The sequence below is a fragment of the Vidua chalybeata genome, chromosome 8, assembly GCF_026979565.1.
Source record: "Vidua chalybeata isolate OUT-0048 chromosome 8, bVidCha1 merged haplotype, whole genome shotgun sequence".
NCBI classification, from domain to species: Eukaryota; Metazoa; Chordata; class Aves; order Passeriformes; family Viduidae; genus Vidua; species Vidua chalybeata.
Window position 1 is genome coordinate 18,004,275 of NC_071537.1, and position 288,358 is coordinate 18,292,632.

The 288,358-nt window shown below is 39.9% G+C and overlaps 4 protein-coding genes across 6 annotated transcripts; 3 read left to right on the forward strand and 1 right to left on the reverse strand.

The window, feature by feature from the left end:
- Positions 1 to 13,352: 13,352 nt before the first annotated feature.
- ARHGAP22 (Rho GTPase activating protein 22) lies at positions 13,353 to 136,072 on the forward strand. The gene is made up of 10 exons (XM_053949007.1): positions 13,353 to 13,413; positions 26,845 to 27,044; positions 29,365 to 29,452; positions 99,501 to 99,629; positions 118,403 to 118,610; positions 122,227 to 122,359; positions 126,859 to 126,932; positions 127,878 to 127,999; positions 130,249 to 131,152; positions 135,188 to 136,072. The coding sequence occupies exons 1-10, from the start codon at positions 13,380 to 13,382 to the stop codon at positions 135,414 to 135,416; spliced, it is 2,121 nt and encodes a 706-aa protein (XP_053804982.1). The 5' UTR covers positions 13,353 to 13,379; the 3' UTR covers positions 135,417 to 136,072.
- A 3,467-nt stretch (positions 136,073 to 139,539) lies between these two features.
- MAPK8 (mitogen-activated protein kinase 8) lies at positions 139,540 to 178,585 on the reverse strand. 3 transcript variants are annotated; one of them, XM_053948824.1, is made up of 12 exons: positions 178,530 to 178,585; positions 161,985 to 162,151; positions 159,328 to 159,457; positions 159,014 to 159,072; positions 158,749 to 158,887; positions 154,196 to 154,361; positions 149,638 to 149,709; positions 147,611 to 147,793; positions 146,703 to 146,827; positions 145,672 to 145,735; positions 144,881 to 144,958; positions 139,540 to 144,447 (listed from the first exon to the last, which is right to left on the reverse strand). In XM_053948824.1, exons 2-12 carry the CDS (start codon positions 162,104 to 162,106, stop codon positions 144,302 to 144,304), a joined length of 1,284 nt encoding a protein of 427 aa, XP_053804799.1. In that variant the 5' UTR covers positions 162,107 to 162,151; positions 178,530 to 178,585; the 3' UTR covers positions 139,540 to 144,301. The 3 variants fall into 3 exon arrangements, with proteins under 3 accessions (XP_053804799.1, XP_053804798.1, XP_053804800.1); XM_053948823.1 differs by lacking the exon at positions 149,638 to 149,709 and adding an exon at positions 150,052 to 150,123; XM_053948825.1 differs by having other exon boundaries at positions 144,355 to 144,452.
- An 8,396-nt stretch (positions 178,586 to 186,981) lies between these two features.
- On the forward strand, positions 186,982 to 246,794 carry FRMPD2 (FERM and PDZ domain containing 2). Its single transcript, XM_053949284.1, has 42 exons — positions 186,982 to 187,018; positions 195,742 to 195,882; positions 197,695 to 197,852; positions 199,313 to 199,378; positions 200,610 to 200,795; positions 201,587 to 201,713; positions 203,473 to 203,604; positions 205,905 to 205,989; positions 206,480 to 206,498; positions 210,309 to 210,380; positions 211,051 to 211,225; positions 212,035 to 212,185; positions 212,282 to 212,420; positions 213,310 to 213,462; positions 214,831 to 215,016; positions 215,917 to 216,073; positions 218,586 to 218,796; positions 219,676 to 219,779; positions 220,780 to 220,878; positions 221,955 to 222,062; positions 222,182 to 222,298; positions 222,765 to 223,000; positions 223,559 to 223,663; positions 224,598 to 224,691; positions 225,172 to 225,257; positions 225,448 to 225,595; positions 226,626 to 226,840; positions 227,696 to 227,794; positions 228,968 to 229,332; positions 231,735 to 232,029; positions 232,911 to 233,069; positions 233,719 to 233,893; positions 235,004 to 235,214; positions 236,365 to 236,402; positions 238,874 to 238,960; positions 239,371 to 239,435; positions 240,852 to 241,013; positions 241,879 to 242,047; positions 243,311 to 243,387; positions 244,629 to 244,711; positions 245,259 to 245,374; positions 246,697 to 246,794. Exons 1-42 carry the CDS (start codon positions 186,982 to 186,984, stop codon positions 246,792 to 246,794), a joined length of 5,706 nt encoding a protein of 1,901 aa, XP_053805259.1.
- A 515-nt stretch (positions 246,795 to 247,309) lies between these two features.
- PTPN20 (protein tyrosine phosphatase non-receptor type 20) lies at positions 247,310 to 253,097 on the forward strand. The gene is made up of 6 exons (XM_053949021.1): positions 247,310 to 247,389; positions 249,094 to 249,184; positions 249,706 to 250,040; positions 251,553 to 251,768; positions 252,039 to 252,101; positions 252,902 to 253,097. Exons 1-6 carry the CDS (start codon positions 247,387 to 247,389, stop codon positions 252,971 to 252,973), a joined length of 780 nt encoding a protein of 259 aa, XP_053804996.1. The 5' UTR covers positions 247,310 to 247,386; the 3' UTR covers positions 252,974 to 253,097.
- Positions 253,098 to 288,358: the final 35,261 nt, after the last annotated feature.

Consider the following 288,358-nt stretch of genomic DNA (forward strand, 5'->3'; position numbering starts at 1 on the left):
TAAATTTTTGTGCTGCACATATGTAACCTTCAATCTAGAGAAAAAAGCAAGTTAAACATGTGTTCCTTTCAACATTTCAGTGTCCAAAAGTTGAATTAGCTGCAGGCTTTTCCCCACTCTTTGCCTTTCTTGCTAAAATCCATCATATTTTCTTGATAAAAAGAAAGTTGATTAAAAAATGTTCTTAGAATGATTATTCATTTCTTTAGGGAAGCGTCTGTGTTTCATTTTCCTCCCTTCTTTTCAGTGGCAGAACGGAAGCTGACAGAGAAACCGCAGAGAAAGGCAACGCAGAAATTTAAACCATCTGCTTAACCATCATTTTCACTCATCATTTTTCTCAGCAAATCTTGAAATATGCAATGAAGGAGGCATTCATCTCCTTCAGCACATCCTCCCAAAGCAGCAAAAGCAGCAGGCACAAAGAAGCTGCAGGACTGGGGGTCTGAGCAGCTCAGCTCCTCTCCCTTGGGCACACGCACAGGGGAGGCGTGGGGCAGCAGGTGTACAGAGGCCACCCCACCTCTTTGGCTGGGTCTTCTCTGGAGGTCAAAGCCCTGGGGAGGTGGAAGGAAAAGACACCTTCTGTTGGTGCTACCAGGCAGCCCTGGCTGAGCCAGGGCCCTTCCTGCCCAGGCCCTTGGGCAGCACCACACCCCTGAGGGGAAGAAGGCGCCATGTGCCGAAGCACGGCCACGCCGTGCAGACTGCCAGGAAACTCACGTGTCTGTGCACCTGCACAGGTGACTGACTTCAGCTTTAAATTAAATGGAGCTCGTGCTGAGGAAACCGTGAGAGGCAGCTGGTTAAGTCATACAGTGTATCCACAAGGAGAGTATTTCCTGCCTGCCAGCATCCCTTGCACCTGAGCACTCTCAGCGTGTATCGGGAGCCCCATACATCCCACACTACTCTGGCACCACGGCTGTGGGTTCAAAAGGACAGGGCAGTTTGCAGCCTTGGTTCTGCTGTCAAGCTCCAAATTGTCTCAGGAAAGTGATCCATTTCCTTAGCCCATGTTTCCACCTGAGCAAGGTCAGGAGTTCTGCAGCCGGTCCTCTGCGCCTCCTGGCACCCAGCCTTTGTCAGCAGTAGCAATGTTATGTAGTAAGGATAACTTGTCACTTGAATTTCCCTATTTCAAAATGTTTCATTGGAAACAAATTCCCTCCATCAACACAAATCTGTTAATAAAAATGAATTTTTCCAATGTTTTTGTTTAAACAGGAACCAACAGAAGTGTATCCAATGGCCTGCATCTTACATGTTGGGCTGCAACAGAGGTTTTCAGTCTTTTGAAATCTGTGCAACCCTGAGGTAGTTTCCTACAGACTATTATGCAGCACATGTAAATCAGCTGTTTGATAGCCTCACACTTTGATCATTTTTGCCTCTGTTAAAATGAGTCAGGGGGCCTCACTGGATGATATAACTACAGAAGTACACTGAATAATTTTAAGCTACACTTTTAAAAACTTCTGTGCATAAATAAATCTCAAAACTATTCCAGAGTCAGTAAAATAACATCAACTTTTAAAAACACAAGAAAAAAGAAGCCTCATTTAAAAATGGGTATGTAATAAAAGTGAAAACATTTTTGTTTGAAATCGTCAGACCCAAATAGAACTGAATAAATAGAATATTTTTTTCCCCAGAAGGAAAAAAAAATAAAAAGAAAGTTTCTCTGGGAAGCTGCTCTTTTGATTAAATGTCATCTACTGACTAGGAAAGCGTTGTGCAGGAAAATTTTAAGGCAACTTGCCTGAGCACATGATCTCCACACTAGAACCCATGTTAGTCTAATGAGATTGAGGAAGTTGAAAGGCTGGTGCAAAAAATATAATTGGCACACCAGTGGCATGCCCCCTCCTATACCTCAGATTAGTCTTCCACTACAGGACACACAGGAATTCATTGTTTTCTTATCAACCTAAAAGTTGTTGAATTAAACTATCATGATACAGAAGATCTGCAGGATTTTTTTTTAATATTTACAAAGCAAAGTTAGATTTTAATACAGAATGCTTATCAGAAAATAGCACTCACAGACACATGCAGATAAAAACACAAGATGTAATTACAAAACACACTTTGACCAAGAGCTGCTTTTATTGGAAGATTTATTCTTATGTTTTTCTTGGAAGATTTACTCTTATTCTCTCTGCAGAAAGATCATCAAAATCTCTGCAGACAACATCACTTTCTTAAGTTTCATAAATGGGTCCTAGTTCCTGTTTTACACCCCCTTTGCTTTCTGCAAGGATGTTTTGTAGCTTGCACAGCCTACAGCAACACTTGTCATCATCTTACTGGAAATAGGAAGCCTGAAGTTCAGGCTAAACAAATTAAACAAGATCCTTCAAACACAAGTGTGACACAAGTGTGTCTGCTGTCTGTGACAGCAGACTTTTTTCCAGCTATGCTATGTCCCCTGCTAACAACTACTTTTTTAGTTGGTTGATTGGTTTGGCTTTTTGGGTTTTTTCTTTTTTTTGCAGCTCCCAAGTCTACTGATAAACTCCAGCTCTTGTGACCTTGTTCTTCAATAAGCTGTGCTCCCAGAGAGACTCTGCACATATCCAGGAAGGCTGCTTTCCCACAGTCATTCCTGCTCAGGTACCTGCAAGTGCCTAATAAGCCAGGCTTAATAAGCTGTCACACCCTATTAATGGATAAGCCTGTTTTTGCTATAGGTATTCTTCTAGCACTGTGAACTAGACTCATGCATCTTCCCTTTTCTTCAATTCTTTATTTATAGAACCAATACTCCAATTGCATTTGGCTTGCCATGTCATAAAAATTCTGGACAAAAGGAATGGGGATGAAAACTGGTTTTGCTATCTGGCATGTTCTGATTATTTAAAAAAAAAAAAAAACAATTCTTGAAGCTGAGTAGCTTCGCTGGGGACTGTTGCTTTTAAGGTGTTCAAATGACCCTGTTCTAGGTTGGTAAATAATAAGAAAAAATTCTTCTTAATGTCCACTTAATTTATAGCCAGATTCTACATTCGTGTTTGCTTTTGTGCTTGGAATGGGATGAATAAAGATACACAAAATTGCTGCTGCTCATCAGAGAGGTAATTTTAGTCCTGAAATAGAACCTGAGCACTGCACAAGGAGAAAATAGTTAAGGGAGTAAATTAGAGAAATAAGGAACAATAAGGAACTATAAGGAACACTAGGCTGTGTGATCATTTGGAGCTCAGAGCATTCAGCAGAACTTGAAAGCAGAGCTGTCACAGCAGAGGTAGCTAACACATGCAGCAAAGGAGGAACTGGTAAAAGAATGCAGTCCTTACCTTGCAGTGGGGCTCACCACAAGAGGGAAGTGCAACAGGCTCCTCAGCAGCTCCATGTCACACAGGTCCCTTTTGCTGCTGTGCCATTGCAGGGCTGCAGAGCAGTGGCTCAGAACTGATAAACCACAGAATTCCTTCTGCAAGGCTGCACGTTAGGATGCCAGTTCAGACCCAGGGCCTTTAGGATCACTGCCTTCAAGAAATGCTTGGCTATAAGCAGGGAAATGTGAATGGCAGGCTTCACATGGAGGTCTACAAAGGCTTATTCAGTAACAAGAGTTGCTAAGCTGTCTAAAAAACATACAGCAGTCATAAGGTGAAAATTAAATATTGTTTTGTATCTAAGTACATCAGTCACAGTACAGGCGCCTCTAATGTGAAGGAAGCAGAAACCTACCTTGTCAAAGTCTGGGACCTATATGCATTCAGAACGTAACCTGCGAGGTTTGCCCCCTTCATCCAAATACGTAGCAACAAACTAGTACCAGAACCTGTGCTCAGAACATTTACAGAGCTACTTAAAAAAAAAGAAAAAGAAAAGAAAAACAAAGTCAAAATCAGGCATATGGCTTGTACTTTATTCGGCACAAGTGGAAGAATAGCTCAGAGGGGGATCCATCTTAAAAGACATCTGAAATGCACAGATGACAAGCATATGACTAAACCTTTAAGTGAGACAGGCCAGGCTCTCATGACATTTTTATTTCTATTTAATGTCATATCCTTTTTCATTTCAAATAAACTTTTATTTTCTATTTTTATTTATTTTTTTTTCCCTCAGATGAGATGAGAATAAAGATGAAAAATTCAGCCAGCCAGCCTTTGCCCAATACAGGCATTCCTGGCAGAGATATTCAGAGCTCTCCCCTTTCCACGGGCCAGTTCTATCCATATAGATCTTAAATAGGAAACTGTACCTTACAGCTTTTTAGCCTCTGTCTGAATTCCAGAGAGCATAACTTGCTTTGTAGTTCTCAGCAGTAACATGGGCAGTGTTAATTCTGAGCATCTTCTGTGCTGGCACCATCCTCCCTGAGCGTCACGAGGTGGCAGCACAGCAGAAGGGCTTGCAAGGGCTGCTCTTGCATCAGGCAGCCAAAATCTCACACACCTGCAAGTACACAGTTCATTTTCATCTCAGAGTTGCAGCTTCCATTTATTTTCCTGAGACCATCTTAAAAAATGAGACAGTAGAGTGCCACAGCACAGAATAGAACCACTCACCTGCCTGTTCACGTGCTTTCAGCAATTTAAACATTTATAGGATTACATTTTCACACTCTCATCAGCCTCTGGAATGGACAGGTTTTAGTTAGGCACCCAACAGAGAAGCCACTTAGAAAACAGTGGTGTACTTTGACCTTCTCCCTTTAGGGACACAGCTTATAAAGGTGTCAGTAGCAGAGCAGATAAAAGATTGTGGATGAAGAATGAAACTCTGGGGGAAGAAAATTACCTTTAAATTTTGTCAGCATTGGCAAAAGAAAAAAACATAAGGGATATATAGTTTAAAAATGGGTTTTGATACTTTCAAAACCAAACTAGTTGATGCTTTGTTTTGGAAAGGCATTTTTTCCTTGAACAAAAATACTAGTAAGGCTAGATGAAGGATAACAAACAAGAATGTACTGAGACAAATTATATTGGTCGGGAGTTCAGGTGGGTGATTTTTAGAGGGTTATTTGGTTGCTTTTAAACAAGACAAAAATCCCATTCATAAAACTTTAATTAATAGTTCGTGCCTCTCTGAAAAAACAGAAATATAGAACTTTTCAGTGCCTTATTTTTTCCAAGTTGAAATTCCCTGCAGGAACACAAGCTTAGGATTCCTGTTAAGTATTTAGAACCATAGGATTTTTTGGTCTGCAGATTTCTGACTTTTCAAATTAAGTCTATGCAGACTAATTATACTGCAGCTATGAGGAAACAACCTCCACAGCAGAGCATATCTGAGAAGACAGTTGTAAAAATAAACAGTTGATTAGTCCAAATGAGTCTGCTCCACATATGAATATTGGGGTAGGCAAAGGGAAGAAGCATTTGTCATCTTCCGGAAAATTGGTTTCCTTCTAAACAAGATGCTGATTACCAAGCTAAGACAATCTTTAATAGGATAATATCTGCTCTAAAATGAATGATTCTTTAAAATACTATGATTCCTAAGTTTTTTTCATCTATGGAGAAGTTGAAAATATTTTTAAAAATAATACCACATTTTTTCCAAAACATTTTGATCAAAAAAATATTAATGGGAACATATTTTCAGATAGCACTTATACATAATATTTCTTATTCTTTCACACATCTTGAAAAGCTTATCAGAGAGGTCAGTTTTACAGACTCCATTTCACAGGCTAGAAACTGTAACATTAAGAATTGAAATTACATACCCAGCCAGTGGCAGAGCCACAAATAGTACCTGGGCCTCCAAACCCCAAGTCTGGAAGTCATGAAAAACTCTTTTAATTTCATTATTTTCTTCTTCTCAGCTTAAAATAGTTTGAAACAGAAGAAAAATGGGTCAGTGTTAAAATAACAGCACATTTGAAATTTTTAGCTCTCTCCATTTTTCACCTAGCCTCCAGTTTTCACCCTAGTTTCATTTTGAATCAAATCTGCCTAAATGACTATATTTTTCCCTGAGGCAGCAGGAGGAGATACATTCCTGAGGATGCCAGTTTCAGTCCAAGGTGACTAAAATATGCATGCACTGCTCTTTGATTCTTGACGCTAAAAGAAAAAAAGTAACATTCATTCTGCAGAGATAGCATTCAAGTTTTAAATAATGCATTTCTTTATCTCCTCTCCCAACCAAGGACCTCATTTCTTCTAGGCCCATAGGTGACAGAAAGGATGAGCAATTGCCCAGGTTCCTGTGTGTTATGCAGCTGATTCATGAGGTCCTGCAGCTCCTTGTCAAAGGATATATTACTGTCCCTGTTCTCAAAGGTGCAGGTAAGGTCTGGGGGTGTACAGAAGCAGATGAACAAGAGAGAAATCCATGATGTTTCCAGTCTTTCACATTCTACCTGTCTCAGGAACATCAAAGAAGCTCAATCTGGCAAATTTTGTTAGGTGTTTGGAGCAGACTGCATAACTGTGTAGGTAACACAATTAGAATCAGAGATGTGAGCACAACAGCACAGTTAGCTGGGACTTAGTCATATTAAGAAACTTAATTTTAAAGTTTGAGATTCTTTGCTTACATAATGCAAAATCCAAACAATGTGAACTACTCCAATAAATTCTGGTCCAGCAGGTCAGTTAAGCACACATTTTGATATGAAGCTTGTGAGCACTCTCATTATTTAAACTTAACCTTCAAATGCTTTTCTACATTGGAATCAGAAAATTAAGTTCAGAAAGATCAGAGTACATTTCACAGAGAATCTCTGTGAGAAGAATCATCCATTTAAAAGAGGAAGGGAAGATCTTCAACTGTGATTTCCCTGATTTGACAGCAGTAGTAGCCCTCTTAGATCGGTGATGATCTGAAGGTGATAGTGAGGCAAGGGTTAGAGGGAAAAGTAGCATTTTGTTAGATCAAAAGATATAGCAGCAGAAAAGAGACTTTAAGACAGACTCGGAAAAATGTTGACAGAAGGGACCTCTGGAGGTTATTTAGTCCAGCCTTCTGCTTGGAACAGAAGTAGCACCAAAACCAAACCAATCTAATCATCTCAAAAATCTCTGAAGGCTGACATCTCCCCTGCTCTGCAGAGATCTGTCCCAGTGCTGCATCATCACTCTCCTGGTCAAAAAGATATTCTGGGCTCCAGTCTGAGTTTCTAAGGTCCAAACTTGGGGGCTTTGCTTTTTGTATTTCAGCATCTGTACTACCAGGTGTTGGATTTCATGCTCTGAAAATGTCCTTTAAATATTTGTGTGTTGATATTAGATTCCTCCACTAGCCTTTTTGCCCGATTAAGCAAGTCTGTCTCCCTCAACTCTTCCTTGTAGGAGAGGTGCCCTAGTCCTCAATAGTCTGAGTAGTCCTTATTCAGATGTGAAACACTTCAAACCAAATGTAATTTGGGAAACATTTATTTCTGTGTACCTTAATTGTGCTAACTCTATTTTATCTGGCTGTGAGACACAAGTTGCAGTGTCTTTGTTATCCTATTTCACATTGGAAAATATCCACTAGATCTTGTATGGAGCAGAATAATTCAAAGTCTCTAATCTGCCCTTACATGTCCCCAGTAGATATTGCAATGGTTAAAAGATTTCTCTCTGCCTCATTGATAAAGCTATCATCTAGACACAAAATTAAGATGGGCACTGGTTATCCATACAACTATTATCCATTCTATTTTTACCTACTTTTCCTGGGAAAAGCAAATGCAATACTTGGAGCCATCCTGTCTCAGTATCCTTATGTTCACCTTTGTTACCAAAGGAAACTTTGCTTGTAGACATGTTTAGGAATATGGCAACAGCAGGAGTTTCTAGTACTAAAGGGGACATATAATTTCTGATCCTGGTATAATAAGGATAATACCACAAAGACAAAACAGAAAATATAAAAAAATTAAAAACTATAAACATACTTTGTCTCCCTGATTATGGTATCTAGAATATCTGGATTTATAAGACACTTACTGTCCTTAAAAAAGTTCTTGCATTCATAATCTAAGTCTTGCTTTCCTATAATATATGAAGGTACATCACAAAACACATTTGGAAACGTTTATCAGATCATTCAGAATTGTCTGTCCTTTTTTTTTTTTACCACCTCAATTGCACTGCCTAATAGTTTCTCAAAAGCTGAACATTTCTGTCAAAGGTTTTGCTTGTTAGAATAGTGCACCTTGACACAGTCAGAGATCATTGTTTAATAAAATCAGAGAGGACACATCAATTTCTCTGATGTTTGTCAAGTATTAAAAAAAAAAAAAAAAAAGAAAAGAAAAAAAAGAAATCCGAGCCATGCGTTTTTAATCTACTATGAAAAATAACAGACAATGCTCAAGGTGTTTTTGCAGGCCACTTATGTAAAATATCTATTTTTCTTACTTACAGGGCACTCTTTTGAATAAATTTGAATTACATTAAGGTATTTCCAATAGGAGTAGGTGAGATCTTACAGGGGTATAGGTACACTTGGTATATGTTCACCACTGCAGAGGAGCAAAAAATGAAAGTGTGCCAGGAATGTCTCTGCAGGGTAGTTTCTTGTCCCACTGAAGTCCAAGGCAGCTGTGTTATAGGCTTCTCTCAAGCTACAGCTGCTCTCCAGAGAGTCACTCTTACATCCTGACATCAAAGATTAATTACTCCTGACCTATTTGTGGAACATAACTAGATGGGAAGGAACATTGAGTGTAAAAGAATAATAAAGACACACAGAAATTCCCTAGTTTCACTCTGAAAAACATTAAAAATTATTCTAATTTAGTGTCCCCCTTAGCCCCCATTCCTGAATGTAGCTCTGTAAGATCAGAGTTCTGTCCTTTCCTGGCAGCCATGGTGTGTTGGGCACATTCACTGCCTCCTGCAGTAACCATCACCTCTGGGAAGCCCAAGATGTCATTAGGCTTATGCATTTTCTTACTTTTCAGCCAAACCCAAAGAAATTGTTCCAGTCTTTGTCACTTGGCATTAGATAATCCCCAAACTAAAGTTTTTCCTGAATCACCTTTTTTTTCCTCAAAGATAGCTTTGAACTTCCAGTTGTTTCCAGAGCTGCTCTAGAATATCTACACAGCTTTCTCCATTCTTCATTATCTGTTTACGTGGTACTAGGGAGGTCATCTCCAAAGAAGAACAGAAAAATTCTCACTTCATGGCTTGAGTGTTTCTTGCTAAGACTGCCAGTAAAACCACTGGCTACTGGAAGCTGACAGACCAGTAGCCTTTTTCACCTGGAAAACCAGCTGGCATCATCAGCATCAAGAGATTTCAAGTGGTGCTCACTTAGCCTGTAAGCAAGGGCTACATCAAATAGAAATTCCTTCTGGTCATTAGTTACTTGAAAAGTTGTTAATTTTTGCACAGACTTCTTCAGCAGAATTTCACAGTTCCTGAATACATAACTATTCAAACTTGCCTTGCAGAAGAAATCTTGCTGCAGTTATTGATCTCAAAATGCACACCTGGTCTTTCCTTGTTTCTCTGGACCCTTTCCCATCGCTTCCATTTTATAACTTATTAGAACAGATTGCAATTTTGGTTACAGTCTAAATAAACTGGATCTGAGATTCAGTGGGGCCAAAGTCCAGCCCAGATCTTGGGCTTTGATCCAGGTGCATCATGCTGATGAGCAAAGAAAATGTTATCAGTCAGCTAGTTACAACAAGTCCTTGGCCTGCAGATAGGAGCAGAAGATGAGGAGGAGGAAAAAAGGATATACCGTGTGATAATTGGTAGGTGACAGCATGCTGTGTGTGCAGCCTGGGGAAACAGAGATCCATTCAATCTGCCTCACAACAGCTTCAGCAACTTCACTGGCCCACGCACTCTTCCGTCTCAAGCACCCGCCGCGTTTCATAGCCTCCAGTCATCAGCCTTGGCGCCAACACATGAATCATATCTTCTGTGAGGGTCCCCACTGCAGTAACTCATTATCATCCTCTGCAGCTAGACAGCACTTGCCAATCCCAGATCTCAAAACACTGCATTAATAGGGACATGACCTGGGATTGAATATCCTGCTTGTAGCCATGGGAAATCAGCTGTCATTAAGACAAGAAACCCCATCTCCTCACTCTCCTTAAGCTTTCTAATCCCTAGGTCACATCACCTGCCTTCATTTTGTGTGCTTATCCATCAATGGGGAATACTTGTGATAGACACAAGAGTTTTTCCACATTCCGAAAAGGCAGCAGATAATTAATGACCACATTTATTTTTAGATTCACATAAGAGCCACATAGTAACACTTCTCCAGTATGTGGGTAGTCAATTGATTTCTGTTTTCTAGCCTACTAGATGCTTACTGCTCTACGACAGACTTTCATTCTGGATTTGACCAAGCAGAGGGATATAACCATGAGAGCAGTGGTTTGCTGGTATACATTATCACTTTGGTATCCCAAGCCATCAGGGATGCCCCTCTCAACTCAGATTAGTCATAAAAAGTCCCATTGCCTTCAGCTTAGCAGCTTCCTAAGTCACTCTGAAAAGCCTGCTAAATAGGACAACCCTCAGAACCCAGCTCTGGAACAGAATAACCAGAAAACCCCCTTTTCTCCCTAAGGATAAGAGGGAGAGCCCAGGAGGGCAGACCATAGCATCCATAGTACTTGAATGAAGAAAGGAGGAAAGATTTAGAAATGGCCAGGTTCAATCAGAACACAAGCACATCTAACATGTTTACGATTATGAAGAAGCAGGTCTAGGGTCAAGCTAGGAAAACACACCGCAGCTCTATGAGTGAGAATTATGTAGAATAAAGATTACCAATACCAGACACAATCTTCCATTTATTAGGTAGGTCCACAGCATTGAGGGAGATGTAAGGTCTAGGTGAAAAAATAGTCTATGGCTCATAATCCAAATTCATACATCACTACAGACACACTGGAGGCTAATATTCCTACTAGACAGTTTAAGCTAGATATGAAGCACAAGTCTGGATTTAAAGAGAGGTCCTGGACCTGTGGGCAGAGGGTGTGGATGGTGACCACGTGAGATGAGTTAGAGCCATTAAGGTTAATAATACACTTCAGGACCACAACACAGGTTTCTCCCACCTTTGCAGAGTGTGTTAACATGGGAGAACATCTCTGCTGCTGGGATGGAAAGGAACTGTTAGACTCACGCAAGAGAATTAAAGTAATACAAACCATTGAGATGACTTGTCCCAGTTATCTTCCTCAGTTTAAGCAGATCGGTATAGAGGCTTTAGGAATTAAACATTTCCATAGTGTCTAGTTCCTTCTAGAAACTTGTGCTACCCTTCTACTGGATCTACTCTTAGTGTTTCTATAAGCAACTAGTTCTCTAAATTTTCAGACCAAAGCATTGCAGCTAGTCTGGAACCACTTGCTGGAGGTGATTGCTTCGTTGTGTTTTGTTTTGGTTTTTTTCTCTCAGCTGACTTGTTTGTTTTAATTTGGTTTGTTTTTCTTTTCTTGGCAAACAGTTTACTTACCCCAAACAGTGTCTGATAATTTTAGACCTGAACTTCAGACCAATATTTAAATGGAGGGAAAAAGCTCCAAATCACCCCCCCCACCTTCCTAGTCTTTAAAAAATAATTTAAATTACATTTATACTTTAAAATGTCTTTAAGAAGGGCTGAAAATGTTTAAGTCAAAGCAAAACAGGGTCAAATTGAATGCTTCTCTTTCCGCTGAGTATTTTTTATTTAACAAGAAAAACTTAGATGTTACCATTTAGTGTTGAACTTGGCTTGAATGTTTTCATTTTATTCATAAACATGATAATTGTTTATATAGCTCACGTTATATAATTTTTTCCTAGATGGGAAATCAAGTTTTTATGGGAAGTGACTTAGCAGGATGAAGTGCTCTATGCTTCCCATGAGGCTAAAAGTTCAGTCAGCTTTATCCCTTGTCATGTTTACTGTACACACCTTTTGACTTCCTGCTCAAACTGCAAAATGATATGTATTAACAGCACCAGAACAGACAGGAATTGCTAAAAATATGGAGAGAAAAAGAGTTCTATTAAATGGTTGGTCAGAAAGGTGGGAATGCAACACCCCTCTGGTGATGCTCCTCCTGCTTATCCACAGTATCAGGACACTTGCTAAGTTTGCTGACACTTGCTAAGGGATCATCAGTTAGCTATTCCTCACTCTGCTGAAACCCAGCTAAAACAGATAACTAGTGGGGAGATAACTGCAGGAGGCTGTGTGTTCAGAACTGAGACAGTAGTTCAGATCTATCCTTGCTTACAGGTGTGTAAGTTTGAGTTCATGCCACCAAGACCTCAAAGATTTACAATCACTTATAAGCTGCTGGTTTTACCAGTAGCTAAAGGTCCAAAACATCTTAGCCATTGCTGCAGCTGCACATTGAGAAGCACAACCTCTGTAAAGAGCCAGAGAACATCTTCCAGTACTGGAGATATAGCTTGATAGCCAACATTCAATGTCCAAGATAGGATAGATCTTGGAAGAGGAGGAAACTGCCAATCTCAGATTCCTTTTGTCAGTATAACTCAACAACACAAACCTACAGGGTGATACTGCAGGGCATGTATGCTGCTAGGGAAGTATTTACCCCTTTCTGGCACTTTCAGAAGAAACTGCTAGGCGGATGGAGCTACAAGCAGTCCAGGGTCAGGATATGTCTGTTACTCAGATGCAATTATCATCCAATTATCTATTTGTATTTTATAGTTACTATTTAATAGTTTCAATCTATGTCAATAAACGTTTGTCCTTTCCTCCTCTTCATTACCGACTGCAGAACTGCCTCCCTCCCGGGGAGGGGTGGGGGTGAGCTTAGCAAACAGTGCAATTAAAAATGATGGGTGCTAAAATGTACTGTAATGAAGACATTCCCTTGTGCCCATCCTGCGAGTCTGCCAGTGCAGGGGAGAGATATTTTTCTCTCTCGCAGAGAGCAGTGGGTCGTTCTCCCTCGGCTCCCCAGCTCCCACCGGGATGCCTCCTCGGGAGGGATGCAGAGCACAGCAGGTGGCCTAGCACGCCGCCGCCCTCAGGACCAGAGCAGTTGGTATTTGTTCCCGGCGCAGGAGAAATCCCGCTGAATCAGGTTCGGCTGCCGATCTGATCCTTGTCGAGTCCAAGCATCTGTTGAGCGCACGCCGCCGGAGGAAGCCGCGGCTCGGGCGCGGGGCTGAGCGCGGCTCCCTGGAAGCGGCACATTGATCACACGGCCGCGCGGCCAATTAGCGGCAGGAGCCAGGGCCAGCCCTCGTGTCTGCGCGCTGCTGATCCATCGGCAGTAATTACCGAGACACTTCATGCCTACTTTGGATGGGAATTAATTCGAGGCCGGATAAATAATGCATTAGGGTTTATTCAGCCCCGCGTGAAGCGTCACCCCCGAGCCGGGGCTGGAGCGCCGAGCGGCGGTGGCGGCGATGCTCGGGGCGGCGGCCGGGGCCGGGCGCTGAGGCTGCGGGCAGCGCCCAGCCGGGAGCATGCTGAGCCCCAAGATCAGGCAGGCCAGGAGAGGTGAGTGTGCGACCCGTGCGCCTCGCGGGGTGGGGACGGAGACCAGCTCCTGGCACGGGGAAACTTCGCGGCGGTGGCGGACAGCCGGTACCGCTGCTCGGAGCGTCCCCCGCCGCGGCTGCAGCGGCTGCTGCCCCTCTGGCCGAAGCCTGCCCTGGGGCACCTGCGCTGGTGATACCAGCGTGGTCTGCAATGTCTGGGCTGAGCAGCAGGGATAAATTAAAAAAAAAAAAAACAGTACTCTGTCCTGGGTCGCGACATGGCCCTGTACTGGCTGTTAATGCTGTGTTTCTAATGCTGAATTCATTATAACGGCTGGAGACAGGTGTGTCTAGTTTACCTGCAGCATCTTGGAGAAGCAGTTTGCTGTAGCACATTATCCTTGCAGGGCTGCATGCAGGAGATGGAGATACTCCTTCTGTGAGCTGTGGGCAAGACAAAAGGAAGGAAGGAAGGAAAACCTGCCCTGGGTTTGCAACAGATGCTTTGATCAGTCATTCGGACCTGCAAGGTGTGGCGTGCCATGTTTGTAAAGCAGAGAGCTGGGGCTGGGCACAGCCGTTGTCTCGATGTCAGGTCACCTGGAAGAGATACTCCCGCAGGGGATGCATTCTGTGATCTTCAGGGGCAGCACCAGTTAGTCATTTGACATGGCATTTGGAAACCATCGTTGCCACTCACAAACTAATGATAGTGTCAGAGGGATCTCTTCCTGCCCATTGGAAAGAGATTATATTAATGTCATTTAGGAGCTAAAGCAAACACAATCAGAAGCGTATGTAAAGATTAGGGCTTTCTTCAGCCATGCCAGTATTGTCAAATAGGAAAGGTATCACTGATTCTAGCTACTGTGATTCCAACACAGGCACTTTCAGCCAAATGTCACTGCATCATATACTGAAAGCTGTATTATGTGATGAACAGTCCTTAAAATACCAACAGCCCATTAAATAGCTGTTAGCATCTTGGAAAGAAGAAGCTTCCTGCCATCTGGAGGTGTCAGGATCAAATATGTACTGCTGCACCCACAGTAAAGTCATAAGTACTTATTTTTTAGTTACACAAGGTTGTAGAAGTTCAGCAAGTCTTTTGTAGATGTTGCCTCTTTGCCTTTCCCTTCTAAGGGCATCTTTTAATATTTGTGTTATCCATCATTCCTGGTAGCTATTATAGCTCTGATGAGACAAGCTAGGTGATGCTATTAAGGTTGTACAGGAAGGCTGTGTCATGCTGCCATTCTTCCACTCTCTTCAAATCCCTCAGAAGAGACTAATTTGTGTATTAATATACATTGAAGTCTAGTTATGGGACAGACATTCTAGATCCCTAGGGGCTACTGATACTTAGAGGACAAGCTGTAGTATACCTTTGTGATTCAATTTCAATTTATAGCAGTATGTGTTGTTCTCTCTGTGTTTGTTCTCTTTGGTTCGTTAACTGTGCATAGGTAAGTTTATTTCTGGATGAATTTAGAACTCATGAAAAGAGCTGGCATGCTGGGTTTGGAAAATTCAGGAAGTTTCTTACTTTTGCAATGCTGTGGCAAAGCACTGGTAACCTCTTGCAAAGCTTACCAAGTAGGACCAAATCCTGCAAGGTTCTTCTATAGCTCTTGTTCACAGGAACTGTAAACTGGCCATGCTGGAGATGCTGAATGCTTCTCGAAGGTAAGTGTCCCACCTTGCAAGACTGAGCTGAATAGGAAATGGCAGTTCATGCTCCCTGGAGTCTCAGTTGGGATTCCTAATGAAGATTCAGGTGATAAACAGTGGACAAGCAAAGTATTCAGAATGTTCTGCAAACAGTGAGTGTCAACAAGGGCAGTTGATCGGCTGCAAGCTGCTGCATGAGTTTGGCTGACCTTTCAGATTAGTGGCTGTTAGCTTTGCCATTGGGCACTTAGTTGTGGGAGGGAAGCAATGTGACTTATCTGAGCAGACAGATTGAAGAGAAGGGACAAGGAGGGATACTCAGGGTATCCTGAGTATCTGTGGTTTTATTTGAGTGTGGCAAAAGGCAGCAATGTGGCTGAACTTAGGGGTGTTCATGTATTTGCAGAGTTCTTGAGGGTAAAACCCCAATATGTGTGGTTTGGCTAGCTAGCTCTTTACATCAGGCTCCCTGCATTTGTGCAAACAGGAATGCTTCATCAAGTTCTCTTTTATTTCCAATTCTCTGCTGTGAATGTGCCTTTAAACATGGAGTTGTGACGTCTGTTGCGCTCATTTTTGTTTGACTTGTAGATTGTCCTTAAGAAAGCTCCTGGGTTTAAGGATATTCAAGCTTTTGAAAATGCATGATCTGGACTTGAGCCTGACATCCAGGGTGTAGTTCCTAATATTTATGAAAGAGACAGTAGAGAACAAAGATAATTTGCCTTACTAAAAGTAACTATCAAGTGTAAGGCAGTCCTTGCTGTTCCACCAGCAGCCTCTAATATGTAACTCTGAAATATGCATTCAGAGGTACATGTTCTTTTCATAAGATCTAGAAAAGTGTAAAATCTCACAGACAGAAAATCTTAATGTGAATAAATGGGCCTTCTGGCAAATCATTCATTCTGGCTGGGTCTGAATGGATTTTGCATTATTTTTTAATCTATAGGGGTTCATGCACAGCAATTGGTAGAGTCCAGGAACCCAAAATAAGTGGCTGCAATGGAAAACATTTTTTCACTTTCTTCTTATGTGATAGGGCAGAAAAACATACCCTTGCAGAGTGGAGGCAAGAGAATTTCTGTATAGATTAGAGGGAACGCAGTTTGCAGACTACATCCTTCAGTCTCAATGAATGCATTTTTGTTTAATTGTTTTTAAGAGATTAAAAAAAAAAAAAAAAAAAAAAATTTGATCCTTGGCTTGAAAAGTCCCCAAAAGGTTGCCAGCCCAATTGCATTTAAATGCACCAAATGGAAGTTGGACTGACCACAGGCTTATGCGTTTGTATTTTGAGTGATGTGATTGCCCTCTATAGAAAGAGTTAGCCTGCTGCCATCATATATAATTTACAGTATTCCTGTCTTCAGCACAATCTGTCTCAGTTGTAGAGGCACTAAGAATAACCCTTATCCCCTTATTAGGGCTTTGTACTTTTGGGTGACACTATGACCTATTATTTCTGTTTGTGACATGTTCATACATACATTACAAATTTTCCTTACAGTCATAATAATAAAACTTTTTTTGTCTGTTTTAATTAAAACTTAGTCTAGAAAAAGTGATGGGAGACATTTTGGTTAGTTAGGCTGCATCAAATGTACTGATATCCTTCACATGCCTGTAGTAGAACAGTTATTTCCCTCACGGTGTGTGAAGAGCCATCCTTTCACCATCCAGTGAAAGATGGAAAAGGGGAGTTCTCCTGTCTAGTACCCCTCACCAAATGGCAGCTCAGCACCTGCAGCCTCAGCTCTGCACAGGGCAGCACTGGTGCCTGCACAGCCCCACGGTCAGCTCTGCGTGGAGGGGCTGGAGCTGTACACAGCTATCCCAGAGCACGTGGGAGGCCAGCGCCTTGGCACCTCCAGCCTACCAGGCAGATGGGAACACCCAGTTTCCTACTCCTGGAACCAAGGTAAACAGCCCTGAAGCTGTGAACTCCTCCAAACACTTCCTCCAGCCCCGAGAGCCCACCAACATTGCTGGGAGCACACGAGGCCCCGGGCTGGAGCAATCGGAGTGACTCGTGCAGCTGGCAGAGTGGAGCCACCATTAACGAGCAGCCCACTGTGGGGGGGTGGTTCACTACCCCACATCCTTACATGGGTGATTCTGTAAGGCAGGAGAGGCAGTTTGGGAGCTCTTCCCTGGAAAGGTATGCGGGCAAAGGGCAGGGATGAGGTGTTGGTAAGTATAATTAGGTTTGTATCTCAGTTTGGTGGAGGAAGACATCTCTGAGAGGGTGGGGAGCGGGAGGAGGTGGTAGTAGAGCTGCCTGAAATATAATCCTGGATTTTGTCATGTTGCTTTGGAGAAGCTTGAGAAGAAACTGCTGAATTTAACTTAAAATCCTAAGGCAGGAGTACAGGGGCTGTGGAGGGAGGCATTGGGCTGGACTTGGTGCAGTATTGGATTAACTGCCCTGAAGGCAGTGTGAAGAAATAGGACCACACTAAGGGGTAAAGCAGGGGACTAGTAAAATACAAGGGTCCCTTCTCACTGTGTGCAGTCCTAGGGAGGTGAATGAAGCATGGAGATACTTTTGTTCTGTGGTACAGAGTCAGGCTCCTTGCACTGTGCTGCTGTGGTGCAGGGGTGTGTGGCAATGACCTGCATTATAAACTCTGGGCTCTAATTGTTTTTTTTGTCTCTGTTGTCCTGATTCAGTGCCATGTGTGTATAGAGACAGGCTCAAGAAAGTGATGTTTGTGGGATTCCTCCCGAGATAGGTTCACGTTCTTGCCCTTACTTGGTGGCATGTCCCATGAAGAAGAATGTGAGTTGTTCAAAGGTGTAATCCTCTCTTCCCTGTATAGATACCCCTCTCCAACTGGATTCATGGTGTGTGCTGGAGTAATTGCTGCTCTTAGCAATAGCAGCTTTCTGTCCCTGCCTGAAGGCTCAGGCAGGCAGTCATTTTCCTTAGAAAAAGCCCTGAAAAGTTTGCAGGCAGGCACCAGCTTATTAAGCACAGGCAATCTGAATTTGAAATAATGAACCATAGCCTCACCTCCTAGGGAGGGAAAGGGGCATTGAGAAAGAGGAATAATTCAACTCTAAGGGCAGCTGGACTGCTGGGGAGAGCACTTGTGGGGAGGAAATTAAATATTAAAAAATCACAAAGTCATAGGAACTCTAATTACTAATAGAACATCACTGAGGGAATACAGGATGAAACTGGCAGACTGTGTGTAAATAGCACAGTGGAAGGGCTACAGATGCTAGCACCTCTCTCCTGAGAGGACGGTCACCTGCAATTTCACTACCTGTATAAATGTATTACTCTTCATTATAAGCTTACTACCAGAATGACTTTCTTTCCTTGCTGGCTTTCCCCTTACATTTATGGTAAATGATAGGCAAGCACAGCTGCATAAACAACTTTGTGTTTAAAAACATAAACACACCATGAACATAAGTTTAAGTTTATGTCCTTCAGCTCCCTGCAGTATGGGCAGGGGTAGTTTGATGCAAGGATAAGGGTTCACTGCTGAGAAGGGGAAACTCCTTCCTGAGGCTGCAGTGTGGGCTATCTGCTGAGCTGGAAGAGGAAAGGATCTGTGCCCAGACTCTGCCCAGGCCTGCACATATTTAAGTACTTAAAACTAACATGGAGGAGGGAGGGTCCTGCTGACAGTCTTTCTGACAGGTACTCCTTCCACAGAGGTTTTCTGTTCATCCTTTGTGCCCAATGAGCTGTAAATTAGCCTTTATGAAGAGCTCTAAAGAGAGGAGATACTAGGTTTTTGCTGTGGTTGAAAGAAGTTGCTTGTAATATCCTTCCTCTTAAAAGCAGGTGTTAAGAATTATTATGCTTCACTAAGATTGTCATCCTGTGAACTGGTATTGAAGTTAAAGCAACCTGTGGTATAAGAAACAAAGGACAAAGAAGCTGCATATGTTGTTTCTAAAGTGAGAACTGATTTTGTTGCATGGGAAGGGATTGGGCTGCTCATGATCTTTTTGGAAGAACTGTAAGCACAGGGTTAATACTTACTCCTTTGCAGAGCTCCAGTTTAGGAGGAGCCCCCTTTACTTTATTAACCAGTGATGTCACAAATACTTATGGCTTAATAATCTGAGTACTTAGATTGAGAGTATGAATTAATGTAGGAGTAAGAATTCCTATATTTCTTCTGCCTTTGTCCCCCAGATCAACCCTGGCAGTGGAGCAAGTCAGTTAGCTGTTGCACACAGTAGGAAGCAGAACTTGTTTGAACATTAAAAAGAAGTACAACAGTGTTGAAATAGGCACACTGAGCTCTTGGTTCAATGTTATGCCTTGAAAAGCAGGGTAGGAATGAATACCCTCCTGATCTTTGGATGACTGAAAGAAGAGAAATACAATGTTGTGGCTGAATTCAGGGAAGTTTATTGCTGAAAGTGGCTGGGTTCTGGTATCACTTTATCTTCTAACCAGTTGCTGGCAAAAGGTCTTGAGAGAGTTTTGTTTACTCTAGATTCTATTTTTTGAGTCCAGAATAATTTTGGAAAATTATATCACATGGAGTGGGGTAGACAAATTTCTTTGGTGCTCATAACATCAATTTTAGGAAGCACTGATGCTGGCAGCCACTGTCTGAGGAATATGGCCCATGTGCTTGGCATGGCACAGACAGTATTTAGCAAAAGTATGTGGGTGACTGGAGTGCCTCTGAGGAGCCTGAGGTTTTACACTGCAGTGCACCTATGCCTATGCTGCATCTGTAGTGCTGTAGAGCTACAGTTTCGATCAGGACTCCACAGTATTTGGTGCTGTACAAGCTCAGGCCACAGTCCCAGCTCCAAACTGAATGTTATTGTGGTCAGCATTTTTTTTGTTTGTTCCTCAATTTACTATGAGTGGGAAGATTATTAAAAATTCATAGCCATAGCCATTGGGAGGATTACAAGGGGCTGTTGCTGATTGCAGAGGGAGTTCAAGGTATTCATTTGGCCTTCCTTCTCTGACCTGATTTGACTCACTAAAATACCAGGAAAAAAAAATATCTTAGAACTTTCTACCATTCCAGTGAGCAACTTTTCTCATAGAAAGGTCTCACCTTGTCAGTGTAGGAGTGTAAGGCTGGGTGTATTGGCAGATGGAAAGAGAAGGGTGGAAGTGGGAAGAAAGGAACAAGACTTTTTTCTTCTGGCAGTGGTGAGCTGTAGCTCAGCGTGATTGTCAATGGGATTACAAGAGCTTTGGCAGCAACAGAGATACCTTCAGCAGTGTGGGGTATGCAGTTCTCTTGTCAGGTATGCAGCTCTAACCAACCAGATAGAGAAGATGTATGGCTGTCTAGAGATTGTGCCAGGGTTCAGTGGGAGTGGAGAGCTGGTGCTTGGGTGTGCTAGATAACATTGTAGTCCACAGTGTCTAACAGGTGCGTGTGCTTTAACACAACGCATCTAATAGCTATGACCTAAGTGCTGATCTGTCCTCTGAATAGTCTGCAGTGGATCCAGATGGGAGATCTCAGAGGACAGTGCAGATAAAGGGACTTTACAATATGGTCTTTTGCTGAGAGCAGTTTCTGTACTTGTTCGTGTACTATCAAAATGGTCTGTACCTCTGGTTTTGCAACAACAAAGGATGTGGGCTATTTCACTTTACTAGATTGTAAATTGTTAGGTCAATCTGTTGTAGCAGAAAGAATTAAGTCATTATCCTTCCATCTTGGCACTTATCCATGATCTAATGCTAGTGGCATGGCTATGTGGATTTGCAGGGCAGTTTCGAGAACAGCTGGTGGCAGGTTACCTACAGTATTTAAGGTTTGTTCATTGACAGGTATCAAAATCACCACACATTCCTACAACCTGAAGCAGTAATTAAAATTCTTTTGCAAATGCAAGGTTAAACTCATTTAAATAATTATTCTGTGGAGTTGAGACCTGCTGGCCTTCTTGCTGATAGTGATAGCAAATGAAATTCAGGACTACTTTGTACAATAGCTGAAAGGTCTCCAGTGTGAAATGTTAACCAGCAAAGCAATGCCCCTTTACCTATATGATAGCAATGGACTGCCAAAATCCTTCACTTTTTTCCTGAAGTCCAACATGCTAACAATTTGTTACAATAGTTTGAAGATGAATGTCAATTGTTCTTCAGGAGAAAAGGATGAAATTATCCCATTGACTTACCTTCTGACTTTGAGTTTTGTTTTGGTTTTTTATCCTGGTTTGGTACTTTGTCTGGTTTCCCAACCACTGCAGAAAATACCAGTTAGTAGAGAAACGTATATAAAGCTGTCTCCCTGCTTTTTCTTCAGTTGGACAGTAAGATTACAGAACTTCTTCCAGTGTAATGTATTTGTGGGGTTTCTTGGGGGAAAAAAAAAAGGGCTTCCAGACCCATTTATTTTTCCTTTCTTATTTTTATTTTGGCTGAAAGAAATACAAATCAAGGGAAGGAATTAATCATAGCATGTCACTTTGCTCTATAAAGTGTTCTGAGGAGACAGGTGCAGCTTTATTGAGCAGAAATGATGGAGCACAAGCTGGCTCTTAGGGTAGTTTTTCTGAATGTGGCAATTGTCATCCAGATCACAAAATGTGAGCAGCTACATGGCTGTGTAGCACCTTTCTGTTTCTGTAGAGATTGCTACTCTGTCTTGAGGGAACTAGAAGCCCTTGCCAGTTCCTTAAACTGATATTCTTCCAGTTACCTAAAAATATCTTGTCACCAACCACTTCAAGTACCCTGCCTTTAATTCTTTGCTTTTTGTGTTTCAAGATGCTTAATTCTCAGATTGTACAGATGAAGTACCTTGGTTTTATTTGTGCTTACTGACTCTGGTATCTCAGCAATCAAATTTGAAGACAAATACGGTTCTGTGATGGACACAAAAAATCTAAACCAAATATTTTATTGTCTACAGTTCAGCGAAAGGAAACTCAGTATCTCTTTATAGGCATATTACCTGCATTTCCGGTGAATCCTTTTTATAAGGCCAAATTTGAATTAAATAAACCGACTGAGAATATCGTTTATAGTATGGGAAGCCACTTCCCTTTGTGGCTAGTACTTTAAATGAAGACTATATTAGAAATAATATGTAGTGTCACTGTGTCATCAGACTGAAGGAACACCAGAGCAAAGTGCCTTTATTGTAGGACAGTTTGCTGGCCAAAATCAATTATAATGACTATATTGATTTTAGCTAACTGCCTATGAAATTTCAAAAGATTACATCTTTAATTGATATTGAATTGCATTGACTTGATTGATTTCCATGTCTGGTTTAAGTAAGTACTTACTGAGTGCTCAAATCTCTAGTGGTGTCCAGAGCTGGGAGTGGGAGAGGAGGGCAGAAGAGATTGTATAATATTGCCAGGCAGATTGAACTCAGGAAGGGGGATGGTATGGATAGGGAAGGGAAGATGTTGTCTCTGTTATGTGCATGCTCATAGTAGGAGATAGATGTGATGAGGAAACAGGAATGTGGATATTGCTTGGAGACAGGTCTGAGTTGCAGAGGAACTCTTGTATGGCCCTTGTATTGCTGCCTCTGTAAGGAGTGGCAGTGTGGCTCCATCCAATTTCACCCATCCACTCCTTAGAATAATCTTTGATTTTACTTTTAGAGGCATGACAACCAAGTATGGGGTTTTGGAGGGGAGTTTATTTAGTGTAGTCTTAGGCATTTGCACAGTGAATGTTGAGCAGCACTTCACTGCCTTAGCTTGTATTCCTCCTCCCATCTTCATCTGGATAGGAGAACTTCCATGTGCCAGTGTCACTTCCAGTCATAGGAGTCATTTCGAGGTCTGTAATTGTTGCCTTACAGGATGATTTACCATCCCCAAATGGCTTGATGCCTTAGTGCCACCTCTGGGTCTGCCCTGCCTGTTGTTACAATGGCCTTGTTTCCCTGCTTCGGAGTGAGGGTGCTGTGGGTTGTGGTTGGCATTTCAGTACTGCCGTGCTGTGCAAATGAATCCTAACCCTTTTCCCAAGGAGAGTTTGAATCCTTTCTACACCGATTTCTGTTTAGAACTTAGGTGTATGACTAAATCAATAATCAACTAATGACAATGTGAAGAGTGAAACCAGCCTATGTGGTGTTATTGAAAACACATTGCTGGATTGGAACTCCAGAACATGTAAAGTATTTGCTGAGTTGTAAGTCTGATTTATTGATTTGTTTTCTTCCTTATGTTCTGCTGATTCCGTAATTCTGTTAAATAGATAAGCACAAGCAAAATATTTCTACCATTAAGAATGGTAATATATTTCTGCCATTAAGAATCAGGGGCTTGGTGTACTGCATTAGATTATCAAAGCAGATATTTTGGTCCCAGTAACCTAAGATAGCTGCTGCATTAAAGACGTGCTCATTCTGACCTCTATGCAATTATTGTATTCTGTGAAGCATGCAATATAAGCATCAATGCTGTTATTAGCCATAAATAATTCCCCTTTCTAAAAATTTCTATCTGATCCATGTTGTTGACTTGCAGATGAAGTTGCTAAGTATGTCCCTAATGAAATTAACTATTACAGTCACGACCAGAAACTAAGGAAGTGGAAAGCTAAGACAGCATGACGAATTAACAATCATAGCAATTGATTGAGACATGGTGCTGCATAAAATGAAATAAGAAAAAGTTCTGCATTCTCCAGAGATTGCTCATGAAAGCTTTAACTCTTAACTAAAATAAATAATTACTATGTGAGCTATACAAATAGTATCAAAGGGGGACTGAGGGAATATACAAGGTAACATTTCAAAGCAAGATGTCTGATGTCTTTTGTGAGGTCTGTGTCAATATAGATGGTAGGTTTCCAGTTAAATAAAACTAATTTCTTTTTAGAGTGAGAGATAAAAGAGCAGAGAGTGTATACAACTACATGAAAGTCAGGAAAACTGAAGGCTGATGGGATTTTCATGCTGGAGAGTGCTAAGGTACTTCAATGTGGAGATGACTTAGATGCTTGCTGAAAGATGGATTTTGGTATCATTAGACTAATTATTACTTTAATAGCCGAGATGTTGCCTAAGAACCATTATAGTGACTTTGATAAGAGCATATTTTTGAGATATTTATTTTTGTAATGACATAATTTGTAACATGGGTGTGGATTGGAATTTGTACAGTCTAAACCAGATCACAGTTTGGTCATAGTGGTAAAATGTGGCCTGGGATGAGGCAGAGAGGTTTTATCCAACTCAATTCTTATGGGCCTCTGCAATAGAGATTTAAACATGACCAGTGAGTTTTCTTACTGCCTCTGTGTGAAATGGGTTCCTCCATGTCCTGGTGGTGATGGGAAGGGGACTGGGTGTTCTGGTACCTCTGTCACCATCTGCCAGAGGACCTGTGCTGCCAGAAGGGCCGATACTAAAGCCTGAGGATGCTGGCTGTGTGAGGGAAAGTGGTTCTTGATATTTACAATTCAAATACCTGTCTGAGAGAGCTCAGACTACAGTGAGTGAGTTTAGAGAATATACCTGGATACACTGATTTTAAGTGAACTCTCTAGTAATATTTTTTTTTTACAATTGTTTTAGCATGTAAAAATAATCAGAATGAAGGAGTACTGGGTTAAGAGAATCCAAAAGTTGCTGGTAAATTTTACTGATGTAGGACTAATGCTGTATATTGGCTCACATTAAATTCAGCAATGTATTTTAGGCATAAACTAAAGAAAGACTAACTCTGAAAAAGCTGTGATGCTGCAGCAGTATCTTACTTGTTACATTTCAACTTTTAAATTAATTTTGAAGTGAAACTAAAAACAAAATAAAAAATTAATTTCTTCAAATTAAAAAAAAGTATCACAAAATAATTATAATTTGAAAACTAATTTCTCTTCATTGACCCACAAGACAAAACAAGTTATTCACAGTTTTGTTGAAAGCAGCAGGATTTACCTTAGCAGTTTAGAGAAATGGGAAAAAAATCCATACTGCCTGTCAGACAGGGCTTTCATCAAGTCTGAAATTTAACAAAGTGATGCATCTTCTGTCTATAAAACTGGGAGGTTGTTGTGGTCAGAATGAGTGCCTACTGAATGGTTGCAGGAGAGGTGAGTGGATCCTTAAGGCAGAGTGGAAGGAGAAAGTATATGAAACTATAAAAGTGGGGATTGTGTCACAGAGACTTTGATAATGGGAGATGTGATACCATTCAGGTCTGCCCTCTGCTGATGGAAGTGTTTAGTGTGTAGATGTGCTGGTTTAGAGCTCTTTATAAAGCACAACATGATGACCTGACTGTCAGGTCATGAGGGAGGTCAGAGCAGATTTTATCACAGACACCAGTGTGATTTCCCTCACTGGATTACACTGAGGAGGCTCTTTAAAGATCTGACCTAAGTCTGTTTTCTGCCTCTCCTTATTTTGCAGTTTGCTTCATGGAAGTGAAGAAATAGGATCAATCTTAATGTTGCAAATGTGATTATTTTATTTTTTTTTATCCCCCAAACACCACAACATCCTCATTATTTTTCTTTGTTTGCCAAATGCTGGCAGTTTCATTACTCTGTGGTGAGGTGCCAGGAGCAGAAACCAATCACGTTGGCAACATCAAGGCCATGTTTAGTTCTCTGAACCCAAAAGAGGCAAAATTAGAAAAAATTAGATTCTGAGAGGCAGAAGGTTGTTTTGCCCTTTCTTGTGATGGTTTGAATTAGCTGCAGTGTATCAGGGGTGCCTGGATAAGAAGCTTGCCTGGTTTTAGCTGCAACAGTTCACAGTGTTAATGTGAGATATCAGTGATACAGATTTACTGGTAGTGGCCTGTAATCTCACACCTTGTTCTGAGTGGGCAGTTATAAATTTTGATTTAAGTTAGCTGAGTGCAGAAAATGGGAAGGAACAGGATCATATTAGCACTAATGAAGGAAAAATGTCATGAAATATTAAATAACTATTAATACAAGATATTTCATAAATCCAAAGGAGGTAGAGGTGGAAAAGACCTACGAGGTCACCTAACCTATCTATTCTGAAGGACTGGCTTCCTGCCTGCAATATATAATCATTGTCTGCTACTCCAGACTAGTTCTAAATGCCCCAAGCTTTAGTACTCTTAATGCAAGAGAGGAGGAAAGAAAAGGTCATAGACTTTTTTTCTATTTGTTAAACTTTTCCTCACTTCTTTTTTGTTTCTGAAACCCTCCCTCAAATTTACATGTTGGTTTTCCCTCTATTTTGTCTTTTTATTTTTTAATTTTGTTTTTCTGCTTCAGTGTCAGAAAGCCCTGAAGAGAGAGATTATTTCAGTAATTCTGGATAGCTGTGTTATCTCTGTCTTCTGTGTGGATCACAGTCACTACTTTGACAATTCTCTTTTTTAATTTTCCTCAGTTTTTAATATTTTTCTCTCCTATAGCAGCTGGGTTCCCTGGCTAATCACCCCAAACTGGTAGTGTGTGGAATAAGAATATTTTTTTATACTCTCCTTCTCTTTGTGCCCCCTCACGATACATTTGCACATCCTCATTGGGCAAATATCCTGTTGGGAGAGAGCAACATCATTATTCCCAGGCAGAGCTGGAAGGCAGTGATGATTTGCCAAAAGAATGGTTGTATGAGCAGTGAAGACTCAGTGGAGGTGTGGTGTCTCTTTAGACACTCTGGAGTGAGCAATACCAAAACAGGTGATGTTTGTCCAGTGTTTAGCTGTCATGAGCTTGGATGTACACCCTGAAAAACAAGTACCTGTTCAAAAAGGAAGTATGTCTGTCCATACCTGGGAAGGAAGTGTGGAACAGTTATTTAGCCTCTCTGAGTGTTCTTACTATTATTTCTTTGTTTCACTTACTCTGTAATTACCTTTTCAGCCCGGTCAAGGAGTTTGGTGATGGGTGAACAGATTGGGCCTCCCTCCAGACCATCTTCTCCAAACCCTCAGGAACGTGTGCTGAAGAGTGGCTGGCTAAAGAAGCAAAGGAGCATTATGAAGAATTGGCAGCAGCGGTGGTTTGTGCTGCGAGGGGATCAGCTCTTCTATTATAAGGATGAAGAGGAAACTAAACCTCAGGTATGACTAGAGAACTGCAGGAGTTAATGGTTGTGACTTCTGTGTGATCACAGCTGTGCTTTGATTGACAGCTCATTTCAATAGTTTTCTACCCTCACCAAAACCTTACACACTTAAGGAGGTTCAAAGACACAAGATATTGCAGGGAGGCTTTTCTACTGCCTGACAGATGATAGAGCTTGGGAAAAGGTTAGAAGGTGTTTACTTACCCACTAGGGCATGCTGACCTCCAGATCTTAGTATGGTCAGCTATGAGACTGGAGTTTGACAAGAAGAGCTATGGAGTTGCAGATGAGAGGCAGGAGTGATTAACCTTCTTGCTCAGCTGGGACTTGTTATCTCCCAGCTAATCCATTGTTAGCCATGAGGTGAACCAGCTGCTTAGAGCTGGCTTGTGTGTGTGGAGTGTGTAGGTTTGGTTACATGCTGAGAATGGGCTTTAATATGTGTTTTAGTGGGAGGGAGGATGTTGTGCTGTGGGCTAAAGCTTACACAGGAGATGAAGAATTTCTTAATCATGTTTTTCTAATGCCTGCAAAATTTTCTCAGAGCATTTGAGCTAAGGTCTTTCCTGTTGCTGTAGTAGATTATGTATCATAATTCACATAGTCATTGTTTTGACTGTCAGGCCTCTAACCAGAGTCATTGAACAGAGGAAACATAATTGAATGAGCCAGACATTGTCCCTATGCTGCTGGCTCCTGATGAGTCAGTACTGGCATTACAGAGTGACAGTCGTACTGTGTAATATCATCACCATCCACACACTCATTATAGACAATTATTAAACTGCTTGATGCAGCTGCCTGCTTGACTGTCACACATAAATTTCATTGCAGAGTGAGAATGGAAATTAATGTTCCCCTGTGGGCCTGACATAAACATGGTAGATGAATGAGGATGTTGACTGCATCGTTTCTTATATTTTGCACTCTCCTGATCAGGGATTTGCTCCATAATTATGGAAAGTCTGCTTTGTAAAGGCTAGAGAGATTTGAACTTGCTGATGTAACTTGATTGCTCAGGATGCTGCCAGCAACAGCTGGATTTTGCACTTTCAAGCCAGGCATCTTATCTTCATATGCAATGCATGTGGGAGAGCTGGGCACTTTTGAACCATGCCAGTGAACATGATGAGGAAGAAATGGCCTCAGGTAGTCATGTTGTAAAGGGTTTCTTTAACCCTGGCCCTTTTTGGGCACGGGGTTGCCATTCATTTATCACTGTGGGAAGCCATTTTGTATAGGATGATACAGGACTATGCTCTGGCTTTTCTTGTATGAGTTGCAAATTAAGATTTGCATCTGACTTCAGCTAGGACTGTATGCATCCCACAGGAGAGATGTACTTTTGGGACTTACAGACAGCTGTTGCTTGGGATTCTCTGGAATGAAGGGTCAATGGCACAGGTGTGCCTATGCATCTTAGGAAGACAACTGAGACCCTTTGTTGTTGGGAGATATTTTTATAGGCCATGGAGATATTTTCACCAGTTGTTATTGATATTAATCCCTATTTTTCTTCAGCCTAAAGGTACTCATGCTTAATTTAAGTATTTTTGTTTTATTTATTAAGTATGGCCTTTAAGCTTGTGTGTAAAAATGAAATCAATAATTTCTCTGAAATTCCCATTGATCTTCCACCTACTTGATTATTTATACATACTCTGGAAGAGAGTTGTATTCTTGTTGTTTACCTGTTGTTTACCTATCAAATGAGATTTATGGCATAATGTTTCAAGAGAGAAACATGAAACAATATCTCTTTTTTCATGGATGTTGCATTGCCTATTTTTATGAAAACCTGTTCTTTCAGATTCTTAGAGGAAACTGTAGATACTCTTTTAATAATATTACAGGAAAGGTAGAGCTGTAATCTAATGGCAGAAGAATCACACAGGCTTTCTGGAGGGAAGAGGATTTTTTCTGTTGTCTTAATGGATTGAGTACTTTCTGGAAAATGGGCCATTTTGTTCAAATGCATGCTGCCACCAGAAGTTCAAGGGTGTAGGAAGAGTAGATGTAATGTGAGATGAAACTCTTGCAAGGGATAATTAGTTATGGAAACCAAGGAGAATAATTTCTGCATGCTCAGAGTAATGTTATTCCAGAGGAAACAGCCTTTAACCAGCAGTGTCCAGTGTTAGAGAAAGGACAGTGAAGCAGGTGGATGACCAGCTCAAATCTTTTCTTGCTCAGAATGGTGGAAAGGTGTTGGGATCAGCAGGTGAGCAGGACTTGAGTTTACTATACATTTTATCATCTTTTCCTTACCCTTTTAGTGACCTTTCCCTTTTCACTAATGTTTGTGTCCATTACAGGGTTTGATACTACTGCAAGGCAGTCAGGTGAACGAGCTGCCACCTAATCCTGATGAACCAGGGAAACATCTGTTTGAAATTACCCCAGGTATGCCAGCATTTTTTTTTGTGCTTTCACTATAACATCACATCATTCCCATCAGTTGTCACTAATGGTAATTGAGTTGGATTGATCACTCCTGAGTGTTCTGATACACTGGTGAGATTATCCAGTGAGACTGAGAAAAGGGACTTGACTACATGGTGTTCTTTGTACTGGATATAAGTGCTGCTGTGGTGCCTCATTTTCATTTCACAGTAGTTGAGATGCATCATGATTCTTTACTTTCCTGTTTGGAGAGGCTCTTTGCTTTGTGTAGTCTCTCTATGGATGCATTCTTCTGGTTGCTACAGGAGAAACAGGCACAGAACTTAGGGAAGAGGGACATGTGGTATCAGGATGCAATTTCTTTCATGTATATTAATTATTTTGGGAAGTGGGTAGGAGAGTAAGCAAAAAGCTTCAAAACACTTCCCTTTTGGATTAAATGTTTAAGAACATAGATGACCTAGCATGGAAGAGAGGTTGAATATTTTCAGGTGGAAAATCTAATGATCTGTCACTGTAGTATTACTGTAAAATTTTGCAGTCATTTTAGTTCCCATATAATCGCTCTCTGGGGACAGAATTGCTATCTCCAGGATAGACTCAGAATTAAGTTCCCTGTAGCAGTATAGGAGCAATTTAATTAAGTTGATTTAGTTCTGGTTATATTTGTATTCAAACCCTGCACATGGGTTTGAATGCAGTGTATTTTGGAGGTAGTTTCAGGTGGCAGGTTCTGCAGAGGAGAAAACCTGTTGCAGTGCTACAGTGTTACAGCAGAGGAATGAGATCCCTGAAAGGACTGAGCCAGTTCATCTATCTCCCAGTACCTGAACACCGAGTTCCTAGAGACGAAGAGGCAGACAAATGTGACTGTGCTAAAAATTGAGTGCACGGACTCAGTCATGCTTCACTTCACTGCCAGCTTGCCCTGCATGGACTACCTGTCCATGCTGCTTAGCATTGTTTCTCCCCACAGCATCGGTGCTGTCAGTAGGGAAGATAAAAGTAATTGCTTTAGGCTACCTCTTGTTTTTTTAATATATATATTTTTTTAAAATGAACACTTGCCCCTGTATTTGAATGTTATTGCTGTGAAGTCAGGTGTGTTTTTACTCTTTGGGTTAATTTTCTTACCACCCTGTTAGGCTGGCTTAAAATACCATTTTTGCACATCCCTCTCAAGACAGTATCAGTCAGAGCAAGAAAAAGCAGTGCTGTAAGGTTTTCAATGACCCCATCAGGCAGTGTTTTGCAATATCTCAGTCACAGACTTCTGTTTGACATGCAGGAAGCTACTTGGGGAGAAGAGATTAATTTTTTTCCTCTTACTTATCACTGTGCACTATCTATTAATGCCTTTTTCTCCCTTATACTGCATGGTGCCTTCATAGGCAGGGCTCCACAGCATTGCCTGTATGGAGGATCTCCAAGGAAGTGACATTAATTGTTGGTCTGAATGTGACACATCTGCACCATTTTGCAAAAATTGTGCTCCATACTGTTGCAGAAGGACTGTGGGTCTGTGATGTGAAAACACTTGCATTGTTGTGATTGTGAATGATCCCATGTGTTTTGGCAATGATCTGAAATAATTAACTAAGCCACAGACTGGCTTTATTGAGTTTCCTGCAGATTTGAAGTTCTTGTTCCCAGATGGCAAAATAGCAATTCTGTACTACTTGTCCAACTTATCAGGTTGTATTACTGTAGCCTGCAAAAGAATTGTCCTAAACTGCAGGTAGCTGTTCCTTCAGGTGAGTTGGTAAAGCAGGGCCATGTGGCTAGTTGAAAGGGGCTATTCAGAAAGGTGGAAAAAAGTGACACTGTTTAGCATGGTTGTGGATCCCAGGATATTTGTGTTCCATCTGGTGTTTTGACATCACACTTTTCTGTGTTCCCTGAAAAAACTATTCAGTCTTAGTCTACCACTGACTTGTCTGCAAAATGAAGATGTTTTCCCTAACTTATGCAGCTAAATCCTGTTTGTAACAAACTTAGTTGCTACATGGGTAGTAAGTATTGAAAAAACACTATAAATAGCCAGTCAATACAGAATGTGATTGACACAGACGTCACTGGAGAAATGTGGCCCGAAGGGTTCCCCATTTTGTTCACAGTACATTTATTCTGTGCTGGTTTTGGCACAAATGCCTTTTCTTTTTTTGCATGTGTTCTGAAATGACCATGTTCTGCGTGGTTGCCAGCCTGCAAAACACCCACATAGTGAGCAGCTCTGAAACAGATGCCAGACAGGAAGGGGAGCACAAATTATCTTGCAGGACCCAGATCTTTATTTCCCATCACTGCCCATCTTTCCCTGTGTTGGATGTATGGCCATGATTACATTGCTGCCTAATTGTGTTTCATTTATCCCAGTATAATCTACGACTTTACCGTTTCTATAGGAATAGTAAGATTTTTTTTTTAAACTCTCTTAGCTAAGTTGGGGATTTTGTGAATACAGGTACATTCAATAGCTCAAGTATAGATTAGGGTTTTACTGTGCTAGTAAGCATCGAGCTTTAACTAACAAAATTAAGAATGGAGTGTAACATTCCTAAAGTGTACCTATAGCTATACCAGTTTATCTGGCAAAGAGAAGAGACTGAGATCTGAAAAATGTCCAAAGAGTTCCAAAGTCCGTGGTACCAGTTATCTCCAAAACCCTATTTTGTGATTAATGGCTAAGGCATTCAGCGTACTTGTTGTGCAACTGTTGCTGAGATCTTGCCACCTTTCCTCTGCTACGGTCTGTGTTAAGTTTGGCTGTGAGAGCTGTTCCCTCAGAGGGCAGGGACTAGAGTAACAGCATGTCCTGTGCTGTAACAGAGCATGTATTGATTTTCTGCTGAGTAACAAGAACTAATGATGGGCATTGTGTATTATTCATGTTTCATCAAGTTCATTTCTAAGCTGTATAGGGCAGCTGGGAGAAGGGTTAACTAGGGACATGAGAGACAGCAGAACAGTTCTACAGTTAAACCAGTGTTAGATCTGGTGACAGGGCTTCCTGAAATATATTCTCTACATTCCTTTTTGGGGAAACTGTAAATTTCTGGATGCTTTTGAATCTCCACTCATGCTTCCCTTCATCATAGAAGTTCAAAGTGGAATGGTGGGGTAAGCTGTGGGTATAAGTTGCTCTCATACGCCAGTGCACATTAGCAGGTGGTGGGGGATGTTTTTGTAAAGTTATGAAGGTAATATGAGGTCAGGTGCAAATGTTATACCATTTGAGGCAATAATTCCACAGCAGCTGGTATTTATGGATGGAAGTGATCTATGTTGTTTGGGAGAGGAGTCTGAATCTGGCAACAAAAACAGCATCTTCTGTTGCTAGGGGCAACAGAACAATAAGGTGTTGACCTGGAGTTAGAGTGCATTTCAGAGTGGTGTAATGCAGCTTGTAAGAAGCCACAGGGATTAAGCTCTGAGAAAGTCTTAAGGAATGTTCATGACTTAAGTGCTCCTGAAGTCTGACCTCTTAGGAAACAATGTTTTAATGCCTTGTGGCAAGTGGTCTACCCAGTTTCATTCCCCAGTCTTTGCAACACTATGAGGTGCTCAAGTTCTTCTGCAGACAGAGAATTTCCTGATATAGTAAGGTTTTTAGAATCCAGAAGGGGAGTGGTAAAAATATTCAGAAGTTAGGAGGTACTCATGGTACACATTTTGACGTCCCTTATCACTGATGGTAGCTAGTTCCTGTTTCTCGACACAGTGCTTTTTGCCAAGGTGAACAGTGTCAGCTCTTAGCTGAGACTTTCTGTGAGAATTAGAGTGCAGTTTTGTAATGAGTTTAATTTTTTCATTGGAAACAGCTGCTGAAAGGGTTGATATTTTTTCCATATATATAATCATATTTTTCATTTCAGCTCTCATGACTGAAAAAAAGTTCTCAAACCAGCTGGACTTCAGGTCAATCCAACCAAGGTGGTGAAAACTGCACCTTCAGGTTGTTTTTTGTGCTCCAGTTGAGTTATCAACAGCTCTCTCCTTAGTGAAGCAGTTCAGTCCTCTTCATTTTCGTTACCTTGGTCTTTTTGCACTGCCTATACGTGATTTACATGTCAAAGGTTATTTTCAAAACTTTAGAAGTCAGCTCTCTATGGTGTGCTCTTTCAGTTAGTTATAAAGACTTAATTCACTATAGGCAACTTGCCCTTACAAAAGGAACTTGCATGGAATACTGAATCCTTCAAAGATGGAGTAGTGGTTGCATTGTGCCAGAAGTTAGGTTGGGGCAAAATAAAATGCCTCATGCAGAAACTGTGCAGGGCTTATGCAGAAGCTACTTCATGGCCTTGGTTGGGCTCTATAACAAGAAGGAAAATCAAGAAAGGCAAAATAGAAGGTAGGAGTCCTAATTCTTACAGTAACAATAATTATTGTCTACTTGTTCTGTAGGGGTCCATTTGTGTTGTTGACAGCATTTGACAGAGAATTTGGAGTGGCAGCTTGTTTGTCTTGTACCAGTAGGTGGAATGATGCCCACAGAGCAGTCTGATCTGGTACGCTTCTGCATCCCAGGTGATCAACACCAATTAAGCTATTTTTGTGGCCTTTTTAACTCAGTTCCTGTTGAGATGGTGTGTAATTAAAATACCAGGAGGAGAAATTAGAAATTCATACATTGAAAAGCATTCCGTGTTCTCTATTATTCAATGTAAATTGCAATTCTAATTAACAGCAGGATCCTGAGTTTTGCATTGGTAATTAAGTTTTCTCCTGAAGTCTGCAGCTGAAAACTGACTGTGCATATCTGAATATTGTGATGATGTTGATATTTGAGAGGTATATTTAGATTCCTGGGATTTGGCATCCACCATATTGGCTAGGGAAGTGGCAGCAAAATAAAGTCATTTTGGGTCCTACAAGAAGGTTTAAGACAGAGTAGTTGCAGCAGTGTATTCTGGAAACACTTAGCAAGAGAGAGCTGTGGATGTTACCATGTCCATGGCATTGCATTGACCTGGACAAGAAGATCGGTGGTCTTGGTTTTGCCGTGGAGGGCCCTGTCAGATCTGTGTTTATTACTTCTAGATATCTGGAGCATAGGTGAGAGCATGCAGTATGTCACTAAAAACCTGTCTCTTGGAACATAAGATAGACTTTTCCATTTATTGAGGGATGAGAAACAATAAATGTCTTTTCTAAATTGTCTTTCCAAAGGAGTGCCCAGAATGATAAAATTGTATGCTTTCTTTGCAGTCATAGTCTGGAAACTGTTTTGTATTATTACCTTTTTTCTTGGGTTGAGACCTTTAAGGTAATAACGTATTAACACTCAGATGATGACAGGTATATCTGCTTGCCTTTTCCCAGCTGCAGTGTCTTTTCATGCTCAAGTGCAGTTTGAGTCTCCTTGAGAGTGTGTATGCTGAAGCTCTGTGCCTGGGAAGTGTCGGTGCGCTGTTCTCTGCTAGCTTGCTCCGTCTCTCCTGAGCACTAGATGGTGCTGGTTCTTTCCAGCTTCTGCTTGGGCTCCTGCTGTCAGTGATGGCACACGTCTTGAATCCCTGGAGCGTGAGTTCATCCTCTCAGAGGAAGATAGCTACTCTGTCTTCTTCATTCGTGCCTCCTCAAAGCAAATCGGCAAGCAAGAGCTCTCTAGCGACGTCTTTGCCCAGGCTGTGAAGCCAATGAAGCCAAAGTGCTCTGCAGGCAGAATACAGTATTGAATGCATTTCTGCACGTTTACTCAGTTGGTTAGAGTGTGGTGCTAATGATGTCAAGGTTGTGGGCTTGATGCCTGTATGGGTCATTCACTTAAAAGCTGGGCTCGATGATCCTTGTGGGTCCCTTCCAACTCAGAATATTCTGTGATTGTGTAGTATTCTATACTGAACATACTCCATCTATTCACAATATACAGCTGCTGTCTCAGATGCCAAAATCAAATGTTTTCAATGTCTTTGAAAACGTTTAAGTTCAAATTGTTTACCTATTTGAATCTTGTTTTGGTCTTAAAACTGTAATATAAGAGGAGAACATGTTCTGTATAGGTACACAGAGTAATGACTCTGTGGGGAAGCCACTTGGATGGTTTCAGGTTAACATACTGACCCAGTGCTTATGGAATATTTAGCGGCATCTATCTGACTGTTTTCCTCTTTCCCTGTTCTGAGCCTGCTAAAATTATTTTTCAAAATATGTATCTTCAAAATTTTGCAATTTTAATGCATTGGTATTTTCCAAAAGGTGCTAACTAATTTCCTCGGGATTACTCCTTTCTTAATTCAACTGAGATTCTTTTATTGAACTGAAAAATAGCTTTAATGGCCTATCCAGACCTTGATAACTTCCTTTAGTTCAACACAAGTATCAATCAGCTGCCAGTATTTCTAGGCTTCTTTTACTAATGGATTCAAGTTGATGAACTGGTACTTGAGTAAGTTAATGGAGTCCCTCATTTCCCTTGTGCAGATAAATGCTAGCAGCTCAGATCTTCTGTGAGCAAGGCTTCCCTGCTTACTGATTTTCTGATCTGTACTTTCCCTGAATGCTTGACTGTATCATGTCACTGAATTCTTATGAAAATAGAATGTGGAAAAAAAAAAAGGACTGAACTTTGCTCTCAATTCATGTAACCTTATTGATTTCAGTAAGTGCTGTGTTCAGTCCAATGCTGTATCCCTACAGCTTGACCAGTCCTCTTCTGCCTGCTCAAGGTGATGACTCATTGCAGGTGAAGGTCTTCAGACTCATCCAGAGTTTTGTGCAGAAAGGTTATTAGGCTCCTCTTTTCCCCTGAGGGTGATGAGGCTCTCTGATAGTTAAGGATGTTTTGGCTCACCTTACCTTATCAATTTAAAACATCTTGAAGGGCATCAGGAGGCACCTGCAGCCTGTAAATTGCTTTTTGCTTTGTTTTCTTTTTTCCCCTAGCATATGCAATGCCCAAGGCTTATGTTTGCATTTGGCAAATAATGATCCTGCTTCATGAAATAAACAAGATCCTGCCTTTGTTTTATTAGAAGTGTTTGATCTCCTTCAGGTTGTACCATCTCCATCCCTCAGTGCTCTGGGGCCATGGGCAGCTGAAAGTAGGACTGGAAATGGGCTGCAATAGCATACCTGTGTTCTGCTGTCCCGGGATTTGTATTCCAGGAGAAGTTCTACATTTGATCCCTGATCAGTAGCACCTAGCTGGCTTTAATGCACGTGCTGGCTTTAAAGAAGAATGATAGTTTTTAAAACTTCAATTGCAATCACATAAGGCCTGCTGTGAAAGGAGCATGAGACTTAAGAAGTTTCATGAATAGGGCTTTCTGCTAGTGCAGATCATTAAAATGTAACCTCTGACTGGTTTTGAGCAGTCTTCCTTAACCCATTGTATTCCTGAGAGACAAATTTAGCATTTTATATAGGTTGCCCTTTGGATATAGAAATATGGCTTTGTAGTGTGATGGCACATTGTAGTGGAAATGTACAAGGCATCATTTGATCCCCTCAGGTTGATTTTTTCAGTGCAAATTAGGTAAGATTTTGAATACTTCCTGCTGAGACCAGAGTGAGTTCTGCTATTGAATATTCTACCTTGAGGATAATATATTAAGTCCTAAGGCATGTGTAGTTAGTAGAGGGAATTTTTTTAAGTATTCTGGTGCAAGTACAGATTTGTTACATAGAGATATGCTTATCAAACTGTCAGCATGATCAGTTATGTAGTACCATCTCTATATTTCTTGCTAGTTTTGTTCAGCCCCAGAAACAGCTGTGTTTCCATTTGCAATAACAATGGGTGAATTCTCCACAAGATTTATGCAATGTCTGGGATCTCTAAGGCTAATAAAATACTCTATTAGGTTAGCATGATGAAGTAAAATAAGATACATGATATATGGTGATGTCACAGCACACACTAAATTCTAGCAGAAGTGAAATAAAGACAAGAGGAAAAGGTCTCAAGCTGTGCCAGGGGAGGTTCAGGGCAGACATTAGGAAGAATTTATTCACTGAAAGTCTTGTCAAGCCTTGGAACAGGCTGCCCAGGGAGGTGGTGAAGTCACTGTCCCTGGAAGTGCTCAAGAAAAGACTGGATGTAGCACTTAATGCTATGGTTTAGTTGACATTGTGATGTTCAAAGGGTGGACTCAGTCTTGGAGGTCTTTTCCAACCCTAATGACTCTGTGATTCTGTTCTATGGTCCTGGCAATCCTGTAAGGCAGCACCACTCATGCTTTTGAGGTACCTGTTAGCACTGCACCTTAACTGCTCAGTAGAATACACTGACTTGGAAATACCATTTGGAAGTCATTCTGGGAAGCAAAGCTAAGAAAACTAAAACACGGGTTCTTTTTACAAGGCCCACAAAAAGTGTGGGGGGGGGGAGAGGTACAGCTGATAGTGTGTTGATCCAGGATCCAAAAGAGAATACAACTGAGAAACTGCGATCTGGGGTGTTTATCAATGCTCTGGTACCAGTTTGAAGTGGCAGCTGGCCCAGTGTCAAACACCTGTGAGAGAGGGTTCACAGGCAAAACCCCTCTGTATTTGTCTGAAATGGTTTAGGGATAATTAGTGTGCTATCAGTGAGAACCTGCTTGCTCTGGGCTTTTTGAACTTCGTAGGGAGGAGGAAATATGACAAGGATGTGTTGCCTGTGGGGTAGCACTTAAGCCTTACACCCAGCTTAAGAACATGCAGGGGGTTTTGTTTGCTTGTTTGGTTTGGTATTTTTTGTGGTTTGGGTTTTTTTTGGGGGGGTGTTTGTTTGTTTGTTTTTTTACTGGGAAGGGATTTAACTCCTTGTGCTAGTTATCCAGGTATTGTTTCACTGTAGGGGATGCATGAGTGCTGAGTACCCTTATTGCAGTGTAGCCACACTACAATAAGATGTACAATAAGCCACAATACAATAGATGTTGAATTTATTAGCATTACAACAACTTTATTCCCTAGAGTTCATGATAAGCTTCACAGTGTCTCACTGTACTCATCACAGGGGCTCTGCTCAAGGTACTGTTCTCTAAAGGCAGTGAGGCAGCTGGAGTCAGGACTGAGGTCTGTATAGTATACTACATTCTGATGGGCTTAATATTCCTAATATTTTTCAAGCATTCTAATTGAAATGAATGTGATTTCTTCCATTAGGAAGCCAAAGTTCAGGTCATTGGTCATTTTACAGCTTTTTCTTTTGACAGACTTCATATGTTTACTTTATCCAAGTTTGTGGCAGGTGCACAGGCCTGTAAAAACACATTCTTTCAAAGTCTGCCTTTGAATCTTAGCAAGAGTCCATTGCTCACCTAAGTGAAGTCCACTTAAGATGTTGTTACCCATGTTTCTGTGTGTTATCAAAGATGTTATGCATCATCCTGGACTCCTAAAGCACTGATATTAGTTCTGGAGTTTGTTTTTAACCACCAGCTGTCAGACAGACATGAAAACTTGGGGGAAGGGGCAGGGGGAATTTGAGATAACAATGAAAAGAGCTGTGAAATCAAAAGTATACAGTGTTAAAAGGGAGTGTGTGTAAGACAATAGAGACAGACTGTTAAAATGCCCATGCGTTATTTGCTTTGAAGGATAATAGTGCAAACTGTGTTGCTTCCCTGAATTTTGGATTGTGTATGTTACTATGAAGATTTATAAGCACTCTGGCAACTGATAACTTGAGAGATGAAGAGCCTTGTCTATATTAGTAATTCTGTTCCAGTATAATTGTGTCAAAAGAAAGGCTGTACTGGCATAATAGTGTAATGAGGAGAAAGATTGCTTTTATTAACACAAAGAGGAGTGTCTGCAAAGACCACTATTGTGTGAGAATCCTCCTGCTCCACAGAGACCACAAAGGCTCTGGTTTTAGAGTGTGCGTTTTGTATATGAAGCAGAGATTCAAAATGATGCCTTCTGGAAGGGTTCAGCAGAAGATCTTTTCCAGATTAAATTAATTCTGGTCCACTTTGAGTGGACAGACCAGGTTTAAGCTGCCTGTTTCTGTCCCTGTGTCCTTTATAGGTTTTGGGCACACATCATAAGTGTCATGTGTTGCCAATACTCTAGAATATGGAAGTAGATATCCTACCTTTAGCTAGCTCTGTGATCCAAACGCATTGCAGCAGAGAATAGAGGAGGTTAGTACAAATGGAAATATTGTGCTTATGATCATGCTTGATAAGAGAAATTTTATCACCTCAGCCCTGATTCTGAAGCTGTGGAGGTCTGTGGAAAGTGTCATAATTGTTGCTGTGGGCCTGCAGGTGACTGTCTTATTGAAGGGGATATGTAAGGATTGAGGAGGACCAGTGAGAAGAAATTCAGTGTTCTCCCTTAGTACTGTTTTGAGGTTACAGCTGTTTCCTCTTAGAACAGTTTTGCCTTCATTTTTAATGCCAACATCAGCACAGGGTTCTGCTTTGGTCTTGGTAACTTCAATAAAAATACTAAGCTACACATAAGGAGTTATTTCTTAATTGCCTTCAGCAAGACATCATCGGCAATAGGAGTCCAGATATTTTTGATCAAGCTCAGACCTCTATGCCATTAGCTTTAGCTTTCAGCAGTCAGTGAAGAGTTGTCTCTCTGTGAGCCAAAGCAGATCCTTCCCTCTTTCTAGAAGCAAGGATTCTTTGAAGTTAGTAAGTGCAAAAGCTTGTGTACATTAATAGGCTGTCTGCTCTGTGTGTACTCTGGGATCTGTTAGGAAAGGGTTCCTTTTACAGCAGTTTAGAGTGCTAAGGGCAGCAAGATGCCTTCAGGTATTTTTAGTAAAGCTGCTTCTTACAACCTGTGTGCTTAGCTGATCTTCCCCTCTGGTCTCTAAGCTGGTGTGAACTGTTCGAGAGCAGCTATGGATCCATGGCAGTGCCAGGCAGGAATTGCTGGTGTCAGCCAGTGTGCCTGCCTGCTGCTGAGAGCTGTGCCACCACTGCCCTTCTACTGACAGAAATGGAACGATAACAATGGCAGCTTTGCCACAACCAGCTGCAAAAGGGGACTTTGTCCGTGTGTAAGGCTTGACTATTTGGGATTTTTTCGTGTTCTCTCTGTACTTCACCACCAGAGGCCCAAGAGCTTGCTAATGCCCTCAAAGCAAAAACCTGGGGATGTACTCTCTAGCACAGTGTGGCTAAAGCTGTATTGGAATTTCCAACCAAGCTTTCTTCATTTGTTGATGCCTGCTCCTAAAATTATTTTTTTGAGTTCATCAGAATTAAAGGAATTCCTTTATCCACTACACAAGTGCTTTAGGCTGCGGAGTCATTATTGAAGGAAAAAGCAAAGAAGGTGGACACTTGTGAATTTCCTAAAATATGGCCATCAATATGAAAAAATGTCCAAATGCCAGTGAAAATTATTGTTATGGGAGTGTCACATGATATGACTGAATTTCTCTTGGAATTACAGTGACTGGATGGAGAAGAGAAAGCAATGGATATAGTCAAATCAGAAGAACTTTTTATAAATGCGGTATCTTTTGACTCTGGACTAGAAATTTTTAATAGGACAAGGCCAGAAGTTTTGAAATGTTATTCCTGACAGAACAGGTGACTTTTGATCCTTTTTTTTTTTTTTTGTTTTTTTAAGCCTGTGAGCCTTTTCTTAACAGATCTGTGCTCCATTGTAAACTTAGCCTAACCTAGTTAACAGGAATGCATTTTAGGTCACTTGGGGCAAGGCAACCTGTGAATACAAAATGTGTACTTTCATGCTGTCTCTCATACAGTCTGGTGATATATCTACATTGAGCTCGTGTTTTCTGTGCTAATGTCTTCTGTGAAGAACAGATAAACTATAAATTGTTCCTTTAAATGATGAAGGTCTAATTCTTCTCTCAGCAGGTTATTTTTCAGAGTCTTAGCAGTCCAGAGAACTGGAGTTTTCAAAAACATTTCCTTTGCAGTTTATATTAAACATACTAGAAGTGTGTATTTGGAGGGCAGGGGATAATGAAGACTGGGGTTTGAAAGGGTGAGGATGGTTTACATTGCTCTGCTCTCACAGGAAAAAAGCCTTAGAGGAGGTAGCATGTCACTTTATTAATAAATACTAGGCTAGAAAAATCACTTTGTAGTTTCAGGCTCTTATAAGAAATGTAGTTGGTCTACAAGGGAGTTAGAGTATTTAGACATATATGTACTAAGACTGATTGTAATGGACTCTTCTACCTCTGTTATTACATTGCCAGAAGAGTCTTTTCTTTCTTCTGAGTCCAGTGGATATTTGGAAATCTGTGGAGAGTTATAGAGTGTTTCCACTGTGGCCTGGCAAGTCACTTCTACTTGCTTCACCATGTGTTTTGGAAATCCTGGGAATAATCCATGCTGAATCTGACTTAGAAATTAAACTTTTCATTTTATGAAGGCTTTAACTTTTGAAGAGGAAGTCTATAATTTGCCCTGGTTTACAGATTCTTTGATTGATATAGAGAAGATCATAGTATAAATGATTTTACAGATCAGGCAAAACAAACTTTTATTGGCCAAGCTTGAAAATTCTAACACATTCTTCTGAATTTTGAGCATGGGTATTAGTATAAATTGTGAGCTTTTCACGAGTGCACGTTTCATACTGGCTGGCTTAGGTCCATTCTCTGTGAAGCCCAGCTCACCTGTTTAGTAGTAATGATGCAAGGTGGTGTTAACATTTGTGTTCTTCAGATGAGTTTTTGCCTTTTGGGGAGGAGGGAATGGTGAGGAAAATCCCCAAAGCCATGTAATCCTGGCCTTGTGTCTAAAAAAGCTTCCAAAATGAATACTTGCCCAGTTCTAGAGATGTAACTCTGATATAGCTGGGAATCACAAAAACCATTTGTTTCCTAGTAAAGGAATGATTAATAAATGCTTTCAACCACTAATACTCTGTCATGTCTGCAATTAATCATTGAACTAGAATATAAGAAAATTTTCCCCCAGAATATAAGTGGTTGGCTTAACTAAAACTGAAATCTTTTCCTCTGGCTTCCAGATGTTTAGCATTGTCCAGAAATGTAAAAATCCATTATTCACACAGCAGTGTTCAGCAGCTGGCTTTCCTTTTCAGTGGCAGGCAATACCCTACTGTATTTCTTAAGAAATGAGAGGGAATATAAACTTTAAGCAAGAATTTCAGATGGTGGAGCCAAGAGCTCTGGCTGGAGGAAAAATGTGCAAAGCAGATGCATTATTCAGAAAATCTTAGGACACTCAGTCTGCACCAGTTCATTTTACAGGGATGTGTTAAGTCCTTGGAGTTTTTGGAAGATCTGCCTAATGTTTAAGCATTTGAAATCCAAATTTAGACATTGGGCTCCTGATTTTGTAAACCCTAGTCTAAAGTTGGTGTGTGTGTGTGCTGTTTAAGGAGAAGACATGCATGGTTAACTCTAGGTCTAAAAGGTCAAATTGTTAAGAATTACAGAAATCCCACCTTGAGCAGCTCCTGCTATACAGACTGACTTACATGTATTAACAGAAATTAGTCTCAAGAGAATCGTACTGCAAAGTAAGTGGGGTTTGCTGCTGATGAAATGCAAGCATATCCACCTTTCTTACTGCACAAATATGCTAATACCTACTTGAAATTTTTGCTCTGTGTAAATATAAATGCAATTATATAATAAAAATTATATATAAAATCTCAATTTTATTTGACCCAGACAGGTTTGGCTATCTTTTGTACATTAATCTTGTCTTGAGCCTTCCAACCCTTCAGGTTGTGTCAGACCTTGTACCTGTAGCAATCAATCAACATGTTAGGGTCTAGAATGAGAGTTTCTAGGGTTGCCTTTATTTATGCAAAATATTTGAGTGCCAGTTCTGCACTCTTACCTTCATTAGCTGACTGCTGAGATGATCTGCCTGGGCCTGACTGCATTCAAAGGAGAAACTAAGTGTGGTTTAGACATTAAAGAATCTTGAATTTCCCATGGGATGACAGATCTAGACATCTGACTTCTGCATCTCCCAAACATTGCTCAGTTTTCTCAAAATTTTTTTTTTTTTGTTTTAATCTTGATGATACCCCTTCTCTCCCCCCCCCAAAAATGGTATCTGGTTTGTATGCATGGAGTCTGCTGGCCTGATCCCCTGCTAGCTCATTCTGTCTGCCAGGATTTGGACTGGCAGTATGTTTGACAACAGACACATATTGGCTTAAATTTTAGGAAACTTAAGGAGCTCCCTGTGAAGTTAAAATGACAAATGATCTGCTAAGTGCACTGGAGGTATGTAGAGCATGAATGTCCTGAATTATATTATTTATATGGATTTTTCAGCTTATAAAATAGGTGGTAGTGGTTATAGTATATTATTTTACTAGATATTAGGGGTCTTTATTTAATCACATTTTCACTCTCACTTTTTTGGTTGAATTTTCAATGAACAACTCTTTAGCTATAATTTTTTTTTCCCTGGGTGTTTTGTCTTTTCTGAGTGTATTTTTTTCAAATTTTTTCACATTCAAGACTGACACAAATATCTATCAAAGTAACCATTGAAGATTTTTCTTCAATGATTTTTTTTTTTTATGAGCTAGTATTGAAGAACTGCTTTGTTTTGGTTGAAATTTGTATTTTGCTGTGAAACTCAAAGCATGGATGGTTCACTTACATGTGAGCTTTGGATGGCTTTCTGAAAGGTGTCAATATTAGCTTATTTTATTGCTGACCTTCACTTTGATTTTTGCCATCTGGAGTAAAAGTGAGGGAAGGACTAATTGTTCTTTAGCTCCATTTTGTACAGCTATGCTTTTGGGTAATGTCACACCATGTCCACATGGTAAGGATAGCAGAGGCTCTGCCTTCCTCTTGCCATGAATGCACATGAAGATTGTTATTTTAAATACATGGTGGTGGTTATTGCAGTAAATGACCCTCAGCTATTTTCATCTGGGACCATTTAATTCCTTTAGGTAATGTCACATAATCAAAAGGTAAGACAAACTTTTTGTTAGTTTCTCAAATATTTAGTGAAAACAAGGAAAGTTTAAAGCTGTAATGTTTCAGTATTAGAAATGAAAAAACAAAAGAATTCTTGAAATGCTTTGTTGAAGCTGTCAGATTGATTGAACCAAGTATGTGCCAAAACCATCAGCCTCTACATGTCCATGTGAAGTTATATACGTAACAGTCCTAAAACTTCTTAAATGCTCAAATGTCAGTATCTTGCAAGTAATCTGGGGGTTCCTCTGACATACAGCATCTAGTACCTTTGCATGGAGCTGACTTGCTGCCAGGCTGGAACAGCTGGAGAGGAGGGTGCTTTCTCCATCCATTTTAGCTACTGCTGCTCTGACAGTGCCCTTAGTAATGCTTCGGCTTTTCCAGAGCTTGGGAAACCTCCCCCTGCTGGGGGCTGCCTGGAACTTGCTTTAAAATGAAATGGAGAAGTGTTGCCAGAAGATTGCCCAGCCCCTCAAGCAGGTGGTTTACGTGCCTCTTCCCTGAGATCAGATCACCCTGGAGCCAAGAAGAAAGGGAAGTATCTGCTGCTTTACAAAGGGCAAGGAAGCGCTTTGCACAAGAGATGGATTTCCAATCAGCTGTCAGCTATTGGCACTGTCTGACAAGTTTAGAGGCTCAGCAAAACAACTGAGATGAATTCTCACACATCTATCCAAGAGGAGCAAGTTGGTACCAGCAAAGTCAGAATACTGGAATTCCTTAATTTCTCTTGAAGGAATATCTTGAACTTCTTCTAGTATGTTTAGTGGCGGTGGGAAAGTTTTCCTGCCCTGTCCATCTTCTATCCTGTGTGGGACTTGGTTTTGTTTTGATTTTTTTGTGCTAACTAATGAATGCTCATACTCTGGGATTGCTCAAGTGTGCAGTTAACAGCTGAATACTCCGCAGAAGGACCTCTCTGTAGAACATTATTGTAGGTTTTTTTTGTTTTGTTTTTCTTTCTTTCTTTTTTTTTTTTTTTAATGATGGGAGACCTGGTAGACATCTACCCTTTAGGTTATTCATTTTCTTTTCTGGAAGTCCTTTCTGAAGAACTTTAGCTCAAGCTCAAGAAGCTGAGATACGTACTGGGAGCTGGACCTGCAGATCAGATCTTGGGCTCAGACTGTATCTGGTATTTTAACTGTATTGAAAGATGTAGCTCCTTGTTACATCCCCCACCTCCAAACCTCTATTTTGTCTAGCTTTCTCCCCTCCCACCTGAACTAATTTTTGTGCATTGCACACTGCTGACAAAGAGTGTATTATTCTGCAGTGTCCAGCCTGGAAAAGACTTTATCATTCAGTCACTTTCTTGAGACATCCAACTCTTTAGCTTGATCCAAGCTTTGCAAAGGCAGCCAGTTTGCCTGTGAGTTGGTGCATAAAACAAACGGTGTCTCTGCTGCAGTGCTTAGGGCATTGCTGCACCTGGGCAGTGGGGCTTCAATAAGCAGGGTCCCTGCTGCGTGAAGTGCTGCAGGGTCTAGGGAACAAGCACAGAGTGATCAGAGATCCAGCAAACATCTGTTCTAGGGATGTTGTTCTTTCCTTATCCCAAAACAAAAAGCTTATCTTGTCTTTGTGGCTGGTGACTCAGGTTAATGCAATTAAAAGTGAGTGTGTAAACGAGCCTTCTGAATATTGCTAGAGCAGTGCTGACCTTTGCAAGAATGCAAGGTCCCTGTAACACTCACTATCTCTGTGGAGACTCAGCTATATGGTGTTTACTCTTGTGGGGGATATACCATATGACCCTGTCGTGTCCTGAGAGTTTTGCAAGAGGTGAAATAGTCTATCTGGTATCTTTTTATGCACACTGAAGGTTTACGCTGGGTGTCTGTTGCCCTCTGGCCATCTGAGAGCCTCTCGCATAAAGCAGGCTCCGGTGGCTCTCACCCCTACAAAGGGGCGACTATAATTAATAAGCCAGTGCGGTTTAAGGGGCAGGGAGCCGTGAAGCGCTGAGTTCTGCCTCGAGGCCGGCTGGAAATACGGACGACAAAGGCGGGGGACTCCGGGGCACCATCCTGCCGCTGCCCCTGCGTAGCCTCTCGAGAGCCCTTGCCCGGCTGCCCGCCCCGCTGCCAGGGATGCTGGAGGCGGCCCCGCCTGGCAGGGAGCGGGCTGGCTGGGGCCGCGAGGGACGCTGCCACCTGCCATGGGGCTGTGTTCCTGCAAAGGCTGCCGTGAGGAGCCCAGAGGTAACTGACTTCCCTCTCAGATGTGACGGGGAACCTCTCTTTCCCCCGCGTCTGCGGCGGGTGCGCGCAGCCCCGGCCGGGGGAGCGCGGCTCGGGAGCCGCCGGCCGCGGGCTCCGCTGCCGCCTGCGGCACCGGCGGCGCGGGAGTGCGAAACCCGGCCCTTTTCCCTCTGTGTGCGCTATCCCGCGTCTAGTCCTTCGGGAGGTGCCACCACCTCTTCTGTGGTTCAGAAAAACTAAAGCTAAACCAAACCCTTAAAAACTTTCTCGATGTGATCTTATGCTCTAAACACAGTCCTCTTTCTTTTTCTCCACTAACAAGTAAAATTTGATGGGTTGTTTTTTTCAGAAAGGCTGTTAACATGGCAATAGCACTAGCTGACAATCTTTCCTCATCTGTTCTGTGTAGTAAAGGACTTGGATATTTTCTGAAGGGTCGAGCTCCCAGTAGTCTACAAGAAACTGCTTTCGGAGGCAGTGTCTCCAACCCGCTTAAAGCTACTGGAATTCTCCTAAGGATTTTCAGTTACTTCCAGGGTGGCTCCTACATGGGTTTATGTGTCGGGACCAGCCTCTAACATCCTGTCTGTTTTGGGAAAAGTTTGTAGTTGATATCCAGGGGCTCTAAGAGTAGATGGTGTGTGAGCCCAAAGAGGAGTGTAGCTTTCCTCAGTAGAAAGCAGTCTCATAAGAACAGTGTTCAAAAACGTTACTGTGCTTGGAGTTTGTAAATAAACACTTGACTGTTTTTTACTTTTTGACAGCTGAAAATAATCCTCTTTTAGTAATCAAAATCCTCTGAAGTTGGATTTTTGCGAAAATAATGGGGAAAATTGCTTTCTGTGCAAAATTTTGGAAGAAACACCCTTAATAGTCACTGTGCTGGAAGTATGATTCAGAAAATGGTAGAAATTTGGCACACAGGCTCTAGTTTTGAGACAAAAAGAAAAATAAACACATTGGTGGATATTTGTTGAGTATGGGGCTGCTGTCTTCATCACAGCTGCATTAGGGTAAAGTTTACAAATGAAGGTAAGCTTCAAAAAGCTAAAGCAGTATAAAAGCTAAAGGAAAAGTGTGCTGATCTGAAGTAATATCAGTAACTGTCAGTTATATTAGAAGCATAAATACTGAAGTAAATTTCCCCATCAGGAGTAGAGAAGACCAGGTAAAGCTGTATCTAGTCTTCAAATTATTATTGAGTTGACTATGCCCAGATTGTCAGTGTGGAACCCAGTGAATGGATGTGAATTTCCCTCTAAAGACATGATAAGGAAAAGACTTGAGCAAAATACCTCTGAATTTTGGATTGGGAAAACTGTAGGATTTTTCATATGCATCTGGTTTTAATCTGTTGAGGAAAGGGAGGCTTAGATTGGTTGTTATCAAAAAACATTTGTCCTCATTCTGGCATGAATCCAGTCACCTCATTCACTTGAGTGAAATTGTATTTATCTTCTTCGGGAAGAGCTTCTACAAACAATGGGTGTTTCAGCTAGCATATTGCATTCAGGCTTGAAAGAACAAAGTATGTTTGTGTCAAAATTGCACATTTGTGTAAACCTGCAGACATCAGTGAAGCCACATCATTCTCTGATAACTGGTACAGTTGAGATACGTATTTGTGTTAAATTATATTTTTTTCTGTGGAACCCTATTGAGTATGTAATACTAACAAATGTTTTGGGAACTTCTTTCAAGGCTAGCCTGTTGAAGGTCTTTCAGGATTCTTTTGTCTTATTTGGAAAATATATTTTAAGTCATTCCTATGTAACAGAATAAATCTATCTCTTAGTAGATTCTCCTAACCTATATAGGAGGCTGAAGACTGCACAAGGATTGTGTGCATGAAACTTAACAAGTTGCAAATTTACTATAACTTTGCTGTTGATACTAACATGATTGGTGAGGTAAAAAGACTCTGCCCTATCTTGCTGATCGGTCACTGTGAGGGAAGACTTGAAGTGCCAGGCTGTCATTTGTATTCTAAATTGGGGACCAAATTTGGCTTTGTATGATGCTGCTGAAATTCGCTTGTTCCTTGGTGTTTGGCATGGGTCCCTTTAAAGCAGTAAGCTTATTTTCCAGTGCTTTTCAGATGGCTCTAAATTTATAAGATATGTAGGGAAGCCACTGATTTAGATTGCCCCTGCTGCTTTGCTTTTTTGGCTTTAAGGAATGGTTTAGGCTACGGGTGCACTGGCCTTTTGATCATGAGCTTCAACGAGTCTGCTTTGCTGTGAAAATGCTTTCAGCAGATGTGGGAGGGGTGTGGCTGGGGACCTGGGTACTGATAACAATGTTTTGTGTTATTGCATCTGCCCTATCAGCTTTTTCTGGTAGCCTTTTAGCACATCAGGCACAGATAGGGCTAGCTGATGAGTAGAGTCCTACTTCTTGAAAGTTGCAGGCTGAAGTGTCTCCCTGAATGCAGTGGGTTATCTGCAGATAGCAGAGACAAGCTTAATAAGGGGGGGGGGGGGGGGGGGAGTGAGTGTTAAAGGATATTTGCATTTGTTTAAGGCCAGAATGGAAAGCTTGAGTTGTCACCCTTCCCTGCTCATCTCCCCTTCTGTCCCTGTAGTAGAATTACCCTACTGGCTGGAAAGTAACAGATTCCTGGGCAGGAATACTGGATTGTCCCTTTACCCTGTCAGTTAAATTCACTTGATTGCTGTGTACTGAAATCATAATGTGGGAGAAGGACGTGATAGAGTAGGAATTGGAAGGAAACTAGAAATAAAATTCTCCTTCCACCTCACCCTGTGGTACTGTAGGCTCCCACTAGTCTAGAACCCGAAGCCGTTGGGAGAGTGTTTGCCATGTGCTATGGTTGATGGTTTACACTTCACTACTTCCTGTGCTTGCTTGTTTCAGTGTGATTGTATTTCTTTTCTTGGCATTTTTTTATACTGTTCCCCATCAGACATTTCAAAAAAATCTTGCACTCTAGTGTAACAAAGATTTCTGGTGGTTTTCCAGTGATTCAATGTAACCAAGATTGTGACTTCTGCCTTTACTTGGTTTAATCTGGTCATCAACTGCTCCTGCTCAGTTTAGGTCTCCTGGGGAGACCCACCTTGTGTTCACTAGGGAAAAAAAAGTTTCAAATTGGTGCAAGCATAAAGGAGGAAAGAGAACTCTAGTTCTCAACCAAATTGTATTTGTCCTTTCAGTCTTGTCTGGTGCCAGCTGCTAAGGTGTTCTTTCTGTTACAATTTTGTTATTTAAGATAGTGCAGTGTTTATATAGGGCTTGTAAGACAGGGAAACTGGGAAAATGGGGCTTGCCTGAGATGCCAAAACTCACTAGGTTTTTTGATAATAGTTGTGCCTTGTGTAAAAAGAATAAAAGAGAGGAAGTATGGAAAAAGTCAGTTGCACCTATTGGATGAACTTAATTCTTTCCTGTAGAAGTAAAAGGGCTGAGGATTTAGGAGAAGACCATACTTTGGAAGTCTGCAATTCTTAATGCAAATAAAACCTGTTCAGTGTCTTCCAGTCTGAAATACTTTAGAAATGTGCCCTTGGGATTCATAATACTACCTCAGAGCTAAGGAATTAATTATCCCGTTAAAAAAAAAGAAGCTAAATTGTTTCCTCTATCTTCTTGTTTCAGATTCTTTTTGTGCCTCCACAGTAACTAAATATAGATTCTAAGTCCAGAATGAGTTCTCACTAGAAGTACTGAGAAGGTTTTGATCATAATCTTATACATTTGGCTCTCCCAGGGTGTGATTGGCTGTGCAGTCATGTGAAGCACACGGTAGCACAGTGGCAGTATTTTAGAGCTATGAAGTCCCCAGCGTGTGTATGAATAAACTTGTGTGCTTATTATGTTGCATACTTTTCTTCCTGTGAGAAACACTTTCCTGTGATGTGACCTAAGCACTGTAAAAACAGCCTGTGTTGGGTGGGAATGTATATTCAGTTAAGATGTGAACTCATTCCTCATTTCAACAGGGTGGTCAGTTTACATTATAACTGTAGTGGCAAAAAGGACTTCAGAGTTTTCTTCATTCTGCATTTTTTTTTAAACTGAAGACATAACAAAGGAGATAAAGGAGGAATTCACAGTCTCTTCCAAAACATAAGTCAATGGATTTTCTTAGTGAGTACAGGAAAGTATGCCACCTGCATGGCTCTCCAGCTGGCATTCCCTGTGTGCACCCAAATGTGCTTCCTCTCCTTTTTCCATGTGCCTGTAGCTACTAAGGATGGCATTTGGAAGCTACATTTGGGGCACTGGGAGACTTCAATTATTTCTGCTAAAATTAAAAAAAAAACAAACCACCTAGAAATTTGAAAACTCGGGGGATTTGTTTTAGGAAGAAATATTATCCTGAAGTTATCTGGTCAATTATTACTTACCTAGGAAATGTCTCTGTGACTGGTTTTATCAATGAAAACAAGGAGCAACCTTTGACCTAACATGGCAGAGCTGTTGCTGTGTTAGTTGGTGGAAAAATACTATTTAACTTTATGGTCTCTACTACTTAGCTCTGAAGAGGAAAGGAATTAACCGATAGCATTTCAAAGGCTTGATCATATGTTTGGTCTCTTGTCCAATTCACCATCTGTTTTTTGATGTTGGCTAGTTGCTAAGCAGAACTAATTGCAGTTCTTTTGTTGAGACACTTCATTAAAAAGACTTTTTATTTAACACTTGTGTTTCTACAGTTCTTGATTGTTGTAACTTGAAAATACCAGTTCAATTAAAAATATTTATTTCTTCCCACATTATTAATAATTTAGCAGAAGTGCAAAATATTTTGTTGCCATTTTTATCCAAGAAAGTGTTACTTTGTGCAGTGTTGGACTATGTCTCTCAAAAATGAGGACATATGGCATATTAAGTGGAGTGGGGTACAATTTTTCAGGACAGGAAATATAGGTCCAAAACCAGAAAAGCCAAGCTGTGGATCAGTGTATGTTCAACAATGTATGGGCAACTATGGAATACTGCTACGTTGAGGGAGGTGGCACAGAGGTTTTTAATGTCTAATAACCACATAAGCTGAGAAGCTGAAGCAATTCTCTCCTTAGTCTGTGCCCCTTCAATGAATTTCCATTTATAGGTTAAATTGCCTGCTGTGGTTTATCTGTAGACAACCAAACTAACACCTGAAGATTTGGTAACATCTGCTGCATACACAACCTCTAGCTTGTATTTACTGTCAACAGTCTTGTTATTTGTTGATCTGCATTCAGGCTTTCATAGTGAGAGAGCTCATAAATGCAGCATGAACCCCTGCAGTGACATTGCTTCTGCTCTCCATTACTGCATCACTTGCTTGACAGGAAAGCTTTCATCAAAATGGCATGAACTCTCTGTTCTCCAGCTTGTTTTATAGCTTCTCCTCTCCTTTCTCCTAAATGCAGTGTTCATCTCTACAAAAGGGCTTTCAGTCTGGCATCCTACCACAGGCAGAACTTGCATTCATTTGTTCTTGGGGACATCTTCCAGGGATGGTGACTTCACCACTCTCTCTTCGCAGCTTCCAAAGTTTAACTACTCTGAGTAATATCCACCTTGAACCTCCCCTGACATAGTTTTTCCTCCTGTTCTGTCACAGGCTACCTTGAGAGAAGAGGCTGACCCTTGCCCCAGCCTCCATGCAGGTAGAGAGCAGTAAGGTCTCCCCTGAGCTTCCTTTTCCTCAGGATGAACAACACCAGCTCCCTCTGTTACTTTTCATAGGACTCAAGTTTCAGACTCTTCTCCAGCTCTGTTGCCCTTCTCTGGACATGCTCCAGCACCTCAATGTCCTTTTTGAAGTGAGAGGCCCAGAAGTAGACACAGGACTTGAGCTGTAGCCTCACCAGTCCTGAGTACAGGGGGACAATTACTTCCTTGGTCCTGCTGGCCACACTATTCCTGGTAGAAGGCAGGATGCCATTGGCCTTCTCTGCCACCTGGGCACATGCTGGGTCACCATGTTCAGCTGTTGTCGATCAACAGCACCAGGTCCTTTTCCCCTGGGCCACTTTCCAGATACTCTGCCCCCAGCCTGTAGTGCTAAAAGAAAGATCTGCCAGACAGTACTTTTGAGGTTTAAAGTGTCATTGGAAGCAAGTGGTGAAGGTGTGATGAGCACAGCAAGTCTGCTGCCCAAGATGATTTTGCCTAGAGTTGCTCTGGATACTGAGGCAGGTGCCTAGGGTAAGAGAGGGAGCAGTCAGTCCCTTACAGGAAAACTCTTGGATGAACCTTCTACTTTACTGCTGTCTCCTCGTACTCTGTGAGGGCTGGTTTCTTTTCCATACGGAGGCCAGCATCTTCCTGAAGTTTAAACCACTTAAGCACCTCTAAAAAGGTGGAATCTGGGACTTTACTCCCATTGCCCAAAGCATGTAGGCCTTTTGTGTCTAGCTCTTGAAGTAACGCTTTGAAAAACCAGTGTTTTGGCTTTCTGTGTGGGAAAATCTGTGTGTGCCAATGTGTGTGCCTTGCTGATTAGCCCACTGGGTCAGACACCCCTCTGGAGCACAGAGTCGGGCTCAAGGGTGGTGGGAGGGGAGGGCTTTGACTCCATCAATCCCTTTCTGTCTGTAGCTCTCAGGAATGCTGAGAAACCATATGCAGTATTGTTCCCCCCGGCATATTCTCATGTGCTTTGAGTGGCTGGGCTGTAAGCAATTCAAGTGACAGGCATCCAGCTCTCCCTTGGGAGGCAAAGTATAGTTCAGTCATCACTATAGGAAGGAGAATGAGATTCCAAGGAAATGAGGGGAATCTGCTTGAAAACAGCAGCAATGTAAGGGGCTCTTAGATTTTGCTGTCAGGGATTTACCCAGTCTCAGCCAGACTTGGGCAGTTTTGTACCTGCTGACGGTGGCAATGACTTAGGATCTTACTGTATGTTTCTATATTATCTTGTAATTTTTCTTCTGATTCTGAAGATTTAATATTGCCATATATATGGTACAGAGACTTCAGTAAAGGAGAAACACACAAGGGAGTGTGTGACTTGAGTTAACTTTTTGAAGCAAAGGAGACTAGACTAGTTGAGAAGCTTCATAGGCTGTTTAGGGGGCTGGAAAAGGGTCCCTGAGCACACTGATGGTGAGATGATTTGTGAATTACTGCCTTTAAATATGCTGGTTCCTTGCTTATTAATACACAATGTGTATTGCTAGATCACCTGACAGTATAAATGTGATTTTACCTGTGTGATCAATTAATCAGTGTTTATATTGGATAAGGCAGAGCACATAGTAGGGTTTCATGGTGGTACTTTATGCCTGTGGAAGCAGACTATGCCTGATCTGACATGAAGAAATTTATCCTTTCATAGCATTTTAGTACATCTGAATAAGGCAGACAGAATTTGCACCCTTGTTTTGTATTGCACAACTGGGATGTTTTCTGGTACTATGGAAAATGCCCTAAAATTTGCTCTACTGCCTCAGAGAACAGGAGCCTTTCTAGTTTGTTGGCATTCCCCACTCCTGTTTCCCACAACTCTGTATCTTCTTAGCTCTACACTACTGAGCCTCCCACATGAATTCATGGTAGTCTTAATTAATCAGGTCATTCCTCTCACCGACAACATCCCAATGATTTATCCATACTGAGTAACTCAAACTGTTAGAGACACAAGCTGGTGTTGCTAACAGATTTGGCTAGTTCCGGGAGGGTTGAAGAATCATTCTTTTTTGTTTCCCTGATGTCGTAGGTGAGTGGTTGTTAGTGTATAACTGAGCCATGAACATTTCAAGTCAAGGAGTACAAATAAGCCTTTGGAGGTTTGTGGTTTCTCCTCAGCAAAAGTGTACTCTGATTTCATGAGCTTCGAAGCTGTTTTACCCACCTCTCATCTGCTCTCAACACTCCTTTCTGAATTACCTAAAGCAGGAGTGATATCATACTTGAGGAAATCTCTGCAACAGTAGCCTTTTTCTGATAGTAGCTAAACCAAAACATGCTCAAGGTCTGTTTTCACTTACAGTTCAGTTTCCCTGGATAGAACTCTTGCTGTGCTGTTAATATAAAATTATCAAGTCTGTTGTTTTCTTTTTCTGAGAAAGCAGCAGTTGCTAGACTGGGTCTAACCCAGGGGCTGGTATTCTGTCTGGCAGTGGCTAGCACCAGATGTCTCTGAAGTGACTGGGCTCTGGAGCAGCAGGTGGGAGTTAATCTACCCCTACACTAGGTTTTATCATGTCTTTAACAGCTAGCAATAACTTAAGCCCTGGAAAAGACATTTCAATATTTCAGCTAAGTGTCTGTTCTTGTAGTAAAGTGATCCTTCTGGACAGCCTTGCCTAACACAAGGAGTATACTCTATTTTGAGTAATACATTTTGTGTTTTCCTTACTTTTTTTCTCTTTTCCTTATTGGGTTGATGCCTCAGAATATCTGTTGCCTTTATGTGGTGGTACTGCTCCAGTTTTACTGAACTGTTAGTTTTTGTACTTTTTCCTCCTAGCTTCTCAGTGAAGTTGCTAACTTTTTTTCTTATGAAAGAGAAGTTTTCTTTTTGTTGAAGCCAGTTCAGCTGCAGTGATGATAAAAGTACTTTTTGCTATCTACTACTCTTGGAGGCTGCTCTGCTGAACTGTTTTAGCCTCTTGTTGTCTAGATGTCATCTGGCCACTCATGGAAGCATAATCAATATTACCTGCCCTGGGCTTTTGTTAGCTAGAGTTTAGTTAAGTAAAAATAGCTCCACTTCTGTAGATGTATTTTCTGTATGTTATAGAAAGGAAAACTGAGGCAGGGACCAAGAATGCTCTTTTATCAGCTGGAATTTGAGCCAGGGAATGTGGTATCTCAGGTCTACTAATGGGCACTATTTCTTAAAAGAAAAGTCTGGGTTTGAGACATTGATCTGTTAGTTCAGCCAAATAAGAAGTGTATGATCTGAGAATCATGAATTCTGGGAATGGAATAGCCTCAGTAGCACTGAGCACCACCCAAATATCACACCTAGTGTAGTTCAGATTCAGGTTCCAGCAGGACCTATTTTGTTGCAAACTTTAACAGTAGTTATTACCCTAGAGCTGCTTGTGAATATCCTGGCACAGTCAGCTAGAACAATAACTTGAATTTTCAGAGCTGTATTGCTTGAAGAGACCTGCAGCAGCTGTAAATCTGCAGTTGTTGAGTGCTCCATTGATTCAGAGCAAAATAAAGGCAGAAAATAAATGATGACACACATCACTACAGTTCTTGGGAGTAATTCAGCTGGAGTACAGATCTAACCTATTCCTATTTTACTGATGAGATTGCTGAGACACTGAGGAGTCGAGGGACTGACCTTTAGAAATGCAATGCAGAACAGTCACTGAAGGCAGTGGGAGATAGGAGGGCATGGCAGCTCTGCAAAGCAGGTCCTGGCAGACTGCAGGAGAAATTGTGGGATTCCTGTCTCCCAGCACAGATTAGCATTCAGTAGTCTGTTCAAAAAAATCATGCTTAAATGCCATGTTGATAGATGTCTTAACCTTATTCTTTGCTGTGTGACAATGCAGGTTTGTTTTTGTCTGTTCAGTTGTGGAAGAAATGCAGAGCCCCAGAGGAGAGAGGATGAAGACTTATGTAGGCTATTTTAAACAAGTCTCTTTGGTGTCTTCAAGAATCAAAAGGTGGACAGACTGTTCTTTCATGGGGTCAATATGTGGGCTATTTTTTGATTAAATGAAACATACTGAGACAATTCTCCTTAAATAGCAGCAGTGCTCCAGGGGCCTTGGTGTCCTTTTGTCCTGGAACACTGGGAAAGTTTTGCGCTGAAGACACCCTGAAATAGTTTGCTTTTGTCTAGTTTTAATTTTCTTCGTACTGTGCACAAAAATGCTTTCTGGGCTAAGGTATAACATGGTTCTGAGAAATGATGGTTTAATACCATTTCAGTCCCTGAAACTGCCACTGAATGAGCTCCATCAGACATTTAAATGTAGCCAAAGAACAGATCTAGAGGCTTGTAGCAGAATGGTTTTTACTCCCAACCCATTCCTTTCACTTCTTTCAATTTAAATTCAATTTAATTCCAGGTTTGAAACTGAGCAGAACTTGAGCATAGGACATGAAATGATCTGTGCATGTGACAACTTGGCAAAAGCTCTGCTGCTGTTAGCAGTCCAGACAAACCACAGAATGCTGGGATGTCATCCCAGGAGCTAGGTCCAAACCTGTGTCATTTAATAGCACAGTAGATGAGATCTATCCTTTGTCAGTCTTGAGTGAAAGCCATCTTTAAGGCAGCAGAGGCCAGCTGTTATTGCCCAGGTCCCAGTGAGACAGTGTGGCTTGATGAGGGGTTGGGAAGGCATGCCCAGTCTCAGCAACCAGTGTCTGATATGCAGGGGAGGGAGGCATTGATATTTTAGTGGCAATTTCCTAAAAGATACACCCTTTAGTGTCCAATACTGATTCTATAGTGAGTGCTCTTCATGTGAATAAGTGTCATCAAAGTCAGGGATAAAGGATCTGATAATCTGGGTCAAAAATAGTCATAGAAAGGAGAATATCCACTTGTGATTATGTGTGGGGATGAGGAGGGTGATTTTCTTGGATAAATTTCTCCTGGGTGGAAAGCAGTCAGTTCTGACATCCTCAGCCTATGTTAGGATGTTGTGTCCAGTCAAATCAGAGTAATAGTCCCAGTAGTTTTCAGTTCTGGCAGATCTGTTCTGTTCTAAAATGTAAATGCTATAGGGAATCAATATGAACGAGATAATAGCTTTCAACTGAAGCCTCCATCAAGGTCTTCTCCTCTGGGAGTTTTGTAATTACTATCACATGAGTGGACCTGATGTTTTGTGAGTTGTGTGCAGAGCTAGTCCGGGTTGCCATACAGAATTCAGCAGCCATGAAAACTTTCAGAAGTGGCTAAATTATGCACTGAAACATATTTTTGCATTGTATGCATCCCTGTGATTTCTGCATCACTGAAAGAGAATGAGCCTCAGAAAATGCAGGGGAGGATATCCTCAGAAAAAGCAGGGAAGGCAACTTCTGCTTGTGGGCCTAGAAAAGGTTGTGTAGGTTTGGACACCAATTTGAATCCGTGCAAATGAACTGGAAAGCCTGAGACACACCATATTGGAGGTCCAGCTTAGAATGAAATGGGGAAGAGTCATAATTTTATATAATATTTTTTGCCCTTTGCAACCCTTAAATATGTTCATACTTATTAAATACCCCTGAGATACTTGCAGCTATTTAGTCCACAGTGAGTGTTAGACATTAACATTGTATCACTATCAGTGTCAGGTTTATATTTAATACTCTGGTTCATTTTGTGCAGCATGTCAAAAATGGCATAGAACCAGTTTATATCCTAAATAAGACATGCACATATTTTTTTCCTCCCCTGCTACAGGCATTTCTCTGTTTACTGTAATACAGGGATGACAGCCTCAAAGCAGTCATTCTGTTTCTACAAGTGGATGTATCTGCTTAATATTAGAGAACATCCCTCTATCCATTGGTTTGTCTAAAACAAAGGAAAAATCTTCCTTCTGTGATTTCTGAGTGCTCACAGGATGTATAGAAGCATATGTGAAGTGTCTAAAGCTCTCCTTATTTGGAGGAGGGCCTTTTCTGCAGGACAGTGTAGTGCAGAAGAAAGTGTATTTGTTGAAAATGTGGAATTCAAATCTTACAATTCCTTGCTCTTGGACCTGTGGAGCCTTGTCTTCTGCTGCTTGGTTACTTCCATTCTCCCCTGGTGTTCTTTCTCCAGTGAATCTGATGCAACTTTCTACTTCTTTACTCCTTATGCATAGTTCAAGCTCTTCTGTCAAAGCTTGCAGTGCCTCTGTTTCCTCCTTTTGATGTAATGAGCTTTCTTAAAAATAAGAGGAAAGTGAGGTGATTAACTCCTCCTGAGTTCTGTTGTTATCATCATCAGAAAATCTATTATTCTCTTTTCAGATAAGCTTACTGTTCTGCTCTTAGTATTAGGATGGAGCTCTGTGATTACTGGCTAGCAATTTAATGCATCTTCAACTTTCATCCTTCTCAGGGGTATGATAACTTATGGGTATACCTCTCTTATGTTGGAAATGCAAAGTAAAATGCAATAGCTGAAGAATATGCAGTGTTTGTGCATATCCCTTGAAAATGGACTGTGCTAGATATAAGGGCTGGTAAACTCTAAAGATGTGCTAAGTAGATGGTCTGACCATAATTTTAGTATTTTTACTTACTCGTTGTGTGTGCACTGCAAGAACTTCCTCTGTTCTTGTCTGTTTCTTTGAGGCAAAGACCTTTGCTTTGGTTTAATAGTAATTTTATAGTAATTGCTTTGTGATATAAAGGAACAGTTATTTATCTATTTTTCTGGACTTATCTAAACATGCAGGAGGTATTCCAAAAAAGTAGACACTACTTTTGAATAGTTTTACTATCCTTAGAGCTAATATGTAGTAAGGATTTTTTTTAAAGTAATTTTCAAGTATGGAACCTGTTTGGATTGCTTTGACTAGGGTTAGTCTGTAGGGGTTTTTTTATGCTTTTAGTGCCTTGTTTCTAGGGAAGCCAAGGTCATTACCCAGATGCTTCTTTAGAACTGCTGTTTATTGAAATGAGGCCCTGTTTAAGGAGGGTACATAAATGCTGTCATCCAAAGTGTCCTCCCAGGATGGGGATTATTGGAAGGACAAGTTGCTTTGCACCAGAAGTATGTTTGGCCCTTGGCAATACTAGCAGTGCTGTAAAGGATTTTGAGAGCAGTCAGACTGGTGCTGTAAGGTGGTCCTTGGTGTTGTGTACCAGCCTGCTCACAGTGTGCTAAAGGAGGTAGCTTTTACACTGTCCTGTTAGGGGAGAGGTGTGTCCCTTTCTGCTGCACACCGCTAACCCACTTTGCCTTCACAGCTGGGTTTGGGAGGGGCAGAACCAAAACCAACAAATTCTCAGTTCCTGGCCATCTAAAATGTATGGAGAGCTCTCACTTTGTAGTTTCTCTAAGTTCTTATTCAGTCGTTGCATCTGGGTGATTTAAAATGCCATGTGAGTGCTCACTAATAGTCATGTTAGTGATGTTATCCTAATGAACTGGCTAAATTGTGCACATGCACGTAGCTAGTGTGACAATTAATTGCTCAGGACTGGTAGTGCTTCATAATCAGAGGGATGAGGCTACTGATTTTGACAGTGATTTTTCTATTTCCTTTATTTTAGCATCCATGGTGAGGAGGTGAAACTTAGGTGCTGAAACTCTAGTTTTTGTTATTGCCTAGAAAAAGTTCAAGCAGTTGAAGTCTATCACAGTGTTATCAAATTGGGTTGAAAGGAATTTATTGGAAGCATTAACTTTTGAAGTACAAGTTGAAGCTCCGTTTGGAACTGTTATAGAAGACAAATTTTTTTAGCAATACTTGTCAATGGCTGTGCATTCTCCTGCTGTGGGCTTGTGGGTAGATCAGACCAGCACACTGTGCACCATTTGTAAAGAATGACTTTCCAGGTTCGATTCAAATCCAGTCAACCTTCATCAGAAGGACTTTTGGAGAAGGTAGATGTAGCATTACTTAAGGACTCTAGATATTATTCATAGCCCTATTATTCGCAGCACAGATGCCAAGGAAACATGCAGTTTATAAAGTAAATACAAAATGACTGTGTGAATTAATAAAAATCTTTAAACAAACGCTGGACAAAAATAGAGAAACACTTCTTCAGACTCTAAAATACTCTGCTCAGGAGTTAAGGCTTCTAGCCCAAGTTAGACCAAAAAGAGGTGCTGAAGAAAAGACACATGGGAAAGGAGAAGTATGTTGTATATAGGAATGAACTTTTCACCTCTGCATCCAAACCGACTAGAAGCTCTAGATCGAGGTGGTTAAACTAATCAGAGAATAAAAAAAAAAAAAAAATGCTGAAGGCTAGATTTAGTAAATTCAGAGTAGCAAATTAGCAGGTCTTTATCTAACGGAAGAAGAGCTGATTATAGTTCCTGTGGTGTTAAATTCCTGTTTCCACTGAGGTTCCCTCCTGCACTTCTTTAAAATCTTCCTAGGCTTCAATTATTATTTCTAACAGACTGGTGGCCTCTTAGTTTATATGTATGTTAGACAAGACACATGCAAATATTTCTGTGTTGCTTGCTCCCTATGTTGGGAAGTCAGCAGCTGCAGCAGTACAGCTCTTCCTAGCATTATGGTGGGCACATCCTTAAGGACAGTTCTTACCCTTAAATAGTACCTAGATCTTTCTCCATGTGTGCCATTACTGCCTGGGCATTTCTGACCTTAGAGTACCCTCAAAGTATTAAATTTGCATAAGATTCTCATACTGTTCACTTGTACTGAAGCTTTCTTACATGCTGTGTCAGATTATAGAGTCTGCTACTGTAATGACATTCCAATCTCATGGGGAGACTTCTAGAGTTACAATTTTAATATTTAGTGCCTAAACATTTAATAAAGGAAGGAAAGCATGAAGTAGTTATGCCCATGATATTTTATTTTTTGTCTGCTTTCTTTAATTCTTACAGCAAACCTTTATGGCTAAATCAAAATTTTGTACTCAGCTAATGGTCCTCACTGGGTTACTTATGTCGGCTTGCTTGCTGTCATTTTGATACTCATTTGAAAAACATTTTAAGGAAATTGGCTGTTAAAATATAACTTGTTAGGAGAAAAAGTTCACACATAGCATGGAGCCTGTAAACTGTGGACAGTAGAATAAAATGGTTGTAATTTGAAGTAATATGTCATTGGCTGGTTCTTGAGTCTAAAATGTGATACACTAAGATTACTGTGTATCTGGGACTGGGGGTAAATTTTATTTTCAGTCCTTTGGCCTGACGCCACCATCCGTAGACTGTTTAAAGCTGCAGTTGTTTGAAGATGTGTCTGTCCCTGCAGTGATACCCTTGTTTCCTCATCCCATTTCTCAAGGGCATGTTGGATTAGCTTGAATAATGAATGTGTCTAATTGAGGGGAGTTGACATTGGATGTAGCTAATACAAAATAGAGTTGGAAACAGAGAGGGTATAATGTAACCTTTGAGAGGACATACTAATTTTTCTTTGGAAATGTATGTCATGAAAGACTGTTATTACAGGTGTTGACATGCCATGGTTATTAATATCCCATTCTCTGAGACTTCATGGATACTAAAGGTGGATTTGCCTTCAATCCTCATTTTGAATTGCTTGGTAACAGAGTGAGCAGGACTGATGTTTGTACTGTGCATCTGCATGCAGAAAATGGCCTTTGGTCCCTCTGTTTCCCTCCCTTCCTAACATCTTTTTTGGTTTGCTGCTGTTTTTCCATAAAAGCAAATCTCACTCCTGCTAAAGAGATGAAAGCTTATAAGAGAATGAGTTTTACATGATATAGAGTGCAGTTTACAGCACAGTCACAATGGGCCAAATATGAGAATCAAAGGAGGTGGTTTAAAAAACCTCAGCTGTAAAGAAAGGAGATGGTATGATAGGATCTCAGATTTCTGGTATCAGCACTTTGTCTGATGCAAGTGCCACTATTAGAAATGAAAAAACAAGGTAGGAGAGAGCCTCTGCTTTGTTTCATAACAGCCTTTGGGTTTTTTTTTTTTTTCTGTGTTGGTTCAGCAATGTGTGCTGGCTCACACATAAAGTTGTTTATTGAATGAATTGAAGGTTTTGCTTTTTTGAAAGAAAAAAAATTGCTCTCTTTGCCACAAGAGGGAGAGCATGAGAAATGTCAGAGGAAACTGCACCGTGACAGTTCTACTCATGTCTTCGTATTAGACCCCTCAAAGGGATAGGGAGGTTTTTGGAGCTGAGTTCCTCCATCATTATGCCCAGACTCACTAGAAAATGGAGGTGTTAGAGAAGGTCAAAATCTAGCAAAGCCTTGCCTAATCAGTGTTGCCTAGAGGTTCTTGCATTAATTGTGATTATATCGTAGCTTGAGATGTATATCACTAAGGTTTTATGAATTAAACTTGCAGACTAATTCATACAGCACGTCAGTCATAGTACTGGAGCTGGGACTTGGAATCTAGAAAAGAAATAACAGCAGTTGTTAGAATTCATCATTGCTCGTGTCTGGCTGGCACTCTTACTGAACCCACTTAACTAAATGGAAATTGATTTTTAGTTAATTCTCTATCCAACCAAGTCATGCTGATACACTTTTAATGTACTCTGACTTCAGTTATGCTGAGGGGCTACATCTATTTTAACTGTGTTCGGGTCTGTGTCAATTTAGTTAAGTCTGTATAAAAGTGAGTATTGACAAGCTCAAAGTGTTTCCTAATGGAATTTTGCCTTGTAAGCTCATTTTCCATTAGGATCAGGTTTAACTCCATCTTCTGTTCTTCATTTGGTCTTCGGTGATAACATTTTCTAGGTTTAACTTTTATTTTATTTTATAAAATCCAGCACAAAAGTGATTGAATACTAACACTGCAAGAATCAGTACTTCCAAGTCAAGAAATAATCTAAATCTGCCTTTGGTTTTGCTTTCTTCTCCTTCCTGCAGATGTGCTGTAATAGTAGACATCTCATTCAGTTATTTTGTCTCATACAATTTTTTTTCTTTCTCCTTTGATAATAGCTTTGAGATACTTTCCAATCCCTTAGTATTGTGATTAACTTGCAGAATCTGTGAAAGGTGTCTGTAAAAGTTACCTGCACACACACTGCTCAGCTCAGGTGGGTGGAATATAAAGCAGAAAGCAGATGTGCTGGGAATGTGTGTATTTGTGTGTGACAGGTTCCCGTTGTGGATTAGGCACGACACAGAACGGAGCAATAAGAGTTCCTTCCCCTGCTCTGGTGATGCCTGTTGTGGGGCTGTGAACACACACTGCTCCCTTTGTCTGCCTGCAATTCCCTGCCTGTCTGTTCTCTAGTCTGTTATGATGATAAACTCTGCAGGGCATGGACCAACTCTGGTTGTAGTCTGAAAAAGCCAGGCACATGCTCATTAGCTACTGCTCTCTCCTTAGACTATTTTTAGTCATTGTTTGTCTCAGCCAGTTGTTACTTCTTGCAGACAGCAGAGACTGCCAGCTGCATGCTTAGACAGCACCCAGCACTTGGCGGCCCAGACTTGGTGAGCATCTTTAGGCACTACTGTCACTCTCTTTTCCACCACAGCTCTATGTTTTAGTGGAGTGACACAAAGGATTTCTGTATCACCTGAATTTTAGCTGTGGCACTTGTCACAGCTAATTCAGTGCTGGTGTTATCAGCCATATTTCAGTACATCTCAGGCATCAAGTTCATAAACTAAGTTGCGAGAGGCAAAGTTTCAAGCATAAACTGAAGGGCCAAATTGCATAGTAGCAGTGGTATGTAAATGAGTACATTGACTTCTACTTCCTGAAAAGTGAGGGGAGGGGGGGGGGGAAGTCAACTCTCTTTAGCCAAAGTAAAATCTTCACAGTTTAGGCAGGCATATTAATTTAGGACATTTCATCCTGCATTTACAGCTTTTCAAAACTGTCAAGGCAGCCTGAGGTTTCAAAAACATTAATCCAAGGATGCCAAGAATACACCAACACATGCCAGAACATTCCCACTCCTGTCCTGTTTGTTGGTGGTTCCTCAGCTGTGGGTAGGAAGTGGTTTGAGTACCGGAGGGTTTATTCTTCTAGTCCTGTCCCCACTATGCTCCTACCCAGAGGCTCCCGAGATTTTTCCTAGCACATGAAAAAGGTACATTTTTCAGGTGAATGAAATTCTGACAGATCCTATGCATGCAATAAGAACACATCTGGTCATGTGTTAGAAAATGCATTTGCCATTTTCATTTTTGCATTTGCATTTGTGCTCCATATGTGCACATCCCATTACAAGATGTCCCATGTCTCTGTTGTGTAACACTTACCTGTCATTGATTTCTCTAATGACATGATGGGGTGCCTCTTAATATTTCAGAGCCTCTAGAAGAGTTGATTTGCCCCATCATCTGGAATTATTGAAACTTGTGGGACACCATGAATGGCAGAATTCCAACGAGACCCTGATTACAATCATCTGGGATCTGCTGTTCAGCTTGTTCCCCATCCACTGACCACTCATCCAGTCCACACTTCCTGATTTTGCCATGAGGATGTTGTGAGAGGCAGGGTTGAAAGCCGCACTGAAGTCTAGGTAAACAATATCCACTGCTCTTCCCTCATCCAGCCAGGTAGTTGTTTCATCATAGAAAGCAATCAGGCTGGTCAAGCATGATGTACCTTTAGTGAATCCATGCTGACTACTCCTGATCACCTTCTTGTCATCATGTGGAAGGAGATGGCCTCCCAAAGGAGCTACTCTATCACCTTCCCAGGGAATGAGCTGAGGCTGATTGAGTGGTACTTCCCCAAATCCTTCTTGCCTTTTTGGAAGACCAGGATAACATTTGCATTCTTCCTGTCCTCAGGCATCTTTCCTGATTGCCACATCCTTTGAAAGATGATCATGAACAATCTTGCCTTGACATTCACCAGCTCTCTGAGTACTCATGACTGCATCACATCAGGGCCCATGGACTTGCAGATGTCAAATCTGTTTAGCTGTTCTCTAACCTAGTTCTCCTCGACCAAGGCAAAGTCTTCCTTCCAACATTCCTTTTCCCTCTCTTGGGTCAGAGATGCCTGAGGGCTGGTCTTGTCCGTGAAGACTAATGCAAGAAGGTGTTCAGTAACTGCTTTCTCTGCACCCCCTGCTCCAGGGTACCCTTCCATTTAGTAACATTATCCCTTATTTTCCTTTTGTTGTTGATGCACTGGAAAAGCCTTTCTTTTTATCTATAACATCCTTGGACAGATTGAATTGGGTCTTGGCCTTTCCTGTTTCATTTCTACTTATTCTGAAAACCTCTCCACATCCATCCCAAGTGGCCTGACCCTGCTTCCATTTCCTGTGTTCTTCCTGTTTACTCTTAAATAACGACAGACAGTAATGGCAGCAAACTGGGAGGCTGAGGTAGCTCCTGTGCTGAAGAAGTGGGCAGACAGGAGGATGACTCCTGGCTCCTGTGACTCCTGCCTGCTGCCCACTCTCCAAGAGCTCACTCATGCTTAGCAGCTCTAGTGCTGCAAACTGAACTTCACAGTGGAGTTGGTTTTGCAAGGGAAGGGGCATGTGAATAAGGGAAACGGGGGCATGTCCTTGAGATGCTTAAGATGCAGCCTGTGCTTCGTATCTGTAGTCTGTAATATGAATCTGTTTGAATTATTAACATCTACTCCAGATAGGCTTGCTACTTTTCCTTTTTTTTTTTCCTCATATGGTAACAGCTGTCTATTTTTATGTGAGCTTATGGGAAAATCCAGTATTTCTCCAATTAAAAATAATTCTGAATCTGTTCAGATAGCTGCACCCATACAAAGGGCAGCCTAGCAGCCAAGGCAGTAGCAAGGGTTTGTGCCAAAGACCATGAAGAATTCCAGCTGTGAAAAAATGTGAGAGAGCAGCCTCTGGGTACCCAAGCACTGTTCCCTCCCAGCTATCATTTCTTTCACAGCTGTGGGAATGCTTTAAAATTATGGATGGCTAGGGAGGAGGGGAAAAAATATCACACTGACTTTCAAATATTTGGCTGAAAGCCAGAAACTTTGTGAGCAGAGATTCAGCATTAAAACTGCAGCCATGAGAGTCACTCAGAAATGATTAGGATTTATTTTTAAAGTGTATTTAATTCCAAGCTTCTTTCTCAGAGCATGTTGGCATGCTGAGGTCCAGCCTGTCCTTTCTCACTCTCCTGGGAGTATCACACTCCCAGTCTGTCTCATTGATTCCCCATAGCTGTTATTAATAGAGATCACTTAGTTAATTTTTCATTCTCCTTCTTTCAGCTATTTCCACTCCACTTTTAATTCTTTAGGAAGTTCAGAGAGCTGAGATGGAAGTGAGGAAGCTGGGTTGAATAGAGAAGTCAGGATGTAGTCTCTGAATGTTTACCCGCCAGGTTATAATACTAACCCTCCTGCCACATCTTCAGGGAGCTTTTAGGGACTTGCTTGCAACAATTGTGGTTTGTGATGGCTCAAGCTGCTCTTCCTTGGGTGCCAGTTTGAAATTCTCCTACCATGTAACTGGTGTTCTTTTCAGCGTATCTATTCCTTTGGGTGTGGGATTTGGGATAAGGAGGTATCCAAGATATGAGAAATCTCATTGCTAGGATTTCCCCCATGCATCCAAACACTTTCTAGGTTTAGCTTGTCATCAACAAGAACTTTATAATCAGAAGTAGATTAAGAGATAATATTGTAGATTGCTGCATATTTGTTTGTGTTAGAAAATCTGTGGGAGACAAAACTTTAAGATGTTATTTTTCACATGTCTTTGTATGGGCAATTCTTCACAGAATCACAGAGTGGGCAAGGTGGTTTGTCAGCTCATCTGAAAAGTATTTGAGCACTAAAGAGACATTAGGATAAAAGAATGTATTTACTTCTCAACAAATACTACCATTCATCCACCTATATTGTAAATAGTTTCTAAGATCCAGAGAGTTCCTGCTATTTGTACCTTGAAAACAAATTCAGTTTCAGTGCAATTCGGGCAGAAATGTTAACTGCCCCATTAGCTTCTGTGAAAGTATTGGCTTGTAGGCCATCATCCACCAGAGAGGAGGTAGCAGGTACTTACCACTTACCAATAAACATATTAGTTATCATCCTTAGAAGGACCACTCCTTCTTGGCTCCGTGTAGTACAGCATTCAGTGCAGCTCTTAAAACCAAAATATATTTCTATATAGAGTTAAAAATACACAGCTTTATTTTTATATAAACACGTGAGAAGGATGAAAAGAATTGACTTGTAAGGGTATTTGACTGAAATTAGACATAATAGCAGCCACATAAGGCTGGGGATAAACACCATTATTGAAATTTTTGATGGATGGAGAAGTTAAAAAAACCCCATTCAATGAAGCTATTGACATCAGTATTCAATTATTTTATTTACTTCATGTTTACCATACAAGACTATTGAGAGAGCAGAATCTATTCTCAAGCAGTGAGGTGTATAGATGGAGTAAGACTGCTAAAATATGAGATCAGTGTAGATTTAATCTTAAACCAGCAATAAGATAGTGAGTCAGTCTCTTTAACTGTGACTCAAATGCAATCTTGCTATTACTAGAACCAGTTTTGTTTGTTGCACCATGTTGATTTGTTAATGTTGTAGCAATTGAGCCTTTGAGATTAATTTTTGTCATAAACAGGCAAGTGGTATGTATACATTGTGATGAGCAGTTTTAAATATCTTGATTAGGAAGTGGGTGTGCCTCACTGCTAATGACACCAATCCAGCTGGAGTGGGAAGAGAGACAAGGAATTGTTGCTGTGGCTTCTTGCAAGCGTTCCCTGCAGGAAGAAAGCAAGGAGTTGGAGGGAAAGATGGATTCCATGGTGTATCATTATTGTTTTCCCCTTTAAGCCCAGAAAGGCACCCCAGCTGCCTTCTGTGGGGAAGATCTTGCAGGAACTGAAGGTCCTAGCAGGCTCATGAAGGGGCCAGCCAGCCCTCTCTTCCTACCACTTTGGCCTTTGGTGCTGCAGGTTGTTGGCTTTCAGAGCTTTAGAATTTTTTTTCTGACTTAGTAGCATGGCCCTGTGGTGTTTTCACATCCCTTTTAATAAGTTCTGCATCACCTTTTTTCCTGCTCTCTTGTCTTGAAGCCATGGAGTGCTGCAGGGGAGATGATTCCATCAGAAATGATTGCCTGTTCAGGATGAGAGTCAGCTTGAATTGTTCCTTGTGCATATTCTCTATGGTTTGAGGTTTGCATCATGTTGTCTGGCTTATTTCTGGATAGTATTGTAGACACTAATGCTGAATTTCAGTTTTCTGATCCCATTTCAGAAGATATGGTCTTAAAGTATAAATGGATATCTTTACAGAAAATCCTAGGGGAACATGAGACAGCATTTAGGAATGTGTGTCAGTGCAGGACAGTGAGGTTTATATCTACTGGTGACAACTACAGAACTGCCTGCCTGGTTGAATAGGAACTCAGCACACTCAATACTAGTTTATAAAAAAACCCTGCATGGTATATGTGCAGGGAGAAGGGGTGGAACTTGTTCTGAATCACATAAGTAGTTGTGATAGCCTTGAAAAACTGTTTACAGTAGCTTGTATGTAGGCTGTATAGTAACAGAACAGCCAGTAACATTTGAACTCATGCTTTTTCATGGCTAGATCACCCAATAATTTTGTTGAAAAATAAAACTTTCACAGAAGTCTGATTTTCACAGATATTAGGCTTGTTCCAGTTTTAGTAAAATCACTTAATTCAGACAGGAGTAGCAGGGAAAGAATCCTGTTTGTGAGGCTAAGAAGGTGTTCAGCTGGGCATAGAGCAGGTAACTGTATAACATCATCTGAAGTTCACAGAGCCATCTAATATGTTGGAAGAGGACTGATGATGTGAGAGCTCTTATTTTGCAGACAAAACAATGCATTCTTTCCTGCTTTTATCACATACAAATTCCTTCAAGTTAACCATTCCCTGTCAACTGTGGTGGTTTTCAGGATTCATTTTTCCATAACATACTTATAGTTTTCATATAATACATTATTTTTCATCTCACGTGGTTATTTTTGTCTTTGTAACCTTTCTAGGATTCTTTGTTCTACTTCTGTCACTGCAGTTTGCAGTGCTTGTACTATCTTCACATGCTCTCATATATGTCTATTTACAGATCTTTATGAAGATATTATCTGAACACTAAATAAAACATTAAATATGTGTTTCCTAGGGAGAGAGAAAGGTTGGAAGCATCTAAATGGGGATGCAGACAAAAATCTAAATACAAAACTTGAAGAGCTGAGACTAGAGCCTCATACTGTGTGCATTTGAAGAGAAATTTAACATGTACTGAAGAGTTGACAGTCTGAGGTTGTTCAAAATTTGAACATGGTTTTGGAGCTGTTAGTACCAAAGATGCAGGCATGTGATCCACAGTACTGTTCTGATAGAAATACTTCTTGATGTTTCAAAATTCTTTTTAAAGGAAATGCATACCTCCTCCTGGCTGTAAACTAGCAAGCTTTATTTTTACTCGGATATGGTCTGCTTCTACCATCCCAGTTTTGTTGGATTATGTATCTTTTCTCCTGCAGCTGGCATAAAGCTGATGTAAACTATTGTGTGCTTTCCCTAACTTGACAGAAATGTAATTGTATCTGTGCCTGATCTAGCTCAGTCATGCCTTATTAAGTGTTTTTGTAGCTTAGAACCAGCTTTAATTTTGTGGAGCCTCTGCCATGTTACATGAGACAGAAATAAGTTGTCCTCTTCCCCATTTTGCATATGGGGAACTGTGGCAAAGGAATCAAAGCCATGTTCCTCTTAAGAGCAGAAATGGGCTCCTCTCTGTCAACTTCCTGCTCTGCTGCCGCCTATTGCATATTTCTTTTCAAGTTGAATACACTGAGTGCTATGACAATGCTTTTTTGAGAAGCCTGTCTGAGTTTTGAGTACCTCTGACAGTGTTCATATTCCAGACAACTTGAGTTTCAGTACTAAGGACTTCTGGAGCCATGGTTACTGAAACAGAATCCAAGCACATTGCCCCTGCTGCACTTTGCTTGTTTTACAGCCTCCTTGCAGCAAGCTAGCCCATTTTGTCTGGAATACTTTGCCATTTATAAACCAGCACTCTTTCTGAAATCCATCACTTACCATGTTCATGTTGATTAGTGATTAGTTACCTTTGTAGTACTTACGTTCTTGCTTGGAAAAGTGGTCTGGCTCAGGACGGTAATTACATGGATTATTTCTCTTTCTTTTTAGGTCTGTATGTAAAATATAAATCATGACAACACAAAGTGATTCATAATATTGTAAGCTTGATCCTTATGTTCAAAGGGACTGTCAACCCTTGATTCCTTTAATGTAGAGTTAGTGGCAGGTATAGAACACAGTTTTCTGTCCACCCAGCAAACACTGTCGTGTGCAAGGTCATTAGAGCAAAATGAGGAAACTTAATTGTCAGTAGTATTGTGTGAGGCCCTGAAGGTCCAACCACCAGTCTTAGCTCTGTTCTGTCAGCTCCTGGATGGAGTGGGTTAAATGCCAGATCATTCTACAGGGTTTCCAGACTGGGAATTACCCACTGACCTTGGGAACTCTGTCTGGGAGAAGATCTGGAGAGGAAAGTGCTGAGGAAAAAGGTAGTGCTTTAGAGCACAGCAGGAAAAACATGAAAGCTGATTCAGGAGTGGCAGGTGAAAACCTTCTATCTCAGAAGAATCAGTTGCAGAGATGCTCTCCCTTCCCCAGGTCCCCTTTCTAGATGAGTCTGACCCAGTCAGACTCTTAGCAAAACTTACTTGACTCCTTTCCACCAGGACAGAAAGACTTGGACTGCTGTCAGTACCAGGCTGGAGGGGCAGATCCACCACAGACCATGCAATCTTCCTGCCCAGGGTGAGCTGCCCAGCCTGCAAGACACAGGTAATCCTGTGCAGAACAGCTGTGTTACAGGTGACTGAAGGAGTCTTACAATGCCTAGTGCTGGGTAATAATGCAAAATTCTTCATTTAATCAAGAGTTGAACAAGAGTTGGGCAATTTCAGTTTTTAAGCCCACTTACCTTGCTCAGTGGAATATTGTGATGAGATTGCTTCGGCTAGCTGGTCTGATCCAGCCTGTTCTTTTGGTGGCAGTGCTGTGGATGCAGTGTTGGGAAAGGTGGCTGCAGCTGAGCAGTGCCTTCAGAAAGGCTCCTTGTCCATGAATAGCAGATGGATGGTGCTCAGCTGCTGCACAATGAGGCATCCTCTCCAGTGTGCTTCAAACCAGGAAAAACCTGACACATCCTTAGCTAAGCTACTGCTCACTCTAATGAGTGTATCAGGAAAGATCTAAGGAGACAAGATGACTCCAGAATGGGTTCTCACACTGGTTGCAGCAGCCTGTTCAGAAGCCCTGAATATAGCTATCCATGGATCACAGGCATGAGTGCTAGGATGTAAAATGCAGACATCCTACTGCCATACTCTGGAACCACACTGTACACATACATTGCAGGAGTGGGGAAGAAACAGCAAAGCAAAAAAAATTAGATGAGGAAATGTGTTGTTTCCCTACTCCACCAAAACACCAACAAGATGCTGGTATCCTGGGGTAGATCATCAGTTTCTTTGTTTTGATTAAAGTCTCAAGTTTGTGTGACATTCTGAAACTTGTTTCAGCTAGCAGCATTGAGGTGTACATGGTATACCCTGAAGTAAACAATTTATTTACTGTTGATACTGGGGGCTAGAACCTGTGAATCAAGATGTTCCAGGCTTCTTCATTTTCCAGATTGTTAGATAAATCCATGGGATCCAACCCTTTTGAGCCTAAAATATATGAGGTTTTTGAATACCCCTGCTCTGATTCTTCTTCCATCCTGAGACTTCATCCCCTTCCCTCCCTATCCTGTGGCTGCATTATGTACTTGATGTAAGTTGTTGATCCCTTGTTACCAAATCTAAACAACAGTGATTTCTCTGTCTAAATATTTAATTCCCAGTCTTTTTAAGTAGTACCATGATGGAAAAACATAATTTTTTGTCAGCTGTAGGAAGCAGTTGTCACAGCTCTAAAATTGAGATTGTCATTGTGCAGGTGGTGATGGGCAGAGCTAAGTGTGTTACCTGGGTGTTTGTGTGCAAGTGATTAGCAGTAAATCATCTTAACCTGTTATATGAGGATATTTGCATCACCACTAGTGGGTTTTAGAGTTAGCATCTCAATTCCTGGCTCTTCAGATTTCAAGTGTTTATCACTGCACTGGCTTCAAGTGTGTTGGGATATTTTTCTGCTGTGCAGTGGGGGAAAGAAACTTGGAGGGGAGGAGCCAGAGTGCAATTTAAAGCAGAATGGTGATGAGTTTGCATAGTACATCAAGCCTCACATCTATATATTCAGTATGAAAGGTGGAGAGACTGTTGCTCTCCATAAGGACAAATGAGTAAAGCAGAGTAATGCCGATTCTGAGAAGTGACACGTGTGTGCAGTAGGAGAGTGATGAAGATGCTGACAGTCCTTATCAGTGAGGCTGGTGGTGTGAAGTGTTTGGCTGGTGGTGTTGATGGATCAAAGCAGTTTGAGCACAGAGTGTGCAAATGTCTCCTGCCCTTGGTGCTACTCCACTGGAAAAAGAGTTGTCTGAGCCCCTGTGTCATTGTCACCTGCAGGGCCTTTGGTGAACAAAGAGAAGCTCTTAGGGCATAATCTAGATACCACTGGAGAAAAGTAAAAGTGTTGTTTAGTCTGGGGGGAGGTGGTTTTGGTTGGTTGGTTGTTGGGTGTTTTTTTTGGGGGGGGGTTGGGTGTTGTTGTGTGGTTCTGTTTTTTTCAGAATTTTTTTATTACTTGTCTGCATTTTTTTCTGTGAAAGTGATGATCTCAGGGTAAGAAATCTTCAGTTAAGACTTCCTGGGGAAAATCAGATGACAGACATTGAAATTACTTTTCAGCAAAGCAAAAAATTCATTTTGTATTATCCCAAGATAGCAAACTGTCTTTCAAATGTTTTTAGTTAATTTTTGCATTGATTGCTTTTGCCTGAGCTTTTATTCTGTTGTAGATCAGCTTTCAGATAAGAAACGTATTTATCAGTAAAGACATCGAAATACTTTCTGCAAAATGTAATATCTTGAGAGGCTTTAATTTAGGCCAAACCTATTTGCACTGAATTAAAAAACTGTCTGATCTCCTTGAAATATGCTTTCATTCCTTCTGTCTCTGTTCTGTTGTGAAGATGCTTCTGTGAATAAAGGCACTTAAATTGCTCTAGGTGTACCAATCTGAAGCTGAATGTACTCTCTTTACTGGTCAAGGGTGAAAATAGATGTCCTCTCTGATGAACACATCTGCCTTAGCAGACATTGCCAGTGCAGTTAAATATCCATTACCTGTACATGTCTGTACATGATGGTGTTGTCAGCATGGACTACAGGATGCATTATGGTAGCAGATCTGCAGCTCCACTAGTCTAAGCTGATGGTGTACTGGAATCATGCTTCAGCCTTCTACCCCTCTGGCACCACTGGAAAAGCTCCTCGTATAAATCCAGCCCTGGAGCTCAGTGAGCAGGCCTAAAGCTCTCAGCTCTGGCTTGCTGGAAACAAGTGGGGTAAGATCTGTCAGCCAAGGATAAATTGGGCTATGCTGACATCATTATTGCTGACTGAGAATTTGGCCAAGTGTCATGGCTGTATTTATTTCTCCTGCTGTACCTTGAAATACAGGCAGCTTTTGCTGCATTGAATAAGCCTGTTTTTTTAGCTGGGATAATAGCTGTTGAAATTGTTAGTTCTGAAGAGAAGGTGTTTGCCTGCTGTTGTCTCTGGTTGAGGCAAAGGGAAAATAGAAAGCTCACTGTCAAGTTGCTGCCCTGAGGAGGCATCATCCAAAAAGAAGGAATCCTGGCCTGTGCAGGTCCCAGGAAAGCAGTGGTGTAACCTTTAAAGAAGATGCATTCTTGTTTAGGAGTTTTACAGGAATCTGTGCTGTCTCTGTTTCTTCGCTTTTGTGCATGAAAGACAAGTTCTGTCTCAGTCTCTGCTGATGGAGGGATGTGAAAATAGAAATACTGAAGTATAGTACCTTGATTCTTCTGCCTGACTGTAGCATAGAATTCAGATTCTGTTCAAAGCCAGTGACTTGCCAAGGCAGATGTTATATGCTTGAATGAGTTTAATAAGATGATCAGGACTCTGTTTATCAGTTTGGCTTGCTTAGAGCAGTGCTCCAAACATCCAGGGAAACAGGAAGAAATTGTAATTAAAGGCAGCTTTGAAATTCAGTATGTGACTGATTTGCATTTTACTACTTTATTCCTCTTTCCCTTTCCCTGTAAAAGCCTGGGGAGGTTTGCATGGTGACTGGCATTGCTGTGGTACATTATCTATGCTTGAGGGACTGTGGAGTGGCAATTGTGTAATGAGGATGAAAATTGGAGCTTACTCTGAAGAGAAGAAAAACCCTTTTCCTTTAACTGGTGCCCAGGGCCTTTCCTCATCTCAGTTGCACATGTGGGGCAGAGTTGTGGTGTTCTGAGTGGCTGTGCTGAGAATTCAGCAAGAGACTGTGGTGCTTGGGGGGCTTATCTGGGGCATGTGACCAGCAGCTCTGCATTGTCTCAGTTGCCATTATTCTGAGCAGGGTGGAGAGTACATGGGTCTGTGCTAAACTTCTTGCTAGTAGGACTTGGAACAGAATTGCATCTATTTCCTGTGCTGAGGCTGTAAACAAAGGCTCTTTCCCCACTATCACAGAACTTACAGGTTTTGTGATTTATTCTGTTCTGGTTTATTTATTTGTCACTAAAAGCCATGCTTTGTGCCCAGTTGAAGCAGTAAAACTGTGTTACCAAGCAGTTTATTGTGTCAGTGTCTCTTAACTAAGCTGTACAGATTTACCATTTTGTCTTGTTCTGCTTTGTAAGTGCTGTAGATACTTTTGTCCTCATCCTGTTCTGAGTACCTGAATAATTTAATTTACTTCATTTCCAAAATGAATTAAGAAAAATGTGACAAGGCTCTGGGATTTCCTGTTGAGAGTACATTGGCCTGAAGTCATGTGCTGTCTCATTGTGTATGTGTTTTCCCTTGAAAACCCTAATTCTAAAAACTATGATTATGTAAAACTTGCAGCTTTCATCAGTAAAGAACAAGTCTATTAATGCTTATGGATTTAAAATAAAGATACAAAATAGGATCTGCAAAGGCTCAGAAACCAGAAGATGGATAATAATGAAAAATTCCCATTGGTTGGAAGCCCATCTCCTGAGTTTGCTGAGCTGACCTGATATTTATGAATGCCTGGAGTGACAATGATTCAGAAGCCAGAATGTGTTCAGGCTGGATGACCAACAAAAGTCACTGCTGCTTTAAAAACATGTAATTCAAAAATCTGTTAAGATAAAAATGCCTTCTGGAAGCTATCTGTGGACTTCCCACTACACTGTAATCTTCTGAACCAGGTGGGTTTTCATCACATCACATCTATCTACCCTCCATGTAGCAGGGAAACAGCATGTCTTTCCCTACCATTGCCTGTCCTGTTAAACTAGGGGAAAAAAGAAAAGGAGAAAAGTAGGGCAAACTCTGTAGCCTTTATGCAGGGAAAGTCCCATCAACTTCAGTGGGAGACTTGGCTCAGGGAGAAGTACAGGAGCCAGGCCAAAGTTTTCATTCTGGTTTTCCAGAAGCTAGTATTCCATGTTTGTAGATTAATGCCACGTATCTTTGCAGAAGTGGCCTATGAAATGCCTTCAACTCAGTGGACTTCTCCCATTTAATTCCTGCAACTTCCAGTTGTTTTGTTTTAAAAAAAAATATTTTTCATTGGAACATGTTTGACTGAATGTGACATTAGGAATACAGCCAGCAGTGCTCGAATATACTTATACATTGGCATAAATTAAACCCCATCCTTGCTAAGGGACAGATAAGCATGAAGGGTCTCAGTGTTCTCAGATGAATCATACTTAGCTCATCAGTGGGTGCCTTGATTTAATGAAGCCACAGTATGTTAATGTTAACACTGCAGAAAAAGCTGAAAAGTTACAGGCAGCCATGCTAACTAGCTACAAGCATTTAAAAGCCTGGGCATGAGCTCCTACTTGGCTATTCTGGCCATAATTAATGATGACAAGTATGTTGGAAAAATAATTATTTTGCTTGCTTTTAAAGACAATTACTTCGCTTGAGGCGAATGAGGGGGTGGGATTTATGTGGCTGTAATAAGCATATGTAGATGGCATCGTCCCAGAAGAATATTATAGCCACAGGATCTTTTTAATTGACCTGAGATTCCTTTGTTCTGCAGATACCATTTATGTATGTGGTCACAGGCTAAAATGACCCTACTTGTTCTAGGGCAGGTTTAGTTCTAAACTGCTGAAAGGAAAAAAAAAAAAAATCCTGCTTTTATCAGCCCAATCAACAACAGATAGAAATCTCTCCTGGTCACTTTGTAGGTGGAGAATTTTTTTTTTTTTTTAAATTGGTACCCCAAGTGCATGCTCTTTTCATCTGATAAAATAGGAGTTAGGGGTATGGAAGCAGGCTGAGGTATTATTGCAGTCATCTGGTATCACTCCTGTGTCTGGGCTTGCAAAGCAGAGCAGCTTTTGCCTGGCACACCATGATGCCATCCTCTGACAGCCACCTGCCTGCTCAGTTACCCTGCTGGGCTGCAGAGCCTTGGTCCCTTTCCAGCCTGGACACGGTGCTGGAGTCAGGGAGGGAGCACCTGCTTCTCTAGCAGCTGCCATTCTGCAGCAGGCAGGTGTTACTGTGGGATGGAGGACAGCTCCACCCTCCTGCCCACCCCTCACTGGCACTCCAGCACTGTGGGAGCCACAGCCTCATCACACAGTCTGTGATGAGATCCTGTAACAACAAGGTTGTGTCTTACTGCCTTCCTCTCTGAGTTTCATACTAACTGAGCCCAGGTGGGAAATAACAGCAGAAAATCCCCCAAGGCTGCAATTCAGTGGAAGATTTCAACATGTGCAAACAACTAATGACCTTTAATAGAAATGAGGAGTTTTCATGTTTGCTGTCAGTCTTTTCATTGTTCATCTAAGATGGTAAAATCTTCTTGGGTGTCCTCTTCTTGGGAGAGAGAAGAGGAACCAAAATGCTATATGCTGCTCACTTACATATCAGAAAAACCTCCCTGTTGTTCCCTTTTTTAATCATTGTGGTGGTTATACAGAAGTCAGAGTCCCTTTCTCCAGTTCCCATCTGTAAGATGGAGAAGATGATGCTGTCTTTCAGTAAAGTATTTTGAAAGCTGATCCTGAAATTTGTTACAGAAACTGCAGTTATGAAGAGCCATGGCTGCTTTTCTCCACACTACTTAGCCTTCTTCTAATAGTAAAGGTTGTGCTCTGTGCACTCCCAAGTCAGTCTCTCTGAACTGGGATCTGAAGTTGGAGGAAGGAGGATCAATAAAATAGGAGAAACCCACTAATCATATGTTAATGTGGTTTTAGTATGATGATACATAACAGAAAAATTTAGATTTCTTGAAGTCCCAGTTGCATCTAGCCCATTCTAAAAGCATTACTAAAGGAAGCAGTCTTAACAGTGGGTGAATGATAACATTTGATGGTTTGGGTCCAATTCATTCTATTCTATTCTTGGTGTCTGCAGATTTCTGTCAGGATGGAAATTTTTACCTGATTTCAGTCTGTGTGTAGAGATGATGAAGGAAAGCTTTGCCTAAGGAACAGAAGAGTGCCAGAGGATAAAGAATAAACAGTTCTCTCATCATGAAGATACAAGGTCTTAGGGTTTCTCAAAGTAGGCTGTGGTGGTAGAAGGTGGGGAGGGATAGAGAGAGATCCTGTGTTTCATTGCCCTGGATGAGAGATACAAATGATTGTTTACATAAGTTCAAAGTTCTCCCTGGAAATTGCAAGTCTAACAGGAGGGCAACCTCTGTTTTTAGCTCCAAGGGCAGAGTGAGTTGGAAATGAGGCAGAATATAAGGTACTGGAGTTAAAAGCACTAGGAGTTTGTGCAAGGTCATTAAAGGGCCAGAGTCTAAGGCAGCTGGGAGGGATTACTGCATTAGTCTGTATTTGACCCTGTGTTAAACTGGCAGAGAAGGGAGTTCCCTTATGGTTGTGCTGTGGTTTTTACTGGTTGGGTTTTGGGTTTTTTTTTTAAATTCACTGAGTGCAAAAAGGCAGACTTAGTTCATCAGGAACTCCAGTCCGGTGTGTCACTGCATGTGGGACGTGTTTGCTGGCAAAGAGGAAGTTGGTGTTTTGAGGGCTGTTTGGGCATGACATCTTTTCCCATGTACCACAAAATGATAGCACGAGGAAGTGTCATGAGGTTCAGGAATGAACTCAAGAGTTTATCCTACTGTTTAACTTCTCCTTCAAAATAACCAGATTCTAGAGCAAATTTTTTTTAGGGTCTGCTGGAAGGAATTAGGAGTGATGGAAAGGGCTCACACCCCCAAATATTTCCAGATATCCATGGAAAGATTTGTGAGGCCATAAGTTATGTAAAATCTGGGGGAACATGTGAGGGATTTTTTTGATGACACAAGATCAGGCAGTGTTTCCAGATTAAATATGGTGTAGATTGGGCTATCTCCAAGGCAGAGCAGTAGCTAGCTTGGGCCCCCATTCCAAAGTGATATGTTGCTGTGGCAGCTGAGTAATATACAACTTCTACCTGAGAAAAATGCTTCCTTCTTTTATGACACTGTACATTCCCCAAGTCCAATCCAGAGCCTGCAGGGGTTCACAGATGGCAGTTGCCTGTGTCACTGACTCATAAGGACTCTTTTCTCATCTCTTTCCTTTCTACTGTTCCTCTCTGCTCCATACATGCTTAAGAACCAAATGGGATTTTACAATATCAGGTTAACCTGACCTTAGCTTCAGGTGTGCTATGGAAGAATTATTTATGCCTGAAAGCTTGTCAGCTGATTTCAAAACTATCTAATGAAAGAGCAGACCGTTGTTGGGTTGTTTGGTTCAGGGGTTTTTTGTTTGTTTGTTTGTTTGTTTTATGATACTACAGATACAGGAACAATTGCATCCTATTGAATATCATGGGATTTATGAATTCTAAACTGTGGTGAAGTTTTTCAGATGGCTTGTTGAATGGATTTTTCTTGAGCATAAAACTTGTCTTTCCCAAAAAAATGGAATATTTATTTCCATGCTGACAACAAATGGTTCAAGAAAAGGCACAGCTAGGAGCTCCATATCTTGTGAAGTGCAGCCCTGTTTTTTTACAGTCTTCCTTATAGTGTTGTATATTCTTTTACCTTATGAGAGGAGTACTGGTTTCCTTTGGATCATTTCCTTTGCCAGTCTAGAAAGCTGACTTCAAATCCAGTCAGTGGGTTAATGGTTATAGATTACAAAATGTTTTCCCTTGCTGGCAAGTAGCTGCTTTCTTGTATCTTAGTCACTGATGACTTGGCAGTACCCTAAAAGCTGGAATCAGTAAAAGCCAAGAGCTAAAGCACCACTGGAAATACAGATTATTTGTATTTATGCATTTTCCATAAATCCATGAACCTTTAAAAGGGTGAATTCCATCTTTGGGTCATTACACATAGGAGGGGTTGAAGCATAGAAACACTAGTATGCCCAAGACTAGGGTAGTCAAATTTCTGGCATTGTCCTTTATGTTCCAAGGAATGAGGTGTACCCTGCCCAACCAATAGGCTGTGGCTGAGTGAATTAGAGGTAGGTGACTAGAAGGAGGCAAACACTAATAAATGTCATTGCCATTAAATGTACTGTCCCAACTATATGGAATTTGAAAAGATATGAAGTCAGTACCAAACTGCCTTAAACACTCCAGAGAGGCAGCAGAAGCAACAGGAATAAGATGGAATTTCAAAATCAAGTCATCCTGGTTAAATAAAAGCAAAAGATTTTTAGGAGACCTAAAAGCAGCACGGTGGACTAAGAGGAAACAAACTACTGTAATCATATAGGACAAAGCAATGGGGTTAAGCCCTGGTTCTTCTCTTATTACCCACTGCCCAAGAGACTCAAAGATTTTTTTTTTTTTTTAATAAAAGCACTCTCACACTGTTACCCCATTTGAAAAACAGAGAAACTGAGGCATGGGGTAGTGGGATGACTGGAATCAAAACATCCTGAAGCAAGTTTTCTTGTGCCTAACTGGAATTGAGGAGATAGCCAGAAGTGCCTAAGGAGGAAATGAAGAGATTACCCAGAGACATGAGAGGAGATTTATAGTGCTACATTTTCTGTTCAATACAAGGACTGGTTAATAGAATCAGGTTTTTTTATGTTAGCCAAACCTGTTGTGCTTTTTTTTTTTCTTTTCAACATATGTTGCTGTAGCAGCTGAGTAATGCAGAAGTTCTGCCTGAAAAAATGCTTCCTCCTTATATGATACTGTACATATTGTCATGGAAATTGTCCTCATTTCCCCCGAGCACACTTTAAATAACTCGAACAGCAGTGCTAATGAGCAGAAAGATATCTGCAATCCCCACCGTGCAACTTGACATACTTTATTCCAGTCTGAATTCCCTTTGCTCATCTCTGAGCATTTTAAAGATCTGGTATAATAATTTGATTTCTCTCTTTGGTCTGTTCATTTTGCTCTTAGCACTTGATAATAAAAGGTCAGCTTTGGCTGAAACCTCAGTGTTGCAGCCATGCCGTTTTTTACTGCCAAATATCTTAAGAAAAGCAAGTGTCTCCGAAAGGGTAAGTCATTATATTTTATGTGTGTTTAGTGTTGTCTGTTTTGCTTTAAATGACAGTAAAGGATTTATTTTGTATTAAAAAGCAGTGGAAATGGATCTATTCATGCTGCCTGTCATTTAGCACTGGGGTTTTGTTAGGCTGTGTGCAGTTTTGGTTCAAGATACAGAGTATGTTATTATCTTGCAGTTTACATTCAGAAAAGCCGACTAAGCGAGAGGATGTTTAACTCTTTAAACATGGAGCATGTGTTTTGCACAGGGGTGGAATCCCTGATGCAGAACAAAACAGCAACAGAGAATGTGTGTGTTTGTTTTTACACATAAGTTTAGGTAGGCAGCTGAGTAATGGTCCGCTATTTTTTGTCTCGTGCAAAAGGAGCATTTTATTTTCACTCTACACTAAAATAATAAAATAAATGATATTTAGTGAAGGAACAGCACATTTCCTCTTAGCATCTCTCCTGTGTAGGGGTACCTGAGTGCATGACTCCACAGAGATTTTTCAGCTTGCTGTTGTGAGGTTCACTTTGTGAATTGCTGTGTGGGCTTTTTCAGGAAATACTGATTTTTCTCCGGATACATAGAAAACTCTTCATGAGAGCAATCTGCCTCTAGCATTGTAGAAATTGACAGTGTAGTAAACTCCCAATACACACATTCATTGTAAATTATTTTTTTCCTTTGCATGTGTCTTCATTGTGACATTTGTTGTTTAGCCAGCAATCAAGATGTGGGGTTTGCAGAAAGACAAATGGCAGTGATTTTGTGTGTCTGGGACATGCATTAGTTCCAGAGGATCTGAGGAATCGACTTACTCACCTGGCTAATTTTATATATATTACTTGGCACTTGCGAATGTTTGTGTTTATTTAATATGTGCATTTCTCTAATTCCTTGTTTGAATATTAATTTTTTTAAAGAGATACATGAAAATGGGAATTGTATAGGTTTTCATCACTGGTGTACAGTTGAGGAAAATATTTTGGGAAAAAAAGTTAAAGAAAACAAATTTGCATTACCTTTTTTTTTTCTTCTGGGTTCCTATTTTAAAATGGGATTGCACAAGAGCTAGCAGTTGAGATGTGATAATTTAGTTAAACTGACCTGTAGATGCTGGTTCCAACAATTTGGTATTTTGCTGAGTGAAATGTGTATGCACATATACAAATTTACACAATAATTCAGAAATTCCTAAGGATAGAATCATCTCAGTAAAGCTTTTATTACAAAGAATGAAAAAATATTATAACTGGATTATTAATTTGGTTGTGATAAATTAGTTTTTAGAGTTTTGTTGTACATGTGTACATAAAAATGGCACTTTACAAGGGGGCATAGGATGATTTTTGGTCATCTCCTGGGGGCACCCAGCTGTTCAGTGTTTCACTTCCTTATGGTATGTGCCACAGTAGCAACGTGTTTCCAGCCAGGGGCTGAGAGAGGGTGCCTGCCTTACCTGTGTCTGCATTGCAGGGAGGGGCTGATGGTACAGCCAGGAGAGGTAAGGCTGGGCCTTTGAGAGACAGCTGAGGGATGTTCAGGGAGCAGCAGCCAGTTGTACTCTTAGTGAGTCACTACCAACAGGAAAATTGTCAGCCAGCTGAACTGAAGGTGTTTCCTCTTGGAGCCTGTTTCTGCCAAAATCTATCTGATCTGTGAAATCCATCCAACTGCCCAGAACACCTCCTGAACCAGGCTGGCAGAGTAAGGACTCCTGATTCCTTCTGGTGCCCTCTCTGCTGTGTGCTATCTTTCTGTTCTTACTTCCAGAACAGTCTGGGAAGGACGGTGCTAAATCGGTGTGTGTCTGAGTGGGAAATGCTGAGGTAGCTGAGCTTCTCCACGAGCTGTTCAGTACCAGTCCGTCACTAATCTTGCTTTGAAGAAGCTGGACTCCTGACAGCTTTTGAGCCACTTTCCATCCAGTTACTTAAGGCAATCCCCTTTATCTCCATTTCAGAAAGCACTTAATTTGCAGAGGGTTTTACTGTCATCTGAATAAGGACATCCTTCCCAGTAAGCAAATGTGGTTGTTCAAAGGCATTAAATTATTTGCGTGCCCTAGGCATAGCATTAAAAATGTGGTTGCATAAAAACTGTAGTAGCCACAGGCCCCAGTGGCTCTGACTTTGGTGTTCTCTGTGTCTCTGAACAGGGAAGGAGCAAACCATCAGGAGGAGTGAGATTAGTGTATGATCTGTGGTCTCTTTCCCCCAGGTTCAGATGGTCTAAGGACAGAAGCTGGGCTATGGACAAGTTCATGGCCAGAAATATTGTTTGAATGGGAAACAAAACTCCCAGGTAAACGCTCCTGGTTCAGCCTTGAGAGGGAACTTGCCTAGATTAATACAGGAAGTGGTCAGCAGAGATGGGAACTGGAAGCTGATTCTCCAAAGTCGGAAATCCCAGGCAGTGCAGGATTTTGTGTAGTAGCTCTTTTACACCAGGTTGTAGCTGAAGCCTGTTTCTTTCCAAATGAGATTTATTCTCACAATGCACCATTTTATCTCCTCACTAGTATTCCAGGCCAGGCCACACTGTATTTTGAATTAATTCCCTCCTTTTTTTGTGGAGGCTGCAAGAGTTTCCAGACATGCCTGAAATGAAACACCCAAGCCAAAGCACAGTGTTCTCTCTAGCTGTATATCCTTTGCTATGCAGACTGTTGGGCCTGTGGAGACTTCCTGTAGGTCTCATTTGGTGACACAGCCTTGCCCTACTCATACCCTCTGTTAAACATGCAGCAATGACAGATTCTGGATTCTAAAATTCCTTTATTTTTTCCTATTATCAGTTTAACCTCCATCAAACTCCTACCAGTTACATCCACCTTAAATAAGTTACACATCTTAAATAAGGCATCAAAACAATGAAACTGTTTATTAACCTCTGCAGCCTGTTGTTAAAACCTTCAGTTTTCTCTTGTCTTTTTCCAATTTTTTGTTTTGTTTTGTTTTGTTTGGCCATTTCCTGAGCACTGGATCAATACTATTCGAAACTGGGCTATAAGATGTCATATAGTCATATATGCCTCTGATCTGGCAAGCCATTGTCAATTTTTCACTTATGTCTTCATTTCTAGTGGGCAAAAAAGAAAGCTTCAGATTTAGGAAAGCCTTTTCCACTTTAATTCAAAAGAATTTAATAATGAATGTTTTATTGCCAAGTGGTCCTTACTTTTCTGCAGCTGTAGATTTACAGGACTTCAAAGCTGGATGATTAAGGTGTAGTTTTAGTTTGTAGCCAGGCAAGCCAAACAACTTAAACTTCAAAGGAGGGGAGTGTACTTTAATGTTGTGGGCTCACCCTTTGTGTTCAGCAAACGGAACTGCTGGGAAAATGCCATGTGCAGCAGACAAGTGATGTGGCTGCCACTCCTGGGAGGGGTCAGCTGGCTGCTGCCTGAGAAGAGCAGCCCATGCCCAGCAACCTCAGGATATTTGATGGTTGACAGGTCATTTTTGCATGATGTCGACCTACAAGACTTTCAGCTTTGCTTTCAGTATTCTTAAAGCTTCTGTCTCTGGGGACCTCCAAGGCTGGTCATGCTAACAACAGAATTTGAGCCTGAGCTCTGTTACCTCTCCTGCTTCATTTTGTCTGCGCCTGATTGTTTTCCTCCTTTGATATGCTCACAAGGTGGATGGTTTTATACACATTATGAAAGTTGAGAAAGGCTGTCCTGGCAAATTGAAGCATTCAATCCATACAACACTATGATTTGAGGGGAATAAGGTACAGGACTGGAAGTAAGGATGCTCTGCATCTTTGGCAGTCATGCTGAAAAGAGGCCACTGTGATTTTGCTTTTCTGTTAATACTTAATGCAGTTAACCCAACTATATATCTCCAGTTTGATATAGCAGGGTTAGAGGAGAGAAAAAAGGAGCTTAGACAGATTCATGGTTAGATAGACCTGGAAATTGTGGTGGTGTGTGGCTTTTCTTTCAACTCTGAAGCCCAAGCAATGTGACCCTAACCCTTTGTGTTTTATTAAACTCTTTATTGCACTTACCTGGTGGATGCTCCAGTTCAGAAAGTAGAACAAAAGCCTCATGATGAGGCAGAAAAGGGCCTGGATAGTTCTTACTTCTTGAACTGGTGTATTATTTACTAGGACTGCTTCCTTGACTAGAAATCAGTCTTAAAAATCCCTACAAATAAATTCATTCCATAGGCTTAGGATGCAGCAAGGTGCAAGCATGCAATGGTGATACCCTGAGGTGGTATCAAAGGATCAAAGAGGATCAAAACAAGGTGCTTGGGTGTAGAGGATGAGTCCACAAACAGTCTGGATCCTGCCTGTACACTTGACTGTGTCAAGTTGTTGGAGCCCCCAGGAAATGGTGTGCTGGACTCCATGGGATGGGAAATATGAAAGGAGCTGGCAGGACACCACAGAGACATGTCTGTTGTTCAGTAAATGACTTGCAAAGCCATGTGGCTCTGGTGCCAATCTCCCTCATCAGTATTAAAATCTGAGTGGAACTGGGGCTTTATCCAATCAGTATCTAGGCTTTTGTGGGATCTGGGCCACTGTCTCCACAGGGCTCTGGGATTCAGCAGCCAGAGAGGGCAGTGCAGTGCTGCCAAGAGTCCAAGAGTCGTAGTGCTCTAGAGGCAGAGTTGGCCAACAGTGCGCTGCCTCTCAGTGACCCATGTGCACACTGCTGAGAGAGCGGTGACTTCAGCTCACCAGTTAAAGCTCTCCAGAGACAGGAGGTGCCAGGCAACCTCTGGAGCTGCTGAGCGAAGGAGCAGCTTTGTGAGACACAGTACACTCCTAATTTCCTATGTGGCTTTCCCGTTTTGAGAGCGCTGCTTTGATGAGAAAATGGCCTCCTTTCCTCTCCCATCCTGTGCTGGGAGAACAAGCTTCATGCTGTTCAGCTTTTTTTCTTTCATTCTTTGCTCTCTGCTTTCTAGGGCTGGCACTGCCTTTGCAGTTCTACACAACCAACCCTCTAAACAGTATTCCTTGCTTTGTGAGAATCAATGTTTGATTAATCCAGGTGCCTGGATGTGGAACTTGTGTTTTTCATTGTGACTCTGCTAGCTGATACACAGTGTCATACTGGAAATCATTGAGTGTCTCTGTATCTCAGTTCTCCACTGGTATGTAGGACTTCCTCATTGTGGCATTCAAAGGGTTTTTTTTTTTTTGTTAAATACAGAGAAGGCATCTCTCCACTGATGTGCGATATAACCTGGGAAAGTAGTTTCAGTCTATGTTCCTGTTCTCCCAGAACACTTATGTTTAATTCTATGTGAAAAACATATTCCAACAATGGAGAATACTTTTTTTATCTTCTTTAATTTATTTGTTAATAGCTAATGCATACACTGAAATCAATTCTGTTCTCATATACTTATCATAAGATTGATTTGCAGTTTCTGTGGTGTGACTGTTCCATATTTGAAAAAGGCCATCCAAGCTGTGTTGGATGTTTTTAATTGGACAGAACAGTAACAGAACTGAACTAGATGAAGCTCATCTTAGGATAAGGAGTATGGTATAAAGAGTTCTTTTTTCTGTTGACTTCCTGAGAGTCAGCCTTCCTCATATTTAGACTCATAGACAGGACTAGAATATCTGCAAACAGGAGCTTTTGAGGCTTACAAGGGCTTGACTGTGCATTTAGAAATACACTTCTTTGTTATGATCATTACACGCATGTAGTGCTTTCATGATTTGGTATCCAGATCACCTAACTGGTGATCTTAAATTAAACAAGGCAAGAGAATTAAAACCTCTCTAGAAGGCTGGAGAAGCTGTGTCTGTTTGACAAGTGCTTGCAGATTTGCTTCAGAGATCATGGATTGAGTTTTCACTTACAGGTAACTGGCAGAGACTAGACTTTGAAGACAATAGTTTACTGCTGCCTTGGGTTTCTGCTTTCACAATATGAACATTTAAATAAAGAACATGGTACAATGGAACCTTCTGTGTCTTTAATGCTAGAGCACTGAAACTGGCTGCAGTCACAAGCCATACAAGCTTATAGCCCTGTTATTTTTCACCATGTTTTAGATCTGTATCCCCTTTTAGGGACTTTCAAACTCATCTGATTGCTCTTAATTAAAAAAATGTAGAAGGGAAGAGTAGGGGGCACTTGCTATGCTCCCCTCATTCCTTCTGTTACCTGACTGGGGCTCTGACAAATCATGAAGCCATCTGTAGGTTTTTTGTCCAGCCTTGCAGACCATTAGCCCAAATGGTTCTTCGATTTCCGAACCATGTCCTCCCAGCCCCTGTGTAGCACAGCTTTACTATAGATACATAATTCATTATTTAGAAAGCTGCTGTTTTAATGTAATATTAAACAGGCAGCAGCTCAGCAGGTGTCCCCAAGGTAAGGAAGGCAGTATGCTGCTGGCAGCAGCTGCTGCCTTTAGGCTTATCAAGATTTCTTTGTTTTGAAACAGAAGCTGGAAGGCATTTTTAATACATGCCCTGTCATTGGCTGAGCAGATCCTGGTTTCTGGCTGTTATTCTGCCTTTGACTACAAAGACAAATGCTTGTAACACATTCTGCCTGCAATGGCTGCATACAGTTCTGTGCTCTGGAGAAAGGAGCAGGCTGAGGAGAGAGAAGAGGCTCACAAAGCAGATATGTGTGCCCTGTTTCCTCCTTGCATTTTTCTTAGTGGACCAACTGGGCTCAGTGAATCTGTGCAGTGGCCCAACTTACACCAGCATTTTCAAAGTGGGCTTTCTGCTTCTACAAGCATAAAAATACGCAAATATGTTGCCTGTAGAGGGGATTCCAAATAGTGAGAGTGATATTCTGCTGGTCTCATGCAAGTTCTATTTCTCTGTGGCCTAAATCTGTATAATGAGATTTAATTTATGTTGTTCATACCACTGGCAGAATCAGCTCAAATTCTGGCATTTCCATTCAAGTAGTATATCACAATGAGCATTGAGCAAAGCTTTTTAGTTCTTTGGGATAAGAACTTCATCTTCTGTATTTGAACATTATAAAATATGTTGATGGCTGGGTTTCCCCAGAATATGTGGGTCTTAAAATGGTCACAAGTCAACTGCATGTGCAATGTTTCTTGCTCTGGAGATAACTGGGGTGTAGTTACAGAGTTTGGCTGCCCAGTGTGGTCATCCATGCAGCAAATATGCTCACACCAGGAGAAAGTTGCTCTATTACACTTGGTTGCTGTACATACCTGTGTTAGCCTCCAGGACTTTTGGGGCAGGTGCCTGTGAGTTGTAATGTCTGCTGAGCATTTGCTTCCTTTCTGTGCTCCTTTGTGGAAATTCTTTTAGTTTCCCTTGTTAATAAAGAGACTCTGTCTTTCTAGAGCTGTGACCTAGCTTTGATCAGTAGCCTTTGCTTGAAACATGACAGACCTGCAAACTTTCAAATAACGTAAGATTGCTTAGAGGACATTTTGGAAATGTAGCGTAGCCCTCAGTAGGTGTCAGTGTGCTTTGCTAAGAGACTGAGAGTCAGGTGTAGTGGAGAGGAGGCTGCTAACCCAGGTTTTCCTATAGAAGGATTTCCCTTTTGCCAGCTAACCATTCTGGATGAAGACTATCAGGACAGATCATGTAAACTACAGTGCCTTGCAGATCTAGGAAGACCAGTGAAAGTTCAAGGGCTTGTGTGGGAAGGATGTCACTTCAGTGGGGTTTGCCCTAGCCCACGAGTACAGAGATGTCCAGGTAGGAATGCTGTACCAGCTCGGAAGCTGCTGTTTGGAGGAGCTGGGCAGCAACAGCTCAGTGGCTGATTGGCTTGGTGCTGATGAACTTTCTGCACTGTGGGAGTGGAAGCTTGCACAGTAATGTTTGAGGCAGATCTGCTGTGCTGGATGAAAACTATGAATAGTCTCAAACTCTGAATTGTGCTTCTATGAGCAGTCTGCCTGGACTGTGAGCTCTAAGGTTATGCACCTGAGCTTTACCCTCTGCCTCTGCAACTCAAAGGTGACTGTGTCAGCTTGTCAGATGAGACACTACCCATGTGGAGGCCTTTGACCTGTGATGGAGACACATAGCTGTCAGAATGGGATGCAGTGGAAGGGTACATCTGTATGTAATACTGGCAGTGAATTTTGCAACACAGAACTTCCACTGGGAAATCCAGAGTCAGAAGCATTCTGTGCAACATTCCCTTGAACCTCAGTGGGAACAAGGCCACCAGCTGAAGACATTTCTTAGGATGAGTTGTTGTTTACCTAACAGGTTTTTTCATTTCTTTTTTAAGTCTGATCTAAACCAGCATGTTTCTGAAAAGTGAGATTATATCAGCTAATAATTAACACTTCAAGGGAACTTCTGTGGGCATTCTGATAATGCTGTTAACTGGGAGGAGTTTGTTCATTGCCAGTGAGTGGACACAATTAGAATTGATGTTTCTAAGCATTGTTCTGGTAGCAGTTCACTGACAGTTGTCCTAAAGCACAAAGAACTGAGGCCCAGCTTTTTGCACTGCCCAGCCTGGAGTCCTTTAGCCATCCAGAGTTGTGCTCTGAGCAGCTGCAGTGCTGGGCCCAGTGACAAGGGTGTGCTTCCCACTTTGTGCCAAGGAGCGTTGTTGTGACAGTGAAGAATGCTGCGTGCTACACCGTCATGTTTAGAAGATTCATTGATACCAGAGGAGACTGCTGTAAAATTGTTAGTCTGTGCAAACTGTAACAAGGCTACAGACTTGGATCGGAATATCCCTGAGCTCTTCAGTTTGGATGTGGATCAGCAGTACTTCCATCTGCATTGTCTCATCATTAGTATTGGCAAGGGTTTCCTCAGACTTGTCAGCGTTTTGCCAAAGGCCTACAGTATATATGCTTTGGCATTTCAGTCCTTTTTCTGTGTTAATGTGACAAATAGCTTCGTTTTTTGTAAAAACAAAGTCTGCAACTGTTCAGTCCTTAATGATAGTCCATTAATTTGCTGCTGCCAAAACTGTGCTTGTAAAGCTTCAGTTACTTTACTAAAGAAGATAATAATGCTCGTAATTGGTTGGCTTGAATTTCTGCAGTACTCTGTATTCAGTCTACGGAGAATCAGAGTCTTTACAGGCTCAGCTAAAAGCTCTGGCATCTGCAGCTTAAGCTTTACCAGTGGATGGCTTCTTTTTCATTCTCCTTAGTCCAAGGTTCAGTGCATTGGCTAAGATGGGAGACATGTAGTCTTTTAAAAATGCAGTGAGGATGTCTTTGGTTTCATGGTGGATTAAGTGCAGGAGAAATCAAAGATAGGCTTATGAGGGGCAAAGTGGAGGCAGAAGGAGGTTGTAGAGAGATGTATTCAGAAGGCATGAACCACTTCATTCCTGTCATGGAGCAGACATGTTGAGTCATGTGAGCTCAACAGTTCAGAAAAAGTGTAGAAGTCGGATATTATCTCTCCAATATGAAATTATTAAAGAAAATTACATAAGAATTCACTATTCTGATGTTATGGTAAGTAATTTCTTGTCAGAATATAAAATTTTTGTCAACTTTTGGTTTTGGTGTGAAAGATTTGAAGAAATGTATGAGAATTAGAAAATTACTTGTGGTTGCATGGTAATACATAAAAATTATCCAGTCATTTCCATTCAGATTTTTCAAAGCAGGAAGTATCATCATCTTTGGTCAGGAAGGAATTTCCTCCCTTATAATAGCATGTAAACATAACCACAGTTGGAATATATAATTTGATACATTCTTTAGAAGTGTTGAGCACTTGCTGCTTTGGAGAACCACGTAAAACCATATGGCCTGTTTTGCACAACTGTGCTACTATTTTCTGAGTCTGTCATGCATATATTTGTAGGTTTTTTTTTGTACCCTCAGATTAAGCTGATTTAATTTAGATGCCTCCTGTAATGTGCCTTGTAGGGACAAACACACAGCTCCTGCCAGGTAGCCTAAATTGCCTCCTTGTGAGTGTGTAGCTTCTGCTGGCCTGAGAAAGAAATAATTTCTTCTCCTTTCCAATCAGAGGTTAGCAAAATGACTGTAGGCACATAGTTCAGGCAGTTCCGCACCATCACCATAGAGGTCTGGGCTCATTGTAACTCTCTAGATCTGAAATACACTGAGGAAAGGCAGTAAGGGTTAGTTTTCTGGAGTGGAAGAAAAGGAGGGTAAGGCAAAGCAGCCTGCTGTTGCTACAAGGCTGTCTGTGGAATGTGCTGGGGAAAAAAAAAAAGTCTTGCTCCCCCTTGTAATCCCCAGTTGCCATCACCAGGTCTTCTTCCATGAGGGGATGAAGTTACTGCTTTCCCCCTTGCCCCCCCAGCACACCTGTAGAGAGGGGTAGAATTTGTCCTGTTGTTATTCTAAAACAGACAGATCACGAAGTGAACAGCTCCCTGAGAGCTGGTGACCTGTCAGACAGATTCTAAAGGAAAGGTTTGCAAGTTCTGAAGCACAACTGTGTGTAAATGGAAGTAGATGAAGTGCAACTATGCCTAGGCTCCCAACACTTTCACATTCTTTTCCATTAGGAGCTCTGGCAAGGAAAACAGTATTAGCACTGGCAGAGGCAACACTGTACCCTAAATTTGTCTGCTTGGTCAGTAGATACTGCTGTAAGAGGCAGTGAGTGTGCCATTGCACAGTGAGAGCTCCACCTAAGAATGGAGCTGTCTGTTAGGATGCAGGCTTTGAATTGAACATGCTTAACCTCCACAGTAACCTCCTGTGAGGAAACATTATTTGAGTCAAGAGCCAGAAGAGTTTAAAGCAGTCTAGCTCCTGAGACATCTTTGGACGTGATCAGAATATTGGTACTCTGGAATTCTCACTTGGGATGAAACATGCAAGTCACAACAAAGGTAAAGTGGTGTCATGCAGCTCCTAGAAATTGCTGGTGTAGTAGTTGTTCCTCATGTTAATAATTATTGCTGATTGACTCCTCTTTGTGATCCTCCTTGCTGGCCTTCTAAACTAGCTGTGACCGTGTTGGAAAGTTTTCATCCTTTGCTGCTAGCTAGTAGAAGCTGATAACAAAGCAGTTAAAACACAGCTTGTTTATAGGGATATTGTATGGTGCTGGGGCACATTTCACAAGCTCCTGAAACCCCTGTGTTTGGGGAGGCAGTGTGATCATTGTTAATGTCTGTTTCTTTTATGGAGTAAAGCAGTAGTGGGCAGAAGGTGGAGGGATTGGTGCCTGAGCTGTGCTGCTACAAGGGAGATGCTGCGTCCTTGAAAAAAAATGCACTTAGTTGCATGTTATGCCTGGGCTCATCTGAACTCCAAATATTGGGCTGCTGCAGTTGAAGTGGCCTTTCTTCCATTGTGAAGTCCCTTCAGCCCCTGAGCTGTACTTCATGGCCACAGTGAGCAGCACATCCCAGGCAGCATAGTAGTAGTCTCTTGTCTAAAATTGCAAATAACTGAAAACAGGGAGATGTGAAAGCATGGGTGTACTAGTACCATAAATATGTTTTTAATGTCAAAAATATAACTTAAAAATGACTGAAACTATTGAAAACTTTGAGAAGTTCAGACAAGGGCAGATAAAGCACATTAAAGAAAAATCAGCTCAATTAGACTCAAACATTTCACAGCACTGAACTCATGTAAGCAGGTTTTACAAGCAGGAGTTCAAGGTGAAGCTTGTGTGCAATTCTACTTTTTCTTGAAGAGTAGTTGAAGTTATTTTTCACCCTTCCTCTTACCTTGCATCATTTTTTTTTTTTTTTCTGCTTGCTGTGCTTCCTGGAGTGTGACATCCCTTTACTAGCATTCGGCCCATCTGGAATATGGGTTCTGTTTATTTCCAAGGCATTGCTTTCTTTGAAGTGGTTGGTAGTCTAAAACAGTTATTCACTTTAATTAATAGATAAAAGTCTAGAGTAATAAGGTCACATGCATTATCAAGAAAGACATCTCCAGGCAGGATAGTCATACTAGCCAGACACAGGTTTTATGTATAACAGGTCAGAGATTTAGTTTAATTTCTTTCATATAGTTTCAGTAATCCTACACGTGAAACTGACAACTGACACAGATCACTAGCCTTAGGTTTATAAGGGTTTTCTGTAGTCCATGTACCAGTACAGAGAAGCTTTATTAATGACTCTGTTCATGTTAAATCTTGTCTGATGTTTTTGCGTAAGAAACCACAGCTCTGAGGTTCTCATCTCTTTGTTGGTGCATTTTTAAAACAGTTTAATGGCTTCTGAAACCACAGAAAGCATGGGAGGGGAGAAGAGATCACAGGGCTTTTGGATTGCTTAATAGAAGCCCAGTGGCTTTAGAATGTTTGCCTGCTTTTACTTTATTCTCTGGGATGAGGTCTAAGGTATGGTATCAAAAAACCATTTACTGACTCATTAAAATCCTCTGCAGTGATTTTGACTTGGAAAATTTGATCAACTTCTACTTGTAGCTACCATGGAACTTGATGAAATAAAAAGTGCTTAAGGAAATAAGACATTTAATATTTGTCTGAGAAGTCATAAATCCTGCCCTAAGAAAATGTGAACTGGGTCAGTTTGAGCTGAACTTCCTCATTACAATAAAAGGTATTTGAGACTTCCTTTTTCTCATTGACATAACCAAATGAATATTGAATGCTGAAATCCCCCTAAGCTCCTTCCAAACTGTGGAAATGAAACACTTTTCACCTACAAAGGTGTCTGTTTCTTTAGAAAAAAATGTGATTATGTTGTCCATTGGAACTGTGACACAGTGAATGTATTTTGATTCAAAGCTTGCTTCTTTCATGTGCACTCCACATGATACTAAATTCTCATGCCTTGTTTTTTTTTTTTAGCTTTGTATGCCCTTAAAATATGATCATGCATCAGCTCCAAATCAACTTCCAAGTCATATATTCCATATATAAATAGATGGGTGGGTGGGGGTAGATGGACAGATACAAACAAAAAAAAAAATCATGGCAAGCACACATCACTGTTTACTGTACTGTTTAATTCCTCACAAATCTTACCCATACTGGGAAACCCCCAGTTTTCTTTGTTCTTATCTTACTCCTTGACTACTTCAGATTTTGCTTGCTGTTTTTTCTGTTCTCAGGCAGCCTAAATGGACATTTCAAGATGAGTTTCATACTCACAGCAATTTTCCCCTTATATTAAAGAATAATTCAGAAAAAAAAAAAAAAAAAGAAAAGAAAAAAACCAGAGAAGTTTAAACTGATGCTGATGGCAGGTTAACCCAGGACTCAGCTGTAATAGAAAGGGTCTATCTCCAGCATTCAGCCTTGTGAAAACCTTTGGGGTGGAAAGTGCTCAGGTTGGAAGTTCAACATTAGCTGGAATCAAAGGTAAGAAGACTGAAGAAATGGAATTAGGTTTCAAGTGTCTATTCAAAGCATTCTTAATGAACTTTTGCTTACTCATTGATATTTCTTTTGTCTCTTGATCCAAAGATCAAGATTGGTTTTCTTTGGTTTGTCTTTTTTTTTTTTTTTCCTGCTGTGCAAAGAAAGATTCCCTCTAACAGAGCTGCCGTTATTCTTGACAGAATTGATCTCCTCATTTTTGACCTTCTTTCATTATCAGGGAGATCTTTGAGCCCCAAATTCTGATGCTTACCTTAAAGTCAATCATAAAGACCAGGTCAGGGAAGATGAATCATTGCAATTGTTCTTTTCAGCAGTGAGTTTTTGACCATTTGTCAAGATCTTTGTTGCTGCTTGTCTGCAATCAAAGGCTTCCTGTCACTACCTGCTGTAGCACTGAGGGCAGACACGTCAGCTGGGCCGTGTTTCCCAGCAGCCGCCCTTCCCCATCCAGCTGCTGCAGCAGCCCCTGCGCACAGCCGGCTGGAATCCACTCACTGACAGTACTGCAGCTGCTGTCCACACCAAAGCACTGCAAACACAAAAACAAACAGGTCACTGTATACACATACACAAGCTACTGTAGTGGGTAACTTCTTAGGAGGCTCACACAAGGAAAATGCACAAGCACATCAGTAAGAAGAATGATGTAAGAAATGGGTGAAAGGCAAACCAGAGGGAGGAGGTGGAAGTAAACGAAGTTACCTAAGCAAAGAAAGAAGCTGCCAGCTTCAGAACTCCACAGCAGCTTTGCTTGAGAATATACAAGTTCCTCCTTTTACATGCAATGAGGCAGTCTCATCTCCCATGCAGAAGTTCAATCCTGCTCCCCCTGAATTTCTTTTCCATACAGACAAAGGGGATCTAAGGCTTGGCTTCACAAGTGATCTTAAGAAGGTTAAGCTTGAGTGAATGAGGTTCAAGGCAAACAAAAATTCAAGCTTTTCCTCGTTGGAAAGAGCTGTATAAAGGCAGAGATGCAGCCTGTCTGTTGCAGATTCTTTGAACAGGGACACAGGGCAGGACAAGTAAATTTAACAAAATGATACCTTATGTTTTGCATGTTCCAGTGAATGCGTACGTGTCTAAGGATGGTCAAAAAAAGGATTTTCAGTAAATGGGGCCTTGAAGAGTAGATGGTGACTCCAGCTGCTGTTGCAGCACCCCATCTCACCTTTAGCAAGATTTAGTCCCATTTTTTTTGCATTTAACCTCCCTTTTTGTGGGGCATGGGGGAAAGCAGAAAGGAGGATAATTTCTAAGGATTGGGAGGTGGACATTACTTTGAGGTGACTGCTGCCATTAGCAGGTCATGGCTCCTAGGCCATATGAAATGAAGAAACTGTGAGTGGAGGCAGAGGAGAACAGTTCTGCCAGCCTGAGTTAGTCTGGTCCTGGAGAGAGAGCATTTGTGCACTGCAGCTGGGGACCTGGAGCTAAACTGTTCCCCCCAGGCAAAGATACCTACCAGGGTATGTAAAGCACTTTGACAAAGGTACCTTGAGACAGGGGCAGCAAAGCATTCAAGTCAGCTGGGACCTGCAGCCCTTTTGATGGGGAGCAACAACCAAACAAGTCTTTGAATCCTTCTAGGCTCTTACATGTACTGTATATGCTGACATGGTTGCCATCGCCTTTCCCACTCTTCAGGTTGATTTCTGTACATTGGATGAGAGGCAAATCAAGCTGCCAAGTTGCTTCATGGATAAGAAAATCCAGTGCATCTTGTCCAGCATACACAAATCTGCAGCAGGCAACTGAATAGAGGATCCCCTGGTCATAGGCTAATGCTAAAGCAGGTGGACTGCTCATCCCCAGAGTTATGTCTCCTGTTCCTGCCACATCATTTGAGACACTTGCACTCTGTTTGTGTTTGCATACAGTTTTATTTTGTCTTTGGTCTGGAGATTAAAGTAGCTTTGAGCAAAAGGAATGCTCAAATGGAATGTCAGCCCATGGCAATCCTGAGCTACACAGGGTTTGTCTCTGAGGCCCAATCCTGTTTATATGGAAGCTTAATTAAAGATGAGTGAGAAAGGGCTGGAGTTCCCTTAGTGGTAGAGAAGAGGTGTGAATTCAGTAGCTGAATATGAACTTCATCCTGCTGTGAGAGACAAAACTAAAATTCTGTCTCCAAGTGTTTCTGGGCAGGAAGCTTTGAAATTGTTTTCCTAAAACAATTCCTGAAGTCTAGTGTGTTTTATTTGATAGAGTGTTGTGTTTCCAATTCAAACCTGAAATCCATTTTAGGTCCTGCTTTGTGTCTGAGCCCATAGAAGAAATAATTTGTGAACTTCAGGTAAAATTCTAGACTTGAAAGAAGTTTCTTGTGACATTGTTTCCTTGGGCTGGCTGTTTATTTGTTTGTGGAGCTTGTTGGGTGTTTGGGGTTTTTTTAAGAAGATCTAGGTGTTTGAATTGGCTGTTTCTCATTCTTGTGACCACCAAGACTGAAGAGCTGTTGAATGTCACAACAATGTAGAAAGAGATATGTCTGAACTCTGCTTTTCGTAACCTCTAATTATTCTGCTTGATGTCTCAAGCGTGTAGTGGAAGGAACCCGCCAAATGTACAAAGAAATATGAGTAAAATGTTACTAAAAAGAAAAATGTTTACAGGTGGGTCTCCATGCTCTGCCACTGGACAGTCACATCATGCTAACATAAGCAATTCTGAAGTGCATTCTTATTTCTAAGCTGGCCTTCGTATGTGGAGTTGTTTTCATTTGCTTGTACTTACATGTCTAGTCACTGCTGACTCTCCCACAGGCAGATTGTAGGGTCATGGCCTTGCTCCTATTTCAAGTTTTAGTGGGGAAAGCCAAACATGGAAGAACTGTATGTAGTCTTTGGCAGAATCTCAGGACTGGTATGGAAATCTTTTTTTCCCCATTCAGTTTTTGCTTTTTGCAGACTCAAATAGAAGTATAAATGTTTGGGTTTTTTTCTTCCTGTAAATGCTTGCATGAAAGCTGCCCATGAAGGTTTAGAAAGCAGCTGGCTGGTCCAAAGTAGCAGCTTAAGGGAAGGGGACTTGTAGTCAGGTCCCTCTGGTACAGTGACTCCTTGGGAAGATGCTCATGCCAGTTTTGCAGAAGTCCATAAGTCATCATCCTCTACTTATTGTGCTTCTTATGACAATCTTTGTATGGATTAGTGCAGCTAATTCCACAGAATTTACAGTTTGTGATTAATTCTGAGACAAGCTTCTGGTCTCTTCTTGCCCTTCATGGCTTGGGTGGGCACGTTCTCAGCTGATCCCTTTAAACTTAAGAACAAGATGTATTTTAATATTGACCAGACTCAGTTATTTGCTGGTGGTGGGACCCATATGGTAAATGTCTTTTTGATGCTGTTTCATTCCTTTGAAAAATGATGGCCTAGCTTGAGCTCAGGCCGCCTATCTGCCAAATGCCACGTCCTGAAACCTATTTGGGATGTGCATTGAGGGCTGTGAAAAGCCTCTTTCAATCATATCTCCTATGACACTTTTGATTATGAAAAAGGGTGTGTCAGTAGATAAGCTGGGTAAGGTGCAAGAATTAGACTTCATGACCTCTGCTTTCACCATGAGGCTGAGTATGTTGATAAAAAAGATTTAGGCAGTGACAGGAATTCCAGTCACATACTACTATTGTTAATATTCAATTCTTTACAGCTAAATATTCAGTGGACTTTATGGGAATGAAGGATTCTGTCCTGTTATCTCAATTTTCTTCCATAAGGGCAGATGCCCATCTTGAACATCCATACAGCCAGAGGCAGCAAAACTTTAATTAACTTAATGTAGAGCCCAGTTGAGAAGGCAAAGGCTGCAATGGGGGTGTAGCCTGAGGAAGAAGAGGGTCAGGCTGAGTGAACACCTGTAGGGTAATAGAGCTGTTGACAATCCCTGTAGTTAAAATCAACAAAACATCCAGGCTTTCATTGTTGGTATTATACCACAATCTTTGAATTCTCCAGTCAGTAGATTAGATATGAGCTGTTTTTTCTGGTTCTGCATAGAACAAGGACTGCAGTTTCCTGCACAGACAGTTTTGTATGCAGAGGATGAAGTATGTCATCCTCACAGTGGAAGATGGTGGGACATTGATCTGTTAGGATGCCTGCACCCTAGCCTTGAGCTAGAGAGCTCTTATATACCTTAAGGAATATGAATAATTCAGTAAATTAAAAAATGGGAGACTGTCCAAGAGGCTTTGGGCACATGTGGGGAAAAAGTGTCATGGCTTTTGTTTCTTAAGCTGCAAAGCTAGTCCCTGGTGGCTGCTGTTTTTCCTCTTTACTGAAAGACTGCCTCAGTTTCTCAGTTTAGTGAATTGCTTCTCGGAGAACCACAAAATACTTCCCAATGTATCTCAGCTTACCACTTCTGCTTTGCAAATCAATAAATGTTCCATGAGTGTGTCAAGGCAAGAAAACAATTAATAGCAAGAAAACGTACTTCCTTGGCTTGCAGGCAGCTCCCAGCTTGCTTCTTTCCCCAGATTAGCAAGGATTTAAGAAGCACATGTTCTGTGTATGCTAAATCAGCTCTGCAGAAACCACAGCATAGCATCATTCTGCTCTTATCTCTGAATTCCATGGGCAGGCAATCTCAGCTGCTCAGCACAGGCTGGCAGCTTTAGCTTGCCAGTAGGTGCTGAAAGCCATGTAAGCGTGGAAATGACAGTGACACACAGCTCAGATGTTATCTCCGTAGCAAAGCCAAAGGCAGTTTCCATGGTGATGGAGAAGCTCCGGGCTGCTGGGGATGCAGCTGCCGAACTGGACAGGATCAGTAGCCTTTTCATACAGAGGCTGTTCTAATAAAGCTTTTATGTGTTTATGTGGCACTCACTAGGTTGTATCCAGCTCTGGAACATAAAATGAAGGGTCAGGGGAAGATTTAAATTGTTGGAGTGAGTGCTGACCCAAAAATGAAACAGGAAAAGCAGGGTCAAAATGTTTTGATTATTGAAGTATCCACAAGGGACAGTTTTTTGTGGCAGCTTGAGTGAATTTGATATTCTGGTCAGTGCTTTTCTGCACACCAACATTAATAGCTCCTAAAATTTTTACATCAAGTGGAAGAGTCAGAATCATGTCCCTAGCTCTTAGCTTTCTTCTGAATTGGATCCAAAATCAGAATGGGTCTCTTTCTCTATATTGAGACTATAAATATCCCAGAGACTTGGGGAAAGTGGAAGATCTTGTGACTTCTACATCTGAAGCATTTTAAAGTGTCTTACACTTCACTTGGTCCCTCTTTTGGGTAAAAATCTCTCAATACCTCAGCACAGGTATGTGGAATTAATTACTTACTTTTTCTATAGCGTCTTACAGCCTCTGCTTTTACTTTTCTTATTGCTGAGACAGCAGATACAACATCTTCTGGTTTCCCACGCTGGAAATGCATATTTTGCACATCTGCTTTGATCTTCTATCAACCTGTGCTCTGTGGGTGCTGCAGCACATCTGCAGGAATTGTCTGTAAAACTGATCAATTAAAATAGTAATTTAATTATTTCGACTGAGATTTTTGGTGGTGTTAAACTTTGGTTGCTCTCTTGTAAACTGGATGCTAAAAGAGATTTGTATTCTGTCTTTCAGGTGGTGCAGGGGACCGGGAAAAGATGCCTGTCAATCATGAGGCTTTCCTGCTCATGGCTAATTCCCAGAATGAAATGGAAGACTGGGTGAAAGCCATCCGACGGGTTATATGGGCTCCATTTGGTGGAGGTATTGCAAATAGCTCACATGCACATAAATTAAAACATTTGCCTCAAGGTAAAACATATTCTTGTGATACTAGGATATGTGTAACACTGTAAAATCATTGAGATGTCTAGATAAGCTCATGATTGTCTGAAGTGTTTTGAAGCAAGGGATGGGGTTGATTTGTTTTTTTTATTTTTGGTAGGGGGTGGACAGGAATGAAAAGGGAGTGCACATCCACAGTGTATAACTGTCTTAGAAATGGGCGGTAGTAAAAACATACCACTATTGTCAGTATTCAGTTCTTTACAGCTAAATATTCGGTGGACCTTAGGGAATGAAGGATTCTGTCCTGTTATCTCAATTTTCTTCCATAAGGGCAGATGCCCATCTTGAACATCCATACAGCCAGAGGCAGCAAAACTTTAATTAACTTAATGTAGAGCCCAGCTGAGAAGGCAAAGGCTGCAATGGGGGTGTAGCCTGAGGAAGAAGAGGGTCAGGCTGAGTGAACACCTGTAGGGTAATAGAGCTGTTGACAATCCCTGTAGTTAAAATCAACAAAACATCCAGGCTTTCATTGTTGGTATTATACCACAATCTTTGAATTCTCAAATCAGTAGATTAGATAGGAGTTGTTTTTTTCTCGTTCTGCATAGAACAAGGACTCACAGATGTTTTCTTCTGGGTTTGGTGTTGGTGACAGCAGCTGCTGGCCTGGTACTGGACCCTGCGCTTTGCAGTAACTTGGGTACTACTGATGGAGTGCATGCAAACAGTGGTATTGTGTGCAGACAGTGCTGTTGGCCTCTTGTGAGAGGTACAGGTAAAAAAGTGCCAGATAAGGATTAGGCAATACAATTACTCTTGCTGAAATGAAGTTATTAGTTTTCCTGGATCTAAAGGGGGAAAAAGTGACCTTGATGTACTAAGACCCAGTGTTTGTTAGTAACTTTTGTCCTGGGTTTGGGGTTTTTTTGGTTTTGTTTTTTTGTTTGTTTGTTTGTTTGTGGGATTTTTTTGGGGTTTGTTTTTTTGTTTTTTTGTTTTTTTTTTTTTTAATTTTTTTTTTTTTTTTGATGAGGGGGTGTTCTGTTTTGTTTTGTTTCAAGTAACTGTTGAAATTTGGGTTCTCTGGGTAACAGCACTTGGTTTGTCTGGAGGACATACGATCTCTACTGATGCATTTCTTTCCAAGGTCCTTCTTTCACTTAGCGGAGAAGGTGCAGGTACAAAAATTAGCATGTGTCTAATCTGAGGTTACATGTGATGCTGTTGGGCAGAAAAAGCCCTCTTTGCTAGTAGAAAACTGTACTACCAGAATTTCTTCTCAAACATGAGTATGTGCCTCTTTTGCTTCCCTTATGAATTCCAGTCCACAGTGAAGGGTCTTTTAGACTGAGGTCAGTACAGATCTTCCATCAGAAGTCTCAGAATCTCAGAGCTGGTATTTCTGTAGCTGTTTGTAGTTGATGTTATGGTGTGTATTTTATAACTTTCCAATGTACATTCGAGAAATACTCTGAGGAGAAAGGAGACATTCAGTCATGACAAATGGTGCACTCTCTAGCAATAGCCATCTTCAGGGCATGATATTGTCAGCACTGCTGGTATCAGTGCAAATTTGGCTTCATATTTTGCTTATGTTTTGTCCATCTCTTGAAGTAGTTTCAAAACAAGTATCTTCAAGTACTAAAATAATAAATAATTAAAAATCCTAATATTTTAAAAACAGAAACCTGAGAATGGCATAAAGGTAGTGATAGATTTCCTGGGTATTTTTGTTTGTTTCTTTATGGGACTAGTATTGTCCTGATTAATTGGCTAATTTTCTTTACCTCTGAATTTCTCTGCAAAGCAGTCAAATAATACTTTGGTCTTTTCTTTAAATTTGCAGATACTCTTACATTAATTCCAGTAACTGGAGCTTTATGAGGCATCAAAAAACATGAAATAATGAGAATGTGGAAACAAGGCAGCACAGGGGAGATTAGAGCAGGGGAGATAGTGCAGGGGGAATAAAAGCTTCTGTTTGTTGCTATTTTCACATCCTGCAGAGTTGATGTGGTTCAGTGATCAAAGTCAGTGAAGGCTGCTTTGGCTGTTGGTGAGAGCCAGCTTAAGTACTGTAGAAGAGAAACACTGGAGTTTGCAGAGTTGGAAAGAATTGCAGTTGTGAATCAATGTTTTTTCTCTGTCTGTGGATAAAAACTGGCCAAGGACATGGGTACATGCTGGGCAGTCAGTCTAGCCTGAACTCTCTGCCCTAATAGTCAAATGCATTAGCTAAAGCTAGCTTGACTGTGCCTGCTTTGTAGTCCAAGGTGCAAGAGCAGATTCTTACGTTGTGGCCACTTCTCTGAGCTGATCAAGTGCCAGCTACAGTCAGGAGGGGTCTTCTACCCCCTGGCAGCCGTGTGCTCCACCACGCTTCCTTCTGCTGATACTGGTGAGTTGTGCAGTAGGAAACGACCTGGCAGGAAATAAAAGGTGGGGAGGGTTAGTTTGTAGGTGGATTGATTCCTTGGCCCTGCTAACCATGCAGCTGCAACACCAGTCACTCCAATGGGCACACATGATGACGTGGAGAGGGGCAGGCTTCTTCATTCTGCCTGCAACCCACACATCAATTGGCTTAAAGAAGCCATGGAGCTGCATCCTCAGTTTCTTTGTACTTCAGAAAGAATGAATAGGAATGCCAATAACTGGGAAACAGTAAAGATATTCAAACCATTGTTCCTAAATGTTTTTTAGCCAGTTTAGGGAAATGATCAAACTTATACCTTCTCCATCATAATCAGAGCAGGACAGTTTCTCTGAGTGAAATTCCATCTTAACTCAAATGTGGGAGGACAATAAACATAGCTGTCTCTGTTTTAATGGAATAATTTGAACTCTGCTTTGCCACCACCACTAATTTGAGAGCCAAGTCTATCTATCAACACTTTTTAATATATTAAGCTAAAGGGAGGAGTTAAAAAACAGGCTTTATTATTAATATGCAAATATCCAGCCCTAGAGAAGGTTGATATGGTGTAAAAATTAATTATGCCAAGATAAAAGGAGTGGCTTAACCACACTTTAATCTTTACTGATGTATTGAAGAAACATAAATAAAAAAAGGTTGAGAGTACCTTCTTATGTTGATGAGGGCATATGAACTGTGCTTAAAGGTGAACAGCAAAGGCTTCTTAAAATAAAACAGAAAACTCCCCAAAGCAGCTGAGGTTCACAAATTACTGATAGAAGACACAGGTTTAAAAGCCTATATGGAATGTGTTCTTTGAAATATGCTTCAAATGTGGCCTTAAAATAAAATTGTAGAGTTCCTAAGTCTTTTGAAGAAGAGCTGTCTTGTTTATAGGGAAAATAATCTCTAACAAGTTTCCTTGAGTTTCAGGCTCCTGAATTCTTGAGTCTAGTACATCTCATTTAGAGCAGAAGATTTTTTAAATGGAAATTTGAGAGTACTCCATACATTTTGATTGTTGTTAAGAAAGAAGTTTGTCACAGTAACTTGATAAAAGTGAGTTTTGGGGCACATTCTGACAGGGGGTGATTGAAACTGTTTTCTATGATCCTTCATACCTCTGTGACAAATTTTGCTCCAAGCTTATACCACTAAAAGCTTATCTGGAAAGTCCCTCTGTGTCCTACAGTCATGCTCTTCAGTGACTGCTCATTAATGTGAAGTGCATGTAGCAGTGCCACAGTGCTAAATCAAAGGGTTCGTGGCCATAGGCTTGGGTGAGAATGACCTTGCTCTTGCTTTCCCAAGCTGGATTGAAATTTTTTGATGTAGCTAGAGAGAGAGGAGGTCTTGGTCTGTACAAGTGTGGTGGGACTGTACTTCTCGTCTGGGGAGGTACGGCCACTGCAAAGAAGTTCCTTTTCGTGTGACTTCCTCATTTCTGTCTTACATCAGCTGTAAAGCAGAGTTTGTCTAGGACTGAGTTTCTGGCCATGAGATACAAAACCTAAGCTTTTTGGTGCCTGAGTTGAATGCCAGGTGGCATAATTCTCTCACAACTCAGCACACAACCAGCACAGCATGGGGACAGAATCATTCTGTGTTAATTTTGATTTATGTTTGTGTTTGTTTTCTTCTGTTTACATATTCTGTCTTGCCATGAGCAGTTCCTTGCTTCTCTGCCAGAAATACATGTCTCAGCCCCTTTCTTTCTCCATTACTTTATCCTAATTTCTCCTCCTCTTCATCCCAAGCTTTCATCAGTTACTTGAGATGGAGGGGAGGTGAAGCAGTTGGATGAGATATGTTTCCCCTTAGGCAAACATGAAGAGCTTTACCCTGTGACAAAGTAATTGTGTTGCCAGAGCTTCATGAATAGTTTTTCTATTCAGGAGGAATAGTCACTGTAAAACTGGTGGAGTCTGAAGAAATGTGCACTGAGGAAGCTGTTCTATTGTCATTAATTCCAGATTGAATGCTGGAATTCCCATATAGATAAACTGTGATGTGCGGATTCTTATTCTTCTGCCAGCAAACGGTGCAGAGAATGCTTTTTTTTTTTTTTTTTTTGGCCCTGTAAAATTATGTCCTGTATAAGGAGAGAGCTGAAAGATGTGAGACAAGGTGTCTGAGGTGTAATTTAATACCTGGCTCAATGTCCTCATGGGTAATGGAGGATTAACCCTGCATAGGACTAATTAGGGATCCTGCTTTAGAAAAGTAAATATCGTTGAGGTAACATCTGCATGAGAGCAAACATGACTGTTTTGAAGGGTCAGATATTGATATTAGATGCATATCCACCAGGATGCCAAACTATTTAGGAGCTAGGATACGACATTAAGTTTTGGAAGTCTTGAGTTTTAATTTTTCCACCTGTAAGATGAGAATTTTCCAGTATGAGCAGCATAAACCTAGAGCCATGTCAGTGAATTTAAGATGCTAAAATACCACTGAAGAGGTAATGAGGAGGAGGGAATTGGCTTCTGTTATTTGCCTAGTCTGAAGACAGAGAGGTGGTTTCTACTCCCTTGTTTGTGGGGTCCCGCAGAGTGACAGCCTCAAGTGGCATTCCTAACTGGGTCAGGAGGAGCCCCTTCAGGAGGTGTCAGGGTGGGCTTCCCTTGGGCAGGCTCCCCCAGGTGTGTGGGGAGTGGCACTGGGTGTTTGTTGTGCCTGATACCTGCTGTTATCTCTGCACCGAGATAGCTGGCGCCTGATGCAGCTTATCAGTGTTTGCTCTTGCTGTTGTCTAATGCTGGGAGATGGGCCCAGCCAGGGGAAGAGGAAGAGAAAGATGATGGGGGGTGATGAGGTCAGGTATCTGCCCACGACTAGGGGATGCTTGAGTCAGCTCAGATGTGAGGAGGTGCTGGGTTAGCCTTGCCCCCAGGCAAAAGTGTCACAAATGGTACACCTGTAGATATGGAAACTAAGATACAGTAACTGAAGTAAGCTGGGAGTGGATCTTGCTGCCAGAACTGTTCACAACAGAAAATGTTTTAAGATCTGTTTCTGAGACCTGATTAAGTTCTTTTTCTTCTCATGTATCTCTGTCAGATATATCTGGGGCTTCTATTACTGCTCTATGACCAACATATTTTACCATCATGTTACAGCCTTGAGGTAGGGAAAGACAACTGTCCTCATTTTTTGTTAAAGAGGGATCTGAAATATTGAGCAATCAGATGACTTGCCTGAGGTGACAATGACTATCTGTAAAGGAGCCACTCTGATGGCATCATTCTGCAAGGCACATAGAAAGATTACACCCATGGGCCTTGACTATGGGGATATGTTTGGAAGAATGGAAGAATGCCTTGGGGTATCACCCTGAAGAGAAGAGGGAACCAGAAGATCTCGTGGATTTTCAAGGATTACTTCCTTCAATTTCAAGAACAGTCCTCTTCCTTGTGCAGGAAACCGAGCAAAGGTAGCAGAGGTTTGCATGGTTGAACAAGCTGCTTGTGACAAAGCTCATTAGCTAAAAAGGAAGCATAGAAGTGGAAGCAGGGACAGGTGACCTAGGAGGAGTACAGAGAAATTTCTGAGCATGTAGTAGTGGACTTAGGAAGGCTAAAGCAATCTGGAGTTGAATCTGGCAAGGGATGTGAAGGGCAGTGCTGGGGCCAGGACTATTTAGCAGCTTTGTGAACGACCTGGATAATGGGGCAGAGTACACCCTCAGCAAGCTTGCAGATGATATTGGGGGGACTGATTGGTACATCAGATGATTGTGTCATCATTTAGAGGGATCCCAACAGGCTGAAGAAAGGAGTGAACAGGAACCTGATGAAGTTCAACAGAGAGTAATGCAAAGTCCTGCACCTACAGATGATGAACATAGGCAACAGCACATATGGGGAGCTGACTGACTGGAAAGCATCTTTGCAGAGAAGAACTGGGATGCTCTTCAACAAGTTGAATGTGAGCCAGCAATGCACCCTTGTGGCCAGCAAATTCCTGGGCTGTTTTAGGAAGAGCATTGCCAGCAGGTTCAGGGAAGTGAGCCTTCACCTCAGCGCTAGTAATTCAACATCTTTTGTTCTTTGTCCAGTTCTGGTCTGCCTGGAACAAGAAGGCCATGGGACTACTGGAGTGAGTCAAGTGAAAGGCCACTAAAATGATTAAAGGATTGTGCAAGAAAATGCTAAGAGATGCTGAGGAGGCTTGGATTGTTTAGCCTGAAGAAGAGAAGGGTCGGAGTGATTCTTATCAAGGTTGGTGTATAGTGTGTAGAAATATTTGATGGAAGGGTCTAAAACTAGAATCAAAACTAAAGCATGTCAAGGTGTTCCTGAGTGACTTTAAAGATCTTACCTTTAGAAGTCAGGTCCTGCTCCCCTGCTCCTTGCGTGTATTTCACGTCTGAAGCTGCTGGCTCAAGGCTCTCAGTGGTGGTCAGCGCTAGTGCCTGGGCTGGGCTGGGCTCTGAGTGGAGACTGTGCAGTAGCTTGGTCATCCCAGAGCAGAAATGGGTCTTCTTGGAGTGCTTTATCAGAGCTCCTCAGGGGGAAAGTCCCGCACTACTGGTTGCAGCAGCATGAGTTCTACACTGCAACGCTATCCCCAGCTGTCATTATCCAGCTTTGTTCTGGTGGCTTCTGAAGGATGATGCAGTTTGGCATCAGGTGAATGAATTTATAGTCCTTCATCTGTTACTGTGGACAGTCTGGAGCACCAAAAAGCAAGGACCCCAAGCTGGGGAATGGCAGGCAGCTTCTCAGTGCCTCTGTTCAACCACACAGCAGATAGAGGAAAAACTACAAACAGAAGTCGCCTTTGTTATATTTGCAGGTGAGCAGGGCAAAGCTTTTAATGGGATTTGCTTGATGGAATTTCTTTTTGGTTGGGAGATGCTGATTTAATAAAATGAAACATCATATGGGTATGTTTTCATTTGAATGAAACTTATGCTAGGAAAGGTTCTTTGAGCTCAGGGTAGAATTTTTAATACAAGCTATGCCCCAAAATGGTCCAGAGGTATAAGCAATTAAGATGTAAAATCTATCTGAAACTCTTTCATTGAAAAGAAAAATTATTTTGAAAAGATAAAAGAGAAGATTGCAGGAAGGTCTGATGGATAAAATGACACATCTAAGGATAATCTGAACAGTTCCACAGTCATGAGGTTTACACCAAGAAAAAAATATTTTTCATGCAGTGCACAACTGAACTGTGAAACTCATTGTTACAAGACGCAGAAATAAAAGGAATGAATGGATTAAAAATAAAATTAGATGTGATCATAGAAATAAGTCTACCTGTGCAGTCAAAAGAAGATTTCTGGACGTAGTCACTAGCTTAATATGCCCATTTTACAAAGATCAGTTCAGCTTTAGGTAAAATGTGATGGGGCTTGTGTTTGCTTTCCTCTTCAGCTACCATGTGTCATGGAGAGTTGACAGGGGCTGTGCATTTGTTATATTGTTGGTGGCTACTGCCTGTAGCACAAAGTCTGACCAGTACCAGCCCCTACACCAGTGGTTTCTCAGTGAGACTATTCCTGTAATCAGTAGATTCATGTTTGACATTTGAGATCTGACAGTCTTTAAAACACTGGTGGTTCTCACTGCATGTCCTGGCAGTGTATTGATGGGACAAAAGTGTTCCTGTGGTGTTTCTCAGCTTGCAGGCAAGTATTTTAATTTCTGTGTATTAGTCCTTTGATAATTGTTATGAGAATATGTGATTACTGAATGAAAGGGAATGGTAGCCAGCTCCTTGCAAGTTGCAATTTTAACCATTTAGGAATTGAGAAGAAATAAATTCACCCTGTCTCTCTTTTCCTATTTTTTTTCTAATGTTACCCTTCTTCCATCCACTGTAGCTCATTTTTTCTTCTAATTCATAATCATATAACTGAACTTGCAATTTCCCCTTCATGTCTTCTCAGTTGCAGGTTAGAGAAGGGAACATTCAGCTCTTTACCATTTCTAGAAGTGTTCTTTAAAGGCTTGCTAATTTACTGAAGTGTTTTACCTATTTTACAAATAGGAGCTAAATGCTGCCCCTTTCCTAAGCACAGCTTGTCAGGTTCAGCTGTTGCTGGAACTTAGACAATGACCTTATTGCTTGGGTGGTGAAGCTGTTGAGGATTTTAGCTAGACAGTGGAGGGTAAAGATAAATATATGGGAATTAGGTAACAGATTTTCATCTTTGATTGAGTTTGAGGATGCAACAAAATGAAACCATATACAGTTGACCACGTAATGAGTTTTACAATTGAATTGAAGGTTAGAGACTGACTGAGGTTTTTTGTGAAGTTTGATTTGGATAAACATCCATGTGCTCAGTGTTCATCCTGTCTGCATCTCAATGAATGACTGCGCTTAGGCTATCAACCTTGGGGTATGGACAAGCTTCAGGATATAAGCTTGTCTGGCTATCTGAATAGATAAAAGTGCCTAGTGTGCTAAATGTTGGCTGTGAATCTGGATCACAGTCCCTGGATGACCAGAAATCCAGGTGAATAATTTTATTCCATGCTAGAGGTTTCAGACTCTGTGATCCTTTCATTTGAACCCACAGCTGGAATCCGTCTCTAGTGATGAGACACTGGTGGCAGCAATTACACTGTCATAACTCTTTTTTACTTACTAACACCCAGAAGTTTTGTAAAGCTTTTCTGTGCAGTGGGGGCATCAACCAGCAGCACCACTTGAAAGAGGTGACCTGCTGATCAAGTGCTTTCTACAGACATAGCTTCAGTCGTATGGAAGCTGTCTTTTAAACATAGGGAGACATATGCAAGAGTCAATAAGTAAAAAATTATGTAAAATGTGATCTTAGGATGTGGGGAGAAATAAGTTGTCCAGGGCATGTTGGTCCAGATCACTGATTGCTAAAAGGCATTTTTTGCTGCTCTTAATGTTTTGTTCTCTAAATGCTCTTGCCTTTCTTTAGAGAGAAATAGAGCAACAAACACAGAAGTTTGGCTCTGGATTCAGAATGCTGTGGTTAAGTGATGTTTAGGTCTGTTTATCATCTTCTCTCTGTGAGCACAGTTACAATCTCAGTTTGGAGCATAAACTGGTCAGTCCATCACTGGGTAATTTACAGTGCTGCTTGTCAGTTCCTTTCCTGGCATATTTTAGAGAGATGGGGAGAGATCACACAGGTTAAGAAGAATCTACTGTGGTAGAAAGGTGAGCACAGCTATTTGCAAATCTTTAACCCAGAGTGAACTTTTTTATCAGTCAGTAAACAGAAACCTGTTTACCCTCAAAAGATTTCATTTCACCAGTAAGGGTTGAGACCTCAGCACAGAGCTGGTGAGGGGTGTGGGGACATAATTTTGGTCAGGGAAGGATCTGACAAAAGTGTTTGGAGAGGGAGGAAATGGGAAAATTTCTATACAGAAGACATTAGTGCTGAAGTTTTTCCCACTGCATTCAGCTCTGTGACTGATCACCTCTAACCAGTTCACTGCCAGTTTTCAGCAGATAAAAGATTTTCAAGTGCCCAGGTTTACCTGACCTGGGTTAAAAAATTAGTCTGTACAAGGTTCAACCTTCTTATAAAATAGGGAACTTCAGCTATGGCTCTTTGATACTAGGCCTTTTCTGTACAAATAGAGCAATTTCCTAGATTTGAGCTCCCTCAGATCTGCTTGAGTGTACCTGTATATTAGCTAATCCTCTAAGCCAGCATCTAAAAATACACACACCCCATGGGCACTTGCTAGAGCTGTGCAAGCCAAGAAGTTTGCTCACAGTCAGTGATGAGGAGAAATACTCTGAGTTCATGCAGGTTCACCATTCCTGTCTGTTGCAACCAGACCGAAGATTGAATTTCACCTGAGTTAGATGCCAAGCCTGAAACATACCTGGATTTCCACAGGTTGTGTGAGCTGTAGTGAGCTTTCCAGCCAGTCTTGAGGCTTGCAGTGATGTGTAAAGGCAAGATGCTTTCTTCTGTTCTGGTACCTGCAACAGAATAACTGCAGCAGTGCTAGCTCAGGAGAACAGTGCTGGGGCTCTCTCCCTGCAATGACACTGGGAAAGAAAATGCCTCCAGCTCCCCAGCAGAAAGTTCAGGGGAGATGTAATGTCTGAAGAGTTTTACAAACCTAAGTTGTTTTTTCAAAAATGAGAGCTGGTAAACTTTTCTAGAGTTAAACAACTTCATACCAGTTGGGGAAAGGGAGCTCAGTCTCCATTACCCATTCTCTCCTTGGCACATGTGTACAGGGAGATCTCCAGGTGGAAGTTTTGATGATATATGCAATGTGGCAAATTCTTTGGGTTATATTGCTACAATTGCAGTATCAAGTATACTTTTGGAGCCTGCAGCCCCTGCAGTCCAGTGATTATGTGTGAACTTTGGATTTCATTTTTGACAAATGCAGGTAACAGAGAAAGCAGGATCCAAGTGTGATGTGCAAATTCAAAACACAGAAGAAAAATTGTGTGTGTATATATATATATATATATATAGTGATTTTTATTCCAGTCTTATCATATTCTTTAGTCTAAGTCATGAATTTTAATGCCGTGTTTTTAAAAGGATAGAGAGTTTATATAATATATAAATATTTACATAATATAATATAAAATATAAGAAAACAAGTGCTACTTGTGGAGTGTGCGGCACAGTGTTGCTGTCACAGGACACCTATAGCTGCAGAGTTACCTTGTGCAGGGAACAACACTGAAGCAGCTGCCATTTTCTGCTTTAGTTCTGATGCTTATGTGAGCGAGCATGTGCTCCAGATTTTTTCTCTCACCAGAGAGCTGTCTTTGCTCTTTGGAGAAGAGTTTGCATCAGCTTCATCATCTCATAGCATTGTAAGTTCTGCTGAAGTCTGATCATGCTTTAGTCATGCTGTGTCCTTGGCCACAGAGAGGCTGTGAATTTCATAGATTAATTATACTTCAGGTATAACAATATCCATGTCAAATCGCATGACTTTCTATTTCAGTGGATACCTCCTTGTTCCTGTGTTTTGAGAGATGGAAAACAGAAATGGGGAAGTGAATGGGAGAGCAAAAGTCTGCATTTGCTATCTCCTCTGCTCCCATCCCAAACACCGAGTTCTAGGCTCCATAATGTTATTAGCAGATGTGGCACGATTTGAGGTGTTATTCCAGGAAATAGTGCCAGAAATTCTGGTGGCATCTCAGCCATTTAGAAGCGGATTTGTCCTGCTCACCAGTTAGCATTGTGGACAGGCTCTCCCTAACCTGCAGCCTGCTGTGTTCACCACAAAGAAAGAGAGGATAATAAAAGGGTGAAGAATACTGAGGACCTCATTTGTACCTTGGGTTTAAGGATTTCCATCACTTTCTAAACATTCTTTAGTGTGCTTTAAAAACTGTCTAGTGTATTGACTGAGCTTCTGGTGTCTAGCTCTGCAGTACCATGCTACTCAGGGTATACCTTAAATAGCTAAGGAAAACCTTACTATCTTGCCAGTCACAGAATATTTTGAGTTGGAAAGGACTCACCAGGATCATCCAAGTCCCAGCTTATGGCCCTGCACATGACAGCTCTAAGAATCGCACCATGTTCAAGAACTGAAGCTTTTGATCCTGGTACTGCCTTTGCTTATGGTGAGAAGCCTCTTTTCTTCAGGAGCTTTTGGTCAAAACAGAGAATACAGAAAAGTTTGTTGTGAGACAACACTGTCTCACTAACTAGAATCTCATAGGTTGTCTGCTGTGTCAGTATCTTGGACATGTGTGTTCGAACTGAGCCACAGTGTAGCTAAGCAAGGGGTGGGCCACTAAGTTCAGGTGAATGTGCTCTACATAGTGACCACAGACGTTTTAACAGCCGGAGCAGATGAGCAGCTGCACACAGGGTTTTGTTGCTGTTTTTTGTTTTTCCTGCAGAGGGAGAAAACTTAGCTAGTAGTGATAAAATTGCTCAGAAGCCTGGTGCAAGGGTTTTGCGTGGTGACTGCTGCAGATCTGCAGTCACATGAGTGCGTTTTGTGAATGGAGGCCTGACCTCTGTAGAACTACACAGGGCATTGCATAGTAAGCGTTTTTGTTAATGACAGGCTTCTTACCCTGAGAGCAGAGAGCTGAGAGGGAGTGAATATTTTCCTGCAAGTAAAGTGCCTGGGTATTGGTTCACATGTAGGGAGTTGTAGTCCCTTCCCTACCAGTTATTCAGCTGAGCTATTAATTCAGGCAACTTCTCTGTGAAGAGCTAAAGCAGAGGCAGTAAGCACCAATAAACCTGCTCAGGTCAAGGAGTGTAGCTTTTCCTAAGCTTTGTTAGACTTTCCAGCATGTCCCGGAGCTGTGGAGGTACTCTCAGAGCATGCTGAGGCTACTGCAGGGAAATATTCCCCTCCAAAACTAGGTTTCAGCTTCTGTTGCTTTGAAAGTAGATGGGAGGCCAGACCAGGGCACCAGTTTGCCTGCAGCACAGTAATATTGCCTGTATCAGGAAGGATCCAAAGTGTGGCATGCAGACAGCAACTGTTGCTCAGCTTTTCCAGCTATCTAGAATAGATCTGACAAGCAATTAGAGCATGAATATATTACAGAGCCGATGGGGGATGCCTTTGTTAAAACTTGTGACCCATACTTAGCTGCTGTTTACATTGGCGGCTGCTTCGAGGGTGGGCAAGACCCTACCTGCCTGTCTTTCTCCTCTCTCCTTCCCTGTGCGGAGCGAGCCGGGAGCTCTGCATCTCATTGGATATTTCAAATGCTTTCTGCACAAGTCATAATTAATGCCGAGTTGTAGAGCTAAGACCAGATGTGCTGCCGAGATTATCTCCCAGGGCAGATCGGCTGCTCTGTGCTCTGTAGCGCTGGGTGAATGGAAAGCTGCCAGTGCTGGGACTCAGAATGTGTCTGATGCCTGAAGTCAGGACTTTCTTTCTCTGCCGCTCCTGCTGTCTGACACTGCCTGGTTTCTGCTTGAAGCTCAGCGCCTGTCATGTAGCGGAGTGCTGCACAAGAACGAGAGGTATGAGATGATTTTCCAGAGTTTAGATTTGTTATGGTTTTCTTTTGCTAGAACAAAAGCAGATATTTAAGTGTAGCCTTAGACAGAGGCTAAGAATCTAAAATAGGAGCTGACTTTACAAAGGGGGAAGGAGAGGCAAGGACAGTCTATGGCCAAAAATACTACTGGATATCAAGCTAGCATGTGGAGATAGTTCTGGGGATATTCTCTTTCATATATACAGAATATTTAAATGGACATATGTGGATGAGAGCAACCAGCTTCTGGTATATGGACACTTTCTTTCTGGGAACAAGGTCAGAAGACACCAAGTTGTACCACAGACCCATTCGTGTGACTCTGGACAAGTTATGTTGTCAATCTTTCTTTATTTCTAATTGTCTTTTGCTTCCTTTCTTTCCCCGCTATGCTTGCATTCTTTTGCTGGTTGAATTGTTTAGTTGTTCAGGACTATCTTTTTTTAGGTACATATGGCTCCTACCATGAAACTCCTTTTTCTGTTGCTGCTGCAGTAATTCATGTAGTCTGTGCTTGGGTGGGCTAGGAGAGGGGAAACAATTTAAAGATTTGTGTGTGTTTTGTGCTATGGAAACATACGCATTTCTGAATGTCTGCCCATGATTTTTTCTCCATGCTTTCATGTGTGAGAGGAACAGATAAATGGGAACTTAAGCATGAAAGTGGGAAGGTAAAAGCAGGCACTTACCTGTGCAGGTGAGCACGTACACAATCTTTATATCCATAAACTGCCTGTCTGTGAGGCACCACATGCGTGCGCGGGTGTATGTGCTGTTGTAGAGCAGCATCCAGGTGTAAGCCTGATTATCTTCCCACACATCTTTTAACGAGTGTGGAATAAGCTGTACATACAGCTGACGTAGGTGTGCCTGGACTTTTCACACTTTAAGCAGACGCAGAGTCCTTAGTCCTCCCTATGAAGAAAATCTACTCAAAAACTGACTTTATCTCTGTCTTTAGTTTATTTTGGTTGAACTCGGAGCCTATGATGAGGAAAAAGGTAGCAGAGAGCATATATTTTCCTGCCCACTGCATGTCTGGACAGCATAGCTGAATGTATAGGCTTTGTATGCCTGGAGCTGGTGGGTGAGCTGTTCAGGCCAGGACAGAGAGCCTGTCTGTGTCTTAGTCAGTACATCATTCCTGGCTGGCTTTTTCCACAAAGAGTCACCTAAATCTTTAAAGAACAGAGGCAGCTTGTTGGAGTAGAGGAAAGAAATTCTGTAGCTCTGCTAGCTCATTTTTTTAATATCTCTTGAATCTTTCTGAGATTAAGGATGTGGTTCCAGGCATGCTGGAGTTTTTTTCTGCTTTGAAATCAAACAAAAGGGCCTAGCTATAGATAAGGGTATGACAAGGGAAGTTAACCCTTAGCTTGCTAGTAAATTTTTGGCTTTATTTCCAGCTTAACACTGTCTGGAGTGTGACTGGATGGCACTGGCTCCCCTTCTTTAGAATGAAGAAAAAGACTTTAATGTCTTCCAGCGGGATCATCAAGTGGAGTGAAGCGCTGCCAAGTTCAGTCTGAGCTGCAGGGCCCAGTGATTAAAAACAGGCCTGTGCCTTGAGGAGCCAGCAGATGAGGCTGTGTGTGACTGGCTCCACATTGCTTCTCCTTGCAAGGCAGGGCAGTCCCTGTCCAAACTGGAGATGTTGTCATATACTGGGAGTATCAGGCACATTTAACTACATCACGTTTACAAGCTCTAAGACCTGACAGAAATGAGATGAACAATACAGAGTCACAGAGCACCAGCTCCTCAGTTTGCCCTGTGTGGCACTGGGAGACTGAAGTAGGCATATCTGCTAAGTCTGTTGCCAGTGTGACTGAGAGGGTCCAAGTGATAATTCTCCCAAACTTCATCAAGCAGATGCCCAGATTGCAAGCCTGGAACTATCAGCACTTCAAACTTGCCTTTGACAGTACCTTTCCATCCCCACTCCATAAATGGTTCTTAGATTGCTCTTTCTATGAACCTTAACACTACTTTTCTTTTCTAAGCCATGGACAAGTTCTGCAGCCACTGCACAGATGAACAGTTTCTCCAAGGCCACTAACTGCAACTCTTGTGCTTTTTCTCTCTTAACACCAATCATAATGCTCTTACTGACAAAAGCCTCAGCCAGGGTGCAGTCTTTCTTCTGAGCAGCATCTCTGGTGGCCTGGCACTATGGCTCCACAAAAAGAAGTAGGATAGAGAGAAAGAAAAAGCATGGAGCTGCAGTGTAACTGAAAAATGTAACAAAGGGAAAGTCACAGTTAGCAAAAGATTTATCTTGGGTGAAATAGTTTGTCTGAGCAATGTTTGGTGATCCTTTCTAATGCTTCCCTGGAGAATTGGGGTTCAGTTTCAAGGGAGAATGAAATGCATAGATCTGCAGCTGGAGTTGGGTCGGAGTGGGACTGCCAAACCTGGGTGGGAGGCAGCTGAGAGAGCTGGGCTGCAAGAAGTCTTTCACCGTGGCAATGACGTGAGTCCTCTTCCCACCAAGAAATGACCTATGCAGACTGTGTGATCTCACTAGCACAGCCCTTCAGCAGACACTGTCACACAAGAAGAAACCCATGCTTGTGCCAGCTTCTTTCACTCATCTGTGATAGGTAGATCATCTTCCTCGGTCATGTTTGTTTCATGCCTGGTTTTTCTTGTTACTTATTTGAAATGATCTCAAGGGAGGTGAAGAATATTGCACTATAAGAATATTTCAATGCCTTTATTTCCTCCAAAGATTGTTGTTTTCATCAAGGAGAAAAATGTTACTGACCTTAACGTGTGAGGAAGAAAGATGGGATCCCCAGCGTCTGGCTGTGCAGGAGACTCCCACAATGATGGTGATACTGTGTTTGTGAAGGGTCCATCTGCTGCTCCATCTGAGTCTCAAAGGAGATCACCCTTACATCTCTGTTACCTTAGCATCACATTCCTTAATCTCTGTGTTGGTGGTCTCTATTTGACTGTAGTCCTCTTGTCTCCAGAAGTCACTCACTGTAGATTGCACCTACAGAAAAGCTATTGCTGTTGTGATCCAAGCTGATTGTGAAAGCAATCACAGACCAGTCAAGGCTGGGGAAAAGTAGATTCTCTTCAGTGGAGATCATGCATACACTTGCTCTGCGTGTGCTTGCTTGTGCATGTGTCTGACACTGCCTTTGTCCTTGATCTAAGTGTAGAACATGAGAACATGAGCTTATAGAACATTGTGTATGTGCTTTATGGGGAATGCAGAGCATTTACCTCTTTTCCAGAGTTTTCTCTAGACAGACCCATTAGGAAACAGATTCAGCAAGTAGGGATTTGAGAAAAGAGGGTTGCTATTGCCCTGACACATGCCACGTCCTGTCCTCCCTGAATTTATAAGTTTTGCATCTAGAAAAGTGGACAAAATGTATCATTTTAAGGAAATAGGTATGCCCCATCATGACAGCAGGGATTATGTGATGGGATTATAAAGCACTCCATGCAAAAGCAGAAAGAGATTCCCTATCCTAGAAACTGATTTCAGAGGTACCCAACTCAGTGAAAACTCAAAGAGATTAGAAATAAGAACTAGTAAAACCTTTACTCTGCAATAAACCAAATATATACACTGATAAAGATAAGTCACTCCCATGCTCAAGGGCATGCTCTCCTGCCAGGATGAGGGAATTTCCTTTGAGATTTTTCATGGCCCTCCAGCTTTGATACTGTAATGCAGTTGTGTAGGCTGTGGTGTAAGGAAAGTTTCTGTCTTCTGATGTATAACAAACAGGCAGGGAAATGAAATTGGACTTCAGGATTCTTCTTGCAACTTTCATTCAATGAGTTGAAACTGATAATGAGAGGTTTGTTTCATTGAGTATTCTGCAGGCTTGGACTGAATATAGAAAGCAGGTATGGTTTGACATGGTGTCTCCTGTGAAGAACAGTGATCAGTGGTTAGGGAATGTCCTACCAGGAGTTACCAGCCTCTCATGAATGTAGCACTAAAAAAAAAAGGAAGGCATGGTCACTAGTGGTGGAAGGTAAGCAGAGCCTTCTGAAATGACCAAATTCCTTGGCCTGGTATGAGCACATATGTGCAAGTATTAAACACTGCTTCTGGCTATGGCTATGGAACAGTGTGACTCCAATATTGCATGCTACTTTTTTTTTTTTTTTCAGACCTGCAGGTTTAACTGAGTGCTGAATAAATGATCTAAAGATCCTTGATAGCTATAGAAAACTTCTTGTATCTCTGAGAAATCCCTGAAGAGAATTTCCTACCTGCTCTGGTCTGGTTTCATCTGAAATTCTGAGTAGATTCTGAAATTCTGGGAGTAGATTCTGGGATTCCCTCACTTACTGATTTTTTTATTGCCAGTACATTAACTTGGATACTATCTTCCCTTACTCCACCAAACATTGCAGGGTGCTAGAATTAGAGTTTCAGAATTCAACTCAGTGTCAGTCCTTTTAGATGGAGCAGTCTCCTTGTGGTAGGGATTGAACTAAGATCTCTGGCTCATACAGCCTGACCCCTTCTGTGTTACCAAAAGGTCTGATGGCAGAAAAGTGTCATTCAGCATCTGGTATTGGCCAGGAGCCCCATACTCCCCAAAGAATCAGACAGTGCTTCATACTTAATGATATATGTCTACAGTGGATCTGACTAAAGAATTAACCTAGGCCAGTCTGGTTTTACAGAATATGGTGCTTCTGATATTTTCAAGATGCAAGAAGTACAGCACACAGTTTTTAGTAGGAAGGGCAATGGATTTTGCATGATTTTTACTGGGTTTTTTTTTTTTTTTTTTCATTTTTAATTTTTATTCAGCAAGTTTAATTAAAGGAAAAGAAATATAAAGAGTCTCCCAGGATGGTGGAAGATTCTCACACTATCCAATTGTAATGTTGACAGCTGTACTCTGCTGTGTTAGCATTCCCCCCTAGTGGGATTGCTGCAGGTTGGGCTGGCCAGCTGCAAACTAGTGTAGGACAGCTGTGTGACAGCCTAAGCAGTGGGTGCATGCAGCAAGGACATGTGTCCCACAAAGTCAATGTAGCCTTTGTTTTGGTCTTCTTGGGATGGAAGATGCAATGAAAGTATAATTACCTAATCTAAATCCATCACATCTGTGGATAACCATAAAAATAACCTTAAGCCTACCTTCCTTGTGTATGAGATAAAAACCAGCTTAGGGCAGAGGACAGTTTGAAGCACGGTTAAGCAGAAAAAATAATATTTATCATGTAATTCTTGTTTTTTAAAATAGCTTTATTCTTCAGAGTCTGTTAGAATCTGGACCTTCACAAAGGCTGCCCACTCCATGTGAGAGCTTCCCTCCTCGTGTGCCCCAAACAAGAGCTCAGGAAGAGTTTAAGCTGACCCCCAGATGTCTCTCTTGCTCTCTGCTGTCAGGGATCTTTGGGCAGCGCCTGGAGGACACCGTGCAGTACGAGCGGAAGTATGGCCAGCGCTTGGCCCCACTGCTGGTGGAACAGTGCGTGGATTTTATTCGGGAGCGAGGGCTTACAGAGGAGGGGCTCTTTCGGATGCCTGGACAAGCCAACCTTGTCAAAGATCTGCAGGATTCTTTTGATTGTGGAGAGAAACCCCTTTTTGACAGGTGAGTTGGCATCACCAAATTCAGGCTGGTGTATGTGTGATGTAAAATCTGCCAGGAATGTCCATGCAGTGGCAATCCTAGCTTACATGTTCTTTCCACACCAACATTCTGTCTGTTTAAAGTGCTGATGGAGCTTTCTCCTGTATGATGGTGGGTATGGAGGCCTTTATTCAGCTCAGTGGTGGAACAGAGCTCATTGGTCAGTGTGGAGCTCCTCCAGTGTTTCAGCTTAAGCACATGTTGAATGAAAAGCTTTGCTAGATTTGGGTGCAGTAAACTGAGCAGTTGGTGGGATCCCATCACAGAAATGGGTGTGACAGAGGTGAGCTAGGTGATGTGCTGCTTTCAGATGTTGCACTCTCACAGCAGATCTGCCTGGAGCAATATCTTGACTCTTCCTTTGTCACCAGGTTTCAGAATAGTCACCACCATCTGATGTGTTTTGCCTGGCCATTATGCCAGCAGAGGTTTTGTAGATGCTCAGCTCAATATAGATTCCCATGGAAGGAGTGTCAGCCCTGTCTCTGAGTGCTCCATCCAAGGGCAGCCAGGGAAGAACAGCTCTCAGCTGTGCTGTCTCTACATTGGCCCTCAGGCAGTCAGATGATCAGAAAGATGAATGCTATGAGTGCTGTCAAGGCCTTCCAGCCAAAAGCTGTCCTTACCCTGTAACTAACATTTCATCTGCTGTCATACGTACATCCTGCCTGGAGTGAAGCTCAGCACTGTGCAAAGCTTAATAGCCCTTTGTGAAAGAGGGCTTGACCCTAACAGAGAACTTGAACTTCAGGGGATCCAAGGGCATTGTGTAGATTGGGTCTGATCTCTATCACAGGTCCATAAATGAGATCAGATCTGGGATCTTGTCTTGGAGACCTGGCACCATTTCTTGTTGGTACTCACTAGCCCCGATTTTCCAGGTGGTGCCAGTGGCATCTGGTGTATTACCAGCACATTAACCTTGGGGGATTGCTTTCCCTGGACCTGCAGCCAGTCTCGACATTGCCAATCCCTTTCCTGCCTACGACTGCAGGAAGAGCTAGCACTGTCTCCTGCGTGGGCAGAAGCAGTGTTTGGTCTCATCTTGGGAAGTATCTTCAGAGTTTATTTGGAACATTCTTCTAATTCTTCCTTTCCCTCAGCTTCCCAGACCACCCATCATCCTTTCTTTGATTCCTAACCACAAACAGTATTTGCTCCCTAAATGGAAGTGTCAAACATTTAGAAATATTTTCATGAAAAAATAAGTTTGAAATCATCAAATTGTCTAAGTTCATCTTTTCTTAAACAAAACCTTTGTATTTTTAACTGAATGTCTGGGTGTTCTAGTTCAGAATTAGAATTATCTTAATTCAGTGGAACAGGAATATCTACAGAAGGAATTAATTAGGAGTGAAAGTTTCAATTTCAAGTTTTACTTTAGCATTATCTAACTTCTTTGTTATGTAGATAAACCAAGCCTCCACACAGCATTTTTAAAGCAAAATGCAATTGTACAATGGTTTGGATTGGGAGGGATCCTAAAGTTCATCTCCTTCAAGCCCCTTGCCATAGGCAGGGATACCTTCTACTCTACCAGGTTGCTCAGAGCCCATTCAACCTGGCTTTGAACACTTCCAGGGATGGGGTATCCACAGCTTCTCTAGGCAACCTCTTCCAGTGCCTGACCCACCTCAGGTGCAGTAAGCACCTTTATTTGCACAGCCATTTGCACTGGCTAAATAGATCAGTGTAAGTCTCCCCTTTAAGAGAGTCACTAAGGACCTCCAGGAAGGAATGCCTGCCTTTTGGGTAGTCAGTGTGTAATGCAGCAACTAAAGGTTCAGTATAGAATCAAAGGAGGCAAGCCTGGAGTACCCAAGTAGTGGAAAATTGAGGGTGTCCCAGTTATTGCCTTTTGCTCTTTCCACCATGTTCCCATACAGTCCGTCTTACACATCTGTAGTCACAGAGAGTAGTAAGGGAGAGGGAGTTCCACTCTGGCTAAATGAAATGCTTCTCCTCCTAGCAATCATAATTTTCTCTATGTGTAGCTATAACTTATCTCTGTATTGTCTGGGATACCTTGGCAGCAGAAGTGTGAAACCCTTATGCTTCTTTCCAAATCAGGTGCAGTGAAAGGAATATCCTTTCTTATTTCCCAGCTGCAGTCAGTGCTTTTAGACATCTTTTGTAACTACAGTGGTATCCCAGGTGTTTATAGCCCCCTGCCCCATGATGGATCAAACCTTTGTGATGACTGACACTTAAAATAATTATTTTTAAAAGACTTTCTTTTCCAGTGTTCTTATGAAAGGCCAGTACCTATAGCAGTCTGCTCCTGTTGCACTTTCATGCCACTGAAAGTCTGGCTGTATTTCATATGGCATTGTGGATGAAACAGTTACTGCAGCCAGTGGCCCTGAAGCTCTGTTCTGGGCTCTGCTTCTCAGTGATAGTCAGATCCACCATCCATGCCTGAAACTCCACACTAAAGGAAAAAAAAAAAAAAAAGGGTACTGATCTCATTTGTAAAACAACTATAAACAACTGAAGAAAACAACTGTGTGAAACTGTGATATTCTTAAATAATATGGAGTTTTTTAATAGGAATAGCATTAGCAGGATTAGGAGTAAGTGGTATCTGCTGACAGTTTCCTGTTGTAGTTTTTCCAGTTTTCTTTTAGCTACATGTTCCAAAAAGGAAACATGCTAAATAGAAGAGATTCAGCTTTTGGAGAGAAGAGAGGATTTGAAGCTCTCTTGCCCAGTGTTCACTGATATGTTTTTCTCAGAATTCTTTAAACACTGTCAGGGCAGTGGTGGGTAGGAAGGAGCTGGTGACAGAATCTGTTTAGACTTCCAACAGTCAAGACCTTTGAGGAGGTCATCTGCAATGATTAACAATGTTGTACCACAGGAAAATCGAAATGAGGGAGAGATACTCCCATACACCAGAAGCTGGGTAGCTGGAAAGGGTTCATCATAGAATCTGACTCTTCAACCCCAATTTTAAAGCAAAGGAGAAAGAAGAGGAAAAAGAAGTTCCTGGATTGGGAGAGAAAATAAAAGCTGATATCCTATCATAACAGATGGGCTAGGAAATTCCAGATACCACAAGCCAGGCAGCCATACCAAAGGGCAATAAGGACCTGGAGGAAATACAGCTTCCTCCATTTTTTCTGAATGATTGACCAGGGCATGTGGGAGCCCAGCCCATCAGCTGTACATGTGTGCTGGCTGGGGAGAGTATCAGGAAGGATCAGTGAGAGGCTCAGAGGTTATGTTTCATGGGGCAGGGATGCTTCTGTTGTCAATGCTGTGTGATCGCTGTGCACTTGCCTGGACTATTCCTCACATCCCTGGTTCACACTAGCAGAGGAACCACAGTGTCACCCTACCTTAAGCAGTATCATGGGCATATCCCTTCGACTGAGGTGCATTTCTATCTTGACAGAATGGAGGTTTCCCTTGTTCTGAGGCAGACCTTCCTGCCTAGTACCAATGACTGGCAGAAGAGCTTCCTTCCATGTGCCTACTTTCTCCCTAAGAGGGACCTTGATACACCCCCAACAAAAGGCATCAAGCTTTGAGGTAGTGTGGGTTTCTAAATTTCCTTCCCTCTTCTCTATTGCAGCAACACGGATGTTCACACTGTGGCGTCCCTCCTGAAGCTTTACCTTCGAGAGCTGCCAGAGCCTGTCATCCCCTTTGCCAAATATGAAGACTTTCTTTCTTGTGGACAGCTACTCTCAAAAGATGAGGGAGAGGTCAGTGATCCTTCTAATCTGCCTCCAGAGAGGATGTTCCCAAGAATCAATATAGTACAGTTTTTTTCCTCATCTCTTCAAACTTGATTTAAATTAATGAAGTCCTTGGGAACCTTTCCCTGAATTTTCCTGAAGCTGTGAATGGGGTGCTGTTATCACAGGCTGCTGCTTAAAAAAAAAAAAAATCAGTCTTGTAGCCTGGTGCTTCTTTCTTCAGAGCAAAGCTCTTGTGTAGCATAATTGGCAAGATATGCAAGGTAGGAGGAAATCTGGTTCCTTTCCCAGCTTTGCTGTTCACTCACTAATAAGCTGTATGGAGTCACTCCCTTTGTCTATGTTTTCCATTTTATATATCAGAACAGTATACTCTCCCTCCCAAAGATTTTGGTGGATGAGACATTGATCAGTGCAATGGTCTTTGTATTTCTTAGAGGAAAGGCACTGTGAGAAGGCAGGCTATGATATTATCCTACAATGGGGGGGAAATAATGGTATGAATACTTTGCCAGAACCTTCTTACCATGTTCTTCTCTTTGGTTTCCAGGCAAGGGAAAGGGCTGACAAAAACTACCAGGTCTGTGGCAGTCATGGAACAGGATCATTTACAATATGTTTGATTGATCTATTTCATCCATATAGTGGTGCTCCCTTAGCCCTTTGCAGATTGCAAAGGCACGTTAGATCTGGTTTGATGTGGGTGCCACCTTCTAGGACAGAAATTAAAAGAGGCTGCAAGAGCTGTTTCTTATGTCTTTTCTTGGCTAAAGAAGCAAAGGCTTGAGGGCTTGTAAGTTGTGGTCCACAGTTCTGTCTCTTTTCTGTGTGTGGTCTTGTCTTTGTCTCCGGCAGAATTTGTAAAAACTGTTCCTCACTGTGAGTCTGGGGTTCACTTTCAGTTCAAGTGGCAGAAGGCTCTGTGGAGATTGCCCTTTATGATGCCCACCAGAAAATGCTTGTTTGCATGCATCAAATGTATCATACGTGGCAATATAAGTTTTTTATGGTTAAAAGGCAAATAACACTCAAATAATGTAACCTCTAGGCAACTGTGAGAAAGCAAATTTCTGTGCATGACACAGCATGTTACCACATGTGGATATGTACTTGGACTCTGGACACAGCCACATCAGGGTGCCAGTGCACTAGTGTGTATATTAGTAGGTAGAGGTGTGTGTCTACTCCCTCCAAAACTTGCTCATTTTCTGCCTTATCCTTAGTGAACTCAGGCATCTCTGCAGGGTGCTGTGTTACAGACCCCACAGTGGTTATTTCACAAGAAACAGCAGCATTTCTAAGGCAGTGGAGCTGGTTTGATTTTGGTCATAAGATGTGCAGACTGGGAAGTTTTGGATCCATTAAGCACTATTGCACAAGAGTAGAGACACTGCCAAATTGGGCAAACATAATTGTACATCACTGTGCAGCTTATTAGCTACGTTGTTTGCCTGATTTTGTCTGCACAGGCTGCAGCAGTTTGGGAAGCAACATCTGCGTGAGCAAGGTCAGACTCAAATGACTTCTAGGGCAGAATTCTCTTTAGATTAGAAAGGCAGTGGGGAGCACTAGGTAGCCAAAATAAGCACTTACAAAATACAGTACTGCTCATAGCACAGAGTTGTTTTGTTAAGGTGCTGTTGTAAACAGAAGCAATTTTGGTTTTGTCAGGGAAACCTGGAACTTCAGCGTGGGCTGTTTACCTTTTCAGAAAGGAAGGTGGAGAGGCTGTACGTGCACAGTAGCACGTGGAGCAGAATGCAGCACAAAGTCATACCTAGCCTATGGGGCCTGACTCGCCTCCCACGTGGAAAATCCCCCTGCTCAGAAACGTGGTTTCATCGAAACCATGATTTTTAACACATAATGGTAAGCAGGGAATTTGAAAATCAAACGTTTTATTTTGTAAAAGTATTTTGAAACAAAATGTAATTGTACTGGTTGAGTTTGAAGTACTGTTTTCTTTAAATTTTTCGCTTGAAAGTTTTGAATGAAACTTTTGGACTCTTAGTATAATTTTCATTTTGTATGGCTTCCCCTACCTCACACCCAAAAAACCAGAATTGCTTAAGGCAAAATAGCCTTTCAGATGAATTTGTGGGACCTCATGCTGCCACACGGTGACTATGGATAGGAATTATTGTGGTGATTATTAACCTGGCCTAGCTCCAGTACTGCCTGAAGTTTTTATTCAAATTGCTTTTCCTCTTCATTCTGCACCCAGCTGATCTCTGGTGTTGGAATGCAAACAGGGCCGTAACAGAGACCTTGGGTGGTACTGAGGTCTCCAGGTATTTCAGCAGGACTGCAGCACTAAAAGAGATTTTGATTCTGATCCCAACTGATTGGGACAAGGGTTTGAAAATTTAGAGCAAGAGGGATCTTCAAGAGCCTAAAAACTCATTTGAGTCTGAGCTGCCTTTCCATGGTGGTATTTTAGCTTTCACTGCTACCTGTACACTAGAGATGCACACAGTTCAGTGGATTGAACGCAGGTATTCAAGTTTGTTTTAAAGAGGCATCTGAATTTTTTATGAACATCTAAAGTGTTGCTAGTTTTCCAGCCAAACTAGAAGCTCTGAGTTGGTGCTGATCTGCTACAGACATTGTAAAATACTTGGGTTTGAGATTGTTCATTGGAAAGCAGCATTTTCAAGGAGGTAAGAGTTATTTCTGCAAAATCTCATGATAAATAACAGTATAGTGCTTCTGTTGCTTGCTGGGCTGCAGACACTGGCAATAACCAGTGCTGCTTGTTACTACAGGGATTTCAAGTTTGTGTTTTCCTCTGTGCTGTCACTTTGGTGTTCCTAGGCTAAGCCTCTGCCTTCTGTTGGTCAGGCCTTGGTAAGGACAAATCTGGCAGAGCTGATACATGCTGCAGGAGGAGAGAGAGGTGTTTTTTACCTGTCAGGTGTTTGTACTTCGATGAATATAAAGATATGCTCTGTAATACCATGCCTGAGATTCCTTGTGACAAAGCATGGATTGTAAATTCTTAGAACGGTTTTTTCTTTCAGGTAGCATCTTTTACCTTTAGGTCATGTTTCCTGCTGTTCACAGCTGCCTAAGTTTCTGTTCCAGAGTTTTCTCTTACATCCAGTGGAGCCAATGGCATTTTAAGTTGGAGCACTTGAAATACAGTGCCAAATACCATCCTGATTTCCCTATTTGAAATAAATTGGGTTACAGAGCAAAATTCAAGAGGGAATTAGGTCTGATAACTCACCTAGTTCTAGTTCAAACTTGTTACTTGAAAGTTGATTGACCTGAACAACTGACCTTAACCTTTACATCAGTAGCAGCTGTCTTTGGCTGAAAAATGTTTAGAAGTTTAAAAAAGAGGATTGAGATTTTCAGAAAAGACTAGCCTTTTAATGGTGTTTCCATTGCTGTCACCATTAAACAAGCATAGTGTTTAAGCTAAGGAATTATCAAGTGATTACTTCTTTTAAGAATTTTAAGTTTCATGTTTTTATTTAGAGAACTTTTTTTTTTTTTTTTTTGTTCTGGGATGTACAGAATAAAAAAGTACCTGTATATTTAATGTAATAAGGAGAAAGGTAGGACTAGGCACTGCTCTGTGGATCCTTCTGACTTGTCTGGACCGGAGAAATCAGGAATACATTGCAAGAGTTTGGCCAACAGAATTCCCTTCCTAACAGTTCTTAAAAATTCAAGGAGAGTTTGAAATGAATGTTCAGCTGCACTTTTTTGGAACCATTTCCTTCTGGAATTTCTCCATCATTAGTTCACAGCTATCATTCTTCCTTAAATGTGCTTTGGTATCTGTATTTCCACAAAAGGTTTCATTGTCTCCAAAAATAAGCAAATCTCCAGGGCAACAGCAGCATTGACAGGAACAAGTAAATGATACTTGGGATTGTGGCAGGACAATAGCCTCCTAAGTCAGAGGTTTTCATTAGTTGATTTAAGTAGCTTCAGGGGTTTCAGTCATTCCTTCAGCTGATGTGTCATCTCACATTTTAATGTAAAGACAGAAATTTTGTGAGGAAGTATGTCCCAGGTCAGAATGACTGCAAATGGAAGTACGTCATTAAAAAGGAGGCAGCTGAATTGGACTCATCTAGCTTTTTCAAGAAAAAACCTTCCTCTGCTCAACTGAGCATTACCACAATATATTTATGCTGCACTCACTGCCTCCAAGTTTCAAATAGGCAAAGGCACATCTGTTGGTACACTGGTACCAATGCCAGTGGGCAAGCTTTAAAGGCTGGCAGGCCTCAGTACGTGAAGACTTCTATGTCAACCAATAAAGTTTACAGGAGGATTTCCACTGAGAACTGAATAGAGTTCTGGACACTGGGTTTTTGGTAAGGCACAACACACTGGATGACACCTCTTCTAAAGCAAAGCCTTTGTGTTATCATCTGTTGTTCAGCATTTGGCTGTGGAAAGAGGGCTTTGTAGTCCTAAAGGAAGGTCACGTCTACTTTGCAGCATTTACATTAATAGCTCTGCTTCTTGTTTTTCCTGTCCCTCAGGGTACCCAGGAACTGGTTAAACAGGTGAAGAATTTACCCCAAGCCAACTACAACCTCCTCAAATACATATGCAAGTAAGTGAAATTAATTAACACTTGGAAAAGTCTCTAAGTTTTGTGAGGCTGTCATATATGCAAATAATATACTCTGAAGGTATGAATATTCAAAAACCACTTAAGTGTAAGTTACAACTCTTTTAAAAAATGTGGAGGTGAAAGCAGCCTGCCTGAAGGAAGCACTTGGTTTATCCAAGATGATCAGCCAAGCAAATTGCTGCCACCTGCAGCCTTGGCAGCAGGCATGAATGATTCTAATACACTATATTGTTTATTTCAGAAGCACCCACAGGACACTAAAGGTAGACACTTATTCCAGATACTGCACACCTGGAAGATTTATGACACGAGCTGAGTAGCAGATGCAGTCAGAATAACCAGTCTAGCATTAGCTCTGGTTTAGAAGTGAGGTAGAGTAGTGGCTTCCTCTTGGATTACCAGGGACCCCACAGCCTTGTCTCCTTTAATCTCTGCTGATTTTCCCAGTTTTTGGGCTGCCTCTTTATCTGGAGATTGGAAGGAGATGATTTTTGAAGGCTACTTCCATCTCCAACCATTCTGTGATCTGTATTTTGTTAGACTCAAGTCAAGCCACAGAGCTCTTTCCACAGGCTGCTAGTTTTCGGACAAGGAGATGACTTATTACTTCTGTTATAGCTGTAAGTGAAGATTCACCAAAGTCAATCCATGTAAATTGAGAATTCCTATAAAAATGCAAAAATCTGCCCTTTCAGACCCAGTAGTAGGCTGGGTTGCTGCTAGGCGAGTACTTCTGGCAGAAAACATCCTGTCTTCTCTCGTTCATACACTAGGAGGGATCTGGGGTTATACTGAATAGCTAAGCTACAGTAGTTCCTCAAATCATTTCAGGTGTCAGGGTTGTATGAAAACAGGACAAAACTGAATGTTTTTAGTCTGAGAAGTGACTTACTTATTAATTCCCTCCTCCTTTGATTTTTCAAGGTTCCTTGATGAAGTTCAGGCTCATTCCAGCATTAACAAGATGAGTGTCCAGAACCTGGCTACAGTATTTGGACCAAACATACTGCGGCCCAAAATGGAGGATCCAGTGACCATGATGGAAGGTAGGTGCTGTCCAGGGGATGGCACAGCAGCTGTGTTTTGGAGCTGTAAGTGAAAGCCATACAGTCCTTGGCAGCTGTATCAGTTGCCTGCACAGTCAGAGCAAGTCAAGCCATCCCTTTCATCAGGGCCTGTGAGGGGTATTCCAGTTGGCATCGTATCCCACTCACCACTGGACTTGGGAGTGTCTCTCCTCTCTACCACATGGAGATGCCTCTGTGCCCCTGAAACTCTTTTTGAACCTACTGCTAAAATGAAAGCTGACCTGTTTTTTTAGAAGGACTGTGCTTAAGTACCAAACTGTGATCATTTAGTATTGGTGCATTTCAGTGGTTATACTGCTCCCTGTAGAGAACATCTGAGCCATGAGGAGAGTACTGTAAGTTCTGGCTGTGCCACAGTGGCTACAGCTAGAAGTGTCTTAGAAGTGTTGTCTTCTAAGGAGACTGTATGGATCAAAACTTCACAGAATCAAAAAAAAAAAAAAAAAGAGTTGAAAAACAGTTAATTTTGCATGTAAAAAAATCTGAAGCTTTAAAATTATTTGCTTCCATATGAATTAAGCAGGCTGACATTAGGGCTGGGATACAGCTCTTCTCCCAGCTTGCACTGAAACACAACTACTGTGGTGCAAGTTTTAGCAAGGTTTTTGCATAAAGTTTTGTAGGATTTTGGCAAGCCTGCAAAAAGAATTGATTAATGAATTAGGCACAGATGGAGATACTGTGCCCAGGATGCCTGAATTTGGTTCTGTTTCTGCTCCCTAGCCATAGTGGACGGCTGAGGTGGTATTTTGTGTGATGCAAATCCTTCACAGAAGGTCAGTATTGTCATGCCTTAGCAGCAGCAGTGCCTTTAGCTCTTCACAGGTCATGTGCAGATGTGTCTCCCACGGTGGCAACCCACTGTAAGGCAGCAGGACAACTTCAGAGCATGACCTGATGTATTATAGTCGGTTGGAGACTCGAAGCCTACCACAGAGATGTGGGCCATATTATTAAGGGTAAATTTGATACCTTCCCCTGGCTGTGCAGAAGGTACAAAAATCGGGGAGGAGCAGGGAGTGCGGGAGCAATGCTGGTTAGTCACTGTTGAAGGTGGGGACAGCTGTAAACAGCTTGTGTGTGATGCTGGGACTTCCCCTAGTGGCCACCGGGCCAGCGCTGGTACAGCTCTCACAGCTTGGCCAGCAGCGTGCTGTGCTCTCTGCTCAGCTGGCACAGGGGACAAGCCAAGTTCAGATCAGCTCAGGCATTTCATTATGATCTGATGGCAGAGGTGCCCGTACTGTGTGTAGGTGCTCATGTGCAGGTGCTGGGGTCTCTCCTAATCATCGTATAAAAACACTGCAGTGATCTGGCCTGGAATTCTATATTGCCACAGGTCTGAACTGTAAAAAAATTGGGGTATATAGAATGGATTTTTAGACTTCATCATTATAACAGAATTGGCAATGTTTTATTTTAGTTGAGAATTTAGTTGAGGTAGGTTAGATAAAAGTAACAGAGAAGTGGAAAGACTCATTTTTTTTTAGCTTCCGGGTGGTTTTAATCTCCTAAATAAACTGATAATGAGATCTTAACAAAAAGCACTCTAATTGTGTTTCTCTTCAAATTTAACCCATGCATTTCAAATAGAAATACCTGAAGTTTGACAGCTAAATTTTTAGGAATGCCCTTATCTTCAAGACATTTAGTTCTCTTCCTGCATTCACAGACATAAAACAGAAGTTGTAGGTGAGCTCAGTACATCTGCTCTTAGGTCAAAAACTCACCAATAAAATCAGCTTCTTGCCTTGAACCCTGAGTATGTTTGCCTTATTCTCTTTCAGGCAATATTTAAAAATAGAATTGCTTACTCACCCTTCTAAAGGTTTTCCTCTTTTGTAGGAAGTGCTTTGTATTAGGTTTGGTAAGTGGTGTTCTCTATTAGTTCATAATGGTCTGCTCCACTCCTGGAAGACAGTGGCAGCACATTTCTGTGGATTTACATAACTGCGAGCACTTTCTGCACTTGCTGTACACCCTCTGCAAGTGCACGTATAATGCAGATGTCATACTTCCTGCAAGTTTCTCTATACACTGAGTGCAGCAGAAGGCCTGAGCTGAAATTTGTAGTTTTTCAATAAGAATAGTTCTGGGCCTGCTCAGAACAAGGAACTGGGTGCAGCCTAGTCATGCAAACAGGCTGGGGTGAGTCGCAGAGGTCTTTCATGTCTCCTCACCTGCTCGCCTTTGTTTTCCATCCCCAGGCACCTCGCTAGTTCAGCACCTGATGACAGTACTGATAAGTGAGCAGGGGCGGATCTTTGCTGTTCCTCAGGCGGATGTGCCCGCGAGCCAGCTGGAAATCAGACCAATGCGCCAGCGCAGCACCGTCGAGTGGATCTCCGAGGAGGACGGGGAGGACAGCAGGTCACAGAACAGCGCTGCCAGCCCCACTGATTTCCCTTCTGGCAATGCTGTGGCTCTAGAGGCCACTCCAGGACCTGCAGTGAAAATCACTCCTCCAGAGCACAGTGGCAAATCAACTCAGCCTGCCACGAGCCCCAGTAAAAGAGTGCAGACACTGCCTCCATGGAAATATTCCTTCCGCCAGCAGGGAGCACGGTCTGTGAGTCCAAAGCTGGGTAGCTCATCCTTAGATATCCCCAACCTCTCTTCCAGCGGGAACTGGTTGATGAATGGCCTGTACTCCCTCCGAGGCCATCGCCGGACAGCCTCTGGGGAACGAGTGAAAGACTCCTGTTCCTCCCAGAGACTCTCCACTTATGACAATGTCCCTTCATCCAGCCTGTCCCTCAGCACACACAGCATGGCCAGCACCACCTGGTCTACATCATCCTGTGAGATCTCCGTGATGGACTCAGTGAGCAGCTGCCCAGCCTGCCGGGCCAGTGACTCTTCTGCTTTGAGCTCCCTAAAAACCGAGTGCGTAACTCAGGGCTCGCTGTCTCAGAGCGAGGTCAAGACAGCAGATCTGGAGAACAGCATGGACAGGTTTGAAGCCTGCAGCAGCAGCAGCAGCGAACAGAGTGACCCGGCTGCAGCTTCCCGAGACTCTGTGCAATGCTCCAGGGCCTTACAGAGCTTGGTGGTGGAGCTAAAGACAGAGCTGAGCAAACAGAGGACTGAGTATGAGACTAGTATCAAAAGGTAATGTCATCTGCAGGGGGCACATGGAATCGGTCAACATTCTCCCCTGTCTGAACATGGGCTACCATGGGCTACCATGGGCTACCAAGGGTACCAGGTTCTCAGCCCTGAAGTTTGGGGTTGGGTGAGAGCAGATTTGGTTCTACTTTTTCCTTGCTACTCTCTGAATCCAACTTTTCTTTCTCTGATTTAAGAGAGCATCAAAAAGAAAACAAAGGGGGATTTCTGTGACACAGGGACATCCAATACTTCATGTTCTGTGTGTTCACTGTAATGAGAACTGCACAGGTAATGCCAAAGTCTGCTCTTAAGTGTCCTCAGAGAAATAGCAAAGCAAACATTTTGTAGGGAGGAACTGGGACCCAGGATGGTCAGGGCTCAACAAGGATGACCTGTGCAGGTGCTGATACTTGCACCAGACCAGTCTGAGACTGAGGGCTTCTTGTTCTTTTCCCAACACCAGTGTTCTTGAGGAAACTGCTCTTATTTTCCACAGGTTTTTGTGGGGTTGTGGTATTGGGTCTGCATCTCAGCTATAATGTTTTCAGCAGCCCTTTTGTGCTGAACTTCTAGAAACCTCACTTTTGGTGTCTGATGTAGAGAGTGGTCCTTGGCTGATGGGGCAGTCTAGCTTGGAGAAGCAGCATGAACTGTGTCATTTGCCAACCAGTGTTTCCTTGCACAACTGCTGGTGCTGTACTTTCCATCTGAGCTCAGAAAAATTCTTTTCAGCTTTCAGGAGAGCTGTGTGTAGGGCTGGGGCTGTGGAAAGTATTAATAACAAGGGAGTCGTTAATTTGTGTGAGTATATTAGGTTTTATGAGTGTATGTGATAATAGAAAGACTTTTAGGAAAGCATTCAGGAGAAATTGGCACATGAAATATTTATGCTTAAAAGAATTAGATATATTTTAATATACAGCCATGTGTAAAATTGCACACCATATTATAATACATGCTGCTCTGCAGCACCAGTACTCTGCACTGAAGAAGGGCTGTAGTCCCATTTCTTACAAAGAGTTGAGTTCTCAGGGTTAGGTTTTTTTTTTTGTGTTAAGGTGTAACTGTTATACTCCTTCAATTATTATAACTCAGATTGGAAATTGAGGTATGAAAATGCTGCCAGTCTCACAAACATGGTACCAAAAGCACATAAGACTGTTGGTATTGTATAGCACAGCTTTAGGCTGTATTTTTTGGCATTTTTTTCTTGTTAAGGTAGTTTCTCAAAAATGTCTGTGAACTGTGATCTCTTCCCATGGGCCAATTGTTAAGGGAGGAATTCCTCTTGCTATCTTCCTGCTTTATTTTATGATTTCCCCTGGTGGTGGCTTGTCAGCCTCTTCTGTGTTTCTGCCTCTTGCACTGTCCTGCCTTGGTGCATGGAGCTGGAAGGAGAATCAGGCTGTGCACCAGTTTCAGTTCCCACCTAACATCCCTGAGTGGGAGAAAAGCACCACCTTGTTGTGTTCAAGGTGTAAGAGCTTATGAAACACCAGCAGTTGCAGTTGCTAGCATGGGATGTTGGGAAGGGTCTGTGAATGAGGGTGGAAGTTCATGACCTACAGGGTTTGTTTTATTCGATGCCCTACTGATACAGAATGGGAGGGAGGTGAGGGTATGTGCCTTACATTTAATTGTGCAGAGCTGTCCTGGCAAGCCTTGTTGCAGGGATACAGGTTAATAAACAGAAATACCAGGCTGCAGAACCTGGAAATGTGTAGCTGCACATTCTTGCCTGCTGCCTGGGGGAAGAGATGGTTTTCAACCTTTTATCAGTGAAACTGTTCCAATGGGACCTTAAACTGCTGACCTGGAGCAGCCAGGAAGACCTGTTCTCCATTCCAGCCGTAGAGCTGCTTCAGCTCCAACACCTGCCTTTCCCCTGTAGCTGGACAGAACAGAGCACTGTGGCTCAAGGGGAGGACTCTGAATTGGCCAGGTCTCACAGGGCAAAGAAGCTGAGAGGAAAATGCCTAATGAAGACTTTCACAAAACCAGGCAAGGTGCAATCACTGCCTTTTTGTATTAAACAGGATGACTCCAGCTGTTTGAGGCTACAGCCTGAAGGACTGTGCTGTCAAGTCTAAGAATTTCAAGCCAAGTTTTTTAGCTCAAAAATTTTGTAATGTTTTTACTACATCTGCAGTAACTTATAGGTGCATGCAGACTGCATGGAAGTCTGCTACTATGGAAAGACAGGAGCTAACTAGCAAAGGGAGGCTGCTTAGCATAAAAGATTTAGGCTTTTATGCCTCACCAGCTTTATTTTATTGAAGATAATTTAGTCCCCTGAAATTGTACATGTGCTTGTGTGGTTTGCAGAACTGTGTATATCTAGCAGGACATGTTTTAATGAAAGATTATGAGCTTTTTTCTTGGCACATACGTAAGTGAAGGGAAAGCAGAGCGAGTACCTGCCTGGGGCAGAGGTAAGGAACACTTGCTGATGGAAAAGCTGTTATTTCTCATCAACTGCCCATTTTCTCTCTCTTAGTCAGAGGGAGGCAAGTTTTATGGCCTTCTTGCATCCACTCTGCTCCTGAGCATTTCTCCCTCAAGGTTAATATAATTACCAGACATTCTCTGTTGAGTTTCAGTAATTCATGTTTACCACCTGGCACTCTTAGGAAAGTTTAAGTATTTGGAGAGGACTGTTATGAATGTGGAAATGCTTTAAGTCCTGTGACCCTGTGTAATTCAGTCCTGAATTAGCAGTTCAGGCTGCTGTAGCTGACCACTAAGCTTAGTGGTAGAAAATGTAATTGGCAGCTCAGAGCTGTTACATGTGTGTGGGGAAGCATCCCAGCTTCACAAGTGTCATATTCCAGCTGACACTGGCTGGAGATAAAGGTCTGCCTTCATCCACAGGGGCTGCTTTTTGCTGGACTTGGTGCAGGTCAGGGCACCTGTGACTTTGATTCATTGTGAAAACTGTGACAATAATCAAACTGCCATCTTTAGCTGTATGTAAAGGATCAGAAAGGAAAAGTTTAAGGTGATGTATTGACCCTTGGTCATGAAGTGGAATTCAGACCCTTCTGGGACTGCCAAGGCCCTATTTTTTTAATTTTTGTTTTGTTATGAGGCAGTAGCATGGCCTTCTTGATAGTCAGTTACCCTGACTAAAAATAACCCATTCACAGTTCCACTGGGATGCCACACCCCAGCTTCAAAGATGAATATTGGACTGATCAAGAAGAGGTAGGGGTGGTTTTGTGTTGGAAATTATTTTTAAAGGTTGTATTTCTTTTATTTAAAGGAGGGGCATCTTTCATTGTAAAAGTCTAATTTTTAAATTCATATTCTAGTAATCAGTAATTCCTATCTGAAAATATTCCTTCCTCAGTATTAATACCACTACTTGGTCTTGTGATTGGGAAACACAAAGGGGAGAACAGCAAGTGCTGTGCCTTCTGTGCTTCTTTGAAATCACAGAACCATGAACTTGTTCTTTGACCTCCTGAGTGAAAAGCTCTGAATTTTGCTACAGAGCTTTGTGTCCAGATACATTTAAGAACTGTTCTAATTCTTCCTCATATGAAAGACTGGGTTTCATAAAATCTCACACCCCACCCCAATGTCAGTGATAAACCTTACAGAAAATACCATCAAAATGGATGGTGAAGGACTGTGACCTCATTCCTGTCTGATCCCTAAGGATGTTCCTCTGTATTTGATATCCATATAGGGAAACACAGTATCAGGATGAAAACAAGTTAAAAGATTCTTTTGGAAATTATATACTTGAACTCTGCCTAAGTGAGGAGTTAACAAATCTACTTAGCCAAGCAGTCTGGTGCTGGAAAGTAAGGATTGTTTTCTAAGACTTCAGCATTTTTCTCAAGATGAAAATAAAGGAAGCTCTGCCCTAAATTCAACAGTAATGAAATGGCATTTAGTTCTCTCCTTTAAAACTTCCTCTTAGAATCTGTTAAATTTAAGTTGTTCCTCTTTGAGTTTTTATAGTTATCAGCTGTACTTATCCAGCCACTTTAAAAAGACTTTTTCTTTTTCCTCTCTGTTCATTTTAAGAATTGAAGAAACAAGTGCAGACCTGAGGAACCAAGTAGTTAGGTTAGAAGAAGAACTGGACCAAGAACGAAAGAAATACACGATGCTGGAGATAAAGCTGAGGAATTCTGAACGCGCTCGTGAAGATGCTGAGAAGAGAAATTACCTCCTGCAGAAGGAAATGGAAGAGTTTTTTTCAACATTAGGATGTTTAACTGTTGGGAGTCAAAGTGCTAAAGTCTCCAAGTAGAACAAGTATAGAAAATCCTGTTCCTGACAAAATGAGTGAAAATGCATATTTTGTTCTGATATACTCATGTATCATGAGTAACTCTATAGTGATTGTGCTCTCAGTGACACTTGCCCTGTTGTCTTTACATGTGCTATAGCATTTGGGCCAGCTAGGAAAGACTGCTGACCATAAAGCTTGAAAATTTAGTGTCAGATTGCCAAGAAAGAGTGGGGCCCCTCTGTATCCACAGAACAAGATACTCTTCTCCAGAGTGTCCTGCTGCCATCTTTGGACTCAGCTGCATCATCCTTTTGCTGGCTCAAGGACAGTGGAAGGTCCTGCAGGGTGGTTGGATGGCCAGAACCAACAGACAAGCTTAGCCTGGAGCTGAGGGATTCCCACACTTGTGCTTGGGAAGGTGGCAGTCCCAGCCTGTCACCACAGCCAGGACATTTGCCAGATGGATTTAATGAGGTGGTTTTTGCTCCACTCCCTCCATAAAGTTTCTCATTCCTAGAGTGGTATTATTTTATGATGATATTGTGAAAACAAGGTCTGCAAACGTGCTGAAGATATCAAAATCCTGACAATTCACTAAAATTGTCCCTTAACCACCCAATGGTTTCAGTGTTTCAGAAAAATGCAACTTTAAATTAAACTGTGATTAATAATCAGATTGGCTACACTAACTCTGTGGAAGTTTAAATATGCACATTTTGCCTTAGGTATCTGAAGGTTTTCTGAGCCAAAAATTGCAGTATTAGCTGCAAGAAAAAAAAATCTCCTGAGTCGATATAAGTATTAAGGCAGAAGATGGAAGATTCTTATCATCAAAACACATCCAAACATTAATAGCAAAACTTATGGTAAGAGGAATTAGTGCAATTGGGGTGGGGGTTGTCAGGGTGGTAAAGGGGGGAGGGTGGGGATCTATCTTTAACCTTTCCTGGACAATGTACACTTACCTCCCTTGTAACATTTCTCATGACACCAGCTGATATTTTTGTTGTTAGTTCTTACAGGGAGATGAGGGGACAGGAAGAATACTGCAAACAACCCATCATCCCAAGTTCCTTACTTCTGCTAAGGAGAAATCATTAGAATGAAACTGTAAGTTCTGGTAATTTGCTGCCAGGGCTGACTTCCCTTCCAAGTGTTTCAAGAAGTTCTGCATAGCATTTGTAATACTCTGAGCCATGCAGAGCCTGCACACAGAAAATTGTTTCACCAGATTCAGCTTGGATTTCATCTGCGAGCCCAGCACCGTTCACTCTGTCTTGGCACTCTATCTTTGACATCCTTTCTCTAAGGAGAAAGAACTTTAAGAAAAAGTGCCACAAGAACATGAGCTGGCTAGAGGGAAAGTATAGACTGCAACGAAGAAGATTGCTTTAATTTAAGTATTTTGAAAAAGTGCCCTGAATCTCATTTCTTACTAGAGAAGACTATGACTCACTGTCTGGAAATAACCTTAGAATGGGTTTTTTACACATCAGGAGATAGTCAATACTGAAAGATATCCTTTCTCCTCATCATCTCACAGATATCCAGGTATTTCAATATTTAAAACATCTAGGTATTAACTTGTTTCTACTGCACTGTAACACTTCTCCTTCCTATAGAAATGTAAAAAATGTAAACCATTTAAAGTCAGCAAAAACCAGAATTTTAACCTAATCTTTCCTGGATAAGAAACATCAAGCAAGGTGATAGAGTAACTCATGCGGATCAGTTCATTCCGTTATTTCAAAACCTTTTTCCTACTTCCCAGGCTCTCCAGCTGCCCTGGATTCCTTACTGCCCTGGCATGAGGCAGGTACCTGCATGTTACACAGCAGCTGCCTGCCACCTGCAGGTGTGAGCATCATCCCCATCTTTTTTTCCCACCTCTGCCTTGAATTAATTATGAATGGTCACAAGTGATCCTTAAAGGAATAAGATGGCCATTTAAAACAGCAGCATCAGATGCACAATGTGAGAGAGAAGCAGTAACAGTGACTGAGCTGGAAGAGCAAGCAGTGTGGCAGGTAGCTGGAGGTATGAGGTCAGTCATCACAAAATAAATCTTAATATTGGAGGGTGGTCTAATGGTTGTAAGTAGAACACCAGGACTGATAGAGAGCAACATTCAATCCAAGTACTAGTAGCAGGCAGGGTGTTTTAATACCTTCTTTTATTTCTAATCAAAACATAGAAGTCTTTCACTGTATCTATCCTGACAGCCCATGCCTCCCTTACACTAGTTATATTGCATTATCTCCTGTATGTATTGGGTGCAGACTGCTCCCTTTAGTTCATGCTACAAACTCAAGAGAGTTAACCAGCCTCCTGTTCACTGCTTGTCTGGTGTATCTGGTGTTTAGTCTCCCAGTCAGCAGGGCTCAGTTCTTAGGTATTTAACCTTAGGTAACTGTTAACAAACCCACCTGTCTCAAACTTGCAGATCCAGGATAGGATTATGAGATCTGTAACACTACATAATGTGGTATCCAAGATAAAATTAGGTTTTTTAATATACAAAGAAACTCTATCCACTCAAAATGAGGAGTGAAACAAACCAGTTCCAGATTGGCTGTTGTGCTCCACCATCTATGGCTCTTGTTAATGAGGAATAAATTTCAGCTGCTTTTAAAGATGAGCCACTGCAGTAAATAAACCTGGCAAGAAGCTGCAAATAACCCAGTTCACACTAAAATGCACCACAGTGGGATGTTAACCTCAAATGCAGTAACAGGACCATAATGTTAAATTCCTGATATGGGCAATTATACAAGAAATGAGATCCACTTGTACACAGCTTCAAAGAACACAATGCCTTTAGGTAAGGAAGATGAAACACCCTTTCCTAGCTTTAACTCCTGTTTCCATATTCTTCCCCACCAATGCATTTCCCCACAGCAAGCACTGAAGACTACTCCTTATTTTGCAGACCTTTCACTTGTTACAGTCCCTGATTTAAATGTCAGCTTTCTTAGCAAGTGTTTACAAGATATAGGTTTGGTTATTATTAATTAAACGTGACAGAAGGTTCCTGGAATAGATAAATTTTTACCACAGCTTCACCTGTGCCATCATCTCAGCCTGGAATATCCCTTCCAGTACTATGCAGGCAAAAAAAAAAAAAAAAAAAACAAACCAAAAACCAGTAAAAACTCTTCAGTGAAAAACAACCCCAACAAAAGCATATGCTTAAAAAAAAAAAAAAAAAAGCAAAACAGCAACACTTAAGAATAAAGAAGAAAACTTCAATAGCTTGTGGCATTTCTAATGCGAAAAGAAAATTTAACAGCTGAATGACTCATCTCCATTCACAAGAGTTTCACTGAAGCCAGCAGCATTATGGAGTGTTTCAGTCATGAGCCACCAGACAAATCCTGGGCAGAGCTACGACTCTCTCTGGCCTTGCTCTGTAATAACATTATCACTGGAAACTGGCTGCACTTTATGCTGACTATATGCAAATAAAGAAGAGCATTTCTGAGTCCCACAATATTCCTAGAAGAGCATCCCACAAATTGGTGGCCCAGATAAACAAAGCTGCCTCCACTGTGGTCACAGTCCCTTTCACTTGAAACTGGAAACAAAGGCACCACAAGCACAGCTCAAGGGCAGCTGCAGTTCTTTAGGAAGCACTGAAACCCTGCAGCAAGTGACTTTTGTCCCACTTATGTTGGGACTTACCTGTGGGAGAAGTGCCAGTGCAGTTGGTGGTCCAGGCATCCAAGTCAACTCTCCAGAAGTCAGATCCCTCAGGCTTCTCCAAGATGCAATGTTGAGAGATTCTCCCTTACACTGGGCAGTCCAAGGCTTACCTCTTTCAGCAGCACAGGCTCCCAGCAGCTGTACTTTTAGGAATTAAGGGGGCTGGAGCTGGAAGCAAGAGTGGATTCCCACTGGTCACAAAGACCATGAACGCTGTTAACAGTCTGTGGAACATCCGAAGTCCATGTGAATGGAGAAATGGAAAAAACATGTCACTGCCCACAAGTGAGCTCACACACAAGACAGGACACTACCATTAAACAACAGATGAATTCTCAGGAAGGACTCTCACTAATAAGATTTCAAGTGCAGCCCTATTATGCAATCCATATGAAACCCATAGCAGCCTGGCAATGAAGAAACATTAAATGCATGGTGGTCAAACTTTTTTTTTTCTTTTTTATTTAAAATATCATTATAACCAACTGACATACTAGATAACAATGTATACATTCCAGTGGTGCACATGTAATGACCTATGGCATGAATGAGTTAAAAAAATCCCACAATGTTCTCAGTAATGCCCACCAACAGCTTATCTGGAAGGAATAAAGGAAAAGCAGGAAAAGGTATCAAATGTGGGGAAGAAAAAAAAAAACTAGTTTTCCCTAGTATTTTTAATGGTGTATCTTCCCCTTCCTATTTCTTGGGACATAATAAAATTAAGAATATACTTCAAGAAGGGCAGAAGGAATGATCACAATAATTGGGGTGGTATTTTTTTTCCCAACTTTAGTAATAAAAGTTAAAGAACTCTCAAAAATAGACTAGATATTGGGCCTACAAAAGTAATTCATCTGTATGCAAAGCTTACCAAGAATTATTCCTTTTGTAAAATGTAAAGGATGAGCTGACATTACTAGTAAGCTATTTTTACCCTACAAAACCAGACTACAATAATAAAATCACCAATTTACAGCTAACACAATAATCTAGATGTACATTACTGTACACAGGCTATATATATATTACACATGAACATCTTACGTGAAAGAGATAAGAAACATACTGATATTGTCTCAACATTGGCCAGTAGGTTTGTTTTCCTAAAGGAGGTGTATTTTCTATTCACATTCAGTGTAGTTCCAATAGCAAGGGTTAGCTTTGCTTACTTAAGAAACGTAGAAAGTTTGTGTGAGGTAGTTCAAGAAAACCTAGCTTAAATTTTGAACTGCAGAAATAGAAACACAATGTGATCTGATTCGTAACACATTTCTGTAACACAGACATACAAAGAGAAGGGAGTGAGAGAGATCACTTAAAATACTACTTTTATCCAGTGCCCCTAAGAATAAATTAAATTAATTGAAAATTTGGGTAGGCAGTAAAGTCTTATCACACTGCTTCAATAAAAACCTCTTTCTAATTCTGCTGAAAAATACAGACAGGCTCTCCTTCAACTGCTCCAAACCACTGACAGAAAAGTAAAATGTAATTGTATGGACAAGCTGCTGCCAAAAGCAAATAAAAACAGATCTAGAAACTGTAATTCACTCCCTTTAGCAACTTGAAAAAGTAAGACCAAGTATAAGCTGAACCTTCTTCTCCCCTTTTGCCCATGATCTTTATCAAGAAACATTTACTGTCATACACTTCGGATTTTTGGCTGGGTAGGACCATCCTGCTGTAGGAGGTTTTTGACATTTTCCTTCGTGCACTGCTGAGCTGAATGCTCCATCCATCCCAGAGCCCTGGCCCAGGTGCTCAGTGCTGCCCCACCAAGCCTAGGCAGCAGAGCCCTACTGGCACAGCTCATGCTGGGGACACAGGACACTCCCACCACACCACTGGTATGGATGCTGTGTTGAGCTGGAATTCCTGCCCAGAAAGACGCTGCTGCATCTCACATAGTAAAAGTTCTTCAAAGCTAAAAGCCCAAGCAAAGTACCACATCTGCTCAGCTGAGCAAGTTCGACCAGGGAGTTGTGCTTGGCAGCACAGCTGCTCACACACACACTAACACATCAGCTCTGACCCACTGTCCTGCACCAACCAAAAGCTTCCCAGCAAAGCATCCCAGTACACTCCAAGGGTACTAATTCCTCCCCACCCCATCTCTATTTCAAGTTCTTGAACAACCTACTTCTACAGAAGGAGAGAGCTGCTTTACTCTCGCTGCATGACACAGCTTTGTCCAGAGAGGGCAGAAATCTTTGAACCTCACCTGAGGTAAGAGATCAGACAGCTCATGGTAATTTCAATCCATATCAACTCCCAGTGGATTGGAATGGCCTTAGAAAGTTGTGTGCACTTTAGTGAAGCCTGCTGTCTTGAGAAGATTCCAAAGCAAAGTTTAAAATAAAACTTAACAATACTTTAAAATTGTACAGTGTATTGGATAGCATATAAACAAACAATAGACAAAGACAGCTGAATTCCAGTTACCCATTTGTTTGCTATCTGTGGTAGTGTACACCTATCCGAAAAAAGTTTATATTTCAACAAATAAAAAGTGAAGACTAGGATGCTGTTGTGATAATTTGATTACTGAATATGATTTTGTCTTTGAAATTTGCCATCACTTTAATTTGCCTAAAATGCAAGCAACTGAAAAAAAAGAAAAAGCAACACTCCCGTGAAGATGGTGCCAAAAGTGAACTCTTGGTTTCCGCAGACGAAGCTCTGACCCTACTGAAACAATCCCTTTAAGCACAGCTTGCTCACACACTGCAACAGGCTGCAGTGGGCAGTTCCACACATTCACTAACCTTGACTTGGAAGAAGAAAAGCTCAATTCTCCTTAGCACTTAGGAGCTCAGGTCAGTTACTATATATTCTGGACACTGAAAAGTGATAGCAAAAAATATTTTTAAGTTTGAAATTATTTCAATCATCACTGCAATCCAGTGGGATCTAAAATAAATTTATATAGGAACTATATTTACCAATTTATTTTTAACAGCACTGAGAGACATCAGAAGTTACTTTCGTCATTCTTAACTTCATTACACTGTGCTGACCACACTATCACTTGACCCTATATAACAATGGAGTACTGTTGTTCGACCAAAAATTTTGGCTAAATTCACAGCTTAAACTTTGATAAAAAAATTAAAAAATAGACTGTTCCATTGGTATCTGTTCAACATTTTCTACATTCCAGTGCTAGATGAATCCAAACTTGTCCTGCCTGTTCTGAGGTAATATACAATTTGGCAGGATCCTGCAAAAATAATTGCCTTAACAAATGTGGCTTAGGAAGGCAATATTGAAATATTAGATATAAGCGAGGAAAGCAAAATTACACGCACACAGCACTTACCAGCAGTCTAGCCAGGCCAGGAAAACAACTGTGCAATTTATCAATTTTGTTACCTTTGAGACATTACCATTCCTTGCAACCCTGCACGTTTTTTAAAAAGACATGCTGGACATTGACATTACTATCACTTCTGTTTTTCTGAAACTTACTGCAAAGACAAATTTTCTTCTTTCAGTTAAAACTTCAAAAAGATGCTTTTTTAACCCAACAAGCAGAAGGAACCACACTGAAGACCACCAGTCACTCCTGGATGACCGCTGCAGGCAGTTACATTATTTGCTTATGCTCAGTGCCTGGCAAGACTTCTGTATCTTTTACGCCCATTTTTGTGAGCTTCACTAATTTGAATCCCTCTTCACATTCTAATTCACTACACAAAATATGCATCTACACAAGGCAATCAATTATACAGCCTAGCTTCACTAAAAATCTGCATTTTCCAAAGAAATAAATTCTGAATGATTGTTTAACTCATACATAAACTTAAGTCAGTTATACATAAATCATTCTGTAAATATAAAATGTAAACAGTTAAAATACTTCTGTGAGGAGCAGCACCATCTTACATGACTATTTATTAACTGTTCTATATATCTCAATATATCATTTGTTTAAAAAGTGTATTGAAACCTGGAGCTTCGTTGATGAAAACTACTGAATATTTATGACTTAAAATGAACCACTGCTAAGATTTCTGCTACACTGATCTCATGGTGAAATGAAAGATAAATATTAATTTATACAGCACTACTTCTCCCCCCTTTGGATGGCATATATTGCTCAATTAATGCATTAGCTACAGAAATCCTGAGGTTCTCCTACCACTTCATGGATTTTAGCAGTCAGTTACTTCTGGTGGAGAAAGAGTAGCTGAAGTTTTGCCCCCACTGCATTCATGTCATTCCCTCTTTGACCCAAAAAGCACTTGCCTTAGTACACAAAACTAGTAAGAACCAGAACTCCCAAGAATCACATCTCACATGAAAGTACAGCTACAGCATATTCGTTTTCCCTCTTGTCAGTCTAAACATCCTGGATACACTTCATTTTGTGTGTACAAAAACAGGCTACGAGCTAGAAGTAAACAGTTTATTGGCATTGCAATGTATTATTCATGAAGTATCCTCATGTTTTATGGTGATCACAAGATTTGGCATGCCACAACTCTGCAGAAAACATCACATTACTCTGCTAGGCTGGATATTTCTGCAGCTTTGAAGATATGCTTTGCTTTCTCTTAAGTTCATAAACCCATTCAGATAATGTTACTTTGCAAAGGTTTTTTTCTGTTTCTCTAAAAAAAACCCTCACTAATTGTTGTTTTTGCTGAAGTATTATAGGCAAGTGGCCAAAATAAAAGAGGATTTTTGTTCACTACCCAGCACCACAGTAGTATGCCTGAAACTACAGCTGGCTGCACTGAATTCTATTCTGTCCCCCTCCACCTGGACACAGATGTATGACCAAGCATAAAACTTTGAAGGATATCATGAACAAAACATCTGGAATAAATTCTAATTAAAAAATTGAAAACCTATAAAATCTTAAATAATTCATCATATGGTAATGTCCACAACATTAATATGTGCTTTGATAAAACAAATCTTACAAATTCAGTAAAAAAAGATCAGCAGCATAATAGTAAAGCAAATATGCAGATTTTTAAAACCACAATAAAAATTACTAGGTTTAATATTTTACAGTTAATTACAGCAAAAAAGTGGCTGCTTATAACACAACTTACAGTTTGAAATTACAGCACTTTATGATGAATTCCATGATTATTTTTGAAAAAACACTCAAAAATACCACCAAATTTTAAAAGTGCCCTATTAATGACTAAAAGGACCCCCCTCCCACCCCCCAAAAGACCAAGTAGTCATCTACAGCAACCCAGAGGTCCAGCTGAGGTTTCTAGACTGCTGTCTGTATCAGAGGCCAATGTTGGATCTGTTGACATTGAAGACACATCGTTGACAGATGACGATGAAGATGGGTGTTGAGAGCCATTGATCATTGCTGCACCTGTGCTATGAGAAACAAAACAGCAAATCAGTTGCAGATACAGTTGCACAGTTCAGTACTTGCATTAGTCTGTCTCTTCCTAACGGCTGTTACTCTTCCCTGTTTTGGCAAATTTGAAGAGATGTGTCTCAATCCACTGTGTAAAATAAATGAAGCCCAAAGTCTTTTACGTGGGGCTTAACAGATGGTGTGTCAGGAACTGAAATGAATGAAATATCAATTACACAGGGACAATAATATGGGGATTGAACACATCAATAAAAAATGTCATCCCTGAATATTCCACTCAAATACACAGTGTCTCAATTCAAGAGGTTAGGTCATTTAAGAGCCATATTTTGAGTTAGGTTACTTTTGTATGTCTTGATGAGCTTTACTCCCTCCTGACCTAAAACTCAGTGGAGCCTTGCACTGTGCTTTTATTGTAACCAACCTAAAGGGGCTGGTTGGCCACGTATAACCCCGTTCTTGGTTCTCTCCTCCAGGTCCATGACTTCCTTGTATATCAACTCTGAAAATGCAGAGAAGGGAAGGCAAACAATTAATTTGCAACCCAAAGACTAGATCAATAATACATGTCCCATTAAAATGTCCACTTAAATTTCATAGGTCTATTATTGTTCACAATTAGTTTTGAACAACAGATTATAGGCTACACAACAACTGGCAAGTGATACAAAAAAAGTACATTCTTTTCTGTTGGAGCTACAGTGGCCTGGCACTCCTGAGAACACACTGGCATTGTTCTAGGGCTCTTTTATTCAGGCTGCTTGGAGACCTGAGGCTAAGCTGAGTCTTAAGGGTCACTCAGTTTTTATCAATGGCTTCTTTGGAAAGGGAAACTCAAATCAGCAATCTTCAAAGGAAGAGCTAGGAACACTTGAAGACTTGTCCTTCTAATTCAGCATTACATTGCTCAAGCTCCTGCATCTTTTTCAATTGTAGCAGTTTGTCCAGAAGAGTGACCCTCCCTACAAATGCTGTCCTATGGATTGCAAAAGGTGACAACATGAGCAGGTCTTTAGGTCATTTCACAGGTTCATCTCCTTTGCAGGAAAAGTTTGTGTCCCAACAACTGAGAGGCTGTGAAGCACTGGTCTGTTCCCCTGACATCCAAGCAGATGAAGTAAATACTATTAGGTTGCTCAGAAGAACCTTAATAACAATAATCACTGGGGCCCAGCATACTTCCAAAAAGACTTATACTTTAAATGCCTTTCTTACCTTTCCACTCTTCTATCGTGTGCTCCCTCTCATCTAACTGCTTATCTGGTATCTTTGGTGGAGGCTGAAAAACAAAACTAACTCACCATAGAGCAATCAAAAGGGATACAGAATCAGTATAAACTAAATATAAAATAAGCCATTCAGAACATGAACCTGATTTTAAAATAACATTTACATAATTATATATCTGTTCATACTTGGACTTAGCCTGTTTTTTAGATGCTACCACAGTTTTTACAGTTCTTCTGATTAACAAATTTGCTTACATTACTGTAATAATTAACAGAGAAACTGATCAGTCTGGTAGAAGAGCTCCTAAGTGCAGCAGTCTTCAGCACAAGCAGCTCTTTTTAGCTACTTACTGTTAATTACTAAGTTTTCTATCTAGCTATTAGAGAGCAGCAGAATTATAATTGCTCTCTTTACATCAAGTAGCTTTTTCTATTCTTAGTGGCCATCACCAAACTTTCCTTTTTAAGAAAATAACACTTTTCTCATAAGCTGAAATTATCCTGAAACTAATTTCCCAAGGAAAAAATTTATATTAATTCCTTTGTTCATTAGTTTTAATAACTGAAAGGTCAAGATCTTGTATTCAGATTTTGCTGAAATAATTATTTCTAATTGAAGAATAGTATCAATTCCTGAAACTAATGAAAGCATTTTGCTTCCCCAAGAATAAATACCTCAGAACCCCATCAAGGGCAATCAAATCACACTGAAACAACTAACGCTTGATACATTAGAACCCTACAGAAAAGATTTCAGATGCATGACTACATGTTCAGGAGATGATAGGCAATTATACACCAACACAGAGATACAAGAACACATAGACAGGTACCTCAGCCCATTCCTGATGCTATTTCTAATAAGCACATCTATCAACGTCAATAAAAACAATTATGGCTCAGTTAAGCTTCTAATGACATGTGCAACAATCTTTTGTCAAGTAGCTGTACCAAGCATCACAGTAAGATGGCTTTATACAGCAGATTCCTAAGCAGAGACGTAAAACAAGAACTTACAGCTTCTGCTTCTGATGGATCATACCAAACGTTGATGTATGGGTGCTGCAGGGCTTCATCCACAGAGATTCTTTTAGAAGCATCTATAACCAACATTTTTGATAACAAATCTCTTGCTTGACTTGCTGCAAAAATAGAATTTTCTGTTTAGATTACTGCCATATATAGAACACATAACACAGTGTTTCAAACTTTTAAAGAGAAGGGTCAGAGTAATCCAGCTCTAATTAAATGCCTATGCAACCCTCACATAATATGAGGTTTAGGAGAGCAGTCCATTTGACGGCAAAAAAAACTGAAGAGGATGTCACAGGTGGGAAAGGTGTCAAACATATTTCACTATCCATTTTCATCATACAGTGTCCCTTGTTGTGACATCCTTCTGTGAAACAGCTCAGGTGGCAGTGCAGCCTGGTCTTGAATAGCAGCAGGCAAGCACCTACTGCCCCTTTCTGTCACATGCTTTTAGTCACAGAGAACATCGTGAGGGACTCCACTGAATAAGTGGCCTTTAGAACCAGTAAGTCACTGAAGTAATTACAGGATATCTATGTATTATGAACATAAATTCCTTATTCTCATCCCTAGAGAATAAAGATCTGCTCTGCCTACACAACTTCTATTCCAAACTCCCCCTACTTTTCTCTAAACTGTGTTGGCATCTGTCATTGAGAAGAATATAGATATTTACATGTTTTTATAAAGACAGCTCCAAGAATAGGAGCTGTCTCATGAAGATATGAAAGTGAAGGCAAACACATGTCAGCACATTCATCCACTCTCATGATATAAATATTTAGAACCTTAGCAGGATGATTCTATAGTGAACAAAACCAAGCTACATTTCTGTTCAAAAATCACAGTTTTAAAACTTTTAAAACATACAACACACAGAAGACAAACCTTACCTTTAAGTTTATTGTGTTCGGAGTCAGCTGGGAAAAGGACATCTGGAAAGAGTTTTTCAAAACTATATCCAGCATATTTAGGTCTGTTCTCCACGTAAGTTCGGACTGTAGGCTGTAATTTCTTCATGAATTCAGGGCATGGTGTTCCTAGCTGCTCTATAACTTTATTCCATTGATCAATATCTAAGGTTATGTAGCTAAGAAAAACACTGTGTCTGGTTTTCAGCTAGAAAGTTATGTTAAAAGCACATGAAAGAACCAACAGAGAAAACACAGGAAATAATAATAAACTATCAAGTTCATCATCATGACTTAGGACTACTTTCTTACATGATGAAACAAAGCAAGACTATGATAGTGTAGTCAAGGCAACATATATTTCGCTCAGAATCATTACTGGCTAGAAAAGGATATAATTCTGAGAAACAGAATATTAGAAGACTCACAAAATATTTAAATACAACAAATTTAACTTAAGTCCTTGGGTCTGGGTCCTAGAGAACTCACTCCCTGATCTGAACACACATTGGCAGCAGTCAAGCCATTACACATCACCAATCACTCCTGAGAATGACCCCAAGTGGGTGCTTTGTCCTTCATTCTCTTCTTGGTACCTCAGCCCAGTCCTGGGCAACCTCTCACCAAGGACGTGCAACGCTCAGCACCAGTGGGCACACAAAGGACCAAGGCTTGGCCCACACAGGTCAGTGACAATATTGTCAGGGACTTGAATGAAGTTTAAGAGTTTCAAGGATGCATAAGGAACATCTTAACTGAGAAGATTACACACTGTAAAGGGGAGACTGACCATTTCAGGGCAGAATAATTTAATACATTTTACTGAAACAAAAAAAGTAAAGTTTGGTTCAGGAATTCCTAGTTGCAGATGATTTAATACTGGGGGAGAGCTCAGATAAAATTTTATATACACTAATTCACATTCTCCCCAACTTTTTCTCTTTGGCTGCCATCAAAACTAGATACCAAGCTACCTAAATCAACAGTGGGTTGAAGCAGATCCTCTCTTATATTCTTAAAACTTAACAGCAGATCTCTATATTGAGATTCTCAAGCTCTGCTGAGCTTTAGTACAGGCCTTGACAAAAGGAACTATTTATGTTGTATGGCACCAAGTCTAAACTGAAAAGCCATGCCAGCAAACCAGATGCATAAAGCAAAGCATGGTGCAGCTCATGCAATGACAGAGCTGTGTGAAAGTAAGGATGCTCTGGATTTCCTTACCAAAATCTCCACCCCATTTTCACCCCTAAATGGTACTATATCTATTTTTAAACAGTAAGCTGTACCAAAAGCAGGAAACATTTCTGATACCATCTTAAAAAAAAGGTCTGTAAGTAATAGTAAAACAAATAGGATATCAAAGTCCAATTATTTTCATTAATTTTAGCAAGGATCTAGAGGTTTTAGTTCTGTTTGTTTGGAGCAGACTCTTTGTCTCAAAAACTGTTCACAGGACAACCCATACAGACACCACCAAACCATTCACAGAACAGAAAGACAGAAATACCAGGTATTTCTGAAAGCTCCTTGCAGCATCATTTCTGCATACAAAAAATAAATTTCCAGAGTGTAACTAATGAAGATGGTTGGAATTTTGGTAAACATTCTCTATAAAATGCAAAGAATAGTAACTACTAACATGCTCAGGTACTAAACAAGTTTAGTAAATTACTACATAAAAATGAATTCTGAAGTAAAACTCAATGTATATGAATCAAGAAAACACCATGTAAACATAAAGAAGTCTGTCTTAAGTGTGACAACATTCATAAGTAATGGATAGGGACTATATTATACTGGAAAAAGAAAAGAAGAGGGGGAAAAAAGGAAAAAGAAAATAATAAGCCTATTTTCCCAAGTGGTATATAATGAACTTGCAAACTGATATTTGAAAAGGCAGTTTAAAACCAGTATTTTAAAAATTAGAACCACCTTAATCTGGAATTGTATCACTGCAGTATCTTTTGACCTTTTACAACTACATCCCAGGCCAAGAGTAAGGATACGATCTGTACCAGGAAATAAAACACCACCTTTGATCATTTCTCCCATGATGCACCCAACTGACCAAATGTCAACTGAAAACAAAATGCAATGATATTAACATAAAAGATACTTATTAAAATAAAATAAATAAAAATATCTAGACACACACATACACATGAAGTGACTATAAAAAGCATGTGCAATGAAAATGAGTGAAGGTGAATGTATGCTAACTACAGGACCAGCAGAGACTATGTCCTACTGCTAGGTGCAGCCTGAATATAAATGATTTTTTTTTAAGTGTATCACAAGAAAAATCCATGTTCATTTAATAAAAAAAAAAATTGTACAATATGCATCTTCATGACACAACAGCAATAAGAAGGTTAATCACTTCCTAACTAATTCAACCTGCTGCAGCAGCACAAGGATACAGTCCCTTCCTGGAAAGAGGATTTTGTGGCAAACCATTTCGCCCATAATGCACCCCACAGACCATAAATCCACTATGTTTGTAGCACAAAAAGAAGGAAAAGCAAAGCAAACGGTCATTTAAAATTAAAAGAAGCATAACATGACTGCATCCTATAAACTGCAGAGACAGCACAGGAAGAGCAAGTCTTTGTATTAACCAATGACAACAGTTTAACATACACCATGTGTAAGGATTAGCTTTTAACTGTCTCAAATACAAGGCAGAAAAACATCCTTTTGTTTAATATAGTGCTAAAGCAAGAGCTTGAGCAGAGAGAGAGAGACACAAATCAAGGAGAGTAAAGCACTTTCTCCAAGGCTGGAGGCTTCAAAGCTACCTCAGCCAAGGGAATAGATTCAAGCACCACAGACAGATTGATTCCTTGAAAGTAATTCCACTGTAGTTGTAGGAATAATTCTAAAAGTAACTACGTAAACTGACCTGTAAAAATATTGCCTATTGAAACAGTTCATGCTTTTTAAGAGAATTACACAGGAATTACAATTTGACATCAAGTATTTCCTACAAGTCAGATTACCATGCATCTCTCTCTCACTTTAAATAAAAAGCAAACAGAATCAGTAGAAGATCACTTAGAATTTTAGAGGATCAGTTAATGACAATGTTAGTATGCTCCTAGATTTTCAGTTCAAATAATTTGTTTTAAAATATGTCCCCAGTTACACTGAAATAACATTTTATATAGAAGAAAAACTTAAAAGCAATTTTTTAAAAATTAAATACGCATTTTCTATAGTACCTTAAAATAAATCACTCAGAAGACAAAGATGCACAAGTTTACTTTGGTAAATTGGTAAGCCAATTTCTTTTGCAGTTACTTTCAGAAGTATTGTTAATTCCATATGCAAAAGTTTTCTTGAAGTCATAACAATGAAATTTTATTATTATAAATACTTTTATGTCAAATATGACACTGGAATTTCAATTAAGCAGATAAGAGGGGGATTTAAGTGACAACAATCACATAGGAAGAATTTTATGTAAATGTTCTGAAGGAGCTCAACAATGCCAAGCAAACAGTATTGCTTCTTATTTTTCAATATTCCTTCTCCTTTATTTATTCAAGTTCCTCTAAAATAGTATCTAGATAATATGATAGGAGATCATAGTTGTGCATATTAATAGGTCAAAGTTAAGGGCCTTGCTCATTTAAAAAAATATTGTCAACACCTTAGTTCAGTGCTCTTTTTCCTTTTATTTTTTTTTTCAAATACATATTCAATTTTCAAATACATATTTTTTTCAAGTACATATTATTTGGCTTAGAGACCCAAAGAAGCCAAGTTTAGCATTTGACTTTTAAAATAAAATTCTGAATGTTGGCTTTTTGATCTGCAAACAACCTCCTGCCATCACAACCCAAAATATACCCAAATCTCTTGTACTTAGCTTGTGTCCAACATGATAAAGTTAGCATTCTTCTGGTATCCCTACAAAACCAAACTTGAGATGTTTTGTGATGTTTTGATTTGCTGCTTTCATTAAATCAAACAAAGACCTACCTAATTACAGGTCTCTAACTTTTGTAGCAAGCTGAACCAATGCTAGTGTGAATACTTTTACAGAAGACTAAAATCTCATTATAGATTTGTAAAATACTTTTAAAAAAATCTACTGCTGTCATAAGGAGTCCATTTTATTCTTAAGCCTGTGAAGTGAACTTACTGATTTTTTGTAACTCTAGGAGAAAAAATACCACGTGAAAATGAAGTTTAAACCAAATCTACCTAGTAGGAAATGTTAAAGTTGTTTCATAGTGTTTAAGGCTTTCCTTGTTCTTCAATGTTGCCTTCCTGATAATCATGGACATAACAGTGCATAAATCTGTTAAGGAGCATGTGCACAAACAGTTCTGGTGTCCTTTAGTTGGTTTCTTAATATGACACCCCCAAACATCCTGCGGTAACAAACCCTACATAAAAGTTAATTCTATGTATTTGTTTGGGCTCTCTAGTTTTAAAACAATTGAAGATTTTGTATCTGTGTAGTACAGCACCAAAAACATGTTACTCTGCAGTACATTATCTCAGTCATCAAAATATATATTGCAATGCTCCCACAAGTTCAGTAGAGCACAAACTGCAGGAAACTGCCAGACAACCCTGTAACCATTAGCAAACTGTCAATTTTCAATATTTAACTCCACACTAAATAAGTTCACAGTTAGTTTAACTTTGGGTGTAATGGGCTATAATAAGCATCAATACTAACAGGTGAGGCTCCTGGACAGCCCATGGTTCTTACTGTAAGTGCATCCTTGATACCCATCTCCCTGTCATGGCAGCTCCACAAACTCCTTGGCAGAGCAGACTTAACAGCTCACATAAACTGCCTTTTAATGGACTCACTCCATACGTTTACATTCTCCACAAGTGCCACTCTCATTTCAGTGACCATGTATCTGGCTTTGGGAAGACATGATAGCTTTTCAAATGGAAGTAAATTATTATTTATGATGCACAACACAACTCACACTTCCATAAAGAACAGGATTGTCACAATCTTGACAGGATACTCTAGAACACAATCTAACTACAGTAGTGGAAAGAATGTTTCACGCTTTTGCAACCCAAAATTACTATTTAAGAGAAAAATTTAAACTGGGTGAGCTGAGTCAGAAAACTTCTGACTTTATCAATTCCTTCTGTAAGGCAGCTGCATGACTCACTACTACAGCTTTAGGTACTTTTCTTTAATGTCCTTTAAATAGCCAATATAAACTCTTTGGGGAAAAAAAGACAGAATTAAATTTGCAAATCTAGAAAACTTTAGGAATTAAATAACTAACTTGCTGTACTCAGCCTGTGACTCCTAGATTACAGGAAAAACAGTCAACCATGGAGGATATTTGAAGAAATGTAGGTTCTCTAATGCACACTAACCATCTAAAAAAATAAGTATCTCAGTCTTGCAATAAAGATCTACTCTCATTCCTTTGAGCTGGCTTCTTTCATTGCTAGCACCATTCACACACAGCCTGAAGTCACTTGCTGCAATGGTATGCAGTTGCCAGGCAGGTTTGCAGACTCTATTAGGAACGCTGAAAGGCGGAGCGAGCCCCAGTTGTGTCAGGAGGTGAGGAACCACACCTCACATCCCCAGGGGACAGCTCAAGGCCTCCCTGGAGGCCTGGCCAGCAGGGTTTGAAATGGGCTGACCTGTGGGCACTGCCAGCCTGAGGTGTTAACAAGTGAAAGCAGGGAGCTGCCTGAGCACGGGGACAGCACAGCAGTGCAATGGCAGCAGAACCAGGCTGCTCCAACGGAGTGTCAGCAATGACACCGCACTTGGTTTTCCTAATGGGTGCCACTAGCTGTTTCCTTGAAGGTGCAATGTATTTGATGATGTGTTTCCCTCAAATGACAGCTCTTTTTTATTTTCCTGTAGAAGACACTGAAAGGCAGACTGGTCACAGAGCAAGTATGGTGAGGAGGAAGGGTATGCAAAGTAAAATTCCCTTGGAATTTGTCATGGACCTCAAGAATCTATGATGCATGTACTGTCATCTTGACAGTACTCGCTGTATGCTTGTCTCAAGTATATTACTGAGTTTTTCTTCAGCAACATTAAGAACTTAGTGCAAAAGGCTTAAATGGGGCTGGTTTTAATAAAAAGCAATGCCACAGTAGGTAATCTTGTTTGTCCCTCCGTAGACTTTATGCTCCCTATCTCCTGCAAGGCCATACCCAATACAGTTATTTAGCATTGAATTTAGTACACATATCTACTGAAGAATTACAATTTACATCTTCACCAGGAATAAAGTCAGATGAAGGTATATCAAAGTGCATACCACATATTAAGAAAATATATTTCCAGTTCTTCCTGGATGTCATGAATCTAACAAGGAAGTTATTTGAATTTTTAAACAAACAAGGCCCTTGATTTCTTCTCCTATTAAATGCAAACATTTTCTAATGGGTTGAGTTAAATAAACAAATTGGTGTATCCAGAATCTGCATTTTGGTCACAAGACTAATTTATAAAATTTCTACAGCTTGAAAAAAAACATTAACATGTAAAATGTGGTGTGCCAAACAAAAAAAATAAAGCTATGCCAAAGAAAGACTATATTTGCTGACCGTTTTCTTTGTATCCCATCCCTAGGATGACCTCTGGTGCTCTGTAGTAACGAGTCACTACATAAGGCGTCATCATAAAACTAGTTCCTGCAGTTCTGGCCAGTCCAAAGTCAAGAATCTTCAAAGTGCAGTCTGACTTTACTACTATATTACTGGGCTTTAAATCCTTTAAAAAGAAACATCATATATGACTGCTAAGACAAGCAAAAAGTAGCCTGTGGTTCACATTTTAAAAAGATAATATTGCTAACATTAAATCCCATGCACACAACTAGGTTATTGCTATAACTGCAGCTTTTTTTCCCCTTGCATTAATTTATGTGCATTCAGCAGATTACAGAATTAATTCCTTTATTGTGCTTGTAGATTTATATAGCAATTAAAGAAGGAAAATACAACCAGCATTACAAGATATGTTAGCAATGTCTGAAATAAATTGAGGTTAGTAAGAAGTGTTAGCTCTCAGGAAAGTCTAGAAACTGCTCACTGGAACAGTAATTATTACTACAATGCAGAACACAAGAAACATGACAATTACTTGATTCAATAATTATCTTGATACAAGAATTATTAGAATTATAATGAATGTAAAAGGTTCATTTGCTACTTGAGGTTACATTACCTCTTTTGAATCAATATATTTCTCTGAACAGAAATCTCCATGCCCACATGATTTTAGTTTCCAATTTATGACTTGGTTTTTATATTAAGTTTGGCAACCAAACCCAAAAAGGCACCATTGAAAAACTGCCAAAAATGAACACAATCCTTAAATTGGAGTGGAACATACTGACATGGCTTTGGATCATTTTGGTTAGCAACATGGTAACTATTCTCTACACTTGAACCCTATTGACAATAGTGCCTTTGCAACATTTATTTATACAAACACTACACTGGCTGTCTCTGTCATCACCTCAACAGTACCTTACACACACCTGAATATCACAGAGTAAATATTACAGAGTAACTTCAGAATACTTTGTAATCATAAGATCATTCACAGCACACAAGACAACACAGATAAAACTAAGATACTTCCTGTCCACACTCTGAGATTAATGAGAGAAAAACCTGAGATGTGACAGAGGACTACCTCACCTGAGTAGAAATAATTTGTTAAGTAGCCCTGTCATTGTTTCTTAAAGACTTAAAGGTGGATTTCTGCCAGATTTAGGTAGTTTTCATTTGTACTTGGATGGCTTTCAGCAATCTCCTCATAACGCTAAGAAAACTGCATTAAAGATAGAGAGGAAACAACAAAAAGAGTTCCAGAACAAGAGAATTTTAATGACTAGTTAAAAGTCTTGCATACATACATATTCACACATGCATTTCCACACAAAGACTCTGCAGACAACTTTAGCTTAAACATGCTCAAATACCACAAATTAATTTAAATTAATTCTATAAAGCCTTCTATTATTATTCTATTAATTCTATAAGGCATTCTGGCCATTTAATATGCATGTTTCAGATTCTGCTACAGTCCTTTTTATTATCAGCTTTATTTCTACACACTTATTATTTTCAGGATGTTCATTGCAGAATGCCAGATGCATGCTCAGGGTATTAACTATACTCATCCTCCCCAAAGCTGCAGCATTAACACTCAAAATGTTAAGAGATCTTCTCTTTGCTTACCAAATGTTGTCCATTCTTATTTCTGAACACCATGTAGCTGTCATGAAGTCTAGGATCAAAATGATGAATTGACTTACACTACATTAAAATTCATGCAGAGATGCAAAACCTGCATCTCTTATAAACCTGCATCTGTATCTTCTGTTAAATAAACAGAAACTCAAAAGCTCCTTTGGGAGTGATCAAATTAATTAGGATGGATAAATACAATCAGAACCTATAGCAGAAAATCTTTCACTGAACTTTGAAAATGTAAAATGCCAGTGTTTAAGAAACAGATTCTTGTACGGCCGTCTCCCCATTAGCCAGACAAGGAGAGAGGGACATCTCTGGAGGGTAATTCATGGCTTCTTGGGGGCTTTTCTCTTTCTAACAGAAGACTTGTGAAGGGCTTCTGTAATTAGGCCCCTTATTAAGTATTCAAAATTGGGCAGAATTCAATGTTTCAGAGCCTCCGTGCGAGACTAATGAGCCACTCTGTGTCCCTCCGAAAGTCAGTGAGGCACAACTCCGCAATGCTGATCACTCATCCTCGGACTATGAAATATAAATGAACATGGACTTCTATATTGCCTGGAAATTGCTTCTCTGCAAAATGTTTGGAACACAGTAATGCCAACATCTGTTAAAGTCAGCGCAAAGTTATGGTCAAATCTTTACCCATTGATATGGCAACTAAGTTTGCCCCTACAGCTTCAAGGTGAAGTTTACTGAAACTCTTTGTGTGTGAGCTCTGCTTTGTTCCTTGTGCCTCTAGGTTGCTATTTAAAAAACCCACTTATTTCTATGGTAAGTAGTATCCAGTGCCATAAGGCACATAAAAAGATTTTTGTGATTTCAGTCATTCAACAAGTTTTGAAAAAGTTACTGAGATGCTGAGATTACCACAGCTATGTTAGAAGCTGAAGAACCCAGTTAAAAAACATGTGAACCTACCAACACCAAAAAAAACCTTAAAGCTTTAGAGATCACTAAAGTAGAATATTAGATTCATAGCCAGAATGCTTCTTGGACAGCCAAACTACTGCAGGCTATCTTTAAGAAGTTTCAATAAAGTAATTAGCTTTGGACACTAAGGACTGGTGCTGAGAGCCCAGTAGTGTGGTATAAAGAGTTACCACTGCAGCCACATGGTCTCTGTGACATGCGGCCCTTTGAAGGATATTTTCCTTTTACTCCAAGGTTTTGTTCAGCTTCCTCCACAGAAAAACAAAACTTTGATACTTCACACCTTGAAGCCAAAGGCACAATGCACTCAGGAGGTAAGGCTGTGCCTGAATATCCTCAATCTTCTAACAAAGAATAAGAAGAAGCTGTCAGCTGAAAATCTACCAGGAAGTCATGCAAGTGAAATGTCCTTCAAAAGCATCTGCACATGTCCTTTAAAAGCATTCATGCATACATATGGTGCTATTTACATAGCAATTGTATTTGGCCTCTTTAGGATAGTTTTATCCCTGTATGATAGGAAGCATTTCAAAGACTTAACCCATATTTACAGAGGCAGGAATTCTATCCTCAAAGCTGTCTTTACTCTTGCCCAACTATCTAAGTAGTTACTTCTTTTCTATAAATGTAAAATTGTTTAAATTTATCCAAAACTTCTACAGGATCAATGCCCACTTCAGAGGAGTACAAACCACCCTGAGGCAAGCACACTTTTAGAAGCTCCCTTAAGCTTGTGCTAAGATCCACAGAGAGACTTTCTGACTTTACCTACTCTAGCATGTCCAGACAATACACTGTTTTCCAAAACAAAAACAAGACCTAGGAAAATCCACAGCATTAAACTTGCATATATAGATATTGCAGAGGAAATGTGAAACTGGATGCAAACCATTATTTCAGACCCACATGCACATACATCACAACACCATAGGCTGCATATTTTCATTCGTAGGAAATATAGTACCACAATAGTAAGTGGAACAACCTAGTTTTGCTGAGCATTCCCAGAACAATGCAAAAGGCCCAAGTGACCTATCTCAAACACCCACAAGCAGACCACGCAGCATCAGGTACAATGCCTGGTTGCTCCTCCCTCCCTTGCCCATCTCTTCCAACATAGCAGTTCAGTGAAACTGCATGCAAGAAGGAAGGTTTCACCTTCATTCCCTGAGCTCCTCACTGGAATGAAGCAGCTGATGAGTACTAGAACTAGCTGAGCAAAAGGAAGCAGCATTTGCCCATTCAAGCCATATTTTCGATTCAAATAACTGTCCCTGTTTCCCTGTGGAAAAGATGACCCACTGAACAAGAGTGTCAGACTGCAGATCCAGCTTGCAGACCATTCAACACCCCAGTCACAATGTGGTGGACCACTGACCCAGACAAGCATCCTAACCAAATGCTGTGGCAGTGCACAGAATTGCCATTTGTGATCTGCTTTCCTGTGCATATCATGAGGAAGACTGTGCAGTAAGGACTGAAACCATCCCACATCACTAAGGTTAATAAAATCTTTTCTATTGCTTCAGAAATGAGACTTTAGATAGTTATTCTTTACTCTACTAGTAAAGGAGAAGAAATAAAATAGGCAGTTCATTCCAAAGATGGAATTTCAGGTTTGGTTACCAAAACAATAAAGGCAGAGACACTTCCAGATATCCTTTCCTGCCATGGCAACTAAAGTAGAACATTATACAGAATTAGAGGAGGTAATGCAACTCACTGCAAAAATGTTCAGTTTGCTCTGTGCAGATCATTATCAAATCATTTAAACATTCAAAAGGTTCATTCCAGAATTAGCCTGAAAAAAGGTGTGATTATTTCCTTTCAATTTTCTCTCCCTGCCAATGGGACAGACTATGAAACACCCTTCATGCTCCTAATTCTATCTTCTTTTATCTTTTAAATACTCAAGATAAAACCAGAGCTAAAATGCAGATTATACCATTTAGTTCACTTACCCTATGAATAATCCCAGCTGAATGAAGATGTTTGATACCACACAGCATTTGATAAAGAAGATAGGACATTCGTTCATGGTCCAGCTCCATCTGAATCACTTGGCAGAGATTTGCATCCATGAGCTCCATCACTATGTAGCTTACAAAGGAAAAAAAAAAGAATAATCAGATAATACTGCCATTTTACTGTATTCTCTCTCTTGCTTGTCTTTTCATATGAATACTTTAAAAATAAATTCTCAGCCTTAGCTCAAATCTGACTTACACATCTTGAAATTCTTCCAGGGATTTTTGTGGTGTGAACACATTCAGTAGGCCGATTATCTGCAGGGAGGGGGAGAGGAAGGGTAATTGTACCACGGCAATAACAAAGTTGCAGAGTCAATATTTCAAAACTGGTTACTATTATTCTGATATGAACCTCCTGGTATACACTGAAGCTTAAGATGCTCAGCAGCTCAACCAGACCTAACATGATGTAAACAGATACAAATGATTTTGAAAGGAGTACTTCCAGATTTTACAAAGGATAGCCTTCCAGTTAATTCTTCAAGATCTGAAGCAGGACACTGCACTCACATTTTTGTGATTAACGCACTTCATAAGAACAAGCTCTCTGTAGGCTCTTTTAGCGTGGGTTTGGTTCTGAAACGGTCGGCTTAACTTCTTGATTGCAACATTCCGCTCAAGGATGGCATCATAAGCTGCACTGTAATTAAAAATAACATTATTACATCTCTAGTGTCAAGGTCCTTTAAGCTGTGGCAGTTCCAAACATTTTCAGCTACTTTATATCATGTCTGCAGAAACCCCAAATTTTCAGTGTTATCCAGCTTTAGCAATGTGATATAGCAAAGTGCTCTTGCATGCTGAGTGATTCAAAATTTAAAAATATTTCCCAGCTTCAGAGCATTAACACATGACAATCTCTACAATATAATGCAGTGTTTCTGCTTCCAAAGATACAAAGTTCTTGCCACTCCCTGGCACTCAAGAACAGACCATCTACAAAAGATCCAAAACACTTGAAACATAAAAAGCACATCAATTTTACATAAAATCTTCACACTAAAAGGGAGAAGCCAGGAAAAGTAGGTTATAAAAAGGTCCCATGCTTTCAATTATTTAGTTGCTTAATATCCTGACGACAATAACAGCATCAAAGTCAAGACAAAAAATTATTAAGAAAGCTTTAACCTCTAGATATCGCTGGCTTTAACTTGGTGAAAAAAAAAAAACAAAAACATTTTGTTTGCAGACTAATGCCAACATTGTCATACAATTCAGTAACACAGGCTGTTTAACTGATGAAAACTGTTATTGGAGACAACTCCCTTACGTATCACATTTCCAGGACAGGAAGGCATGGCTTGTTTTTCCTGTAAGAGCTAATAGAACAGCTGACTGCCATGCAGACTCAGGAAATATTTATCAGTTACTAAAAAAGTCTCATCAGGGAAAATGTTTTCTTGTCTCTTCTCAAGAATGGTACTCCAATCTAATGAAGAATATCTTCCAGTAAACAGTAGCATCTATTAAATCCAACTCACTACTTTAAGAAGTGGATTGCCTATGTAGTAAGTAGGCTTGAATGATTTCTAATTTATCATCAGCAAAACCTCTAGACACTACTAAAGAAAAAAAATGGAACCAACATGTACTAGTAACTTTCTTTAATGTACATTTTCCACTATATCTGGAATTCTCCCACCTGCACCAAAGATAAGGATTATTTTAGGAAAGGTGGCCAACATGGGACTCCTGTTCTAGTATTTAAACTTCTGCATTCCCTGTACATAACAGCAGCCTAGAGCCTGTTTCACTATCAGGCCATCTACTTAATAGTCCTCCAAATCAAGTTGGATCAGTTACAACAACAACAAAAAAGAAACAAATACAAACCATCACCACTGACAACAAAAACTCCAATCCAAAGAATTGCACTGTATGGAGATACATGGGCAAGATCTAACCACAGGCCTCATCAGTGTAAGCTGTGATTTAACTAAAAAGCCTAAATTACACCACTAGCAGCAATTACAGAATGGCCCTAGAGTAATTACATGGTCAGTTTTGGGATCTCTGCTCTAGGAAGGGCAATAAATTTGGAAAACAGGCAATAGTTAACATACGATTGGCCATCAGAAGGACAGTAATAACAGCTAAAGGTTTTATTGGCATTTCTAACTAAACAAACTAGTCAAGCAACTGTCTACATCCTCAGTATGTTAACTCATATGCAAATAAAATTCAGATCACTTATTTTGTTGCTGCTAGTTAACACCAGTAATCTTAATGCCAGAAGTTACAATTTCAAACACAACTCTTTCTAGCATTCTTTCTTCAAATTTCCATTTGCACTTATTACACTGTTTTATTAATCCTGCTAAAATACAAACATGAATTAAAAACCCACCAATACCACATATTCTCTTTACACTGATCAAGAACAGGATCAAGGTAGTAAAGAGGTGACAGAATTGAGACTACACTCTCTCCTAACTTTCTCTTCCTTGATGCTTTTGTATTTTTATGTACCTGGTTTACATCTTAAGAGTTACAATAAACTGCAAAATTGGTGAGGTCCTGTGATATTTACATCTTTCTCAAATATTCAAAAAAGCTTCCAGGAAGGTTAAGCCAACATTTCTCTTTGAGGCAATGCCACTGCACAGGAAACAGTGCCTACAAGCAGCTAGTTGTCAACAACTTAAATCAACTGGACACTTTTCAGTCCACACAGTAGAGCTCTTACTCAAAGAATGACAGTGTCAGGCCATACTTTCCCAAACTGCATCAGGCACTTCCATATAACAACTATCATGCTCACTCAAATGCTCACTCACTGGTATCAAGGACTACTCAGATTGTGAAACAAACTCCTAACAAACTTCAAGAAGTGTGAATATTTACAAGCAGCAAATATTATACAGAGTATTTCTGGCTTTTGTTTCACTGCAAGTGTGGTTTAGGATTAGGATTAGTTTCTTTATCCCCCATTAATTTGCAGGACTCAGCACAACTGGCTGGATTTGCACAGAAGGACATCAGTTCTAAAGCTGAACAGGTGAAAAAGCAACAGCAAGCCCTTGCTGAGGAAACATGGTCAGCAGTTACCATTGCTGTTTTGCCTGTAAAAGGTAATGGTCCACACTCCTGGCTCTGTAACATACAATACTTCAAAAAACTATGTAAAGGAAACTTAAAAGTACATTTAAATTTTAAATAAACCTTACCATACTATCCCTTGTGCTCCTGATCCTATTGGTTTCAAATTCTGATACCGTTTCAATACGGTGAAAGTTGAGTCTCCAATTTCAACACTGTAGAAATTGTTGTCACGCTTGCTCCTGCTCATGACGGCAACTTGGTTAGTTCACTTCATCCAAATTTTGCTTCTGGCCTATGAAGACATAAAATTGGAAAAACTAAGATTTTGCAACTATATGTAACCTGACATAAGGCAAAACTCCTTTTAAGACACACAAGACACTTCCCAAATAAGTCCCAAGTGCACATATAAGTTATTTTTTATTGGCAGCCCACAGTCAGTCAAGATAAAGATATTTCAAAACTGAATTGTAAGATATTCCTGTGTGGTTACTACTTCTTCATATTGCCCTAAGTACTGTTTATCCAAGGAAGAACAACAAAAATGTAGGAATTAAAAGTAACACATCCAGAGTGAAATCCCCTAAGGGATCTGCAAGGCTGGATGCAAGTTTTATTCTGAATTCACTAACAGTAACTACAGTTCCAACAGTTCTTCAGGAGACTTCAGGTGGTCAACAACTTCCACTCCTCAGTTCTGTACAGCCTGATACAGTTCTAAAAACAAACATGGATTCATTGAACATAATGCTCCATGAAAATGCAAGTAGCATTTATCTATGAAAGTATAATGGCTAATCTTAAAAAGTATGCACGTTTATAAATTGTTTCACTGACACTTCTTCCTCTACAAGTGAACAATACTAAGAATGAAGCCTGACCAAAAGTCTTCATCCAACTTTAAAATAAGCATGTTTAAAATAGTAAAGAAATCATGTATAGCATTGTTCATACACAAATATGCATATATTTACCATTTGCTTCTGCTTAAAGAAAGGCATGTACCTTTAGCATGTCTCAACAAGGCTGCTCTTTATAAACTTTCTGACTTCAAGATATCTGGAAGACAGCATAATGCTGTATTTCAACACTAATTTTTGTCTCTAATACAGAAAACATTAAATTTATTACTCAAGATACAGGACAATGTATGGACAGTATATGTTAAAAATGTTTTTCCAGTACAGCCTAAATATACTGGAGAAACAGATGGGTTTGGGACATAAAGGTACTATAGGAAAGAGAAGAGCTAATTCTTTGCTCATATAGCTTTCAATTTAAAAGCCCTACTGAAGGTGCATTAAAAACCTTAAAAATGGCCAGATTAAAAAAAAAAAAAAAAAAAAAGCAAAAAACAACAAAACACAAAAACTTGCAGAGGAAAATTATATAAACAATAGAAATATATTTGGCAAACTTGTCTCTGCAGAGTGTATAAATTGATTGCTGTAGAAGGCAGAGAGAGATGGCTTGATACTCATTCCAGACCCTGTGTCATTCAATGCTTTTTACACACACAATACCACTGGTCAGTGCTCTAAAGGGGCCTCCAGAGTAAGAGAGCTTTAACTCTGAAGAGCAGGCTCTGAAGTGCAATGAATGTAAGGTGTCAGGAGCAGAGCTGGCACCAGCGTGGCTCCATCAAGGCTCACAGCTGTGCAGAGCCCGTGGGACAGACGGTCACCAGGCCTGTCCTCACCGTGTCACTCCTGCTGCACTTGGCAATCTCAAATCTTACTTTTAAAAATCAGCCCAGGCTCATCTGCACTAAGACTCCAAGAAGTTTAGCTGAAAGAGCATGCAATTAAAAATTTGCTCAGCTCATAGGCCCCTGATTAAGCACAGCAAGTTTATGTATACACAGTTAGAAATTCATTAGAAAACCATGTGCTCTCCCCAAGATATCTGAGTATTTACCTTCTGCACAGCATCACCATGAAACAGTATTTTCTTGGCTATGACACCTGCTAGCCTTCACATCAAATACAGACCAAGACAGAACTTTTGAAACTGGAGATCACTTTGAAAACAATGCATAATTATGCTCAAGGTTATTTTGCCTAGGCAGTGACCTGAATGCATGCATTCCAGACATACAGAGGAACAGAAATGGATCAGGTCTTGTGAAAGAAAGCCTCTCTTACTTTAAATAAGAGCACAAAATATTTTACAACCTCTTTTGCACTTTCCATCACTAGAGATACTGACAATGAACAGGAAAGCTTCAAAGGTTGCATTAAAAACTGACAAAAACCATACATCTGAGAGGTGTCTCTTCTGTTCAGACAAAGAAATGGAACGCCAGCAATAATTTTCCCACTAGGGATATGGAAATAGAATAAGCCAGAATATTGCCAATTTAAAGGGTGGAGAAACATTTGCTCTGTACAGCTCAGTCTCTAAGACTGCTCTTAAGTGCTGGTTTATACCTTCACTAGACAACACAACATGAAAATCCAGGATTCATCCTATGCTCTAATGCATAGTATCTTACTCTAGGAGTTTCCTTTCATGTAAGAAATTATATATACTCAGTTTATTTCTACTTCAGTGAAGAAGTACAGCTGAGCAGATATTTTTCATACCCCAGTACCCTGAAATACAATAAAACATAAGAAATGAGAAAAAACAGAGACAGGAACAACCATCATTAACTGCAAGTTTTGCAATAAATCAGACTTGGCTTTCATGATCATGACTTCTAAAGCAATCCTCTCCTAAACAAGCAAGCATCAAGTGGACTAAGTCTTGGAAGAAACTTTGGATGCTAAGCCAGCAAACAGTCTTTGGGGCATGACATGTCTGAGGTACAACAGAAACACCAACTAGTAGTGATCTGTCTACATGTGCTGGCACAACTGTTCTACAGTGAAAGATTACTACAGGCACTGCTCAGAAGTAGGACTCACAAAAAATGAAGACTACGACAGAGAGATGCAGAAATGGAAGAAGGCAATTTAAAAATAAAACAATTACATATATTAACACATTAAATAGTAATATAACCAACATAAGCTACCTATCAATGCTGATTCAATAACTCCATTTAGAAGGCATCTAACACCATGAAAATGAAATGTTCTGTAGGAATCTGTGGTTGACCTAGAAAAATCCAACAGGTCTTCAAGTACGTGCTAGTTTGCTACTGAATGCAAAACAAATGGGACAGTGTATACAAAGCTCTTGCATTAATGAATTTTATTTAATTTGTGAAAATACAGTTCACACATAGCTGATGTGATGTATGCATCATGTGTTTTTGAATGCTTGTCTAATTTTCAGCTGTCATGTTTAAAAGTTCCTGGACACCTGCTAAATGGATAGTGCAAACAGCCTAGTTTTCACATATGCTTGCTTCAAAGGCTCAAATTTAGAAAACAAAAGAATTGTTTTTGAAGGTAACTTCATAGATCATTCAATTAGTCTCAGAAGTAATAATGGTTTTAATGTTTTGTTTGTCCATGCTGCCCTCGAAACTGAACGTTGCATTTTGCAATACTTCCAGCTCTGTTAAATATTAATGCAGATAAAGCATTTGGAAAAAGGAGTTAACATTAGCTGGGTGAAAACTGCAGCAAGATATTATTAAGCCATTACAAATGCCAAAGATCTCTAAAAACCTGAAGCTTTTTCTAAAATTGAATATCCTCACTGATGACTCTAGGATTTGCATGGCTTTCAAATTACACTTTCACAGATCAGATGGTTTTAAGCTGAACACCCTCCACAGAGTTGCCCGAAGTACTCCTAATGCTGCCGCGTGTTTAAGGAGGCCTCCAGCTGCTGTGCCTCTCCCCTCTGCTACTGCACACCTGCATTGCACAGAACCCTGCCCTGCTCACACCACGCACAGGACAAGTGGCACAGCACAAACTGAAAGTCTACAGCTCTGATCTCAGGTTGCAACTATTAAACAAAACCACAAATATACTGGAGTGATTCTTGTATAGCTCAGGTCGGAAGCACAGTGCAGGTACATTGCTTAAAATAACTACATTTTAACGTATCTTTTGTCCACCAAGAAGTCAATCTTCACTTGTTAGAGACTCAGTAAAGCCAAAGTGAACATTAGATCTCAGTGTTTACCAGGAAAAGAAGTACTGAGGCTGGGGAAACCTGCATAAACACGACAAAGGCACTTTTAGATTTCTACGTTATGACCTGCCTACTGCTTTCAAGTTCAAACAGAAAAGGGTAGTGTCATTCCAGTTTGCTCAAAGAAAAGAAATTTAAGGCACATTTAATTTTTTTAAACTTTAGGACAGCTACATTTTTTATAGCCATTTATATGTGGAGAATTCAAAGCCAATTACTTGATTTCCCAGAACCTGTTGAGGATTTAACAATAAACAGATGGTGAAGCAAGTCTTTCTCCACTAAAGATGGTAATTTCAGAAAAGATGACAGGTTTGATATAGAAAAATAAATTTGGCTATAAAGCAAAATATTCCTGAGTACAAAATAGCAAATGAAACTTAATAAAGTGTATTATGGGCTGTTTAAATAAAGGTATTACTTCACTGGTTTGACAAACATTGTTGCCAGATTGATAAATCTCTTGCAAAGATTTAGAGCTCTCTGTGTTAATCCAACGCTGTCCTTGGTACAATTTAACAGGGAACAACTACATAGAGTCCTGAATTAATAAACAATTAACAAAATCCACTAATATGAATGCAACCTTTGCCATAATTTGATGTTGCAGTTTACAGGTTCATATAATGACTAACAACATGCTCCAGCTGGATCACATGATGACTTTTTCTAGTCATCTAGGAAACTAGATACAGTTTTCTTCATATGTATCTGTCATCTCACCTTATTAAGATAGTTACTGTAATTTGAGGAGTCTGCTAGAAGGGGAGGACATACAGGGAAATAAAGCATCCCCTTCTCCACTCCAGCAGTCTTTTCTTGGCCACTAGTCACCTTATTACCATTTCCATAAAATAGATGATCATCTATTTGAAAGTAATTGCAATGGACTGAACTTAATGATGCAATCCAAAAGTCACCTGGAGGCCCTTTTATAACAAGGAGGTGCCTACTACTTAAAAAAGCACAGGTTCACAGTGTCTGACAATCTGATTTTAGTCTTCATAACTGATGTCTTTCCCCAGATTCCAGTTCTGTTTGGAACAGACAAGTAATCCTATTACCTTACATAGAGGGAGCTTTCTTGCAATGCTCAGCTCCAGATATAAGCATATAAAAGAGCCTCAAGAGCCACAAGGTCCTAAGAGTTTTTACCCTGATTAATAGTGACTGAAGAGTTTTTCCAGATCCTGAATCAAAACAGAAAAAAATATTTAAAATTTACCAACGAGAACATGAAGACAAAAATATCAACAAAACAGAGCCTGAATTAGTAGAGGAAGATTTGGGTGGTTTTTAACCCCATCTACAAAACATACAATGAGGATGATGGAGATTAGAATCCAAGTGCCCTGAGGATGACCTGAGGATCTTCTAGGAAAACACCAGAGGTACTGATAAATGTTACTCAATTTATCAAAAATTCTTCAACAGACTCCATGCTCAGCCCTCTATTTTTTCCTCTTAAAAAAATAGGTGAACTTTTACCTTTTACACTCTTGTAGTAGAATTTGAGGGGCAGGAAAGGAGAAAACGTCTTCGTAGAAAAAACAACTAGCAACTTTTTCTTTTTTATCTAAATTAAACTTAGCGAGCTTCCTGTATTTTAAATCTTCCCCACCCTAATATTTATGTGCTTTATAAACTACAATGGAACGGGGCAAAATGAGTCCATAAAATGTCCTATCTACTGAAAGCCAGCTTCCAGCTCAGAGACAGACTAGGAGTCATTAAAAGAAAACATACATACATACAAAAAAGGACCTATCCTTTTTATCTATGCAAAAAATGCATGTTTTGATTTTCATCTTAATTGAAAGCAGCTGACTTGCTGCTTTTTTCAGTCACTTCAGTCAGCCCACTAAGGGGCTACGCCAGCAGCTACAGCACCTGGGTGGAGCACAGGTAAACTGCCTGATCCCCAGCCACCACTAACACTGGGAGCTTCCTTGTTTGCTTTGAAGGGAGGGACAGGAGAAGGGAATTATTACTGACAGCCAGGAAAGAGGAACATACTTATTTCCCAAGCAGAGCTTCCAGCAGCAGCTGCTGGCAAATGCAGCCCCTTGAGTATTCCCTTTTCAGGCTGTTACTCACCCTCTTGTGAAAAAGCCAATTTCACTGACACTGAGGACAGACATGTTCTGCAGTGTCACTGAAGCAGGGATGCCCCAGGGATTATATTTGCAGAGTCAGTCATACAGATAGGAACTTGAAGCTGGCATGTTCTCCAGCATTTCCCCTGCCAGACTTCTCTGATCAATACTATAGCATCTAATCAAAAGTAAATGTTTCCACCAAAGATTGTGCTTTTTTGGGAACCTCATCCCAAACGGTTTCAAAACTCACAATAAAAGGTTAATAACAAAATCAGAAATTAGCTCAAACAGCTCATTTTCAATATAATGTTTTTTGCACCAGTGCTGGAACTCCCTGCATCAAATTACATTAAAACACTATTCAGCCTGAAATAGCAATCACTCACAGGTGCAGTCACCAGTGCCAAAATATTAACATCTGAACCTGAAATTAGGGAAACCTGGAGACAAGGATTTTTGTATAAGGCAACTGGAACTTGAGCTTTTTCGCTTCCATATCTCAAGAACCTTGGAACAGTCTGACACACTATCAGAAGTCACTAATGACTCAGGGGCTGTTTAGCTGTAAGGAAAGACCTCCAACTGGCAGCAATAAAAATTAAGACTGTAATTAGCAAAATACTGGTAACTGTCTATAAACAGGTAGTGTAAGATCACATGCAAACATGCAGAAAGCCACAAGAAACAACTCCTGTTGATAAACACTGCTCCAGGTGAGCCATTTCCTGGCACTGCTGGGGCAGCTGGAAAGGACAGAACCACCCAAGCTCCACCAGCAATTTCACACACTGCTCCCCATGGAGCAAAGGCAGAGTCAGCACCTCCACATCACATTTCCCTCAGAAGCTCAAAGCAAGCATTTATGCAAACCAGCATACCAGTATTTTCTCATTCTGCCTGCTGAACAAGGGTCAGCTGAACTGCTGAACCTGCATTCACAGCTTCTGAGTACCCTCTATATAAAAATCAATTTTACCGCACATTTCTAAAGCAAATTGTGAGACATCTCTTGCAAAACACCCAAAATAAGATAATAATTTCTGGTACCACTAAAGCATTAGCTTTGTTTAATATCAAATTCAATTCATCTGAGAAGTGAATTCTTTACAGTCAGATAAAACACATCACACACCTTGCACAAGCAGGATAATGATGAATCAAGTAGCAAATGCACCACAGTAAATTGCTTAAAAACAATGTAAGTTTTGCAGTGATTCTCTTTTCAAAACAGACATTTTTTTTTTTTTGTATCAGTAAACTTCATATTGAGAGAGGATTTCACTTAATCCAACTTAATTTTAAAAATGCATATAATAGTCATTCATGAAGAGCTAAAGCATTGTTTGTTAATGGCACAGGACAATTAAAGAGACTGCCATAAAGCACAGGAAAAAAAGCCACATGGACTGTATGTTTCTGTTTATCTTACATATATTACCTAAACCAGTCAGGTAACTGATTCACTTCTGGCACTTCAGGCTACTCAGTTTTATCTCTCTTTACAATTGTGACTAAAGCAGCTGGTCATTGAAGAAATTCAGGTGGTCATAGAAGAAATTTTCCAGACTTTTGGTTTAGAGCCTGCCTGCCAAATTAGGCAAAACACACATTACAGCCACCAGCAGCTCTAACTTCATCACATGGGAAGTTAAACAAAATTAAGATTCAGAAAACAGAAAAATGAAAAGGTAAGTCAAAATACAGAGACTTAACAGTAGCCTGAGGGCAAGGAAAGAAAGATGCATAGGTGAATGCATGCTATCAGCTCCATGAAAAGGTGAAAAATTGTGCTTGCGTATCTACCATTCCTTCAGCCACTTCCCTCTCCCCTCTAAGCAAGGAGAGTCTGCCAATTTGTGACAGGAAAATGAAACCTCACATTTCTTCATCATCTGTGATTATTACACACCAAGTGCTATCCAGATTTCCAGGTTTATGAAATATATTATCTTTAAAGGCACATAATCTAAACATGAAGTTATCGCTAGAGAAAGACACCAACATAAATACTTAAACCTCCTGAAAGCTGCACTAAGAGTTACAAAGCTTAAGATTTACCCAAACTTTATCTGAGGCTTTCAAGTTGATTTTGGGGATAGACACAGTCCTGGTAATCCAAATCAGCAGCAAGTAAGACAGCAACTTTCCAGCACTTCTCAGAGTCAACTCCTACAACACAGCTGCTCTGGAATACCAGTGCACCCTCTCTGGAAAACCCTCACCTGTGGCCAACAGAACTTAACTAATTCTTACCAAGTTACAGATCACTTCTAATCTAGTTTACTACACTGCCACTCTGCTGCAATATGGTATTCTTTATTACATGTTTTTCCAGGAGGCTGTATTTTGTGATAAGGCTACATGTGACACAAAGCTCAACACAGAAGGTCATACAGTGAAATTATGTATTTGTAATGGAATACACTGCAGAGTTCTTATATTCTTAAATATTCTTCTTTTATTAAGTCATTAGACATCAGCAGAGACTGTTTTAGAAAAGTATCTTCCATTCCCTTTAAAACAGGTTTTAGATTCAAATGCCAGGAGGCTGTAAATGAGGCAGACAGGCTGCAGCATGCAACACTAACCAGCCTGCAAACAGGCATTTCTAATGATGGAGATTCTCATCCTACCTTTCTTCTTGATTTTTTTTATTGTCTCCTGAACTGTGACTTTAATTAATCATGAATAGATTTATTAGGTAGCATTTTTCTAGAACAAGCATTATCAGAATGAATAGTGCTATATCTACAAAAAAAATATCACTCTGCAAACTCTGCTGTGCTACATTTGATAGGAGAGCATCTCTGCAGCTTCTTCAGTGTAATGCCATATGAGGTTCCATTACAGATTGGTTCCATGATGAATCCTATTACCACAATATATAATAATATAAGATGTTGTGTCTTCCAGGTCAGTTTTGTCACAGAAATCATAAACCACAATAGCTTCAACAAAAGAAAATTTGTGTAACTCTACATTTTGGTAAAGAAGCTGTTATGACAACAGATTAAAAGACTATTCTTAGCAAAACTCTCCTTTTCAGAAATAATAGGATAAGACAAGGATCTTTCAATTCCTTAATCCTTTTTCAAATAAAAGATTATAGAAAAGAATGGTAAATGGGGATAAAACCAAGGTATGCATGTTTTTCAAAGCTTAAAATATTCAGGTTTATTGCAGGGCACTATTTGTCAAATTAATTTGTTTTGGTTTTTTGTAAATACTGTTCTTAAAATCTGAAATCAGTGAAAATTCAGTAAAGCAACAGTTCAACAAACTGTTCTATTTTAATCATCCGATTTAACTGTCAGAAGTGCAATAGAAGTGCCTGCTGCTGGACCCAGAAAACACATTTAATCATAATCATACCTAAACCATGACTGAAACTACTGCATTCTAGGGAATGCCATTCCATATTGCCTTATGTAGCTCCCTTTTGGTAGAATCATGTGTCATGGCCCATTCAACTTATTCAGGTACTTGAAAAAACTTAACCATGTATAACTTAAAATTGAAAAGGAAAGAATAAATTACTAATCTGGGCACAACACTGTTTCAGCTGACTACTTAAGGGACCACTAATTCCCAGCATTCCACAAAGGCCTGCCTTCATATGGTAGCTCTGTACATCCAATGACCACTGGCAAAGCATAAAAGAGGCAAACCATCAGCAAAATGAAACAGTGAATATAACCCAGACTGCTTCAATGAGATTTGCAGAAGTTTAGAAACAAAATCCTACCCTGAGAGTAATCCTGGAGTGGGAGGAAATGCTTGTTCTTTAACCTCTTTTTGCAGGGGGAAAAAAGCATATAAATCTAAATGTTTCAGCAAAAAAAACAAATTAAATCGTTCTTTAATTGTTTTAAAGGATGACAGCAAACAAAAGATACCAAGTGACCTAAAATAGTAATTCAATATCAGTGATCAAGAGGACAATAGCTATAGAACATCAGAGGAAGGAAGGATTTGGGTAACAGCTGGGAAAAAGTTTTCGGAATGTTTTAAAACTACATTAATTTTAACCTTTAATCCCAGCTACAAAAACATAGAATCCAATTATGAATGTGCTAGTTTTGTTAATTCATGCATTTATCTGTGAAATACAAGCAGATTAATGTGCTGTGAAATCCCATCTAAAGTATTTGGCATGAAATACCTCTATAATAAGAGCTTTAGAATGGAACAAAACTCCAGCACATGACAACTTCAGCACTAAGAACTCCTTCAGAGATACCTCTTGTAACACAATACAATACTTTGCACAATAATTTCTTGGGAATGGGGTGGAAAGGAAGGCAGCACATTTCAAAATAACACAACTACTATCTGGGTAATTTGTAGGAAACTAGACCAATACTTACTAATTGCAATAGTCTGATATGTTGTCTGATTTCTCTTAGACTTCAGTAGTGTCTGATGCTCTGCCCCAGTGTATGGGCTTTGCATGGCCAGGTCTTCGTAGCAGGGGGACTACAGGGGTGGGAGAAGCTGTGAGAAGCTGCCAGAAGCTTCCTCCATGTCCAGCAGAGCCAATGTCAGCTGGCACCAAGACGGACATGCCACTGGCCAAGGCTGGCCCAGTCAGGAGTGATGGGAACACCTCTGTGCTAACAGCTTGTACTGGGCCTGCCTGAGCTGGAGCTCCTTTTCCCACAGCAGCCCTCACAGTGCTGTGCTCTGCACTGGGACCTACAAAGGGGTTGACAACACACCTGAGTTCTGGCTATTACTGAGCAGAGCTGGCAGCTTCAGCATCAGCTCTCCAACACTCCCCGCATCAAGGGGCTGGCTGTGGGCAAGATCCTGGGAAGGCACACAACTAGGCCAGCTGACCCAAATTAAAAAGAAATATTCCTTACCATATGGCAGAAGTTCCCAAAAATAGTAAGAGTTTGAGAATTTCCATTCTTTAAATAAGAATATTAGCCTTCAGAAGTACTGCTGAGCACCATACACTGGCACTGGTGGATAGGCCTACGAAAATCTGTGATCAGAAATTTTCTGAAGAAAACTAAGAAAGAATTTCAAATAAACTAAAATAGGGGGAGAATAAAGTAGCTCTCATCACATCAAGGTTTTGTGATTTTCCCACAATGCCATGCTAGTATTAACAAAACCTTTTTATGTCCAATATAATCTTATTATAAACTGAACTTTTTCTTCCACCATCTTGACACTTAAGTGGCACAAGAACCTTGTAATGTTTAAAAAAAAAAAAAAACAGCAAAAGAAACCTTGTCTATTGTTCAACAAGGATGAGTTTTGTACTGCTGCAACTGTGCAAACAAAAGTCACCCACTGCTGGAAGGCTCTGCCGCTCATTAAATGAGCTACTGCAGTGCACAAGGACCTTCCTCTCTCTGTGTGTCTCCCAAGTATTCACTTCTTGGCATGAAATGAAACAAGTGAACCTAGCCCACACCTTGGTAATAAACCTTTTTAGGTTATCATGTTATTACTCCTCCTTCTGTGAAGGTGACCAGGATGTTTGAATTTGTCTTGAATTTACCAAGATTTATGCTGGTTGGCATGTCAGCCATGGCATTCACTTTTACTGTTTCCATAGTAAAACTTAACATTAGGATTACATCTTCAAAACTATGTATTTTTACATGGTACAGCAAGTAAGCATTGCAACTCGTACTTACTCCAACATCATCTTAGGTGTTAAAGCTACTAAAGAATACATCTAGGATTCTCAAACATGTGCCATCCCTAACACCAGATTTCCTACACAATTCTCTCAAGAGTCACACATGAGCAGCTGCATTCACATATTAAAATACTACAGGTTCATACCAGGACAGCTGCTTTGTTATAAGATACAAAACACTTACTCTAGGTTGTAACTGTCTGTATTGCTCACCTCACTTTCACTAAGACTTCTGGTTGGTTTTGCTAAATAGATAAATACGTAAAAACTTAAGAGAAATTACTGAGATGCAGGACATCTTCTCAAGGCAGCACAAGCATTAAAGAGAGATCTATGAATCTATAATGGCCCTTTTCCTTTCTCCCAGCTGCCATTAGTCCTGCCACCCCTCTGCAGTCATGGACTGCTATTGTGACCAGCTGGAACTCAGAGCTGGTTCGCTCCATGATGCCGCTTGCTGGGATAACCACACTTCAGCCAAGCATAAGGAACCATCACCCACCCAGGAGATCAAAGCCCTGCAGCAGCAGCTGCCAACTTGTTCCTCCAACACAGAAAGCAAGACCTGGACCAACTCGAGCTGCCTACCAGGCTGTTGACTGCCTGTTGTTTCTTTGGTTGCTAATGGGATTCTAAGTTCATCATAGTGATCACAGGCATGACAGGTACCATAAGCCTTTTTTTTTTTTTTTTGGCCTTTATGCTAGCCTGGAAGCACTTCTGGCCCAGTCAGCTGGAAAGTTCAATGCAGAACAGAAAAATCCGTATTGCCACCATCACACTTGAACTACGATGCTTATCACATCTCATTACTCTTCCCTTCACAACTTCTAACAGTTCTGAGCAACCTGGTTTACCTAAATCATTGTGCCTTTGTTTTGCTAACTTCCTCAAGCTATTTGGAAAATAGAAGTTTTAAAATCCATAAACAGTAGAATTAGAATTTGGCTTGGAAGCAACCTCTGTAGATCATCTACAAAACAAGCAGAACTTCAAATTTGTACTTCCCTCAGACTGCTCTGGACCTTGTTGAGTCTGAAGTCTGTATGGATGAAGACTTCATGGCCCTTCTGGGCTCTTAATCCATAAGAGGGGCTGACTACTACACTAAGACATTCATTCCCTCATAACCTACTGAAACTTCAATTTTTATGTCTTGCAGCCATTGATTCATTCAGAGGGGCAAGTGGCTCCACCACCTCTATAACCTCTTGCTTAAAGCTGGTAAAATGCAGCAATTATGTTCCCCCTGAGGTTGCAAACTCAATCTTCTATGCACCCTCAGGTACTTGAGCCCCCACCCACCTGTGGAACCCAGGGTTGGATTCCTCCATGTGTCTCTCCCACAGTGGGGGTGTGTGTGATCCCAGCAGCCCTGCAGGAGAGTGTCATAGCTGGGAACAGCTCCTCCCCAGTACCTGCTGCTCAGGCCCTGCCCCTTGCAGCCCCGGCAGCAATTACCCTTCAGGGCTACAGGGGCACAGTGCTGACTCCTGCCCAGCAGGAGCCCCAGCTCCTCTTCTGCCAGCAACCAACAGCTGAAGAATCAGTTTCATTTCATAAACCCGGGCAATTCCATGACTTTTGAGATTCCAGTGAGAAACAGGATACCCCCTGCTCATCATTCTTATTTCACAAACATCAGAACACCAGACTTGAGACATCTCAATTTTTGTTCAGCAGATAAGGAGAAAGGTAAATGTTTGAATGGATACAGACTACAATGATGGGACACTTCAGCCATAGTTCATAGTTCGAAGAATACATACTGGGTTCCTGCATGCTTTATATATATATACATATAAATAAAAAAAAAAATCTTAATATAGCATCAGTAAAGTAATGGAAGGTTATCGGAGTTTGTGTGCTTGTCTTTTTTTCTTTAATACTCAAAAATAAATAATTACAGCAAACAGGCTGTCCAGTAGCACTGTAGAATCAATGTGTGCCCTTTTGGTTTAAGTGTACACACAAATGAGCTTGTAACAGTATTTCCTTTGTTACCAACACAACTGACCATTGAGCTGAAGTATATTTTTCTCTCAGTCCTCATTTTACCATTAGTCTGCAATATTCAGCTAAGAATGATTAATAAGCATCCCATCTGTTCACATATCAAGTAGCATTTATCCAACAATAAAAATGTCAGTATGGGCAACAATAATTTTAGTATCAAGCTTGAACAGAATAATTTTGAACAGAAAAAGAATCAAGAATTAGTCCTTAATAACTTAAAAGAAAAAATCATTTCAAGTTAAGGAGAAATGTGTAGCTATTAATTATAAGCTTGGTACACCAAGATCATTATCTCTTCACACACAAGAATACCTTATAAAGTATTTCAGAACCTATGGCAAAACTGTGGTGAATTTCACAGCAGGCAAGCAACATAAGTAGGCTCAACTGGATTTTTAAAGAGCTTTCAAATGCCAAGGATCTTTCCGTAACATAAACGGAAGCCTGTTTCTGCAGGTTTTGAATTAACGACTAAGGGATTTCTTAAAGGAACCATTTACAGCAATAAACATTTAGCCTTCATTAAAAAAAAAAAAAAGGCTCAAAACAAGATTGGTCTAATTTCTAAAGTGGATCACTATATATATTGAAAATAACTAATACAGTAAAACTCTATACATACATGGTACTTTTATTGTCAAGGAGAGGGATTGGGAGTATGGAAAACGAAGGTTAAGAAATAACACACTACACTTTTCAGGGGACTATTAAGAAGGACATATGTATTTGTCCAGAATGCTGGATCAATTTTCAGAAATGAGGAGCTAAATGTGTAGTTTCCATGCATCTTTTAAACAATGAGCATCCAAATAATTTAGGCAGCTGAGGAAGGATGAAAAAGAAACCAAAACACATATATAGTAAATAGCCATTTCAGGTAAATAACAGGCAGAAAATAAATTGTTACCACTGTGCAACATTTATTCCTTAATATTTGCATATCAATTCTACCTAAGGCGTTTGCAAAGAAGGTTACACCTGCACACCTAATAACACCCATCAAAAGCCTTGGTCCTTAAAGAGCAGGGTTAAAAGAAAAAATACAAAATCCACACACAACAGGAAACTTTATTTTTGCCTAGAACACACAGTCTAAAAACTACAGGACCTGGAAGCCTCTTAGATCACCTTACTAATATTTGATTTAGAAGTCTCCATGAAGTATATGGTAGCCCACAAGGTTACACTGAAAGCTTATGCAAGCCAGTGGTCCAAAAACCTTGGCACTTTTGCAGTGGAAGACATTAAAATGCTTTGTTTCAGAGTACAACTTTGTACATCCTCTGCAATTAGTTTGGTTCAGCAGATACTTCTCTCTCTGTTCTCCTATCCCACTTTTCCCCAGCCAGCCTTGAAAATTATCAAGATCTGCAGGCAGTCTGCAATGTGTCTCGTCCCTGCCCTGCCATCCCATGTTATGCATCCTACTGTCAAACTAGCCTGTATTACACATCTTTGAACCAAGTGGTGCAAAAAGGGAAGATGGCTGTGCCAAGAGATTGAGATCAAAGCAGGGGACTATTTGAAATTCAACATTTCTATTAGCTACTATTAGAAGAATCAAGAGCTTCCCTTCATTATATACAAGGAACACTCAAGTAAGTCAGTGAAATCACTTTGACAGCACCCTTAAATAAGTTTGGCCCAGATTCATTTCATGTTACAGTTTAAACCATTTCCAAGTTCTCTAACACACGGAAATGCCCGCAGACACATACTGAAGCATGTCAGTTACTATTCTGCCCTGGAAGTGCATTTGTTGGCACCTCCAGAACTGAGACCAGGTCTCACCTGACCTGCAACACCAGCACTGCTTAAGTCTCCACACCTGCGAGTAAAACCCAGCTGCAATGAGTAGGCTTGCTCAATTCCACATGCACATGCCCTAGGGCAAGTAATACTTTCCAGCCCCGAACAAGCATAACACCCTTTGTGTTTGTATTATCAGATAGGCCAAAGCGTGTAGGATTTGTCGATTGCCTGAAAGCCTTCAGTAAGCCTGTTCTGTACAACAGTGAGATTCAACACCACACCATATGTGCAAAACCATTCTTGTAGCTAGGGAGTGGAACAAATAATCAAGTGTTTTTGTAGGTTATTAAAGCAGCTCAGGTCAAACTTCACTGATAGAACTGCTCCAGGCAGAAAGGCATAAAGAAACAGGAAGGAAAGCTGGATGTAACGACACAGAAATCAAAAGCAAAAGAAATTCTGCAAAGAGATAGCTCACCCTCTTTGAATTAAATTCAAGAATTAAAAGGCAAAAAAAAAAAAGACATTGCCGGTCACCCCCAGCCTGTGCATCTAGAGCAGTTTTATTATCTCAGAGAAGTATTTTTTGCTTCAAGAGGCATTTTTAAGAACAAGGTCATGGTAGGGCCGCATTCCCACCACCCCGCCCTATAACGCTCTTTCCCCGAAGACGGAGCGGCCAGCCCGGCCTGCCCGGGTGCCCCCGCTCCCGGGAGGAGGAGGAGGAGCCCCGCGCCGAGCCTCCTGCCCCTCCTGCCACACCAACAAAGAGGTCCCCGCCATTATCCACCCGCACCTCTCCCGAGCCCCGGCCTCGAGCAGGCACGGAAGGTCACCGGGCCGGAGTGCCCCGCACCGCCGCCCGCCCCCGGGCAAGGGCACAGCCCGCCCCGGCTCCCTTCCCGCCCGTCGAAACGTAAACAAAACCGCCCGGCCCGGCCCGGGCCCCGCGGCGCGGCCGCTGTCCCGCCCGCCCCAGGACCGCGCGGCCGCCCCGCTCCCCTCCGCCCACCGCCGCTCCCGGGGGCTGCGGCCCCGGCCCCGCTCACCGACCACCGCCTCCGGCCTCGGCCGCTGAGTAATGAGCCGGGCCCGGGCCGCGCACAGGCTCCGCGCTCCGCCCGCCGCGGCTGCGGCTGCGCCGCCCCTGCGCTCGCCCCGCCCCGCTCCGCCCGGCTCGGCGCTGCCCCGCTCCGCCGCCCGCCCCGGGGCCCGGCCCCAGCCCCCGCCGCCTCCAGCCCGCCCGCTTCCCGCTGCCCCCGGTCCCCGCTGCCGCCAGTCCCCACCGCCCCCGGCCCGCCTGGCTCCCACCGCGTCCCTGCGGGGCTTTGGCACCCCGGCTGCCCGGAGCCGCGCATCCCTGCAGGGAACCAGCATTGCTCTGTCTCCTCCGCGCCCCTTCCCTGGAGCAATTCCTTTCCTGGATTACGCCTGGTAGCCAGACCTCTCTTCCTGCTGGGCTTTTCATGAACTATTTGCATGTTTTGAGGCCTTTGCCCTGGCGCTCTGTGCCAGTGCGCTGGCACCCTCCCTGGCACCCTGGCATGGGTGCTGCTCGCTGACATCTTTCACGGCCTTGGCAGCTCCAGGCTTCCCGCTGCAAGCCTGGCATGGCAGTGCTTTACCTCGTTATTTGGCTTCTGGAGTGGTGTGACATTTTCTCGTTCTGTGTCTGTTTTGGTGCAGTTTTTCCTCTAAATCTTCAGGGGAAATCTCTTGACTTTTTCATACCGTTGCCTTTGGTTTCTGGCACCTGACATAAGTACTCTCTCCTTAGACTTTAAATATTTTCCTTGGTATATCATTGTTGGCATTGTTTGGGGTTTTTTGTTTGTTTTTGTTTTTTCTTTTCTTCAGGAAAGTCCCTGCTTAGAGACAAAAGGAGGCCAATCAGCAAGCTGCAGCAAGCCTTTGTATATTTTTGCTGAAAAAAAAAAGGCCCTATGAGCAGTATTTAAAAATACATACAATCTGCCAGTTAGGCACAGGGTACTGTGAAAACGGACATTTCACATTTAATTCACTGTCAATCATGTGGCCTGTGTCACATTTTTGAAGATGCCAATCTATCAAGATTTTTGTTGATAACAGCTTTTATCCCTCTTTAATAAGCATAGACTTTTACATGCTGAAGACAGTGCTTTAGAATATTCCTGTTTTGCCCACTATCTTGGTGCTAAAAGTTTCACCTCCATAATTCTGTCCATACACTACTCATATGCCCATTTTGATGAGACCACTGCAAGCTGCCCTTAAAATTCTCACTTAATTTAAGCAATTTCTTTCCATATGTTTAAGTGTTTCTTTTACAGATTTCCACAAACAGATACATGATGCCTCCTTTATATCTACATATAAAAAAAACCCCAACAAAACAAAAACTATTGCTCAGATTCTGCCACCAGTCCTCCTTAGGTGCCTCTGGGCTCTGTGTTTTTAAAGATACACCTCCCAGATTACCGCTGATCGTTTCCTTGGGACATCCCCCAGACAGAATTAACCAGCTTTTAGTTCCAAGGCTTTTCCTTATTGCAGTGTGTTAGATCAGACCCAGACATTTCATTCCCTTCCATGTTTACATATGCCAACGGCAAAGCTCAGAAGGCACAAGGGGCAATACGAATGCCCAAATACACAGCAGGCAAAACTTAGTCTGGTTAGGTCATCTTCATCTTGGCCAGGTAATTAAAACAGCCTGCAGGCTGGGGCTGATTGAGGTCATGGCACCTTTAGATGTTTATTTGTGTTGCCACATAGACTTGCAGTGTTAACCTCTGGTCTCTGCACAGTAAGAAACAGGTGAGGTGACATCATGTTCAGCCAGGTCAGTTATTTGCAGCAAGTCCCCTGGCCGTACAGAACTGATGTTATTCCAAATGATTTTAGGAGAGTCATTGTTCCTGATCATCCCATCTGATGTAAAATTGCACAGAGATTTGCAAGTGAAGGACAACAGTTCCTTTCAAGTATAATATGGTGTTTTGCTGAGGATCCAAGTTTCTTTTTTCCTTTAAGGTATAATCAAACTCTCCTTAAGATTTTATAGTTTACAAAGTTAATGCTTTTAGAAAGAGACATATTTCTCAGTGACTTTTTAAAACTAGTCCTTACAACCTTATATACAATCAGCATCTATTGCCATCTTGAATGTAAAACTGATAAGCAACAGAAATAATAATGCAGAAATTGTACAAAAAGATCAGATTGGTGTTGTAAAGCATGATAGTAGAGGCTGGAAAATATGTAAAGGTAGTATGAAGGAAAACTCTGAAAGGAAGAATTTCATTCCATAAATTTGCTGTTTACCAGTATATTGCTTTAAAAGTAAAGACAATATGATCGATAAGCTATGAAGTTCTTGTACAGTATGGAAAATTTGCAAGACATCAAAATAGTAACTCTTCAAGTAAGAACAAAAAGTTCCTTTGATTGTGTGTATAACCAATTTTCAAAACAAATCCCAATATAAGAAAGTGAAACTTTGAGAATGTCATTGAGCAGCACTACATTATTGTTTTCAAGCATTGCAGAAATATTTTTTTTTAAATATTATGGCTACTTTATAAACTCCTCTATTACATATGTCTGGGGGGAAACTGTTTTCTGGATTGTCCTGACTGATATCCAGGAAAATACAAAACTAAATTCATGGTAACCATGAAAGTAAACAGGTATTTTGAAACAGGCTGTAACAAAGCCACCATTTTTCTCTGGACCTCTCAACAGATTAGAAGGATACAGTAGAGAGCAGGAGTATGAATTCATTAGGACAGAACATACCAACAACCAGACAGAAGATTCATATTTCTTCATAGAGAATCAGTAGCAGAAAGGAGAAAAAGTTTTGGAGAACAATATAAAGAGAGAAGACAGTGGAAATAAGTGTGGCTACCTGCAGGGGCCAGGTCTTTCCAGCAAGGACTGGCCCTGCTGAGGGCCCAGAACAACATAAACTTGACAGGAGTTTTGGTGATGGGTTTGACAAGGTGCATAGTAAATAGTGAGAAAAGCTGAAAGGTGGTAAGGATCTCTTTGGAAAAATATTGGAAATCACAAACCTCAGAACTTGAATCTTCCTTTTCAAAATAAATATGAAATTTTATATATGAGAAGAATCTGATAAGCAGGTTTGTTTAGTAATAGAAACTCCAAAATTGAATCAGTGAACAATCTGGAACATGAAAATCAACCTCTGCCTACACGTAATTGTTAATCATTCTCTTACCTCCTCAGTTCCAGTGTTTATGTAGCAATAATCTTGAACTTGGACTGCTGCTTTAAAATAAGCAATTGTTGAGTGTTAATAAATATTTGGATTTAAAAAGTGTCAGTAAAATCTGAATTATGTCAAAATACTGGAAACTTTCTCACTCCCCTGCACTGGTATACAAGTAGGTTTATGAACATTAGTGTTTGGATTCAGCAGTCATTAAATTCCATCCAAAATGTAGTTTTGTCTTTTTTTTTAATATTTTCATTAGCTTCTCAATTACCATACTTGGGTAGTAAACAAAGTTTTAGCATATTGATGTTTATAAACTGCAAAGCAAAAAATTCAGACTGAAATCCTTGGAGACAAGGAAATAGATCGGAATGTCTGACACAAATTTTGATGTACAAAAATCAGAATGTCAAAAACAAGATTCTGTAACATAAAATAATGGATCAAAAGATAGAAGGAAAAGTAATTTTTGTTCACAAAGCATCCATAGTAAAGAACAGTGATTACTATTTGCACCAAAACGGATTAGCATAATACACATAGTAACTCAGCTGAGTGGGACTGTTTTGAGCAGACAGACACAAGGTGGCTTAAACCACAATAGCTATTTTGCAAGTAAATGCCTAACTATGTCTATAGTCACTTTTAGACAAGCTGCAAATAGAAACAAGATATCCTAGGCATGTGCCCTTGCAGAACGGCTTCACTGCTTTGCAGACTGAGGAGGAAAGACCTTGTCCCATCAGGAGAGGTGCTGGAGCTGGGTGAGGCAGCCCCATCTGCTCCCTGAACAACCACCAGTGCTCCTAAGAGAAGTGGCGGGTGACAGCAGCAGCAGACTCGTCTGGAGGCACGGAGGCACTCGCTTGCTGAGCTGGCATGTTCTCCAGAGGGGTGTGCTGCTGCCCAGGAACATCACTGCGAGACTGCCAGGCCTTGTGCTGCCCACTGGCTGCTATCTGCTGCTGATTTTCATGTGAGCATCTCTGGTACAGCTAGGAACAGTCTGAGGGGTATGGAGAGAATTACAGAGCCCTGGGAGCAGCAGGAAGGGACTCTGGAGCACAAGCAAGTTTGTCCTCTCCGTCAAAGGGAAGGTGTTTGAAAGAGCCGCTTCATCAAGAAGAGATCAATAGGAATTGTGGGTACTCAGGGAACCCAGTTTTTCCAAGCTAGGGCTTGAGAAGCCACAGCCAGGATCAACATCCATATCCTCTTGTGCAAACAGATTGATAAATATTGTTTGCTGAGCAAGATAGATATATGTGGAAAGACAATACCAGCTATGAAAGTTTTTAGAAAATTCCAGAAATAAAACAAATAGAAATAAATAAAGCATTTTTGATAATAATATCTTTCTGAAACATTTTTTTTCATCATTGGTTGTGGCAAAGAAGCTGCGTTTCACATAAGAAGATGAAATGGAAATTTACTAGCAAACCCCAAATTAATAGATGTATTACAGCCTGGAAAAAAAAAATCACACATACTAATTCCTGATGAATACAGCTGAAGTTAAAATGTTTCCTTTTAATAATGAAAATAATCTAATGAAAGAACCATTGTAACAGCTAGATTTTAAAAATTAATTCTGTCTTGCAAAGCACTATGAAATCAACTCCAAGTAACCACCTAGAGCAACCTGTATTCCCTCTTTAAATGGAACTAGAAACAGACAGTAGTTGCAAAATGCAGTTATACACTTGACTTTTAGCAAATAACGATGAACTGGAGCAAATATTTTTGTTTATTAGTAACCAAACTGAACGGAGCACATGCTGGCTTGAGCAAATGTAAGAGGAGGCAAGCAGCCACCACGGGGCACCATGCGACAGGTTACAGACGGGAATGGGAAGGTGGGGCCATGCTCACAGCTGATACTGAAGCTCAGACATTTCTGCACATCTAGTCAATAAAATTTGTTCTCTCAAATACCATTAATGCTATTAACCCCTTCTTTGTTGTTCCTGAAAAGTTCTTCCTCAGCTGCCATAATTCCATGTACAGACAATTTGTTTTAATTGTTGCACTGAGTAAATAGGAAGCAAAGTATGTGCAATCCTTAGACAAATTCAGCCAAATGGAAATTTTTTGTGGAGGAATTTCAATTGTGTCTCATCCATTCATAGGACTTTCTAAAGATTTAGAAACTCCCAGAGGTTTGAGCCAGACTTTGCCAGCTAAGGACATTTTTCTTAAGGAGAACTGGTTGCTGTCATGAGTGGCAATAAGAGTTATGCTGCCTTCCTGCACTCTTCAAACACAAATTTAGAAACAAACTCCAATACACCTCCACTCCCAGTTTAGTGGTATTTTTTTTTAAATTACCTTAGGAATTATTTCTTATAGGGAAACAGGCTGTTCAGATATTGGCCTCTTGCCTTTTTAATTTTTTTTTTTTTAACTGAGCTTAGGGTTACACAAATCAGATGTAATTCCCCTGAAGATACTGCTGTGAAACACTCCTGACAGCAAAGACCAGAGCATAGACTCACCTCCCTGTATTACTTTGCTAAGCTAAATATAGATGACTGGACCATCTGCTTAGAAACCATGATGGAAATTAAACTTTATTTGCACATCTAGTAGACATAAGGATGATGCATGGAAGTACACTATCAGAATTGGTAAGGTCCTGTTGTATGACTTTAGAAGATCCAAAACAAAAAGAGGGATTCCCTGATTTTTCTGAAAGCTCAAGCTCTGACAGCTCATGCAGTCCACGATCCATTCCATGGGACTCCAAAGTAAAATAGTTAAAACTTAACAGAAGCAATAGAAGTCTTCTGCATTTTACAGAAACCACAGGCCCGAGCTGTGGTTGTAGTTTTGACAGCTTGCTTGTACCACCATCAGCTGAGAAGTAAATAGTAATCTTCACCTTTATGTAAACTTTAAGAGCTTCCCACACTTCAGCTTCTCTGGGATAAAAAGGCATTAATGTCAGAGAATAATTGGATTCTAGCCATTGCTGGTTCTCAGAAAGCTGGGAGGAACATAAGGGAGATCCTAAGCCTCCATCCAGCAGTTCCTTCACTGGGATAAATAGCCTTTCATCTTGTTAACCTTCTTTCATAGTGATCTAGTTACATAAACTTTGCTGCAATTACATGTATGTCACCTGTACACAGTGAGGATTCAATAGGTGAACAGAAGGAATTCAACTGAAGCTCTCATACTGAATATTTTGAGCTTATCAGTCTGAAATATTGCTTTGGTTCAAATCAGTAGGTTGTAAGTGATTTTTTAAAATGGCTGCTTTCAATGACTATTTAGAATAAAGAAGGAACCATGGGTGAGAATTTGATCTCACAAATTTGGAACTGCTGCTTACACCAACTGAACTGCCACAGGTTTGCAATTGCATGTTTTCATGAGAAGAATCATCAAGTCTTTTCTTAAAGCAATAAAGTCTTTAGGAACTTTGATTAGTTAATCAAATCAGCATTTCTACTGATTTAACAGGAGCATGTTCACACAATGCATTATTTCTAGCAAAATGATTCAACAACACACACTCCCTGTTTAGTCCACAAACAGCATTATATATACACCTACTTAAATTAAATCTGGTAGCTACAAATGCACCACTAAATTAACTTCCTATCTCCTCCCCACTCATTACCTGGGGAAGCAGCTGTCACAAACTTCTGTGTTGCTTCTGTCCTGCTAGTGTGACTGCATCAGACAATAGCAAAATGCTTCCTGAGCTGCATCAATGCTCAGATTTTTTTTTTTTTTTTCATTAATAGCCTTTTTGCTGATGTGTTGGTATCTGGATCCACAAATTCAAAAAAATGAAGAGCAGTATCAGTCTCATGGTCACAGGAGAAGGCAACAAATAGTTTCTTTTGCACAGTTGGTAAGGTTTATCAATAAATGTTGGTTTTCCAACTCCAGCATGTTCTGTCTGGGACATCTCAGATGTGAGACCTTTCATTCTATTTTTATTCCTGCCTGCAGTCCTGTCAGACTGCCTGTCAGATCAGATTTATGACTTCTGGACCAAGCCAGAATTTATAAAAAATAGTTTTATTTTGCTGCTACAAACTAAAAGGACCAGAGAAGGATATGAAAGGTTGGGTGATGTACCCAGTGGGAGAATTCAGCAAAATATATGGTTTTTGCAACATTTTGGACAAGGTAACATTGCACTTCCAAGTGTCAAAATGGAGGGATTTACAGTCACTGAGATGATGAAAACCTGAATAAATTTTCTTTAAAGATAAATAAAGAAGACAATAGCTTGTATATTTTCCTCAGAAGCACACATCGACACTTATACACTGGAAGGGTTGACCAAACTGAATGTGAAATCCAGAGTGCGGGCTAGGGACAACAGTGGCAATATTCACAGTCACTGAGAAAGAAAAAAAGAAATATGAGGCTGGTTTGTTCTTTTTTTGCCATGTTGAACTTAAATTACTAGTTGCATGAAGTTATGCAATGAAAGAAATCCAAGATTTTCATTTTGAAAATGAACAGAGAAATCTACACTACAATCATTTGTGAGATATTGCCATAAGGATTGTAGATGGAAATGCATTTGCAAATTCCATTGTTCAGGGACAAAATATAGGGAGAATGATTAAACAAATGAAGATTTGTGGATTATACAAGAACTAAAAAAAAAAAAAATAGAATTAAAGGGAAACTGAGCTGGGGAAAATGGAGGAAGAACTAATGTGAAGTTTACTGAATAAGTCCAATTGAACTCTCTTCTGTTTTACTAAGGTTTCGTTCCCTTCACGTTCTTACAGCCAGCTCACGGTTGCCCTGCAGCATCCCAAGAGCTCCCTCTTCCCTGCTCTGAGCACAGCTGCACCCTGCTATCATTAACAAAAAATTTTCAGACTAGGCAGTATTAAAAATGATCAAATTTCCTTCCTTCAGCTTTTGGTGGGTGTATTTTCCTGCCAGGTAGACCCATCAAAATCTTATCTGCATTCTTTATTGGGTCTGAAGGATTTTGCTGCTCTCAAAAGACACACTCACCCCTCAGACCATCAGTCTCTGCTTTGGTTGTGCTGTTGCTCCCTGGATTGGCCGGGGGCTGAAAGTGACATCAGTCTGTGGGGTTTAGATCTAATGCTCCCGTGTGCGTCAGGTAATCCAATTGAGTCCTTGTAAGTTGACAGACCCAGAGATTTACACTGAGCCACTTCCTAAAAGCTGATTCTCATTACCTGGCAAGTGAACTACCAGGGGAAAAATAAAGAAAAAAGAAAAAAAGAAAGGGGAAAAAAAAAAAGGAAGGAGTGTAAACAGCCTTAGCAGACATGTCGTTGCCCTCAGCTTCAAACCAGGAGCTGCTAGGTTTGGCTTGCAAGTAAGAGAAGGAACCTCACTGTTTACTTGCTTAGCCACTTGCCAGACCACACAGTGCTTAGTTACAGGATACAAACAAAGCAATAGAAAGAAAGGAAGAAAGGGGGAAAGAAAGAGAAGACAGAAGGTAAGAAAGAGAAAGAGAGAAAAATCAAAGAAACAGAAGTCCAATCAAGACCTGAATATGTGTAATGTTATATTTACAACTATTATGGTCTAAACAATCATTATTGGGTAAAAACATAGAAGATTACAGACTATTCTGGATGCGGCATCTGTCCAACTTGTACAGGTAGGTTCTTACGTATTTCTCTTAATCTCATTATCAATTAAATAAGTATTAAATCACTCATCTTCTTGGCTTTGTACAGCAGTATCTAATATTTACCTTGTTGTTTGGGTTTTTTACATTAAACCTCATTTCATTTCTCTTAAATCATTAGCTAATTCTGATTAGAATGCTGTTTGTTTGTATGAGGAATGATGATATAGAGCTGACTGGATTGTCATCCAGAATGTCAGTGCTCAGTCCCTCTTGCCTTCTTTGGGATTAGAAACATTCACCTACCCCAGAATTGTGCTGTTAAAAAATCAGGGTACCTCAGCATAGTCTTGTTTCCTATTGAAGGCAAAGAAGTAGAAGGCATTAAAGTATTCCTGCCCTTATGACAGGGATAAGACATTGTTTGATAACACAGCTGACATGATTCTGGAAAATATGTTTAAGTACATGATTTTTTCATGGATTTGTAGTATTATTTTGGACAGAGCACTGAACTCCAAACAGCAGAAAGATTACCAGTGATTACAACCTGTGACTAAAGACTCTCAACTAAGAAACTGCTTTCCTAATTTCTCCTCCACTGCTCTTCAATGTTTTTAGCAAGTCCCTACATTACAATTTGCAGTGTCTAAAATAAAAGCTACCTCATTTTCTGGAAGTTTTCTTATGGGCTTCATAAGCATTATTAATCTAGAAATTTATAGATGTAGATTCCAGAGGACAAATACTGATAATTTACTATTTACATGTAAAGTGCATTATTAATGATGGGAAAACACATCATCCTCAATGATGTGGTAAAATAAGAGACTGAGCCTTTCTCAAGTAAAAGAACAAGTCACCATCAGAATCAAGATCAGAAGCTTTGAATATCTCTCTTCTGCAAGCAAAGGTGTAACTGTGGCACTGTCAGAACTCAATAATTAGCTTTAACAATAAGCAAACCATAGCATCATTAACTACAATAGGATTAGATGAGAGAAGCTGTGGAGACACTTTGGGAAGAATGGACAATATAATCTAAAATCTTAGCTCTTTCATTTAGGACATGTTTATTTGGCACAATGTACAGCCTGCTCAGGTTCTGCTCAGCCTGCTCTGTGTTGTGGTGCTACCTATTAACCTCAGCATATCATTTGACCCTTCATTCCCTGTTCCTATGTCTGGCACGAGGCTGCCTCATTTCAGAGAATTATATAATGCCTTAAAAAGGAGATAAATCAATAAGTATAAAAGAGAAACATTACCATGGTGCTTGAGTTCTACTGTCCTACTATTTCTGGAACTGCAGTAGCAGAGAGCTTTGAAACTTCAATCGTTGAAGTGCTAGAATAATGTAGATAATGTATTAGATTTAGTTCTGAGCCACCAGTCCAGTCTACTCTCATGTAGAATGAGTTTTCATGAAAGGTGCATGAAAAAAAGCAAAGAAAAGTAGCACTAGCTACTTTAGAGGCAGTAGCTGTCTACCACAGACAGATACTCTATGAGGTCCTTGGCATTTGGCATCAGCCAGGGCAGAGGAGAAGGGCCATGTAAACTTAGCAAGAATGAACACAGTATAACTTTCTTTTGATTGCAGTTATCCAGTGATATCTTTTTAGGCACTTCTATTGAAAGGTTCCTTTTGATGTAGAGGGAAATAGGAATTTGATCCTATGAGTCTTTTAGGATGTCCTATAAGTCCGGTAAGATTTTTCAGGATGCTGGGTTTTTCTAAATTTTCTTTTGGTATCAATAACATTTTGTGTCTTTGAGAAACAATGTCCATAGGTCTTGTATTAAAGTCAAAATTTTAGCACCCTTACCACCCAGCTCATGAAATTCTCTAAAGAGAGGCACATAACTACACTATTCAGGAGCTAGATTTCAACTCTCTCCTTCAAAGATTAGACTGTTTAGGGACTGGCCCACCTCATGTGAAGTTTATGATTTCCTAGAAAAGAAATTCATGTCTCTGTAGCAGTGAAATTTTATCCCCCTTCAGTGCCGAATAACTTGCAGTAGTCTGGTTAATTCTCCTATTTATTTAAGTACATGTTTCTAGAAAGGAAATTAAATAATTTGCAATAGAGGGTGAAAAAATACCATATAATGAAGGCTTCATTTCAGCTATAATTTCTGGGACACAATCTTTCCAAAGAAAGTTCATACTTTAGCAACAAGATAACTCCCTTATTAACTTGCCACCGTTTGCATTTTTGGCTCTGCCTATACTTTATTTGAACAGAAGTTTTAAACAGCATTTTAAGTGTTTATTCCAATTATAAACCTACACATTTCCATCCTATATTTCAGAGAGTTAAATTTCATATTTAATAAGATTCATCTCTCTGGCATGAGGAATATTGTGTGTTCTGTCCAAAATTATAACAAGTTTACAGTGAGTTAGAGAATAAAATTTATATGTGGAATATATGTGAATAAATGAGGTTATGATGTAAATTAATTTTAAAGTATAATTTTCAAAAGATGTGCTCTTTTCAGTCTTTTCAAACTTTGCACATAGTTAAAATTTGTTGTAATAGGATGGACAAGCAGTAGGTTGTTCTTAAGTAAGGAATAAGAAAATATTCAGCTTTTTTATCCAGTTACTATGCTTATGTATCCAGATAAAAACAATAATATAATGAATGATAGCATTTATCCAGAACCCTTTAAATATATTAAAGGGTTACAGGATTTGGCCCAATATGTATTGTATACAGAAGAGGCTCAGAGTTTAATGTAGACATTTAGCAAGACTAAAGTACACAAGGCGGGCACCTTCTGTCCCCAAAGTCTTTCCCTTTTTATTTCTCTAAAATATGCATGCATTTATGATTGAGATACTTAAGATATTACACTTATTTTCAATACAGTTTTTCTGTATTTCCCCTAAAATTATCAGTAACAATTTGGTGATAGCAACAACCATTTGAATTACCTTAATTAAATTTGAACGATATTTAAATATATTTTAAGAATTCATTTGGGTTTTCAATTTTACATGCTCTAGATGAATATGGCCTGTAAAGCAAATATATTTAGTTGTCATTTCTTAGTAAAATATTTCTATACTATATTTTTATATCTTTGATTTCTCTTATGGAAGAACACTGTTCTTCAAGAACAGAATACAACCTGAAGTATTAAATCAGAACAATCATCAACATAATAGATGTCATCAGACCCTATTCAAAGCTCACAGTTACAGGCTGATGTGATCATCTTCTTCCTTCTTGCATGTTACAGTTTTGTGGGTTGTTATGAATCAGATGAAAAACAAAAAAGATACAGAGTTGTCATTTGCAGTTTGGTCACAACTTTCATTGATTCTTCAGGATATTCTAACTACCTAGTCCTAAATATTTTGGAGACCAACATCTCTCAAAATCTCAATAAAGTATTCAAATTTACAGGGTTTGGGTTGGTTTTTTTTAGTGTTTGGCATTTTTCTTAGAAGCAAAACGTGAAGCCTTGAGCAACAAAGAATTGTGATCCTCATGTGAAAACTGTTCATTTAGGAATATTTCAGTGTAGACACTGGAGTGCGGCAAAATTATTTCACTGATCTCAAACTGTCTGTGGACTGTCTGTCTCTATGGACCCCTTTTCAGTACTTACTAGCCCTCCAACATCCTAGAAAAGTGTCACTTCAAGTTTCCATATTTCCTGGTCTTGAAAGCAGATTGCTTGAAGTCCTGCTGACCAGCACCTGAGGTCCCGTGCTAATTCCCTTCTTTCAGAAAGTTTTCTTTTCCCTCACTGCATCTTGCTGCCACTAATACAAAAAGTTCTGCCTTTTGCTATTCTGAGGATTGAGCTCCCTTGGGTTTGGGCCTTTTTTAAGGTACTTTTAGACTATCAGGTAGCACCTGAGACCTAAAAGGGTCTGCTAACATAGCTAAGAAATTGGAGTACAACAGATTAAAGGGATAGAAGGCTAAGGAAAATACCGTGTCTAGAGAAAGATGCCTAAAGACCATCTCTTTATAGACTTGCATGTAGCTTTATCAGTGTGTCCTTCAATGCCTACCAGAAGAAGCAATTCCATGTCTCTAAAGTTTCCCTTGAAAAGACTGATGGATACTCAGGCATTGCAGGTAAATTAAGCACAATCTGTATTAGCCAACTCCATACGTGTTCAAGTGTAGTGGGTTTACACCAGCTTCCATGGACTCTTACAAGGAGGGAACTTTTCCTTGACATAGTGGTGCAAATGGAAGAAGTTACACTCCAAGTCCCTCTCACTTTTCTGTCAGTACACACCTACACTCCTTTAGTGAGGTTAGTGGCCAATGCTAGCAACCTCTCAGGTCTTTCAGAGCACCTACTTAAGTGGCCCCTCTCTGGCTCATTCTTGTCAAAATCAATCAGTCACCTCTAATAGAGGGGTTGTGATGGGCATATATGTCCAAACTATAAATAGGCCTTCCCAGAGAGAATTGTTTACAAAATTTACATTTGTTTACACCTTCCAGCAAATTAAGAATTACAGATAGGTATTTTGCAATATATACACACAGAGCAATGAAGCAGAACTGGAAGTTTAGTCATACGAAAGACAAGACCTCTGCATAAACAGCTCCCAGGCAGTAAAAATTGAAAGGCCTTTCTGATTTGACAAAGCCCTTCCAGTTCACAGAATGCTCAATTCCTACCAAGGTTAATCCTTTGTTGTTGCTGTAATTGCTGTTCTTGTGTTTATACACAAACTATTTTGCCAAAGTTCTCATTTCCAGTTGTTCTTCAGGATGTCCAGATGGGACAAATCTGTTCTTCCTTCATGCCTTTACAAGTAGACCAGAAACAAACTTGGCTCCATATTTTCGAAAACTAAATGTGATTTCTTCTCCCTCATCATCTTCACTGATGTGTTCTATGATCTCCTTTCATCTTTTTTCACCATCATCCAGATAATGGATTGACTTTTATACCATGAAACTTATCATGTAGCTGAGCCTACTCCCCAGTAAATTCCCTCTGATAAGGGGGAATGAAAAGGGCTGTCATGTAGTTAGAAATCCAGCTGACTCATTCCTCTTGAGGATATTTAATGCACTTGACTGTGTTTGATAAGGGAAGGTCAGTTTTCCTATAAAAGTAATAGGTTGTAGCTCTTTTGCTTTCTTTACACAGTAAACAAAATAGCAAAAGTAAAGATGAAGATTAACCAAAGCCAAGTTGCTTCTTTACATTTTACTAAATAAGACTGCCAAATCCAATACGGTGACCTTGGCATATGAAATTACTAATGCGCAATTGTTGCTAAGTGTCAAATTCAGATGTGAAGTTGTAGATAATTTACTTTCATGATGAATTCCATTTCTTTCACTGACTCCAGTTTTCAATGGATGAAAATTTGCACATATGATAAAACAAAATGCATCAAAATTGAATTATTAAAAAAAAACCGTGATAAATAGGCAGATGTTGTTGGCAAAATAATGGGTTAGCCTCACCCCAATGCAACCTTTCATATCTAAGCAAGAAGAGTTGGGGAAAATCTGTTGACTTTAGAGAGGCCACATAATGAATAAATGAATAAAGATTAGAACGGGAAGGATATTTTAGGCTAATTTGGTGGTACTATCTTCTTCCATAGACATCAGCAAAATCAGCCTTTGACCTCAAAACACGAATGGCACTGGAAGCTCTTTGCTATTTTTTCCAGTCACAAAAACATTAACCTCTATAGCCTGGCCAAACTCCAAAGTGGGTGATTACACTCTGCTGCTCTAATTTTTCCCTGCAGGCTCAACCAGATCCAGAATAATTTCTTGATATGTAGTGTTACTGGAAAGAAGTCCCTTTTTTGCAAAGTTGCTGTCAATTTTTCCTTCTTGCTTCCTCATTTGTCTGCCTTGTTTGTTGTAGGTTGTTTGAAGGTCAGAATTGTTTGGTTCTGGATCACAGGTTTTACTAAACTGAGGGACCAGAACATGGCCAGTGCTACAATGATAACAATATCTTTCCATCACTTTTACTCTCTTATAATACACATAGTGTAGCCTGGCTATAGTTTTTTCCCCAAGCACTCACGCAGTTAGACCTTCGTTAAATATCACATCATGTTGGTCTCGAGAATCAGAAGTCAAAAACACAGCCTAAAGATACAGGGCATTCAGAGTGTGTTTAAAAACCAGCTGCCAATTTGATTGTAAAATAGCACATTGCTTAACTCCACATTGTTTTAAAACAATAATTTGTTAAAGAGTTTATGATTTGCATGGCCATACAATCTAATATTTTTTCAAGAAGTTTGGCTATAATTGATAGCAGAATTAATTTCATTTATATTTTTATAGTTAGAGTTATAGTTAGTTATAGTTATAGTTATACTGAGACATTACTTTTACTCTTAGAAAAAAACATTCCCTACAAAAGTTAAGCATCTCTGGTGTAACTGCTGATTTCACTTTGGTTCTATAGAGCCCTAAGACCTGCACTTTGGGTAGTTTCTTATTGAGTAACTTAAGCTAGTTAGAAATATCAGCACTGATATTACTTGGTATAGGCACTTCTATCTAAAACAGAGGATGCAGTGCTTCTTTCCCCACCATGGTCTCAAATAAAACAGCACTAAGTACGATCTGGTGGATTACCTGTATGGAGAAGCCACACAGATTCTGCTCTGGGGATGTGAATTTATTGCTTAGTCCCAGTACCACAGGGTTAAGTGAAATGCTATCACAGTAATTTATTATTAAGAGAAACAGTGATGGCTTAGATTAAGAAGATTTGTCTGTCTCTTCTAATTAAGGTTAGGTTTGTAAGAAGCTTTACCGCCCTTTGAAGCTACAGAGACTAAAATTAGGACTCTGGTTCCATTTAAAATGTCACTAGGTTGATCTATAATCCTGTGGTGCTTGCAACAAGGGATCATTCTTTCTGTGTTGTGATTCCTTGTTTGCAAGCTAGTGAGCCAGGACAAGACCCCATGAAGCAAAGTCTGAGCAGTCTATTAATCAGCAACAAGCTGGTCCTACAGGGCACGGTGATGCTGTTCCAGTTACCCCTTGAAGACTCCATACTGAACAGGAATTTAGCAAAGCAACCAGCTGTAAGACAAAGAGTTCTATTGCCAGCACAGAGCAAATGGTAGCAGTAAGTGGGCTGTGTACAGAGAGTGAAGAAGTTCTGGTGGGGCAAGATCTGTACTAAGGCTGTGAGTGAACTTATTTTACAGTGGTGTAAAGTGTACACAATCCTATATGTGACAATACTATCCCAGGCTATAGTGTCCTCCCTTGCTGGTCTAGAGACAATGTCAAAACTCAAATCAGTAAATGGATCACTTCTAACTTATTATTCCCCTATTTACACAGCATCAAATGAACCTGTGGGGCTGTTACAGGAGAGTAATAAGAAAAACTGTTCAAAAATTTTTAGGAAATTTGAAGATTGGTTTCAGTTTTCCTTACTGATGTGTAGACCGAGAGCAGCTCTGACTAGATTAGTAAATTACAGAAATATAACACTCATTAGATGGAAAGATCAGGTGCATTTATGAAGAGCAAAGCCTTCTTTGAGAATATTTAGCATGACAAAACATTTGAAGGAAAAGCAGCTATGAACTTCAAGTCACAACTCAGTTTCTGTTTGGTTGGGATTATGAAAATACTCTTCCAGTAGGTAGGACATGAAACTATGATTCACTACAGAGTGCCTTTCTCTAAATGATCTGAAGCTGTGTTTCAACTGAGACAAAACCGCATGAGTGTGTGGATCCACATTCTTCTGCTAGGTCTTATGTACCTGTCAGCTAGGACAGTGTGCTGGGAGCCACTAAATTGCTATTCAGTAGTTCAAAAAGAGAATAATCTTTTAATTTGGTTTAGTGAAACAAAGTCAGTTTATATGTATATTGGAAGGGATGAACTGCAAGCACTGAGTCTCAGATACATGAGCAAGAAAATCTCTCATCAATGAATTCAGTAAGAATCTACCAGCTTTTACTGATCAGTCTGCTGAGCAATTAATGAAATTTAATTGTTCTGTTGCACTGTTAATAAGCTTTTCATTTTATAGGGCATATCTTTTGCATTGTATTGTTTTGTTCTTAGATAAACTCTGTAATGTTTTTATAGACAGGAACATCCAATTAAGCAGCAAAATCAGTCACCTGTCATTCAAATAACCACTCACAAAATGTGAACAGCACATATTCATGAAGGACCTCCTGAGTAAAAACTATTTGTTCTCCACAGAATCTTTATTGGTTTCAAATGATGAGTAAAAGAGCTCAAAAAGATTACAGGAAGTCACTTAGTTCAGTCCCCTTTATTTACTCAGATTAAGACAGGGGTAAACAATACCTGCCTATTCTGAACAAAGAAAACAAGGTGGTTCACAAAGTATTTCTTACTGTGAGAGAAGGGTACAGGTATAATCAGCAGGGCTTGTCTTGAGTAGTTCAGTCTAATTTACCGTGTCCAAAACCCAGTATCTACTGCAGCAGGCATGAGCAGTTCCTGCGTGACATTGGCCGAGGTCCTTTGGGCAAAAGGAAGCCCTCTGGAGGAAGAAGAAATATGGGCACTCCTGTACCTGTCCACAATGCAACTTCTGGAGGATCTTCACAAAGGTGAGGTGAAAAGCATTCCAACATAATCTTGGAAATTAATTCTTGAGTTATTTTAATTCTTTTGAGTTTGTTTGTTTGTGGGGGTGGGGTGGAGACAAAAAACTAATGGCACTAACATTAGTTAATACAAGTGAGAAATCTTTCAGTGCTGCTGGGTTTACATGCAGATTGCTCTGCCTACATAGAAGGTCTTCACACAGTTTTGGCTTTTTTTTTTTTTTTTTTTTTTTTTTTTTTTTTTCAAATTAAACATCAAGTAGTAATTAATCTAAGTAAACTATATGCAGACAGAAGAGTCCTTCCTGAAGTCTGAATAACATGCACCCAGAGAAAGTGCAGTGCCAGCTAGGCTCATGTCCTTCATGGACTGTTAGAGAAGGACAGGCAGATCCACATGGCTCTCCATTCAGCTAGTAAGGGACTTCTATCCTTGATGATAATAATGTGACTTATCATTATGATGTTTGCTTGCCAAGCAGGTCAGCTTGAGAGAGCACAGAGCACAACTGAGCAACAGCAAGGGAGCACAGCTGAGCAACCTGGCACATTTTGAGAACTGTTTATGTGAATGGGTATTCCTTTCAAGAGGAGAATGCATGAAACATGTTCTTACCTCATAAGCATGTAGAATCAAAATACAAAATACAAAATACAGAAAACAAGTGATGTGTAACTTCTACTAAAACTGGAGGAGTGAAAATTCATTACCAACTAGTTTTTAATGGGCTGGAACACTATAGCAGTGTTGACTATACCATCAGTTCTCTATTAACTGGTGTAACAAGGGGATAGAATAGCCTAGGAAATACAAGCACCAGAAATGTGCAAAGGAGTGAAGCACAGAGATACACACATGGATAGGTTCAGGATAGTTCATCTATTGACTCTGTGCCAGACACTAAGCTGACACTATGCTCTTCTGACTGCTGTCTTAACACAACAAAATTTAAAACAAAAAAGTGATAACCAGCCTATGTTCTCTATTCTACACCAGATAAATTTAGGGTATCAGAACATGAAAACTAAACCAAGAAGTAGGGATGTACAATCAAGCTCAGCTGCAGGCCAAATGAAAGGCTACTAAAACTTGTCTTTATAGAGCTCAGGTACAGAAGTGACGCCAAGCTGGAGTCATTCTGAAGCTGAATCCATGTTGCTCCAGCTACTTTGAGCACAGGGAAGGTTACCTGCCAGTGTAACCAGCTGAGTAAGGCGTATCTCTAACTCCACATCTCTCAATTGCAGCTATATTGTTTCTGTAATTAGCCTCTTTTCAAGGCTAATACTGCCATATTTGCTGTGCTGTGCATGATGCAATAAATCATGCCAGATCTCATGATGATCAGCACCACTTGGTACAGAATATTCCCAGTGTGCTGGGGCACTGCCACGTTAGGCAGGAATGCCACTCGTTGGCTGGCCAGCACTACAGAAGGCCAGGTATTCTCCACCAGGATGAAGTACAAGCTGGCTGGCTTCCTAAAACAAGACAAGCTTCCCAGCATGTGTGACTTGTGTTTGCATACAACACTACAGAAAACATGGAAGGAGCAAAAGAGAATGCTAGCTAAAGGCAAACATGGTCAGAGAGCCCAGCCATCACCAGGCAAGGCCACAGTGACAAGGCAAGTCTGAGGTCAGGGAAGTCAGTCTGTGGGTCAGGACCAATAAGATCCCCAGTCAGGCAAGAGATTCTGGGTACATCTCCAGTGATGAGTTTGATTATAGAAGTGAGATGCTAGAAATAGGATTTTCTGAGTGCAGTGAATTCAACACTAAGATCTCCATTTTATCGACTTCAACATTTTTCAGACCCTGCCATCTGTATGATTTGCCCATGGTCAGTACTACTGTCTGCTGAAGGAAATTTGTTTTTCCAAAACAATGCATCTCAGACAGAAGCTGCCCCTTTCAGTCCACCAGAACTGCTCCACCACCCAAGTAAAAACCAGCACTTTGGACTAACAAAGGTGAGGTATATTGCAAAGTGCATCTTGACAGCACCTCATGAAGACAACCTTGTGAGTTTTAATGCAACATGCCAGGCACCTACTGTGACACCCCATTTCTAATAAATCAAATTAGTTTATATTTAGAAAGATGTTACATGTATCTTGGAGCTTGCCGTTGGATTAGCATGCATGTCAACATCAAAATCAATTTTGAACATCAGCCCCACACTCCTGCAGAAATGTATTACTTGTAAAGGCCCACAGAAAGGAAGACTACTTCTATGAAATGGTGTTCAAGCAGATATGGTAATTGCAATCCCAGAAGCAGCAGGACTGCAGTATCTGTACAATCAGAGGGTGGAAGCAGTCCCAGGAAGTCAGAAATATGTTCAGCTTTGTTAACAATTTATTTTTCTTCTCTCTGACAAATGTGTCTCTCTGGAAAGACAGTAAGATATAACATTCAGGCACCTGAAAGTTTTAAATACCACTCAGACCACATACTCTTCTCAGGCAGAACACAGTATTTTCAGATTCCCATATAAATGACCACTTAGACACTAGGCAGAAAAATTAAGCTGTGGAAAAGGCAGCCTTATTCCAGTAATTCTTTTCCTGCATATAACAGCTAGTCATTCCTACAGATAGGGAAGAATTTTAATCTGCAATTTTAATCAGCAATTTTAATCTTCAAAATAAGAAAGGAGTTCAAATTTTTTCCCTACTCCTGGCATCTTTGAACAGAGGGCAGCCTGGCTCAGTCCCTCAAGCTGAACAGTACTAATGATGCCAAGATGATTTTTTTCCCTTTTCTTTTATATACCTTTTATATAACTTTTATGTATCCTCAGTATTCTTAGCATGCATACTTGTAATTCCTTAAGTCTGATAACTTAGCATAGCCCTAGTATTTTGTTAAGCCAGGAGAGCAAACATCCTAAAGACCTCATAGTAGGAGACTGCAATACCCTACACTATCTTGAGAAACCAAGGTCCTCACTAGAACATATCCTGTGAACTAGAGTTTCAGCCCATCCAGGGGCAATTTGTCGAATGGGGAAATATCACACCATTCATCCAGGCCTCCCATTGGGCCATCCTTGTTAGAGAAGCTAATTTGTAAGGTCTGTAAATTGTATACACGATCTGTCATGTGTGGCAGATCCCACCTTGGCGAAATGGTGCACCATAAGGATCCTTATTAAAATACCAAGGTAAAAAGCCCTTATCCCTTAACCGTGTCTGGCTCTCAGTTTTTTAAGACCAGGAAAAGGCATCACTAATTGCATGCAACATAGTCCATAAGCTAAGAGTTACTATTTTACTTTTAGGTATGTTTAGTCTAGTTTTTAAAAAAAATAATCTGTGTGACTTCTGCCATTTTGTGACCAAAGACATAAAAAGATGGTGTGTCTAGTATGAGGCTTTCCTGTACTAAGTATTGGTTTCACACAGAGTTCCCTTTTCTGTTTTGACAGATGCTGGTGTATTCCTTAGGAATGACCCTCTATTGGTCAGCAGATTACCAGGTTCCTTCACACCAGGCCAGTAACAGAAACATTTTTGTTTTCTTTTATTCTGGTAGGTTCAAAGAATGAGAGGCATAGTCGGAAGTATCACTAAGAGGGGCTTTGTGTTTTGGAGCACTAGGAAAGAATTGAAGAGCTTGTGTCAAGATCTAAGCTTCACCAAAAATACCAGTTCACATAAATCAGAGAATTTAGTTGGAGCTCATCTTTCCTTCCATTTTTTCCCCCCTGTATTTCTTCAAAAACCAGAATTTTTCTTAATAAGATAAATTTTTGATTCAAAAATTTTTTATTCAAAACTTTGATTTTAAGGGTGAAGATTATTTATTCCAAGACAATTAGGAACAATCTACCCAGGGAAGTGGTTGAATCTCATCCCTGGAGGTATTTAAAAGATGTTTACTTGTGGCACTTAAGGACATGATTTAGAGGTGGACTTGCCAGTGTTACGTTCATGATTGCACTCAATGATATTAAAGGTCTTTTTCAACCTAAATTATTCTATGATTCTCTTATTCTAAGATAGACAGGACTAAAACAAAAACATCATGTTGGCATGATTGTGGAATGTGCACATTTATGTGTTTTTTCAAAAATGGGATGGAAGAATAAAACTAAATAACTCCCCTTATTTCTGACCAAATTCTATCAGTATCTCTGCTAGATGAAATTATAAGTTTCTTGCTTACCCAGAATCCTTTCAAAGACTTGTAACATAAATTTTGCTTCATTTCTATATTGATGCTTTTGGTTGCTTGTTCTCGATTCGTAGAGCACAGGTTTCTAGTAGATTTAACCTCCCTTTCACATTCTAAAAGGAAAAGCTTAATAAGCTAAATGGCCTCAAAATATAAGTATCTGGTCTCTATGACAACAGTTGTGGCTGGTAAAACTCCTAATCTTTTTGAAGCTAATTCTACCACATACCTTGCTTCCATGAATCTTTGATTCACAGTCTAATTAACAAAGCTCTGGAGCAAACTGAACTGTCTGTCACCAAGAAGCCCCTAATTGGGCTGTCAATCATTCTTGGAGATGTCAATTCCCTCCAAGGCTATCCTGGGTCCCACTAAAGGTTCATTCCATGCTTTTATGCTGCTTGTCTGGAATTTTCCCAAAGCCTAAAGGAATTCAATGCATGTTTCTCACCCAGAGTGAAAGGCTTACAGAAATTCCTGGTCCCAGTTTACTTAGGATTTCAGTCCCCTGGGAGATGTCATTTAACAGTACCTCTATTTTGACTCAGTCCCTCCAGCTGAGTGACCAACTACATACACTCTTGCTGACACTGTGTGAAGATCTGCCACATAGAAGACTTTCTCCTGAATCCATTCTGGAAGCATGTGAAGCACATCAGAAGGAATCTGCTTCCTTACCAGCAAAATTCTACATAAAGAAAATGGTTCAGTTTGCAATGGGAAGTGTCAGTGAGGTAAGTACTACTCTCATACTCAAATCATCTCCTTTTCTGCAGTGAGAGAGGTGCCCAGCAACACGGGAGACAGGTGAGTGACTGCTGGAATTAATGTTTGTATGGATTAAGGAAGTGAGATTTGGTTCTAAACTTCTAGGCAGGAAATTGTGTGAGCACGTGTACAAGCAAATAAAGCAATGAAGCTCTCTCATACACCACTTCTACACTCCTGAGAAGTGACTGATCTTTTGTACTTACAGTATCTTAATTGCTTTAGTTAGTACTGAGGCGATCATAACCTTTACAGAGACCTCTTATTGGCCAAAGTAAATAAAAAGTAAAAAGTAAAAATTTCTCCATTGCCATTCTGGTTTCAGACTTTCTTCATGAAATTCAAAGAATTCCCATTTACATCATGTTAGGAAATTAGGTCATTGTCCTTGAGTGGACCTAAATATCAAAAACTGTTTTTGTTGACAAGCTGAATGACAATGGAAGGAAACACACCAGATTTTTTTTTTTTTTTGTTTCAATCAGTATTCATTAAGATTCTGAGAATAATTTTTCCCTTGCACTCTTTCTTACTCTCTTTGCTACTGTAACAGAGGGTGTCCCTTCTTAAACTTAGCTAGCATGAGAGCATGGAACCAACATACTCAGTCCTGCTTTGTGTTAATTGGAGAAAATGAAGTTGCTTATACAAAGCAGATCAGCAGCCTCTGACAGCCAGAGGGCAAGGATCACTTCACGATGAGAGTCTGAAGTTCACATATCATATGACATTGACTTTGAGTATTACTGCCTTCTAGACAGAGCAGGTGGTCACTGAGGACAGCACAGCCTCTCAGCTGAACAGAAGTCACGTGATAAGGAAAAGACTGCATGAAAAAATATCAGACACCTCAACACTGGCATCCCAGATGAATTTTCACCAAGGTAAAAAAAGATTTATAATCTGAACTCTTGGATAAGGATATAGACAGCCTTTTCTATGTCTTGTCCAAAGTAGATGGATTGTTTAATTTCATGCTGTAGTGATTACATGTAGTGTTGGATGAGATAGTTATTGCTGTACATATAAATTACTTCATAATGGAAAGACTCTGAGGCAAGTCAGTGAGGTTTATTTTCCTTATTTCCACAAAGGACAGTATTCTCAAGGCTGTGAAGCAATGATAACAAATCAGCTTGCACAGATTTGACTCTTAAAGCACTTTGCATAAAACCTGTGCATATAAAACTCCTCTACTTTCAAAACTGCTTTTGTACTTTGTGCAAAAAAAATACTCCAGTGTATTTTTGAAGGTGGAGTTCTGCGAGGTTATCCTCCTGCCATTAAGGAATATATGTTCATCTTTTCTATTTGATTATTCAAGCAAAGTTTTGTGGTTTCTTTTTTTGATTTTAGATTCATTTTCTATTCAAAATATGTTTTATAAATTCACACATGAATTGCTGGAGTGATTTCAAGACAAGGCCAAATCCTGCTCATTATATAAATAAAACAGCATATACCAATTTTTTTTTTTTTTTTTCATTTGACTAAGAGCAAGATCTATTATCCCTGAGAGTAATTCTATAACTGTATCTTTTTTCTAGTGTCTACACTGTACTGTTCACTTTGACAGAGATCTCTGATTTTGGAGCAAGGGGAAAGCTGGCCCAAGCTATACAGGAATTTTTTTGGATATGCTCAGTATTAGGCATATGAGCTATACAATTCCTATTCAGCAAATCACACATATGCTCCATGAAATCAGTTAGACTCAAACACAGACTTAAATATATCTGGAACATTTCTATTAGGTATTACTGGATATAAGAAAAGGGGATTCTTTTAGAAACATACAGACAAACTACCCCTCAAGACATATTGGTTCACTTATTCAAGAACTGAGCTTGTAGATTCACACTTGCAAAAGTAGGCAGAAATTCTGCTGCTGCCAAAAGGGATGGCCCCATTTTCAACCCCATATTAGCCAGAAATTCCTGCCAGTTTCCTGACACTGGTTCTAGGGATTATGTATCTGGTGTGATCTCTGTGTTTGCTCGTGATTCAGGTCACTTGACTTACCAAAGGACTTCAATGAATTAGGGTGTCAATTATATTGGAAATGTGTGAGCTGCACTTTGCAAGACAACGTGGCATTTCTTCCTTTTTTTTTAATTAAAATATATGCTTCAGAGATTCTGTAAAAGGACAAGAGAGAATGCAAACCAAGTAAAGTCAGTGTGCAAGAAAAGTATATACATCCTAATGAATTAGAATGACCCATTAATGGAATTTCTGCATCTGACTCTGGTAGTGGGGGCATTGTCCACCCTGCACACAGAAAGAAGAAGTTATAGCTCAAGGTTTTGGACCTCAGAGTACAAGGAATAAGAACTTCGCAGGTTATCTGCACTTTGCAGCCTTTCAGTTAAACATGTAGAACAGAATTAATGTATTAGATTTGTTTTATATGGAATAGTTGAGAACTATGAAAACCAATTTTGGTCAGAATAAGATTATGAAAATCATAGAATGAAGTTACCAAGATTTTCTCAGTCTTTAAGGAATTGGAGTCAGGGTTAGAAGACAGAGGATGAGGACTATATAAAAATTAGCCGATCAAAATGTTATTTACATTAACATGCAAATACAATGATTTATAATCAAAGTATATGATTGACCACATTTCCTTTCTGTTTCCAGACAGAGGGCCCAGATTAATGAACTATAGTCAGTCAACAGAAGATTACAGACAACTCTCTGTGGATTATAGTGACTCTAATAGTATTTCTGAAAGTACATCTTTGATACTGTCTAACCGAGGACACAGGAGAGGTAAGATTTTTTAAAAAGATTATGTTTGTGAATTATTATCTCTTTTGTCTCCTGAAGTGTGGGATTGACCATGTACCAGGTGACAGATACTCCTATGCAACTTGTGGTCATGTGACATGGGATGTATATTTGTGCTAAATTGTAGAGAAGAAAGATACTTTTATATTAGATTCTTCTTCACTTGTGTCCCACAGTAAAGCTATATATTCCCTGGTTACCATGTGGCCCCATCGCCTCTTTCTTGCTTCATGCCCCCTTTGCCAGGTAAAGCTGTTCAGCAGATCACAAAGCTTGGCATTATGTTTTTAGCACATGGGGTCTTGACACAGAAAAGGTGGGGCTACTCCACAAATGCATATGGTGGGCAATGTCAAGACGTCATCTCTGAAATCAGTTGAATCTATAAATAATACCTAAGGGTGAATGTTCTGTGAGGACATAATTCAGAGGGAAATAAGGCACATCCTGGGAAAAAAAAAACATAATGTCATAGCCTCTCAGCTCTAAGCCCTCAGCCCAAGGATGAGGAAAGTGAGGTTACTGCTATTAATGCTCTCCTCCTGCAAGGTGCTTTTCTGAAGCTCCAGAATTGCAATCAATATCAGCAGCAATGAAAACCTGAAACTGCAGCTGCTCCATGAGTGACACATACATGTGAGTCACATACACAGTCACGCACAGTGAAGGCAAACTCAGAAGTCGCTTTTGTAAGCAATTTAAAAGACATTTTGGTCATAAACTTGACAAAGGCTCATTCCAGTGACTTTGTGCATATCTCAGTCTCCACTGAAACACTGGTAACTGTGCATACTCAGGATTTTGTAAGACAGGATTCTAAAAACACATGAGTAAACAGAATGTGAGAGCTTGTTTGTCACAGACATTCTTTCACGAAATAATATATCTTAAAAAAAGCATTCTTCTATGAAAAGAAATATTACCATCTAGCAGAGCACCGTTATCAAAGGAGATGAATATCTCTATCAAGACTGTACATTAGGAGCTCGTTTAACATATAGTAAATCTACAACATCAATTTCTTTGAAGAATGCATGTTAATTTAATGTCAGGTGTGTGTTGGATTTGTGATCAAAGCATGACAGTCTGGCCATGGAAAGTAGCCAAGTTGTCCCACTGCTGTAACAGCTGATATAGAAAGACTAAGGGGAATTTTATGATCTTGTCAAAATATATTTATGCAATTATATTAAAACCACAGTGCAAGCAGAGAATTTTGTGAGGTTTTCTCATTAAAAAGTATGTTGTTTCAGAACACAGGATTGAATATTAACTTTGGTAACTAGCTTATCTCAAATCTCACATTTTGTCACTACCATCTGCAGCTTGAAAAAACCCCACATGTTTATGCTTATTTTAGCAATGGGACTGTAGATTTTCTAGGTTTCAAAATTGCAGTTGGTTGGTTGGTACACTAGAATTCGGTGTCACGTTTTGTTGGAATACAGAGTGAAGTCTCAGGGTGTAGTGCATGAATGTTTTATCAAAATGATTGCTTCCACACAGCTTGTCTTACCATTTCTATCATCCTACTTATGTAATAGTTTGATATGAAATTCTTCAAATAAGATCAATGAAATTATCCAAGTGAATAAAAATTTAACCTTCTCACCCTTCCCTGAAGATTTCAAACATCTCTGCTGATACAAGAAACATTCATAGAACTACCACTTGCATAACCCTCTCATTCTGCCTCTAAATTTCAACTTCAATGACAAAGCAACGCCTGTCCATTCTGTAGCAACAGAGATGATTGAAGGTGAAAAACAATGCAATCCTTATTTGCTAAGGACCCACAAACCGTGTTTTTATGTTGTAAAAATATTCACAATATATTTAACATAGAAAGTAACCAATCACTTTCATTTAATTGATTTTATATTCTACTCTGATTAAGCCAGAGAAGTTTCATGCCTTTTTCCACCCATTTTATGCCTGAAAATAGAAGAACAAAAATTGGACATAATTTCTGAAGAGAAAAAGCTGTTCCACAAATTACCCCCATACAGATGGAAATGACATCCATTGTACCTACACAGCTGTTTTCCAAATTACATTCACATAAGGGGTTATGAAGAGGAAGTAACAATAACTAGGGAACTGGGAATACTGCTGGTGTAATATTCATTAACCTTATTAAATAGCCATTTATCATGTCCAAGCGAGGATACAAGAGAGGAAAATGCCAGTTTAAATTTCTTCCCTGTTATAATTGTCCCAGCATCTGATGCTAAGTGCTGCTACTATTGCTTGAATTTTGAAATTTCCTTTATTCATTGCAGGAAGAGTTCCAGAGACACACAGATCATGTGACACCACACTTAGTGGGTCAAGGACACAAAGTAGCTACAAGCTCTTCATAAATAGGTAAGCTCGATTCATATTCTACAAGATGGAAGCTGTTTTATAAGCAAGTGAAGCCAGCAGCTAGTGTGCCAATGCCAGTATCAGAAATGCCTAAATTGCCATCTGAGCCTGTTTTCATAATAGATACTATTTATATAGAATAAATAAGTTAATAAATACATAATATTCTATTATGTAGAATAAATAAATAATGTTGGTTTGGTTCCAAGTGGAACAGTCCAAAAGCTCTAGTGAAATGGAACTTGGGCCCTGAACAATCCATACAAAACAAATCCAGGATTTCCACATTTACTCTGTACCACTGTGTCCTGCCAGATGCCACAGGCCTCCCAGAACAGCTGCCCCCAGCTGTGTCTCCCCCGGGCAGGGAAGCAGCACTAGCCCTCTGTGACTGAAACAACTGGGAAGCTGCTCCACAGAGACTGTGAAAGGGTGGATTTTATGATCTTAGACGTCTTTTTTAACCTTATTAATTATATAATCTATGAAGGGAAAAATCTATTGAAAAGGTAAGAATAGTCATCACTTTCCCTGTCAAAGCATTCTGCCACAGTCCTTATTTGTCCACATTTGGCTTTTGGATGTGGTCTTGCCTTGCTGTCACATTAAAGTGCTGTCACACCTTACGTGTTCTGGAGTGGTTATGTCAGACCATGTATATAATGTATAATTTCCATTTGCATTTCCACCTCAGTCCTTATACTGATTTTTCTCACTTGTGTCAGTCATATCCAGCCCTGCACTGCCACTGTACTGTAGAGTTACAGGTAACCCAGGGTCAGAAGCAGCAAAGACCTCTGCTCTGTCATGAGGATTAGCCATGGCATGGACAGCAGCCCTGTAGACATTGGCAAAGAAAACTGAGGATTGTACAACTGATACTAAGTCCTTTTCAAAAGCCAGGGAAACACCACTGCTGCCAAAGAAGAATTTTCTAGACTGGGTGTTAGCACAGTGCAGCTATAATCATGGCTGTTTCCAAACAAAGAAGAGATGCAAGTACTGTCAGTATCTAGGCATCACAAAGCCCAGAATCCCACAGTTAAGCACCATGTAATCCCTACAGACATCCCCTTTTAAATTGGGTTCTTGACCCAGTTAAACAGGAGTTTCTTCTTTTAACCATGACACAAGTAATTCAGGCCCACAGGAAATGCTCAATTTAGATCAACTCCCAATTAAGTGTGTCCTAAGTAAACAGTTTGAACTTCCTGATAAATCAGCCATGATAATCTGGGCAACATGAGATACCCCAGTACACCTGTAAAACTGCAACAAGAGAGATCTACAAACAGATTGCAGGATAGTGGCTGCTTTTGTCAAGAAAGAAATCTCTATATTCTTGTCTAACTACATACACGAGGAGAGGAGAGGAGAGGAGAGGAGAGGAGAGAGGAGAGGAGAGGAGAGAGGAGAGGAGAGGAGAGGAGAGGAGAGGACTCACAATAATTATCTAGTCCAACTGCCTGACCACTTCAGAGCTGACCAAAAGTTAAAGCATGTTATTAAGGTCATCTCCAAATGCCTCTTAATAACTGACAGGCTTGGACCAGTAACCATCTCTCTAGGAAGCCTGTTCCAGTGCTTGGCCCCCTCCTAAGTGAAGAAATGGTTCCTAACATCATCTCTGAACCCCACCTACTGTAGCTTTGAACCACTCCCACATTCCCTGTTATTGGATACTAGGCAGAAGAGATGAGAAACTACTCCAGTTAATTTGTTAAAAATTTTTAGACATTCCTTGAATAGTTTCCTGATGTAAATCTTCACCGTGCAAAAGAAAAGGATGAAACTTTGGGATAATGAAAAAGCTTCTATGTGTCTTTGGCATTTGTTGAAAAAATGTAATTAACAAAAATCCACTACAACAAAACCCTCCTTCTGAACCACATAATCATTATTTGTTCATTGAGTACATAGCATATTTGAAGTTTATTCTAAGGATATATATCTGCTCACATGGAAAGCACCATTACTTTCTACATTAAAGCTACAGTACAAAGACAGCTTTCTGATCTGAGGTTTCACACACCTTTTTCTTAATTAAATTGAAAATTCCCTCAGTTCCCTAGGACATTAATTTATCCTAATGAATTAGTATTCAAATAATTTAATTCCCATTTCTGGAAAATTCTGAATAATGTAACAACAAATGTTAAGGCTTTCTGAAGCTTTTTTCTTGAGAAAATAAGAGGAATTTGCTTCATCCTGTAGAATTCCCAGAAGGGAATGGGGCTGCACTCTTTGCCTGTTGGCTTCACCACACTTAAACCAGCTGCATTTGGCTCACCAAATGAAGGAAAGAAACAAACCTGACTCCCTTGAATCAAAGCAGACTTTAGATTTATTTATAAAGGGCACTTATATTTATATTACTCCTGCTAAATTTCTCTTTTTTTTGTAAAGAGACATTAAGGAGCTTATAACAGACATTGGCCTGGACTTCATAGTATTCCAGTAGTTGTTGTACCTTAAGCTCTCTGTCCCCAGGTCACTGTTGTGTTGATTGCATGTTATATCCTTTTCTCACTATGACATTTCCTTGAAGGTCGGTGAGTGCTGTAGAAGAAATCCCGAGTGGAACTCCAAAAAACAGCCGACAGAACCTGCTAAGCTTGGGATCCACCTTCTCTGTGTCCACAAAGGACTACTCAGCAGCTGCTGCATCACAGAAATGTTTGTTCCACAGGAAGGAAAAGGTGAATGATGAAAAACATATAAGCTGATTTCAAAATGTAAATATTTTACATAATATTTATCTAATTTTTGTTTGATAATGATGTGCATATTAGCTACTGAGTCATCTTATTAGATGAGTATTCTAAATTGACAGACTCCAAATGATCCAGTTGTGCTGTCAGAACTGAAGGCAGTGAAAGCAATTGTCCGTAAGAACTATGCAAAAACTCGTAATTGAACCCTCTCTGACCTACATATATGATTTCTGCCAGCATCAAACACCATATGGACTGTTTTCACCAACCACTTCGACAGCAGCTTCAGAACAGCAAAAAAATTTACAGAGACACTGTACCCAAACGTCTGCCAGCCAATGATTCTCAAAGGACTTAAATGTTTTTTTACAGTGCATGTCTGGACAGAAAGAATAGGCTGGCAGTGAATGTGCCCAGACAGTAGTTCTCCTAATTGACTATTTCTACTTGCTAAGTTATGGTAGGACTCTGTTAAATGGAAAGGACAATGTTTCTTTAAAAGGTATGTTGTTTTGCAATCTTTTCTGGATTGCAAAAATTCAGAAATAACGGAATCACAGAAAACTCCACCATGATCCTTCATATGGAGTTTTTTGTTGTGGTACAAGAAGGGACAGGTTTCAGGCTGATGAACCATCTCACCTCTTCCCAGTTCAGAAGCTCAGCAGTGACCAGTGACAAATATTTGGTCAAGAGCTTCACTTAGATACTTCGGAAAATTATCTTTTCTCATATAAATTTTGTTTTAAATTTTATTATTATGGTTTTTGTGGGGATAATAACGGCCTTTCACAGGAGTTCAGCAACTGTTACAACACAGTACTAGTCCCTCTATAATGTGATACAAAACTGCATTGTCTGTTGGTAGAACCAAACTGTTATGAAAAAATCTTTTTTTAAAGTATTTAAATGGGTCAAGTTACTAAGTCATGGTGAACGGCTGGAAGGATTCATGTCTTATTACTTGAAGACATTTAATTATTTCTGTCTGCTTAAGGGATCTAAAAGCATAGATGTATCTGATAAAAACCCAATAAATAAAATTAGTTGAGGTGGATACTCAGCAAGAAAAAAAGACCTTAAAAGTGTTGAAGCTGTTTGAAATTAAAACAAAAGAATACAATGTCTACTAATAAGAACCATCAGTCAGCCTTTATTATGGGGAAGAAAGCAGCTCTGCATTTCAGTCTAGTTCCTAGGGAAGCTGGGCTTATGCAATCACAGTGGTGTGTATGTATGTGTTTACGTGTCTGTGACTGTCCTCAGAGTAATTTGGGAATCAAATAAGGAAAGGTCTCAGAATAAATTAAGTTTCAGTAAGTGTTATGAAAATAGGTACCTTGCAAAGGAAATGGATCTTGATTAAGTGCCTTTACAGAAGAAAAGGCTTCAGCATGAGCTTAGCCCTACTTAGACCCTGGAGAGTCTACACAGGAGAGACACCAAACAGAGAGAAGTCATCAGTCAGCATTTGCACCTTATTCAACACTGAAGTAAATTAGGTCCAGCATACAGATCAATAGAAATGGGTTTCATTGATACTTGTGTGTGGGATCTTCATTCCATTAAGAAGACTTACTAAATTTCTAAATTGCCTCCTTGCAGTTTTCAGGTCCAGAATTTATTATTTTGTCAAGTGAACCACCAGTGACCTTACAGCTGCCTGGATCAATTGTGGTAAGAATAAACATTAAGGATTTTGAACTAATCCAGTGACATCTTAGTCTGAGCTCTTTGTAAATAGCACCTGAGTCTCAAGCCAGTATTCTCTCCATGTCCTTCTCTCAAAACAAGTTAGGGTTCCTGCAGAGATATTGAGACTTGAAAGGATGTCCTTTAATTCTTAGTTCTATTTAGTTATTTCTGTTGGTGTAAAAAAAAAAGCTTAATTCATCATTCTCAGCTAAGAATGCTCACTTTAGCCCTAGACCTTTGAGACAAAGATTGTACAGCAAATCTGCAATATGACATCTAGTTCCAATGTATCTCCAGCTTGCAAGCACATACTTTACCTTTCATCAAGATAAGGTAGAAAGTTGACAGCAGACAGCTGTAAAAATGAGAGCAAAGCAAATTTGGAATTAGCCCCAAATCTAGAATAACCCTGGTGACTGGAGAATTTGAGTATGCTCAGCTGTTTTGTTGTGATTCTTTGGGTTTTAAGAAAATTAGAAATGTTTGTGATGCTAATTTATGAGAAGGGAGGCAGAGAATAGCATGGTGTTGTGACCAATTCCATCAGGTTGCATAGAGACAGGCTACTAGTGGGCCTCAGTAATAAAATGCTGTGGAACTTGCATTGCTTGTACTTGGCACTCATTCTTCATCCTTTTTTGCATGTTCTCAGACTAAAAAAGGGAAATCCTATTTGTCCCAAAGGGATCTCAATGTGATTCTTCTCAATGGCCAGTGCCTTGAGGTGCAATGCGACATCAAGACCAAGGCAAGAGATGTTTTCAACACTGTGGTGGCATATGCAAACTTGGTGGAACATTTCTACTTTGGCTTGGCTTACCTGAAAGGTAATGAGATAGTCAAGTACAGTGACAGCTCTCAGTGCCTCTGTAGTCACTTTATCAATGAATTCCAGTAAGAATTCATCAAAGAATCATTCAAGAATTCATCAAATAATCATTCATCAAGAATTAATTCAAAGATCCTTTAAGATCCTTAGGTAGAAGCAGATAGAAAGCTTGTGCAAAAGTAAGGTATGTTGGTTTAAACTGCACTGAGCTGATGTAGAGCATGTCTGCCCTAGGACTGTGCATCAGCACAGCCATACAACATTTACTGGCTGATATTCCCAGGCAGAAAAGGCTGTGTCCCAGCCTTGCACTCAAATAATACTGAACCATGCAGCTCCAGCAGAAATTCCAGGAAGCATTGCACTGGGAAAGGGTGCCTGTGTTTATTCCTAGATATAAATGGGAGTACAGGTTCAGCTGTGTCATCTACCAGACCCCCCCTCCCCACCCCTGCATTCTGATGGCAGGTACAGCTGAGGCACTGGGAAAGAGCACACCTTGTGTGTAGGGCATGAGGATTGCAAAGGGGTGCAGAACCTGAGTGGTGAGAAGAATGCAAGCTCCATGAATCCTTGAGTGATTTTTCAGATACCATACTAATCCAGCATCTAGCATTTGTAATCCAAAATGACACACTGTCCTAAATTCTGTATCAAAGGAGCAATAAGTTAAATCATGATGCAGAGAAGTAAATCTCAGCTGACATCCCCAATCTGTTTTATTTTTTATTGCTAGTGATGCACGCTATGAACTAAGCTGCTGAAGTATATCCAGGTTTATCACAGAACCCAAAATTCTCATTTCAGGTAAAGAATTCTTCTTTTTGGATGAGGAGACCAAACTCTACAAAGTGGCTCCAGATGGCTGGAATGACCAACCCAAGAAGAAAATGTCCATCATTAATTTCACACTCTTTCTAAGGATAAAATTTTTTGTCAACCACTTTAATGTCATTCAGTAAGTGCAAAATTCTGCTGACTGAAGGAAAACTGGTAGCATTTAGGGATACCATTCAAAGCTCCTCCTGAGTTCCTAAACCCTTTTCTATTCCAGGCATGGCTTGACAAGGCATCAGTTTTACCTGCAGCTTCGTAAAGATATTTTGGAGGAGCGATTATATTGCAGTGATGAGACTGCCCTGAAACTCGGCGCTTTGGCTTTACAGGCAGAGCTTGGCAATTATGCTTCTGAGGTGTGGAGAAATAATACAGTATTTCTCAGAGGTCTCTCTCTACAACTTTTGCAGCTTTTGTTTGTCACATAGAGTTTAAAGAAGAAATGTGAATAGCAGAGAACTTCAGTTACGTCCTCCAGATAAGTCCTTCAGACTTAATTTTAAAAATTACAAAATATTCCTGATTATGGAGTAGCAATGAGCCAGGTGAATTTGCCAGGAAATATGGCAGAATGATGAGAGAGTCTAGGTCCTTCATAATTGATAATATATCCTAGAAACTCCAGAAAATCTGTAGAAAGTTTCCAACAGAGGCCCAGCTTGGATGTGTGGAGGGGCTTAAAGAGATTAGTAAAGAGGGAAGAGAAAAGCAAATGAACACTTCAGAATTCACAGCTATCTTATGTGTAGGCTCAGATCCACAAGCTGCAAAGACAGGGAGGCCTCTGATTGCGTATCTGAACTGGCTGTCCTAGTTTTTAAGTGTATAGAAAACACCCATTTATGTTAGCTTCCATATCTTCAGCTATGTAATTCAGGGTAGCTCTGTTAATTGAACTCGGAGTGGTCTGATCCATGTGGTCAGGTCTATCATGGCAATGGGTGCCCCACTGTAGGCTGTACTGATGCAGCTGTAGCTGTCAGCTCTAAGGGCTGGACACACCTGTAGGCCCAGCTCCTTCCTCCCCTCTGCACAAAGAAGTGGCATGTGCTTTGAGCAGCTGCCTGAGCACAGGGGCAAGAGGAAATTTGGCTGTCAGGACACTACGTGCTGTTCCCACTTTCCTTTGGGAAATTGGCAGCAGGGTGACTTCTGCATATGGGTCACCCTGAAAATGAAATGCGATGAATAAGAAGAGTTAAGAAAGAACAAAAGGCTCCTGTCTCTTTGTTTTTTCCCCCACAGATGCATGGAAAGAACTATTTTCGTGTTGAAGACTACGTTCCAGCAAGTCGAATAGAGAAAATGACCCTGGCATATGTACAGCGAGAGCTTGCTAAATTACATCGTATGAATCGCTCCCTATTTGAGGATGAAGCTGAACTGGAATTTTTAAAGGTAACTTGCCATACCCCAAACACTATTTATTAATTTTGAGGTAGAAAGCCCCTCTCTATTTACCGTTGTCTATTTTCTTCTTGCCTGATACAGTGGATTTTAGATATGGTGAAAAAATTTGAATAATCAACAAAAACCTCAGAATTTCATTCTGCTGTAGATACTGTCACTTATCACAGAGAGTTTTTATAACACGTTTTGGTGTATTCGCAGCATTCTAAGTTTTGATGTAAATTTTTGGCATGTTACCAACATGTCTGGTATCCAGAAGATTATAAAACATGAGAATAAGCACTTTTTTGACTTCTGAAATTAAAGCAGCTGTTCAGCCACTTTCTAAATATGTACTGATTGTTTGTTTAAAAGTATCTCTGAACCCTGGAAATGAGGAAGGAGTTACCTGAAGTATTTTTTCACTTTTCTATTTGCTGTTTCTCTAGAGCTCTAAAGTGTCACAATGATGTGGGATTTAACTATTTTCCTGCTAATTTCTCTTTCTCCCCAAATCTCTCTACTTTCCATCAATGGAAATTTGGAAATTTTTTCAAAATGAAAAATATCAAGGATTAGATAATGGACCAGTAGTCATTTTGCTGCAGTGCTACATGCTGTTATTTATAGCGTCATTTTAGTTCCGTTGCTATTTAATTATATTAGTTCTTCATCTTAACACTGTCAGTGCAATTGAAGAAATAGATTGAAGCTTAGCCTTAATGACAGTCCCATCATGCATGGCAAATCTAATGAAGAAAAAAGCAGCTTTGTTAATATCTGTTTCAATGAATAAGTTTGTAGAAGGAGCCAACTCATCATACAAAGTGAGAAAGATAGACCCCATGGCAAGAACATATGAATTCCAAATATGAAAGGGATTAAAAATTAAAACCCAGATTCAGCTAGTGATTATAGATGCCCCCATTTTCAGGACCTGAACATTTGTACTATGGTTAATTTCTGAAAAAAACAGATCTTCTTAAAGTGTTTTATTTTGGTCACTGAAAATCTCTGCTCACAATTGAAAAGTCAGTTGAGGATTCTACAGTAGCTTCCCAGAAATAAAAAAATAAGGCTTTAGGATAAACTCATATTGGTCTGCAGATCAGACAGTAAATCCTAGTCCTATTCCATAGTTCTGGAAAGTGTCTCAGCCACATTTTAACACTTTCATGGCCAAGTACAGTAGCTAGAAAGACAAGCATGAACACCCAGAACCTCTGGGTGAGTTTGTCAGAATATCCCCTGCATGGTTAGATAGCAGGGGCAGACACTGGCTCCTCAGACACTCAAAAGCATTTTCTCCTCCATCTACCTTTCTTCCCATTAATCTTTTTGAGTAAGGGCATGGTTAAAACACTTTTTCTCTACAAGGTGACTCAGCAACTTCCTGAATACGGAGTGTTATTCTATCGCGTGTCCCAAGAGAAGAAAGGGACAGAAGGGGACATCATCCTGGGAATCTGTGCCAAAGGCATCATTGTCTATGAGAACAAAAATCACACAAGAATTGCCAGTTTAAGATTCCAGTGGCGTGAAACAGAGAGAATTTCAGCTCACGTGAGTTGGAACTGAATCTCTTCTCTACTCTACTGCTTGACTGCCTTTCTTCCTGTCACTTTGATAAATTTATTGCATTCAGAGAGAGAATTAGATTCACTCTGTATGGGCAAGTCCTTTCTGAAAAGAGTTTAAAATCAAAGCTGGATCTGAATGTGGATATGAACATACTGAGTTCTTTGTGAGGTATAGTTCTGCAGTATTTATGCCGAGGCCAAAGACAAATTACCATAAAACTGGATAATCTGGTGCTGACTATTACAGAGACTATGCCAAATCTCTCCACGGCACATTCCCTATTCCTTCCTCTCTTGTCTTTACTGCTCTTTTCTTCTGTTTATCTGACTACATCAGGTCATGGGATGATGTCTTCCACTTTCAGATCTCATTATTCCCACCCTCATCTCTTAGTATATTGATGTCTGCTAACAAATTAGTATTGGTGACAAGATTGTGACCCATTTCTAAATGGGATTTTGACGTTAGAGGTATATATCAATGTACTGTTATACAGTTTAGGTGTCAAACTGGATCACACATTTCCCAGCTTGTTTGCTCTCCAAAAATGGTCCTTCTCCCCCTTGAAGATATGTTCCTTTTCATATTAAATTTGTTTAATAATTTAACATCTGTAGGGCCAAATTTTGCAGTTTTAGCAACCTGCTATCATTGCATTCAATGTCCTAAGGTTCTTGACTTTCAACATAGAAGAGTTATGATCCCAATGACAGACACCTGGCTTACAAGTGCTGAATTTACAACAGGCATTTACTGCATGCAAAAGGGATGCATTCAGGCATAAATACAACTGAACAAACCAACAAGATTATATAAATGAACTGTCAGTGCCTCAGTGTAATGACTGATGTATGAAGCAACCTGTGCTTTTTTTCCCCTCAGAGAAAAAAGTTCATGATTGAAAGCAGCTTCAGTGGCAAGAAACACACCTTCATTACTGATACAGCAAAGACATGTAAATACCTACTGGACCTCTGCTCTGCCCAGCACAAATTCAATGCACAGATGAATTCTAGGCAACTTCGTCAAACTTCATCAGGTGAGCTATAAATGCACTTTTGTTACTGGGACCATAGGACAAGGTTATGTTTTAGGTAAGATACATTCACCAAATCTGAGAATTAGAACCTGCCACCTCGGTTTCACTCTGCTTCAGTTAGAAAATAATGCTGGCTACTACACTGAAAGTTTGAAGTCTAATTTGTCTGATTAAGTCTAATTTGGCACGTGCATGTGAGTAGGCATGTGGGTGAAGAGGGATTATGTCCTGATAACAGCTATGTAGCTAAACTCAGATTTAAAGAAGAAATAAGCATGATTTCACTTCCCTTCAGGAGAATTCTGCTGCTGAGAATTCTGAAGAAATATATCAGACCTACCCCAAATGTAACCTGAAAAATGTTCTACACAAATTAAAACTACAATAGTGCCCAGACATGCTGGAGCTGCACTTAGTTATTTTGCATAAGAGAGATACAACACTATGGTTCAGTCCCAGGACAAAACCACTAAACCACTAAAGGCACATGAGTCATACCCATTAACTATACAGCTGCTAGTAGCTCTTATCTTAGATTTTGCCATGGCTGTGGAAGATATGAACAGTACCTCCTCAGGCTTCAGATTTTCCATAGTTGCTAACAAGATTGTGCTCCATCCAGGGCAGATACATAGCACATCTCACCCACATTTTCAGCATGTTCTGAAAAGATGAGTGGGTATTATTATGGGGAAACTGAGGCACATAAGAAATAAGAGCCTAAGCTGACAACTGTCATCACTCTTGACTTCAGTGGAGCAACATAAGTTTTCACTAGCTCATCCTCTGCTTTGAGCAGAACCATGATCGTTTACAAGCCCTGAGTGTTTGACTTGGTGAGTCACTGCAAGAGAATCAAGTGTCCTGCCTTATCTGCTGGAATGCTCCTTTCTGTAGTAAAACCATAAAACTGTTGGCAACAAATACTACTGTGGCATGTAACAGGATGATTGATATATTGCCTCCTCACCACTAAGATTATTTTATAAAAGGTGAAATTTTTGCAGAAAATTGTTACCATGGAAAAAGGCCCTAGGATGGCACTTAGGTTCAAGGAATCTTGAACGTAAATGTTTGCTGCTTGACATCTCCAGCTTCTAACATAATTTATTGGGACTGTGCTTTATTGCATTCAAATGAGTGCTAATAGTGCATCTTACAGTTTCCTGTGTCACATTTGCTTGTGGTAATTTATCTTAAAAAATATTATATTCCATATATAACAGAATAAAATTATTGAGAAATAAGAAAGTTATGAGCCAAGTGCTAATTACAAGTACACCAAATTACTGAAACAAGCCAGACTTATGGAAGCCACATGACCACAGGTTCTGGGGTTGAGGATGTGCTTGCTGTCCCAGAAAAAAGACTTAGTAAGGCAGTGACAGATAGTAGTTCAAAATTCCGTCTTTGCCACCACAGTCAGGCTGTAAGAGATTATGAGGGTCTTTCTGCATGCTTCTGCTTCTGATGCACTGTTCAGATGTATAAGTCACTATCACTTTAAAACTTGAAGCAACTCTCTACTTCAGAATCACCGTGGCAACTCCCAGGCTGCACTAATACTCTGGACAGTTAAGCTTTCTGATGCCTAAGAAATGTCTCTGATCAAAGTCACCGAGGAAAGAGGGAACCCAGATTTAATGCTGCAGAGTGGTGTTCTGGAGAGTTGCATTCAGGCTACCATTTGTTAGGAAAACACACAGGGGTTTAGCTGTCATGTACAAGCAGAATTTAAGCACATGTTTATGCTAGCCTGTATCAAGTTTTTGTTTTACTTTCCAATGTGTCTCCAATTGCCTGCTGTCTCTCTATCCTCCAAATCCCTTCTCAAGCCTACCCATTGAGGACCTAAATAAATAAATGTCCCCTTCAGCACCACCTTGTTTCAGAAAAATTAAATCTTTGGAGAGGACAGATTTCTATATAGCAGAGCCCAGACATCATTAAGCAAGTAGTAGATTTCACAGAAAGGTAGAAAGTTAGATAGTAAGTGTTGCCACTAAGATGGTCCCCATTTAACTTCACTTGTGCAAATGACTCAGTTCCTTGGTGTCTCTCTGAACTTTGGAAAGCATGTGTTCCTAGAGTTCCTGTCTTCTCAGATATAAATATACTGGAGTAGAAGGCCCATGAAGGATGAGAAACTTCCAACTTAGATAATTCATACTCTAAAACAAATGTTTCTCATTTACAAAATACACCTTACAGAAATATTCAGGTTTAAATTATATAGGGTTGTACACTTCACCTGTCTTTGTGGAAAGTGCATATATATTATAATTCACAGAAACTAAACCTAAATGCAGCATATACTTTTTATGAAAGAAAACTTCTACTCACACCAAGGCCTACATATCCTCAAGGATAAAAGAACAAATATATCTGTAATGTCATTTTTTTTTCCTGGCATATTCAAAAGGTTTTATTTAAAGTTCCTTTGAGCTTAAAAAGATGCAATGATATCAGTGGATTTGTTTTTGCTTCTTCCCCTCTCTTGCTTCTCATTCAGAGGACAGTAAATTTGTGGACATAGACAAATCAAATTCTGCATATGCAGGTCAGCATGAACACCTTGCCCTTATTCAGAGACTGTCTCGCTCAGAGAATGTGCTCTATGGAGCAAACCTGGAAAACCTTTCTGCTGGGATGATGAGCAAATCTTGTGATAACCTCAGTGTGGAAACCAACAACAGGACTAGAAACAAAAGCAATCTTGGCAGGTAGGTTTGCCTTTTCTCTCTGAACCTGTGTAAGAAGACTCAGACATAATTTTTTTTTTTTGAAGTTCTTATAGTGGTCACACCAAAAGGTCTGGGGCTCCATGGTGCCAGCAGTAGTGCAAATGGCAGCAGTAAGTTAATAGACTAACAGAGAAGGACTTGAAAAAGAGTGACATTTAAATTTGTACCAGACTCAAGAAGAAACCACTAATTGGGTTATGAGGAAGTATAAAAATGAGGGAGAATAAATGTAAATTCTTTAATGTCTGCGTATCTTCACTGGAAATTACAGTATGTGAACTAAAAACCATCAGAAGCTGTTTTTGATCAGGAATGCAGAGATCATTACTTAATTGATTCCGCCATGTCCAAATGTGCAATTCATAGGGAACAGTGCAAGAGCTTCTCCCTCTTTGTTTTGGTGCATTCACCTGTGTAGGTGGTTACTATAGCTGCACAGCCTCAAGGCCTTTGATGAATTCTAGTGCCTTTTAGAATACTAAGAGTTAGAATAGAGGCAAGGAGAACATGATCTACCAGAAAAACCTTCAGACATGGTTTTGTTTAAATTGACAGCAGGGCTAAATTAATCATGGTGAAGCTATGCTGTGTTTTCCTGATACCTGCAGTCAGCTCAGAGCAAAACATAGGACGAGTCAGTCATGATGAGTGGTCTAATGCAGCTGTTATTTGGAAACAAATGCTGGCAAGGATAAACCATCTCTCCCCTAAAATGAAATATGTCCCAGAAATCAGGATGCTCATTGAAAGGCTATAAGCCTGTGCATTTCCAACTTGGCTCTGACAGACTAATGACAATGAAGAGTACTAAATACTACTGCTGATTTTTTATTGAAACACAATCTTCCTTTCATGCAGATCTGTATCAGGGCTATCCCAGTCGGAAATGCACATCAATTTGAATGGAAAGCAAAGGAGTTATGACTTCCTCTCTATCCATTCAACTCAGAACACAATCAGTGGTGAGTATAATAGTCATAGAGACAGTATCCTTCCATGTTTATTGTTTCAATAGAAGGATACCAACATATATTTTACTTATAGATTAAAGAACATCTATTTTTTACTTCTAGTTCTGGAAATTAATCCAGAGTTTAGCAAGACAAGCTGTTTTCTTCCCCTTAACTCCTAATATTTTTTTTTTTGCATCGGGTTCAGTGGTAAGGGACTTGGTGATAAAATGATTCTGTAATCAACTGCCTAATGTTCTCCAAAGGTGTAGTTCAGTACACCTAGAGACCCTTGCATGGGACAATATCCCTGTGCTTAGAGGTCATTGTTTGGTTCAAAACTGAGATCTACAACTCAGTAAATAATGCGTGAGACAGCTTAGGCTCCAGGTCTTTCCTCTGCTCTTGCACTTGCATGACACTTCCTGGAATAAGGACTGGATGTCTAATTTTCTATCAGAAGCCAGACTGCATGGACATGGGAAGCCAATCTATGGAATATGAAGCTATGCTTATCTGGTTAGTCTATTTAAAAATTAGAATAGTACTTTAAACACACTGTGGCAACTGCTCAATGTTAATTAGTCACCATTGCAATCAGTGTTGGTTGGATTGCACCTTCGGAGGCAAAAGGACCCACAGGGTCTATAAGGGTAGAGCCCACAGGAGATTTTGTGTCCAAATCACCCTCAGGTTCAATGGGCACTACATGCCTGACTCTTTAAATATTCTAATCTTAATCAAAATGTTGCAGAAAAAAATATATTCTCCCAGAAAGGAACATTGTTGGACAAGCTTGCACAGCTCTGTACAGAGTTTTTTTCGAAAGAATGAAAACTTCTGAATACTTGTTTGAGCTTCCTTCCAGAATTATATTGATTCAAAGTAACAGTAATGATGAAATCAAGGATAAAATATATATTAATTTTTGAAGCTCCAGTTTTGCATAATACATGAACATACTGTCTCCCAGCATTAATCTACATTTATTCTAGCTGTTTTGTTTCTGCAGCACCTGGATCACCAGCCACCCAAAAGGAAGTTTTGCTAAGTGGTCTAGAAAGAGAAATCATATGTGTCAGCCTAAAACGTGACCCTAAGAATGGATTTGGTACGTAAGGAACATAAATGTTATGCTTGTTACTGGGACTGTCAGATCCTGGTGCTAACACTGATGCTTGCTGACTCAGGCTGATTAAGACTGTAAATTCCTTTAGTCCATTTATTCTTCTTACAGAGTAAGAGTACCAGTCTCTGTAAAGGACTCAGAATTTCCAGGACTGAAAATGACTAAGCACATAAATCAAGACCATTATATTTTCAGAGGATTAAATAAGGCCACAGAGACCAATGGAACCAAGTCCTAAGAGTAGAATGAGAAAAACATGGTTTTAGTTTTGTATCTGAAATACACATGTACTGATTTTATTTATCTTAGACCTTACATGTGGTGCCTGTGGGGGTGCAAAATATTTACACCAACTTCACATGAATGTTTCTCAACTTTTGGATTGTTATCTGGATAATATTTTTGTTATCTAATACCTTAATCACATTGTATTGAGTTCTTGTGGATGAGTTCAAGCCATCAGGTTTCACAAATGACCATTAATACAGTTAAAAATAAAATTTATAAATGGTGCAGCTCTGTGTGTAATATCCTAATCCCAAATCCAACTATAATAGAAGTGGGAAGAATATATTTCAATAGTCAGAGTTAGGATAGTGAAAATTAACTACTGAAAAATAGATTTAATTTTCTTAGATCTCTTACATTAGAAGTTTACATGGCCCACCTTAGGTTTCCTGGTTGGATAATACAGAATAATGTTCAAATTTATCTCATGAGCTTTTTTACAATTTCCCTCCTGCAGGTGTTAAATGCTGCAGGTCCACCTAGCTCATGACTCATGAAAGAAAGTAGTTAGAGTCTCTAAAAGTACCGAGCCAGTAAACATTGTTATTGGGAAATTATACCAAAGTAGTGACCAAAGTCACCAGCATACTTTAATTATAATGTAAGTGTAAAGCTCTTCCAAGTCAAGACCTTGATGCCCTGTAAATCAAAGCTCCCCATCCTTCAGATCAAGTACAAAAGGTATTGAAGTAAGAGCATTTTGTGCTCCTAAGATTTATCTTTTTTAATACTGCCAGTGTTTGCATTCTCATGCTATCTCGTTTTTGCAGGTTTCGTAATTATTGGAGGAGAAAATGTAGGAAAATTAGACCTTGGTATCTTTATCGCTTCAATTATCCCTGGGGGACCTGCAGACAGAGCTGGAAATATCAAACCAGGTCATTTTCCGTACTTTTTAATTAGAATTAAAATACTTGCATAGTTTAAAGTTAGCTACTCTGGATTTATTTCCTTATTTAGACGTGCTTTCTCTTGCTTTTATCTTCTTTTTCTTAAGGTGGACGACTCATCTCTGTGAATAATATTAGTCTTGAGGGTGTTTCATTTAATACTGCTGTTAAAATCATACAGAACTCTCCCGATGAAGTGGAGCTCATCATCTCTCAACCCAAAGGTATAAAGGCAAATGCCTCTGCTGGCTCTGGGATGCTAATAGTTAACTTGGGACACTCATATTTAATAGGCACTGGGATGTAGTACTACATTCCTGCTACTGACTGCCCATTAGAACAACCATACACTAAAATAGTCAACTTCTGGTAGGTATCATGTGATGTCTCTACTACATCAGTGTGAAAAAATCTATTATGGGCTGCCTTGCTGAACACTAAAGGAATTTCAGCATTTCTTTCTGTGACACAGAGTCACAGTCCTCTGCAGTGAGGAAGCAAACACATTTCTGAACACTTACAATAGCAGTGCTCCATTCTACATTGACTAACTCATTTTATAGATCTGATTTCACAATCAGTTGAAAGAATAAGTTACTTTGTCCTCTTGTGCTGAGTTATAATAATATTTTTCTTTAAGTTTGCTTCCTATTTGTATTCAACAATTATTATTTTGGTATGGCTTTACAGACATATATGAAGAAGGATTAAATGAAGAAAAGAATCTATCAAGAGGAAACAGCACTAGTGGATCTGAGATCTCTTGTGCAGACAGCGGGAGAAAAAAGATTCAGGATTGTCATACAGCTCTCCCCAAAGAACAGGACACAAATATAGACAAACTTGAAAAGACTCTCTCTTGGAATTTAGCATCAAAATTGGGCCCTAGGATTCCAGTTCCTTCAGCTGATAGCCTGGATATAAAGGTAACTGAGATTTTGATGCTGCTCAGTAATGTTACACCCAGTACACAGCATATATACACAACATATCAGATACATGTAGAAGGGAAAGTAACTGTGAAGGAGATAGAAAACCTTGAAATAAATTACATTGGAAGTGTCAAAATGATAGATATGTCTATAATATGTGAATAAATGGGGAAACTGTTCTACAAAATGTTTTAAACATTCTCCTTCCTTTTCCAGTGGAGGGACAAAATTTTGATTATTTTCTTGCAATCTTTTAAATTTTTACACAAGTCACAGAACATGCCATGTCTAATTTCCTAATTTTAGACATCCTCCCTATATATACTCAGGTTATGTGCATTTAGACAGATTGCATTTTGAATAGCATTAGCTTAAGCTTCCAATAATAACAGAGATATAAATGGTATCGCTCTAGGTTTACAGTGACAGCAGGATCAAGCCTTTTACATCTTCTGGAAATGCTCTCTTCCTTTTTTTGAAAATTCCTTTCCCTTCCCTTTCTTTTTAAACCAAGATGCTGTAATCTCATTAAAGTTTTTATTTTTGAGACAGGCAGCTGATTCTTCCCACTTACCATCTCCATCAGAAACCAACTCAAAGGAAGTCTACACGGTGGAGCTTGTTAAAGAAGATGGGACTTTTGGAATCAGTGTGACTGCAAGTGTTACTGATAATCTTTAATTGTCTGTCAAATTGTTACCTGACTGAGAACAAAGACAGAAGATAGGCTGATAACAGAAACTGTTAGCATGGCGCATTTTAAACCTAAGTGTCCAACTGATTGACGTAGAATGCATGAAGTGCTGTCTCTGCTCATTCCCTGGTTCTTACCCACACCTTCTGTCAAAGAAGTGTCCTGGCATAAAGCACGTGGCAGTAGGGACAAACCCTTTTTGTCCTTACTGGATTTGAGAACAAGATCTACCACTGAAAGCAGAGTTTGGTCAGGGAGGACTAGAGAAGGCAGCAGTGAAAACTGTCTGCTACATTTGGATAACAAGTCCTTGTCCTAGCTACTTAAGTTGAATTTAACCCTCCAGGCTGAGATGTCTTTAGAGTCTTTGCTGAAATGGAATGTGAAGCAACAGACATTTCATTGCCTGCAGAAGAAATTAAGGGCCATTTTTTTCATCTGAATTTGGCCAGGGGATGTAGCTGGACAGAACATGATTCTTAGGTTAATCTGGAATTTCTCTGAGTGCTCAAATTCAGGTCCATGCTTGATATATTGTCCGAAAGATTAAAATTGAAAAATGGATATTGCACAGCTTAGAAGCTGGGCTAGAGAATAACTGAAAGATGCAACACCATTTTATGTGAACATAGAGAAAAATTTATGAACATTTAGTATATATTTTTATATAGTCACACAGAAATACATTGCATTTTCCTGAGAAAATAAGATTACTGCCTGTGGAAGTATATTACAGCTAGATAGGGTTTTGAAGTAATATCCTCTTTCCCTTTTTCCTAATATTAAAAGAAGAAAGTAATTCCTGAAGCCGTTACTTTGCAATGCATGTGTAAGTTGCTTTGATTTTTACCACAGGAAGAATATATGAAGACTCTAATCTCTGGGCATGTTTTGCAGGGTGGAATTAACACCAGTGTGCGTCATGGTGGGATATACGTGAAGTCAATTATTCCCAGGGGACCAGCAGATAAGGACGGACAAATAAAGATAGGTAACATGTCTGTCAATAAAACCCTGGGCTGCAGAGCTCACTGTTAGTGTGGACAATGAAACACATTTGGGATTGGAGGTGCTACAACTGCGAAGGATAATATATGGTCCATCATTCCTCAGCCTGTCCCTGTGCTATGTGTAGGGATCCCACTGAAAAAACCAGAAACCTCACACCAACATTGTAGAGTTACCTTCTGTGGCTGCCATCAGGCTAGCGACTCTGACATCACTGTTACTGTGCTTGATGGTGATAACCATCAACTAAATGTTATCACTGCATTTACTTACAGAATAGCCTGGAATGTTTTAGCTGCTGGTTATAGAATGCTCTGCAGCAAGCAGTATTGCTTTCCTATGAATTAATATTAATTTGACACATGTAAGCATGAAGACCTATTGCAACATGGGCAGCCTCGAGGTTTACACCCTCTGAACCTGAACATCAAAGCAACTGGATGTTCTTTTTTTTTTACCTCAGGAGATCGTCTGCTGGAAGTAGATGGCATCAGCCTCTGTGGCATCACCCACAAACAGGCTGTGGAACACCTTAAGAAATCTGGCCAGGTTTGTACAACAGCAGAGATCAATAAGATACACAGTTAACTAAACTGGACTTAGTATGAAGCACAGTAGCCAAGCTTGGACAAAAGAACCATCCCCCCTCTGTTCCAACCCCATTCCTCTAAACAGAAAAGTAAAACGACTTAGGACTCACTAAGTGTGCTGTATAAAAACCTGTTTATCACTGTTTTAGATTGCCAAACTGGTTCTAGAAAGGGGAAACTACCAATTGGCAGAGCCTTGTCTGACTGCTAATGACAGAAAGGAGGACCAATGTGCAGTTGTTTCTGTGGCAACATCCCTCACAGATGGCACCAAGGACTGCTGCTTTTTGACAGATGGTAAGTGATAAAGAAGAAACTCAGGGTGACTTCCTACAGTGTGTGCAGGAAAGGAATGAATGAAAATAATTTGATGCAATTTTTGTGGGTTGGAAGGAAAACTGTATACTGAATAAAATTGTAATATTCAATATTAATGACATAATCAAAAATCAATTCTGAAAAAAAATATTTCTGATGTCCGTAGAGTTATAGTGGCTAGCTATAGCTGAATTTACCCTAGGCATCAATACTGTATCTCTCAGCCTTATTGAGACTGGGCTGGCAAGGGAGCATCCCTGTCTGTGCTCCACAGCAGTCTCCTGCTCTTCCTCCACAGCAGCAAGCAGCTGTGTTGATGTGGCCAGGCTGTTACCCTGGGAGAGCCTCACCAGCACAACTGCTGATGCTGTGACAGTGATGAAGCTGGAGTGACCTGGAGACTGGCGTCACTTAATTTCTTAAAAGCAGAAGATTTAGAGATCACTTACACAGAATTTAGCCAACAAATAAATGCTGTATCTTTTACTGAAGGTTGTCTCATAAACACTAAGTCTGAACCATACTTTTCCATGGGGCAGTTATTCCTCTACACTGGAATTCAGCTACAAGCATGGTGTTTGGGAAAGGCCTGATCTCTCATTCTTGAGCAGTAGCTCCAATTCCAGCTTATGCTGGTTAGTGCAAAACCTAAACTAACACTGGGCAGCTACAGAATAGTAAAATCTATGCAACACTTACAGAAGAATATCAGAAAAAGATAGCATGTGAATCTCTTTATGTTGGTCCAAAAAGCTTTTTCCTTTATGGGCTTGTACCAGACTGTGAACACACAGTGGAATAGATTCCAGTTCTCCCTATTCTGACTGTGAGATTTCAAAGACTTACATAATATAAAGGAACACCTAAACCTTCTTTTGTCTTTATTATTAGTAGATCTACCTCTGCAGCACACAGGGAAAAAGTCTTTTGAGAGTATAGTTTATACTGGCTCCTCAGGGGGTGCATATGCCACGGTTCCCACTTTTTTTCCAATCTCTGATTTGAGCAGATAACACATTTGAAGTGAAATTAACCAAGAATTCTGGAGGCCTTGGATTTAGTGTTCTGCAGATGGAAGGAGATGCTTGCGAACACCTTGGAGGAGCTATTGTCAGGATCAAAAGACTGTTTCCAGGGCAGCCAGCTGAAGAGAGTGGAGAAATTGAAGTTGGAGATGTCATTTTATCTGTGAATGGGAAACCTCTCAAAGGGCTCCTGTATCAGGTAGCAGGAAGTGTCATTACTGGGGCTCCATCTGGGTAACAGGTTAATAAAGACAATGCATTTAAACTTAATTACCCCCAGAGGGAGGCAGAATTTGCATATAATTATTCTGATTTCTATGTAGGATTCTTCTCTAGAACTCCTATGTAGAATTTCCTTTCTAAATGAATTCTGACAGGGAATTTCTTCTGCTATTTAATTTCTAAGTTTCTACCATTAATGTATGAATTCTATTGTTAGATGCACACCAGTTGTTAATTAGTTGGAATCTTTGTTGCTGTTATGCATGATCGGAACGATTTTCCCCCTGTGGTCATTTGTGCTTTGTAATGTCATGCTAAATATAATGCCCCAGATTCAAACTTCTACCAAGAGTGGTAAGTCCTGTGTAAGTTTTTAACCTGGAATGAGAAGTTCTATACTCAATGAAGAAATTAAATGGTAATGGCCTACATGTGGATTTCTTTTTTTCATTGGAAGATGGCAGTTTGGTGAGCTATGCTTAAATAATTGACCAAAGATGTTACTGCCACATGTGGTTTGAATGGATTTGCCTGAAAATTCTGTTTTCTTCAAGAAAAGAAAATTAATTAACCTAAACCAATGTGCCTGATGTCAAAGCAGAAGTTTGTAAATAGAACTGACTTTACTTTAGATACATGTTCACCTATAAACTATGGTCCTTTTGTATGACAGCCCTTCAGTGGTGAATACTGGCCCTCAGACACTGCTGAGAGGCACGAATACCAGAAATGTAGCATTCACAATAAAAATTTTCTCCATCTCAGTTGGCAAAATGACATGTAAGATTTACTCTGTTCCATCAGAAATATAACATTCCTTCTTTCTCTTTAGGATGTCCTGCATTTGTTAAGAGGAGCTCCTCGAGAAGTTATACTGCTACTTTGCAGACCACCAAAAGGTGTTCTTCCAGAAATAGAGCAGATTTCTCTGGTAAGGCAAAGCTTCTGACAGAAACTTGCTTCTGTAAATCTGGAAAGACACTACTACATTTTCTATCCAGTCTTGAACAAGGCAACTTTCCCTTTTCTCCAAGGCCCTCTATTCCTTTTCTTTCCCTTCCTGGTTTCAACTCAACCTGCAAAGTTCAACTTATAGTTTCTTAGCAACTAAAATAATACAAGTCTGGCAGACATAAAACATATTTATCCCAGTCCAGCAACTTTTGAGTTGCTGTACTATCACTGGAGTGAAACAGCACATACCCAAGTAGGTCTTCTATCTAGTGCTGCTTCTAAAAATGCTCTACCAATCCTCAGCCAGAAAATGCAGATATTCTCAAATGCAGCTATTTTAACTCCCCAAAGTGAGAAGAAAATAAAGAACTTTTCCTATCCAGACTATCTCTTAATGAAGCTAAATAAATGGAATAATAGTTTCAACTGGTTATTCAGGTTCTTATTGATAGTTGGCAGAATCTGCAGGGGGAGAAACAAAGCACAAACAAAAAATACCCCCAAACCATAGACACTGCAGAGACTCAAACATGGCCATTAGATGTGCTGGCATTATTACTCCTGCTTCTTGAAGACGCCTCACGGACACATAACAAGAACTCTTATAAGGAATATGCATTGGCACTGCTCTTGCTCCATTCAGAATGGCCCACTGATGGTTCCCATCCCACTAGAATTTATAGCCACCCACAGGCAGACAGAAATGACAGTCAGAACCATCTGCAGGTAACAAACTGGCTCCTGCTGCTCTGCTGCAGTGTGCCCATGGCTGATTTCTGTGGTCAGCCGCACAGGAGTCAAGTCTGGAAGTTACTTCCATGGAATGAAGAGAATATAGACACAACATTGAGGCATGATATGAACATATATATTAAAAAAGAATTTCTTGCAAATAATTCATTGGAAAAAGTGATCTGGTGTAGTAGTTTTGATTGGAACTCTTGTAGAATGAGAAAAATAAGCATTAAGACAAAAGAGTTATTTGGTAAGAGAGTACCTCCTTCTATTTTTCTCCTTCCTTCCAGCTACCATTTGGTATTTTCCCATTCAGAAGCTTGTTAATTTTGCCTTTTCAAAATATTTTGCTCTTGAAGGAAAAAAGATGGGAGATTAAAAAGGAGTTACACTAACCTTTCTGGTTTTCTGATAGACTCCAGCACCATCTCCAGTTAAGGACTTTGTGGCAGAAATGCCAGGCAGCACAGAGGCAGGAAACAGTATGGATCAATCTACCAGTGATGGAGGTAGCACCTCTCCAGACCTTGAAGACTGCCTTGATTCTCCAGTGGGAGAAGATTTCAGTGAGCCTCCTGAGGATGACAGCTCAGCTTACGAAGAGCAGGAAGCTGAGTTTCAAGAGAAACCTATACAGAAACTCCCAACTTCCAGAGAAAGTTTCTATAAGCATCTTTGGAAGATTCATCAAGAAGCTTCCAGTTCTGAAGTCTTCCACTCTCTAGAGGAGGAAGTGAAGCAGAACTGCTACTCACCATGTGAATTTGGACAGGCCAAAAGGTAGGGAATACCAAAATCTGTTCTGCAGCCTTTCATTTGACTCTTAGAACTTTAAAAGTTAATTGCTTGGGTTTAAGTACAGGGCTCTCTGCTTCTAATCACTCCTGATTACTGAAGATTTTGTTTTATTATCTTATTCTGACTCGCCTAATCTGCTTTCCCTATTTACTCTCATCTTATTAGAATTTTGCATAAGTCTGCATTGCAAGATACTTGTAAGAGTTCTGCACCACTGTAATCATTTATGATGTTCAGCTGAAGGTGGTTGCCATTTGAAATCAGTGAAAAGACACCTATTCACCTAAATAGGAAACAAATACTTGCATATTGATTATATGATTTTTTGCTTTCATTTATTTTCAGAGTTGACTTAAATAGACACCAAATTTTTTTTCTTATTCTGTGTTCTCTTAATTTCAAATTTTTTCATAGGAAATAAAAACACCTCAGAAGAGAAACTGTGATCATGGAGGGAAAAAAAGGGTTATTTTATGTTTTCTGGTCTTCAGAAGCCAATAGAACCCCTGAGCCAGAGGAATTATACAATAAAATGTAGTGCAAATGGACTCAGTCTCCTTTTACACTCCTTTGGATATATCAGACACTATCACACAGAAGACAATCCATTCCATTTTCATCATCTTTCCCAGTGCAAAAAAGTAGAAATTATCAGAACAGAAAGGATTGATGCAAAAAGAAATTGAAAGTCTTCCAGAGGCCTTTAACTTTAATAGCTTTAATAATTTTATTGAGAAACTAATTTCTATTTCTCCATACAGTCACTTGAAATCATTTTGTTACTTTCGACACTCATCAAGCAGAGCCCCAGACTGTCATCTCTGGGGAGTGACAGCACTACCTGACACTGCAAAACAAGTGGGATTATAGTGGCAGTTCATCATTTTAGCATCTCTTTGTCAAGTGCAGAAGCTTCACTCAATTCATGAATGAAGCTCCTGCTTAATTATCTGCTTCTATACATCTGAGAGTAAAACCAGCAAAAATCTGTCTGCAGCAAACATACTTGCCAAGAGATAATACAGATTCAATAAAAGTAAGTTTATTGTGGGAAAATATAAATTCCAAGAAAAGTTTTGGATTCTTTCCAAGAAGGAAGTTCTGAAATAAATGTTTTTGTTTGATACATTTTCAGTATCATTTAGTATCAGCTTTTGCATTTTTAAAAGGCAGCCAGAGAAGTTTAGGATGCCATACATTTTAAACAGTATTTTTAACATAATCTCAATTTCAATCCTTCCAGCTAAAACCACATAAAATACCCAGGAAGAAATAGGCATTAATAAAGGACTTCCTTTTGATTAATGAAGAAATTTCTCCTGATTGCTCAAAATATTTCATGCAAATGTATACATTTTCTGATATTAATTTTACAGATATCTTCTGTGATTTCATATGGGATGTGAATTAATTTTAATTTTAGTTGTCTAGGTTTGCTTGGGAGATGATGGACAGTTCACTTCTATCAAAGAGAAAAAGATCCTGGCTGATGAATATGCCACTTTAGATGTTTTTAAGATGAATGAATATTTAGCAATATTTCAATAAGGATTGATATGAATACTTTAAAAAAATATGTTTTCAGCATTTTTATGAGCTTTAAATGGTAAATTTTTGGGAGGCGATGTCACAGTTGTCCTTCATGAAGGACAACAGCCAAAACTATTAAACACAGCATGTATGATTACAGTTTGGGCTTGAACATTAAAAGTGCTGAATACTTTGTCTGCAATATAGTGGAATAGAATCAATAATAATTTTAATTAAATTAATTTAAGAAGTCCATTGGTGGCTTTCAGACAACTCATATGCTTCAAGGCAAGCATAAGAATAAAGGCAAACTTATAAAGAGGAGTAAAGACTTCTTTTCATGAAGAAACAGGAACCACTTCATATTTCATGTTTCTGTTCTGTGCTCAGTTACCAAGGAAAGACCTGTAGAAGCCAGAAATGTGGCTGGCATTCCTTTTTCCAGAAAAATGCTAATATAAAAATTGTAGTGGTATTTTAATGTCCATACTGCTTACCAGAAAAGTTAATTAATTTGTTTATGGAAGATGAAATAATTAATGGTCTGGGCTTTGTCCAATTATTCTTTTTGAGAAGCAACCAAGTACTAATTAATGCCATAAAAAAATTAAGAGTGCAAGAGTTTGCAAAGGTAAATAATGAAAGTTTTTTAATCTTTCAAGTAGCTTTGCAAAATATTGATTACTTACTTGTTTTTGTACTACCCTTGGAGGATTCAGACAGCAATTCAATACCATAACTAGTAATTCAGTTAAAATGAAAATAAGGTAATACATAAAGAGTAGACTTTTCAGTGGCCATCTAAGAAAGTATATGGAGGAAAACCCCAGCACTGCAATCTTTTTATTTTTCAGCCACGTATTTAGTAAGAGTCATGATGACCTATTGAACACAAAATGTATGCCTGAAACTCTCTCTCTAACCCCTATTGATGAAGAGTATCTCACTGTCAGCTCAATGTCTGTGACCTCACTTCCACGAGGAAGAAGCCCCAAGACAGTCTCTGCAACCACTGCGACCCCAGAGCCACATGTTGGTGGTCCCTCATCATCATCCCTGCCTGCCAGAGAGACACATGACAGTGACAGTGAATGGGAAGACTTGGAGGAACCAGAGGAAGAGAAGGAAGAAAATAAACTCTGCATTCAGGTATGTGATGGGCACCAAATTACCAACAGGTAGAATACAAGGGAAAAGAAACAATTTGAACAATGTTACAGACTTAGACATTAATTTTAACTCATTTTCTGAGCTATTTCCACATGATTTTTTTTTTTTTTTTTTTTACTTTCCTGAATATCCACAATCTTCAAATAAAGCAGACCTCCCACTATGCCCAGCTCTCCAGAATTCTTAACCATTTGCCTTAGGGATATTTCTTTTTTCTTGATATCTTACTATTTCTCCAACTTTCCAAAATTCTGCATTATTATTCTCAGTGTATGAAGGCCTAAAAGCTTTCTAGTAGCTTCTAAAATTAATTGGAGTCAGCTACTTGGGTTTTTTCTGCCATGTTTCAAGGCCATGCAGAAAATCACTTTGTTACAGTGATACTGCTGTAATGTCCTGATAAGAAAGTATGATCCTTGTGCTAATTACTATTCAAAATATAAGGCTCATATTGAACATCTTGCATTCCTACGACACTAATGAGCTCTGAATTCCTACTAATTTGAGAGCACCGTGAACAAAATTTAGCTCCAGGCATTTCCTTCAGTGGGACAGCAGTGGCAGTAACAACAGCAATCTTTGCACCCTGCTATGGCAATGCTTGTCAGCTCCGAGGCCTCCAAGCCTTTCTTACACATTCCAGATGCCTAATTCCAGGTCCTAGTGGCATTCTCTGCTTTACTAGGCCCTATAAATCAACCAGCATGAACCTCCACAATTCTGGGATATGGCAGAACACCTTTTACATACTCTTGTACCATCTGAGGATCTGATTCCTACCTGCATATAAAAATTATGGAAGATGTTACTGAAGCAACAGAAAAGCCTACATCAAACACACCCTGTGCTTGTTTTAACAGGAAATGGAGATCTTTGTGACTTTGACAAAGTCAGAGAACAATGGTTATGGATTCTCTGTAGTTCTTAACAAAATGGACACCTGCCTGTATGTTGATGAAATCTTGAATGATCCTGCCCTTTCTGATGGAAGATTGAGAAGAGGAGACAGAATCATTATGGTACAGTAATTGTTTGAGTTTATGCAGAGGATAAAATATTTGCAGATCAATGTCATTTAGCTTTGGCATTCTTCATTTAGTGTCACCTGTTTATCCTGTATTTAGGTATGTAAATAAATAATATAATAAATCTAATTCTGCTGACCTCAGTTGGATAAATTTCAGGCTGAATAGATTGTATGATTAGGGAAATAAAATGCATCTAGGAGCAATTCAAGACAAGTGAGACATTAAATGCCTTCCCAATGAAATGGTGTAAACTGAATTAATGTAATAAGGTGATAGGTGACACACAAAGGATGCAGGAATTATGTCCTTTGTAAGGTAATAACAAAACCTTTTTTCAGCCTGGTTCATGTTCAATTTTTTGCACAAGACCCTCTTCCTTGTTTTTTTGCAAAAGATATTGAGTTTCAATAGGAAAAAAAAAGGCAATTTTTATTAAAGCTCTGCATTCAGAAAAATAAAATTTCAAAAAAGAAATATTACTGCAGTCTTAATTGTTAAATTTATTAACATTAAATACCATAGCAAAGCAATAAAAAGGAAGTAGAAATAATTTAAGTTCATATGCAAAATTCAGAGTAGAGGGAGAAGTAAATAATGGTCAATGAGATCTGTGACATGATTTTTCTGGTTTGTCATTTAGGTGAATGGAATTGATGTCACATCTTTACCATGCAATGAAGTCCTGACTTTACTGCAAAGCTCTCCTCCAGATCTGCACCTTGTGGTTGGTCGTGCTGACAGTGACCCACGTCCCTCAATTAGGCCAGAGGAAATTCCTGAAATTACTCTCACAAAGGGTGTCGATGGACAGCTAGGTGTGTAGTAAATGCTGTATTTGCTATTTTGGACAGGAATGACATCATAAGATAATCACAGGAATGACAGCATAAGATAATCATAAGCAAATGTGCTCTGGGATCAGTATGATCCAAACTGACCTTGACACCTCTATGCTATTCATGATCACCCATGACCAAGGAATAAGAGCTTTTTTTGGGGGGCAACACCTAAGAGGGAAGACTAATATTTCTTATTAGACTAATGAAGGTAGCTGGAAAAATGATCTTTGCATTATCACCCTATTAACTGAAATTTCTGACAGATTTCCGAGTCTCATATTTTTGTGTTACTTATATACATAAGTTTTGGGTAGTTGGATAATAATGTCTACTACCTGCAGAGACACATAAAGATCTATTTGGAGGGAAAGAAAAAAATTGAAGAAAAGGTAAAGTTTAAGATGGATGAGCCACAGGTTGAGACTACAGTTTGCTATTCAAAATATCTCCACTTGAATCCTTGATTCACCACAGACACAAGGCTTTATCTACAAACAATACAAACGATAAAAGAAATCCCCACAATGTGAGTATCTTGATATTTCTGTAGCATGTTATGAGTACTGAACACAGATAAAACTGTAGACTCAGGAACCAGTATGGCTATATTTGTTCATGTACAACATCCTGTTTCCAGGTAGGAACTAGTTTGCTCAGAGATTCCTTGAGTGTTGTTTGCACTGTGTAGGTGCCTCCTCAGCTGTTGTAGGCTTCCCTTCCCAGTGGCACCCTGAAGACTGCAAGGCATTTAAATGGGCAGGTAATGAGGGAGCTGCTGCTATGCAGCTCAGTGTCCTATTGCAATGACTATCAAACATCAGATGAAATAAAGCACTAGGGCAGCACTGAAATACAGAGATGGACGCCACCATTTAAGTTTTTCCATACTTTTTTTAACATCTAATGGCATTTCACTCTTTCAGTCCAGCTTATACATCCCATCTTACTGGGGCAAGACTGTTATTTATAATGTCAGTGATTTCTTCAGCCTATCTTTCAGTGGCTCACATTTATTCCACTTTAAGTCACTGACAGTGAAATTTAAAACACTCTGCCACAAAAGATGCTTTCTCTGCATTATTCTAGGCTTGAAGCTGACAGGAGGAGCTGGAAGCAAGTTACAAGGTATTTATGTGCTAGAGATAGTGCCTGGCTCTCCTGCCAGTGTGGAAGGCAGTTTGCAGCCACGAGATCAGATTGTTTACATCTGTGGACTGTGCACTGAGGGCATTAGCCTGGATGATGCAGTGAGAGTGTGTGAAGCTGCCACCCAGAATGTTCGAATCAAAGCCACAAGGTAAATCTGAGCATACTTGATCCTAATGCTGAAGAAAGTTTCTAAATTTTACATCAACAAGTCAGAAAACACAAAACTGAAAAATGCTTTATCTCAAAGGTCTGAATGTTGCAACCTGATAAATAACATTCATAAAACATCTTAACTCCTTGTAATTACAACTAACACAGCAAGTATAAGTAGACTCATCCAACACAAATGAGAACTCGTGAAATTTCATCATCCAAAACCAAATGTCAAGCCTTTAACTGTGAGGCTGAGCAGCATTTTCATATGTTCTTGTTCTCTAGGGAAAATCTTTGTATTTCCATCACTAGCATCAACCTTCTCCTTACAATCTCAGATTCACAACTACAAGCAAGAAACTATCTCTGATCAGAAATTCTGAGATAATTCCAACAGCCGAACATTTTAGAAAGGTACTAAAAATGCAGCCTTTAACCTGCAGCATGACCAGAAAGTCTTTCCAGGCCTGAACAATAATTGGCTGTAAAGGACTTCGCTCATCAGTTCATGACTGCACTTTTGATTCATTGTGTTCCACAGTCTGGTATCACACCAGCTCAGTCCTGGACTGATGCAGAAATAGCTTCCAAAGATCTCAGAGGAACGGTAAAATATTAACTCAAAGCATGTGAGAAACTGAGTTATGTAACCAGAGCATGTGACAGAATGGCTGTCACAGCTGTTCAAACTTTTATCACTGTTTTATTAACTTGCACTTATCTAACAGAAGAAGAAACTGCTGCCTCATTATACATCTTGCTGTACACGAAGTTAGTAGGCAGCATGTCCTGATTGTCAGAATTTACAAACTAAGGAGGTAAACAGAACTAAGGTAAAAGAAACTTAAAAAATAGCAAAGCTGGTAGCCAAAGCTGAATTCAAAATGGACCAGAAAGCAGTTCTGTATTGGGCCAGGTGATTTAACATGCTTATTTTTTTCCCCAATGCATTTCAATAAAATATTTCACTACAGTCAAATATTTCCATATACTGATATCAATTCTCTTTAGAAAAGCACCACTAACAAAATCATAGAAGGACAACTACTATTTAGACAATTGAATTTCTAAAAATAATTTTCATATGTGCTTTACAAAGCATGCAGCGCTTAATGGCTCACATATTTCACTTTTTCTGCCCCCAGAAATGGCAATCCAGTGGTTCCTATAGAGCAGGAAAATAGTAAGTAAGGCTAATATTTTTGGGGTTTAGTTCAAAACTTGCTTCTGATTTTGAAAATAAACATAAGGTATTGATTAATTGCATTTAAAACTTATTAATAAATTGTAACTTGCCGTTCAGTATTTCTGTTATGGCCATTTTAAGGGTCTGAAGAAAATCTGGTAGCTGTTTAAAGACAGAAATAAAATGTATAGTTCTCTGTAAAAAAGTAAGTTGTTACATATTCAGTTTCTATTTTTTAAATTTTTATTAAATAGGAATTTTATGTGGTCATATTTCAACACCTGTTTTGACTGCAACTATTCTCTAAGAAGTTTTCCAGCACTTCTTGAGCCACTATTTAATATGAGCCACTACTTCATCATCTAGACCACCTTTTAAAACTGTTATTAATGAAGTATATAAAATCAGCAGGCAGCGCTAATATCTGTTAGTAAATATAAAAGCATTCCTATAAGGGGACATATTTGATACTCTAACTGATATAAAACTTCAGCAATCATCTGCACCACAAAGACTTGACCAGAATTGCTCTAGCAGCCTAAGGAGTCTCAGCAAGCACAGGCTGGACCTGCATCCTCAGGTGGAAGGAGAGGTATCACATCTAGGTCAGCACATACAAAGGTGTTAGTTATACAAGTAATACTTTCCAATGCACACTTGGTTGCAGCATTAAGTCAGGCCTAACCCCAGTTTCATTTACCTGACTGGATATCTCAATATTTGGTATTTTTTTAATCATGCAAAAATTACTTCAAAAAGTAACACTGGACCACAATTATTCACATGCTTACACTCATCTGAATACTGGCATATGGCTACCTGAAGAACTTATTCCAAGTCAAGTTAGTTACAGATTTCCTTACACATGTAGCCATGTGTTTGTTTCCATAAACTGAAGCAGTTTTCTACAAGAAAGGGATAAAAGTTACGTGTACTCTGCGTTAACAGGATAGAACTAAAGCATGGCAAGTGTGTATCCTGGTAGGACTTCGTTTACACAGCCTTGTGTGAGCTTTGCAGATTCCAAGATTTCTCAAGACACCTTCAAATAAGTAACCAGACCTGATCCACCTCTGATAGAGTTATGAACTCTGCACTGGCACATTTACCTGCCTCTTCTATAAAATAAGATGTGTAAGGGCCTGCACATGGGTCAGAGCAATCCCAAGCATAAACACAAGCTGGGTATAGAACGGATTGAGAGCAGCTCTAAGAAGGACTTGAGGGTGTTCGCTGATGAAAAGCTAAATATTACTGAGCAATGTGCAGTCACAGTCCAGAAATCATATCCTTGGCTGCACCAAAAGCAGTGTGGCCATCAGGCTGAGAGAGGGGATTCTGCCCCACTGCTCTGTGGGACTGCAGTGCTGGAGTGCTGCATGCAGCTCTGCGGTCTCCAGCATGAGAAGCACATGGACCTGTTGGAGCGATTTAAAGGGTCAGAGGGCTGAAGCACCTCTCCTGTGAAGACAGGCTGGGAGAGTTGGAGTTGTTCAGCTTGGACAAGAGAAGACTTTTGGGAGACCTTACAATTCCTTCTACTACCTAAAGGGGTACTGCAGAGAGACTTTTGACGAAGGCATGTGGTGATAAGACAAGGGGGAATGGCATCAAACTGAAAGAGGGCAGATTTAGATTAGATAGAAGGGAGAAATTCTTTACTGTGAGGTTCGACACTGGATCAGGTTGCCCAGAGAAGTTGTGGACATCTCATCCTTGAAAATCTTCAGGTCCAGGCCGGATGGAGTTTTGAGCAACCTGATCTAGTGAAAGGTGTCCCTGCTCATGGCAGAGGGTGGGAACTAGATTATCTTTTAGGCCCTTTCCAACCCAAACTGCTCTATGATTCTATGATTCTTTCATTTTATAGGCACTTTGAAAAACCTATAGTAATTTTGTATTTGGTGTTCCATTTGCTATCATCACTCATAGATTTATAGATAAATTGGCAATAATTTGTTATTAAGAAAGCAAACCTTCATTTTTATAGACTTAGTTACAAGAACACATACTAAAATTGCAATTGCAACAGTTTTTTTAAACTACAGGACATTCATTATTTTCAATAATTCCCACATTAAGAGTATTTTGTGGAAGACAGCTAAGATCACCAAAATATGATAAAGCAAAACCATAAAAGTGAGGGGGCTGGTAGAGGTGGGAGTGTTCCTTCATCTGCCTGATCATTGCCACATGTCTAGAGTGACTCAGTCTGATCTCTGATTGTCGTTACAATTTTTAAAATAACAATGGCTAAGATGCAGTAGCTCTGCAATTCATGACTGAAATGTTTATATCTCTGTGCTAATTGGCAAACTTAATCATGCAGTGGTCTCACACGGCTTCATATAGCATCAATATTGGATATTGATGCTTTGTTTAATAACCTAAGCACAGAGTTTTCATTCCATGCGTACATGAAGTTTAGCAAGAGGCCTGTCAGAACAAACATATGTGTATGTTTTTAGGGTCACCAGCTGAAACAGAGAAAGCCAAAATTTCTTTGTCAAATGAAAACCTGAACTCCAAGGAACAGCATCTGCTGCATCAACATGGTAAGGAACTTTTCATTTTTCAATTAGGGTAAGTAAAATTGTGTTCTTTGAAAGAAAATTAAGTCTATAAGTGATAATAGCATCACCTGGGAAAGATTAATTCTTCATAAAAAATCCTGCCTCCCTCAGAGTTTCAGAGAATATTTATACATTACTGTTCTCCATCTGGTGGCTCTGCAGCATGCAATTCTTAAAAGCTTGTTTTGGAACCTGCTCACAGGGAGGTAAAAAGGTCACAGTGTGGTTCACATTTCAGGAGTTTTAGGCCATATAAATCCATAGGATTTATTTTGTATTTCACATATAAAATATAACATGTTTTATTATGTCTCTGAATGAGATTTTGAGTGTTATACAGTAGAGTATTTTATCGGGACAACTATCTAAAAATTGTTGTTGCTTTTTCACAGAGAAACATTTGGAGGAAACAAACTGTGATGCTCAGCAGAACACTCCCGATTCTCCAGAATGTAAAGTAAGTGACACTCTGAGGTGTGAGGTGGTTCATCAAGTGAAGTGAGCTCTATGGCGAGAGGTTTTTTCAATAGTGATATTTAATGTATTTTCTTCCTCTCTTTGAAAATGTGAATATAATGCACTTGGAGAGTGTCCTGTAAGTGTTGAATTGTATTCAGCATTCACAGAGTAGAATGCACTGGGCACTTCCTGGGGACAGACTCTTCTGTTGCTGTTTTTCAATGCTTAGAAAGAAAGTAGCACAGGAAAAAGACACAGAATGCCACAGCATGGGATTCTGGGGAAAATATATGCAATTATGAAACATTTTCCACAGTAATCTTTGAAAACTGAGATTAATATGTTTCATTCTGCAATTTTCAGATAGACATTTGAAAAGAGAGTAAAATTAGCCCAAATCTTTGCAGTATTATGCAGCACTGATGTAGACCAATATGGTTTGAATTTGGCAAGAGTAATGCATTTTTAAAGTTATTTATTGTTTATTATGAATTCCTGAATACACAGGAATGTTGTTGTTGGGGGAAAAAAGTTATTTCCATGCTCAGCATACAATGCTTGAAAATTCTTACAAGAGCAAACATCACTTCTGTTGATGCAAACACATGGAAAATAATGTTAATTGAAATAATCCAAATTGGGACTGATATTTCATGTTTAAAGATTAACTAGTTTTCTCTTGATTGTGGTTTTCAAAAAAAAAAAATTGTCTCTTGTTAAAATTAGACCTCCAACCTGACAAAAAAATTGGAACAATTTTCTCATTTTTGACTATGTCAATACTATTGCTTCTTCTGCACGATTTAATCCATGATGGTTTATCTGTTCAACCTGCAAAAATAATTTACAAGGCTGATATTTGTGGCATTGGAACTAGTCAAGACACAAGTCATAACCATTTCTAGCTTGCTGCTATTTCTGACATAGTACTTGACCCTAAAAAAGCAGCTGATCTTAAAAGCAAATGAAGTGTTAAAGTAAAAGAGATGGGAATTTTGGGATTACAAGATTAAGATCTAAATTACAGAAAAGTAAGAGAATAATCTATGTACTGCATTACTGTCATGCTGGAGATAAGAATGCCTTATTTGTCAATTAAGGTGATTTATTTGATATATTAAAAAAGGATTACAGAAGTACACATTTCTTTGCTCTTAAGGGGTTATTTTCCCCAGCAGCAATTATTAAACAGAGTGTGAAAATAAGTATGTACTATTTTTGTTCTGATACATACATGCAGCGGTTAGCTTGATCCCTGGAAGCTCTATAGATTTATTCAAGAGTAGGATATATCCCATAACCCACATCAGACAGTGAGGACTGTGGGAATAATGGGAATCTTTGGTAATAAAAATGCAAACAAAATACAGCTCTGAATAAAGGCCACTTTAGACTGCATCCTTGTCTATTGTAGGACTTCATTATTAAGATTGAGCTGGAAAAAGCAGAAAATGGAAGCCTAGGATTTGCACTGGTAGGTGGAAAAAATGGAAGGGCTATCCTAATAAAAGCCATCAGCCCGGAGAGCAGTGCAGATCTAGATGGGAGACTTCAAGTTGGTGACATCTTACTTAAGGTAATGTTTGTTCTTCATTACTTTGGCTTACATTTTCTCTACTTACTCTATAATGAGCATCTGTTCAATCTAAAGGTGTGCAGGTTGGGAATCTGATGCTGCTTTGCACAGTAGCATGTAGAAGGTGGAGTCCCTTGGCTCCTGGTGGTCAGAGGGTTGTCCTGGGGCCCGTGTGTCTTCCCTGGAGTTCAGCCTCCTGTAGGACTGGGCCTCCCCAGAGCTGGTAACTGGACACCCCAGCAGAGGCAGAGCAATCACAGAGCAAGCACCAACTGCACCTACTCCCGACTGTAATTGTGCCTAGTGAGGATTCCAGAGAAACTTCAGGGAAACCAGAGTTAACTGGCCAAGCACGCAGGTCACAGCTAACCAGGAGCCCACTGGGAAGAACCTGTCACGTTAGGTATTACCAAGACAAACAAAAAGCACTGGAATTAGGGCTTTTGAGTATTTATTTAAAATCTTACTATCCTAGCCACTCTGCCACCTTTTAATATAAATAATCCTTTTTGTTACACCTAATTATTTTTTCTTCTCCCTCCATGAGTTTCCAAATGGTTTGACTTTCTGGCTTTCATTTACTTCATCTCTCCTTCATCTTCTCAATGAAGAATGGGAGAAAGCCTACTTACTATCTCAGACTATAATTCTGTGGTGTCCTGCTGGCAATCATGCTATAAAGATACAGAGATGAAGGATCAAGTGTGTTAGGAGACAATGAGAATTCTCTCCCACAAATGGGAGAAAATGATGACACATGAAGTTCAAAGAAGTTATATAAAGATTTCCCAGTGCTAGAATATGTAATTTTAAAAAAGGCTTTGTGTTACAGGAATCTGGAAATACACATCATTGTATTTTTCAGGTGAATGAGACTTTTGTGTCTGGTCTGCCACGCCAAACAGTTACAGATCTGCTGCGCAAGGCGCAAGGCACTGTTCAACTCACTGTCTGCCGAAGCCTGGCTTTGCACTGGGCTTATTCAGGCAACCAGAGCAACAGAGCTTCCACTCCGAACACAAAAGCAGAGCCTGGTAAGCAGCCACATCCACTCACCATATGACAGAAGTGGGATTATGTGTTGCCTGAATTCAACTTCGGTATTAGCAAAACAAGTCAATTTTACAGTTAGTCCTGTTTCATAGCTGTAGGTACAAACATATTCTTCACCCTGATTTGCAGCTCTTGCTAAACTGCTCAAGACATAGGACCACAGGGAAGGAATGCCCAAGTGTGATTTTTAAGTCTAGGAGCAAAGCTGTAAGACTCTCAAAGATGCTTTAACTCAGCTTAAGTTTGTAAGTCATAAATGTTGGTCTGATTTTACCCCATTTTATGCAACTCACTGATGGAGTCACAGCCTGGTTTTGGCTCAGTTGCTAAAATACTTCTCCCACAAACTTCACAACCCATCACTCCTACTTATCTCCTGGAAGCACTACACCTCCTGTTCTGTCTGGCAGACAGATCCTCTCTCTTCTGTGGTGTTCATGCTCAAATCCAGAAGCCTCTGCTCCCAGGTCTATTGTTATTCATTTGAGAGCACACCCATCTTGCAAAGGGCAGTACTTACAGGCATGACTAACTCCATGGAAGAACTTTGTGCTTTATGCTCTGCTGTATTGAATACTCAAATATTAAATACTAATTAAAGATGGGAGTGGAAGCAAGGATATAAAACCACCAATAGATTACATATAGTCCTCAACTTTCTATTTCTTTGAATAGTGAAACATTTCCTATAATGTGGAGAAACCTGAGTGGGAAGGCTATAGAATTCCTCCTTCTGGCCTGCTGGTTACAAATTGAAGGCTTTGTTTCAAGTATTCTTAGTCATGAAGACACTGCCATTGCCATTTTCTTCTTAAATGACATCAGTGAATTACATAGTTTCTGGGAAGTTTAAACTGTTTTTCTGCAAAACATGATGGTATTTTAAAAGTACTGGCAGCAAAGTTAATCTGTGGTATTTTTCCCTTAGCACTGTGAAGGAATGAGCTGGGTTAGAGAGAGAAGATTTAAATTGTTTCATGTTTTTTATAGCTGCTGTTGATACAGGGCTTTACTTCACTATATCTTCTGGCAGTCTGAATTATGCTGGCTTTTTTGGTGGTGACATATGGCATTTGTGCTCTATTAACCCTCCCAGGCATTCACAAGAGAGAGATTCCATGCCAGTTTAAGACACTGTATTTCAATGTCCCTTCTGAGGTCAAAGTCCTTTGGTCTAAGCAGCAGAGAAGAAATGGACCTATATTTTCATGCATTTGATTTTGGTTTTGTTTTCTGGTATTTAGCAAGTGGTGGGGAAAGCCTGCACACTCAGCCTGTTTTCAGTTTCAAGGAAGAAGGCTCCAATCAAATGTGCAATAAGGTAAAATCAGAGAAGTCTTCAGAAGTTATCAGGCAATGTACTCTTGTTTGTTTACAATATGAGTTTGCTGCCATGTGGGCAAGAACCACACCTTCTTAATGAAAAAAAGTTTAAGGAGCTGCTGACATTTGAGTGAGTCAGGATTCCACTGAGGTAAGAGCATATGATAAGTATAATACATATGCTAAAAGGGTGAAGGGAAGAAAGGTTTCATATGCAAGTCTTGTTCTGATTCTTTATAATACTGAAATGAATAATTTATTAATTTTACCATCCTTTCAGTATTTCTGTACATGAAAAGATTTCTATTCAGCTATCTCCACTACTATTCAAAATTCAAATGCATCTAAATTTCTTCAAACATGGCTATGATTTCAAATGTTAATAAGTTCTGCAAGACATTACACATTACATTTCAGAGCATCTATTATTTCTAAATTTAAAACTGTAAAACTGTAAATGTGAGAAAATTAGGTCTTCTTATCCTCCAGAAAACAAATGAAAAACCAAACCCTGATTGAAGTAAAGTAATTGAACCAGAGAAAGAAAAATGGTAATTTGAACTAAAATTAAAATAATTGTTTATCGAGTGTTACAGCTGAGAAGAAGCTATTTTCACATACTAATAGCAGATATCCTGCATCATTATTTTAATGCAGGACCAAGTTATTACTCTTTAGCATGGATAAACAGCCACCAGTACTATTGCTTCTATTACATAAGGAAGATAATCAAAGGTCTGCCTTCTCTGTTAGTTGAGTGCTTCTTCAGCAGAGCAGCTGCACCCTGCTTCTACTGTTGGCATTGTTGTGTCTAAGATAAAAAAAGGAAATTATTACCAACAGTTCCATCTCAGACGCTGGTGCTTCCTGCTGCCAAGAACTGGGAGGGGAAGAGTGTGACTCATGATTCCTGTGATTGCATTTTCTTTCTCAGATCAGAGAGGATATAACGAACTTTTCAAAGTTCAGTCATGCATGCTGAGATGTTGAGGTGTCTCTAGACTGTATTGTTCTATTGTTCAGAAACTTACAAATGCAGCTGATAAGGCTTTTTACTCTGACTAGTTACTGCAATACACACTTTCTTCTGAAAGTGGAAACTAACCTATTTTCCCCGTCTTTCTTAAGTGAAGGATACATTTCTGTCAGAAATAAGAAAGAGTGTTGATGAAAGTAACTTTATTCTTGATGTTTCTGTGTACTGATTTTTCACAGCTTTTTCTTATTTGAAAAATGCAGGATGCAGAAATAAACAAATGTCCTCTGCAAGATCAGCTGGCTGGACAAGACTATAAGGACCTCATCAGTAACATTTCAGAGAGGTAAGTCTTTCAAATGAAGTAAAACTATTAAAATAAATAGTATGGATAAATTATTTGTATATTTCCAGCTCTGTCCTAATACCATATGAAAATGCCAGAAACACGGGTCTATTGGAATGCAGCTCCACCTGCAGGAAGAGCTGCTAAACAGCTTCCACACAACTACTAAGACAAGAGAATTGAAGCTTCCAGGTGTAAGGGCTAACAATTGAAAAATGTCCTACATGAAAATGGTCGCTAGCTGTGAGAAACCTTACTTCCAGTCATTTTTGAGCAGCTTTTTATTCAGAGTATGTTTTTACCTCTGAAAAAAATCAACAACAATTGCACACCAAAAATAGTATTTTTCAGTAGCTATATTTGCAAACAATACTCCAGACAAAATGCTCCTACAACTCCTTGAACTTGTGATCTTCAGAGTTCTGACTAATTCTTGAAAATAGTTGCTCAAGAAAGTTAAAAGTAAATACAAATAGATTAAACACAAAATCTTTGTATGGTTCAGATTATCAAAGCTTCTGCCACTTCAACTGACGTTATTTTGCAGGTCACAGAAATGTGCAGAATGTGAAAGCTGCAGAAGAGAAAATCAACAGTCTGAGTCAGGCACCTGGAACAATGAAGATGATGTTGTGCCCCACAGGATTCCTGTTCTACCTAGAAGTAATCATGCAAAAACTTCTCTTGTTTCTTCAATAGTATAGCCCAGCACCTCTATATATGTACACTGAGAACACTAGTCCCTTGTATACAAGCTAAGGATTTGCTCTTCCAGTCTAAAAGACCAAGGCACTCAAGACACAGTTTTTACTACTGATGCATAGATAGGCCATCCAAACTTTGTAACTTTAAAAGGCAACATACATCATGAGGCCTCTCCTCTCTCCCTTACTGTTCCCATACAACTTTGCAAAAATGTAAATTAAACACTTAAAATTCAGAAAATAGGGTCAAATTGTCTCTCAAGACTTTTTCCCCAGAATCACTGAATTTCACCCTCCATGACAATTTCATTAATGTGCTTAAGCATGTACTGAAGTACTTTCACAGCTGGGTGCCAAAGCCCCTCTGACACCCAGAAGAGTTTACAGAAAGAATCTGCCTAATTATTCCTTTATGAAAATTAAGCTGCTTTTGCTCCAAAAGAGAATAATTTGTAAAAGAAATCATACTGAGGATGCTGCAGTATCTCACAGATTCTGTGAAATGCACATTGCTCTCTCTCTCCTTGCTTCTTCTCACCCAGTGGAAGCAATGAGTTGCTGATGGCTCTTATTAAAAGTAAAACACAGGTAACTCCCTCACACTACCAAGCCTTGCTGGCTAACAAACAGAAGATTATAAACAATCTATCATCTACTACCTGCTCAGAGTTTGGGGTTTTTTAATTCCCCTTGATCTGGAAGGAGAGGTGTATGGGAAATAGTGTGCTCTGTCTGGAGTGGGGATCTGTCTTAACTGGCACCCTAGATAATAGGAGCCTCTTCGAGAGTTAGAGACTGGAATGCAAACAGAAAGTGTTTTAAAAGCTCAGGCAAGGCAGGGGCAAGTTGTAGCCCAGACAAAAACACAGCAAGCACAACTCTATTGTAACAGAAATTAATAAAGAGTAGCAATGATACCTTACAGGAGGAAAGCAGAGCATTGCTTCTTGTCTTCATCCTGCAACAAACCTCTGGAACACATCATCAGCTTTTCTTTGAGACAGCTGGTACGTTATGCTTTACAAACAGTAGCCTATGACTAAAAACCCCAAATTCCATAATTCAAACCATTATTTTTTACATAAAAAGCTACTCTTTTTACTCAACATGGGAACAAAACTTTTTCTATCACTCCAGTAGAATAGTGATATTTCTGAAGATGCAATGTTTATCCATTTTTCTAATCTGTCAAGGTATGTTCTGGACCAGAACATACATTTCAGGATGAGCTAAGTAGTAAAACTGAATCCTGACTTTGGTGTTCATATCTTGTTCTTGAAGCGCAGTGTGAGTTATATGAGAAGAAAAATATATTTGCTTACTTTAGGAAGGAAGAATTTGCAATGATTATTCCTAGCAGTGGAGTGCGGCAATACTAATTGGCATGGAAGTGTTGGAAATATGAAAATTATTCTCTGTGAAGATGTGGCCAGAGTCTCTTATGCCAGTATAAACTAGCATTAAAGTCTCCAATTCTGCAAGAACAGTTTATTTAGAACAGATTTATTTAGAAACTCTGTGAGGAAATAATTTGCAATAGTTGGATCTGCTTCCAAATAACATGAAATGTGGTGCTGGTTGTATCCATGATGTTGACTTATTCTTCTTTCTGCTGTGAACGTAAGTAAGTTGAAAATATTTTCTTCCATTTTCTCACATTTCACTTACACAATATAAGCAGCAAAATATATATACATACTGCAGCTCCCTAGTTTTTAGAGTCAAGATTCTGCACTATGAACAATAATAATTAAAAACTTCTTAGTTTTTTGTTGTTGTGTTTTGGTTTTTTGTTTGCTTTTTTTTTGTTGTTGTTGATGCATAGACAGAACCTTTGCTTCTGGAGATGAACTGACTCAGTTAATTAACTTGAAAGCATCACAGAGTGGAATAGATCCAAGGACTGGCATAACAGGTCTTATTCAAGGCCTTCAGCTGCGGCTTGAGAATCAAGAGGTGCTAAAGGAGTTTATGGTAAACTTTGATTACTTCTTAAGAGTTAACAGTTCAGCACAGCTAAGAAAGTGACTTTCCATACAGTGCATGCTGTATTGGACTTCAGCTTGTATATTTTTACTGCATCCTTTTTCTCTGACAATTTTTCCTGCCAAAATGGGGTTTCTACTCTGCTGTTTGGGTGGTAGTATAGTATTTGCATCTCTCTTTCCACACGTATCAGCCTTACACTATTCCCTGTTCAAAGATACTGCCCATGTAGAAGGAAAATAAATAATGTAACATTCATAATATAGGTTAGGAATCACTTTTTCCTAGACTGACTTATTCCTTTTACCCCCTCAGCTCTGCTGAACATCTGCCTAAGAACTGCCCTAGGGGCTGCACCTAAGCAAGAAATCCATACTGCTAAGGATTCACTAGTGTAGAAACATTTGAAAGGAAAATGTTCCACACAATTGAACACAGCAGTTGTCCATGGAACTCATTGCCACAAAATGCTGTTATGGACAGGACTTTAGTGAAATTACAAAGAAAAAGTAATGTACCTCCACAGATAATGAAAACACATAATTATATCTGATTGCATACAAATCATGAAAAAAATGTAAAATTAGGAAGGCTTGTAAAATCTCTTGTTTCAGAACATAAACAGAGTATGAAGTTATCATCAAATTCCTGAAGAACAGATTATTTCATAATTCCTCAACATAGTACTGGATTTTCCTTTAAAGGACATGCTCATTACCAGTGACATGGATTGCTGCCACTTTTCCATCGTAATTGGAATGTTACCAGTTTCTTTCACTTGCCTTTATATCTCTGACTTTCTAGGTACAAAATCCCACAGGCTCAAGTGTATAGGATTTGCTGACATTCCCTGAAGGCTCAAGGACATATAATAATTTTCATTCATTACATTCCATTACTGATGTAGGTATAGCTTACTATGAGCTGAGTCATACATCTGCACAGAAAACATAAAGGTCTAATAAGTAAAGTGCTGGCTACCAAAGGATATTTTATCTGAGTAAAAGCCGTAGTAACTGATGAAAGTGTTCAAGAACTGTCACATGTACTTCAGTTCACATAAATGTAAAGTGGCAGAATGTGACAGCAGAGTATTGTGCAAGCACAGCAAATAGGTAGAAGAATAAAAAAAGGTTGAGGTAACTCAAAAATGTAATAAAATGAACTTGCTTCCTGCTTCTGACTACCCTGCATTCAATTCCCCTAAATTTGCTATGAAGTTCTTAATGACTGTATGATTTGCACTTAATATCACTGGTGCTCTTCCCTATATTCATCACTTTCTCCATCACTGAAAAGTATTAAGTCATTTTTGCACTGTTAATAATGTAATAGTTAGTGCTCTTTAGTCATTGTGTTATCAGTCATAAATGCTGACATTTGGCCAGGACAGTATTCCAAACATCTGTAATACAGCAGTATATAAAAGGGACTTGTAATGATGGAGTCTGAGGATGAGGGCTGGAAATATCACTTCAAAATGCAGAAATATTGTGCAGGGCAAAGAAAATACAAAGCAAATTGAGCTCCTTGCCTAGAAGTTAAGAGAATGATGTACTGATTCTCTTCTGTAAGAAGTCTATTTGCCAGTCTTGGCTTATATACAGCAGTAAAGTTTGTTCACACTGACACTGTAAAAGTTGTCTGTTGAGGATGTGAACAACATGGATTGACTATTTCTTTTTGATCTAGGCTTTAGAACACGTGAAACCAATAGATGACTGCAGAACTGGCAAAGCACCAGAAAACCAGAATAAAAACAGATACCGAGATATCCTTCCATGTAAGTATGCACAGAAATGAGAACATACATTTGGTGAACAAAGTCATCAGAGAAACATGAAAAAGCTTTCTGGACCCTTGATGTCTTTCTAAACTGCAGCAACAGGACAACACATGCAAAAATTTGTAGTATCTCTATATATCAGTGATGCAGTATATATATTCTTAGAGGTTTTCCTGGTTTGTAACACCAATATCCAGTGACAACATTCCTGTGCGATACATGAGAAGCAGCATTGGGTACACTATTTTAGAACACTGGCAAACAATTCTATAGCAGAAGGCTTTTCACTGTGTTACACAAGTACCTTAAGAGAAATAAAGCTGCAATGAACCATACAATTTATCTGTGGGAATTCCTACTTGCAGTGGTTAATATTAGTGCTACTAATCAAATGTGTTTTAAAATACAGAGGCATACTTTTCTGAAGAGACTGAGGTTTCCTAAATCCTGAATGCTGGAGATGGTAGAACTCTGTTTCATATCCACAGCTGAAATAACATCTTTCTGTTTCTGTACAGATGATAAGACACGAGTTCCTCTGGGAGAAAAGAATGGCTACATTAATGCAAGTTACATTAGAATGAATGTTGGAGAAGAGGAACACTTCTATATTATAACCCAAGGGCCTCTTCCATCCACTATGGCCGATTTCTGGCAAATGGTCTGGGAGAGTGAATCAGATGTGATTGCCATGATGACAAAAGAAGTGGAGCTAGGGCAAGTCAAATGTCATCGATACTGGCCTGAATCTCCAAATAACTCTGAAGACCTTGCTAATTTCTATCTCAGGCTACACAATTACCAGATTCTGGAATACTTCATAATTAGAAAAATAGAAATTATCAACAAGCAGGTAAGTTGACTTAATACTTTCATATATGATGAAATTGATGATGCAGTTTACGTGAGTTGATATAAGTAGTATTGTTTGCTTCTCCCATAATACGTGCCCAGTATTTTTTAGGGATGTAAAAATCTGAATAAGAGGCATGAAATTAGGATTAATGAGATGCTTTTTTTTTTTGCTCATTGTATAAGCAATATTACATACGTTTGGACAAGAACTTCCAAAAATGAGACCTCTAATGGTCACAGAACCGGTGTGTTCAGTGTTTTGCAGAATTGTTTACTGTTCTCATCAAATCACATCCCCACCAGAGTTGATTCATATTCTGTAATAGTGGTTGGATGGAAAGAGGGGAAAATGGTGGCTTTCATCCTGGAAGTTAGGACAAATGATATTTTTTTGTTCATGAAAAGACACAAATACAAATGAAACTACAAATCTAGCAGCAATTTTTTAGAAACTTAACAAATACAGAATCCAGATGGAAAAACATCGAAAACAGGGCAGGTATAAGTCCATCATTCTTGCCTCAATATTAAGTAAAGCTTTGCAAAAATTTCTGCAGGACATATTATTTAGTGGCATAATTAAAAAACCTGTGCCAGACTAAACTTTGTGCCTTTTCCATCAAGAAAAAATTTGAGGAAATTCACCTTATGTCACCGAGTGTGAAGCATTGTAAAGCATTTGATATGAGTCTTCTCAAAAGACTTAAAATGGCAAGATGGAATACCATATGTGATTGTTTCAATGAACATGTTAAGTTTGCTATGTTTATACTGAATTAGTAGCAAACTACTACAGAAAGGCACAGGTCTACTTCAGCAGAAATCCATATTTACATTCAAATTCTTCTGATAGTAAAAATCCAGGTAGTTAGCATTCAGATTTTAACATGGCTTTGTGAACTGGCAACAAGAAGTGTTGACCCAGGAAAATTCAATTAATATCACTCTTTATTTTATTTATTCTTGTAATTATTTATTTATTTTATTCTTTATTTATTTTATTTATTTTTATTACATTTTATTTATTCTTGTAATCATTTTTAGTTGCTTTGCATATTGAGTATCTAATCACAAGTTATTCTTTTATATCTGATAGCCATTAGATATTTACAATTTTACTATTGTGGCTCTCATATTACTACTCTTCTATTAGTAAATCTTAGTTCAGCTTCAAAAACAGTTTTAGCAAACAGTACTGCAATGTTCTAATTTACAAAATGTTTTTCTTTCTCCTTTCTAACCAACAAATGACATAACTACATTCTTTCAAGGTAACAGAGTAACTTAAGCATCTCATCAAAGTCATATGAAGTAAATTTCTTTTCAGGCCTGTGTTTCTGAGTGCATTTCTTGAAACCTAAAGAAACTTTAATGGAGTCAAGTATGAAAAGCTAAAGAACTGTAAACAAACAATTTTAAGAATGAGGCTGTAGGAAAATTTTTAGTGGAATTCCTTAAAAATTGGTTTTGGGACTGATAATTCTTAACCTTTCTGGTCTCTCTCTTCCAGACAGAAGAAAAGCGCATTATAAGTCATTTGCAATTTACCACTTGGCCAGACCACAATACTTCCAAACTGGCTGAGCAGCTCGTAAAATTTATTTGGTACATGAGAAAAGCTCACAGGACAGGACCTATTATTGCTCACTGCAGCACTGGCATTGGAAGAAGTGGAGTTTTCCTGTGTGTTGAAATTCTTCTCAGCCATATAGAAAAAGATTTATGTGTAAGTATTGAACAGGTCACTGTTAAGTATTACAAACTTGGTATGGATGTCAACAACGTGGTGGCAACATCTTAGAACAGAATAAATCCTCTAAGAATTCACCCTAACAAAATGGAATAAACCCAGCTTTCATTGTTTTAAACAACAAAGATAGTAACTACAAATATACTATTTCTAAAAGAGCTGTCACAGCTTCCTCATCTGAATATGCTTAAATCTTTCTTTCTAACTTGCATGCCAACCAAAATAAAAACTATTCTCTTCTGCTAGTTCAACATCAAGCAGATAGTGAGAGATTTGCGAGACCAGCGTTTTGGCATGATCCAAACTAAGGTAAGTTCTAAATATGCAACTAGATCATTATTTTTTTAAAGCCTCAATCAGTGCTTTGATAAATCTGGGGTTTCAAATATCATTTTAGTGCTCTCATTTGAGGAAAGTAATAGCCTTCTAAGCAAGGGGTGTCTAGTTTTAAATATGAAAGTCTGCCCCTTAATAAGTGAAATAAAAGCAAAGTAGCAATATAGGACAAATACAACACATGCCCTTTTCCTTTTCTAAAACAAAAAGAAAAGCAAGTATCACAGAAACAGGGATTTACTATAAACCCTACCCTGCAAAATTACACCCTTTAGTTGAATTCTTGCTATTGCTGAGTTATCATCACCAAGTAAAGCCTTCTACTCCTGAGCTAAACCCACTCCTGAAAAGATTTTTCACACAGGAAAAAAACCAAGTGCTAACTCACCTTAGAAAAAGCAGTTGGTGAGAATAAAAGCAAGAGAAGACTAAAGTTCTTCCTATAGGCAAATATTTTAGCACATGCTTTGATAGATTTTTTTTCAGGATAATGATTGAGCATGTGACTAAAATTAAGCAAACATATAACCTTCACTGTCCTAAATGAGAGTTGAGCACATGCTTAAACTACAGAGTTACTGTACTTTTACCAGTGATGGAATAAAAAGAACAAGGATTCTCTTAAATATGTACATTTTGTATCCATATGACATAGATGCTGATGTTATAAACATATAACATATAAACCTATAACTTCAGCTAGTCCATCCTTCTTTGTCTAGAATTTATGTTGAATGTAATCAGGTGTTTCACACTGGTGTCTTCACACACAGGATGAGTATTTATTCTGTTATGAAGTCGTGCTGGAAGTCCTTCAGATCCTGCGAGCAATGGATTCCTACTGAATATGATTCCTACAATATGACTCTTCCTGTTGCTATTCCACTTGGACTCCAGGGACTGCTCAGCAACTACTGTAAAGAGATGTCATGTCAGCACAGACAAGTGTTATATTATATGCTTTTTTAGATTACAAAGTAATTTTAAAACCTTACTTAAGATGTCCTGCATAAGTCATTTATTTCTTGGCTCAAAGTATGAAGAAACAGCCATCCAGCACTGCAACACTGCTGTGTGAAATTGCTATGGACAATTTTTGCATTATGTGTAATAACATATTCATTGTTAGGAATATGTGTTGGGACTTTTGCAAGGATATAGCAGCCTTTGGAATTAGCTTTACTATCCAGAGGGCAACTATAAAGATCTAAGATTCTATTGGAGTTAGGGGAAGATTAGTTGTCCCTCATCTATTGTTGTACACTTTGCTTTTGGACTGCAAATCAGTGTTTACTCCACCAGTTATGCTTTTGCATGGAAGGACGCAATTTGGTGACCTTTGGTTGCTTGAACAATGTAGAACCATTTCCATCCCATGAGTGTATACCACTATCACTAGACATCTTAAATCAAGAAATTGACAGAAAAAATAGGATGCCTTTAAACTCTGGTCCTCTTCAAAGGAAGAGAGTTCTAATAATTGGATGGAATATTAATTTTTTTCCAGCAATATGAACAGATGTAGATAGCATCAATATTTTTATTCTAAATCTATAGAAAAAGAAATGCAATACTAAGCCAGGTGAAACAACTGTGTGTTTGTTGTGGTACACACATACATTTCATCTTTCCCTAATCCTTTACATTGATTAACTATCTTCTCATTCTTACCTAGGATCTGAAATATGGGATGTTCTGCTGGTTTCAGTAGGGACTGAATCAGATCTTTAAATTAAAGAACTCTCTGTACAGTTTATTTTTCTTGTAAAAAGTGTTTCTGTCTGTGTGGGTGGATTTGAGCAGAAATCTGCTGTTCAAGTGTAAGATTGTATTTGTTTCCATTTGTAGTACTTCTAAGTCCTTATCTAGAAGGTGACATATGGAAGTGATTAGATGTGCATTAGAAGAGTAACTTGTAAACTTAGGAAACTGAAACAATCTAACTAAATTGTATATATTTTTAAAACTTACTTGATTTCCTCAAAAGAGAAAATATTAGGACGCATTGGGTATAAAACTGCAGTTGAAGCAAGAAAATAAAATAACTATTTCTTTTATTACCTATTACAAATTAGAGGTTTATAATTCAGAAAGAATGGGGTCTTAAATAAAAATTTAAAGTATGGCTTTTAGAAAAAGCCACTGTAATGCAATTCTAATTAAGGACAAGGCCTATTTTTTCTTGCTGCTGTCCAGTAGGCTGAAGGCAGGGAAATATAGAGATGCAATTAATTATGTGAGCCAGATGCTAATTTCAAACATATTAATAAAGTTCCAGAGCAATGCTAAACAAATCCAGGAGTAACCCTGGATTTATATTGATATAAACATATATAGAATTCAAAGTTTTGTCTTAAATTCATTGAATTTGGTCCTTCCTCAAAGTATTACTCTCCATACATTCTGCATTTATTATCTTTACATTGCATACGAAGGACTGTTCACATAATTTTGTCAAATAGGAACAGCCAATTTTTTTCTCATAACTTTTTTACCTTCATTTGATATTTGACCTTTCACTTTTACTTTAAGTACTTCACATGTACTACTAGGCAATCCATGCATTACACTGTAATGAATACACAGTTCATCTTTTGTACCACAATTATTTAATAAGCTTCCTAGTGAAAATATTCCTGTACTTTATGCAAAGCTGTTTTTTTCTGTGGCTTAGAACAAGTATTCTGGACTTAGAAGACAATCCTCATAGGTCATTATTTGTGCATCATCTTTGCAGCTGTTTGACAGATGTATTTGCTGTTTGACATAAGTTTTTCCTGTTTTACAGAGATATTAAAAAGATTTATTAAAACAATCTGCTTAATTTAAATTTATTTTTATAAAAAAACAGCTGCAATGCCTAACTATTAACCAATTTGAGCTCTAGGGAAAATATTTTATTCATAGGGGCTTGTCTTTAAACTTCCTCTAAAGGCAGATTTTGTGATGATGTCTAGTGGAATCTGGCCACATCCAGCAGCTGATAAGCATTTCCCCACACACACACAGCACATCTGAGTGTCCCACTTCTGTGTTCTTTATTAATGCAAAACTCCCTGGAGATCGAGGTTCACTGATACGCATTCATTTGGAACAAAAGATAACACATTCTTTAAAGAGCTCACACTACTTGACAAGTCAGAATAAACTGAAAAGAAAGGAAAATCTATTGTCCCATTTCATTCATAGGGAAGTGCAGCAGTGGTTTGTCCAAGGTCTACAGAGTTTTGGAAAACTTGGGAACTAAACACAGATGCTAAAATCTCTGATTCTTTGCCTACACACAAAACTACCTTCCCTCAGTCAGAAAAGAGGATCATACTGCTCTGGATGATTTCTGATGAGATATTATTTAGCATCCTTAAGTGCTCTGACTGCAATTTGCGCACACCCTAATATGCAAGAGATGTGTTATGGCAGAGAACCTCAGTCTGTGCCTATGGTCCCTCTTACTTCAAAATTGATATTGAGATCACCCTTTGTGCTGTACCACCTGGTTGCCAATCAGGACAAACTACAGTGCAAATGTGAACAAAAAGGGCACGTTTATTGAAGACAGTGCCTGCCATAACAAGCACACCAAACAAGTAAACATATGCTAGTCCTAAGATTCATACTGTAGCACAAAACCTTGTCAGTCATACTCTGTGTTCAGACAGTGGCTCTGTCCACAGAACAGCACAACTTGTAATCGTATTTTGGAGAAGTAACTGTTTTGCCAGCATTGAGACTGCTGTTAAGCTTTTTTATAGCTACAATTTAATCTCAAATTAAAAGCACGTATAGCAAGGACAACCACTGCATAGCTGTAAGGTTACAAAATCATGTGTGTAGGGGAAAACGGGTGTCCACATTTTTCTATTAACATTTTCATTGAGTTCCATGGACTCAGAACTGCTTCATGCTGATGTCTCTGTGTACTCTAGTACCCCATCTGCAACAGAAAAGATACCTAAAAATATCCACACCTGACAAACTGGGTATTACTGTCTACAAGAGCATTCTCAGGTTTAAATAATTGACTTTAAAAAGTAGCAACTTGTCCTAATATAATCATGTTTCCTTTAAATTTTCTTAGAAACCCTGAGAGATGAGCCAGTAATTTTTTTTCTGTCTTTTCAGTTGAAGTTTATGGCCTCACTGAACAACAGGCCCTTCTGTGACAGAACTAATACAGCAACTGCAGAGGGTCTGTCCTGAAAAAGAGCAGCAATCGCTGCCATCTAGGGGCAAATCGCGACTGCGACAGGGCTAATTGCAACGGGTCACTCCTGCCCTTGGCACAGAGCCACTCCGTGTCTCTTAGCTGCAGCGTACACACAGCCAGATAATTGTAACAGAGGGCTTGTGGGCAGATTCCACTTGCTAACTGAAATTATGTCACTGTGACTTCTTGCCTATACCTACAAGTGCAGCAAGAAGCTCTCACAGGAACTTTCTTTCTGTTGGATAATAGAAATACTGAATGGAATTATTTTCTTGTGAAAAATAATACAATCGCTGAAATGACTAAAATGGGGCACCCCTTCCACAGACAGGGTCTGCACGGTGTGTTGCACCTACACTGGATGCTTGCTTGGTGCTGCACAAGTCAGAGTTCCCAATATCTGAAGGAATGTAACTTTATCTATATTATTATCTCTTCCTTTAAAGTGTTAGCATTAATAAATAGTACTTTAAATGATACTTTGCATAATCTGAGTGTCTTAATTATTGGAATTACATAGAAGCAGCAACTCCAGCTTCAAGACACTCAGTTACTGGGGAAGGACAATGGTATTTCTCACAGCTATTGAATCACAAAGCTGGACTCAACATGAGGACTACCTGCCTACTGCTTGCAAAGCTGACTAAATATTATTGTAATACTACAAAAACAGAAGTCAATTGAGCTCTTTACCCAGAAAAGAGAGCTCGCCCTTGCAGGCTAAGCAGACTGAGAGTTAGATGAATCTTTTAAATGTCCAGTAATCTGTGATGGAAAGGCACAGCACCTATAAAGATGTGTAACACTGAAGTGCAGTTTGCACATAATCCTGCATGGGTGTAGCTTTGTAGGGTTAGAATTAAGCTTGTGAAACCAGAAAAGTATTCTGTATTGTCATACTGATACAATCAGTTTTGTCTTGGTCACTTTGTGCACATCAGGAATAAGAAAACCTCATACTTAATTCATGCTTCTCCAGGCCCAACAGCATGGAACAACTAACACTGGATCCCAGAACCACAACTCAGAATAGTTGAGATTGGAAGGAAGCTCTGGTAGCTGTCCACTCTAAACCTTCCAACTCCCAGCAGTGTCACCTTGAGCTCAGGACTCTGTTCATGTGAGTTTTGGGTGTCTCCAGAATGGACACTCCTTGACATGTCTAGGCAACCTGTTCTGCTGTTTGGCCATCCTCAGAGGAACAAAGTGGTTTTCTGATGTTTAAATGAAATGTCCTGGATTTTAATTTGTGTCCATAGCGTCTTGTCCTTTCTTTGGATACTACTTAGAGGAATCTGTTTCTGCTTCTTTAGTTCTTTACTCCCTCCCATTTAGGAATTTGTACATATTGATAAAATCTCCCTGAGCATTCTCTTCTCCATGCTAAACAGCCCAAACTCTCTCAGCTTCTCCTTACACAACAGACATTTCTTAATTCCAATTTCTTAATTATCACAGTGGCCTTAATATGCAAGTACTGGTTTAGAGAGATTATAAGATTCCATCCAACAGCTACATCCAACAGCCTACTGAAATTAGGAGGTAGAGTTTTTGGTGCCTATTGACAAGTGATAGCTGCTGCTTTAATACCACTTAAGGGCTGATCTAGGCATGAGAAAGCAATACAGGAGATTAAGAAAAGATGCAGAGCATGGAGCATATCTTGGATGTCAGTCTGAAGTATCTGCCAGCAATCATCTCTACTTTTTAAAATAGTCTTTCTTAACTGTTCAGTGTCCTCCCATATGAAGTAGGTGGCTATTCAGAATTCACTGCCTTTTCTGTACAGCACCAGTTACACATTCATGCCTGAGGGACAGTGAACTTTTTGCAATCCTGTTCTGAATTATACAGCTATTTAGCTTTCTCATTAAACCATTCAAAAACAAAACCCCAAAAAGCAGTTAAAATGCCTGAGAGCAGTACACCCCCAACCAGGCGACAGACACAATGGGGACTATACAGTAGCTGTCCAGCACCCCAGCTCATTACACAACCTAGCAATTAACTGAGGTTGCCTGTGCTCCCTCCCCTCCCTGCATTTGTTCTCTTGAGAGATGACAATCCCTTCTTCTCCTTCCTGTTCAACACTTTTGGAAAGACATGCCAATGACTGTAGGCTTTCCTTTCCCATCGCACTGCTGTAAAAAGCTTCTAACTACTTCCATTACCACTTCCTTCATGGCTGAAGAAGATTTATTCCAGGCAAAGCACCAGCTGCAGTACCCCTTGGCTCATTCAGCACACCTACCAATAGTTCCCAAGGCAGAAACAACATGCTGTGAGTTTGCTTAATGCCAGCACCTTTGGAAAAGTGACAAGGACACTATGAGAAATAATGAACATTAGGGAAATGTAGCTATAGCAACACAAGTATTCACAAAGCAAATCCCACCATGAGCACAAGGAAACTGCTGTTATTGTATTTGTAAAAGTGCTGATAAAGCAGGAGCTTGGGCTGCAACATCAGGAGAGGGCATGCCTGGCCTGCAGTCTTGCCACAGATGGTAACATATGCAAAAGCACCCCTACAGCAGACAGGAACTTAGCTCACACACTTTCAGAAATGATGGATGAAACAACAGATCCAAATCTGAGCCATTGTAAGAAAATCCCAAACTTCCCCCAGCTCTTTATTTTACTGCTCCAGATTTTACTGCAGGTTTAGCACCATGTCATCAAAGGAACCATCCTGATGACAGTCTCATGCTGTTCAGGAAGCTGCCATTGTTCCAGAAGCAGGGACTGAACCTTGGTCTCTCATTAACCTATGCTGCTTCCACCCTTTTTGACCCACTGAAAGCAGACAAAACTTGTAATTGTTTTCAACAGGAACACAGACAATGCTTTCTGACTTCTTTTTTTAATCCTAAGATGAAACAAATTACTCTTGAGGAATTTTGACTTTCACTTGATATAAGAAATAAAAAGTTAGTTTATTTAACTTGGAATAGCACTACACATATTCCTCCAGAAGTCCTGGGTTCCTCTCTTCATCATATCTATAATTCATTTTAAGACAAGTTCCTTAACAGTATCATGCCTTGTTTTTCTTTTTTCATTTGCTGTCTAAGACAGCAAAGAATGCTTTGCTGTCTTAAAGAAGATGCATGAGTCACAGGTAATGCTTGGCAAGTGTTGAGTGAGTACTCCAGTAAAAGACAATACAAGAAATGAAATATTCTTCATACTTGCACTTTTCAGTTACCACACATTCCCCTTCACCTCTGTGTGTGAGTTAGGACACATGTAGCATATATCTATCTCCATTATTAGGAAATTAGCACTGAATCATTAAGGGAATAATTTCACTAAGGGAAAGAATAGGATTCTGCTCAGGTATTATTTGAAAACTGAGTAGGAACAAAGTGTTATTTGACAGCTAGAAATTCTGCTAGTATCACCTAACTTCAGTCACTTAGCATGGACTCAGCATCATTCCTTTTGCTTGACAGCAATTTTAGATCAAAAGAACCTAAAACTGTTCCCATAGACAGAATCCACACAAAGCCTGGAATGCCAGCAGCACTGGGATGACCACACCTCTCAGCTCAATACAAATTCCCCACTCCTTCAGAGCAACACTGCTCTAGGCAAGAGCATCTCGTTCCAGAGCAGTCCATGCCAGCCCCTGCTGGGATTTTCAATGACATGGAGATTTCTCCACCTATTCCTTCTCTCTATGACATTCAATTAGAACCCTTGCTAAAAGCTGGGTGGCTGTTGGGTTATGCTCTTCTGCTAGACTTGGTCAGTGGCCCAAAAGGTTCAATTACCCTAGGAGTCCTCATGGGATTTACATAACACTCCTTTGAGCTCTATCAAAGCATCTAATGAAATTCAGTTACTTCCTTGGAGTTCTGAGAAGAACACAGACTAAACTGGGAACACAAACAAGTTAGGATGTTAAAAATATCAATCAATAAAATATCTTTTTTCCTTCTCCTTTGTCAACAGTTCTCCCCTCTTAGTAGTTCCATTAATAGGGCAAAAGGTTTACACACCTCACTTCTGGTTGTGCACCTTGACTCCCATTTTTTTGTAAAATCCTTGAGGAATTCAAAGTACAGTTAGGCTACCTCCAGGTGGTCAGGACTTCACTGATCAATGGCCTGTAGCCAGCTGAAGTGATTACAGCCTTAGGCAGGAAAGAAGGACTGTTATCAAAGCTGCTGCTTTCTGTAGTTTCAGCCCAACTTGCCTCCAAATCATTACACAGCACAGATAGGGATAATGTGCCCATTATTCCCACGTCTATATCCTCATAGAGGATCTCTGTCCTCTTTGTAGCTTTACACATGTTGAATTCCCTTCACAGTTTCCCTCCAAAATGCCAGCACTTCTCTTCCTGTCTGACTGTCCTTTGAACACTGATTGGGATGTGAGTGATCTGCTTTTAACTCTCAGTTACTTCTATAAGAGCTGAGAGCACCAAGCCTGTATATTGCTATTGTCTTCACTTCTGGAAGAGGTAGAATATACTCTTTCCAAATTCACTCATGTCACAAACACACATGATGTGTACCAGTATGTGAGAAAGCTAGCACGACTGGGAGGGCATCTGCATTAGTGTGGATGCATTTACCTGCCATGGGAGCAGGCTGATAATGGATACAGATTGCCAACAAATTAAGCAGGAAATTTCCACCTTTTTTTTTGTTCTAATTTTCTTTTTTCTTTTGTTCTCACCTTCTGCCAAATGACAGAATCATCTACACTAAAATCAGATATCAGTTCAATCCTCAAGACACAGTAATGTGTGTGTTTGCATGTGAGTGCATGTATGTGACACTGCTTTCTACAGAACAGAATCAAAAATATTCAACCAAGTGTCCTTTTACATCTAGTAGAGAATTTGTAAGTGTGGATTTTACCTTCATTCCTGTCTAGGCAGGAGAATCTTTGTGACCCAAAAGATGATAAGTGTATAGCATAGCACTGGACAAGGCTTTCTGTGCATGGATTTAACAGCTTACCACTGTGTCATAATAGTTCCATGAACTCCTCATTGTCAGCAGAACTGCATCCAGCTCCAGCGCTGGTCAGGGAAGCTAAAATAATGGTCTCACCCAACCCTAAACTCAAAAGATTCCATAAAGTCTACCATGTTAAAGGCCTAAGGTCTACCCAGCTAGTTCTAGGTTTGTGCCCTGTGCTCACTGTGCCTGTGCAAGCAGCCACTCACCAGAGCAGCTTTCAGCAAGAGCCCATCTGTGTGCAGCTCTGAGCTTGCATGAACACGAGGCGAGGGCTTGCAGAGTCCTGGCAGGACAGGTGCTGACAATGGCCTGTCAGAGGGGGAAATCACCCAGTGAGAATATGTGTGATGGACCCACTGGAGTGAATTAGGTCACCTCTTGCTGTCAGAAACAATAAGGACAGAGCTCATACAGTGGCAAGCAGCCTCATATATGAAGGTCTCTGGACAACTGGTTCTGCTAATAAAGGTTCTCAGCAGTGATACTACATAGCATGACATCACTGCAGAGATGAACTGGCATGTGAAGGGAGGCAGAGGTCTGAGCAGCTCAAGGCACACAGCCAGAATCCTTAGAATTAAAAAAAAATTCAAAGTAGCTAAGAGGGCATCTGCTTTGGACTTCATAGGCTGAAAATCCTCCCTGGGTTTGTCCTCTAACTGAACTCTTTCTTACCAAAGAATGAAAAGATAAATAAGCTGCAGTAGCAGGCTGCAACTGTTTAAACTTACCAGTAGCTTTAAGGTCCCATTTCAGCATCCTTCAATGTGTATCCACATTCTGGACTCTCAGTTGCAGCTTGATCTATGCTGTAGCCAACATGATTGCTCCTGAAAACTTTGACCATAATTTTACTGATTACATCCTAAATTCATTCTTTCCCATTACAGATCCTAAAAAGGGAGGAAGAAGAAAAGGAGGTTGATTAATAACCAATTGATTCAGACTTTTCTCTCGTTATCAGATACCTCACAAAACCTCTGGCAAAAGCAGGGAATGCTCTGTTTTTCAGGGGACATACTGTTCCAATATCTAAGACTGGGAGAAAATCTTCCTTGTTATTATTTGCTCCATCTTGTGAAGGAAGCTGCAGATATGCTGTGCACAGCTAGATCCAAAAAGTGCACTTGCAAAAATGAGAGGAAAGGCTTATGTTTATGGGATTTAAAAGAAGTAGAAAAAAACGGAAAACTCATTCACATACATATTCATGCAGATCAAATGGGATAATTATTTTGAACTTCATGCAATATCCTTCATCCTTCCTTACCAGAATTAGCCTGAATATAACTAACTTCACCACCTTTCCCTTCACTGAAGTTTTGTGTCCATTGCCAGACCCACAACTCATCCTAACTCTGGACACACATATCTAACTGCTCACTAGTGGCTTGCTGAACAAACCCACAACAGTACATTCAAACTATGGTACTATATGTGCTTTTTGCAAATTTAAACATGATGGAGACTGGTTATATCATGGGGGCCTAGAGGTACATGATGAGCAATTGTGACCTGCATTTTTTATACTGATACTCTGACCAGACTGATAAAAAGATAGCATTTACATTCCTGTAAAAATCTGATGACAAATTCCTTGTATTTCAGCTGTTATGTCCCACCAGCATTTCAAGCCCTCTGATCTCTGAACTATACAGCATTCAGCATGTATCATTATAACATCACGTTTAGATTTTGTACTCTTGTGATTCTGAGCATAATATCAAGAATTTTTTGCTTGTTTTTGGGAGACTATTTTTAAAATTTGTTTTTATAAATTATTTTGCATTCATCACAAAAGGCTTGTGATCCTTCCAGTTCCCACCAGATGTCACCAAGCTCTCAAGGATCTCTGGAGTTAGGGCAGTAGAAGCCTCTTGCTTGAGTGCCAGTCATGTAGAGTGCCTTTCCCTTTTCAAGAGAGCAGTGTAAGGAGCTGAGGGCAGTCTTTCCTTGTCAGTGGATGAAACGCTGCTGAATCACCAGTGGGCCAAAGCTGTTATGATTTCACTGCTGCTGAACAGTTTTAGCTGAAAGGAGTCAATCTCTTTTCCCATACTACCAGGGAATAACACCATCACAGTTCTGCTCTCCTCTGCCTGACACACGTGTCAGAGCAGGAAGCAGATACCGTAACATGCACAAGAAGCCAGCTTGTGTTACTGCCTTCCAGGCTACACACGTAGGTGAAGTGGCCTGCTTGTGGCCTGCACAGGGAGTACTGAACTAAACTGGGCACTGAAGCCAGCTTTCCATGCCCATTTTGAAAAACATTTGCCATAAGCATTTTGCTTTTCTAGGCAGTGGTTCTCCTCGGAGTTTTACTGAGTGCTGAGCATTGTGGTCTCCTGCACAGTATAAATGCCTGAGGTCTCACTACTCAAATATGTCTGTTCCCCTAGGATGAGCCAGCTTGCCAAGAGGCTCTCCTCAATGCATCCCAATTGGCAGAATAGCACTCTCAAGGCTCTGCCATCAGAGGAAATATTCAGACTCAAAAAGATTAGATGCACAGACTAAGATGAATAGAAGCTGACAAATATCCAAGATGTATTTTTGAGAATGAAGAGGCTGAGCTGAAAATGAATAGATTTTAATGAGAGAAGGAAAGGAAATTCACCATGAATTGCAGATATCTATTGTCCGGAAAGGACATTGTTCCCCATGGCCCCAGAACAAACATGAAAGGAACACATTTCATGAGGTATTGTTGGGCCTGGCTTGACTATGGCAGCTTGGGCTTGGATAGAACTTTTCATGGAGGGCTTCAAATAATTTCACTTGAGAGCATTATTTATGGGCTTTTTACAGACACTGAAGAACAGATTGAGGCAAAATGACTTGGCCTTATGGTGAACAGCTCCCAGAGCTGGGAAAGTGAATCCTGATCAGTATCAATGAACCTCTGCCCTAGGCCTTATTTCTGCAACCTTGCACATGGGGAATCTTGGCAGTTGGTTTTCTTGCATTGGCTCTCACAAATGACATAGTACTGAAGCAAACCTTGTCCATAAGAACAGCAGAGCCTGTTTGCCCTTTGTAGCTGGGAATAGATTGGACATTGCTCCCTACAGAGCACACAGCAGCCAAGAGCATGCAGAAGAACAAACACAGTTTGGGCACACTTGTTGGTGCCCTGACAAGCTGACAACAGTCTCAGGGTGATTCAGCTCAGGAGAGTTTCATTCCTGTGACTCAGCAGATCACCCTAGTTAGTCGTATGTCCTGCCCACTCCAGCTGTCAGTGTTATGTTCTCCTCCTGGCCTATCAAAATAGCTTCCAATCTGAACTGGAATATCCTCATTTTAAGGTGTGAGTTGCCTCTAAAGCTGTGTATATCTTTTGAGAAGTTCATGACTGTAGATGGAACATGTACCAACTACTCACCACTTCATGATTACATGGTTCCAATTCTTATTCCTGAGAAGGAGAGGGGAAATAAAATTCCAGCCTGGGCTTTCTCTCCACTTTTTGTTCCCTACATCAACTAAAATGATCTATATAGTTATCACAAATACCTCTTCTTCTGGGAACTTTTTCCTCACTTGGGACAATGACTAAAACCAATATAATTGCATTTCCAATGCTTTCTTTTCTGAGAGAATAGTAATTTCTCTTCCTGCCATAAACATCTCACTTTGACAAGTACACAGAAACAACCAACATTTAAAAGGCAAGGTAGACATTGTAACACATTGTCATCTAGTACAGAATCAAATTACCCTTCTTTTCTCCCTCCTGTCAGCATCCATTGTCATGACAAACGCTACTTACACACACGTGACTCTGGGATTAGAAGCACAAACCTCTGCCATTTACAGAACATTGATTTTCTCCTTCACTACAGGCAGACATGATCACAAGTGACACAGTGTCTTTGCTCACACAACAGCCAGCCTTGTTCAGTTTGTGGTGCAGCCCATGCTATTGGATGTCCACTGCTTCTGGTACCCAGTGCAGCTAGACAGTAATTCTAATAGCTGGCAGATCTTTTGCAGCTGCCTGAGCTGCAGTCAGATCCATAACTGCAACGTTGCTATGAACTTGAAAGGCCATCTGAACATTTTGCTTCTTATTTGTTTTGTAGCTGATGGGAATTTTTCCACCTTTGATACTAATGTAAGGAATTCAAGCCATAAAGCAGAAGGGTAGCAGGACTCTGGTCAGCTGAACACTAACCAATTACAATCTAAAAGGCCCATATTTTACTTCTGACTCTTTTCTTGATCCATTTGCCTTCTCAATATTCTATTTCTCATCTCTTAATTATAGCTCATCATTATTCTCCCAATTATAAAAAAAAAAAGAGATGAAGGGAAAAGAATGAAAAAAAGAAAAGCAACAATGAATTTCAAAACATATCTGAAAAGCTAAAACTTCTTTGGTTTCCTGAAATCTAGACAAAACTGTAGAGGCCCCCAGGAACAATTCCTGTTTCCAAGCACTTCAATAAGCAATTTAATTCTTCGTTAAAAAAGATTCCTTAGAGGTCAACTTATCCTGAATGGTCCTGCTGTAATAAGGTATTAATAGAGAGAAATCAATTTGTAATATCACTGTCATACCGTGCTGTCAGAAATAAATGCACCTACCTACCATGGCTCAGGTCTAGTTACTTTAGTCCTGCTATAGAGAGGCAGCCCTACCTGTTGCCTGGCCCTACTGCAAAGCAGAATAGCAACATGCCATCCCAAGACAGCACACAGAAATATCTGACTCCTTAGTTGCATTGATGGTCCTGATTTGCCTGTGTGTACTTCCTTGACAAAGAAATGAGTCTCACAGCAGTTGATCACTGAAATCTCCTTGTAGTGAAGATTTGTGGTTTCTCCCAGTCATGTAGTCCCTTCAGGCTTAGTTGCATTGCAGTCTGGGTTTAAAAAATTCTAATGGAAAATACTTCCACACCCACTGGCTAATTACTTTCTCCCTCAGAAGTAAAATCTTGGGTTGGTTATGAATTCACTACTCGTAACTGTTAGTTTCAAGGGAGAGCAGAAAGCCTAAAAGGGACAAAGGAGATCCTGTAGTACCTATAGGATTGTTCTTATGCTTTTGCCTTCTAAACCCTACTTTTAAGTAACTGATAATTAGGATTTGTGTTGATTCGTGCATACAAACCTAAAGCATGAAAAAATGCATTGGTGATATTCACTGAACTTTCTATAATTCCCTTTATCCCCTATAAGGTTCAGCGTTGCTGACATCAAATGCCCAAAAATGAGAGAGGCCATTCCTCGAAAATTGGAGATTCATTAAAAAAATAATCATTTATTTTTTATATTCGGTAGTGTTTCAGTTGTTCAAAGTTATATGTTCAGATTTTCTTCCTCAGCATTTTTTACTTCATAAGCAGATGACTCCATGCCCAAGCTTTTCAAGGGGAAAATAAGAAAAAAAAGGACAAAATACATCTCTATAAAGCACAGGACTTAGTGATGCTGACAATTCCTACATGGTTCCAAATGAAACTGCACATAGGCCACAAGTAGTAGCGAGTTTCTTGCTGGCACCCAAAAGTTCAGAGGATATGCTTTCCTTCCTGCCCTATCACCACCAAAAAGGAAAAAGATATGAATATGAATGCAAACGGTGCTTGTGTTCCTGGAAGGATACTTAGCAGGTTAAGCATGCAGGAAGGGAGCCTTGGTGTTCTCCAGAAGGTTCCTCAGTTTCCAATATGAGAGGCACTGGGTGTCGTACAAACTCCAATATCGACGAAGCAGTTGTGACCTTCTAAAATGCACTATACAGTCTGGAAAGCCACATTCAGATCCACAGTTAGGGGCAATGCACATTTAGGAAAACTACTCTGATCCTTCTTATAACCTCACTGAACTCTGAGATATTTAAGAGCCAGAATTTTATGGACCTCATCTCTGTCCAGATTTTGGTTCAACCGCCTCTTCTGGCATAAAACAAAGCATAATGAGCTCTAACAGCCCCTCAGTTGCCCATCCTGTCTGAAAGAAGGTCACTCCAACTGGGGCATCTGGCAAGCTAAAAGTAGCAGCACAGTATTTTGAGCGTGAAAGGCAATGCTGAGAAATTAAGTCATTTGGTTCCCAAGCACAGCTGGCTGCTTTAATGTCCCTGAGAGGACTAGGGCTTGAGGGAGGGGTAAAAATTGCATGTTTCAAACTGTCCTTATTAACTAGACATTTCATTTAAATTGTACTTAGCACCTGCCTCCAATTACCTGACTTCAAGGCCCATGTGTGACAGGAGCCTGAGCTATGATTAAATCCATGCTTCGTACTAGTGAGCCATTAAGCCAAATCAAGGCTCACCGCTCCTTTGAAGGAGATCATTTGTCTTCATTAAAAGTGTCCATCCTTGATTGCCCTGACAGGAGCTTCTCCCTGAAAGATAATAAGGTCTGTTGTTGTTGAGAGGTAAAATAATGTATTGCAGCCCTCTAGAGAGTGATTTGTATTTATTAATACTCTCACAAATTACTGTACCCTGATTAACCTGTGACTGTGACAGGCAGCAGGGTGTGCTGCTCATCACGGCCATTCATGCTGGCCACTCCTGAGATCACTAAGTGGTAACAGCACATAAGGAAGTGGCCTCCTGCCCTTCAGTGATGCCTTAGGTCCATCAGGGAATGATGGACAAAGCCTTAGCCAAGTTATGAAAACTCAACTAACCACATCTTTAATCAGGTCCTAATCTTTGGTCCACATACAGAGGACTACATAAACGCCAACATCTTTGATATTAATATGACTATAATACTACACATTCAAACCATATACTTACACATTATACTTCTCATCCACAGAGTTTCAAGTGTTTTACAAAGGAGGTCCAACTTCAGTTGTGAGGAAAGGGAAAACATGGGCATTCAAAACTTTCTCACGCTCACCTGAGAATCCAGGGAAAAAAGTGCAGGCGCAGAATTTGTGTTTGCTGAACCACTAGCCATGCCATTTGGCACACTGAAAACTGTACAAATCCTCTTGCACTCTTCTTTTGTGAAAATTAAAATCAAACTAGAATCAGTGTTCTTCCACAACGACATCATAAGTAAACCTTCTCTAGAGGTTCTGTGCACAGTTGACAGGAAACTTAGAAGTATTTAAATAGTTGCAATTCCTACTGCAGTGAGAGTGTTTGGTAGCTCATCTCTGGGTTCAGCTCTGAGTCTCTTTTGTCCACTCCCCAGAAATTTAGAGCTTATAGTTTGCTATAATAGCCAATTCTGGTTAAAATAAACTTACTCTATTCCCTGGCCTTTAGATAATTCTCATCAGGCCATTATGCTGGGGTTCATCTTCTGTGAGAAAACAGTGTCAGATAAACACTTCATAGTGCCCAGGTCAGAAAACAGGAATGTGTCTGAAAATCTGCTCTCATCTGTGCTATCAAGCTTCTGTTAGTACAGCAGAATTCAAATAGGGACATTTGAGTCAGTCCTCTACAAATGAAGGAGATACAGTGTGGGAAGAAGTTGAAAGAAAGCAGAATTTCAGAGCAAACTCAAAAGGGATTTTCCACTGAAGCTTCAGCAGTTCCAGATGCTTCTATATATCTCCAAGTCAGAGAACTCTGGGGTCATATTACTCCCTAAATTCACAATCAAACAGCTTTTGATACAGTGACAGAAATGGATTTGTGCTCTGAGTGCTCTAAAGCAGAGACAGGGACTTCCCAAGTAGAAAGGCTCCATGACCTTATTATGTTATGGAGGCAAGGGCAGTCAGGCAGCTGCAACCATGACCATGGAGCAAAGAGAGGCTAATACTCCCCAGAGGAGCAGAGCCAGCAGCACTGCAGAGTGTGTAAGAGCTCTGGTCATGCAGAAAGCACACCCAGGCTCAGATTAGGTGCTATAGGATGCATTACTCTGCTATGGGATGTGAGAGCCAAGGGGACGCATTGTATGCCCTTCTGTAAAATAGTCTCTTGGTCTGTAATAGGAGAAAGCACTTGGTTGCCAAAACAATTTAGACTGCCTGCACAGCTGAGTGATGGCAGGGAGAAGTTTCAGTAGCCTGGAGGCTGGTAAACTACTCTTGCAGATTGAAGCTCCAACTTTTTTCTAAACTTTTAATCTCTTGTTTTGGCAAGTCTTCTCATTTCTTTAAATACACACTTAAACAGCCATTTGTTTGGAACTGATTTACTAGTGATATTAGCCAGATGAAGAAGCAGAGCATGTGACCCTAAAATTCTTCAAATGTCTCTTTAAAACTCTCATCCATAAAGATCTGTACAAAACACTGGGTAATGTTTAGACAGTTGAAATGCCCTCACACTCGTTTTAAGTATCCAACTGTCAGACCACAGAGTCTGAGTTTGCTACAGCCATCTTTTCTGAGCATGACTCTAAATCATTAAGCCTAGCAGCTCAGAAGCTTTTATTTTTATGATAAAATTCCCTGTCAAACTGGCCACAGAAATAGCCAACACTTTGTAACTCCTTTTACTACACATATCCTTGTTCGTTACCTCTCACCTTGTATATCTTTCCTGGTGTTTCACTTTACTCGTGCTTCACAAGTGATATTTAGCTGTCACATAGAACTAATTGCAGCATTTCCACTAGAAGTTTCATTGTTATCTACTGACTTCAACAAAGTAACACCTGAAAAGTACCCAGGAAATCTTTTTGCATAATTCCAACCCTTAAATTAATGAGGTTTGGACTTGAAAAATTGTATTAAGTTCATCCATCTTACACAGCACATACACATCTCTAGGTGAACAGATATGTGAAATAATTTAAAAGTGCTGTCTTATAAAGTATGTTTGTTGTTCTGCAGTGAAATGTTGTATAATTCTACTTCTCTTGGAATTTTTGAAATTAAACATCAGTAACACCCAGCGATCTAGGCTGTTGAGCACACTTCCATAATAAATCATGCATATGAGTATTCTGCAGCTCCATTTATTAGCAGTAGAAGTGATATGGGAAGGCATTTTATCTAAAAGTACACACTGAAAAGAACACAGACTTCACCTTCATTCTTTATTTTACCTTGCCATCAGAGCTCTTTGAGCCAAGACAGTCAAACAACTGAGAGGTCAGAAAGAAGAGAGGAAATTCTGATGGACTTACACATGGCTGTCACTGCCTTACTGAGAGCAAAACCTCTGCTCTCATAAACAGCCTGGATTCCTTATCATTCCTTGCATTTTACATGCAAGTAAAACCTGTCATCTCTCTTAATGTGTGGCTGAGAACTTATCAGAAGCTGGTTGATTTGGCAGAGGCATGTTTTTTGGAATGTAATGTTCAGGTGGCTCTGATCATGCCTGTGTCATTGAAAATGGGGTAGTTCTGTGTATCCTGGGATTCTCCCTGCACCACAGCATTCTGGATTTCTCCAGTCTGAGCTTGAAGTCTTTAATTAGCCCATTACACCAATCCTCTACCATTTCCTCACAGCCCAGGAATCCTTTGGTATCCTGTCCTGTTATCTCCAAGGCAAATATGAATAAGGGTCTTGATGATTGGATAAATAGTGCAGAAAACAGATGTGAGGGGCTGCAAAGTGTATACATTATGAATAGTATTGCAATATCATCTTTAATCCCTTAATGAGAGCACTTTGTCAGGGTAAGGGAAGATAGACAGACTGAGGGATTTTGCTGCTGTACACAGAAGACCAAAGAATGCTCTTAAAGCTAACAAACGTAACCAACATCACAAGATGTTCTTGCTATCTTCATACTCTATGAAAATTGCACTCATTTGCACATGTTTTCAGAAATGCTGTTTTTATTTTCATGGAAGGATCCTCTTGCATATATTAATATATTTATTGGCTTTAACAACAGCAGAGAAGGAGAGCTATGAACTGAATGACAATTAAGAGCAGCTTAGATCTAAACACCTTTGTTGGGCATTTTGGGCAATACTTTTCATGATCTGATTACAGAAGTTGCCACAAACTGGCACACTGCTGTGTTTGGAAAGTCCTCAAGTGCTGCCTACATTTACATGGCAAAGTGTGCATGTAGCCAGTAACCAAGAAAATACAGTCTAGGGAGCTGATGGTCTGAACTGCTTTACTTCCAGAGCTCTGGGGGATGCCTGCTAATGCTGTAACACATCTAGGCCCTTCTGGGGGGCAGGCCAGATCCCTGTCCCTGATTAGAAATAGCATGCAAGAGGCTTGTCTTGTGGTATTCTGGCATTTCTGCCTCCAGACCCAGATGGAAACCAAACATGAAAGAACATCTTATTCCAATAGTTTAAACACTCCAAAGTTTTAGGTTATGTTTGGTACTAAAATTGTGGGATGAAAGCAGGCAGAGAGAGGAAGGATTGGCACAAACAATTTTCCCCTGTTCCCATCTAGACTTGTGTTATAGAGAGATCTTTGCTTTTCTTTATTTAATCTTTCCTCTAAGATGTACACCTGACGTGTCACAGAATTTAGTGCTACTGATATCTGTGGCTGTTAGTGCAGACTCTCTTATCCCTGGTGTTATATGACAAATCAGCACTTACACTCCTAACCTTACAGGCAGCAGCAGCCTAACGCTAGGCATACTGCTGGATAGAAGATGCAAAAAATGTTGGAATAAAGAAATAAGAGCAGCATTTTCTGTAACAAGCTAATATCACAATCCAGTGTACTATTTGTGCAATTGTTTGGAATAGTGGAGAAAAATGAAGGACTTAAAGTTTCTTAAACTCTCAGTGCAATAATCATTGGCCCTCCCCTTGTAAGAGTAAAAGGCCAGTCATGGAAAAGGTGAGTTCTGTTTTCTCAGTGTATTGACCAACATAAAGGATCTGGTGCAAGAAAAAGCTACCCAAAAAATAATGGTTGGTAAAGTTAAATACAATTGTAGAGTCAAAGAGAAGAAGCACAGCCAGTGTTTTCCCTTCAAGAGACAATCTGTTTTCAGCCTTGGCTTTTACAGCTTTGTGCCATTCCAATCTATGACACTGCAACCTGCCAGTGCTAATCTTAAGCAGAGAGGGTAGCGTAAAAATTGAGGAAGTATCTAAAAAAGTTGTACCTTCCTCTCTAGCTCCTAACCAAACCATCTAAATCTTAATGTGTGAACAGAGGCCTAGCAGGGGCATACAGGCCATCAAAGCCAGTCCTCCACAGCTGTAGACAACCAAGCAACAACTGAGCAGGCAGATGTGTGGAAGCTCTTCAGCAGGATTTCCAAAACTTCCAGCATCTGGCTGGGCTGGAAAACCCCAGCCTGTGCTGCCAAACATTAACACACAACTTCTGCTTCAAACTCCAGATGGAACTAGGGACTAGTGCCTAATAGAGGCATCCATGAAAAGAATCGCTGTTAACAAAAAGGATACCCCTTGAACCAAGCTTTTCCAAGGTGCCAAGATGAGCCACAGAGGCCATTTGAGCAGTCAGTGGTTCAAGTAGAACAATGGTTCCAGTAGAACTGGAAAGATGAGTCTGCATCCATTTGGGTACAACACAGGCAGGTGGAATATTGCTATCTCATGGCAATATAGAATAGGACACTTATATCTTCTTAATATGAAAAAAATTCTGGAATCTCCGTTGTACATATTATTCTGCCTGCTATCACAAAAAATTATTTGATTTTACTGTGGAAATTGTAAAAACATATCTGATTGTATGTATGTTTGCTCTGGAGATATATCCAATACTAAATATACCAAATATACCCTGCTCCAAACACTTATTAAGTTTACAATAAAATTATCTTCCACTTTCTTTGATTCTAAGAATGAGTAAAACCAAAGTAGATGAAGGCAAAAACCCAGTAACATTTAATTCATATGTGATGGGGTGGCTTCACTCAGCATAACCCTTCCTGTTGCTAAAAGAAGGATTTCCTGCGAGCAGTCTAAGTGATATTGCAACCATTTTTTTGGTGAAGGTTTAGATTTCTCCATTTCCTATTCTCATGGCAATACAATCTTCAGAGGTAAATTTTTCTAAATCTCAAACCTCTTAAGTTCAAACCAGATATTACAACCCTGCTTATATTCCATTAGCACTTCAGGGGACTCAAGTGAATTTCCAAGTGTCCAACACTGTCCAGATCAGAAAGAGAAACAAAAAAGCAGCCCAGCCATTTGTACTATGCTACATATCATGAGAAATAATGAACTTCTAAGGATTTTCCACATTTTATACAGTCAGTGGCTGCTCTGAGTGGTGCCTTATCATATATTATTAAACCTCAGGTTTTGGTGGGGCTTTTGCTATGCTGAATCCATACACCATGAGAATCCAAAGTAGCTGAAAAAAAAATTCATTTATTCTATTGAAAAGGGGATTTACGAATCTCAGAGCAGGGGACCTTCTTATTACCTGTACTAGTCAACAATCTTCATCCTTTGATCTTCCTCCAATTAATTTCAAATGGCATGAGGGAATAAACAGGATTAGCCAGCCAGCCCCATTTGAAAGCTTTAATCAGTTTGTAAATGAACTTCAAGACAGCTAACCATTCTCCAAGTGGGGAAGCTCAGCATCATCACCAATGATGAATGCCTATATTTCGTGACAAGGTCTATTTCCATTTGTTCTGAGACTTCTTAATAGCACACATGTGGCAACTTGTGCAACTGCTGCATTATGAATTGGATTGGAGAAATTGAAAAGCTTTTCAGTCCTTCTATGTACAGAGTGGGCACAATGCCAGACCTGGAATAAGGGAAGGTGCCAAGTTTCCAGTTGTCATGAGTCACTACTGCTAAAAAAGAAAATGCACACACATATACGTGTATGTGTGCATGCATATAAAACATTCTGCACTTTCTCTCTGATACTCTGTACTTTCTCACTTTTACTCAAAGTAGCCAAATTCAGGACAGTTAATTGCTGCCTAAATTTTCTGATGGGATAAGGAAGTCTCTTCCATTTCATTCAATTTTGTATTCCACAGAAGTGTGTCAATAGCACCTGTTCCCAAATGCTACAAAACAGCCATGGAATCATCCACTATCTGCAATTTCATGGAACTCATCTGATAAAATTACATCTCATACATCTGATAAAATCAATTACTGAATCATGATTAAGAACAGTTGTAAATTTAATTCTATTCACACTCACTTTTAACTTCATTTTAATTAAGTGCCACTTTTCCATGGCTTTATTGCTTCCTGAAGCTGGCTCAAACGTTGCTAGCTTTGGGTATAGAAAAGCAGCACAGAAGGGTGTGAATTACACACTTAACACTGTTCTGAATTTTGCATCTGTAGAAATATAAAATTATTTGTCTACTTGGGACATTAGATGATACTAAGTTATTATATTAATCTAGATATACATACTATAGCAGAATTCAGAATTTGAACATTATGTTTACTTGCAGAGAACATCAATTTAGGCTCTCTGAAAATTATAACCACACCAAGCTCCAGGGTTCTTCACCTGATTTAACCTGCTGTGTGATGAGCATTAATTATACTGCACATAGATCTGGCACTGTCATACCTTGAAGTTACCTTGAAAATGTGACAATTTAATGGATCTCTAATTAAACAAAAAATATGTCTCTCTGAATGTTTTGACCCAGAAGCAGTACAAGGAATCCCTCAGATTAAAGTAAATACATATTTTTCTTTATTTCTGGTATATAATCTCTTGATCTGTAGTAAAATGTGACTTGAAAACTAAGTAACAAAATACAAGAAGGTGATTACTGAGCAAAGAGAGCTGCTCTTACAAAGCGAAGCAACCAATGATTTTCAGCAACACACAGAACTCTTATAGCTGCAAAGCATTAACATAAACAAATCTCATTAGCTGGGAATTCCTAATGGCACTCTTCACCACACCAAGGAAGTCCATAACATTGTTGGAAATATAGACCAAAGAGAAAAATATTTTACAGCCTTTTTTATATACTGTAACCTATGCTGGGGGTTGAGGAGGGAAGGGAAAAAAAAAAGAAAAATAAAATTTAAAAAAAGCTTCTAAGTAGGGTGAGAAGGTGAAGGAGAGGAGGGGGAATGGATGGGTGGGACCCCAGACCGAGTGTCTCTTCCCTTTAGAATTTGTTGCACATGTCAGCATACAACAAGCCAGTGGAATTGTTCAGGGCAGACCCTATTAATTACTGTTGGTGGCAGATGCTAGTGCTCACAACTGCAACTGTCATTATGCCACCAATCATCCCAATCCATGCACTTGCCAGAGCAGCAGCCTTTGAAAAATGCAAGCACAAGCAATGAGCAGGCATCTGTGATGATCTACAGGGGCTGCCCTGGGAAATCGCTTCTCTTTGAATTTTCCACCTAATAAGAATTTTCAAAGCCTTAAGAAGAGCATCCCTTCCTATCCCATTCTGTTCTTTAAACTCCTGCACCTTGTTCTCCTTGGGGTGCCACACTCTGCTGGCAGGATGGATTGGCACAATAAGCTTTCATTCACATAAACCTGTACTGTTCATATAGGTAATATCCTTCCACAACACTGGCATCTAGAGAAGGAAGCCAAAGCAAATGGAAACTCTAAATACTATTGTCGAGTGAAAGTTTCCAACTTTTTGGCAGTGGAACTGGGATGCTTATTTTTAGAAACTAAAATATTAACTCCATCCTACTCCCCTCCTTCAAACAGATGGAAAAAGAAGTCTTGCCAACCTATACTGATGAAAAGCATGTCCAATACTTTGGGGGAAAAGCTCAGGAATAGCTTATACAAGGAAAACACTAGTCTGGCATTTTCTGGCCAGTGGCAGCTTGGGTTATCTGCAGCAAACATGTCACTTAGACATACCCAGGGAAATGTCAGGCTTTTCCAGCCTGCTAACTCATAAATGTAATTCTAGTCAGTAACACTGATTTTTCACTTGCTTATCCAGGATCTATTTGCTTAGCCCTTCTGCAGCCAACAATTTCTGCTAGTGATGCATTCTGAGATGTAACTCCAGGTTCAAGTCTAAATGTCATACCTGTGCCAAGCCAGCCTCCTGCACTGGAATGGAGTCTAACTGAACCTCAGGAGCAAAGACCATCATGCCCTTGTGCAGCATGCTACAGGAAATGCTCAAAACAACCTGAAGACTGCAGCAGATGGTGATCATTTTTGGGGTTTTTATTGGGGGTGGTTTTGGTTTTGTTTTGGTTGAGGGTTTTTTGGGTGGGGTGGTTTTTTTTGTTTTGTTTTGTTTGGGTTTTTTTGTTGCTTTTTTTTGTTTTTTTTTTTTTTTTTTTTTGTTTGTTTTTTTTGTTTTTTTTTGGTTTGTTTTTTTTTTTTTTTTTGTTTGGTTTTTATTTTTTGTAATTGCTGTACTTCTAGTTTCAGGAATTAATCTAATACAATATTCTAAGGAGAGTTCTGCTTCTCAGGTTTTGTGAGGATAAGTGTTTTGGAGATAAAACACAGACATATGATTCTGATGGCTGGGAGATTCCAGCTGTTGAATTCTTAACCGAACTCTGGTTATTTAGAGGTTCACCCACTATTTGCAGACCAGATGGGCTGAGGAATTCATTTGCCTTGCCTGAAAGCTCATACCCTGGGAGCTGCTTGTCATATTCACCTTTTTATTGCTAAGTTGTTCTTCCAGTTCTCAGCATGCTTTTCTGCTGTGTTCCAGGAACAATAAGGAAGTTCTCCCACTGCATACTCAGTGCATTAATTTCCATGCTTGCAGCCTAACCCCATAAAGCCTAGAAAAAGTCAAACTGATGTGGCCAAAGATTGCCTTGAAATTTACAGTGCTGCTTAGATTCTGGTAAGCAGTTTATTAACAGCAAATTGCTTGTTTACTGACCATGATGAAGGACATCATAGTCAAGTTTGTTCTTTGTCATAAGACACACACATGGTGCTGGTGAGGGCTGCTTTTACTGTCCCACACACAGCACCTAACCCAGAGCCTTGTGTTGGTGAAACAGAAGCGTGAAGAGACTTTCTTTTTCCAAGTGCATGTGATACAGTTCATGTCTCAAAAAATGACAGGTCATAAGAGGGCAAAGGATGAGAGAACAGCTTGCCCATGCTGCCCCATTGCAGCACACATCCTGTATATAATCCAGTTTACACCTCCACAGCTCTTTGCTTTACTTTTGATTTTATAAGAACAAAAACTTCCAACTGGAACTGAGTTCTCTTTCAGACTCCTTTTGTTTTGACATCTTTTTTTATTTGCTTCAGAAGCACATACAACTCCTTTTACATATTGTGGGGGCTGTGACCGGACCCACCTGCTGTTGATGTCTAGATAAATTTTAGAAAGAGCTATTATCACTATAGTATTTCCTAACTTGCCCTAAACCTCCATGTATATATACTTTAACATTACATTGTGATCAACACCTAAAATGGTTTAAAAACACAAGGAGGGCTGACCTATTTAAAAACAATACTCCTCCTCTTCCTTTGTGTTGTCTTCAGAAATCTGAGCATTGGGAAAAAGTCGATCATGAGCATGCTGTCCTAGTCAATAGATCAGAACCAGTGCTGAAGTGATACACGATGTCTTTTCTGAGGGCAACACAGTTCATTTATGTTTAACTTCCATTGCAGTAAGAGCAAATATGATTCTTTTCCATGCTGCTAAGGAATATTAATGTGTATCTCTTGAGAAATCCAAACCTAATCTTTCTCTTAATCTTTTATTCTGCAATGCAGCCACAAAGAAAGGTGGCACAGACTAGATGCTAGTCTGCTAGTCATAAAGTACTGACCAGATCTATTCCTGTATCATGGGCACTTTTACAGCTCAGTTAAAATGTTTTCATTAGTCTCCTAAATAATCTCAATCCATATATGTAAATTGTACTAAAAGAGCTTTTGAAGCCTTTTCTACCTTTAAAAGATTAAAATTAAAAAACAAATGCATGTAGCTATATTTCACAGATTCACAAAATGGGTAAGGTTGGGAAGGATTACTGGAGTTTATCTAGTCCAACCTCCCTGCTCAAGCAGGTCTCCCAGAGCACAGTTGTGTCTAGATGGCTTTTGATTATCTCCAGGCAAGGAGACTCCACAACCTGTCTAGGTTATGTTTGAGAGTTTCACAGTTATTTTTAAATGAGTTTTAAAAAGAATGAATTTTAAAAAATGGTGAAGTATGGTAAAATAATAAGTATTGGTAAGATAATATGGAAAGTATGAATTAGAATTTGAACAAGCTTTTCAAACAGCACGATACAGCTTTTCTGTAATTCAAGTGAATGTTGATATGGTACTGTTGCACAGTCTGACACAACTGTAGATTCACCACTTAGGCATTCTCCAACCTGTGTGGTGGAATATCAGAGCAGTGAAAAAGGTAGGTACTGGCTTCCAAATATGCCAGTGGTGCCTTGGTCCAGTTGAAACTTAGCTGGTAAACTCTTTTGTGCCATAAATCTGAAGAGAGATTATTGTATGCAATGCACAGTCAGAGGGCAGCATTCACTACTGCAGAGGGCACAGCTAGCAAATTTCATACTTCAGGACATGAGCTGATTATTTTCTGAACCTTGCAGACTGGCACACCACCTACAGCACCCAGCCTTCTGCTGGGTTCCTTAGGCAGGCTCCAGTCTGATTTTCCGGGACCACAGTTGAAAAGGCGACAGTAATGTACAAAGAAGGAGGAGCAAACACTAATGAGCCTTGACATCCTCTTCCAGTGGTGAGGACAGAACAGGTATCATGTTCTAAAGGTTGTTCTTTGTTCTTACTTCCCTAATGAAGTTGGCTTTGATGGAACACAACAGCACTTGGAGGTGGAAAACCTCAACATATGTGCAAGTGTGACTAAGGTTTTCTAATTTTTCTTCTCAATGTGAAATTTTGTTTTGAAAATTTAATTTCTGTGTACAAAGTGCAGGCATTTTAAAAGATCAAAGTGAAGCAATGTTTTTAAACTACTGAAAAAAACATTTCAAGAAATTCAGACCTTTTTTTATTTTGACTAGCAACTTTCTAGATTTCACTTTTTCATTTCAGTAAATAAAATACCCAGCTTTTTTTATTCTCTCTTTTTTTTTATGGGAGAAAGAAACCAGAAAACCCAACAAATCAAACACAAAAAAAACCTGCCACCCCCAAACCCAAACCACAACAGAAATAAATCTCTCAAAGTCCATATAACTGCTAAAGGAGATAAGTAGTAAGGGATTTTTTGGACTGACAGCTGAACTGTCAGAAACGATGTCAGAGTTAGGCTTGCAGGCATTTCCATGGCAAGCATTATTAAGCACCAGAGAAACAAAAGGAGGTTGTTTTTAACATTTGGAATATTTATCAAGTATCAAGTATATTTATCTGTTCTGGATCACTTTGAATTTCAGAGGCAGCAGCCTCTTGCTAGGTTTCAACAATGATCGAAACAAACTAAATGGGACATTGTGAACAGTTCCCATTTCAAACCATTTGAAGGTCTTGCACCCTGAGTTTGATTCTGCTTAAGTAAACCTCATAAAATCATAAAACATCTTGTAAAAGCTGCATAAAAAAGAAGCCTGTGCTACACTGCCCTCCAAGTTCCTAATTCTGTTCTGTCCCCATGGTCCATCACAAACAATGTCTCCACAACCTCCCAGGCTCTGCAGGAACAAGGAACCCCAGTGCAAGTCTCATGTACTCCAGCAGAGGTTGGAGAGGTTTAAATATGGGACTGACTGTCAGTAAGTTTCCTTTCACAGAAATAAAATTGTTACTGACATTTAATCACTGCTGAGGTGAACAGAGCTAATTTGTTTCTTCCAAAGCCTCTTCTGGGTAAAGTCAGAATTTCCAAAATTTTTGTTGTTTGGACAAGAAAAGTGGCAAATTGCATGATCCCTCTCATCTTTATGTGCCAGGAAAGGATCATGGTGAGCAAAAGGAAAAGAGACAACTGTGGTAAGCATGGTTTGGAACAAGCTTCCACTGAGAGTCTTTGGCAACAGATGAGAGCCTTCCACCACAATATCATTATTTCCAGTTAGCAAATTCAGATTTCATGGCTGCTCTCAGGAGACCACTGTCCTGCTACTATGAATCACTAACATCACTGTATGACCTTCTGCAAGTCCAACAGCAAATCTGTTCCTTGCATTGAAGCAGACAATAAGGCTTCCCTGGCCACTCTTCATGTCAAAACCAGTAGCACATGAAGTGTAAGGCTTATTACCCATTTATTTACTGTAAGGACCAAAAAAACATCACTTCATTCCTTTTTCCTCTACAATATCAACCTAACATATTTTTTTCTCTTTTAAGTATTATCTGTAATACATCAGGAGCCCATAGATCCAGTTGAGAGCATTGTCACATTGCAATAAATGGTCTGTAAATGCACTTATTAAATCTTCACTGTACACTTAACACAGACATTTATTCCCAGCTGCCCCACACTGGACTTGTGTCTGGGCAGCAATATTGTGGAGTTATCAGTTGAAGCTAACTGGCTGTTAAGTTAAGAGCCTTCAAGCTGAGGCTCCTTGACTGATAAAGCAGGTCCTAGAGGGGATCTTATGTGCTAGCTGCACTTAATTTGCATTTAGTCAGCTAGTTGAAACTGGTATGGAAACTCAGTTGCTCTGGAAAAAAAAAATCAGTGGATTGCATTGCATATTCACACAGCTCTTTATGCATGAAATCCCCTTTTTAATCTCTCTCAACTTCTCACACTCCCTATTCACTCTCTTCCCATGAAGAATCTTTTATTTCTTGTCTCTGTTTCCTTCCTCCCACTTAAAGACTTTCTCCTCTCATTGTCTGTTTTATATCCTAAACTTATTTAGCAACAGCCTTTTTCTTGTCTTCCCATTTCTGCTCAGCACTGACAATCACATTTGGTCTTTCCATTTCCTGGGCTTGCAACCACCTTTTCCATTTCCCCCCACACAGTCACATACCACTGTACATGTCTTGCTCTAAGAATCCTTGGTGAAATCTCTGTATTTCCCTTCTCATTCTGGGTCTTTTCTGCCTGGGCCAAGTGATCCTGCTTGAGTGATGGAGAGTGATGCTGCTGCTGCATCCAATTTCTTCCTCGGAATTTGTGTATGGAAAGAGATATCTAATAACCAGTTGCCAGGATGGAAGAGGAACATGTTGTATAGATTCCCTCCTTACATTCTTTCTGTCCCTACACTCTACATTTGAGGGGCCATTTCCTGCAAAACTGATCTGGAACTATTTGTAAATGAGGCCCAGAATGCAAGACTTTTCACTTATACTAAAAAGTGAGGAAACACAAGGTGTCCCAACTCATAGACACACATCTGTTTCCAGCTCCTTCCAGAACTGACAAGGAGCTTAGCTCTGCATCCCCACAGAACCTCTGCTGATTGAAAGAGACATAGCAAAGCAGCCACATGGTTTTTGTTTATTTCTCTTTTATCAGTCTCTGTCATGAACCTCTCCCACCCCACAAACAATTGAAGTATCAGAATTTCATCTAATGCTTTCCATCCCTTCTTTTCAAAGGCTCTGCTCTCTCAACACCTTCCAGCACATCTGCAGACGAAGGTTCCCCTGGGTCAGCTGCCAGTCTGCTCAAGTCTAAGCCTATGGCACATCTGGCTTTAGAACTGGTCGCAGCTGTGGGAGGGGAGCAGGAAGAGAATGATCTGCCTTCTCTGTGCTTGAGACCCAGCCAGGAAGCTTAAGGCAAGGTCTACTACATAACAGTACTTTGGACAATCTTTAAAAATCATCTTTCTGAGTTTGTTCTGCTATTCTAGACTATTTCATTTCGTAGAGCTGTCTCAAAACATTTCAAAGCATTTATCTGTCACTGTAGGGTTACATGTATCTCTGTGTTCCAGACCCCATTGCTGCATAATTTCAATGAAGCCTTTCATCAGGAAGAGGAAAACCAAGTTGACCAAGGAGATTCACATTATAAGTTAAAGACAGTTTGAAAACTAATGTCTATTTTTATATTGAAGAGAATTAGCATGCTCATTAGGTAAAGTGTAAATTCTTGTGTGCATATTTTTTCAGGGAATGCTCTTGAATTGTATTAAAGCAACAATAGGGTTTGAGTTTTTTAATGCACCAATCAGTAATTGTCATCAACATTTTACCACTGAGGCACAAAATCAGGTTGTTATGGGCCTGTTGTTTTTCAAAATCACATTCTCTAATGTTTCTGAGTCTTTCACAATCATAAGGAATTATTCTTCATCTACCCCTGTTTTCCAAAGGGGTATTGAACACATCCCAGAGACATGAAGCAATCAGCCAATGGTCAGAAATTGAATTTCTGTTGTCTAAACAGAAACCTTTCTATTTTGAAAAGGTTTCATATTTCAAATTCCTTATCTCACATACTTTTACCCACATTTAAAAACAAAGTTTAGATATACCTCCAGTGTGTAGATTAAAACATTTGTCTGCTTTTTGGCAACTATTGTCATCAAATAAAAATAGATGCTTTCAAGGCCCAATGAGATGTTGAACTGTACAGCTGAACAGATTTTGTTTTCCACTTTTACCTTATACAAGTTTTTGACAGTGATCATTCCCTTATACAAGAAAATCACTGTATTTCAATGGGCCTTGAAAACATCTATTTTGTTCTTTGAAAATAGCTCATAAATGTACTGCTGGCAAAGAACCACAGGTTGTTACAGACAAGACTTCTAACGTGGCTGCAGTAGAGGGAGCTGTTTCACCGGCTAAGGCAGAGAGAGCAGGTTGGGATTCCTGTCTTGGTAGGTACTAAGGAGCATTTTCAGAATGAATCACATAAATTATTTCCTTTGACAGCTGCATTATTCTATTGTTCTAGATTATTTGGACTAGTAGTATCCAAAGGCTGCAATTCAGCACTGATTTCTGTTGTACTCTTTCAGCTGTACAAATACATACAATAAGATAATGGAGTAAGAAATAATGGGGTTTTTGTCTAAAGTGCTCTACCCTCCAGGTGAATCCCATGACATCCAAGGGCCTGATATGCTAGACAGTAGCTTTCAGATATCAACCTAGAGGTGCTCATCTTCTCAATGAGACTGCCACACAATGAGACCAGGTTCTGCAGGTGTATACATAGTACTGTGATGAAAGTCCAATAGTGACAAAGGATTCTTTGGTAAACTAGAGTAGATAAGGTACAAGAAAATCAAAGTGTATAATGTGCCTTGATAGGTAGTGATTTTAATCCAGCATTTGGATACATTGTATTCATGAAGTCAGAGGTGAGTGGATTTTGTTGGAAGCAGTGTATTAAGAACTGTAATAGTTCTATCCTGATACTGTGGTCTTCTGATGCTATTAAATTGTCATGTCATCAATTGATAAAAATAAATTCTAGGATAAAATGCAGAGGGACCAGCCGGGACAGAACCAAAACAGAAAAAGAGTTGGAAAATAGCTGGAGAGACATTCCTCTTTGTTGAAGTATTGCCACATTGCATCCTTGTCATGTTCTCTCCCATTTCTGGGCATCAAAGTACTACCAATGGCCAAGAATACCTTCTATATATCATATGCTGGCTGGTAGGATATACCTTTTTTTCCTGGAACCAGTCATACCACAATAATCCAGGATTTTGTCTGCACTGCTGCAATACATCTACCTGTGACCAACTGCACATGGGCCACCCAGGAGCTCCAGCTGAATCAACAACGCGCAGCAAGTTACCTCTTTCAGAGTGAGGGGAAAAAGAGATGAAAACACATTGCACTGGGGCTTCTTGCTGTATCTTGGTACAACATGGACTCACTTAAAGGCCCTGCCACTGATCTTCAAGGGGTCAGTAAGTAAGCTACTTACTGCCAGCTAAGGATAATAGCTATCAGTGAAAATGTTTAGGCTCTGCAGGGGAAAATAGAGGTAAGCCACAAATTCATCTAATGGCTTTCTATAAGAAGTCAGGAGGGTCCAAAGGGGTTATGCTCTGATCTGTGATGAACTGGAATCACATGAAAATGTTATGTCAGGTATCCTATTAACTACTAAGAATTGATATCTGAAGAAACTTCTGTTCATAAGAACAAAACTGGCAATTTAAATTAAATTCAGCAATATGTTTAATTTGAAATAGATATAGAAGGGGGAAAAAAAGGCATTTCAAATAGTTAGGATTTAACTGAAAAAAAAATCCTATTTTTCACTTTTAAAAGTGTTACTTTTCAAAATTACCTTAAGGGTTCCATACTTGCAGCAAAAATAAGATATTTCAAACAAACAAATATTATTTAGACCACTTTACTGCACGTCCTCTGGGCAGTGGATGTTCAGAATGTGGATTGCTTCTCTCCCCGCCCTTCCTGACCTCCTCCCTCCATCTATGGCATTTCCCTTCCTGGATGTGAACGTGGTGCCATGATTCCATGTGCTTCCCGCTGCTTGCCACCTACAAAATGGTAAATTACAGAAACCCCCACATACACAAAATTAATAAGAAACAAATTTGGTTGATCACATATTTTTCTAATAGTATTTTGGCTTAGTTCTTAGGGCAGAATTATGAGAAAAAAGGACATACCCAAGCTGAAATTACTAACTACTGGCCTGTACAGCCTGATTCCTATCTCAGTGTCGATCTGGAAGGAGTTCAGCGGAATCCAAGAACCTGCTTCAGGGACACTACACATGAACAGCTGGTGAAGTATAATGATGCACTTGTGGCCGTGGCAGCCCGACACGTCCTCTCCTGTGAGCTGAAACAGAAAAGCTGAGCAGACTGCACACAGTTTCTTAGCAATTACCTCCATTGTTGAGATGCTGTTCATAGATAAAAAATCACTAGCCACTTCCATTCACAACTCTTTGAAGCCATCATCTCGGTACATTTTAAAAAATTATTGCTATTTTGATCATTTTCAGCCTGGAACAAAGGCTCAAGTTTCACAAAACATTTATATGTATTACTCAAATCAATCTTTGTTCAGCAAAACACATCAACATATGCTTAGTTCCAAGTATTTTAGTCTTAGCTGGATTTTCAGCTGCCCAGAGGCACGGCCTCAGTTGCCTACCTGCCACCACAGCAGGAACATTAAAGCCTCTGGCACCTCGGGGCGCTCCGCACACGCAGTGAACACGTAAAGAGGAACAGCTCACACCCGGCCAGACACGGACAGATCTGGGAGGAGCATGGTCTGCTATCAGGACCTGATGAAGTACAGGGCCTGGAGGCTTCCTGGTGTTTCAACTCTCCCTGCACAGCTTGAGATGATATTTTGTCCTAGCAAAGCCTTGAGCCTTTGAGCAAGTGGTGCTGCTGATTCGCAAGCACACTTTTCTCTTTAGAAAGGTGAACACAAAATATATTTCAATATACTTTTCTGGAACTGGAAGAAAAAGCCTCAAGCCAGTCTTCTGTGTAGCACTCAGATTTTATATTAACCTTCATCACTTGTATATGAAAAAAAAAATGTGTATATGCAGTTTCCTTCCTGTATAAAACTGCATTCACTGGGGTAATGAAATTTAACTTCCTTCATTTCTAAGAAATAATTTGCTTATATAATTCCCATAATGACCTACAGGTTCTGCTAATCTAAGTACCTGAGCCTGAATCTCTAAGAAATTAAACTTAATAAAAAAACCTTTAATCAAACACAATAATGTCTGTATTTTAAACATCAGTTATTATCTGGCCTAGAATTCTACTTGTATCCACAGATAAATAGTGTATTCTGTCAGGCAGCATGTAACCTACTAGATCCTAGTTAATCACAGTCCAACAGATAAGTAGGATAGAATCACTGCAAAATTTTCATCTTAGAGGGAACTTTTTGCTGCATTTAGTTTTAGAAAATAAAAGTTCTGACAGAATCTCATCTTTAATCAGTACTTGGAAAACACCTTTGCCCCAAGTTTTAATTAGTGCATAATTCTGCTTGCTACCACCTAGACAAATCTGGTGTGTGAAACTTTATGATTCTTACATGCTTTTCAGGGTAGAATTCTGAAGAGAGAGTACCAGTAACTTTCATTAGTAATCAGATAAATTGATTATTGATTATTAAGAAGAGGATTTAAGCACTATTGCTTTTTAAAGAAATGTTTTATAATCCATTGCAAATTTAAAAATTAGATTGAAATAGCATGAACAACAGTGGAAAATTTCATGAACAGTTTGTCATTCCAATTCACTTGCCACTTCCAAGCTAAGTCCCCAGCTGTCCCACACCCTCCCCTACAATCTTTATCATGACAACTTTCATTCATCATCCTCCAGCTACACACGCTGTTGTGGAAGGAACTGATGATAAAATAGAACCTCTCCAAACTTACATTGAGTTCACTGATAGTAGTAACTGTTGATTGCTGGCACTCCCAGAGACACTGAGTAAGAGTTGGCTTTCATTGTTGCCATCTCTTTAAAAGAGGAATCATTGTGTGTGCACTTCCCATCTTTCAACCCCCAGCACCAATTACGTCTCTGCAGTGGTTTCTGGAAAAGCCAGTCTTGAGAGATCAGCTCTGTTACACCTTGAGAGGTGGTACCACTTCAGATTCTCTGCTGCATTTGGAAATTCTTGCAGCTGAACCAACTAACCTATTAAAAAAACCCAAATCCATATAGGATTTTGGATTGGTCATCTTAGTAAAAGTTGCAGCTGCTCAAAACTTCTCTACAACCTTAAAGAGATCTGAAGATCCATAGCTACAGAGAGACTTGATCAGCTTTAGAAAGGAGGGTCTCAGTGGCACCAGCAGCTACAAAAGTGTGGATTTACTCAGATGCAGAAGAGAGCATAGCACCTGGCACCAGGGTTACCTTGACTTTTCAAATGTTTGCAGCTGACAAGGGCAGATGGCCAAGAAATGGGGAAATGCCCACCACAGGGGCAGTCCAGAATGCATCAGCTGCTAAGAATGGTCCTTTTTCATTTGCCAGGTAAGAAGCAGCAAGTAGAAGGAAGTCATGAAGAAAAGGGAATGACTTAATGCTAATACTTATATGCAGATTCCAACAAACAGCAATGAGGGTGTATGGTCCAAGAATAGAAGCAGAACAAGGAAAGGGAAAGATGCCTATCCTGGGATGCACTGCCATGATTTTAAGAAATTTACTCCTGGTATATTTGCAAAATAGGACTGTAAGGACCTCCAAAGAACACAATGTGGACTAGATGAAGCTGGATTGGTTAAAGTTAAAAAGTACTTCAAGAAAGAATGAGCTCAGGAAGCCCTATTTATTTGCATCAATAATTGTATAATAAATATAACAAACATGTTGTATAAATATACAGACATACACATATCTATGTATGTACATAAATGTATGATGAAAACATTTTACAAACATCTATTTAAAAAATTTTTACAGCAAGAAAACTGACATTTCTATTCTCCTCCCATGTAAACATTTTTTTAAACATTCTTCTTGAAAGGTAATTTTATTTGATAAAAGTCAAGTTTAAAGAAGCTTAGAAGATGAGACACATCATTTTATTCTAAAAAAATCTCCACCTTTTAAAATTAATATTGGAAAAATGCTGGAGGTGAGGGGAGGTGAGACAATTTTGCCTTTCTATCATGAAAAAAAAAAAAAAAAAAAGAAAATTCCCAGACCTAAGCAAGTTGAGTTGAACAGCTCTCATTTCTTACTGCAAAGTGTCCTCCAGTCCAGCTTTTTGCCTTAGCAAATGTGTTTCTTCAGTACACAGTATACAATGCTACCTGCTATCATGCATCACTGCCACTGTACCTGAACCCTGAGAGCTACATTTTATAAGTGGATCTTTATATTTGATTTTCGTAAAACCACAGCATCTCTTTCCCTTCCAGGCTCAATAAACAGCTTAGTCAAGGTTTTGACTATCTGTTTCATTTAATTACATATGCCTTGATTTATGGTCCAGGAAAGGCTGTAAATGAGGACATCACATTTGCAATCCAACCTCAAAATGTTTTCAAAAACAGCAACAAAAATCCTCACATGAAGCCTTATGAAAACAATCCCCAGGGGAACCACATGCAGTGCAGCCTAGTCAGCTTCTGTGTTTATCAAACAGGAGAGATGAATGGCTGACTTTGATTTTTTCCTAGGTGTGCAAGTAAAGAGTATTAAATTTGCTTATCCCAGAATGTTTACCTTCATCTGTCAGTGCTGGGAGCTGAACAGGTCGCTCTGTGCCCCAGGGGAGACCTGGGCCAGGAGATGTGAGGCTGAGCTAATGTGGCTTGGCAGAACTACATGGTACCAGAAGGGCTGAAGGCTGTG

Coding starts and splice junctions, on each gene's coding strand:
- PTPN20 (XM_053949021.1), top strand. Junction 250,041..251,552: donor TAGAAATTATCAACAAGCAG/GTAAGTTGACTT, acceptor TCTCTCTTCCAG/ACAGAAGAAAAGCGCATTAT. Junction 252,102..252,901: donor TTGGCATGATCCAAACTAAG/GTAAGTTCTAAA, acceptor CTTCACACACAG/GATGAGTATTTATTCTGTTA.
- FRMPD2 (XM_053949284.1), top strand. CDS start 186,982: ATGTCGTTGCCCTCAGCTTCAAACCAGGAGCTGCTAG. Junction 210,381..211,050: donor AGCTGCCTGGATCAATTGTG/GTAAGAATAAAC, acceptor GCATGTTCTCAG/ACTAAAAAAGGGAAATCCTA. Junction 212,186..212,281: donor AACCACTTTAATGTCATTCA/GTAAGTGCAAAA, acceptor TTTCTATTCCAG/GCATGGCTTGACAAGGCATC.
- ARHGAP22 (XM_053949007.1), top strand. CDS start 13,380: ATGCTGAGCCCCAAGATCAGGCAGGCCAGGAGAG. Junction 99,630..118,402: donor ATGGGCTCCATTTGGTGGAG/GTATTGCAAATA, acceptor CTCTGCTGTCAG/GGATCTTTGGGCAGCGCCTG. Junction 131,153..135,187: donor TATGAGACTAGTATCAAAAG/GTAATGTCATCT, acceptor GTTCATTTTAAG/AATTGAAGAAACAAGTGCAG.
- MAPK8 (XM_053948824.1), bottom strand. CDS start 162,106: ATGAGCAGGAGCAAGCGTGACAACAATTTCTACAGTGTTGAAATTGGA. Junction 159,458..161,984: donor GGAGCACAAGGGATAGTATG/GTAAGGTTTATT, acceptor TTTTAATTACAG/TGCAGCTTATGATGCCATCC. Junction 159,073..159,327: donor AGTGCGTTAATCACAAAAAT/GTGAGTGCAGTG, acceptor CCCTCCCTGCAG/ATAATCGGCCTACTGAATGT.